Source organism: Neovison vison, chromosome 8 (assembly GCF_020171115.1).
Source record: "Neovison vison isolate M4711 chromosome 8, ASM_NN_V1, whole genome shotgun sequence".
Taxonomy (NCBI): Eukaryota; Metazoa; Chordata; class Mammalia; order Carnivora; family Mustelidae; genus Neogale; species Neogale vison.
Genome location: NC_058098.1, coordinates 115,829,752 through 116,118,109, shown reverse-complemented (window position 1 = coordinate 116,118,109; position 288,358 = coordinate 115,829,752). Strand labels below are relative to the sequence as shown.

Here is a 288,358-nt window from a genome sequence, read left to right as displayed (position 1 = left end):
TTGGTATTGTCCTTTTGATTCTAGCCATTCTGACAAGTGTAAGGTAATGCCACACTGTGGTTTTAATTTGCATTTCCCTGATGATTGGTAATGTCGAGCATGTTTTCATGTGTCTGTTGGCCTTCTGTATGTCTTCATTGAAAAAATGCCTGTGCGGATCCCCTGCCCATTTTTTTCCCCATCAAATTATTTGGGGGGTTTTTTGGTGTTAAGTTGTGTAAGTTTGTTATATATTTTGAATATTAACCTTTTATTGGATACATCATTTACAAATGTCTTCTCCCATCCACTAGTTGCCTTTTTGTTGTTGTTGATGGTTTCCTTTCCTTTTTTCCTTCTTATTTTGGTGTAGTCCCAGTTGTTTATTTTTACTTTTGTTTTCCTTGCCTGAGGAGACATATCTAGAAAAATGTTGCTAAGACCAATGTTTAAGACATTAATGCCTATGTTTTCTTCTCAGGTCTCACATTTAGGTCTTTAATTCATTCTGAGAATTTTTTTGTTTTTTTGTTTGTTTGGTTGATTGGTTGGTTGGTTTTTTTCTTTATCTTTCTTTCTGGAGTGTGTGTGTGTGTGTGTGTGTGTGTGTGTGGTATAAAAGAGTAGTAGTTTCACTTTTTGCATGTTAACTGTCTAATTTTCCCCACACCATTTACTAAGGAGACTATTTTGCTCCCATTGTATATTTGTGCCTCCTATATCATAGGCTAATTGACCATATAAGTTTAGGTTTATTATAGAATTTCTTATTCTATTCTGTTGATCTATATGTCTGTTTTTGTGTCAGTTCCATACTATTTTGACAAAATTTTGTGGTTTATATTGAAATCTGGGATTGTGATACCTCTAGCTTTGTGCTTTCTCAAGACTGCTTTGGCTATTTGGAATTTTTTTGTGGTTTCATACCACTTTTAGTATTTGCTCTACCTCTGTGAAATATTTTGATAAAGATTACACTGAATCTGTAAATTGTTTTAGGTAGTACAGACATTTTAACAATATTCTTCCAATTCATGAGAATGATAAGTCTTTCCACTTGTGTCATCTTTAATTTCTTTTATCGATGTTCTGTAGTTTTCAGAGTATAGGTCCTTTACTTCTTTAGCTAAGTATATTCCTAGGTATTTTATTCTTTGTGGTACAACTGTAACTGGAAGTGTTTTCTTAATTTTTCTTTCTGCTCCTTCATCATTAGTGTGTAGAAACCCAAGTGAGTTCTGTATATTTTGTACAACTTTACTGAATTTATTTGCTCTAATAGTTTTTTGGTCGAGTTTTTTGTGTTTTCTACGTGTAGTATCATGTCATCTGCAAATAGTGATGGTTTTACTTCTTCCTTGACAATGTGGTTGCATTTTCTTTTTCTTGTCTGATGCTGTGTCTAAAATTTTCAGTATTATATTGATTTAAACTAGAGAGAGTGGAAATCCTTGTCCTTTTCCTGTTCATAGAGGAAAAATCTCTCAGATTTTCACCAGTGATGTTAGCTTTGGGTTTTCATATATAGCCTTTATTATGTTGAAGTATGTTTCCACTAAACCCACTTTGTTGAGAGTTTTTATCTTGAATGGATGTCAAATTCTGTTAAATGTTTTTTCCACATCTTTTGAAATGATACAGTTTTTACCCTTCATTTTGTTAATGTTGTGTGTCACACTGACAATTTGTGAATATTAAATCATCTGTATGCCCAGAATAAATCCCACTTGATCATGGTGAATGATCCTTGTAATGAATTGTGGAATGTGGTTCACGAGTATTTTGTTGATAATTTTTGTACCTATGTTCATGAAGGATATTAGCCTGTAGTTTTCTTTTGTAGTGTCTTTTTGGTATCAGGGTAATCTTGGACTTGTAGAATGAGCTTGTAAGTTTTCCCAACTCTTCTATTATTTTTTCTTTTTCTTTTTTTTTTTTTTTAAGAGAATAGGTATAAACTCTCCTTTAAATGTTTGGTAGAATTCACCTGTAAAATCATCTGGTCCTAGACTTTTGTTTGTGGGGAGTTTCTTTTGTTTTTTGTTTATTTTATTTGTTTATTTGACAGACAGAGGTCACAAGTAGGCAGAGAGGCAGGCAGATAGAGAGAGAGGAGGAAGCAGGCTTCCCGATGAGCAGAGAGCCCGATGCGGGGCTCGATCCCAGGACCCTGAGATCATGACCTTAGCTGAAGGCAGAGGCTTAACCGACTGAGCCATCCAGGCGCCCCTATCTCCTCACTTTCCATCTGTATGTATCTTTGGGTCTGAAATGTGTCTCTTGTAGGCAGCATATAGATTGGTCTTGTTTTTAATCCATTCTGTCACCCTGTCTTTTAATTGGAGCATATAGTCCATTTACTTCAAAGTAGTTACTGATAACTACTACTACTACTAGTGATAACCATTTTCTTTTTTTTACTTGTTTTATGGTTGTATGTGCAGTTCTCTGTTCCTTTCTTCCTTGCTCATTTCTCTTGTGATAAGTTGGCTTTCTTTGGTATTTCTCTCTCGGTTTTTTGCATATCTATTACTGGGTTTTGATTTGTGGTTACCATTAAGTTTGTACATAACATCTTGTTCTTTTGTTAGAAGAATATTCCTCTGTCCTCCTTTTGCTTGACTTTTTTTGTTTGTTTTCGTTTCTCTGTGAATTAGGCAGAGCAACCATTTCTAAACTTGAAGAAATGGTTTTGTGTATAGTCATTCCCTGTATCTTGTGTGTGCCTGCTGACTTTGGCTGGCTGGATCTGTGGCTGCAGTGGGTTAAGAGTCCCAGGGCTGTTTATGCAGACAGCACCCGGGCAGGGTCCTGGAGCTGAGGCTGATGTGCTCCCATGAGGGGGTGCTCTGGCAGGGTTGCTGGAGCCAAAGCAGGAATGAGCCAGCAGGTCCCAGAGCACTAGGTACTAGAGTTGCCCTAACATGCCAGCTGGAACCAGAGGGATGTGAACCCAGAGTGTTCTGAGTTGTTTTGTACCTATGTCACCTTGGTACAATGCCTAGAGTTCTGGTGAGCACTGACCAGGGGTGTCTCAGTGTGCACTGTCCTGGGACTGCCTTAGTGGGAAGGCTTATGTTGGTATAGACTAAGGGCCCAGAATGCAGTTAAGTGGTAGGCCAGCTAGGAAGCCTGGATCCTGCTCCCATCCATGCTGTTAAGGTAGAGTAGAAAAAAAACTGTGGTATTCACCAGCCCCTCTGACCCAAAGAGAGTTCCAGCAGCTCCTTGACCATTTGGTAGGGGTCTCGAGCTAACTCCTTTATATTCTAGTTGCTCCTATAAACTGGCTTTTTTTTTTTCTTTTTTTTTTCAGTGCCCTAGGGCATCCTAAACTGGTGTGGATTAGGGGCCCAAGACTCCCTGAGCCAGCAGGCTAGGAGGTAACTGTAAGTTTTGCCAGCTCCTCTGACACAAGGAGAGTTCCAGCAACTCCTCTGCTGCTTTTCAGGGTTCTAGGCCTACTTCCTTTATGTTCTAGTTGCCCTTCTAAACCATGGGTTTTTTTCCTGTGCCCCACGGCAGACAAATCTGCTGTCTCTCAGTACTGTCCCTCCTCACCGTAGTGTTGGACATGGGGATTCCCCTTGTTACTGCGTCTTGGTCTCTTTTGGTCTTCTCTACGTGGTCTCTAATCATTTGCTGTGCAGAAGCTGTATCATCTGTCCCTGGTTTTTCTTCAGAAGGAATTGCTCTAAAAATAGGTTTAGATTTGGTATATTCATGGAGGAAGTGAGTTCATGGTCTTCTTACGTTACCAGAACTGGATCATGTCTTTTTTTTTCTCCACTTCACGTGGCTCTTGGGAAAGTAAACCACGCTGTACTGACTTTCCTCCTGTATAAAATATAGATGATATTTCCCCCTTCTCAGAGCTGTTGTGAGAAAATACATGTAAATCCCTTAATAAAATACCAACACAGGGTAATTGCTCAGTAAATGTTAAGTATTACTACTTATTACTGTTATTATTATCATTCCCTGAGGAACTTGGATTGTTCACTCATAGAAGTGGGTGGGTTACTATTCATATGATTAATCAAATAAAATAAGTCATAATCCTGCCATAATTTCAAGGCACAGGAAGTCTATTCAAATCAGAGAGGTTGATTGAGCCAGTGAAATAAGAATTTTACTTGTTTATGATGTAGTTTGAAAGGAATCTTGACTCAAATTCTGCATTGCAGAGGGAGGAGGACAAAGGAGTAAAAAGATATCCTGAAGGTGCTTATAAATTCTGTACATTATCTACTTCTTACTTACCTCTCAAAGCCTCTTTGCTAAAGGTAAGTGTTGTTATGTATATAAATAAGAGAAACTGTGCCATGAAAAAAAATTCTTATTCTGCTCATAGTCCTAAGTACTTTGAATAAATGAATCATTTGAAGTATTCACAAAGGTCTACTTAAAAGAAAAAAAAAGAAAAAACAATATAAACAGAAAAAGTTACATACTTAGTAATTAAAGTCTTATTTTTTAATACTCCCCTTGACTGAAATCAAAGCATTACCCAAAAATGATAAAGAGACATTATGCTGAGTTAAATTTTTGAAATGCAAAATTGTATTTTCTGTTCACTTTTCTCATGTTGTTTTGTGTGAAAAGAGAATACTATTGAATGAATGCATTGCTTGTGTCTAAATACACGATCTGAAATAAGACCTTTTCTTGGTTTGTATCCCATTGAGAGAATTGCAGCCTCATTTTCTCTTTTCACATTATTTAATATTTGGCTACAGCCGCTCTTTGGCAGTAGGTAGGGTATTTGATAATTCTTCTGTGTTGCATAAACATTTTTACTTCAAAGAGATTGCCTGTCCGTATCCCTCTGGAATTATTTCAAGCCAGATGTCTAATTCTGTCCAACATCTTTAATGTTTTCAAAATCATCTTGGGTGTTGTTAACGGAGTATCATTAGGTAAAATTTGAAACTTTTTAATGGGCGGTACATGCATTCAGACCATTTGTGCAACATGTGCTCTTGCTTCTGAAGTCTTTGGGGGATTTTCTTTTATATACCATTCTCCTAACGTCTTATTTTCTTCTCCAGTTGACTTAGTTACGTAGTCCTAGTAAATATTATCTTTTAATTTGACAAATATTTATTAAAACTGTAATAACATCCAAATATTGTACAAATCACAGGGATGAGATGCGAAGCCTGCATCACAGAAGCTATGGCCCAGGGAAAGGCATATTTAGAAACAAATTCTAGTACAGAAGAGGCCAGGTACAACGCACCATGAAAACCCAGATCTGGGACCTCTTTGATATTGTTTGATGAGAAAAAGAGCGTTTCGATCAAAGCCTCAGTTTCCCAGAAGCATAAGGAAAATAACCCCCCAAAAGAGGCGTATGTAAGCAAAGATACATGTGGATATGGTTTTTTCAGAGAACAGAACGTAATTCTGCATCAACCAAAGGAAGTTTCAGAACAATGTGTATACTGTGATGATATAGCTGGCTTTATCCTACAAAACAAGGAAATGATTAAAATCTTAAAACTGGGTGGAGCATGGTCAGATTTATATTTAATGAAAACAAATCTCAAGGTAACATGTTGGGCAGATTATATGGGAGATAAAGTTAAGTAGCCACAACAGTTAGGAAGTAGAAATGGTGAGAAGAAAAATAATTCAAGAACAGAATATTCAGAAGCATTTCAGTTTGACATCTAACAGCTAAGATGACTCAACAAATGCCTCTTGAATGAAAGAACAAAAAATTAAGGCATTAAAACTGATTTCATGTATAAAATTGTCAGAACAGTAAAAATGATGGGATCACTTCATGCTTGTATGTATTTTTCTCACTTTTTTCCTCTGTTTTGAAAGAAGGGATATTTCAAATCACACACAAAGTATTCATATTTCTAGGTTTATGACAGACGGGTATGTTTTCTATTTTAGAATGTCCATATTTAGGGAAATGTCCCTCCAGGTACCTCAGGATCATGCTGTTTGGCCCAGTTACTAGTGGGCATGGTTTTAAGTCTTCCTTTTCACTGATGACCCCAGACATTCCAACTCAGTGAAGTTGCCAGAACATGTTCGTCTTCCAGGCTCAGGCCATAATATAGGAATAGGAAATCGAGCTGCTCCATTCCATCGCTGCCCCATATTATCAGGCAAGAATGTATCAAGAAACTGGATTAAACCAGAACTTCTAGTAATTCTTAGAGAATGTATTCAGGAGTAACCATTGACTCACTCTACCACTAATCACCTCTACACTGCTCTCTTTTTACTGTTCTCCACATCTCTTATATTTTTCAATTTTGGGAAATTTAACTTCAATACAATACTTTACCTAACCTATTGGCCATTTCCTACTTATCTCAATAATATACTTTATAGAATTTCTTTTCCAGTTCAAGACAGATTCAGGAGCTCTTTTCTATTTAGTTGATATATTTCAGTCTTCTTTAATCTGGAACAGTTAGTCTTTATCTTTCACAACCTTGATATATTTCAGGAATAAGGGCAGTATTTCAGAGAGTGGCCCTCAATTAGAATTGGTCTTTAAGGTGTCACATTACAAGATACATGATACACATTTATACTTCATTTCATTAAGGGATTATCTAGTTTCTGCTCAGTATAGTTTGCATGCATTAATAGAATCTTACTATATAAATTTTATATTAATTCTAAGACTATGTCCATATCCTGTCCTCATCAAACCTGGTCATCCTCCAGGATGCTAACTTTACATGAATAATTATTCCTGCATCAGTGTTCACTCTGATAATTATAAAACTATAATTTTCTACATTATTTCTTTCATATTAGTTGACATTTCATCATAAGAAGCTTTCCCTCATCTCCTCTGTCTGCCTATATATCATTTATCATAATATCTATTAATCTGAATATCTCTCAGTTTGGATTCATGGATTCCTATTATGTCTTGCATAGATATTCATATCTGTTAACTGTTCATCGAAAACCATAACTTTTAGCAATAAAAAGCATCCTTTACCTCACTGAATGTTTCCTTTCTTTTTTCTTTTCTTTCTCCCCCACCCCTATCTGGTTGCTTCTGTCAGTTACCTGGCTTCTTTTTAACCATCTCTTAATCATTTTAGCCTTTTGATTCAATTGACTTCAAAAGTACCATATATGGTTAGGTTTCCCTAACAGTTTGAAAATCATTTTCTTTCGTGATTTGAGGTCATTCATAATTACTGATATAGTGACATGCTTTGTCTCAACTCTGCTCTATCACTTTATATCCTACTTACTGTGCCTATTATATTTACTGTGTTTCCTCTCACCGTTATGTGTGTGCTTGGGTAAGTTTGCACATTTTCTTATTTTTTTAAGATTTATTTAACTATTTGAGCAGGGAGGGGGACAGGAGAGGGCAGAGAGGAAGAAATCCCTGCTGAGCGCAAAGCCAAAAGCAGGGTTCAATCTTATGATCCTAAGATCCTGAATCAAAATCAGGAGCCACACACTTAATTGACTGAGCCACAAAGGCACCCCTGAAAACTGAACATTTTAAAATAGTAAGTACTTTTGTAGTCATGTTTAGTAGTACCCTTAATATTCCATTCTAATTTAATCTTTTTCCTACATGCATTGCCAATTTTAAATAGCATTCTTTGGGCACCTGGGGTGGTTCAACCAATTAAGCATTCTATTCGTGATTCTGGCTCAAGACATAATCTCACAGTCCTGAGATCAAGCCCTGCTTCTGGCTTCATGCTAAATGGAGAGTCTGTGTGAGATTTTAGCCCCTTCTCGCTCTCTCCCAAAATACATACATACATACATACATACATAAATGGCATTCTTTGATATTCAACCATTACCTAACAATTAATGTTATTGATTAATAACATTAATTAATTATTAATTAATGTTATTAATATTTCTACTTTATCCTTTCTCCTTTTCCTCCCATTTCTTAGTTGCATTATTTCTGTACCTTTCAGGAATGTTTATATATTCTTATTCTACCATGTCCTTGGTCCTTTTATAGTCTTAGATCTAAAATTAAATATTACATATTTACTATTGTTGAGTTTCCCCAGGGTGAAGCTCATCCTCTAACAGACTTCTTCAGAGGATTTCACCCGTTTGACAGTTGAAGAACAGGTCAGCTAGAGGTGATGACATTGACTCACACCATATATTCTTGAGTTTTGTTTTGGTTTTTTTAATCTTTCTCTACCACCACCTTGCTATAGCTGATGTGCTCTTGAAATTTGGGGTACCCATCTTGATTTCTTACTAACAAAAATAAGTTGGTCATTTTACCTGCAGGCACAAAGATTTTTGTCTTTAAAGGCTATAATCTGGGGCACTTGGGTGGCTCAGTGGGTAAAGCCTCTGCCTTCAGCTCAGGTCATGAACTCAGGTCCTGGGATTGAGCCCCGCGTCAGGCTCTCTGTTTGGCGGGAAGCATGCTTCCTCCTCCCTCTCTGCCTGCCTCTCTGTCTACTTGTGATCTCGTTTTCTCTCTCTCTCTCTCTCTGTGTCAAATAAATAAATAAATAAACCTTTAAAATAAATAAATAGATAAATAAATAAATAAAGCCTATAATTTTACCTTAGTATGTCATGGAGTGATCACTCTGACCCAAGTTTTTCCAGGTACACAGTGAGTTCTTTCAACATACTGATACACACATTTTATTTTTGCTTAAAGATTTTTTTTAACTGTTGTCATATAAGTTCCATTGTTTTGTTATTCTATTAATGGATTTCAGTTAAATTTCTTTGCATGTCTTCCATTTTAACCACGTTTCCTAGCATTCATTTTTTTGCTATTGTGCTTATTTTTATGGTTATATTCCTGCTTTCTTGCAATGTGCCTTATTAAAGTTATCCTTCATTTCTGCTACTTAAAAAATTTTTCAGTTTCTTTCCTGAATTCTACTAACTCTCATGTTAGTAGAATTATTACAAAAGAATGTCACATTCTTTTGTATTTGTATATTTTTGTTCTTAATTCTTGAATTCAGAATCTTTTTTTTTTTTAATGTACCTGATTGCATAAGACTGCTTAATTTATTTAAGACTGTTTTGTTTTCCTTTTGGATGAAAACATAGGAAACTTACAAATAGATGAACTACCTTCTGCTCTCTTTTTTGTGTAGTTTGATATGGAATTGCTCTGATTTTGATTGTTTTTTGAGGCATTTATGGACAGGGTTCTTAACAGTGTTTTCTTCTGCCAGTATAGTGATGTGTAGCTTCACTAATGGTTGTCATCAATGATGGAGGAAGAGAATACATTGGCTTGTTTTGTGGCTCTATGCTGTTTTTGGAGGACCTACAGTTTTCCCTCTTCTATTTTTTACTCCCTTCTCCCCCAATTATACCAAGTAGAGACAGGTTACCTCTTCTTTCCCAGTAGTAATGCTCCAGCTAGTGTTATGAACTATCAGTCCCTAATTTCTGTTCAATTTTTGCATTTAGTAGTGGACTTTCTTTTTCTGGGATTGATTTTTTTTTTTTCTTTCCTGAGCTTTGCCTGTTCTCATTTTCTTTTTTCTCTTCACTACCTACACTCTATTTAAATTCTTCCTTCTTGGCAATAATCTCTGCATTCATAAACTTGTAGGCTTGAAGGGAGTTCCAGTAGTAACTGTTGGAATTTTGCATTTATTTCCCTACTCACAAGTGACTTGAAATTCATAGTATTCTCTAACTCTTATTGATACTGATGACATCATTATTTTATTTTGATTGTCTCCACATTCATATATTTACTTGTGTTTTTTTAGTATTTGAAACAGTAATGCCTACTGAATTTTTATTCTGCTTTTTCACTTGGCATTATATCATATCAGTTATCCCATGTTTCCATAGACTTTTTGTGCCTTTTCAAGTTTTAAACTTTAAGTTTTAAACTTTCTAAATATGACTTTCTATTTATGTAAGTAATACTGATTTAGAAGTCATACAAATACAAAATACAACAATGAAATGGGAAAAGTAATTCCATCTCCCAGAGGCAAACACCGATAATATTAAAACCTCTCTCTTCCAGGGTGTTTTTCGACACATATTGACAGAGATGATACTGCACCTATAATTTGGCATCCTGCTTTTTTACCACTTAACTGTGTTTCATAATCATTTTTCTACATAATTTAAATTATTCATAAACATAATTTTCAATGTCTTCTTAGCATTCCACCATATGGATATCCTCCTAACGTCAATTACAGTTTTCATTATTAACAAAAATTCTACATGAACATTTTTGTGCATAAATTTGCATCCGTATTTCAGATTCTTTTTTTTAGGATCTATTTCTAGAAAGGGAATATAAAAGCACAGCATCATCTTTACTGAATACTAAATTTTGATTCATTTTCAGTTACTTGGAAGCATGACTTTAAGTATTCTCTTTTAAAGGTGGGGATAGAAAGTATAATACTTTTATAGTTTGTATGTAACCAGAATTGCTTATTCTTGCCTTCATGTATGATCGTAGCTTGACATGCTATCAGTTATTGGTCCATAATTTTATTTCCATAGTCTACAGATATTAACCTATTAGATTCTGTTACTTAATAATATAGAGACTCTTAGAACAGACTGTTTTACTCAATGGTAGATTGTGTATTTTTCCTGACTGGATTTTTATCTATTAATCACTCACAAATAACTGTATCTCCAGTCCAGAGGGCTCTTTAGAGCTCTAGGGACTTACATGCAATAGTTAATTTTCTCTCTCCACTTTGATATCTCAGAGGGATCCCAGTTTTAACATGGATCCCAAACCTAACCAAGATCACAGCACACATGCTTGACCATCCATCCAGCAGCTTACGGCAAAAACCTGGAACCTCAGTTTCTTATTTTTCCTTCTATCATACATCCAATATCTCAATATATGTATGAATTGTCCCTTCAAAGCATAACCTAAATAAGTTCACCTCATTCTATCTCCACTGCTAACACACTGGTGTATCATACCTAGGTAACTTCTTTTAAAAATCTTAGATATTCCCCTATGTTCCATTCTTCCACAGAAGCTTAACTGATATTTTGTTAAAAATTTAGTCTTGGGTGCCTGGGTGGCTCAGTGGGTTAAGCCTCTGCCTTCAGCTCAGGTCATGATTTTAGGGTCCTGGGATGGAGTCCCGCATCAGGCTTTCTGCTCATCAGAGAGCTTGCTTCCCCCCTCTCTCTGCCTACTTGTGATTTCTCTCTGTGTGTGTGTTTCAAATAAATAAATAAATATATATATTTTTAAAATTTAGTCTTATTTTTGTCAATCTTGATACTGAAAATCTTTTGGTGCCTTCCAGCAGTAATGACAAGAGAACTGGTAGTTAAATCCTAAGACCTCACCCTAGCTAACAGAGTCCTAGATGATCTACTTCTATTGTCTCTTGCTTACTGTAATCAAGCTCAGTTCCTAGAATATGCCGGCTTGCTCTAGTCTTGGGATCTTGTCAACAGCTATTGTTTTTTTCCAAAATGTTCCTCACCATTCCTGTCCCTGACCTTTTTCTGCTTATTGCTCTTGCCTTAACAGCTGTCTTCTCAGAGCAGTCTCCCCTGATCACCCAACTTTAAGTGACCTCTGGTTACTCTGTCCTGCATCACATCACTTGTATTCTCCTCCCTGTAGCACTTATTAATATTTATGATTTCCTTTTTAAAAAAATCCTTTCCATTTATTTTCTGTTCCTCTTATAATAAAAGCAAACATTTTCATATTCTTTATCTCTGTCTCCCCAGAATCCAGAACAGTACTCTATAAATAAATTTAAATACAGGAGTGCCTCCTTTCCTTACCTTGCAATGTTATTTATGTTGACAGAATTTATCTACATAGGTTCTCTGACCTCCACATTTCTTAGCTGTACCATCACCATTTCATCTCCTTGACTTTTTCCTCTTCCTTCTCAGGGACAATTTTGTCTTCTCAAAAGTCCTTGTCTAAAATGTCAATTTTAATCTTTCCTACCTCTTACACAGATAGCAATTTTAAAATTCCATTTTCAGACTCCCTTCATCCTAATATTTCCCTTTTCTCATCCCTCTTCTTATCTTGTTGGTTTAATTTCAGCTTGCACTTCGAATTCTCAATATTTATTTCTATCCCTGTTTAACCCAAATTACTTTATTTTTCATCTGACTACCAAAGGTAGATTGTTTCAAATCTTTGGAATAATCTTAGTTTCTTTTATAATACTTTTGTAACCCTCATGATGTATATGATTGTTGACTCATTCAGAAATTAGGGAGAGATTTAGTTAATGCTTTGCTGTCTTTGAGTCTGTCAGTTGGAGAGCAATTAACATGTAACTCTTTGCCCCGTTCTCGCTCACAAGCTTCCTCTAGTATAGATGGGCTGAGCTCTGAACTGATGGAAGAATTCTCTTTCCACTTTCTTCTTTATTTCTAGCTGTGGATTTATTTCCACAGCTCTTTCTCTTTCCACTGTCATCTTCAGTACCTGATGGTAAGGATTCCTCTTCCCAACACGCACAGTATCCCTGACCCTACCCCCTTTCTCCACTCATTTGTTTCATGTATACTAAAATGTAATTATACAAAGTTAGAAACTTGTACTCTGGCTATCGCAAAGGGTAGCATTCACTACTAGTATGATGGCTTGCATACTTTCTTGCATGCAAGAAATAAAACCTATCTTAGTAATGTCATGTGACGCAATCAAATGTGGGCCATCGGTAATACACTTCAACCCAGTTCTTCCCTCAGTCCTGTAGTTTGGGGGAAAATCCTCCTAATTTTAGAAATAGGTTGCCTCTTTGTCCTAATTTTCAGTGTTGTGCGTTCAGATATTTTCTTTGTTCTCAACTTTTTTTTTTTTTTTTTTTTGGTGACCTATCCTTCTACCCTCCACCCCTCTGGCAACCACCAGTTTGTTCTCTGTATTTAACAGTCTTACTTGTACCTTTTTTTCTTTATCCATTTGTTTTATTTCTTAAAGTCCTCATATGAGTGAAATCACGTGGTATTTGTCTTTCTTCGACTTACTTCACGTAGCATTATACACTGTGGGTTCTTGCATGTTGTTGCAAAAATAGCAAGATCTTATTTTTATGGCTAATATTCTATAATATATATCTATATATATTTTGCATCCTCTTTATCCACCTATCCATCTATCAGTGGACACCTGGACTGCTTTTATATCTTGGCTGTTATAAAGCTACAATAAACATAGGGGTGCATATATCTTTTTGAATTAGTAAATTCATTTTCTTTGGATAAATACTCAGTAGTGGAATTACTGGATCATATGGTATTTCTGTTTTTGAATTTTTTAAAAAGATTTTATTTATTTGACAGAGAGCGCACAAGCAGACAGAGAGGCAGGAGGGGGGTGAGGGGGGTGAGGGGGGAAGCAGGCTCCCCACTGTGCAGAGAGCCCAATGCAGGGCTCAATCCCAGGACCCTGAGATCATGACCTGAGCCCAAAGCAAAGGTTTAACCCACTGAGCCACCCAGGTACCCCTCTGTTTTTAAATTTTTAAGAAACCTCCATACCATTTTCCACAGTGCCTCTACCAATTGACATTCCCACCAACAGTGCATTGAAAGTTCTTTTTTTTTTTTTCCACATCATCACCAACAATTTATTTCTTATGTTTTTGATTTTAGCCATTCTGACAGGTGTGATATCTCATTGTCATTTTGATTTGCATTTCCCTGTAGTGATATTGAGCATCTTTTCATGTTAGTCATTAGTCTGTCATCTTTGGAAAAATGTCTATTCAGGTCCTCTGCCCATTTTTTAATTGATTTCTTTTTGATGTTGAGTTGTATAAATTCTTCATATATTTTAGATATTAACTCCTTATCAGATATATCATTTTCAAATATCTTCTCCCATTCAGTGGGCTAACTTTTTTTTTTTTTTAATTTTAATTGTTTCCTTCACTGTACAGAAGCTTTATTATTTTGGTGTTTTTATTTTGGTCCCAATAGTTTAATTTTGCCTTCATTTCCCTTGCCAGAGGAGACATATCTAGAAAAATGTTTCTACAGCTGATGTCCAGGAGATTCCTGCCTATGTTTTCTACTCAGAGTTTTATGGTCTCGGGTCTTAAATTTAGATCTTTAATTCATCCCGAGATTATTTTTATGGAGAGTGTAAGGAAGTGGTCCAGTTTTTCCAACACCATTTTGTCTCAAAAAAGAGATGGTCTTTTTTTCCAGTTGTATATTCTTGCCTCCTCTGTGGGTTGAGCGACCATTAATGTGTGGATTTATTTCTAGGCTCTTACTCTGTTGCACTGATCCATGGGTTTATTTTTGTGTCAGTACCATACTGTTTCATTGCTACAGCTTTGTAGTATAACATGAAATCTGGGATTGTGATACCTCTTTTGTTTTTCAAGATTGCTTTGGCTATTCATAGTCTTCTGTGGTGCCACAGAAATTTTAAGATTATTGTAGTTCTGTGAAAAACCATTGCCGTTAAATCTTTGGATTGCTTTGGGGAGTATGGAGATGGTTTTACATGTAGTTTAATAGAACATTAAAAGAAACTGCCTTGGGGACTACCAGCCCGATGAAGTTTTAAACATGACACCCTCTAGCTATTTCTTAGACAAAGCAACATTGCTGATACTTTGCATTTGGATGGTGCTTTACTATGATACAGGCTCTACCTTGAATCAAGAAGAAACATCTTCTTTAGGAAAGAGATGGGACAGAGAAATGGACTTGAAAATTGGTAATACTAAGATAAATCCAGAATAGCCAAGGACCTAAAATGAAATAACAATAATAACAAGTTAATTTTGAATTTCCCAATTCCCCAAAACATTTCATAGATTTGCCTTTGGGGAATCTGGCTTTGCCCATATTTAGGACACGAGTAGTTCCTAGAAGAAAAAAAAAAAAAATACATATTTATTTGAGGAGTTCCAGCCAAGGCACAGGTCATGTATGTGATTGTTCATTTCTGACCACAGCCAATTACAAGGTTTTGCCTGGCAGGCCTCATGGGGGAAATTGCCCTCCCCACATTAGACTCCCTGCACAGCCAAGGCATTACAATTTTCTTGGAGCATTGCAGTCAAGGAGTCAGGTTCTCTTTGGACTAGCTGTGTTCATTCATATAACTGCATTCTTAACTCAGGCAGCTCCATTCAAAGGCTTCCTTACTGGGGCTTCAGTTGAAATACTCTCCAGTACCTCTACCAGATGATGTTATTGGGATGCCTTGGCTGAGGCATTTTTTCCCACTCTTGACTCACTTCTCTTTGACTCCCAGCCCTTCCGTCTCTCGTTCCCCCAGTTCTCTGGCCAGGAAAAAGGCAGGAGCCTTTATTCAGGACTCCTCTCCAGTGAGATGATTCCCCCAATCTGTGCTGCATATCGTATGACCCCTGTCTGGTGCCATTCTTTGGGGAAATAAACAGAACACTGAAGAACCAGTGCCTTTCTCTTTTGCCTCTTCTCTGTACTGGTGTAGTAAGTAACCAAAGACTTGACTGTTACATTTAGTTTTGCTTGGGGTGCCTGGGTGGCTCAGTGGGTTAAAGCCTCTGCCTTAGACTCAGGTCATGATCCCAGGGTCTGGGATCAAGCCCCGCTGAGAGCCTGCTTCCCTTCCTCTCTCTCTGCCTGCCTCTCTGGCTACTTGTGATCTCTGTCAGTCAAATAAATAAATAAATAAATAAAAAGTCTTAAAAAAAAAACCACCACATATTTAGTTTTGCTTGTTGTTCTGATTAACCATCCCAACCCAGCACCGGACAGTTCAACAGTAATCAGCAACGGTATTTTTGTGAGAACACAAACACACAGCACAACTATTTGGTAACAAGTTTGGAACTGGTCAAACTGACTTGCTTTAATGGCAAAGTAATATGCTGCCCTACCCAATAGGTAACCACTAGTCACATATGATTACTTTAACTGTAAATAATTAATATTAAAATAATATAAACATTTACTTCCTCAAATTTGTCATATTTCAAGTGTACGCTCAATAAGCAAAAGTGATTAGTCGCTACTATATAGGACAATGCAGTTACAGAACATTTCCATTGTTGTGGAAAGTTCTGACAGCACTGCTCCAGAATAAAAAGAATAGTTTATAAGTTGCTGTGAAATGTAAAATCTGAAAGCCTTATCTATTTTTAGTTTTTAAGTATAGTTAATGGAACTGTGGTTTTACACAATATGCCATTTCAATCAGAGGTTTGGAATTTCCTGGGATTATGTGTGGTAGATACCTTTTGAAATAATTCTGTTTCTTGAAGAGATTATAAAGATGAATTTTTCTGTCCTCTGACTTTCCTGATAAGATTTGGTTTCTAGGTATAAACAAATCACGCTGTGTTGAACACAAATCAGCACTCTAGAAGTATACTGTTCAACGCAGTTGTAACTAACTCAGTAGAACTGACACTATCTAAGCAAAGTTACTATAAATTTAGTAATGCAGCATCATATTAATTTAGCTGTTTATAAGGGAAAACGTGAAATCTGATGCAGGCTTTATTGATTATTGGATATCCTGTGAAGGTTAATTTCAGAGTAGGCCTGGAAGTGACCTGACATATTTCACTGAAATAGGAAATGTGGCTTCATAACATTGACTCTTGATCAAGACTTAAATCAGACCAATAGTGTTGTTTGGTAATGATGGGTCTAAGAAATTTCAGGGTGGTTTGTATCAGCTTGTCAGCATTGTTTATTGGTGACAGTGGGATTGAAGACTTAACACCTGATCTAAGTGAGACCCCTGAAAGGTTCTGCCCTTGGGAATTGGTTCTATAGCAAGAAATATACCCTGCTGTTCATAAAGGTCTAAGAGACCACAGCTAAAACTCTATTTTTATGTTCCTGGTTCCAAATTGTTCCTGTGCACACATTTCTGACCCAAATAAAAGGTTCCTTCCAGTATAGTCTGTAGAAGGAAGGTAACTGAAGTCTGTCTTTGCCAACTCTACACAGGGTGCTGGAGGCTGCCTTTGTCCTATCCTTACCTTTTGATGTTGTTGGAGTTGTTGCTTGTAGTTGTAGTCTGTTCATTCTTGGAGCTAAATATTTCATATTATAACCACACCACCATTTACTTATCCATTCCATGGTTGGAGGACTTGGCTTGTTTCTAGTTTTAGCTATTGTGCATAATAATGCTGCCATAAACATTCTTAACTTTAACTGCACATACATACACCTTTCTGTTGGGAATATCCCCAGGAATGAAATAATGACTCTTAGCTTTAGGTTAGTACTGTCCAAGAGGAATTTAATCCAAGTCAAGTCACATGTGTAGTATAAAATTTTCTAGTAGCCACATTAAAAGAAATATTTTAAAAAGTGAAATTAATCAAGTCATTTACTAACCCAATATATCCAAAATATTATTTCAGTATGTCATCAATGTGAAAATTATTGATCAGATATTTTACATTCTTTTTCACATATTATATCTTCAATGTATATTTTACATTCACAGCATTTTAGACTAGCTGCATTTCAAGAATTCAGTAATCAAATGTGGCTATTAACTTCTGTGTTGCACAGGGCAGCATTAAGGAATACTACCAGTTTTCCAACATGGCTGTGCCAATTTATATTCCTGAGAATAGTGTGTATTACAGTTGTTCCACATCTTCATCAAAATTGGATATGTATCCTTGCTTTAATATTGTTGCTGTACTGTATCTTTTTCCTATTACAAACCTTAACTTTGTAACTCTTGTTATTTTGGATACTATGAGTCTTCTTTAACAGTCAAGCCTGTCTAACTGCCATCATAATTATACTACCTATGTAACCTTGGCATGTCACACAGTCCCTTTATCTGTAAGTGTTTATGATAATAAAGTTGCTACACAGAATAAGTGACACATTATATGTAAAATGTACAGCCAGTATCTGAAAAAATGAATTACTCTGTAAACTGTTACTTTTTTCAGTGGGTTGCTGCTGACTGTGATGCCCTTCAATTTCTAAAATCTAATTCACAGTTACATTTTTTTCAATCCCACACTCATATACTAGATTTTTTAAATTTTCATTTCATATAGGTCTAGAAATCTCTAGTTTTTGAGAAGCTCAGGGATTTCTAACCATATTCACCAATTTTCTTGAATCCCATTCCTGGAATTCTCAAAATCTTATGACGTGTAAGTATCCTTTGTTTTCTTTCTTTTACTTTCTTTCATTGGAATTAGAGTGAGCCGTTTTTTCACTGTCTATGATATTCTGAGATTCTAAAGAATCCCTACACACTACAGTACAGTTCATACTCTGGAGTCATACCTCTATGTTCTACCTCCCTTGATGCTATGTTTCTGTGCTTCTATGTGCTCTCTTCTTTTTACACTCAAAGACTTTTTTTTTTCTGGGGCCCGTGTCGGTCCTGAAAACTGCATGAAATAGGAACACATCTGACATGCTCTTCTCCATCCAGCTCAGTTTGCTAAGATGCAGGTCATAAACCCATTCATGCATGTTGAAACCACCCCAGTAGTGTGTTTCCTCCAGCATTTAAATAGAACACAAGAGGACAGATTACAATAGAAACTATCACCGCATGTCATAATTAGTAAACGTGGGGAATCATTTAGGCTATACTGTAGGTGCATGTGCCTTCATGTATGTATGAAGTGTGAAGTATGTGCTACTTTAATGAAGTTGAATATTCTTTTTAAGGTAACTTTCTACTGTAGATCATAGTTGTCAACATTTGAAAATAGTGCTCTAGGATCCGTGTATACAAGGGGGCAAAGGAAGCATTTATCTAGATGCCATTTGCCATTTTTAGCCTACTTCATTTACATCCTAGGCAAAATCCCCTCCTTTGTCAAAACCCATGTCATTTTCTACTCATGTCCCAATACTTTATCTATATCTGGGAAGGACTTTAGTATGTCACAATCTCTGTCCATACTCCACATCCAGCCCTTATTCTGGGAATAGCTAACAAACTATTCCTTAGCACCTTTAACTTACGTGATTTCAACCTCTAATATTGCTATCTGACCATTTCCAAGGTTATACTTTTGTCCCAATTCTTGCATTCTCACATTCTTTAGCTCTGTTTCATTCTCTAACCCAGCCTCTTATTTTTGAGTCTTTCACCTTCTTGTTCTCATCAAACATACTCTGAGACTCCATTCTCCAGTGCTTCAATTTCACCTCCTCTCTTAAGTGTGTAATTGTCTTCCAAATGGTTTATCCACATTTAGCCAGCCTAGACTCTACTACCATCACCTCCATCGACCACTTGTCAACACCATCAACATCCTGATCTTTCTGTCCATTTGTCTTATCTTTTGGCAGAAAACCTAGACCCTTTCCCATTCCCTTGGGCATGAACTGGTGAGTGTTGCTAAAGCAGAAGGCCATCATTGTCTCCTTTCTCACATGATAGATATAGTCATAGCACTTTTTCAACTGAGCCTAACTTGATCTTTACAGTCTTTGTCTACCCTTGTTCCATCCAGGTGGCCACTATCCGGTCAGCCAGAACAGCTCTAAGAATAGAAGTCTCTATATCATCCTGTGCCAAAGTGAATGATCAGATCTTTCAGACGGCCTTCTGTCATATTTTTCCTTTCTCTATATTAACAGTGATTCCAAAGTTGCATTTCAAGCCTATAATCTTACCCCTATACTAACTCTCTTAAGAGAAAGCTTTCTCTTAAGACTAGAGTCCATAATTTATATTCCCAGCCCAGATAACTCTTCTGAGCCTCAGAATCATGAATACAGGAGATTAATTTGAACAATATGGAATTTCTGTTGATTCTTTTGAGCTAAACATTCTTACTTCAGGGTCTCCGTATCTCCACCAAAGGTCTCATTTCTCAATAAGACCTTCCACTTTTGGACAGGTTCAGTGCTTTCTCATCACAAGTGTGTTGGTAATTTTTCTCATGTTATGCAAAAATTGTCCAGAATTCCTCCTTTGTTGGGCACATAATAATCTTTACATTTGATTCCTGCAAAGCCCCCAAACTTATCTTTTACTTCTCTTGACACACACAAAAAAGGAAACTATTTTTTTCCATCCCATATATATCTTGCTCAGTAATGACACTATACCTTTATGTATGCTGTTCCCTCTCCCTGGAATACACTGTTCTGGATTGCAAAAGAATAACTCCTGCTTCAAGTAGCTTCTTACAGGCTACCACCTTTGACAAAGTCATCTTTTTTACTTCTACCATCACATTTAGGCTGCCTTTATTATATTTTCACCTAGGAGTTTTTACATCACTCTACTGTAGCAATTTCATTGCAGTGCTTGAACTCTCTGGGCATATAATGATACTTAGTGAATATAGGTTAAAAGGACAAATGGATGCTTCTCCAGTATAACGGAGATAGAACTCAACTGGGCTAGAGTAGTCCTTATTTTCTGTCATCTCTCAATATTATATCATATGCCTGTCTTTTCTAAGTTCTCACTGTGAATATAGATTTTAAACTATAGTCATACTTTAGTAATTTATAAAGGTCTATGTTTTAAAAAACTGGGGAAAGAGGAAGCATATTTACTGTGTTATTTGGTACCCAGTATAGACAGATAAATGGGAAAAAATATACAGAAAAACACTTATGAGCACTTGGAACTGAAAAACAACATAAGATAGTTAAAAGCATGAGGTAAAATCATCATTTTAATCACACAGTAAATCTATACTAGTTATATAATGCATGTTGACAATGATAATGTGTTATGAAAGTGGAAGGATATTTGGGTAAGTGATTTTGTTTTTAAAATGGGCAGTTTTGAGCAAAATCTCATCAGAAATAAGTAATTCAATGATTAGTTCACTAGAGATTTAAAGGGCACACTATGGAGTATTATGCCTCCATCAGAAAGGACGAATACCCAACTTTTGTAGCAACATGGACGGGACTGGAAGAGATTATGCTGAGTGAAATAAGTCAAGCAGAGAGAGTCAATTATCATATGGTTTCACTTATTTGTGGAGCATAACAAATAGCATGGAGGACATGGGGAGATAGAGAGGAGAAGAGAGTTGGGGGAAATTGGGCGGGGAGGTGAATCATGAGAGACTATGGACTCTGAAAAACAATCTGAGGGGTTTGAAGTGGTGGGGGGGTGGGAGGTCGGGGTACCAGGTGGTGGGTATTAGAGAGGGCACGGATTGCATGGAGCACTGGGTGTGGTGAGAAAATAATGAATACTGTTATGCCGAAAATAAATAAAAAATAAATTTAAAAAAAGGGGGGGCACCTGTCTTCTTCAAAGCAGGATGGCCTCAGGACTCAGCTTTTCCTTAAAGAAGGCAGCCAGTTTGAAAGGCCTGGATGTTACAAAGCTTTGGCTGAAAGCAGAAGTGATCTTTCCAAATGAACAATGTAGTTTGCTAATATGTACCAAAGAAACATGATGTTATTACTTGTACTTCCACAGCAATTTGTTTGTTTCCCAATGCAAGAGAGATCCCTTCCCTCATGCTTACCAAAAAGAGATAAGAGAAATAAAGATGGCTTCTGCTTTCTAGACAGAGTATCGATTGTACAACAAACCAGTAAGGACGAGTAAGTACTAAATGGAAATCATAATAACACTATGATGATCTCTGTGGACAAAAATCAATAGAAAGGGAATGGTTTTATAAGAGATATACAATGTTATTATTCAAATACCTCAGATCATAAAGCTGAGGCGTTTAAGTGTGACATGACATATTAGCTGAACTGACTAGGAAACTAGGGTGACCAAAATAATCTCAGCCATTTCTGAGTGTGCAGATCTCATAACTCCCCACCCACATCCACATAGCCATGAGCTCCAGCTACACTTCCTGCAATTCCTAAAATTCCTTATCACCTCAGGGCCTTTAACCTTGCTGTTTGTTATCCCTGAAACATTCTTCAGCCAGATCTGTCAGTGACTGGTTCTTTCTCATCATTCAGGTCTCTGCTCAAAAGCATTTCCTAGGAGAGGACTTGCCAAACAACTGTATCTAAAGAAAGTTGTGCTTTGCCTCCTCATGCCATTGTCAAGCCCATTGCCTTTGCGTCCTAACTGTCCCCTCTCTGATTGTTTCTGTCTTTATTTTCTGTCTTATTCAGTATTGTCTTCCCCAGACACTAAACACTTTATTTCTCATTGAGTGGGTACAAAATACATGTTTGTTAATACATGTTTGTTAAATGAATAGATGAATATCTTCTAATAACTGATCTTTCTAGTATATATGTCTTATCAGCTTTTCCCCTTGAGATGGCTAATTTCTTGATGGCAGAACTAAGATCATGCTCCCTTCTCTTGCCTATTCTCCCTACAGAAACTATACACAGTCTAGTTCATCCCTTTAGATTTTTCTATTTTTGAATCCTTAATAAACGTTAATACTTGGTGGAGGAAGAGACTTGCTATTTAGAAGTGTTCATTGTTTGTTTCATTTGCTTGGCTGTTGGTTGGCCACATTTTTCTGTTGGCATAATAAGACAGATGTAAGATGCTGTTATTATTTTTCTTTCCTACCTGCTGTTCCAGGAACAGTTACCATGTGAAAGTTATCTCCCCGCACATCCCCAAAACAGAAACCAGTATTTTCTCTTCCATGGAGCATAGAGAGACCAGGAGAAAGGAGAAAAAGCAAGTCAGCATGGTGAAGCTGAGATGCATGATACTCAATTGACTAACTGGTTCTTTTAGTTTAGTTACTGCCTCATTAACTGTAAGAGAGAAATTATCTTGAGTTCAAAGAAAGAGATAAACCATAGCTTTTATACCATAAGGAAAAAATCTAATTATAGCTTAGAGAGTCTATGTGAGTAATATTAATACAGTCTGGGAGAGAACTATTAAATTGCTTCACTAAAGTATTAGTAATAGATTTCTTCTAGGTCAGTAACATTTTGTCCCATTTTTCTGGAGCATTAATTATTTATTCATTAGGTTCCTTTGGTCACTATGAAATTACTACCTTTTAGCTCAATCTGTACTTTTCTATATTTTCCATTCCTCTCTCATTTTAGAAAGTTTTTCTGAAACAAAAATTTGCCATCTAGTGCTTGAGTGTATTTGTGAATTCAAGATTAAAATTTAGATGTGACATACACCTGAGAACCCAACATCTAAATTATAGCTTGCAAGAAAACTTATTAGCATTTTAAACAATTTTCCCAAGTGTAAATTCAGAGAAAAATCAATTTACTTTTTCTTTTTTTAAATTCAGGCTTGGGTTGTAATTTTGCAGTACCTAATATCTCTCTAAAGCCCATGGTATATATTCTTCTACTTCTTTTCTAACTATGCATTTCATACTTATCCTTTCGAGTCGATCTTGAAAGAAAATTAATGGGCTCCTTATTCAGTATTGCAGTGTTTCAGGTAGCAAATGCATGACAGGTACTTAACCAATTCCTGAGTAGCCAACCAGTGAGTGTGGCATTAATGATTTTGAAGAAAGTTAACTAAGTACATCTATCACTTTGTCATGTGTGGTAAAAGACCACATCAATCAGAGCATAAGAGGGAACTGTCTTTGCTTCTGTCTGTGGCTACCACTGAAATCTGCTACAGAAATCAATAGAATAGGTATGGTAAGATGCATTTATGTTGATTACATGAAACAAATGGAAAAACAAAAAGAAGGAGACTGGTAATCCAGCTCCTAGAATAAAGCAGAGGTCAGTTTCCTGAGATAGGAACCATCTTTATGAAGTTGACAGTCCTGAGAGGTATTTCCAGTATTGGTGTCTTATAAACATGATCTAAATGGTTGAACTATTAAATTTTTCTTAATTCCTATTTAACCTGATATATAGAAGAAACAAATTGATAGTCCAGTCATGGGTGTTTTACTGCATTATCTAATTCTAGTTTGTATGGAATTCATTTGGAAGGTTCTCAGTGCACATGCATCCTAACATTAAACCTAGTGACTGTCTTTACAGCAGGGTCCCACCTATACTTTCTTTTTCACTATTGGGATCTCTCCATCTCAGTACATCCTACCATCTGGAATTTCATTAGCAAAAGGAGATGGAAAATAAGCATTTGCTGAATGAGTGATATAAAGGAAGGAATTGAGGAAGCAGATAAGAGTTCCAAGATGACAGTCCTTAATGCATACATGGAAATTATATGAACAAGGAAAGAATATAATTTTGAAAAAACAATGATAAAGGAAGCAAAAACCTTTCTTTACAGAAAGATAAAACCATGAATGATTCAGTTATGAGAGAACAATTGAGAACTACCTTCAAATAGTTCACACATATATATAAAATTCAAAAAAAAAAGTCATGACATGCCCTCATGAATATCTAATAAAGTACAAACTGACATAGTATTCCTGGGGAAGAAATTTAGTAATATTTGTAAATATTTGTAAATAGCCTTAAAGTTGTTAACATCCTTGGCCTCAGCAATTCCCACTCAACAACTGAATCTGCAGTAAGGAACTATACATGAAACACAATAATGGTGTTCTTTCTAATAATCAAAATATTGAGCCAACTTAAAATATTTCTCTACTTTTGAAAATTAAATATATATGCTATATTCATTCAAATATTTTTAGAGAATAAGATATAGAACATGATTCATTGCAAAACATCAGGTTAATAAAATAAAAACTGCATATAATCCCTTGTATATAATTCCTGCCATTTTTTATAAGTAAACATAAATAGACAAACATATTTATTTTCATGAGATAGATGTTTTCATTTGCTACAGGAATCCTAAAAAATAACTGCATTAAGAAACCATAGTATGTTATGGAAAGAGCTTTGGAATTTTAATAATCTGATTTCAACTATTCCATTACATGGCAGAAACATTTAGTGCTTATTGGAGTTCCCATAGGCCTAACCCCTCCTTAGCTTAGGTTGGAGTGTGGAAGTAGTTCTGGCTGCCTAAGCAAAGCCCTATGAAATATATCAGTTTCCTGTCCTCCACCATCTTCCTCTTCTTTTGCCATGGTGTCCTTCTAGGCTCCGTGTTCCGGATAGTGGCTAGGGTAGCTATTAGATGGAGGAAGACAGTCCAAGTTAGAAAGAGTGAGAAACAGATTTACTGTTTTAAGCCCGTGAAGTTTCAGGGATTGTCTCTGTTCCTGTGGCAGAACCTAATTTATCCCAACTAATTCATGTTACTTAATGGCTCCTGTGAACTTGACTCAGAAGGATTTAATAACTATTTCTTCAGTCATAAATCTAGGATTTAAGGGTACTGAAACATATCTCATAGGGCTGCTTTAAGGATACAAAGTTTTACTCATGCAAGATGAGTAAGTTCTAGAGTCCTACCATACAGCATGGTATTGAGAGCTGACAATGTATTATATACTTAAAATTATCTGCAGTTCAGATCCTGAGCTCCCCTCATCCCATGGACACACTGATATAGAAGCTATTCATATTTTAACTCTGAAAACGACCCGAAGACTAGCAGAACAGACCTTCAACAATTAGTTATAGACAAGAAGTCGTATTTAAAATGGTAGAATGGATGGTGATACGGTTGGGAACCACACTCCCGGTAAGACTAACCACCAAAGGAAGGGACACCACAAGCAAGGAGAAGCAAAAGGATCAGATCCCATCCTGGGCATGCCCAGCACCGGGGACCTGCACTAGGAAGACAAATTCCCATAACATCTAAACATATCATTTGAAGATCAGTAGGCCTTCACTCCAGGAGAGCCAAAGTGTGTTAAGAAACTGAGACCCTAAACATAAAGAGCCAGCATAATAAATAAGTCAGCCTAAGATACAGGAGAAAAGCAATAGGTTTGTTGTTGTTGTTGTTGTTGTTTTTAAGATATTATTTCTTTATTTGACAGAGAGCACAAGTAGGCAGAGAGACAGGCAGAGAGAGAGGAAGGGAAGCAGACTCCCTGCTGAGCAGAGAACCTGATGCAGGGCTTGATCCCAGGACCCTGGGATCATGACCTGAGCCAAAGGCAGAGGCTTTCACCCACTGAGCCACCCAGGCGCCCTGAAAAGCAGCAGTTTAAAAAGTGCCTGAGATATACATGAAGATTTTTCCAAGAATAAAAGTACTAGCAGATATTCTTTCCTTCCCCAGGCCAAGACAGCTGGATGCTTCTGGGAGCTAGTGCTAACATATGCCAGGGTACCCCTGTAGACCCACCTGCCTAAACAAGTGTTCCTCCCAAGTAGATCTGGTCCTGTCCCATTCTACAGGCAGCCACAGTAGGAACCAGCACCATTACAAAGTGATTCCTGCCCTGGGGAAGGAGGAAGATAAACCCACTCACCAGCATGCCCAAAGGTATAGCAAGCCCAGCCATTTAGCTGGCCAAATAGGGAGCAAGCGTTGCCCTTTGGTGAGCCCACAACAATAAGAGAGGCTAAATGCATACAACTAGCCTGACTCCAGGCTCTACTCCCTCAGGAGTTCCCAGTGGCCTCATACAGGCCTCTCAACAGCACAGAGAACAATGCTGAGTGTTGTTCTGCTGAGCATGCCCACAGGAAGCAAAGTGAATCCCTACAGCTGGCTAGGCTGAAAGCAAAGGGAGCTCAGCCACAGGAGTGGGGTACACTTGGCCCACAGAGGAGACACCCCTGGAGTACCTGGATCTTATGACCATGGAGGGATTGTGCTATAGAGCACTGCAGGAGCTCTTCTACCCAAGGCTTTTACTTTCAAGGCTAGGAGAAAAAGCTGACCTCCCTAATACATGAAAACAGAGAGTTGGCAGAATAAGAAGACAGAGGCGTATGTCCCAAATGAAAGAACAAGACAAAATCACTGTAAAAAACCTAAATGAAATGGTCATAAGCAATATGCCTGATAAATACTTCAAAGTAATGGTCATAAAGTTATGAGCTGCACATGAGAAAAGAGTAGATGAACCTAGAAAGATAAAAAAGAACCAGTCAGAGATGAAGAATTCAATAACTGAAATAAAAAATACACCAGAGGGAATCAACAGCAAAAGAATGGATCAGTGATCTGGAAGAGAGAGGGAAATGGAAAGCAACTAAGCTGCAAAGCAAAAAGCAAAAAGAATAATAAAATGAGAATAGGTTAAGGGAACTTGGCAACATCATCAAGTGTAATAGCATTATAGGGATCCCAAAAGGAGAAGAGAGAGGAAAGGGAGTGGAAAAGTTTTTGAAAAATAATAGCTGAAAATTTCCCTAATCGGAGAAACAGATATCTAGGTCCAAAAATCACAGAGGACCCCTAACAAGATTAACCCAAGGAGGTCTACATTAAGACACATAATTAAAATGGCAAAAGTTATGATACAGAATTTTTGAAGTAGCAAGAGAAATGAAAATGGTTATATATAATGAAAATTTCATAAAACTATCAGCTGATTTTCCCAGAAGAAACTATGGACACCAGAGGGAGTGGCATTATATATTCAAAGTACTAAAAGAAAAACACCTATGGCCAAAAATACTCTAGCCAGCAAGGTTATCATTCTGAATTGAAGGGAAGATAGTTTCCCAGACAAGCAAAAATTAAAGGAATTCAACAACACTAAACCAGGCTTGTAAGAAATGTCAAAGGGAATTCTTTGAGTGTTAAGGGCCACAACTAGAAAAAAAAAATTATAAAAGGAAAAAATTTCTCAGGAAAAAGCACAACACTTAGGAAAAGTAGTAGATGAATCACTGATAATGCTGGTATGGGGATTAATACAAAAGTAGTAAAATTATTACAGTATTTATATATTACAGTATTATATATATTATATATAGTATTATAGTATTTATATACTATATTTATATAGTATTATAGTAATTATATCTACAAAAACTAGTCAAAGAATGTATAAAATTTAAAAAGCTGTAAAATATGACATGATACATATAAAATGGTGATGGGGATGTAAAACTTTAGTGCTTTTAAAATGTATTCAAGCTTAAGGAACCATTAGCTTAATATGGACTGCTATATACACAAGTTGTTACATGTGAAGGGGCGCCTGTGTGGCTCAGTCATTTAAGCATCTGCCTTCAGCTTAGGTTATGATTGCAGGGTTCTGGGATCAAGTCCCACGTTGGGCTCCTTGCATAGCAGAGAGCCAGCTTCTCCCTCTCCCTCTGCTGCTCCCTCTGTTTATTCTCTCTCTCGCTCCCAAATAAATAAAATATTTTTTTAATAAAAAATGTTACATATGAACGCAATGGTAACTACAAATCAAAAACCTGTAATAGATACACAGAAAATAAAGAAGTCCAGTATAAAGTTAAGAAAGCTATCAAACTAAAGGGATGACAGCAAACAAAAAAGAAAGGAAGAGAAAAGAACTACAAAATAACCAGAACGAGGAGCACCTGGGTGGCTCCGTGGGTTAAATCCTCTGCCTTCAGCTTGGATCATGACCCTGGAATCCTGGGATTGAGCCCCACATTAGGCTCCCTGTTCAGCAGGGAGCCTGCTTCCCCCCTCTCTCTGCCTGCCTCTCTGCTTACTTATGATCTCTGTGTGTCAAATGAACAAATAAAATCTTAAAAAAAAAAAAAAAAAACAGAAACAGAAAGAAAGAAACAAAATGGCAATAAAAACATACCTATCAGGGGCGCCTAGGTGGCTCAGTGGTTTAAGCCTCTGCTTTCAGCTTGGGTCATGATCTCAGGGTCCTGGGATCAAGCCCCACATCGGGCTCTCTGCTCAGCGGGGAGCCTGCTTCCCCCTCTCTCTCTCTCTGCCTGCCTCTCTGCCTACTTGTGATCTCTCTCTATCAAATAAATAAATAAAAATCTTTAAAAAAAAAAAAAAAAAAAGAACATACCTATCAGTTATTACTTTAAATGGACTAAAAAAAAAGACCCGTCTATATGCTGCTTGCAAGAGACTTACTTCAGAACTAAGACACATACAGACAAAGTGAAGGTATGGAAAAACATATACCATGCAAATGCAAGTGAGAAAAAAAAAAGCCAGGGTAGCAATATTTTTAAAAACTGTAGCAAAATCCAAAGATGGCACTACATAATAATAAAGGAATCAAACCAGCAAGAGGATATAGCGATTGTAAAGATCTACGCACCCCACACAGGAGCACCTAAATACAGAAATCAAGTATTAACAGACATAAAACGAGAAATTGATAGTAATACTATAATGGTATGAGACTTTTAACACACTACTTACATCAACTGAAAGATCATCTAGATGGAAAATCAACAAGGAATTAGTAGCTTTCAGCAACACATTATACTAGATTGACCTGATGTGAACACACAGAACATGCCACCTAGACACAACAGAATTCACACTCTTTTCAAGTGCACATAGAAGATCCTCTGGAATAGATCAAGTTAGGCTACAAAGGGGCCTCGATAAATTTAAGAAAACTGAAATTAGGGCACCTGGGTGGCTCAGTGGGTTAAGCCGCTGCCTTCAGCTCAGGTCATGATCTCAGGGTCCTGGGATCGAGTCCCGCATCGGGCTCTCTGCTCGGCAGGGAGCCTGCTTCCTCCTCTCTCTCTCTCTCTGCCTGCTTCTATGCCTGCTTGTGATCTCTCTCTGTCAAATAAATAAATAAAAATCTTTAAAAAAAAAAAAAAAAGAAGAAAACTGAAATTATATCAAGTATCTTTTCTGATCACAACAGTATGAAACCAAAAATCAATTATAAGAAAACATCTGGAAAAAACAAATATATGGAAGCTACACAACATGCTACTCAACAGTGAATGGGCTAACCAGGAAATCAAATAGGAAATTTAAAAAATACATGGAAATAAATGAAAAACACAATAGCCCCAAATATTATAAACATAGCAAAAGTAGTTCTAGGAGGGAAATTTATAGCTATACAGGCCCACCTCAAGAAATAAGAATAATCTCAAATAAATGACATAATCTTACACCTAAAGGAGCTAGAAAAAGAAGAATAAACAAAACCCAAAGCTAGTAGATGGAAGGAAATAATAAAGCTACTTGCAAAAGAATGAAAGAGCTATAGGCAGAAGCTACATGCAAAAGAATGAAACTGGACCTCTTTCTCATACCATGCACAAAAATAAACTCAAAATACTTGAAAGACCTACATGTGAGACTTGAAACTACAAAATTTCTAGAAGGAGTCATACACAAAAGTCTCTTGGACATCAGCTATAGTAACATTTTTCCAAATATATCTCCTCTGGCAAGGAAAACTAAAGCAAAATTAAACTATCAGGACTACACCAAAATAAAAAAGCCTTTGCACTGCAAAGGAAACCATCAACAAAACAAAAGGACAACTTACTGAATGGGAGAAGGTATTTGCAAAGTGATCCATCTGATAAGGGGTAATAGCCAAAATATATAAAGAACTCAACACAGAGTCAAAAAGCAATCTGACTTAAAAATGGGAAGAGCACCTGAATAGACATTTTTCAAAGAAGACCTGCAGATGGAGAGCAGACGTATCTTTTCTCAACATCACTAGTCATCAAGGAAATGTAAATCAAAACCACAATGAGCTGTCAACCTAACACCTATACCTCTCAGAAAGCACAAGAAACAATAAGTGTTGTTGACAATATGAAGAAAAGTAAATGCTAGTGGACTCTTGGTGGGAATGTAAATAGGTACAACAACTATTAAAAACAGTGTAGAGGTTCCTCAAAAAACTAAAAACAGAAATACCATATGATCCAGTAATTCCACTAATGTGCATTTATCCAACAAAAAGGGAAAAACTATCTCAAAGAGATGTATGTATGTATGCCTACTTTTATTATAGCATCATTTACACTATCTACAATATGGAAGCGACCTGAGTGTCCATTGACAGAAGAGCAGATAAAGAAGATGTGGGGTATATGCACAACGGGTTATAACTCAGCCACTGAAAAGCATGACCGTACAATTTCATTTACATGTGGAATCTAAAAAACAATACAAGTAAGCACAACCAGACTCTTAAATACCGAGAACAAACAGGTGGTTGCCACCAGAGAGGGGCGCATGGTAGGGAAAGGCAAAATAAAGGTAATTAAGAGGTACAAGCTTCTGGTTAAAAATAAGTCAAAAAAGTAAAGCATAAGAAACATTGTCAATTATAGATGGTGCTGCACTTACTATAGTAAGGATTTAGTATAGAATTTCCAAGTCAATATTTTGTACACCTGAAACTAACACTGTATGTTAATTATACCTCAGAAAAACTTGCTAAGAGATTAAGTCTTACATAAAATGTTCTTTCGCTCATCTATAAGCACTCAAATAATACTAAGCAGGACAAGAAGCAACTTATTTGGAGTGATGAATACATTTATGGCAAAGATTGTGGTGACAGTTTCATGGATACATACTTATCTCCAAGTTGCATATATTAAATATGTATAGCTATTTGTATGTCATTCGTACATCAATAAAGTTTTTTAATAAAGAGTTTAGTGAAAATTAAAAATGGTTGTACAATAGTTTTGAGAGTTTGAATTTCATTCAGATAAAATTATTAAAGCTCATATTTTACTTGCTTCTTATTAAATATTATTCCCTTGTACACAAGATCCTTCATAATGGATAGCAGTTGCTATATGTTCAATGATTTGTTAAAGAATTGGTCAGGGTATAGAAAAAGCTAACATAAGTAAAGTCTTGGGATTAGACTAAGATGAGGAAAGGGAGATAAGGATAGAAGTAAAAGCTATGTGATCTCCGAAAGCACCGTTTAGTTTCATATTAACGTAAAAATGAAATTTCACATTGTTCTTAAAAATAATGATTGTATGTTTTTTAAATGTGTTAGACATGACTTCTTGTCTGTCAGTTATTAAATGAGTCAACTCACAAATTACACATAAAAAAATAACAGAATGATTTTTGTTTGTTTTTTAGGGAAAAAAAGGTTTTGTGTGGTGGCAGTGTGAATTAGCAACATTAACTTAAAGAAAGCAAGGAAAGATGAAGAATTATATGATTTAGAGAGAAGAAAAATAACTACCACCACCATAGCCTCAGAACTCATTATAGCAGTCTTGCAAGCTCTCCCAAACTGTTTTAATAGTACGTTTTTCTCTAGGGTTATAAGCTCCATTAACAGAAACTATGATATAACTTTCAAACTATCTGTATTAGCTCCCGTAAATTATTTCCTTCCCCCAAACTGCACTACATAAAGCAACAAAACCCTGGTTGGTTAAGTAAGCAGTAAAATTTTGGAAATGTAATAAATGCATCTGTAAGATTTCCAAGATTCCAACAATAATCCCAAAGGGAAAATATACTGATCCAATCACTTTGGTACTGCATCACAAGGCACCGAATAGAAAAGTCAATAAAAGCATCCGAGCACAGAGAGGCAAGCTGTAGCCAATATAGGAGTTTGAAGGGAACTGTCAGATAAAAAATCATTTAGATTTACCAAAATTTACTTCCTAATATTTGGAGTTTTGACTGCATAGAATCCAGAGCATATATCCAATCTTATTTTAGTTCCTTTTCCCTTTATCCTCTCCTCAAGCTTTTCCATTCACAGTAAGTGTACCTGCACTTGTGCCTTCCCCTTTTCTCCCCCTCCCCCCTTCTCTTGCTCAAAGATAAATAGATAGATAGATAGATATAGAAATAGAAATAGAAATCATTTCCCAGTCTAAGAAAAAGTTTGTCACTCTTGAATTTTCACTGGCCACTTGATAACATACCCAAAATTTGTGGAAAAAAATTACCAGAAAAATATGTTCACAACAATTGAGCCTCAAATTATGAGATGACATATAATAAGAAAAAAAATGCAAAAACAATAGTAGCTGGAAAGGTAGTTTAACTATTTTAACCCTTGAGGTCTCTGGAGAATTTAACAAGTGAAAAGAAAAATTCTTAAAATTAGCATTTATGAATCTACATTCCTAAAACCTCCAAGTGCTCCATGGAAAAAAGTTACTGTGGTCTTGTAATTTGAGAATGTGCAGTTTCTTAGCTGTAGCACTTCTCAGAACCTTTAGTTAGTTAATATCCACTTGTAAATATCCAAATACTGGGATAGTTTAAAGAGTTTATATATAGTATAAAGAGCTTCCAGTGGTTATTTGGCCACAAAATTTTCTTGTATCCCAAAGAAAACATTTAGAAACATTCTGAGGAACAGTAGTATTCTTTGGAACATGTTTTGGTAAATATACCACTTAACTAACACACGAGTCAAAGCCTATCAATACCTCAAGTTTATGCTGTCTAAACTAGTGGAAAAGAGCATTTGCTAATTTTCAGTCACATAACTGAATAGTTTTGTGTCCAGATAATTTACTTTAAATGTGCTTTCCAGAAAGAAAACAGTGAAAGTTCTCCTAAGTTCCTGTTTACTTTTCCAGGTTCCATGTAACCTGGTGTGTTCAGAAACACTACAACAAGCACACTTTGAATAAGTACTGACAAGCCCTGATACATTGGCAGGAGAAGGAATGAAAAGCACAGGTAGAATTATAGAATTTGAGAGATAGAAGTCACCTTAGAAATCATATAGTCAAACTATCATTCTACCAATGAGTAAATTTAACAGAAGTGGAAAAATGACTTTTCCAGAGTCTGACAGTCACTTGGTGGAAAACTTTCCTTCATCCAGTCTAATCCATGCCTTATGTAAGAGAAAATCAAAACAACTCTTTTAAGAAAACAATTCTGTATCTGTTTTGAATTTTTAAATTGGTCTTTAATAAACCTACAGAGGAAAAATGAATGGACTATGGTTAATACTATCCAATGCAATGGCTTCTCCTGAAATGTCTCTTAATTAATGGCTGTGAATCTCTGAATTCAGAGACTACAAAATGAGTAAAGTAGTTCTTTATAAAATGATTCTACCCATAACAAGACTTGCACCCTGAATCTTTTGTCTTCACCTTGCCTAATGTGCTGCAAAAAGCAGAAGCCATGTGCTGAGAGCTTATCACTGGGGCCACAGCCAAGCCAGGGCTGTATTTCCTCTGGCCACTGCATTACAGTCTCTATGCAGGACTTAACCATAAACCCCCACCACGGAATGAATATAAAATAATTTGCACTTGAACCTGAAAAATAGAACACAGTTGATGGGAAACTTTTACTGATCCTAAGCAATTTGGGGATTGTAGGAACTCAAAAAACAAGTTAGAAGGGGACTAGATTTTGAGCATATACAAAAAGTACATGAGCTTGACAGATAGGTTTTGTTTGACTTTTTTTTTTTTTAGCTGCTAAATTTAGTGTTGTAAAACTGTCTTTAACATTTGAAAGCTGAAGATTGAGTATATGTCATGTGAACATTGTTCAACACTTGGAACTTTTTGAGTTAAAACTGAAAATGCCTCTTTCCACTTGGATACATTTTTCTAAATGGATTTTCTGTTCAGATGCTCTAGAAATGTTCATTTATATATTGAAATATCTGCCATAACTTTACATCAAGAAGACAAAAAGCTCAAGTAAATGACAAGACAATGAAAATGGAAATCTGCTTGTTAATTTGAATTTAGCGTGTTTTGAGTATAAGATGATTACATCAACTTTTTCAATGCCACAGTTATTAGAAGACTGGCCTCAATAAAACTGGAAACTCCGGGCGCCTGGGTGGCTCAGTGGGTTAAGCCGCTGCCTTCGGCTCAGGTCATGATCTCAGGGATCATGGGATCGAGTCCCGCATCGGGCTCTCTGCTCGGCAGGGAGCCTGCTTCCTCCTCTCTCTCTGTGCCTGCCTCTCTGCCTACTTGTGATCTCTATCTGTCAAATAAATAAATAAAATCTTTAAAAAAAAAAAAAAAAACTGGAAACTCCTGGTAGCACAACATGCATTTATTGAACAATTATTCTGTTATATGCTGTATATACCATTTCACTGGAAACTACAGTGTAATACATAAACAGGATGTGTTTTCTGCCTCTAAGAACAATTATTTTATAGCACAGATACATGTAATTATGTAATTTGAAGTGTATAAAAGTGATACCCAAATGAGTAAGATGAAATAGAAATCATCAGTCACATGGATAATACAAACTATTCTGTGGTAGAGATTCTTGAAAGAGGGTGAATTAAAGACGTGGCTGGAAGGTGGATAAAATTTCATTTGATGAAGTGAATGAAGTAGCTGGAACTAGAGTAAGGAATATTCCAGTAGGAAATGAGGGCAATAAAAATTGTATCCAAATGCAGAAATCCATTCATATCATGCACTATTATAAGAACAAAAATCAAATTATCATTTCCATGATGCAGAAAAAGTATTTGAAAAAATTTAAAATTCTTCATGATAAAAATTCTTTACTTCAAAAGGGGAGAAAAGGAAACCTCCTCCATCTGATGAAAGATCTACTTCTGCTGCTTATATACCATATTGTACTTGAGATTCTAGCCAGGATGATTTGTAAAGAAATGAAAGAAGAGACACCTAGGTTGGAAAGGAAGAAGTCTGCTTGCAAATGACATGATATAGTACCTAGAAAATTCTAAAATATCTTCCCAAAAAGCATTAGAACTTATGGTTATTAGAATAAACAAGTTCAGTATGGTTGCATGATACAAGATCAATATACAAAAACAAATTGTATTTCTGTACACTGGCAATAAAAATCTATTTACATTAGCATCAAAGAGAATAAAATACTTAGGAATAGATTTTTTTAAAGTATAGGAATTACACATTGAAAATTATAAAACATCACTGAAAGAAATTTTAAAAGGTAAGCAGAAAGAAAACTTGTGATCACAGGTGTTGTAATAATGATATTGACTTGTTAAGCTGTTAATATTCTCCATATGATTCTACAGATCAAGCACAATTTGTATCAAACACCAGCCAGCTTTTTTTTTTCCAGTTTTTGCAGATACTGACAAGCTAATCCTAAAATGCATAACGAAATCCAAAGGACTGAGAATAGCCAAAATACAACAAAGTAAATACACTCACATTTCCTGTTTTGAAAACCTACTGCAAGACACAATAATCAGCACAGTGTATTAGCAACATAAGAATAGACATAGGCTCGAAATAACATTGAGAGGAGACAAAATAATTCATTGAGTAAAGAATAGTCTTTTCAATAAATGTTCTGGGACAATTGAGTATTCATATACAAAAAGAAAAACAGACCAAGAAGAAGATGTTGTCCCCTTCCTTGAGCCATGCAAAGAAATTAACTTAAGATATATCACAGTTAAATGTAAGAGCTAAACCTATAAAATTCTTACCAAAAGTCAAACAAAAAACAAACAAACAAACAAAAACACAAGAGTAAATCTTTATGATCTTGGGTTGAGTCAGGCAATGATTTCTTAGCACAAGCAATTAAGGAGAAGATTGATATGTTGTATTTCACCAAAATTAAAAACGATTTATATTTCAAAGGAAAACATCAAGAAAGTGAAAAGACAACCCACAGACTTGGAGAAAAGAACTTAAATTTAGAATTTATAAAGAATTCATAAAACTCAACAACAAGGGGCGCCTGGGTGTCTTTAGTGATTTAAGCCTCTGCCTTCGGCTTGGGTCATGATCTTAGGGTACTGGAATTGAGCCCTGCATCCGGCTCTCTGCTCAGCAGGAAGTCTGCTTCCTCCTCTTTCTATCTCTGTCTGCCTCTCTGCCTACTTGTGATCTCTGTCAAGTGAATAAACAAAATCTTAAAAAAATTTTTTTTAAAAAAAACCTCAACAACAAAAGGATAAAGAACACAATTTTAAAATGACCAAAGGGCTTATATGGACATTTCCCCAAATATATATAAATGGCTAATAAGCACATTAAAATATACTCCATGTTATTAGCTATTTGGGAAATGTAACTGAAGACCATACGTGATACCACTTCACATTTGCAAAAATGGCTGAAATTTATAATAAAAAGCAGAAATAAGTACCACTAAACTTGTAGTGAAATTGGAATCCTTATATATTGCTGGTGGGAATGTAAGATGGTATAGCCATTTTGGAAAACAGTTCATTCCCCAAAAGGTTAAATACAGAATTACATATGATTCAGCAGTTCTGCTGCTAGATAGGTAGCCAACAGAAGTGAAAACACAAGTCCACCCAAAAACTGCACATGAATGTTCATAGAAGTATTATTCATAATAGCTAAAAAGTAGAAAAAATTAAAATGCTGATCAACTGATAAATGGATAAATGGAATATATCTATACAATGGAAGAGAACTGCGCTATAAGAAAGAATCAAGTGCTAATATGTGGCACTGTGTGAATAAGCCTGAAAATCACTATGCTGGTAATGAAAGCAGTAAAAGAAACCAGCCTCAAAAATCACCTATTGTATGATATTACCTCTATGAGATGACCAGAATTAGGTAAATCCATAGAGACAGAAATTAAATTATTGTTGGCCTGTGACTGCAAATTAAGGAAACAGAGGAAGAGATGGATAATAATTATTAAAAGGTACAAGGTTTCTTTTTTGCATTCGGTAAAATGTTCTAAAATTAGAATATAGTAATAGTTGCACAATTCTGTAAATACACTAAAAACTAATTATACACTTTAGTGGAAGAACTTCATGGTCTGTAAATTACACCTTAGTAGAGGGTTAAAGAAGAGGTTAAAATTAAATCTCATTTTCACCAGTTACTAGTGTGTGACTATAAGTCACATCCTCTCTCATTTGCAATTTCCTCATGTGATAAATTGGGGTAAGAATACCTACATTACAGAGCTACTGAGAAGACTGAAATAAAAGCAAAAAATCTTTTAAAAGTTGAAAAAAATGTAAAGGTGGGAAAGTGAGGCAGTTTCCTCTGAGTCATCCACTGTAGCTAGAAGGTAGATGATTAAAGACACAATGCCACATTTGATTGATCACCTATTATCTACTAATGCTGGGCAAAGGCAAATGGTCAGCAAAGAAGATATAGTTGCTGCATTCTTACAGCTTATGATTTAGTGGAAGACGGACATTTTCCAAACAATGGTGAAAACAGAAAATTCTGTATTAATGCTACTGAATTGGCTCAGGAAAAAAACCTCCCCAAAATGTAACACTTTGGCATGTGGACTACTTTTTTTAAGGACTGATTTATTATTTGAGAGCGAGACAGTGATAGCACATGTTGGGGGGTGGGGGTTAGAGGGACAGAAACATGATCCGCTGAGGATGCAGCACGATGCAGGACTCAATTTCATGACCCGTGAGATCATGACCTGAGCCGAAACCAGGAGTCAGTTACTTAACCAACTGAGCCACCCAGGTGCCCCTGCATGTGCAGTGTTTTGAACTGAAGGCAATCAAGACCCAATGCATTCAAGAAAAGCTTTTATCTACTCCCCTCTTAAACTACCTAAAAGAATTTAGAAAATGGCCTGACCCCAAAAGAGAGTTGTTACCAAGAGATAATAACTTTAAAAAAAAATCTGTATGGCAGGAAAAATATCTAACTACCAAACATCTGCTCTTCTTATCATTCTGTGAATTGCCCACCTGACCTCTGAAGTCCCAGGTCCAACTCATTCCTTAGCTTAAAATGGCATATAAGCTTCAATCTCCCAGCTTGTCTTATGGGTGAAATATTTTTATGTTAATTTGATTATTGGACCAAAGAACCATGAAGGGTATAGGGAAAGTTTTGTTGTTGTTGTTGTTGTTTCCTCCCTACACTTTAAAGGAAAAAGATAAGCTTGTATCGAAGTATTAAAAAGACAAATTTAGTTTGGGAATTGTTATAGGAATATATGATTTGGGGTGGTCTTGATGGAGACCGTTCTGGGGAAATCAGCTGAGTTGAGATCTGAAGCATAAATAAGAGTTACCCAGGTAAAGGAGGAAGAGGCCTTTCCAGACAGATCAGTTTATTCAAAGCCCTGAAATGGGAAAAAGCATGGAACAGTCAAAGACCTGAAGAAAGTTAGGGTGGTCTGGATAGACACGGTAATCTAGTAAAAGACAATGAAAAGGAATAGTCAAGGGAGAAAAAAGTAGCAAAGAGAATTTGGTGTCATGGAAACAAAAAATAGTGTTCAATAACAGAAATGGTTTCAATATTGTTTATTTCTTCTAGGAGTTCTATTAGATGGGAGCCTGAAAAATACCCAAACAGGTTTAACAATATGGAAATCATAATTGATCCTACCCATTTCTATTTCTATGAAGTTTCTGGGTCAGAAATCAGAAGGAATAGATTGAAGAAATGAGAAATGAGCTCAGTTTATACAGTATTGATTACTCTGGTTGGGAAGGAAGAGAGATAAAGAAGCTAGCTCAAAGAAATTGTTTTTATAATATTAAAGATAGAAGACTTTTCAGCATATATAAATGATAATGAGAAAGATCCAATAGAGAGGTAGAGATTGAAGATACATAATAGCGTGGGTTCCTGAAATGGAAAGAAACAAGCAGGAATTAAGAGAATCAAAGCAGATGAAAACATGTACCTGGTTTGGCTTCAGGAATTTCAGTAATTCATTGTTTCAAGGCTTCTATCTAATTTGGTCAAAGAAAGGTAACATCCCATATCCAGAATTGGATGAAGTGATAGGTCAGAAACTTGAGTAGAATCAAATAGAATTCAAATAGTTATCATAAGAAAACATAGGAAGAATTTTTTTTTTTTTAAGATTTTATTTATTTGTCAGAGAGAGGGAGAGAGAGCGAGCACAGGCAGACAGAGAGGCAGGCAGAGGCAGAGGGAGAAGCCGGCTCCGTGCCGAGCAAGGAGCCCGATGTGGGACTCGATCCCAGGACGCTGGGATCATGACCTGAGCCGAAGGCAGCTGCTTAACCAACTGAGCCACCCAAGCGTCCCATAGGAAGAATTTTATGCAATGTTGAGGTCCCACAGAGTGCAGTCATTTTTAATTCATAGTGCTGGTTTTCCTGATAGTTGTGGAGGAGGAAAAATAATTTGCTTTTCTATGTTCTGGGTGCTTGGCTGAGACAACCCTGTAATAAAAGATTAACAAAAGAAAAGTAAATGGAAATTTTAAAACATGAATACCTTCCAGGAATTTACCCAAGAAAACTGAGTAACTCCCCAAAATGGCCCAAGCTACCACTTTAAATAACATCTCCAGGTAAGGACAAAAGATGTTTGGGAACAATGGGAAGGCCAGTTATGGGAGGTTACCAGGAAAGCACATAAACAAAGGTATTATTGTTATATAGATTAAAGCTGTTGCCATCTCCATTGACAGAAGTTTCTGGAGATTTAGAGTCCTCCTTTTCCTCCTGGAACAGAGAGGGTAACACCTTTACAAATGGAGATTTTCCTTATAAATGTAAATTTTCTTACAAAAGGGTAACATACTGATTTTCAGTTTTCCTTAGGTCTGCCTTTCCTTAAAAATACTCAGCCTAAAATCGTCCTCATTCCAGAAGCATATTTTGAGGTGGTATATTCTGCTCCCCTTCATAGTACATTTCTTCAGCACCATTCATCTGCTGCAGTGATGGAGGCAAAGAAAAGTGATGTACTTGGTATATTATAAGATGGAAGTGTTAAAAATACTGAGTAACAGGGGAATTTAGATCTCTAAGAGAGATATAAAAGTGTTGAGCCATAGATTCAAAATTGCAAGGTAAGCACAATGAAGATAAGAGGGGAATATAGAGAAAGAAGGTGGAGTTAATCAGTGGTCATGATGAACTAGAAGAGTTACCAGAGTAGCTGACCAGCAAGTTGCAGAAGCAGGAGATGGTGATCACAGCAGGAGACGACCATCCATAATCACAAAAAAAACCCTTAGTGTTAAGTCTTTATGATCATACCTATCCCATTTTCAAACCATGTTTTTTCTTCCTTATCATCTTTTCCTTTCTTCCGGCTCTAAAGATAAGCTTACTCTAAAGTTAGCTCTGTTACTCAGTTATATCTGTTGCTATTTGGAATAACCAAAGATTGCTACAGGGTCACATGGAAGGAGGAAATGTAACTGCAACCAGAGGGGAGACCTTATCTGGAGCAACCTGTAAGCAGATGGGCTGATAAGGCTTCATTTGTATCCTTGTATTCCTTAGCTTGTTGTAAGTGCTGCAAAATGATAATATGGGTCTTAAAGGCTGAAACTTAGCAGGTGGAGTCTTAATAGGCTCAATGATAAAGAGAAAATCAAGTCACCATTCACTGAAGAATGCCAGTAAAATCAACAACAGTAACAGTAGTGACAGCAGCTACGATTTATTGAGCATCTTGTGTCTAATCATTTTCACAATTTTCTATAAGTCATCAAGTTTAATACAATATTTCTGAAAGGGAGATGTTATTATTTTACACTAAGAAAGCCAGAGGACAAAAAAGTTAAATTTGTCCAGGTTGCAAAACTACTTAAAAACTAGTTTTTAAACATAGATCCATTAGAATCCAAAGCCTGTCTTCTTTACACTGTCAGACTGTCAGTTTTCACACAGAAAATTATAGAACTTAGACATCTTTATACTTGTGTATGTATGCTTGTGTGAATTCTCCCCACATAAAAAACACTACAGATAAGAAAGGTAGTTAATTATTTATTCTTCTGACATATGAAGAGACAGAAGTACAAAGATGTTGAAGCACTATTAATTGATATTTTATTATAACTCTCCCAAAACAAGTGAGTTGAATTAAAAATTTTAATCACATACAATGAATGACTTTATTCTGAATTTGTATGACTAAAATCTCAGTATAGTAACCTACCATTACAGATGGAAAGAAGAGAAGTAAACTGAATGCAAAGATTTGGCTAGAGATGTGCAGTCCCAGAATACGAAATATCACTGTGAAACCCAATGAATAAATTTCACACATAAGAAAATGAGTATATGAATAGTCTTTGCTCCAGATTTGTAATTATGCCAACCCATACATTTTCTTAAACCCTCTTCAGATTTGTTTAATTTTTAAAATGTGCTCTTCCAAGAATTGCTTCAGGGAGAAATAGCTAATAAAGGCATTAAAAAGAGATTCCTCATGACATTGCAATTTATATTGCATGTTTTACAAAGTCAGCTATAAAATTTGAAGATGCCACCAGAAAACCTGAAAACTGTAGGCCTCACACCAGCTACTGGGAGATCAAATATTGGTTTTCCAGGCAGAGATCTTCCTTACATGAGGTCACAGAAATAAATGTCTAAGCCCTGACTCCCCGAAGGTATTTTTTGGGCAATATCACTATGGATGTACTGTTGGCTAATCTCCCTTATTTTGAAACTGCAAATGGAAGAAATAATTTCTAATATAATGAGAACTGCAGACACTTAGAGGTTTTAAAGCAATGTCAGTACTTTAAATTATATTCAGGAACAAGGTAGCAGCCAATGAAATCTGCCTTGCTATGTTTTATGTGATACAATAATTCATACAAATCTTTTATCAGACATGGAAGAACAGAAAATCAATGAATAACCCTTCCACAGAAGTATGAGGGAAGTGCAATGAGATAACTGAGGTGTGTTTCAGGTTCAAACACTTAGACAACTGTTATTTTTAAAAAATTATTAGTGAAGCATTAATTGAATAAAGTACAATTATTTAATGAATCAACATTTCAGGCTATAATATGTACACACATTTTCTTTCTAGCAAATTAAGTGCTTTTGGAAGAATGTAGGACATGTAGTATAAATGAACTAGTTATAAAATGTTTTTGTATACCATTTATCTGATTATCCAGTCCTCATATAAGGAAGGATAGAGCTCTAACTAAGCAAGTTTATGATATAAAGTCTTTTTACAGAACATTATGTCCAATGTCCATTCAGTCTGCAGACATTATCCAAGTACATTTCACAGAGTAGTTGCAATATCTGGTTCTACTAGTCTTGAATAAAAACAATGTCACCCAATATTGGCACCTTAATGATCATATTCTGACCTTATCCTACACAATTTAAGAATAATCACAACTACTTCCCAATATTCTCAGTATGCCCTCCTTCCTGAGTAAATAATCCTGGGTAAAACTAATCAGTGCAAGAGGAAGCCTAGAATGCCTTTTTTTTTTTTTTTTTTTTTTTGAGAAACTAGGATTAGAAGGGAAATTCCTTTATCTGATAACCTGTTAGAGAAGAAAATACACTTTTACCCATATAGTTAATTTTAAAAGACTGAATATGTGTTTTCTTTGGAAGTTGAGAATATCCAAGGATATTCATTCTCACCACATCAATTCAATATTGTGCTGGAAGTACTAGCCAGTGCAATAAGAGAAGAAAAACAAAAGACATGCAGATTGGAAAGCATGAAACAACACTGTTCATATTCACAGACATGATTATCTGTGTGACAAATCCCGAGGAATCTTGACAAAATATCCTAGAACTAGTAAGTGAGTTTACCCTCTTTCCAGGATATATCAATACATTAGTATATATTTGCACCAAAAATAATGAAACATGTGTAAGTCTAACAAAATATATAGAAGATCTATTTGCTAAAAACCCTAATAAATGGGAACCTAAATAAGGGGAAAGACATACTTCCAATTCCCTGAATTGGAAGACACACATTTTTGTTTTTGTTTTTGTTTCTTTAAGATTTTATTTATTTATTTGACAGAGAGAGAGAGAAAGAGAGCACATAGGCAGGGGGATAGCAGAGGGAAAAGAAGAAGCAGGTTCTCTACTGAGCAGGGAGCTCCATACAGGACTGGGTCCCAGGACCCTGGGATCATAATCCAAGCCAAAGGCAGACACAACTGACTGAGCCACTCAGGTACCCCAGAAGACACACACAGTTAACATGTTAATTCTCCCCAAATTGATCTATAGCCTAATGTTATTCTAAGCAAAATCACTGGAGTATTTTTCTGCACATTTAGTCAGTCTGATTCTAAGTCTTTATGGAAAATTGATGAAACTAAAATATTAAAATAATTTTGAAAACAATAAAATTAGAATATTCATACTACCTGGTTTTAATATAAAGCTTTGGAAGTCAAGACACTGGTACTGAAGAGAGAGACACATAGATCAATGGAAAAGAATAAAGAGTCCAGAAACAGGCCCACACAAATATGATTGATTGCTCTTTGACAAGGTTCAAAAGTAATTCAGTACAGGGAGGGTGTTGTTTTTCCTCCAACAAATGGAATAATTGGTCATCTAGATGCCAAATAAATAAATAAATCTGAATCTAAATTTCACACTACATAGAAAAGTTAACTCAAAATAGATCACAGCTCTACATGCAAAAAAGTAAAGCTGTAGAAAGAAGTCATAGGATAAAATCTGACCTAAGCTTTGGCAAAAAACTCTTACATGTGACATAAAACAACATGATCTACAAAGAAAACATTGATAGAGTGTCTGGGTGGCTCAGTTGGTTAAGGATCTGCCTTTAGCGCAGGTCATGATCCCAGGGTTCTGGGATAGAGTTCCTCCCGCATCAGGCTGCCTGCTCAGCTGGTCCTGATCAACTGTTTATGCTATTGGTAGGCTTCAGGTCATTGGGAAGTAAGTAGCAATTATGTTTTGGAGAGGCAAAAGCATATACAGATTTCTGACTGTAGAGGGGGTGGTGTGTCAGTGCTCCTAATCCCCACACTGCTCAAGGGTCAACTGTGTATCTTAATAGATAAATTTTATAAGAAGTTTATAAATTATGTATAATATAAAGTTATATATGCAAATTACATAATATATATAATTAATGTATAGATTTTAAAATATGTAATAATATATATTAATTTCTAAATACATAAATTTTGTGCAAAGTTAAAGACACTACATGTCCCAACAATTTTTATTGCTAAATATTTCCCCTGGAAAATGGAAACTTATGTTTACAGAAAACCTCTATACAAATGTTAACTGCAGCAATTCACCGTAGTCCCAAACAAGAATAACCTAAATGACCTTTAATGGACAATTGGATAAACAAAATATGGTATATTCATACAATGGAAATACCACCCAGCAATAAAAAGAAAGGGATTATCGACACACAATAACAGGGATGCATCTCAAAAGCATTAGGCTGAGTGAAAAAAGGACTGACTCCATTTATCCAGCTTTCTGGAAAAGCAATATTATAGAGATAGAGAACAGCACAGGTTAGGGATGGGGGAAGAATATGACCACAAAGGACAACTTGAAGGTCTTTGGGGAAGACAGAACTGTTCAGCATCCTAATTGTAGTAACAATGTAACAGAGTCTCTGCAGACCTTAAAATCACAGTACTGTATACCAATAAAAATAATAAGAATATTAATGATAATAATAAAGAACGTGTAAGAGAAACAGAAATACAGTGCCAATGTATGCTTCCTTCTTAAAGAGCCAAGAAATTGTTTCAGCCTCTTATGTTCAGCAATTGGTTTCTTAAAACAATTACCAATTTTTTTTTTTTTTAAGTTTCAAGTTAAGAAAAGAAGAAAAAGGCCCTTTCAGTGCTTCATGGCAGATGCCCAGCATTCTGGTGGCCAAGGGATGAAGAAGCTTTGGCCCCAAAGTAGTGTTGCTCTGTAGTGGAAATAGCCCTTGCTCTGGCCATCATTCCTTAATGCCCTCTAAGTCCTGTAAGCATGGCTTACTTTGACAATATTGTCTTTGCTGAATGCAGAGCTGAGATGCAGAATGCTGGAATCCTAGCATGTCCAGGTCCACGTCACTGTCAGCATCCCCTGGATGAGTCACCCCTTTGGTCACTGGCAACCCTGATACTATTATTACAGTCACTGCTCAGAACAAACTGTTCCTGAAGGTCAAACATAGAATCTCCTGTCCTCAGAAAGCTGTACCTCAGGGTACACAGTAAATTAGCCATACGCCCAGTGGTTGAACTCCTGGTCTCACTTAGATGATCCAATTCTACCATGAAGTTTAGGAGGGACAGAATCGATTCCCAAAGACATTCAAAAATTAAAACAAATGTTCCTTTCCTCTTCCAGCCTTGATGCAGAGAGCAAGCTCTATGATAAATTCTTTCCGTCTTCCCTTCTCTTTTGGACATCTGGCCATGACCAAAATTATGTGCATGTGCATATAAGCAGGCAAAAGGGCTTTGCCAAACATTCCTAACAGTATCTAAAAATATGTACTAATAGATACATTAGATGAGGAATGGCAACATCCCACATGACTAAAACTTGAATGGAAGACTTGGATCTTTCAAACCACCTTGTTCTCTCAGCAGCATGGATGTAGACATCATTTGATTTAACTGTCATACAGAATATTCCCGAAACAGGGTCATCTATGTTCTGTTTAAATACCTGATGGGTTGGTGTGTTCCTACATTACAAGGCTGACTAAATCACTCTGAGTTAGGTTTAATTGTTAGAAAGCATTTAACACTTGTTTTTCAGACCTGAACACCAGAGTTTTTATTTATCTGTATAAATTTTTGCCACATTCTTCTATCATACTGACATTATATAGGACGTTAGTTCCATCATACATGATATTAGCAAACCATTCAAGTTTGCTCCATTTCATGAAGATAAACATTTTTATTCAATTCAGTTATAACAATTTTGGGGGCAGAAGTCTAGCCTTGGGTATTCTCTTTCCAAATCTATTTTCCCATTTCCTCCTTCCTATGATAAAGTTCCCATTGAAGCCCATTTAGAGGATTTTTTTTTTTGGTAAATATTATTCATTTATCCACTATCTTTTAATTCCAAAGAAATACCATCAATAAATTAGTAGCAGATAATTCCCTTTCCCTAGAACAGTAGATGCAAGTTGAAACTCATGTAAAAACATATTGGCCATTCAGGAGTGATAAATACAATGGTTATTTTTTCAATGGACAGAATATTTTCAGATATTAAGACACTTTTTCTGCATCATGACCATTGAAAATATCAGAATGCTTATCACTGCCCCTTAAAATGGAGAAAAACTATACGAGCATATGAGTAAAAGAAAGATTAACTTATGTAAATGATATGATGTTTGAAATGTTCCTTTACTAAATTTGTCTTTATTTTTTTTTAAAGATTTTATTTATTTATCAGAGAGAGAGAGAGGGAGAGAGAGCGAGCACAGGCAGACAGAATGGCAGGCAGAGGCAGAGGGGGAAGCAGGCTCCCTGCTGAGCAAGAAGCCCGATGTGGGACTCGATCCCAGGACCCTGGGACCATGACCTGAGCCGAAGGCAGCTGCTTAACCAACTGAGCCACCCAGGCATCCCATTGTCTTTATTTTTTAATATAAGAGTTTTGTTTATTCTGATGCTTTAAATTTTCTTCCAAATGAGGCCAATTAAAGTGGTTTTAAATGACTCACAGGAATACAGTACAAATAGACTGACTGTAGGGTCAGAGAGCCTAGGTCTCAACTCAGCCATCAACCCGCTGTATAACCTTGGGCTTAGTTTCTCCTCTGCAAAATTGGAATAAGAATACACTAAACATCACAAAGTTGCAGTGAAGGCTGCATCAGTTATATGTAATGGGCTTGCTGAGAGGTCCCCAGAAGAGCAAACCTATTCATAAGATCTTGATAAGGCAAAGCTGAGAGAACAAAACCTCTACACTGTGGGATAGTGTGCTAGTGTTCAGTTTACTGAGATTTTAGTCTGGTTGAAAGCAGGTTTTTCAGTCTTAATGAGGGTTGGGTTAAGATCCTAGTAATTTGGGATTGGTAGAAACAGTAAGGAGATTATTTTGAGGTGAAGATCAAGGAGTCTTAGGTTGTATACTGTTGATGCTTTCTACTGAAGAGGTAATGGGTCTTGGGAATTCCTGTAATGACCAATGCAGTTATTTGCAAATTTTATCTTCCTGGGCAAGAGTCTTCTGTAATAGGAAAATAATGCTACTGAAGATTATGGAACAGTAAAGTCATGATAAGATTGTCACAGTTTTTAGTGTCCAAGTGATGTGAAGTTATCTTAAAAAGAGTACCTGATACATAATAAATACTTTACATTTGTTGTTTTTATGTTTGTTGATATCACTAATATTAAAATAGAGTATGTCAGAGTTTCTATAAGCCCTTTCAAACTACTAACATGGCATACTCTCCCCCTCTGCTCTAGGTTCTGATGGGTATTTGTTTCAAGAAAGATAAGCGTCCATTCTTTATGCTCATCTGCTGTCTACAAGAATTTTCCCTCATCCTGTTTTACCTGTGCTGAGCAACTGTCACTGTACCAAAGATGCACAAACTGAGGAGATATACGTGTTTCTACTGAGGGAGAAGGACACACACAGCTGTGAAAATTTACAGGGTAACAAATTAAGTGTCCGAAAGGAGGTATGATTAAAGGATTTTAAAAGCACATAAGACAATGAGGCCAACTGTGCATGAAGGGGAGCACTTCACCAATGAAGAGTTATAAGAGGGGACCATGTCTTGGGTGAACTAAACAAAATTTATAGGTGACACTGTCACTAAGTTTGATTTCTCAGAAACACTCAAAGTATTCTTAACAATCTTTGCACCAGCTCTATCTTGGAATACACTGTATCCCAGCTTTGAATTTAACAATGTACTTCTTAGAGAGATACTTCTTTCTTAAAGCACAACTACATTATATACTGGGAAGAGTACCTTTAGCTGTAGTGTTCAAAATTCAATTTAGAGAAATGTGGCGGGAAACTCCCAGACTCTTCTTACCTTGCACTTTATGTCCTATTGTGCCAGAACAGTCTGGGTTTATGCTTATTGTCCAGTATATCTATGAATAGTGCCTCATTTCTCTCTTTAAATAGCTCAGATTTATCAATTAATTACATGGTTACCCTGTTTTGCTGCTATTCTACTGAGAAAATGGACTGGGAACTAAAAAACAAGTGCCACTTAATCTTGGACAAATGGCATCATCTACCTGAGATCATGATGATGACGTAAGATGATAATAGAGATGAAAATGTAGAGTGCATAGAGAGTAATCTACAAATATTTGGCTAATCTAACTAATGTCATATACAATTAACATGATAAGGGATGGAAGGAGGAACTATTTTAAGACAAATGCAAATATACTTTCACAAATACTCTCTTCCTAGGGCGCCCTGGTGGCTCAGTGTGTTAAAGCCTCTGCTTTCGGCCTAGGTCGTGATCCCAGGGACCTGGAATCGAGCCCCACATCGGGCTCTCTGCTCGCCAGGGAGCCTACTTCCCCATCTCTCTCTCTCTCTGCCTGCCTCTCTACCTACTTACGATCTCTGTCTGTCAAATAAATAAAAATCTTTAATTAAAAAAAAATACTCTCTTCCTGATGCAAAGTTACATTCGATTGAGTTACTGATGGTTATGTTTCTGTGTCAGGGTCCATTTATCCTCCTAGCCAACTGAAGAACATAAGAACCAGAGCATCTGGGTCCAGAATTAACTCATGTGTCACTGGGGATAAGTCTTAGCTTAGAGGTGCAATGTCCTCATCTCTAAAATAATATGAGCTAAGAGTTCTCCTCTGAGCTATGGAACACTTCCTCCTGAGTTAAAAGGCAGGGCAGTGAGGAATATCACAGTTTGTGGGTGTGCTAGTTGCTTAGGTGCATCCATGCATTTAACCTGTCTGACCTGTTCCAGTTCTCCGGGAGCTAGAAGGAGCACAAGTGCATGCTCTCAGATCTAGCAGCCCCAAGTTTTGTCAACACTGAGCTGATTTAAGTTTCTAAGCTTTAAATACCTAAAATATAGATGGAGAGGTCATATAAACGATATTTTTTAAAAATAATAATTCAAGAGGGCATCAAAATCCATATTCATTTTCTAGGATATATATCCTCTCACGGTTCTAAAGCTCAGAAATCCAAAATCAAGGTGTCATGGTGTCATTATGGCCAAATACCCCCGAAGGCTCGAGAAGAGAATACTTCCTGTTCTTTGCAGCTTCTGGTGGCCCCAGGTTTTACCTGGTTTGTAAAATCATTTCTGAGCTTCAGGCTCAGAAATAGTAACTCATAGTTACATCATCATTTTGCCGGAATTCAAGTAAATTATATCAACAGTAGTACCTGATGTCTATGAAAATTCAATGTATCTTTAATGGCAAGTGAGAAAAAGTTTATTTTTTCTATTATGCTCTTGCATTCAAAAGAACAAAACAAGTAATAATTAGGAATAAAACATCTAGAATCTAACAAGTTAAACAAAGAGAAGCCAGGCAGTGTTCAAGATGAAATTTTAATATTGCCATCAACTGACTCGTGATGAATAGTATAAACAATAAATGAGTAATTGCATGCTATACTAAATATATTGTTATGAAACTCTATTACATTTCCTGAATAGTTTCATTTATAACAATGAACTCATTATATTTTATCATCTAACGATGAGAACTAAATGAACTATATTCAAAGGCCACAGCTTTCTTGTTTCAATATATATCTTTGATCTTAGAATAATGTTTTCTTCTACAAGTAAGAAGGAATCTGAGTATGCACCAAACACTAAGGGATTATTAAACTTGTTCTCTTTGCAGCTGAGCATTGCTAAGCTTTTTGGAAATAATTTTCATGTAATATTATTTTCCACTCATTTTCTCTGGACTTTTATATGACAAGGGTTTTCTTTCTTATGAGTGTACAATGATATGCTATTGATGTTATAAAAAAAATCTAAGTTCTTTATTAATGAGAAAAATAAATATTGCCTATTGAAAACTTTGTTAGTTTTAATTGAGAAACAGAGTCAGTCTCATTTAGAACTAAGATCTCAATAGACAAATCAATGCTATCCATCGGTTACATCAAGGTAGCTACATTTTTATATTGAATGGAGAAAAGCCTAATATAATATACTTTTACTACACTGGGGTGCCTATCCCATATTCCCCTGATCCGTGAGCCTGACCCCCAAATGCACTCCCTTCAAAAACATTAGCTTGGTTCAGTGAGAAGAAGATGTAAATAAATAGTCACTGTGCAAAATGCTAAGTTCTATAATCAAGGTCTGAGTAGAAGGTATGAATATTTCTGTCCTAGTGGATGCCCTGGGTTCCTACATGCCTACCTCCTCAGATCTTCTTTAAAGACTGATATACTCATTCTGTCAGCTGTTGAAGAATGAGTTATCCACAGCTCTCAGCAAAGTCCCTCTCTAGGACCTTCCCAGGCTTTGCCTCATGTCACACCACTTCTGGGACAATGCACATACAGTGACCTGCCAACACTGAGGCATGAAAATCCAGCCCCCTTGCCTTCATTCAGGGCAACTCTGAAGAGTTATGCCAGCTAGGAGTTCCCCATAACATCATCAGAGGCCTTTGTTGTGACTGCAGCACCTTTGGCTTCCCTCTCTGGACAATCCTGCTTCCTCCCCACCTTTCTACTCCCACAGATAATTGCTTCTAAGAATACGCTCTCAACACACTTCCGGCATACAGATCTCTAGGAGTGCTCCCTAGGGAAACAGACCTGATAATATCTAGTCCAGGCAGGTCAGAGAAGAAACATGAGACAATTTGAGCATTACACCTTAGTGTCAACAAGAATTTGTCTAATTGAGAAGAAAAAAGAGGGTAGCTCCTGCCAAAGGAATAATGCAAGACCAAATAGGGAAACACAAGAACACACTTCATTCAGGTAAGTTGTGCTGTCTATTAGAAAACTAAGGAGGTAGTGCAGGGCAAAGTAGGGAGAAGCAGAGCCAGACTCTTCTGAGGAATTTGGATTTTTCTCCACGGGGAATATAGAATCATTTATGAATTACATATACAGAATGACATAATGAGAGTTCCTGGCAAAAGAAAACCCAAAGTAGTACAAAAAGTAAATTAGAGGAGAAGCAAAAGACAATACTTGTGGGAAACTAAATGGAAAGCAATCCAAATTAGGGTTTTAGAAGCAAACCTTCTAAAATGTTAAATTTTAAAATTCTAAAAATTTTAAATTTTTAAAAAATTTTTAAAAATTTTAAAATTCTAAAAATTTTAGAAGTGAAGTTTTCAAGGGTTAAACTGAAGAAGAGATAGTACGTAGGAAGGGGGGTATGGGCAATACAATGGAGGTAAAAGTAACTTTCTCAGGTAATAGGATGTCAGAAAAATGAAGGAAGGATAGAAGTTCTTGCTCAGGTGGATGAAGATGGCTGTGGTTGTAAATAGTTGACAATGTAACGGGTGCAAAGGGGTATGGTTGAGATGGAGGCATTAGGGGAGAAAGGAGACTAAGAAGAGCCTGCTCAGTACCTTAATGAAGAGCCCTTCTTTAGTGGCTGACACTCCGTATTGCACAAAAAGAAATGGTATTCTCCTCCAAACAGTAATTTAGAAGCTGTTAGCATATCAAGAGTAGTAGTAAGTTTTGTAGCAGGGAGAAAAAGTCTTGTTTCCCAACAGTAACTTCATGCAGGAATCAATATGGCATGACCTAAGATGGGGTCAAAAGTCAGCTGGACCACGTATCAGAGGGAAACATGTAGCATCCGAGTGAAGCAGCAATAGGCACCATAGAAAATGCTCTCTAGGACCATGGAGAAGTTATAACTTGCTTACTTTCTCTGACAGCAGGGATCCCAGGAGAAGTTATCTGCTACAATACTTTTCTTTTGTGGGACATTGAAGCAGACCGCATGCTGTAATTGTGTAGGCATACGCCTTGACAATGGAGCCAACAAGCCTGTCAGACTTGACTAGATGGTGAGGGTGTTAACCTTGGCTTGCTTCCTGCCAGTAATAATATGTTATGCTGGGGCTCTGTGAAGCTCAGTTTAAGCATTTCATATCAACAAGAATCATACATACTGGTGCAAAATCATTTTAATTTTGCATAATAATTGCATAATTTTTTCATGCACCTGAATCAGAGAGAAATAATTACTCAAAAGAGAAGTTTGCTTTTTTGAGAGTCATGGATCATCTCCATCAGATCACTGTGTATATTAAAATGCAAAACCCAAGAGTTAAGGTGGTGGAGGAGTAGGGGGACCCTAAGTTTTATCTCATCCCTCAAGTCAACCTGCTAGTTATCAAATCGTTCTGAATGCTCAAGACATCAATCAAAGATCTGAGAAAACAAATGTTCCAAATCTACAAGTAGAAGAGTAACCACTATTTGGGAGGTAGGAGTTGTAGATACTGGATTCCAGTAGGATATAGCTGAGGATAAGGCAGAGGCAAGAGAACCTAAGAGAGCTACTGCAACGTTTTTATAAGCAGTGGGCTGCAGAACTGGAACGTTTAGAAGTTGGCTACAGCGAGGGACATGCCCAGCTTAAAGGTGCTTTGGTGGTAGAGCTGGGCAGAATCCCAGGTGTGACCGTGTGGTCTGAGAATCCCCAGCGTCGCAAGAAGAATGGGTGGAACCTTAGTGTTTCAGGGTTCGCAGGCACAGGAGTGGGGAACCCAGCTGTCAAACCAGTCTACGTGCCTGCTCTGGCCGTGTGTTGCCACAAACTGAACCACTGCACCTTCCTGGGACTGCCAAAAAAAGGCAGAAGCGTGGTGAGACAAGCTGGGAAGAACCGTGTGGGTCCCTGAAATTTGGAGTTTTGAAACTCGGTGGCATGCCTGAGGTAAAAATGCTAGATCACATGCTACGTGAACCCAGAGTTCTGATGGAAATTGGGGAAACAGGAGTGATTGACTGCTTTTCTGTGGAGGTTCACTGCAGAGTGGGGATGCAAAATTTTCAGCTCTGGGGCTAGAGCGTGGGGCGTGCGTGGCTATATTCATCCTGCCCAAAGTGCCAGAAGCCTTCAGAAAACAAAACAGCGCCACCTAGAGGCGTCCAGAGCCGCGTATACCGACCCCTGCACACTGGAGGTGCATTTCCACTAGGGCAAGTCCAACTGACAATCAACCTCTCCCCTGGAACTAGAGGGAGTTATGCTAAGTGAACCAGAGTCAACCAGAGAAAGATAATTATCGTGTGATCTCGCTAATATGTAGAAGTTAATCAACAAACAGGATCATAGGGGAAAAGAGGAAAAAATAAGATGAAATCAGAGACAAATCGTAAGAGACTCTTAAGCATAGGAAACAAACTGAGGGTTGCTGTGGGGGAGGTTCGTGGGGGGATGGGATAATTGGGATATATATAACCCAGTGTTATATACAACTGATGAATCACTAAATTCTATCCCTGAAACTAATAATACACGATATGTTGACTAAATTGAATTTAAATTTAAAAAAAATTTTAATTTAAAAATTAAAAGAATAAAAAGCAAAATCCAAGGTCCCAGTCTATCTACTGAGTCCAAAGGAGGGTTTCTCAGTCTTGGCGTTATCTATATTGGGGGCTAGAAAGTTTTTTGTGGGGCTATCCTGTGTTACATGGGATATTTAGCAACATCCCCTGCCTCCACTCACTAGATGCCCCCCATACACACATACACACTGTTGTGACAACCAAAAATGTCTCTAGATATTGCCCAGTGTTCCCCCTGGGGCAAAAATCACTCCTGCTTGAGAACCACCACTCCAGAGAAATGGGTCTGGGAGTCTGCTTTTCTCCTTTATATTTCACGAGGTGTGGAAAAGGCATAATCTAGGTCATGAGCAGGGACACAATTCTAGCACCCTGAAGAACTACTTCTTCTAGTCTTTTGCTACTTTCTTTTTAATAAATTAATGTGTGGGAGGAAGGGCAGAAAGTATACGTAGCTGTGTAGGGGAGGTTCTCTCCCCTCTTCCTTGTCTATTCTTATCAGTTTGTTAAGTCCTGAATGTTACCTAATGCCAGCTGTGTGACTTGGAACATAAGCGATCGACTAAATATGTGGATAAGGAGAACGCAAGGTATTATCCTCTTGTGCACTGAGAAAATGAATGAATGAATGAATGAATGAATGAATATTGGACCCAAATTACATACACAAACTACTAGGCATTGAGGATTCAGAAATGAATAATGCATATCTCCTGGAGTCCACAGTTTACAGACTAATGGAGAAAGACATTCATTAACATACAGTGTAGAACGTTGTTTATACCTACAAGAATCTGATTAAAAGATACTGAATAGCATATATACTTCATGTAATGCCAACACTCCCCGCCCCCCCCCACCCCACCTGGGCCACTGCTGTTCAAATCTCACATAAGGTGGGGCTTTCTACTTTTGTCCTTTTTTTGTCTCTTTCTAAAGTTTACCTTCCCTGGGCATAATAAGTTAGGAAAACCTTAATAATTGTCCCATTTAGAAGAAAGGAAGGGGATGGATGTAGTTCAGAGAAGGCTGTGCCTGGGATTAAAAGACCAGACACTGTAACAATGTCGTTCATGTCTGTTTGTCACCAATTTCCGGCTTTGATCAACTGCCAGAATAATTGAAGGTAATTAACGGATTTTTATTTGTTTTTCATTTATTGAGTGCCTAAAATTGTTATAAACCATTGATGAAGAATTATCACCATGCATAATCTCGTTAATAATCTTTAAAAAAAGTATATATAGCTTATCAATACAAATAATTCACAGTAAGAATTTACCTTGTTTATCTGCAACCAGTCAACTGTTTAGTACCCAACATGCTCCAAATTAGTTATTGTGGCAGCTGCAAGAAGAGATAAGACATGATCCCTAATAATACATAGTTTATTACTTAATTGGGAAGACGGGAAATAGACGTACCTGAGTATAAAGGACATCTAGGATATTAAGGTAAATCATGCATATAACACAAAGGGCCAGATGACCTACTCTGGGAAAAGAGAGGCAAGCTAGATTTTCACATTCCAGGTGGTCAGTGTTGACTTACACAGAATATGGAAAATAAAATGAACTAAAAGATTCATGGAGTTCCTATTGTATGGTAGGAAGGAGATGAGAACTCATCCATTGGGAAAACAGCATGGATAAAGCCATAAAATGGGCAAAATGTCTAGCTAGAAGAAAATATAAAACACTTGAACTGGGATATAAGTTGAAGTAAGTAAGTGTGAGAAAAGGACACTGTAGGCAGACCTGCCTGTCAGACTTTTGATGCACCAGAAGATATTGACAGATTTTGATCATGGCTGCAACCGATAATACCCAGATTATAGAAAATAAATCTGACAGCAGTGGAAAAAAAAAAAAAAAGAGTACCTGATGGTAGCATTGTAAATAAAAACAGGCAGAAAAAAGTAATTGTAATTTAAAGATAAAATTGGCAGGATTTAGAAACTGATTAAATGTGTTTTCAAAAGGGAAGGGAGATCAATATGGGTTGAAACTTGAGTTTTATGACTGGGAGATCAAAGGTATTGTCAATAGAAATGAAGGGAGGCTGTCCCACTGAGTGAAATACATTGAAGAATGAAATGAGATATTCATTTTGTTTCCTTATAAACAGCAAAATATCAGTTATAGGATGCAAGATAATTTTATCTTGCAGCTATTTTGGTGAACTGGGTTTAAGAGAATTCCAAACTAAGTGTGTGACTTAGGAAGTCACTCCTATTGCCTGACTGATAAAAATCATGAAAATAGATATACTATCAGAAGATGAGATCTTTCAGAAAAGAGGTAAGGACAGAACTTCAAGGTATTGATGATACATTTAAAAGTATGAGGGAAAAGTAGACAACCCGAGAAAGGGAGATAATTAGACAATGCAGGGTTAAGAATTTGAGGGGAGAGAACCTGAAGAGACAGGAAGTGGTCAAGAGTGTCAAATGCTGCCCACCAGTTAAAAAAATACTATGGAAGGGCGCCTGGGTGGCTCAGTGGATTAAGCCACTGCCTTCAGTTCAGGCCATGATCTCAGGGTCCTGGGATCGAGTCCCGCATCGGGCTCTCTGCTCAGCAGGGAGCCTGCTTCCCTCTCTCTCTCTGCCTGACTCTCCATCTACTTGTGATTTCTCTCTGTCAAATAATAAATACATTAAAAAAAAAAAAAACTATGGGAAGCTCTAGCCCCTCCTTTCATATATTTATCGATCTCCTCTCCAAGACCAGAGGAGAAAAAAGGCTATGAATTAAATGTGAATAAAGTTAAAATAATTAGGTATCAAGTTTTTGAAACAAACAAGGTAATACTAAAGATGAAGAGGTATTTCGACCTTCCTCTGCCTTTGTACTAAGCATGAGAGAGCCAGACGGAATTGTAGCATGAACCAGAAGGAGCAAAGAAAAATATTACTGTTTCTTTTACGAAATGGTTTTTATTCTACTGGTGTCTCTTTAAAAATAAAAATCAACAAATAAATGTCCACTTAAATTGATCTCCTGTTGGAATATGCTATTGGTCTGACATATAAATTAGTGTTTCTTAGATTTAACTATCCCTCTGGGATAAGACTGAGAAACAACAATAATATTTTATGGATAGTGTCACCACATAGCTTGCCCTTACAACAATTCTTTTTGCTGTTATTTATTTATTTCTGTAAGATGGACCATGGAGAAGGCCATAATCAGAAACATACTAATACTAATCTTGAGCTCTGATAAAGCAAGTAAGTGTCTTTAGTCACAAGTAGTTATTGGAAGTTAGGGACTACTCTCTTTCATAGATCAACTTTAAATGAGAATTCCTCCTGCTTACTGCCCTAAGTCTGCCCCTTATAGCTGTGACCTTGTGAAACTCACTTTACGTCCTTAAGTCATTTTCCTTCTCTGTGAAATGGGAATGTTAATACCCATCCTTGTTATTCCGAGTGCTATGAAGATCAAATGAGATGATAAAAGTGAAAGTGTTTGGTTAATCGTGAAATACCACAAGTGCTGTTATTACAAATTCTCTCTAGATGGTGTCACCATGTTGTTCCTATGGAACTACAGTACTTACCATGGTGCCTGATAGGCAGTAAAAAAAATCAGTAAATACTTGCCAAATTTAATTAATCCCTGGGAAGTATAATAATGGAAATAGTTGTGTATGAAATTACCTACAAAACGGGGTGCCTGGGTGGCTCAGTGGGTTAAGCCTCTGCCTTCGGTTTGGGTCATGTTCCCAGAGTCCTGGGATCAAGCCCCGCCTCGGGCTCTCTGCTCAGTGGGGCGCCTGCTTCCCCCCTCCTCTGCCTTCTTCTCTGCCTACTTGTGATCTCTCTGTCAAATAAATAAATAAATAAAAATTTAAAGTATACATAAAAGAGCGACACCTGGGTGGCTCAGTCGATTAAATATCTGCCTTTGACTCAGGTAATGATCCCAGGGTCCTGGGATCGAATTCTGAGTCAGGTTACTTGCTCAGCGGGGAGCCTACTTCTCCCTCTGCCCCTGCTGCTCCCCCTGCTTGTGCTCTCTCGCTTGCTCACTCTCTCTGACAAATAAATAAATAAAATGGTTTTTTTTTTAAGTACTTATAAAATACATACTGAACCACCACACAGAAAATTATTAGAAAAACAAGATGGGCTTAGCACTCCTAAGAATGCTGATCCATTCCTGGGAACATGACATGGTGTAGACCTGCCTACACCTGTCCTTTACACTGAAAACTTTCCAGGGAAAGAGATGGCACACCTTTCTATGTGCTTTTAATTTCATGTCTAACAACTTTTCTAGCCATATCCCAAACTAGGAATTATTTATCAGTAAACCTGGAAAATAAAGAAAAAGGAATAGATAACACCTACAGAATAGAGTTCATAAAAATTCAACAGGCAGGAAACAAGGGACAGAAAACTGACTAAATGTGAAAACAGGAAGGCAACCAGCAAGGAAGCAAAGAATTGTAAAATAAAACATTGCATGGAAATAGACATTTTCACTGGACTTGTTAAGATGCCAGAAGTATATTCCAGTAGGTTTGACCTCAGAATAAAAAGCAACACTCTACAGTATTAATTATTTCACTGGGGCTCTTAACATAGTAACATTTAAAAATGGGGGCAGGGAAGATAAATGGCCAGGGGTGAAAGGAGGAACAGACAGCCTCGCTAGTCAAGGGAAAACGTAAAACACAGCAGCGTAATGAAGACCTGCTCCCTACCCCAACCCCGTCCCCCACCAAATTCCAAATAAATCTCTTAGCAGTAACATTCTCAGGGTTTGTATTTCAGTATTGTTTTCAAATATCAAATAATGCCTGCTTTACCTAAAATTGCATTATTACCTGATAACAGATTTTTATTTGACCCTCACTTCCACATTTCTAACAGAAATGGTGTCATGATGAACAAGACCGACTGGGAAGAGGGCACGCTCAAGAACTGGTTGGTAGGATGCCTCCTGTCCAGTATAAATCCTAGTGAGGCCTATTCTCAGCTCTTGTATCAGCCAATGTTCTCTTATTAAGATACCAAAGGATGCCCTGTGGTTTCATTCACACCACCCAGGTACAAGGGTCCAGTGGTAGAATGCGGGCCCAAACTGAGTATGGGAGTCTGGTCCCTAGAGCCAAGTCTCAAATACGCTGAGACAAGCATCAAGTCAACAGAGAAGTTTTGATAGAAGTCATCAGGGCACCTTTGTGAGATGCCCAGATATGGTCATTTCAGCATCCCTGCTGAGGACCAGGCCATCATTTCCTATGCATGATGAGAGCCAGTCACATTTACGGGTTGGCACTTTGTCTAAAACATCTTTGTGGGGAGATGGCATCAGACACAGAAGACTCAGGTGTCCTCATGGTGGCTGACACTCTGCCAACTCTGTGGGCCAATGGTAGTCAGGTATTCCCACCTCTGCCTGCAGCAGCTGTCCGCTGAGTTGGACAGGGACCGCATCCTGCAGGAAAACCCACTCCATTTTACATCCAAAGAGAGCTGTTTATCTACTTCTCCCAGAGGGGTAGGGGGGACTAAACCGAGATGCCTCTGGGATCACATTCATGCTGTTTTCCTTAGGCCAAGGGACTGACTGCTCTCAGAATACAGGTGGACAAAATCAAAGGTCAATCACTGTCCACAACTGTATTACATGCATCATTAGCTTTCTTCCTCTTAGTCACACAAACTCTAGGCATGAAAGAGAAGAGCTTTTTTTTTGTTTCTCTAACAGAATTCTAGTTTATAAATAATAAAATGAAAGATCATGTTTTATTACTCCCCCAATTTCATATGGGTTTGAAGCATATGGCTTTTATTTTTCTGGGCATGAGGAGGAGCAGAATAGAGAGTTAAAGTGATGATTCCTGGGAGCTATAAACTATTTTACTAAGGAATAGTACAATGTTATTACATGCACCAGAGACCAGTGTAACATTAAACACAAGTTTTAAATGTGGCTTGGGGTGAGGGGAGGGGAGGCAGAGGTACACCTAAATAAACTCAGAGGTCAGAGGTCACAAAACATGGTGTAAAACGCTCTGTCACCGACACTCTACATCAGCATTCAGTCCTGGAATGCATGGGACAGATGTTTCTTGTAGTTTGTGTGAAACTCAACAACCTCTCATTTTCTACTCTTGGTTTCACTGTGTGCATTTTTGGTAACAAAACCACACATACACAATACATATTCTTTCCAGCAGTTCTTCTTCTCACAGATATATCTGTGTTTTATTGATTTGTGGCATTCTGAATTATCTTTCAATCCCAGGAAAACACTTACAAACTTTTTTTCTCACAAATTTCCCTTTTCCTCTCTCTTTATTATTCATAAGCCTCCCCCTGCAGCCTGTTTCAAGAAATTGAATTTATAATAAGAAGTGTTTCAAGGCTGCCTTTCTTCTCATAATATGGGAGAACTAAGAAAAAACAGTATTTTTGTCCACTTCTGAGATTGGGCAAGAGGAGAAGGAAAGAGAAATAGAACATTCTGGACAAATATTCCCACCCACTTAACTGTTGTCCTGTCATGAGCTGCACATCAAACACAGCTAGACCAAGACAGAAGAACAGCCTCAAGAAAGACATGAATTCTCGAAATGGGTACTTACGATTCATTGTCTGACACATATGACTTTTCTCACAGAATTGGGCTTAAATCATCGACCTGGTATGGAGCTGTAGGGCAATATCCTGTCTTTTAGAAAGGCAATGCATTAATGATGTCAAATATGTGGCAGTTTAAAGAAGTTTTAGTAGAATAAATGAAGAAAACAAAGAAGTTTTAGTAAAAAAAAAAATAAAGTTTTACTAAGCTCAGAGGCTAAAACTGCTGCTCTTGCTGAATACCATGCCAAAATGAAAAACGAAAACAAAAACAAAAACAACTCCAATATGCTTTAAATTACCCAGGCAACATGCTAACACATAACCTTTTACAAAACTTCTGGTCTTGTCCCACTGCTAAAGCATGGTAGGTTATTCTTGAATTACTATTAAGAAACTGTGGCCAATTTTCTACCTTTTGCACTAGAAATGGTTAAACCAAATAATATTGATGGAAATAAAGGACCAGAAATGATTAAGTAGAATGCTGGAGTAAGGCGTCCTATAATGGTGTGAAAGAAGGGAGAACGGGGTGAGAGAAAATGTACTAACTGTAACCAGGTTTTGTTTATTTAATATAAATTTTTCTCACTAGTACTTCTTAGACAATTGAATAATCTTCAGAAAAGATTATCTAGGAAACTGCTTCTGGGTTTAGTCATTTAAGAATAATTAGAAATTTATTGGGGAGGGTGGGAGCTATACCAAAGACTAAGGAAAAGAATCTAGCTCTGAAGTTTAAAAATGTTACACTCTATCTTCTATAACAATGCTACCTGCATTCAAAGTGTACTTATTGATTTTGTTCATGTACTTGACGTGATGAGTAGTACAAAGATGATTAAATCAGATCTGCTTCCCTGTGAAGCTTGCCAACATGGGTATAATTCAAATGATATCAAGTAAATGTCTTAAGTGAAGTCCAATTAAGTGTTAGGTAATTCCAAAGAATGAGACATTATGTCAAATCAATAAATCAAAAAAGTTTTCCCAGGGAAAATGGTGATTGATGTAAATTTTGTAAGTGGATAGAATTTACTGAATTTTAAATTCAGTAGTAAAAAAATAGAAATAGAAAACGTGAATAACCTTATACTAAAGAAATTAAAATTGAGATTATAAAACCTTCTTATAAAGAAAATTTCAGTCCCAAAAAGGTTCACTGATAAGTCTAATTCAAAATTTAAGGTAATAATTAAAAGCAATCCCATGGAACCTCTTGCAAAAAACAGAAAATGAAGCAATGAGGTCCACATTGATGGTTGGTTTGAGTGATTCACAAGGCAACACAAGACTGAGAAAAATAAAGTCCTAGAAATGGCTAAGTTGAACAATATTGATGGAAATATAGCACTAGAAATGATTAAGTAGAACGGTTGGTTGTGGAGTTAGAAGGGAACAAATGGACTCAATATGGAGGGATAGAGGGTAGAGAAGTCATGGTGAGGATAAGGGAACTGATGGTGTGTGAAACTGATCATGGTAGTCAGAAAGAATAATTTCAAATTTTAAGATCTTAAAATAATTCTCAATGATAATAAATTTCCAATCCTGGTTCCCTCTGATGTCTATGAATGTCAGGGTAATTTTGAAGTTATCTGAAATAATGATGGGTCACAGAGAAAGGGGGAATTAGTGGGTTGGTGATGAAGTTAGTGGTATGGCATAGAGAAGGCTGTCCCCGGGTCTTTCAAAAGACAATAATAAAGATGGGAAGTGGTCATGTCTGTCATTTGCCAAGTAATTATTATATGTCAGTCATTATATTTGTTACATACCTTCACTGTGACATTTTGTCCTCACTATGAAGTCAGGTAGGTAGTTGTAACTTCATAGATGATCACAATGAGACTCCAAGATTAATATATTATTCAAGATTGCTCATCTATACAGTAGTCGAGGCAGAACAAGAACATATATGTCTGGGCCTTCAAAGCTCCTATTCTTTCTACTAAATCATTAGCTTCAACACACAAAAAGATACCCCAAAACACAGTAAGATATTGAGGACAATATGGTAATGTTTACTGAGCTTTTATTACATGTCGTAGGCAGTGCTAATGGTTTTATGTGTATCTTTTAACATTCCCAAAAACCCAAAGAAGTCAATATTATGTATTCCCATTTTAGGGGAGAAAGGAATTTATAAAGAAGTTTTTCAGATTTTCAAGGCCACCAAGTTAGTGAGGTAGGATTCATACTAAGGTTTGTCTGACTCCAAAGCTAATATGCCTACACTCCTTCTGGGTGCCTGAGTTTCAATAAAAAATGTTACTGAGCCAAGATGGTAATCCACTCTTCTGGAGATAGAAGTTAAGACTAATGTTTGTTTACCCTTTTGAAATGATGCATAAAGAGAAGCTAGATATTAATTAAGGAGAAAACAAGAAGGTAAAGATAAAGGAAAAGGCTGGTGTAAGACATAAGGAAACAAATGGAATACCAAAAGATCGTGTCAGTTACAGAATGGACTAAGAAAAACAGCACTGGAGGGCTATTTGAAAAGCCTTATCAGGGAATTGCATTTAGGTAGAAGCTGAGCACTTGCCTAAAAGTTGGATAAGACTTTAGGAAGAAGAATGTCCTGCAAGATTGCCACCTGCCCTAAATGCTATGAGACAATTGAAAATGTGTCACTATTCCTGGTGTACAACCTTCCTACTGAAAGTCAAGGAGTGTTCTGATATTCACCCAAGACATTCTTGCCTTTTTTTTTTTTTTTTTCCCCTATTAGAAGCAGCAGGGCATATATTAACAGAGGCTGGAGCAAAGTAATTTTGGAAGCAGTTGCTCAGCTGACCATGGTGATGTGACTGAAAGGAAACATTCCTCATGGGGAAGGAAGGAATAAAAGGAAAGAAGGGAGGGAGGGATGGAAGGAGGGAGGGAGGGAGGAAAGAAAGAGAGGGAGGGAGGAAAAGAAGAGATGGAGGGAGAAAAGGAAGAGAAGGAGGAAAGAAGGAAGGGAGGAAGAGAGGGAGGGAGGGAGGAAGGGAAACCCAGTAAAGCAATCACTTTGTTCTTACAGACAAGGGACGTGTCAATCTGAACTTCTATCTGTTACAGAAATAGATCTATTTTTTTCTATCCAGGAAGAAGCTCATAAAATCAACTATGGGATCCTACTGCAAAATTCTGGCCCAAACATTTATTTCTACTGCTTTAGGCCAAGAGTAATTGTTTATCTATCAGTCCATAAGCTTAACATCTATAGTTCCTCCGAACTCCCACCTTGGTTTTGGCTCCAGCAATCAATATATATATATATTTTTAAAGATTTTATTTATTCACTCGACAGAGAGAGATCACAAGCAGGCAGAGAGGCAGGCAGAGAGAGAGAGAGGAGGAAGCAGGCTCCCCGCTGAGCAGAGAGCCTGATGCAGGACTCTATCCCAGGACCCCGAGATTATGACCTGAGCCGAAGGCAGCGGCTCAACCCACTGAGCCACCCAGGCGCCCCCAGCAATCAATATTTTAAGGCACTATAGAAATCATTACCGTTGTGTACTCATATTAAACTGATAAAATGATGTGATGCATTAAAAAAATATTAAGTTATCTGATTTAGCTAGAAAAGCTTATTTTTGTATAAACTTTTTATAGTCTTCAACTTCTGTGCAGATAAAGCATTCCCTCGATCATCAGTAGCCATGGAACATAATGATGTCAACCAGGGTGAAAGTATTAGTGAACATGAATCTTTGTTTTCCAGTGAGTAGCCACTAATGTAGTAGATTATTTTACTTTAGTCACTACAGGATGGTGAAAGGATATATAAGCCAAATAATGTGAGGTAGAATTTTGAGTAAGTTCATTAAAAGTATTTTAATAAACTGTATTTTACTTGGACCAAAGAAGGCACATCTCCTTCAAGCCTTGGGGATTATGTTCCTCCAGTTCGCCATTCCAGGCACACAAACAATTAACAGGACGAAGCTGAAAGACATCTTCCCAGGCTTACGGGCTCAAGGCCAGCACGTAAAGGGCTCTAGATCTCCCTACCCAGTATCACTTAGTTCAGGCTAGAAGTTAACGACAAGGGTCAGCAGATGCCTGAATGCCCCTGTTCCCCAGACATCCTTTAAAGAGGCCTGCCGTAGCCACAGCACACCTGGATACACATGGGCCTGAACTCCAGGAGAGCCACCTAGTCCCTGCTAGTCTCTTTATAGGTCAAAAGTGAGAAGAGATGTTTAAGTGGAAGATAAACAATCTGAACTTCCCTTCCTAAAAGTTTCCTTCTATTCAGGGAAATGCTGAAAATATACTTTTTTCCCTACCCAGAGCCTGCAGGTAAAGAAAGAAAGAAAGAGAGGGAGAAAGAAAGAAAGAAAGAAAGAGAAAGAAAGAAAGAAAGAAAGAAAGAAAGAAAGAAAGAAATGAAGGAGGAAAGAAGGAAAAAGAAATTAATTAATTCAACCTAGCATTTGAAGATCTCTCCCTTACTGACCTCTTCCTAAGGTTCATGCCTTTTTTTTTTTTTTTTTCTTTTTCCCCTTCGGGCCAGTTCTCCTTGATCTCCACAGGGATTCTTCCGCACACCTCTGCCAACAGGCTACTGCTTCCTCACCATCTCTTCTGCCACATTCTCCGACCCCTTCTGGAATGTCTTCACCTCCTCTTTCATAACCCATGACCCTGCCTCTTCTTAAAACCCTTCCTTAAACCTTCAGATCAAATTAACCCCTGTTCCTCTAACTTGTAAAAAGTGTGGACTTTGAAAGGGCCCTTGAAGTATAAATGTCATGGGTTAGTTCTCACCTTGAAAGAGGCATCCTCTGTGGAAGGCAAGGACATTGCTTCTGGGTGGCAGGAGAAGGAAGTTGAAAGGGCATCTGAGCTGATGGACAGCTGAAAAGCACATCATGGATATTCTTTGTAAAGTCTGCAAAACTCAGAGTCTAAAATTATTCATAGAGAGAAACAAATTGCAAATGTTTTGTTTTGCCAGCATTACATCAAGCTAAAAATTATTATGAGGAGTGCTGTCGACGTACGATGCTGTCAGCGCTTCTCTCCCTCAAAGATGGCAGCTCTGTAACTCACTTTTGTATGTAGTGGATTAATTCATTCGACATGCATTTTCTGAGCATTCATTCTGCCTCGGGCCAGGAGAATCCCAGAATGTGGGAGAGAGCTAGAAGGGACCTCAGGAAGTATCTCACACCCTCTGCTCCTATTCTGCTCCTGTAAAAATCACTGTGGGGGTCACAAGTAAAACAGTTGCACACCTTATTCAGGGCCATGTTAACGGGTGAAGAACCAAACATGTTGATACTTATACTGAGCCTACACCACAGCCCATAGGCATGTTCAAAGTGTGGGGGCAAACTGGAGTTGAGGATTTAAAAAAATCAACAAAACATCCCAAACATATGCCTCTCCCTAACTCAGTTCATTCTTCTCAGGAGAAATTACAGTGGATTACGAAGCAGAAGGTTTGACCACACCTGGTCACACCCGACTGTGTGTGGGAACTCGGCCATTCATTACGCGCTCCTGAGTTCTGGTTTTTCCAGGGGTCAATGAGAAAAAATGGTACTTGTCCCCACAGAGGTAAGAGATCAAAATGGATGTACTTTGTAAATTACAACATGCTTTACCAACACAGTAACACATTAGTTCACTGCTCCTGCTCTTAGGTGCTTTCTGAGGTAAAGACAACAATAACTGCATTTTTCCTGGACAAGTTGAACACTTTTCAATTCCATGAATAGCACATTTCAAAACAATGAGGATGAAAATGTTGGTTATTCTTTTCCACTGAGCCTGTATCAGACCCTTGCATACGAAACTCTGCTACTACCAACTGTCAATTCTTAAACATCTTTCTGCTTGACAGCGTAAGTCAAGGTTGTGATAGAGAAAAGGAAGATTTCCTAATAGAAACAAGATTAATGTGTTTTATGTTGTTACTAACAGTTTTCATTAGTAATGATACCTGTATATTAAGATATAGTCTAAAATTTTGAAAACATCTCTTCATTGAATAATCTCGGAAGAGAGTTTTTCTTTTAAAAAGATTACGACTAAGAGCTGAGGAATTGTGATGGTATTTAATCATTTCTTATTTAAGTCTTTTGGTAGAGTAAAACAAAGTTTTATATATATTAATAATATGTAAAACATAATGAATATAATATATAAATGTATTTTATTTTACTTATTTTTTTTAAAGATTTTATTTATTTATTTGACAGACAGAGATCACAAGTAGGCAGAGAGGCAGGCAAAGAGAGAGAGGGAAGCAGACTCCCTGCTGAACAGAGAGCCCAATGTGGGGCTCGATCCCAGGATGCTGAGACCATGACCTGAGCCGAAGGCAGAGGCTTAACCCACTGAGCCACCCAGGCGCCCCTATAAATGTATTTTATAAAGAACTCTGAAAGTTATCCAGAAACAAAATTTTGGCACTAAAAACATTGCTAAACCATGTTTAAATGCTTCTGTCCACCTTAGTAGAAACGAGCTCTATGAAATGATGAATACATTATTAACATATAAGAAGAGAGGTGCATAGCTTTGACATTTTCCCTCACCCAACCCAACTGTAAGTTGTTGGGTTTTTAAAAATATCTTATTTATTTACTCGAGAGAGAGAGAGAGTGAGAGGGGAGAGGTCTGTCAGAGGGAGAAGCAGACCCCCTATTGAGCAGGGAGCCTGATGCGGGCCCTTATGCAGGACTTGATCCAGGATCATGACCTGAGTTGAAGGCAGTTGCTTAACCAACTGAGCCACCCAGATGCCCCCAAATGTAAGTTATTTACAAGCTTATCAGTTATTTTATACAAAATCCTGACTATTTCTAAATAAATAATTTCTCTTCACTGAACAGATACCTCTTCTGGCTCACCTCTACTTAATTATAGATTAATCATTATTTATATGATATAAGTTTAATTATATCTTATTGTTTACAATGTCTAATTGAAAAAATGAACTGAAAAAATATCAGAATACATCCTCACCCTTATAAATGCCAAATGATTGCTATAATGAAATTACTGTTAGTAAAGGACAATTTAAATTGTCTTCTGAGAAAATCCATTCTTAATTCCTTTTAGAGCCCTAGTTTGGTTTTGACAAGAGATTGAGGGGATATTCAGTATGTGAAAAGTAAGATTTTATTTAAAAAATTCATTTTAAGCCACTGTAATTTTCATATTTCTCTGTTTGGGAAATTAAATTTTTTATTCCTAGGAATGTAGCTAATTGACCAAACAGATTAAAAAGCCTTTCCTGAAACTGATAGCCATGCCTGAGAGAACTAAACATTTTTGAGGCAAGGAGCATACAATTTATTAAATTAGGGAATAAAAAAACAAGACAGGATACTAAAGGAAAAAAGCAATAAACAACCTTTTACAAGGAAAGAAACTTGACCAAAAAAGGGACTGTATTTTTTTATTAATAAAAGAACTGTAACGTATACTGTCTTTAGCTAGCCAAAGGATGCACTGATTAGCTGTAGTTTCTAAATCCATCTCAATACTACTGCTGATGACATTTTGAAAGAGCCTGCATGATCAATGGTTTCCATCTTCACCACCCTGACTACTATTTACAATGCTTAGAAATAAAGGAAAAAAGGTCTATATCCCACCCCCTACTTTTGGTGTGTATCATCACGTAATATCTCCCGGCAGGAGCTGGGCTTTGAATAAAAAAAAAAAACCGGATTCCAAAGTATGAGACGTACCTAGCTGCCAAGAGCACAGAGCCTGACCTAAGACATCAGAACTACAGGCCTTCCCTGAAACTGTTCTATTCAAATACACAACTTAGAACTGCTGATTCCATAAAAAAATGTTTGGGAAATCTGATATTTTGTCAGAAAGCTAGGTTATATTCTAAGATGGGGAAGAATGGCTTGGCTTTGTCCTCGTTGTTGATCTTGAAGAAGTCATTTTCCTTCTCTGGGTTTAGTTTTCTATTCTGTAAACTAGATATAGGGACTATCGTTCAGCAGCTTACAAAAATGACAAGTAAAGGCAATGAAGAAACCCACAGGGAAGGACAGGGGAGGGGTGTTCAGGACACTGCCAGATGGTGTTTCCTACAAAGAGGACAGTTTATGTTTCAACATCTGATTCCACTGGAGTCTCAAATGCAGGTGTCCTCATTTTATCTCCAACTCTGTTATGGAAAGTGAGTAACACACGGTTCCTGTCTAAACGCAGGAAAAGTGAAAACTTGGGAGTCCGCTGCCCATCCTACCCTCGGGCTGCTCCTCAGATATAAAGATCAAGTTTTATACACAAGGTCTGAGTACTAATCCCATTTGATTCTTGGCGCCAATACAAAGTGGCAGAGAAATGTGCATGTTCTGCTGGTATGTCCCTGTAGGAAATGAAATCCTCAGGCAGGATTAGGGGCACTATCCTTTATCATAGCAGTAATCACACTAGAAATACTGTGATCTCTCTTTAAAGAGCTCCTGCATCGTATCAGAACCCTGAGGGTTGGGTGTTAAAACTATTTAACAGAAATCCCAAATGACTTGATGGCTATAGCCTGGTTCGTGGGTTTTCTAACGAGGCAAAGAGTTTACCTTGTGACCGTATGCTCCTCTTCTCTGGTCTCCCCATAAAAATCTCCATTCTCCCCCATATATTCCTCCATTTCTTTCCATATACCTCTCTATTGCTCCAAAGCCTCTTAAGTACATAACTGGTTCCCATGAAGTTCCTCGGTGGGAAAGAAGGTGAGTGTCTCCTTATGTAGTACATCACAATTTTCTAAAAGTGTTTTTGTCACTGAATATTTATGGAACATTTAATTATTTAACTAAATTTCTACATTAGAATTTTATTGAAGACTTTCACAGTTTGACTAAATATATTCTGTAGAAGAACACAGTACCATGGAAAAAACAAGCCCTACATTAAAGGAGTATTTTGAGGGGCAGGGTGGGGAGTGTGCGGGGTAGGGAAAGAAAAAATGAAAACAAGATGGGATCGGAAAGGAGACAAACCATAAGAGACTCTTAATCTCACAAAACAAACTGAGGGTTGCTCGGGGGCAAGGGGGTAGGAAGAGGGTGGTGGGGTTATGGACACTGGGGAGGGTATGTGCTAAGGTGAGTGCTGTGAAATGTGTAAGCCTGACGATTCACAGACCTGTGCCCCTGGGGCAAATAATACATCATATGTTAATCAAAACTAAAAAAGAAAAAAAAATTTAGAGTGTATTTTGACCTTTATTCTCAATCTCTGTTTTTCAAAGCATTTTTGCTTGCATGGCTCTTTCATAATTGTCCATTACCTAAAGAATCAAAAAAGAAAAGACTGCAGTCTTGGGAATGTATAAAGAAGGAATTGAATTTGTATAATTAGAAAGCATATTGTAGCTTTGCCATCAGAATAGATCAAAACTCTCATTTTCCTGTCATTTTTGCCAACCCAGCACACAGTGACGATGCCTACCTATTGTCACCAGACTACAGCTGTGCTATTATCTACACCATCAAAGAGAATTCCTGTGCTGCTGTTGATGAAGCATGCCATTCCTCACCCTTTTATGCTGGACCCTCACGGTGACATATTTAACTCAGGTACCACAGGTATGTTTGCCAAAAAGCCCTCTATCAACGATAATATTAGGTTAGGGGAGTTGACTAGAAAGACTAGGAGCGATCAGTCATTTAGCAAATTCTTAGGTTTATTTACCTAAAAGAACAGTCAATCCAAAAGGTAGATGCAATGAATATAGCACCTTCACATATATGATGGGATAAATAGTAAATAGGAATGCTCAATGATAACATATGGATTAGTATTAAGATACTTCAGAGTTGTATAAAAGTTGTTGGCATGGGGGCACCTGGGTGGCTCAGTGGTTTTTTTTTTTTTTTTTTTTTTTTTTTTTTTACAATATACGGTTCAATAAATAGAAAAAAGTTACAAAATGACGATTTTGTCCTTAATTACAAGAGGAGAAGACAGAGGGGGTGATTGGGGTGGGACACTCTCCCTCCTCCTCCCTGGGCCAAGGTGGGGCAAGGGAGACCTAAGAGAGACAGCAGCAGAGATTCAGAGCCACAAACAGAAAGGCGAAATAGAGGGAAATATGGGAAGGGAGAGTAAGATGAAGGGGTGGAGCAGGGACATGGAGGAGGAGAAAGGCAGAGCCAGAGCCAGAAAATGCCAAGATGCCAACCTCTCTCCTTTCCAGATCGGGGGTGGGGGGATCCCTGGCTCTCCTGGGCTTGTCTCTCTCCAACACCAGGTTTGGAGGACAGCGTGAGCATGGCTCAGTTCCTGAGTTGTATGTCCAGTGACTAGCAGGAAGGGGGAGGGACAGTAGTGACCCCTCGAGCCCAACCTGGCACCCTGGCATCCTCGGGTATGGGAGTCCTGGCTGGACGGGCAGGAGGTGAGGTATGTGGCTGAGGTCAGGTCATGATCTCAGGGTCCTGGGATCGAGCCCCATGTCGGGCTCTGCTCGACAGGGAGCCTACTTCCTCCTCTCTCTCTGCCTGCCTCTGCCTACTTGTGATCTCTGTCAAATAAATAAATAAAATCTTTAAAAAAAAAGAGAGAGAGAGAGAGAGAGAGAACAAGAGGAGCACCTGGGTGGCTCAGTGGGTTGAGCCTCTGCCTTCAGCTCAGGTCGTGATCTCAGGGTCCTGGGATCAAGCCCCGCATCGGGCTCTCTGCTCAGTGGGGAGCCTGCTTCCCCCTCTCTCTCTCTCTGCCTGCCTCTCTGCCTACTTGTGATCTCCGTCAAATAAGTAAATAAAATCTTAAAAAAAAAAAAAAAGTTGTTGGCATGTTGCAATGAAAGTTCACATCATGCAATTTCTCCAGGGAAGAAACGATAAATGCCAGGTATGGGAAACCCTGTATTAAGCAATCAAGAGCAGCAGAGACTGGCCAAACTTGAGGATAAGCCCTGCAAAGAAAGGTGAGCTGTCAAATTGTTTTCATTTTCCTGAAGATTTTGTATACCACGCATAGTTCAAGAAAGCCAACCAACAAAACAAGTAAGAACTCTACCAACGGAAAACAGGAGGTAGAGAAGGGGCTTAGCTGAGAAAAGCAATTGAGATTGGATGAAAAAGGACCTGACAGAATAAGAGAATGCAAAAAAAGCCTCCTCATCTGCCTCGTGGCCCCATAAACATAGACATTTCCAAAACACCTCATCGGCATTCCACCCAACATCAAGACCTCTTATCAACATGGCCTTCTAGTTTACGGATGCTTTGCTGTCCACTTTTCTCCTTGAGACATCCAAACTTGCATAGCAGGCACTGGGCCTTACTTTCAGACAAACAAAACGTGACTAAATTAAACTACTCTGGGCCCACATCAAATTGTCTCTTAAGCTAGGTGATGTCCCTCCTTTCTGTAGATTCTACTATGAACGCCTCTTTGACCTTTGACCTAAATTTCTAGTGAGGGGGAAGCACTATTGAAAACAAGATTATACCCTTTAAAACTTCCTATTCCCTGTAGTTTAAGCCATATGCCTTTCCAATTAGTGGGCTTAAGAAAATAAACTCTTGGGGCGCCTGGGGTGGCTCAGTGGGTTAAGCCTCTGCCTTCAGCTCAGGTCATGATCTCAGGGTTCTGGGAATTCCGCATCGGGCTCTCTGCTCGGCAGGGAGCCTGCTTCCTCCTCTCTCTCTCTCTTTGCTTGCCTCTCTGCCTACTTGTGATCTCTGTCAAATAAATAAAATCTTAAAAAAAAAGAAAAGAAAAGAAACTCTTTCCCAAGTTTCCCAAGAAACTTGATTCCCTTTCACAGGAAATCCACAGAAACCTCCCTATGTATTGTGTACATAAGAGATTTTCTCTAGAATTCATCAGTGAAGCATCAGCTTGCTGTGGCTGGCTCATTCCTCTCTCATATATAAAGAAGTGTTCAGGAAGAATAATAGAAATCATCACAGTTATGACTGACCAAACGCCTCCATGTTATAGGCTTTGTACTGTTGAATCATTTTTACCTCAATGGGACTTTCTTATTTTTTCCCATAAAAGTCAGTTAGTGATTATACCCAATTTCCACTAATGCATCCCTTACAGGCTTTGGCTTCTGATCCTCACACAATTGGATTTCTTTCCCTTCCTATGTATTATTATTCTCTCTTATGAACGAGTGACAAAGGTAGTCTATTCCAGGGAAGGATTTTGGCTGATGCCTGGTGGTTCCTTTTTTTTCACTGCACACCCGCACATCTCTTCTCTTTAATTCTCCAGCGAGTGTTTTCTGATTAACAGAATTTATACATGGGGTGAATGGCTGTTGGGCAGTTATTGTTTGTAATGGGTTGGAGGGAGCCCTTCAACTGGTGTCACAGAAGTGGTTTTGAATCTTTATTTGGGAAGAAAAAAGGGGGAGGCAATGTGTTTTGCTAAGTCTGTTTGTGGGGGATACTGTTTCTCAAATTCCAGACAGAAAACCACTGTCCTCCGAGGGTAAATAGAACAATTCCTCTAAAGTACTTCTTCTGAAAGAAGAGAAAGTTTAGGAGAAACTTCCTCATTTCCTACATGGTTTTGTTTTGTTTTGTTTTGTTTTTACTTCTCTCAGCTGTCCCGAGAAATGTTTCTTTGGGTTTATAAATTAGAAACTCGGTTTTCTTCTCCTGTGTAGGGGAAAACCCAGTTCTTTCCTACCGTGTCTTTCTTTCATCCACATGTCTCCTTTACTGCTCACATGGAATACGTCACTCCTGATACTCTGGTTACCTAATGTGTGGAGGTTTTTCTCCACACCAAGTAATTCTCAGACACCCTTGCGATATCTAAGAACTCAACTCAGTTTGGACACTCTCTACCTGGAGATAGCATCAGATCCCACAGGTAAGGGCTCAGTTCCCCAAGACTAGACCCCTTACACACATAAATGTCAGAGGCCAGTTCCACACCCAGCTTATCACCCGTGCTTCTGACTGGAGATTCCCATGACCCCTCCAATTACTTTTCTAGAGCAGCTCACAGAACTCAGGGAAATGCTTACTTAAATTTACCAGTTTATTAAGGGAACAGCCAGATGAAGAGATAACACAGAGCAAGGTTTGGGAGGGTCCTAAGCTCAGGGACTTCTGTCCCTGTGGAGTTGGGGTACATTAGCCTCTCAGTGTGGTTGTGGTCAACCAACTTGGAAGCTCTGTGAACCCTGTATTATGGGGAATTTATGGAAGCCTCCTTATGTAGGCATGATCAATTATTAACTCCTTTCCAGCCTCTTGCCCCTCTCTGGAAGATAGGGAATGAGGATAGCAATTCCCAGCTGCTAATCATGGTTTGTTCTCTCTGATGACCACCCCCCCTCCAGGAGCCATTCAGGAGCCCACCCAGAGTCACCACATATGAATAAAAGATATTCCTGGTTCTTTTATTACTTAGGAACTTACAAGGGTTTTATGAGCCCTGTGTCAGGAAGAGGGTCAATGACAAATAGTAGAACAAGCGATGTTCCCAGTGTTCTTATCACTTAGGAAATTACAAGGGTTTTATAGGATCTCTGTGCCAGAAACTGTGTGTGTGTGTGTGTGTGTGTGTGATGTGTATCTCACAGATCATATGATTGATGAATTCCAAGAGGCAACATGGCAGGTGGAAAAACAGGATTTATAGAACACAGACTTGGGCTTAAATCCTGGGTCAGTCCCCCACCAGTTTTGTGATATTGACAGTTTATTAACCTAAGCACCTGATCTCTCATCTATAAAATGGAAATTTTAATACATACCCTACAAGGTGATTACAAAAACATAATGAAATGGCGTAAGTACATAATACAATTCTTGGAATGTAAAAGATTTTCAAAATACGTTTAGTTCCTCTTCCCACGCAATCATTTTAAACATGATGCTTACAGTGTGTGTGCTTCATTGTCATGCAATCCAAGAATATCACAGAACACCTTCAATACTCTCACTGGGCTAAGTTAGATTATTTTGTGCATAATATGCCTGGAATTCTTTTCACATATGTAAAGATTTTAGAGTTGGCTGCGGACACGCTGTTAATGCTAGATCATAATGTTAAACAACTTAAAGAGAGAGTTTATGGACGTGAAAGGTAAACTCATGTCAGAGCAATAGCAGAAGCCACTTACAGGCTCAAAAACTCTGTGACAGCTCCCCAACCCCCCAACCAAGCTGGGTGGTGAAGGCCTAATTCACTCATGCTTGCGGTAAGCTATGGCAATGAGTATCAGTGAAAAGGGCAGATACCAATGAGCAAAACTATCTATTCAATGTGCAGTCTTGTGTTTCAGAACATGGACTGTTTTTAAGGCTCTGTTAGAGAGATGCTTCCTTAAATTTATGAAATGGTGAGAGGATGTGTTGCTGCTTCTTAGCCTAGTAAGAGCGTCCACGATTTTTCTCCCTTAAACAACTCTGAAGAATTTGCTGTTTTACTCTGCAGGTATGAGAATCAGTCGCAAGCTCCTAACACCCAGGAGCATAGATTCTAATGTAGAAAATTCAAGATTCAATTGTCAATCACAGTATTTGTTGAAATGCCAGCTGTTGCTAAATGGAATTGCTTAGTATTCTAAGTGTCTGTGATAGAGAATGTACTTCCTAATATCACCATTGTTTCCTCTACCCTTCTCTTTCCTTCCCAACCCTCTTCACTCTCTCTCCTTGCCCTCTTTCCCTCAAACATGAGAGAAAACCCTTGAGTGGATTCTGGACTAGGCAACAGTTCACAACCACCCTACTCCGACCACTTCCGCAACACTACTAGAGGCTCCATTCTCCCCACTCTCCTTTTTGAGCCTTCATATATTTTTTTCTGATATGGAGGGAACATAAATAGGAGTTTGCTTGGCCCAAGAGAGAAATGCCCTGATTCCGACTCTCCAGGACGATTCCCAGAGACGCCCAGGAGAGAACAGCTGCTTGATGTTTCTAGACAGATGAGGTCATAGTTAACCTCAGAAGAGCCAGAGTGTGGTGAAGAAAATGTAGGGAGGTCCAGTGACCCCACTCCTGCTACTTATGTCTTCTGACGCTCTTCTTTTGAGTGAGGGCAGGAAGTGTCACTTGCTTCTGACCAATGAATACAGAGAAGATGATGGAATGTCGCTTTTATGATAACATAAGATTAAAATACATCTTGCTAACAGACCCTTTACCTTGCTGGCTTTGAAGAAGGGTCCGGTCGAAAGGCCTAGTTGAAGTTGCTAACGATAGCCTCCAGACGACAGTCTGTAAAACCGTCCCACAGCAACAAGGACATGAATGCTATCCACAACCAGGTAAGCTAGGAAGTGGCTCCTTTTCTAGCCAAGGCTTGGCTCAGACTGCAGCCCTGGCTGACACCTTGTGAGACTGGTGAGCCCAACGAAACTGGGCAAGACTCTCGATTTCTGGAAAACCTGACATAATAAACGTGTTGTTTTGAGCCACTAAGTTTGTAACCACAAACTTCTATTTGTGGTCAATATAATATAGAGACCACAAATAGAAGGAGGAAGCAGTAAGATAGCCAGGGGACAGGGAGCAGGGACAGACACATCAGCTGTAACTGGTTATTGAGAAGTAAGGTTTTTTGCAGGCAGTGATCCCTTGGGAGGCTCTGAAATGAAGTTCAGTGGACAGGAAGTTTACTAGGAAGTGCCCTTGGGATCAACATCTGTAGAAGGAAGGCAGGAGAATCCATGAGCACAGAGGGAGAAGTGGAGTTGGCTGAAGGCATCAGCCAACCCAAGAGACACTGGAAAGGCCTTTCAGAGTTGCCATGCACTGGATGAGATGACTGAACTTCCACACCACCAAGGTAAACTGTCACTGAGTATGTGCAGCTCCATGACGGTCATAACCTTGAGTAATGGCATCATGTGAAGGCTGTCTTCTGTAATCTCAGGAAGTGAAACTACATGCCCTTCATTAAAGAGGGAACTGGGTCTGGCATCACCATGTTCACTATAGATGTGCAACTGAATAGACTAGACTAATGCCCAGGAGCATAGGTTACTCGGCACTTTACCAGGGTTACAGAGACTCCCTCTAAATCTGATACTGTTTTGAGAGTGGGGTGATCGCAAAATGATCATTAACTTTCTGTCACCAAGTTAAAATACAAAAATCAAAATAAAAACCAAAATGAGGGATAGAAAAATTGCTTGTATTCTCTGTTGTAAGAGCTGTTATAATTACAACAAGAGCATAGGAAGAGAAGTATGTTTCAAATAGAAAAACCGAGAAAGATTTCATATATGAGAAGGAACTGATGGCACTCTCAAAATAAAGAGATTGAAAAAAAATCTAATGAACAAACTACTGCAAATGTACAGGCAGAGTTAGGGGGACAAATGAGAGCTTCTGGGGCCAACAAGTACATGATGTCCTTACCTTTCTTAGGTTGTTAGGGTCAAGGTGAGCCATAACTGTAACTCAAAAGATTATTACAGTAGGGAATTTGTGGTTTTAGACAAAGGATCACAGACAAAATTCTTTATCGTTCCCTTCCGACTCTCAGATCTCCTGCCAGTACCTCTCATTGGCCAATCCAATGGGAAGCCAGAGGGCAAGAAGTTCAGGTGATGAAGTACAAAGTGACTAGCCACCCAGCTCCCTAGGCAGCAGGAAAAGTGAATCTGGAAAGGGAAGAGGGTGACCATCATGGGTGGGAAGTGAAGGAGAAAGCCTTAAGCTAAAGAAACATGATGAATAAAGACAGAGAAATAGAAAATTCCAGAACCTGTTTAAACAATACTCTGTAGTCTGATGTGTTCAGAGTAAAGCACCCCGAGGTGGTAGTTTGAGATGGAACACACTTGGTTCAGAAAGGAAGGAGGGGAAAGAGACTGAAAGGATCCTGTCCAGAGGTTCCCATCAGGAAACCCAGCAGATCCTGGTTTGCCGACAGAATCTGGCCAAAAAGGACAGCACTGATTTCCGTGTTATAATCCAACAGTCTGATTCCCTGTATTTACTTTAGGGAGTTGTGTTGGAGAATGTGACTGGGCTGGTGATTTTCTGGCTATGTAATAGTGAGTAGTGTTATAACAAGTTTGTATTCATTTGCATCTGGCTATCCCCATCAAGGTCTGGTTACTTGGTTGCTTCATTTTTTTCATTAGAGAACAGCCTGCTAAGACCCTTAATCATTGCTCTTGATCGCTCTGATTTTCCTTCAGTGTTGAGGGACTGAAGAGGCCCTGTTAAATGTGATACGCCAGGTGCATTCACATCATTGTCACGTGGGAGAAATCTCTGGTGTGGTGTAAAATCACACAGGCATGTGTTGCAGCTAATTAATTGGATGACAACCAATCTCTCAAGTCTTTTCCAACATTATTGCTTTCCTGGCTTTTCACACCCATCATGTCAACACATGTTTCCCCAGTCTGTTAGCTTATCCTTTTGCTAGCAATCTAACATTAATTTACCAACAGACTGTTTAACCTTTCTCCATTCTTTTTGGTTGTTTTGCCTTCTTTGATATTTGCAACATCTCTTGGGGCATTATCTCCTTGGAATTCTATTGACATATAACTTCCTCCATCTTTTGGAAGAATTTACCATTGAACAGCAAGTTACATTTTAAAATAGTTACATTTTTCTCCAGAAACATGCCATTTCACTTTTTATAATTTCCTCTCTTCAAGTTGGGAAATTACCTATATTGCGCAATTATTTTGGTGCCAAGCACTACACTACGCATAATGTTACAAGTGCATTTCATTTGTTACTTTGTCTCTCCTTTCCATACAATGTATGGCCCAGAGTGATCACGTAATTTGTACAGCATCATATTAGCCAAATGTTTCAGAGCCAGGATTTAAACTTAGGTCTCCCTGACACCAGAAACTATAACCTTTTTCCCTGTGCTACATTTTGTAGAGCCCTCCACCACTCTCCTTTGTTCTCCACAGGTAGCCAACATGGTTATTCTTAGAAAAATATAAAATCATTATGGGCCACTAACTTTTCAGTGTTACTGAATTAGTGTTAATTCCTCCAAAAGTATTTACATTTTATGAGAGGTCTTAAGAAGAGAACTCCAAAAAAAATGAGCCCGTGGATTGCACTTGGCTGTAGCAGTTACTTTTGAATAAAGGAGTCTTTGGCAGCACTCAAAATTTCATAGGCAGCTCTCTCAATCTTCCCTATAAGGCTAATTTGTTTCATCAGTAAGAGGTGACAAAGACTGAACGTTTTGTTTTGCACAGCAAGATAACATTTTTACTTTCCTGATCAGGATACCACTCAGCTCTCAATCTTTTACCACTGTATCGATGGAATGCTGAAATGAAGCACTGTACCCTACCACCAGCAGCCTCGGCCATGGTTCCATCTCCTTATACACACAGCAACACCAACTTGAAAGGCTCTGTATCATAGAAATGCTCAGTTGTCTTTCTGGGACCTTTAGAGGCTCAAGACTAAGACCATGATCCTTAATAACTTTGGCCTGGAAGAAACTGTCATTCACTGTGGAGATTTCTTTCATAGGACACCTCTAGCCAGAAACATTTCTAAATTAGAGAATGGTGCTTCATAGACCCTTTCGGTAATGCTGTCTATCACATGACATCCTTGGAGGGGACATACTTATTTATTAGGAATTCCTTGGGATTTTTTTTTTCTTTTGAACTTCAGAATTTTAGTGATCCACTATGAAAGAAAAAAAAGTGGCCTCTCCATAGTCGATTTAAGGGAGAATAGCTATCTACAATCATTGCATGAGATCAGCAGCCTATTCCATCCTCATCCCCGATTTCAACAACAACAACAGTGGAAGAGTGCACGGTACATAGAAGGTGATGAAAATATATGAGCTAGATGAATGAATTCTTAACATTTGTTGACTATACTAGGATATGTGAGACACTTTCCTAAAGGTTAAGGATGCAAATATTAAATAAGACATCTTAGCTGCTGAAACAGAGCTCATTTTTAAAAGGAAAATACATAATTGAGTTGAAGTACAAGGTTTATATCCATTAAGCATTCTAACAGACTTCATATTCTAAACACAACATGCATATTATAAAGCATACAAGGTCAGACACTATCCATTAGTTGACAACTGCTATGTAAAAGCATTGGTTTCATTTTCTATGGAAAAAAAAAAAAACACCCAGAAATGTAGAAAATGATGAGGAAGAGAGCTTGAGAAAGCATTGAGTATACTTATTATAAAAAAAATCTGTGTTCTGTGTCTGCTATATTTAAAACAAACTTGTTTGAAGCAAAATGCAAAAATACATCTAGGGAAAATTATAATTGTATGCTCTACGAATGATCATAAAAAGAACAAGCTCGTGTAACTATCACCCAGGTTAAGAATTAGAATATCAAATGGGAAGTCATCATGCTCTTTACTCTAAAAAACAAACTGAGGGTTGCTGGAGGGGAGATAGGTGGAGGAAATGGGGTAATTGAGTGATGGGCCTTAACGATGGCAAGAGAACTGGGTGTAATAGGCGACTGATAAATTACTTAACATTACCTCTGAAACCTATGATGTACAACACGCTGGGTAACTGAATTTAAATAATAACAACAGCAATAACAGAAGAAACCCCACTCTAAAAAAGAATTAGAAAATGACAAAAATTGCGGAAGCCCCCACTAATTCCTCCATCAATATACAGTTGTTTTTTCTTGAAGGTAATCGTTACTCTCACTATTAACACTGTGCATTAGTTGTACCTCTTTTTGATCATTATATACAGGGCTTATGATTACACACATTTTCCCTGGCTTTTTTTTCCCAACATTTTGTTTGTTTGAATGTTGAATGAACAACATTCATTCATGTTGTTACATTCATTGTTTTTGTTCCATATTATTCCAATGCATGAATATCCTGTAATTTAGTTTTTTCTCCAGCTGGTAAAGCATGTGTTTTTACTATTTTGGTTAATGATGTTATGAATATAACACCATTATTGGTGCTATAGTGTGTGAAGTACGTGTGTATATGTGTATGTATATATATGGAATATACTTAATAGTAAACATGCTGGGTCTTAAGGTATCTGTTTATCTATCTACCCATTGATCTTTCCAAATTTAGTAGAATAACAAAGTTTTCCAAAATGTAGCAACTGTCACTTTAAATAGCAGTGCTTAAAACTTTCTCACCATTTTTTCCTACCATTTTCTACCAGGTACGAATTCTCTTTTCTATTACAAAATTATAAATAAGACACAGACTCTTTGTCAGTCACAGGGGTTTCGAATACATTCTTCATTTTATGATTTATTTTTATATTATTTTAATGATATTCTTTGATGAACAAAAGCTTCTACCAGGAGTTAGTTCAATTTATCAATCTTTTTTTCTATTATTAATGCTGTATCATTTTACTTTCATCATTCCTATGTTTTTATATTTAAGATGTGTCTTTTTTTTTTTTAAAGATTTTATTTTATTTATTTGAGAGAGAGAGACAGTGAGAGAGAATGAGCGAGGAGAAGGTCAGAGAGCGAAGCAGACTCCCCATGGAGCTGGGAGCCTGATGTGGGACTCGATCCCGGGACTCCAGGATCACGCCCTGAGTCGAAGGCAGTCGTCCAACCAACTGCGCCACCCAGGCGTCCCTTAAGATGTGTCTTACACAAAGCACACTGGTGTTTTTTTCCCACGAAATATACTCATCATTATTACTGTACTATTTAAATGGAGTACCTAGCTCATTTACTGTTAATACAATTACCTATGTAGATATACAGAACTTTCGTGTTATTTATTTCCTTTCTGTCTCATATATTATTCTTTGTTTGCCTCTTCACTTTTTAAAGTGATTTTGTTAGATTGTTTTTTCCTTCCATTCACTCATTAGTTACACACCTCATTTAGTAACTAGAGATTACCACTAATATCTATGATTTATTAGCCTGTAATGAAATAGTACTATTGATATTCTCTACGTTATCTGAGGAAATTTTTTTCTATTAATGATCATCCTGAATTCTATGTCCCTATTGGCAAGTAATTTTGTCTTATTATAAGTCTCGAAGAGTTATTACTGCTTTATACAATCAATATTCTTTTTTAAAAAGAGATATTCATTTATTTATTTGACAGAGAGTGAGAGAGTGAGCAAGAGAGAGAGAACAAGCAGGCAGAGGGGCAGGCAGAGAAGCAGGCTCCCTGTTGCACAGAGAGCCCGACGTGGGACTTGATCTCAGAATCTGAGATCATGACTTGAGATGAAGGCGGACGCTTAACCGAATGAGTTACCCAGGTGCCTTTATACAATCAATATTCTTTCACATACTTAACATTTTAATTGCTCTTCATTATCTCAGAAATGTCTAAGCATTTCCCATCTGAGATTGCTTTCATTCTATTTGAAGAACATTTTCTCTGTTCTATAGCACAGGTAGGACATATACAAAATCTTTTTCCTTCTGAACTAACAAAAGTCTTTATTCTAACCTGCATTTTTAGAAGGACAATTTTTCATGATATAGAATTTTTTTTCTTTTGTAATTACTATGTTGCCATCCTTTCAAAGTATCATTTTGTTTTTCCTCTGACTACCACTGTTCCTGTTGAAAAGTCAGCGTTAACCTTATTGTTATTTCTTTGAAAAAAATGTGCTTTTTTCCCCTTGACTGCTTTTGAGGTATTTTCTTTTATTTCAGCAGTTTTACTCTAATTATATTTAGGACGGTCGTTGTTGTTTTACAGTCATGCTGGTTTGAAATTTGTTGGTAACTATCTCATCAATATTGCTTCAACTTTACTCTCTTTTACTTTTTCATCATATACAAGGCATTTTCCCTATATCCCAAAATATTATTTTTGGTAACTATTCATTCTTTTTTTTCCTAGTCATGTTTTTTGTATTTATATATCTACCCCATCTTCTGACCCACTAATTATCACGTTAGAAGTATCTAATGTGATATTAATCCTATCCATTAGTTATTTCAGTTATTACATTATTTAGTTCTTGATTTTTAATTTTATTTTTTCCCAGCTTTACTGACACATAAATGACATATATACTATTGTAAAAGTTTGAGCCAAACAATGTGATTGTTTGATTTTTTACGAGTTTCCAGTTAGGTGATGAAATTCTAATTCTCAATCTTATTTAATTACTTGAGTATATTAATCATATAATATCTTAAAGATGCTAGAAATACCTCCATTATCTGACTTTGTAGGAATCAGTTTCTATTGTCTTTTTAAAAATTTTCCAGTTTAGGGGTTCCTGTGTGGCTCAGTCATTAAGCATCTGCCTTCAGCTCAGGTCGGATCCCAGGGTCCTGGGATCGAGCCCCACATTAGGCTCCCTACTTTGTGGGAAGCCTGCTTCTCCCTCTCCCATTCCCCATGCTTGTATCCTCTATCTTGTTGTCTCTATCTCTCTCTGTCAAATAAATGAATAAAATCTTAAAAAAAAAAAATTTCCAGTTTAGAGCCAGGATGACATTCAATTGTATGCTTGATTACTAAGTTAGCATTATATATGAAATATTATAGAGCTATGTTAAGGCTCTCTACAATGTAACCTTCTATAAGGGGAATTCAGTTTTGTCTCTGATACACAACTAGGCTAGTGAAAATCATCTCAATCCAGTAACTACTAAGATGCGAAGCTTAGTTTCAGTCCTTATGGGGAATGATCTATATTTTGATTGCCCTTAACAGTACCCTTCTTCCTTAGTAGGTCCTGAACTTCAGTTTATATTCCCCTAATCTTGTAATCTATAGAAAGTTCTAGTTAGTTTTTGCCTCTTAAGCATCTGTAGTCAGTTCAAGGAAGAGTGGCACACCCTCTCTTCTTTTCCAGATATTATCCAAACATATGCTTGCTATCTTAGTATCTCTATAATTCCCTCAAACAATTTATTTACACTCAATCCACATTTTCTAGTTATTCTCTAGAATATTTGGTTTTAAAACTATCTATTCCAGGGGCGCCTGGGTGGCTCAGTGGGTTAAAGCCTCTGCCTTCGGCTCAGGTCATGATCCCAGGGTCCTGGGATCTAGCCCCCATCGGGCTCTCTGCTTAGTGGGGAGCCTGCATCCCCCCTCTCTCTTTGCCTGCCTCTCTGCCTACTTATGATCTCTGTCAAATAAATAAATAAAATCTTTTAAACAAAACAAAACAAAAAAACTATTCCACCATTGTCAGAAATGGAGTTCCATTTCCTTTGTCTTAAATTGATGAATGGTTTAGATTAAATCATCTCTTTCACTTGTTATCATTGTGAATAGGTAACTCACCTGTGCAGTGGCCAAACCTGGGGTGTCCAGAAGAGAAAATCTCAACCCTCAGTTACCAGAGCCCAGATTTATGGAGCACAGCGTGCAGCAAGAAACTACCATCACAGAGGTTTCTAAGGAAGCATATGCTATTATAAGATATCTGAATAGTACACAGCCAAAAAATACTCTCCACTGGACCTACACCAAAATAACTTATAAACTTCCTATAGTTGCAGAAGTTTTCTTTGGTCAACATAGGAATTCTTCAGCAGCGGGTATCTTCCACGAAGTCTTCTCAAAGCATACATAGACTGGAGAAAAGCCACACCTCCAGTATGCTAGTGTATTTGTAAAACAGCACAAGAAACAGATACAGTTATAGCAGGAAGTTAAATGGATTAAATATTTGCCAACAGAACTCATCTCTGAGCAGCTACCAAAGAGAATGATGCCTCCTATACTATTATAAATAAAAAATAACAACTACAAATAGTATAGCAGTAATAGACGTTGAGAGCTTCCTGTAAGCCAGAAACTCTAAGAGCATATGAACAATACCCCACTTAATCTTCACAATAAATTTAATGAAATAGCTGTAATTTATTTTATAAATAAGGATAATGAAACTCAAAGATTCCAAGTCCCTTGCCCAAAGTCCTACAGCTCAGGAATTGCAGGCCTGTGAGACCCTAGAGCTATGTTCCTAACCATTGTGTTCCAGTGTCTATTTTAATGAAGCAACAAGGCTACAGAAAGTCATGTGGCAAATCATGATACATTAGACAATGGAGACACAGAGGGGAAGAGAAGCTGGGTCAAATCCAGATTTTCATGGTCTTAGTTTCTCTTAACTAGGGGCCAGAGACTTACCACTAGGTTCCTCTTACAGTGATCAGTGCGTATTACGTGTGTGTGTGTTTACTACTGGTAAAGTGTTCATAGGCCATTTACTTGTACAAATTTAGATAACAATTTTTAAGTTAATTTTCAGTAACAATTTTGAAGTTAAACATCATGGTGCTGTAGATGCTGACGATTTTTTTCTGGTTCCACAATTTATTAATAGGCAATCTCAGTTGAGTTATTTAACCTTTTCACCTAAAAGTTAGTCTCCTAGGCTAAAAATATGGAGAGGATAATACTATCCTCTCATGGATGTGATTATAATAAGATAAAACTTTCTATATACCTGGCACACTGCAGGTACTCAATTAATATTCTGGCTATTGTTTTGCTTTTGAAACACACTATTAAATTAATACCCCCATGTATAAATTAAGAAAGACATATGGACTTTATGGACCCCATTTATCTGTTTCCATTTCTTCGGGTCAAGGCAAGTATCCAAAGCTGGGTACTTATGTAAATGATGGGGGGCAGGCAGCCTCCTTGTTCAACTGAAACAGTGTAGCCAAGGGAGGAAGCACTTAAACAATGTAGAAACCAGGGTTTTAGCTCACTAAAGAATGTTAAGCACTTAGACCAAAGACCCCCTATTGAATTCTGAATGAGGAAAAAAAAAAAAAAAAAAAGATCAAAAGCTAAAGAAGTGATATTAGAAAGGACTGTCAATCATGATACCAGTGGAAGTTGTTCAGAACTAGAAGTGTGATTAAAAAAACATAATGTATCTGTTTATTTGGCTCCAGGGAAATGGAATGAGGACAAGGGACAATGTAAGGGCTGGAAACCTCTACAAAGCATAGTAAAGACCTTTGTGCCGGGATTGGGTGAGCAATATTAAGCACCACCCCTTACTGAGTACTGTGGAGCAGTATCTATTCTTTTATAAATGCATATGTCATCAGCATAATTCTGTCTTTTCAAATTCAGTGGTACTTTCCCTGTGAGATAACAACCATCTATATACTTTCTAGAATTTCAGAAATCATCTGAATAGTTCCCAGTTTGGCATAAGTAATCTGAATTTTAAATGTCTTATTTTTAAAAAGAGTTAAGCACTTAATTAAGATAATGTTCTATTTTAAAAGGCTCCTAGGATATATGCTGAAATGTTTTGGGCATGTTCCCATGACTTTCTCCCTGTAAAATAGAACACATTAAACATTAGGATTAATGCCCTGTGACTTCTACAACAGGGTTTCAGTACCAGGGAGAGTTGTGTATTTCGGTAACTAGGGGTCATGTTACTTGGGCATTTCATTCTTCAGAAGCATGCTTTGGCCAGGAATGTAAATCCAAATGTTATTGTCTTAACCCAGTTTGGTTTATTTATATATAAGCCATGTGGCTTAATAACCAGCTATTAATAAAGGGAATCTAAAATAAGCAATATTTCCAATAACAACAACAACAGAACTCTACCCAACTGTCTCAACATTCTACGTTGAGAGTATTTTCTCAAGAATTCATTACCAATAACAGCTTTCTACAGGACAGACCTTTCAGTCTGCTCCGTCATCTGGCACCTCACTAATGCTATTGTGTGTGCTCCACAGTTGTCTTTAGGACCCTTAGCTAACATTTTATTTTTAGCTACTCTTTATACTAGACTACTTTCAGTCAAGCTGGTTTAGAGAACCTAAGATATTCACGATTTTCTGAAACCTTCTTAGTTCCCCTGAAAACACTTAATATCTGTATAAGCAATTGCTTCTTAGTTGTCCATTTGACTTTTTGTTCCAATTAAGAGAATTTTGAAGTAGATCCACTTACAGCTCTAACCCTAGTAAATATTCATGGTCTAGGCAAAATGTAGGCAAATTTTGGTATTCCATTCATGAAATAACATAATGGGTTATTTCTTTGGATGCCTTAGCTTTTCTATAATCTGATAGGAAAAAGTAAAGGCTGTCAGGCAAGAATGATTTCTTATAACCAATACATATAATAAAAAGTGACATAAACAGATACAATGTAATCTATCTTGTATTTTTGTATTTTTGTTCTCATATTTTTTTTTCTCATTGGTGTAAACCCTTGATAATGAATGCCTGAACGTGTAATATGTACAGTTTCCATTATAATGTATCGGCACCATATTACAGGTGACAGTTTTTAAAAATAGTTTCTCTGCTTTTAGTTTGTGTTCAGTTCAAATAGTAAAAAGTTATTCCCTGATGTTTATTGCCATAGAGACTTAACGCAAGCGAAACATGTCATAAAAGATGTATACAATGTAAGCTCAGCTGTATATCATCATTGTGTCATTTGGTTTTCATGTTTAAGCCATTTACATGCATTCCTAGGAACACATTTTAAAATGATGGAAGCACTGAGAATATGGTAGATGATTCACAATACATTTTTGTGACCTAAACAAAATTTTTCTAATAGAAAAAAAATGGCGCTGACTTACGATATGAAGAAATAGTGTATGCTTTTATTCCTACAGTAAACTATTTTGTACTTTAAATCTAACATATATTGACTTACTGTTGTGTGAATGTCACAGCTGGGTTCTATTTTTAATTCGTCAGGCTGTGGGCTTACATTTTGAGATGCTCTATGTATTTAATATATTTTAGTTCATATAAGTTGCTCTTTTTTTAATTAATAATCTTGGCATAACCCTCAGGATGGGTTTTCTGTAAGATGATAATCCAACACTGTATAACAAGTGTTAGATAAGATGCTATTCATGAGTTCTCATTTGGTCTTTAGTCCTTTTCAATGCAAAACCAGCAGCCTTTGGCAAGGTTCATTTCTGGCAATTTCCCAAAAGATCCCTTTGTACACCTCTGACTTCCCATCATGGGCTTGCTGCTCTGGGCTGTCATCCTAATGGCTTTTCTTTCTTCTATTTTGCCCTTGATTTAGGGTTTTATAATCCTCTTTATATTTGATATCATCATATTCTTGGGTTTCTGTGTCCTCCCTAGCAATATTTCCTAAATGTCTAACAAGACTTTTAATGGCAGCCATGTCCTTCCAGGGTCTTACTGCTTAGACTAACCTTTGGCTAGAAAAAAAATGACTTAGATATTTGACACTTAAAAGCCATACTGTGCAAAATAAATTAATTCATAAGCTAAAATCACCTAGTTATCCTTGAACAATGTGTTCATATTCTTTACACAGGGTAGGCTGGTTGTCCATGTCTACCTGTAAGGTCAAAATGTAGCCATATGAGCTACCTTGGAGAGAAGAAAAAAGGCAAGCACAAAGGGCATGATTCCCAGCAACTGATGAATGAAGGAGTCATTACTAATACATTTATGTCCAGAATTAATGCTCCAGAAGGAAAGACCGAAGATATAGAAATAAGGTTTGCTTAGCAGGATCTACTAAAAAACAGGCTCCAAACTGCAAGCTTAGAGTCAGGATGAGCAAATGGGTAAGTGTTGGCCAATGAGGGGGTGAACCCAGTGTGAAATGAAGTACAGGGGGAGGAAAGCAGATTCCATCACATATCTACAAATGGGGAAGACCCTTTGGGAAATTTATTTACAAGTCTCTAAATGGCATGGAGGGGACTTTATTTTCCTAAAAGCAAAGATAAATCAGACCTCTGTTAAGCCTTTTCGCCAGCTATGCGTCAGAACATTTGGGCCCAAGTCTCCTTTATCAGTATACACATGCCAGTTACTTAACCTCTTTAAGTGTTAGTTTTCTCCTGGGCAAATGGAAATGACAAAATTCTTCTTATCTTCCTCACAGTACCATTGTGAGGATCCAATAAAACAACAGAAGAGTAGTGCGTTGGGAGGGATCAAGAGGTTTTACAAACATAAGCCACCATCATTCTCAAGCAAGATTATGTCATCAAGAATTCCTTTTTGAGTTTACCCACCTTTGGAAGATATTGAGAGTCTGATGCCTGACTCTGCAGAACACAGCAATATTCTCTGAGAAACACAAAGACCAACCTCAGGAAATGCAATCATGACTGTCCATTTACCTTTGCAAGAGTGGACAGAAAAATCAATGAAGCTATGCATATAAACACCAAGTTTCCTGCTAATACTCCCAAGGAATGAGGAAATGGAGTTGAACAAATGATTATGTATATTATGTCCTTTTCTTACTCATAAGCCAATAATTAAGTTTTACTTTTTATGTAAATATATGTAATAATATTTTAGTAATATGTAATAATATTTTTATATAACTATTATGTAATTTAGGTACATATAAGTATATTAAGTTATAAATAACATATAAGTTATATATGCTATGTTAAATATCTTTACATTTTATTTTTTAAAATAGTCTATTATATATATATATATATAGTTCAGGTGTTATTTCATAAAACATAGTATCCTTGAAAAATACATTTTTACTAACATTTATATAAATCTACAATGTTTGAAAATTTTTTCAAATCCCTCATCAAGATTTTCAAGTGCATTTAAGATCCAACTATTATTTATGGTATAGCTGTGTAGTATATGTCCAGTTGATATCAGTGTGTGGAAATATGCATACGTATAGGAAGTTTTAATTCAAGAACGCTCAGTGCTTCATCCCTAGAGAGAAAGAAATTTGGATTAACTTTGACTGGAAATGTGACAGCCAAGGAAAAGGTACTATGAAATGACCAGGAGAAGGGGCTCCAGTTCCTCAGTGTGAACCATAAATAAGGTACTTTAGCCCTTTTTCTCTTAGTTTCCTCATCTAAAAAAACAGTGATAATAATCATTTTTAAAGAATTCCCAGGAATTAAGTGCATTCACCCACGTAAGCAATTTTAGAAGTGTGGCAAGCCTGTTACTTGAAAAGTTTAAGACTTTTTGAGATCTTAATATGGCAGTATTGATGTGAAGATGAAAGCTAATCACCAAATGGAAGTTTAAAAAAAAATGTACCTTTTTATTTTTTTTTAATTTTTTTTAAATGTACTTTTTTCAAAGGTGTATATTATACATGGGTATGAGCAAACCATGGTAGTGGGTTTAGTAAATGCTGCAACCTGAAGATAGAACAGCAGACAGCGGGAAGGGGTAACAAAGTAAAACTCCTCAAGGTCTAGGATTTATGAGAAGCACCATGAAAATCTCCATGAAGTTGTGGGTTAGAATAACTCATATCTTAGAAGACCTAAAACAGCTGAGATCCTGTCTCACTAGATCTAACCCTGGTAAGGTAGTGCCTGATTGATACAAAGGAGGTTTCATTCTCATCTGTCCTAGAGGCCTTGGTGTCAATAAGGAGAGATAAACTAAAGTTTGGGCCATATCTGAAATACAGGGAACGGGGGAGCAGTGGGGCCATGGTGAAAATCTAGTAGAGTCAGTTCTGAATAGCTGGTGTGATTTTGGAGCCTTGCCTGAGCAGGGCAGCAGGCGAAGCCAACTCTGAGTCAGCAGATAGGCCCACGTTGCAGATATGGACAATACGATGTAGGAACTAAAGAAACCAGGCAGATAAATGACGTTATATCATATGTGTTAGAAAAATCCCTCTGGCAGTCATGCAAAGAACAGAAAAATGAGAGTTTGGCTGGAGTCTGTGTAAGACATCGAGGGCCAGAACTAGGAAAGCGACAACGGGCTCTCCAGACTAGGGGTCAGCAAATGACAGCTCATCATCCAAATCCAGCCCATCATGAGTTCTCAAGAAGAAAGTTGTACTGGAATGTAGCCACACCTGTTTATGCATGGTCTCTGGCTGCTTTCATTCTGAAACGGCAGAGTCAAGTAGTTAGGAACAAGAAGATATGGCCTGCAAAGCCTAAAAAATGTATTATCTGGCCTTTTACAAAAAGGGTTTGTTGATCCCTACTCTAGATGGATGTTCCAGAAGAGAGATCTTCTGCCTCTACTCGGGCCATTTTTTGGGCCAGTGTGTAATTCCTCTGTAAACTCACCAATTCCTGAATGGCTCTGGTATCACAGCTGGTGAGCACCACAAAACTCTGACCATGAAAGTGTAGACCGTAACATGACATTTTTTATGTCATAAAAAAGAGAGAGAGAGAGAGAAAGGACATGGATAGGGGGCACCAAGAGCAAAGTAACAGAGATGTGATCATGCGTTTTTGATCTTACAGGACAGAAGGCTAAAAGTTTAGTATTGTTTCCTGTCCACTACTTGCTACTACACATGAACTATTCCCACAGTGTCCTCAAGAACAGAGCAGGCAAGATGAACTCAGTAGGCTGATACATGCTCATTGAGGCTTCCTGGTGTCACCAAACAAAAACAGTCTTGTCCCCATGAAGGGGAGGGGGGCATTCACATTACAGTGCATCAGCTCATCACATATTCTCTCTTCTAAATGTCCTATATATGTACTTTGCATTTTTTAAAATTTTTTTATTTTTTATAAACATATATTTTTATCCCCAGGGGTACAGGTCTGTGAATCGCCAGGTTTACACACTTCACAGCACTCGCCAAAGCACATACCCTCCCCAATGTCCATAATCCCACCCCTTCTTCTCCCAAACCCTCTCCCCCCAGCAACCCTCAGTTTGTTTTGTGAGATTAAGAGTCACTTATGGTTTGTCTCCCTCCCAATCCCATCTTGTTTCATTTATTCTTCTCCTACCCACTTAAGCCCCCATGTTGCATCACCACTTCCTCATATCAGGGAGATCATATGATAGTTGTCTTTCTCTACTTGACTTATTTCGCTAAGCATGATACGCTCTAGTTCCATCCATGTTGTCGCAAATGGCAAGATTTCATTTCTTTTGATGGCTGCATAGTATTCCATTGTATATATATACCACCTCTTCTTTATCCATTCATCTGTTGATGGACATCTAGGTTCTTTCCATAGTTTGGCTATTGTGGACATTGCTGCTATAAAAATTCGGGTGCACGTGCCCCTTCGGATCACTACGTTTGTATCTTTAGGGTAAATACCCAGTAGTGCAATTGCTGGGTCATAGGGAAGTTCTATTTTCAACATTTTGAGGAACCTCCATGCTGTTTTCCAGAGTGGTTGCACCAGCTTGCATTCCCACCAACAGTGTAGGAGGGTTCCCCTTTCTCCGCATCCTTGCCAGCATCTGTCATTTCCTGACTTGTTGATTTTAGCCATTCTGACTGGTGTGAGGTGATATCTCATTGTGGTTTTGATTTGTATTTCCCTGATGCCTAGTGATATGGAGCACTTTTTCATGTGTCTGTTGGCCATCTGGATGTCTTCTTTGCAGAAACGTCTGTTCATGTCCTCTGCCCATTTCTTGATTGGATTATTTGTTCTTTGGGTGTTGAGTTTGCTAAGTTCTTTATAGATTTTGGACACTAGTCCCTTATCTGATATGTCGTTTGCAAATATCTTCTCCCATTCTGTCAGTTGTCTTTTGATTTTGTTAACTGTTTCCTTTGCTGTGCAAAAGCTTTTGATCTTGATGAAATCCCAAAAGTTCATTTTTGCCTTTGCTTCCCTTCCCTTTGGCGATGTTCCTAGGAAGATGTTGCTGTGGCTGAGGTCGAGGAGGTTGCTGCCTGTGTTCTCCTCAAGGATTTTGATGGATTCCTTTCTCACATTGAGGTCCTTCATCCATTTTGAGTCTATTTTTGTGTGTGGTGTAAGGAAATGGTCCTATTTCATTTTTCTGCATGTGGCTGTCCAATTTTCCCAACACCATTTATTGAAGAGGCTGTCTTTTTTCCATTGGACATTCTTTCCTGCTTTGTCGAAGATTAGTTGACCATAGAGTTGAGGGTCTATTTCTGGGCTCTCTATTCTGTTCCCTTGATCTATGTGTCTGTTTTTGTGCCAGTACCATACTGTCTTGATGATGACAGCTTTGTAATAGAGCCTGAAGTCCGGAATTGTGATGCCACCAACTTTGGCTTTCTTTTTCAATATCCCTTTGGCTATTCGAGGTCTTATCTGGTTCCATATAAATTTTAGAATTATTTGTTCCATTTCTTTGAAAAAGATGGATGGTACTTTGATAGGAATTGCATTAAATGTGTAGATTGCTTTAGATAGCATAGACATTTTCACAATATTTATTCTTCCAATCCAGGAGCATGGAACATTTTTCCATTTCTTTGTGTCTTCCTCAATTTCTTTCATGAGTACTTTATAATTTTCTGAGTATAGATTCTTAGCCTCTTTGGTTAGGTTTATTCCTAGGTATCTTATGGTTTGGGGTGCAATTGTAAATGGGATTGACTCCTTAATTTCTCTTTCTTCTGTCTTATTGTTGGTGTAGAGAAATGCAACTGATTTCTGTGCATTGATCTTATATCCTGACACTTTACTGAATTCCTGTACAAGTTCTAGCAGTTTTGGAGTGGAATCTTTTGGGTTTTCCACATATAGTATCATATCATCTGCGAAGAGTGATAATTTGACTTCTTCTTTGCCGATTTGGGTGCCTTTAATTTCCTTTTGTTGTCTGATTGCTGAGGCTAGGACTTCTAGTACTATGTTGAATAGCAGTGGTGATAATGGCCATCCCTGCCGTGTTCCTGACCTTAGCTGTACTTTGCATTTTCATATACATATGTACATATGTGTGTTTATTGTATTTTGAGGATGTTTGAAAGTGTTCAACCAAGGTCAAGATGCCTCCAGCTTAACACAGGATTCACCTGGACCTCTTGGCCTCTGCATGTATCTTGAATCCAAGTTTGACAATATCCATGACCAGTAGATGTAAATACCCTCCTTAAGCAACATGTCTCTCTTTGTATGGTCTCTCTCTTACCTAACCACCATTCTTAAAATAGCAAATCTCACCTACACCCATTTCCCATTCCTGCCAGCACCCTCCCCCATTGCTTTATTTTATTCTGAAGCACTTACTACAACCTAATACATTATATAATAAATATCTCTGTATTTATTATATCAATATTGATATATAGGTTTATTTATTTATATTTATGTATAAATGTATTATATTTATTTGTTATACATAAACAGATTTATCTGTGTTTCCTGAATACTACACATACTCCAAGAAAGCAAAGTTTTTCTTCACCTTATCTTTGGTTCATTTTTAAGTACCTGCCATGTAAAAAGTGTGCAATATTGGTTGAACGGTTGAATGAATGAACTACTACAGTGTCTGTCTTATAGGAGATCCATCACTCCTGAAGTTTGTTTTCCAATTATTTATCTACATGTTTTCTCTGCTATCAGAAAGTAAGCTCCTTGAAGACAGGAATCAGATGATTCTCATCTTTATGCTCCCATTATCCAAACAATTGCACTCAATTAAATGGTCAGTTAATCTTTTCATAAATGAATGAAGAAAATTTTCAACATTAACCCGAGTATGTTATTAGTTGTTTTTTTTTAATTCAAAGATTAAAGTTACAGAAGAATAAGTTTAACTGGAAATAGATCACCTGAAGTTTATTTTTTTTTAAAGATTTTATTTATTTATTTGACAGAGATCACAAGTAGGCAGAGAGGCAGGCAGAGAGAAAGGGGGAAGCAGGCTCCCCACAGAGCAGAGAGCCCGATGTGGGGCTCGATCCCAGGACCCTGGGATCCTGACCTGAGCCAAAGGCAGAGGCTTTAACCCACTGAGCCACCGGGGCACCCCCCACCTGAACTTTAAAAACACAAATATTTCAGCCCTGATATATGTATTTTTCCCCACTCAAAATTTTGCATTCTGATCCTCTGAGGCTGAAAGCCTACCAAATTGGGCTGTTTCCCAAACCCCATCTTGAAAGAATAACTTCTCTGAGCTGCACAGTCCCTGCCATCTTAGGTTTCTACAAGTACAAAGGATAAGATGGGACTGTCTTGTGTGAAAAGTAGGTCTACTGTCTTCTCCGCCTCTGATGTTCTGCTCCTCCTGTATTTAAATATTTCTTCTCTACATTTTCTAGCCTTCCACTTGCGTCTCTATGCAGTCAATAGTACTTATTGGATTCTCTTTCTCACTTGCTAATTTTCCAGTTCTGTATTGCCAAATCTTTAACTATACACTGTGGAAAGATTATGCCTCAGTAAGCGCTGTGTCTACACTCCCTGCATCCAGCTGTGTTTGTGAATACTGACTGGTAAGTGCCACTTGCAACTGATGAATACATTTATTGACTCCTTTTTAAACCACTGCTTCTTTAGCAGTATCTTAAGGTCTTGCCATAAATGTCTTAAACCATGTGGCCACATTTGGACAATAGAAATCTGCCTAATATTAACTGCCTGACCAATGATTGTTCTTATGCAAATCTGAAGAACGAACCCTCTGAATATGGCACAAGAGGCACATTATTAATTTTACTTTATTGATTTTTAATCCTTTTTTTTCACCTTTTTTTGAAAATTTGGTTCCTTACAGTTAGCAGAGGAATGAAAGAAAAGTAGTAAGCATATTTACTCACTAAAAATAATAGATTTGAGGGGTGCCTGGGTGACTCAGCGGATTAAGACTCTGCTTTCAGCCTCAGGGTCGAAGGATCGAGCCCCGCATCAGGCTCTCTGCTCAGTAGGAAGCCTGCTTCTGCTCCTCTCTCTGCCTATTTGTGATCTTTCTCTGTCAAATAAATAAATAAAATCTTAAAAAAAAAATAGATTTGAGGGCGCCTGGTTGGCTCAGTGGGTTAAAGCCTCTGCCTTCAGCTCAGGTCATGATCTCAGAGTCCTGGGATCGAGCCCCACATCAGGCTCCCTGCTTAGCAGGAAGCCTGCTTCCCTCTCTCTCTGCCTGCCTCTCTGCCTACTTGTGATCTCTGTCTGTCAAATAAATTAAAAAATCTTAAAAAAAATATACAAGATTTGGTTTTTTTTTTTTAATTTACATTAAAACTTGAGACAGTGACAGAGGTAATGATTAAGGAGTGTGTGTGTGTGTGTGTGATATTCCTACACTGCAATCTAGCTGGAGATTATAAAAATAATAAGAAATTAAAGGAGGAATCATTAGCATTATGTTTTTGTTGCAAATAGCTCTTTTCCAATATAGGTTTTTTTGCCATGCAATTTTGTTAGAGAGACTGTCCTATAGAGGTTATATGCCCTTTTAAGTGAGAAAGAACTATCAGATAATCAAAATTAGCTGCCTCTCACTAAAATTACCTTGAAATTGCCATGGTTTTTGCCCAAATGGTTCCTTTTTCCACTTCCAAACTGTCTTATTCTAGGCATGTCATTTAACCTCTCTGGAATTGTCCTAAAAATAGGATATTAGGATTATCTAGGAGGACCAGGTAATATCTAATAACCTCCCCAGTTCTAAAATATTGCCATTCTTTCACCATTTATTAACTATTCCTTTACTGTGGTGTTCATGTGTATAACAAACACTCTCACACACCCACTGAGAAAGGCCAGTGAACTTGCCAAAATTCGGTTCAGTGAGGTAGGCATCCATGAGATTCACTTCCTGCTATGCTTCTAGTAGCTGCTTCTAATTATTTTAATTTTCTGTTAACTTGAACTTACTTTTCCCTTTATTTTTCTCCAGTAACTATATAAACTTGTGTATAATTCTAAGGTTTTCTGTTTCATTATTTCTCACATTTCATTAAAATAGTGAACATGACTAATGTGAACTATAAAAGACACTCACTTAGGTCAGTATTTTTTCTCAAATATTTAGCATACAAAATAGTAATAGAATTTACTATTACCCAATTAATTTATTCTAAATGGAACATTCTTATGATTTTGTGAGGCAGGGAAAAACATTAATTATGATTCCGGACACTCTTATTTCAAATAAGATCTTGAGTCACTGTCTAGGTCAGAGGCAAAACAAAAGAACAACAACAGCAGCAGCAACAATAACAAAAAACCTAGAAAAAAGGAAAAAATTGTATCACCCTTGCTATCAGCGTTTGATTTTAGAAAAAGTGAGAAAACACAGACCTGGGGGTAGTTGGGACCAGGGAAGGCAATAATCCGTCATCTCCTAGCTGAAAGGTGACCCTTCTAATGATGTATTTGTTAACTTAAGCGACAGAGGCCATAGAGCCAAGTCTGGTTGTAATGACATATTAAGCTGACTAATGGTCCACCTGGCTCCTTGCCCCTTGCTCCTTTTAAACCCGGCAGATGTGGCCGCTAAACCGCTCTTTTTATATTCAACCTTTACCCCATGCACTGGAAAAAACTACTTGGGAAGCAGAGAATATTAAGAGCTTTACTGAAGTATTTATCCAATTTAGTGTCAAGTCAAACTTGCTATATTCTTGGTCTTCCAGTTGTTGGGTTCCTACTTCTTGCCTTAGCAGCCCACTCTTAGATCCTACCTCCTGCCCATTCTTAGATTCTACTTCTATTTCTAAGATTTTGACATACAAGTGATTTTCCTTGATAAGACCTCTGGTGCCCCCCTCCCCCTTTTCCCTGTATATGGCTCTTTCTGTGTTCACATACCTCCACTAATTCTTTCCTTTTGTATGTATGTTAATACAGTCAATTCAGAACCTATTACATTCTCAGCCCATACCCGGACTGATAAGCCTACATGGGATTTATTTAGGTAATGGTATTCATTCATCCGTGTTCCCCTCAAATTTCTAAAGAATTTTGGCTATATTTATACCCCAGAGTTCCAAATGACCCAACATCTCAGACAGGACAACTGGTTATTTTTCCTGATTGCTGAATGGCTGATTCTGCCAACACTAAAAGTAGTCGGCTATGTTACAAAAAATGGGCATATGTGGATGGACACTTGCAAGAGATTAAAATGGGTAAAGAAACAGTAATCTCTCATGAATCCTGGAAGTTTCCAAGAGGTGATATTCTCTTATCTCTTTTCTCCAGTGTCCCTTTCCTCTTCTATGGTCTCTATGAATGGTCATGTTCTAGATGATTCCCTCTCCTGATAACAATGACTCCAACTCTTCTACTTACTCACTATATGAATTTAGGCATATTATGCAAACTCTCTGTGCCTCATGATCTATAAAATATGATAAAATTCATATTTGCCTCATAAGGTTTCTGTAAGAGTTCAATAAATGACTTCAGGAAAAAATTTAAAAAGGTACCTAGAACATGGCAATACCTGATGAGTGTTCACTACTACTAATAAAAGAGAGAGGTGTACTTGCTTTTGCCAAAGTAAAATATTTGGGTTTCAGATTCATCAAAACTCAGACACTTACATTATCTCTAATCATTGTTTAAGACAAGTCCCCCATTTAAACCTATCATAAAGTGTAAGCTCATAAAGACTAGATTGACATAGTTCAGTTTCAGAGTGGTGTCACAATTAAAGAAATAAATAGAATGGGTTACTTCCCAAAGGGGAGAATAAACCAATAGAGAATGCCTGAAACAATGTGTCTGGGGCGCCTGGGTGGCTCAATGGGTTAAGCATATGCCTTTGGCTCAGGTCATGATCTCAGGGTCCTAGGTTGGAGTCCACATTGGGCTCTCTGCTCAGCAGGGAGCCTGCTTCCCCTTCCCGCTCTGCCTGCCTCTCTGCCTACTTGTATTCTCTCTCTCTCTGTCAAATAAATAAATATTTTTTATAAATGTGTCAAATACACATTCAAAGTATTTTATGTTAATGCCTCGGCTGGAAGGAAAACAAGAAACAAAAATATCTGAACTTTAGATATGACTAGAAAGCCTGCATTCAGAGGTAGGTAGGCCTCTGCCGTATTTGTCCATTTGTACATGCTGATTCCTACTGTTTCAAAGCTTGGGTCTTGACAGGTGTCACAGGAGGTAGGAGTAAGTCTAATGTCCTTGAAAGGTGGGAACTACAAAAAGGAACATAAATGTATAAATTATTTAAAAAATAATTCCTCACTAGCAATCTACCCCTGCTACAAATTGTATGTGGAAGGTGACATAAGGCAGGGCAGGGCATACAATGATCCTCAGTCGAGCAGATTAAACAAATGTCCTAGTTCTGAAGCTCAGTCATCAGTACACACACGTTTGTTTCAATATCACTGTTTACATTTTTCCTTTAACATATGTTAAACCTATTCTTTTTATAAAATAATTAAACAGCATAATAAAGACCTATGTCCTGACAACATAAATGTCAATATTGCTCAAGTCCTTTCAACATGTTTCCTTTTTCTTCTTTTTTTAAAGATTTTATTTATTTATTTGAGAGTGAGAATAAGAGGGAGCAAGCAGGAGACGGGGACGGTCAGAGGGAGCCCAATGCGGAACTTGTCCGGGACTCCACCAGGATCATGACCTGAGCTGAAGGCAGTTGCTCAAACAACTGAGCCACCCAGGCACCCCTTTCAACACTTTCCAAAAAATCCTAAAAGTAATAGTTGACAGCCACATGAACCCAACCCGCATGCTTGCATGAAACCCCATTAATAAGGAAGAAGGAGAATGAGGGCCATAGAACATGTACAGAGGTCTGTGGGAAGCTCACCCAAACCTTACAAAACTTATGTTGTTACTGTCCATTCTCTCATCTCTGATATCCCTCCAGAACCCAGATTCTTCCTGAACCTATTTTTGAAGTAGATTATTTAAACTGATTTCACTAAGAAAACAAAACAAAACAAAAGAAACACCCTTCCTCTTTCCAAAGTGGTGAGAGAGAACTGTCCTTGCAAAAAAAAGGATTTATTGTGTTAGCTTCTGGAGGTTGTGATAAGACCATGAACATTCCCAGATGAATGATTATTTCGTTCATTCCAATGTGGTCATTCATACATGTGTTTAATAAATATTTACTAACTACCTGCGACGTGTCAGATAATATTGTATAGGCTAGAGATAGATTGGTAAACAAGATACAGTACTGTCCATATATATTATATAATCTAGCAGCTAAGATGGGTGAAAAATAACCAGAGAAGACAAACCCTATGCATGTTTTTGGATGAAAAACAGCCAAAATAAAGGAATACAGACCAAAGGGGGCAGCTATTTGAGATATGCTGGTAAGAAAAGTCATTTTATTTTCTGAGAAGGTATTTTTAGACTAAAACCTGAATAAACTGAGGGGACAAATTATGTGTTCTAGACTGAATGAATACAAGGTGTATATGCCCTAGGAGAAGAACTTGTTTAGCGTGTTCGAGAAGTAGTAACAAGGCCAGTTTTGCTGCAGGTGTATGAGCAAAGGGCAGAAAGTCAGGGAAAGAAGCTATCGTGGTCTCAGGGGCCAGACCTTGCGGGGCATTTCAGCACAAGGAAAGGACTCTGAAGTTTACGACATGTGTGATGAGAAGCCACTGAATAATTCTGAGCAAGGATGTTACAGATCATGGTTTGTATTTTGGAGGCTGAGGTGTGGGGAATAAACTGAAGTCTTGGAGAAGCAGTGGGGCGACTACTTCAGCGCAAGTCTAAGCAAGAGAGAACGTACCTTGGGCAATGCTGTAGCAGTGAACCTGTCAGACTTGCTCTGATTTTGGATCTATCTGGAAGGTGACACATAGAAGAGGTGTTGCTATGGGATACCAGAAAAAGAGAGGAAGCAAGGACAAAGGCAAGATTCTGCCAGGAGTATCAGGGTTGGGAGTGGTATAGTTTGCTGAGAAAAGGAATGCTCAGGGAGAAACAGGCTGAGGGGCAGGGAGAGAGAGCAGTTGTGACATGTGAGGTGTGAGCCTAGTGGAGCTAACTCTACACAAGCCTGAAGTTCAGGGTAGCATTTGGGCTAGAGAGAGAACTGGGGGCATCGTAAGAACTGAACTGTACCAGGAGCCAGATGCAGACCTGGATGAGATCATCAAAGGAGGGAATGTAAATTCATAAGGGCACTGTAACGTGCACAGGTCAGGAGAATGAGAGTGATCTCACAAGAGAGACTAGGAACAAGTAGACGGTAGATCTATGAAAATTAAGAGGAGATGGGAGTCTGAAGCCAAGTGACGAAGTTTCTAGATGACTCCATCATGTCAAAAAACATCTTAAAGTGTAAGGTAGGTAAAGGCTGAGAACTGACCCCAACTGTGACAAGGATAAAATTACTGGTGACCCTGACAAATGGATTTCTGTTTTATGCGTGGACAAGAACCTGAGTGGAGTGGGATCACGAAAAATAAGTAGGGAAAGTCCAGACTACTCTCTCAGTGAGCTCAGTGCCTGCTGCCCCTGCTGATGAAGATCCTGTGGGGGACTTGGGGCTAATGATGCATGGAGGAAGGAAGAATTAAAGGAGCAAGAGCTTTGATAAGAGAAAAACAGATAGGTACCCGGGCACTAGTGGAAGGGTTGGCCTCATACAGGAGAAATGTTCTTAAGAAGACACGGTCTGGGGGTACAGACACAGGACATGATGCAGAAATGAAGGGCTTCTCTGATGGCTGCTATGCTCTTAATGAAAGAAAAACCAGCTGAAAGTCAGACTAGATGGATGGGATGATGAGATCTGAAGTAAGAGAATAAGATAAATAATAGAGGGGGAACCATTAAATAGGGAAATGCAGTAGAATGGCTGGACAGTGCCAGAGTCTCACTTAAGAATCAAGGGTAAATCATACATTTAAGGTGAGATCCATCTGCCTGGCTTTGTGTTGTTTTCTGACAAGCTGTTACAGGGCTAACTAAAGAAGTGAAACTGGGCTTCTCTAGAACCCATGTTTGGCCACGCACGTGTGATGGAGAGAGAAAGGCAAGACAGCTGAGCATGGGCACAGAAGAGGGATTCCAATGGTAGAAAACAGGGTTTAATCTGGGAAAGGGGAGAAGTAAGGTCACTAACGAAGCAACAGAATCTCAAAAGAGAGCCAATAAATGAGAGCGCCCACTTCTTGCTATGTTTGTAATTTTGATTTTGCGCCTTTTGGAAATTTTTCACTCGAGTAAGTGTCTTTTCTATGGAAAAAAAAGTAATGCCTTTAGTTACTTCACCTCATGTTTCCTTTAAAAAAAAAAAAAAGATTTTATTTATTTATTTAATCAGAGCAAGAGAGAGTGCACACAAGCAGGGGGGAGTGGCAGGCAGAGGGAAAAGCAAGCTCCCCGCTGAGCAAGGAGCCTGATGTGGGGCTCAATCCCAGGACCCTGGGACAATGACCCGAGCTGAACGCAGACACTTAGCCGACTGAAACACCCGGGAGTCCCTCACTTCATGTTTCCTCATTCATGACATCCGTCTGCCCCAAATTGGAAAGCAGCATAGTCCTAAGCCTCTCGAGGAGTTTGGTGAAATCAAACCATGGCATTTGGGATAATGTAAAATTGAAATGGGATATCTGGTAGGGTACATGTGAAACTAAATGAGATTCTGACAATCCCAAATGTGCGTGAAGAACTGATGGTCAAGGTCACCCAAGAGTTAATTCGCATGAAGCTTTGAGGACGCGCTGGAAAATGATTTTCCTCAGGGAATAAGAAACCAAGCCCATGATAACTTGATTTAACCTTTGGGGTGGACAAAAACCCTATAGCATGGCATCTTTATTTACTTATTTGGATTTGTCACTCAACCCAGCCCTTTTGGACTGTTATCTGAATCTGACAGTGAGCACTGTATTGTATACACATATAAAACCAAGAAATGAACGAAAGGGGAAAATATCTTATAGAGCAGAACTATTTAGGATACCTCCAACAGTGTATCACCACAAACCGCAGTGGACACCAGAGAATGAACAACATCTAGAAAAGTGAGCACATACAAGGATTCCCTACTGGACTGCTAGAAATAATTATGTGGGTGTTGAATCCAAGGGAGCCTGAGGTTGGGGAATAAACTGGTGTAACTGGGAATAATTACTTTAATTCCTTGAAAATTAAGTTTACATTAGAACTATAAATCAATTTTTTTTCTCTTTTTAAATTTTTAAAAAATTTTTTTAGTTTTTTTTAGTGTTCCAAAATTCATTGTTTATGCACCATACCCAGTGCTCCATGCAGTATGTGCCCTCCATAATACCCACCACTGGGCTTACCCAACCGCCCACTCCCCACCCCTCCAAAACCTTCAATTTGTTTCTCGGAGTCCACAGTCTCTCATGGTTTGTCTCCCCCTCCGATTTCCCCCAACTCACTTCTCCTCTCCATCTCCCCATGTCCTCCGTGTTATTCCTTACGCTCCACAAGTGAAACCATGTAACTGACTATCTCTGCTTGACTAATTTCATTAAATCAAATTTTTAAAACAATTTTATTTATTTATTTTAAAGAGAGAGGGGGAGAGAGAGCAAGAAGGGGAAGGGGCAGAGGGAGAGACTCTCAAGCAGACTCCCTGATGAGCAAGGAGCCGAACAGTGGCTCTGTCTCACAACGCTGAGATCATGACCTGAGCAGAAATTGAGAGTTGGACGCTTAACTGATTGAGCCACCCAGGTGCCCCTGTAAATGAACTTTTGATTGAATCATGTTTATAGTAAGTTATAGGAAGAGGTAAGTTAAAACAAACAGAAACATTACAGGTGTTAGATGTGGAGGGCAAGATGTGCTGGGTTGGTAGAGTGTGATGTAGGAAAGAGGTTCAAGGACACATATTATGTTGATGAACAGATCAGCTGGAAAGGCTGTTTTAAGAGGTAAGTTATGTAAATTCTCTATTTAGAACTACTTCAGGTGTATCAGAAAGACACTGGCTCCAAGCAAGATAAATGGACTATTTGAATGGAAATTACCAAATGTGGACTTGAGTTCACCTCTAAGCTATAGAGAAGTACTTCCTGCTGACATTTTAGGACAATACATAGACTTCAAATTTTGACCATAAATGGTTTTTAAGTAAATATATGTTCACAAGATGAATATTCAAATCTATAGCTAGATCTATTTTTTCTAAGCTATTTGATATCCAAAGATATTGCTGCAGAACCTTAATATTATACATTTACATCTGCTAAGGTTTTTACTTATAAAAATAGAAGAACAAAGATGATTGTTTAATCCCCAGGCCAAATCTGTGAAATAAATAGCAAGGATGTTGTTATGACTGTTTTATAGTTTAGCTGACTTGGATCAGGTCTAACACAATGGGCAAGCATTATGCCTGTCCCATTACCCTGAGTGGGTATTCTGTTGTCAGCTCTAAAGTTACAGTGGGATTTTTAAGGTGTTTTTGTTTTTTTTAAGAGTTTGTTTATTTATTTGGCAGAGATCATAAGTAGGCAGAGAGAGGCAGGCGGGGGCAGGGAGGGGTGGGGAAGCAGGCCCCCTGCTGAGCAGGGAGCTGGATGCCAGGCTGGATCCCAGGACCATGAGACCATGACCTGAGCCGAAGGCAGAGGCTTTAACCCACTGAACCACCCAGGTGCCCCATTTTTAAGGTTTATATGCTATAAAATTTCAACCATGTTATCAGTTCGGGAGCCTCAGCAGTATTAATCCTAATAAAGGAGATGTGTTAAGTTATAAAATTAAATCAGAATTCAAAAAGTCCTGTCTTCAAGATGTATCAAAAGAAATATATGATATTCATCAAAAGACATGCAAAGTAATTTTCATGGCATCATTATCCAAATGCCTTTCAGGTGTCAAAGGTATAAATTGTGATGTATTCACAAAACGCAACATTATAAAGCAATGAGAATGAATAAAAAAAGACAATCCATGCAAAAATGTGGATTCATTCACACATAATATTGAGAAGATACTGGACACAGAGAGTGCATTCATTTATATAAAATTCAAATTTAGGCAAAACTCATCCATGCTGTTAAAAATAAGATCAGCAGATATTCTTGGTGGGGAAACTTCTGAGGTGCTGGTAATGCTTACTTTGTGAAAATTCATTTATTTTGTGTGGATTTGTGTGTATGTGTTTGTGAGAGAGAGAGAAAAGAAACTGGTATAGTTACAACTATATACTTTCTTTCTATGCATATTAGGCTTCAATAAAGAGCTAAAAAAAAAAAAGAGTTCTGATTCACCTGGTAGGCAGCCTGTCCTAGCAGAAAAATTATGATGTGTTTTGATGTAGACCAGAAACTTCTCCACAGAAACCTATGGACAAAGAGGTGGGGAAACTAGATCTTCTGAACTAAACCAGAAGTGAGATCTTGCCACCAAGCTGGATATGCAAAACTTGTTTGATAAAAATATTTAAAATGTGCTGAGTCAGAACTGGGGTAAAGAAGTCCCCAGAACTGAAAACACTGAAACAAACTAACTGGAAAAATTAACAGCCTTGCAGTGATGTCATCCAAATGAAACAAGGTTGCTGAAGAAAGTCTGACTAAACCACAGTGAGGGTCTGGGGAAGGAGTTCTAGCTTACTAAGAAGTAGACACATCCATCAGTTTGTATGTCATATGCTTTTTGACCTACCTGATAAAATAACTCATTTATAAAGGAATAATCAGGAAACAGGGAGATTGCTAATCTGTGAGATATGCATCAAGGAAGCAACCTCAGTAAATGCCTTTGGTTTACTGATTCCATTCTAGAAAATGTCTGCTATTTATTTATTTATTTATTTAAGATTTCATTTATTTATTTGACAGAGATCACAAGTAGGTAGAGAGGCAGGCAGAGAGAGAAAGGAGGAAGCAGGCTCCCCGCCGAGCAGAGAGCCCAATGCAGGGTTCAATCCCAGGACTCTGGGATCATGACCTGAGCCGAAGGCAGGGGCTTTAACCCACTGAGCCACCCAGGCACCCCTAAACTAAGAACTTTTAAAGAAAAATTTTAAGAAAGATCTAAAGTGAATTACAGGATTGGAATAAACTTCTAAGTGCCCACTGGATCAATGTCATTTTTTAATTAATTGGGGTTGATAAATATTATTTTAAAAATCTCTTTGGTGGGATTTCCTTTTTATAGAGCAGCCAGGTTATAACAATACAAGACTTCTAAGGGAAGAAAGCACTGTTCTTTATGATTTCCATGGATTATAAAGAGTGCATACAAGCAAAACATACATTCTGGAGTTCAATCTTAGTACACTGACACATCTCATACATAAATGTATATACACCTCAAGCAAAACACACCGATTTAAATGGGTGAATACAGATTTCATAGTGCAAAACCCTTTAAATGATGACTCAGAAATAGCATCCTTTACTATATTCTTTATATAGTAGTCCTTTACTATATAATAGTCCTTTACTATATCCTTTACTATATTCATGATGAGTATCTACTCATGCTGACCTCTTCCATCTCAGTAATTGCTCTAAACCAAAGCTCCTTGAAGGCCAGTGACACTACTGCTGTGTATAGCCAGCATACGATCTTACCCAGGTTACAAAAGATCCCATAACAATGTATGGATGGTCTTTCTCAATGTGATGGAATCAAGTAAAGTTTTCCAACTTGGCTGTGCTGAAGAGGGTTGCCAGATAAATACAGAATGCTCAGTTAAATTCAAAATGCAGATAAATAATTTTTAATTTAAGTGTATCCTGTACAATATTTGGGATATATCTGATTTAAATTTTACAGTGCAGATTGTATCTTTACTTGCTACATCTGTCAACTCTCCTGAGAAGAGTTCAGGCAAAGCCATACCTAAGAACCAACCAACCAATCAGATTAAGGACATAAAGGAGGAAAACATGAGACTTCGGCCACACTAAAATCCATCCTCTACCAACTGTAAGTGGAAGATGGAATTTAAAGCTAAGCTTTTACTAAGTACATGTGATTTGATAGAAGACCTTTTGTAGGTACATTTACTTTTTATTGGCAAATTGGAGAGAGAGAAGGGGTGAACTCTCCACTGAGGCTTCATCTTCCCTAAGGCAGAATTTTTCAAAACAAATAAAGCATTGCCATCAATCAATATTGGTGAAAAATTTGGAGAGAAATTTCCAATACTGCTAAATATCTGATAATTTTATGATCGATTTTAAAAATGATGGTGGTTTGATGGAATTTATATTTGACTAAACCAAATTACTTGGAGGCATTAAGAAATACCCGAATAATATATTAATATCAATACCTCTTTAAGTTTTTAAACATTTAAATGTGTGCTTTATTTTTAACATTTTGTTATGACTTCTGGCATCATTTATGAGGTGAAAAAGTAGCTAGAGAAAAACAGTTTTCCCCCTTAGGAGTTCTTGATTTTTTATGACTTTTTTATTATGATAAGAATAGAATGAAAAGAGCATGATTTTAAGAAGCCAACCCAGTAACATAAAAATGATGTCATTTCCTTCAAATAAAAGAAAATGTAATGCATTTTACTAGTGCTCCCATTTTTCAAAGCATTTTAGAATTCTTCACATAGAATCACCAAAGGACCCCAACTGAAGTTCTTTTGATTAGTGTCAGCATTTTCTCCATTAAGACTACAGTTCATTTAAGGAATGACTATGTCATTTAAAATTAAGCCTAGAAAATAAAGTGTTTAATCTAGCTTTGTTTGGGCAAAAATGCTGAGTTAAAAAGAAATTATGCTGACTAGGAATCTGACTTTGAGCAGCAATGTTAAGATATAGGTGTATAATATAATTACTTTAAATGTGATACTCGATGTATTTTATGGTGACTAACATAACACAATAAAAATTTTAAAGATAAATTAATAAATGTGATATTCCAATGACCAGCTATATTACTGAAGCCAGCACTTAAGTCAGAAATCACCTGGTAATCTTGAAAACCATCTATGGAGGGCCAGAGTGAGAGACGATCAACAAGGCAGTTGACATGATACCTATGTAGAAGGAGATCTTTATAGAGAAAATGTCACCTTCTCCCTCGACTTGTCTCTCTGGTCTTGGGAGGTAAACAGTACCGGAAGCCAAGATCATACCTAGCCATACACATTGTATATAATAGGCGTAACAAATATTTGCTTTATTTTGACAATAGAACTGCAGGGTCTGAATAGGAGAGACCTAAATACAGTTTTGCAAATCTAAAGAATTCATAAGTCAGGAGGAAAATCCCAAAGTGACAGACAGTAATTTATTAACCAAATTCTCTGCAGAATATTATTCTTGATCTGATGAGAAAGACTGGACTCAACTATGAAGCTCAGCAGAGTTTTTTGTTCTTGTTTAAAAAAAAAAAAAGGAAAAGGGAAGTTAGGAGCTCTTCTATTGGAGAATAGTTCAAGAAGCCTGTGACCAAAGACTTTCCTAGTTGAATAAAAATATTTCTATGAACTGATATTATTCTGACCCAATTTATTTGGAGGGGAGGGTTTTGTTCCTAAAAAAATGTATTTTTATAAAGCAGTTTATATTTACAGAAAAATTGCACAGGAAGAAGAGAGTTCCATATACCACTCCCACCACACACACATATACATATGGTTTCTCCTATCACTAACGTCTTGCATTAGTGTGGTATATATGTTACAAATAATTAACCAATAGCAATACATTATTATAAACTAATGTCCATAGTTTGCATTAAGGTTTACTTTCAGTGCTATACGGTTCTATGGTTTTTTTTTTTTAAAGATTTTATTTATTTGTTTGACAGAGAGAAATCACAAGTAGACGGAGATGCAGGCAGAGAGGGAGAGAGAGGGAAGCAGGCTCCCTGCTGAGCAGAGAACCCGATGCGGGACTCGATCCCAGGACCCTGAGATCATGACCTGAGCCGAAGGCAGCAGCTTAACCCACTGAGCCACCCAGGCGCCCCGGTTCTATGGGTTTTAACAAACACAATGCCACGCATCCAACATTATAGGATGAAACAGAATAGTTTCACTGTCCCCAAAATGTACAGTGTTCCATCTGTTCATCTCTCTCCCTTTCCCTCTGAATCCCTGGCAACCACTAATCTTTTTAGTGTCTCCATTGTTTTACCTTTTCCAGAATGTCACATAGTTGGAATCATATCGTGTATGGGCTTCACAAATTGGCTTCTTTCACTTAGCAGTGTGCAGTTAAGTCTCCTTTATGTCTTTTCATTGCCTGCCAGCTCACTTCCTTTTATTGCTGAGTAATAGTCCATTGTCTGGATGTACTACAGTTTATCCTTTTCCCTACTGAAGGACACCTTGGTTGCTCAAGAGTTCCTTTTTCACTACAAACTTAGTTTCTTTCAAAATATCATCTCAATAAATCATCTCTTATTCTCTAACTTTTTATGTATTCCTTTTCTTGGATATCATCTTTGGCTATGCTTTGTAAAGAATTTTAATGATCCAGAATATAAGCCTAAAACTTACACTATTCTATTAAAAAAGATGTTATTTATTTATTTATTTGACAGACAGAGATCACAAGTAGGCAGAGAGGCAGGCAGAGAGAGGGGGAAGCAGGCTCCCCGCCGAGCAGAGAGCCCAATGTGGGGCTCGATCCCAGGACCCTGGGACCATGACCTGAGCCGAAAGCAGAGGCTTTAACCCACTGAGCCACCCAGGTGCCCCTAAAACTTACTATTATTACATTCAGTTTCTGCTACACTCTCAGCATCTACCAAACTCTCACAGACACAGAGCTGGTAAAGAAATCTTTCCTTGTTTCCTTATTTCTGGATTCGGTCGGACCTTCCCCATCTTTGCCATCTCTCAGTTGGACTACCACTGTTGTATTCTAATTGGTTTTCTCACTCTGGCTTTGCCTTCTTCAAACTATTCACTGCACCTCTGCCAAAGACCTACCTAACATGATAATTACTACACTTCCTGGTATAAAATTCTACAGAGATATTCCGCTGCCTTCAGGATAAAATCTCAAGTTGTAAACATAATATTACAGTCCTTTCTGATAAAGCTGATGACTCCTCACCATCTTATTATCCTTTGCTTTTATAAATCTGAACTACATTTGGTTCCTCGACTGAGCTTCTAGATTCTTTTTCCCCACTTACTACTTCTGCTCCCTGAATATTTTCCCCCTTCCTCAGCTCTTTACTTTCTAGACATTATGTCTCCTCCACGAAGCACTCCTTGGAGCCACCACAGTGTTTTACACTGTATTGTAAAATTTTATTTATCTTTAGCTTTAATAGACCTAATTTCATGAGCGAAGAACCTATGAAATGTTTATATTCCGAATACCTAACCAATAAATTTGGCCCCACACGCCCTCTTTTAAACAAAACTTCATGCTCCTGAAATTCTGTGTGGGAGCATAATAATTCACCTAAACAGCAACAAAATGCAAACTATTTTGTGACATCCATGCACAATTCATATCCATATTTTCACTCAGATCTCACACCACCACCAGTAAAATATGCATCGACTGCCTCACAAACCTGTCTGTAGCATCTTATACAAATTAAGTTTTACCTTTTGTCCCACAACAAGGAGCCCCGATGTCAGCTGTTTTACAATACCACAGCAACCTACGTCATGAACAATGCCATTGCTAAAATTTTGGGAACAGTAGAATTTATTCTAAAGTTAATTCAATAGCCCCATGCCACTCAGGAAAATCTTTCTCAGTGTGTTTCTCAACTTAATATACTGATCTCAAGATCATATAATGAAAAGATCTGAGATGCCTGGAACTTAATGACAAATACTGTAAGCACACTGCAGAATGAACATTTTTATGGCTCTTGTGCACAAAGCACTTGAGGCTAATTATTTTCAGGCCAGCCGGTGAGTGAAAAGTTATCCTGAGAGAATACTTACTTCTGTGACCTATGGTGATCCCTCCTTATTCAGAATCTGTGGAGCTACCTCACAGCTAGTTCTCTAAGGCTTTTCCATCCTTGCGGCTCAGAGAGGAATCTAATGAATTCATTTTAAGTTTTCACTGAACCGTGTCCTTTCACTACCTGATCTTACAACATCCAAGGCCGGGACAGGGATAATATGAAAGTTAATTTTCTAGAACTGCCTGGCATGGTTATTCACAGAGCTAAGGTAGTCCCAGACCTGAACATTTTGGACCAACCAAAGAAAGCAAAGGGATTTCGAGTTCAGTGTCAGTCCAAAATCTCTGTTGTGGGGCCAACAGAAGACAAGAGAGTTAGATGATTGACTTAATACCTTTTACAAGTGATGCTTGACTTTCCCTAACACACTCACAGGCCTACACAGAGCCTTCCCCCCACCCCCAAAACTTGTTAGGCACTGGCTGGCATTTTCTGTAAAGAGATAGTAAATTTACCGAGCTAGCCTTTTCTTGACATTTAATCACATTAATTTTCCAAGGAAAAGATAAATGTGAGTTTGAGTTTATAGCCTTATGTAATGATGGTACAAATTCATTTGTATCTTAATTTGATAGAGGTCATTAGAGTTAAAAACACCCATTTTCCTTCTGTGTGGCAATTCTGTTGGTAAATACTGCCACACATTTTTAAAGTTTTGATTCTTGGTTTTGGAATACAGATAGGATCTGAAGACAATTTTCGTTAGTCATTACAACTAATTTGTCCAAGATTACAGTCCCTTCACCTCTATAAGACATTGAGGACATGTTTTCTAACTTCTATCTATCGAAATCAGGATGCTTGTCCTACAGTATGACAATACCTTATTAAATGTCATCAAATAAAATGCAGCTAGAATTCAATTTCTGGGGAATAGTACACATGAAAAGTGGAGAGTAGTGGCATCATAGTTAGACAAATGTGTTCCAACTCTTTGTGTGACTCAGGGTATTTAATCACTCTGAGCCAGATACCCTTATCTGCAGAATGGGAATAATAATAGCTCACAGGGCTATCATGAACATTAAAGGACATAATGTCCATATTCTCACTGCTCAGTAACTCACAGGAGTTTTATTTGTGAAGCTTCATTATAATGTTTATTTTTATGTTTTATGATTAGTAAATCAAATTCTGTGTGTGTGTGTTTGTGTGTGAAAATTTATTTAATGACTGGTTTTCCTTACAAAATAAATAAATCAAAGTAAGTAAATAAATGTATTTATTTAATGAAAGCTTTTACCTACAAAATAAATAAAGCAAACTCAATAAAGTAAATCACCCACAGTTATAATCCACATGTTGCAATAATCTGATCTGGACATTTTATTGTTGGATAACTTTGATCAAACTGTCCTCTTTAAAAATAAATAATTCTCCTCTTTATATCTTGAAGGCTCACCTGTATCTTGTATGACTTTTCCTCTCCCATGAGAAAACCCGAGTTTAATAAAATTTGTTCCACTAATCTATATAAACTTATTGAAGAAATAAATTTCACATATTAGCACAAATAGAATTTAATGCTTATAGAACTTTGTCATAACTCTCTCTTTACAGTTGTGCCTCCTGGCTGTTAACGCTGCTATTAAGAGTTAAGAGGCATCTGATTATTAGCCTTCTTCAAATAAGATAGGAAACTCTAAGTGGAGGTCAGTCCTACCCATCATTTCTACCCCAAGAGATCTTAAAAAAAAAGACTATAGCATCTCTCTCTTTGAAGTTTATGCCAGGTTATAGGCATATCTGCCTTAACTTTAATGTGGTTTCTGCCCCAGGTCTTCCTGACCAATTGAACAAAAGAAAAACATAAACACAGATACAGACATATAAACACAGGTAGAAGAACAAAGTTGTAATATACACATTTTGTAATGCTGCCTTGGGGATAAAACAGCAATTTAATAAAGTGCTTTTGCAACATATAAAAATTTGTGTGGTCTTACTAGAGTAGTAAAGGGGAGGAAATTTAAGATATCAAATGCTTATGTTGGAAAAAAAAGGGAGGGTCTCTGACTTCAGTATGTAGTTAAGGAACTTGAGAGAGAAGAACAAATAAAATTAAAAGTAGAAGAAAGGAAATACTGAAGACCTTAATGCACAAAGAATATAAAGTAATGAAGAGAAAACAGAAAAAAGTAATGAAAAATAAACTTAAAAACTAATGCTTTGAGAAGACAGTACACCTGATAATGGCCAGACTTCTAGCTAGACTAACTAGATAAACAGATAAAAGACAGAAATTACCAACATCAGGAATAATAGATAGACATCACTATAAATTCTATAAATGTTAAAAGTATAAAAAGGGAATATTATGAGCAACTTTTGTCAATAAACATGACAAATGGATAAATTCCTTGAAAGATACAGTCAAAGCCCACTCATGAAGAAACTGATACCCTTAAGAGTCCAATGCTTACTAAAGTCATTTACATTTATAGTCAGAAACCTTTCGGCAAAAACCAACCAACAAACAAAAATCTCAAAGCCTAGATGGCTTCACCAGTGAATTCTAAAAAAATTTTAAGGAAGAAATAGAACCAATTCTAAAAAAACCTTTCCGGGAAGAAAACAGAAGCAAAAAGAATACTTCCAAATACTCCCTAACCTCTATAACTGTTACCCTGAAATCAAAACCTGATATTTGGAAAAATATTTGGATACTGATGTAGTTTACATTACAAGAAAATAAAATATCAGCCCAATATCCCTGATAAGCATAAATGCAAAAACACTAAACAAAATTTTAACAAATCCAAAAATATATAATATGAATAATATATTATGACTCAATGGAATTTATCCCAGAAAAGTAAATTTTGTTTAACATTTAATAATCAATCATTGTCAGGGTGCCTGGGTGGCTCAATCAGTTGAATGGTCAACTCGAGGCCAAATCGATTTTAACTCAGGTTGTGATCTTGGAGTCCTATGATCAAACTCCATGTCAGGCTCTGCTCTCAGCAAGGAGTCAACTTAAGGATTTCTCTTCCCTCCCTCTGCCCCACCTCCCCTCTCTCAAATAAATAAATAAATCTTTTAAAAGAATCAATCATTGTCATTTACCGTATTAACAAATGAAAACTGTAAAAACTATAGAAATATCTCAGGATGCCTGGGTGGCTCAGTCATTAAGGCTTGGGTCAGGATCCCAGGGTCCCGAGACTGAGCCCTGCATCTGGCCCCCTGTTCAACAGGAAGCCTGCTTCACCCTCTCCCACTCCCCCTGCTTGTGTTCCCTCTCTCGATCTCTCTCTCTAATAAATAAAATCTTTTTTAATAAATAAAACCTTAGATAAAAAACAAAACAAAAACTACAGAAACATCTCAATCAATGTATAAAAGGTATTTCAAAAAAAAAATCCAACATCTTTGTTTGAAAACAGTCTGTCCATATTCCATTCTATCAAACAAATACCTATAGACATAGAATTTAGATAGACAAGGGAGCAATGTGGCAAAGTTGAGGGTATCTTAAGGAAAGATATTCAAAGGAGCGAGGAAGGAGAATGTGCTAAGTGGAATACAGTACATGCTGAAAAGGAAAGAAGGTTGGTTGGGTAGACTAAACCTGGATTATGGAGTGTCTCGCTACTTATCCAGAGGGCTTTCACTTGAGGCATCTATTGAAGTTCCTGAGCTCTAGCTTCATGGGGAAAAACTGGATCAAAAGGCACAGCCAAGACACTGCTATTTCAATGCAGTCACTTGGGGATGAGGAAGCAGAGCCTTCAAACCCTTTTTTCTAGGCCTAAAACTCACCCATTTCTTGTGTTCGTTAATGGTTCATTTTATGTTTCATATCATCTCCCCGCCTCCCAGCCTGACACAACCTAAAAGAAACTGGCTTCCTAGGTGAGGAAGCAGATTTTGTTCAACAGAATCCCTAAAGCCACACAACTCACCTTCTCTTCAGCTAACTTTCTCAGACTTCAGGTTTCAGGCAATCTTTCCGTGAGATGCAAGCTCGCATCTCTTTTTCTTTTCTTAGAAACAATCCTGGCCAATTCTAGTCCTCTGGTGATTACAATAGCACAATGATGAAAAAAACAACAACTAAGGCGATCATACACTCTAGTTGACCCAGGACAGTCCTAGTGGAATCTTGCTGATCTGACATCTGGTGCAGTCAAGCTTTTGTCTTGGCTTTTTGCATTGTTAAAATAATACTTTGTTTAATTGTTTAAATATTTGAATTTTTAATTTTTTTATAAATAGTTATATATAACATATTTATTTATTTTAAAACATTTTTAAATGTTTAAATATTTAAATATTTAAATTAAATAAAAATTGTTTAACTAATACATTGTTTAATAATTACTATTAATTTCTTTAAAGTAAGCCAGGGTAGGTTTGGGATGGTGTCAGCTGGTAGTGTTTGAGACAGAATTTTCATTTTAATGTATGGTTAAATTTGATACACAAATAGCAATAATTTGTCCCTCTTTCTCTGATCCTTTCAGATAAAATGTAACTTAGACCCCTTTCAAATGGTACATGCAGAGAAATCACTAATAAAATTGAATGCACATGCACATAAGCTCCATGGAGAGCTGCCTCCTTCAGTCTCAATGGTGGTGGGAGAGGTTTTCACCTCTGCCATGTCTGCTAGCTCCTTTGCTCACCAGCCACTGATGCTACGGGCTTTGCTACAGCCTGTGACGTGCACAAAGAGGACTGGCCATCAACTGGCAAGATCAGGAAGTGACATGGGAAACAGGGGATGAGGAGCATGGGGACTATTTGTGGAAAATAGAGACAGGGGCAGTTTCAGAAGAACTCAGAGAAAATGGCCTAAATGTTCTTGCTACTGTATGGGGCTATATTTCATGATCTACAACCATTTTATTGTTTGGAAATGCTTTTTATTTTGCAATAAACCCTTTCAGCAATAAGTAGTTCCTTTAAAAAACACATACTTAGCAAAAATTAAGGTACTGGATTCCCTTTCTCATGAAAACTGATGATCATATAATGTGCACAAGATGTTTTTAGACATATACTTTCCACTACAGATTCCTATAGGGAATGTGGCCATATTACTGACCATATAAAAACCAGAAAATATTAATCTGCTTAAGAAGCATCAGCACCTACTTCAAGAGTTAGTGGATAATTTCATGTCTGAACACAGGTGGCTTCAGAAGGTGTGTTTATGTAACAGTCTATGAAGTATGAGTTTATTCACCAAATGTACCAAATGACCCCACTTCCAAATTGTCACTCATTTCAAGTTATTCTGTGGACATGTAAAAAGTGATAGTTTTCGGTATGTTGGCTCTATTAGCAAAAAGCAATTTCACAGTTAAATTATGTCAGTTTTGTATCATCGTCATTAGATACATGATAGAAAATTAATTAAAATATTATTTTTAGGGTGCCTGGGTGGCTCAATGGGTTAAAGCCTCTGCCTTCGGCTCAGGTCATGATCCCAGGGTCCTGGGATCGAGGCCTGCATCGGGCTCTCTGCTCAGCAGGGAGCCTGCTTCCCCCTCTCTCTCTCTGCCTACTTGTGATCTCTGTCTGTCAAAATAAATAAATAAAACCTTTAAAAAAATATTATTTTTATCCAACTTATGAAATGTAAAATTTTTTTTAAGTTCATTATCTTAAAGGTAAGACATCTATAATTATTGTGAATGCTATAACTCAGTTTAAAAGCTCAACATTAAAGATAAATCAATTTTGTTATACTATACATAAATATTTTGCTCAATCAGAATATCATGGTAAAACAAAGTTTTTACCATATTAAGAAATCTTAACACAGAAATGGCTATAGCGCACAGTTATTATCGTATCACACAATTTGTGTTACTCTAATCAGTTAAAAAAGAATCTAAGGGGTGCCTGGATGGCTCAGTTGGTTAAGCCTCTGCCTTTGGCTCAGGTCTTGATCTCAGGGTCCTGGGATCCAGCCCTGCATCAGGCTCTCTGCTCAGCAGGGAGCCTGCTTCCCTTCTCTCTCTGCCTGCCTCGCCACCTACTTGTGATCTCTCTCTGTCAAATAAATAAATAAAATCTTAAAAAAAAAAAAAAAGGAAAGAAAAGATTCTGAGGTTGCAAAGATCTATATCCACCTTTAACGTAATGGAATTGTAAGTTTTTTTGGACAAAGCAGATGTTGAATAAAAAAAAGAAACCTGCAGCAGAGAAGTATGTACTTTCTCTCTTTCCTTCCTGTCATCCACAGAACCTTAAAATATAGGCAAGATTGAGTGTTTGAAGATCTATTTTGCAAAGTGACACAACTATCTTACACTATTATGGAAAACTTTCTGAAGAGTGCTCTGTATTTTAACTGAAAGTTAATTTGAAATATTTAATGAAAGTACTCATCATGACTAGAGCACGAAAAATCTTCAGTGTTTGAAGTTTTAGTTCATTGCAATTTTGAATTTTAAAAGCTTGTAAACAGGCAACACTGATATCTGTTGTTATGATATCTGGGAGGAGCTAGCTCAAATTGTGTATAATTTTAAACTTCTGTAATTTTCCACTATAGTATTTTGACTCTCAGAGCACCTATTTTAAATTGAATAAACTTATAGTCTGTGGTGAAAATGAATAAAATTAACTCAAACATGATTTAGGAACATCTAATTTGGGCATTCAAAAGAATTGTAAGTATACATGATAACTTATTTGCAAGTTTTGTTTTGTTGAAATATTACAAAAGAAAAAGAATGAAGAGAGGGAAAAGACAGTAAACTATTAAATAAATAATTGTACTGAACTACTTACACATTTCAATATAAAAATTAGAATTGAGACTGTGCTTTATTTAGCAAAATTTGCTCCGCCCTTCTAGAAATGTTAGTATATCACTAATGAATATTTTCTCAAAAGTTACAGAATACCAAGAGTTAATTAAAATTATAAACAATTTAAATGTATTAAACATAAAATCTGTCTTTGAAAAAGACTTAAGCAATTTCACCAAAAAAGTCATATTGCAAAAAATTTCCTTCAGAAAAATATGTGACGTAGTATTAGAGACATATAAAGAGACATAGTTAAGGAACTAATTAAGTATATGAATGTCAACCAAGAATAACATTTTGTTTATATAAATTTTTTTAAAATATTACCTTAACATTTGTGTCTCTGTGTGTATACACACATACACTTATGTTTATATTTTGGAAACAATTTTCATTTTTTAAATCTGTTTTTAATAGGTCTACTTGGACCTATGAATTAATTGGTCTATGAATTAATATTTCATAAGTTTTATAATTTGCATTATTTTAGCACTTCCTTATTCTCAAAGATATCTCAGTTTAGTTCCTATGATTCCCTCATTATCACGCATAATATTAGCTGCTCTACACCTTTTACATATGTCCCCATAATCATCGACTTGTTATCTCTGCAAGGAGTACATTATCTTTACTGTTTTGTAACGAGGATACTGGGGAGCAGGGGGGTTACAACCTAAGATCACACATCTAGTTGGTGGTTCTCTCAATCTGATTTCAAAGCTCTGGCTTTCAGACATTTGTTAAAAATAGAATTCTCACCATTTTACTAAAAGATCATCTTTCAAAGACCTTCTGATACTACAATAATGAATTGATAATCAAAATTAAAATACTTCAGTAAACAATTTCAACTTAAATGTTGAAAATGCAGAAAAATTTCATAAAACTTCCATAAATTTTAATTGACTTACAAAATAATCAAAAAGTCATTAATGATAATAATTACATAAGAGTTCTAAGGTAAGCAACTGCTGGCAAATAATATTAACATCAAAAAAAAATTGTAGCTGCAAAGTTTTTTGTTGTTGTTGTTGTTTTTAATAATTTTTTTTATTTTTTATAAACATTTTTTATCTGCAGGGGTACAGGTCTGTGAATCGCCAGGTTGACACACTTCACAGCACTCACCAAAGCACATACCCTCCCCAATGTCCATAACCCCACCCCCCTTCTCCCAACCCCCGCTGCAAAGTTTTATTATAGAACAAACCCTAGATGTGGAAGATCTCCCAAAATGTTATTTAGCTGTATTCATTTCTAATTAGTTTTTATTTTGTTTAGCCATTGTGCTGTTTTAATTAAATGTTTAAATACTGTAGAAGAAATCTTCAACACTTGTCTGACCATATTCAAGTAAATACTCTAACAGCATTTGATATTTTCCCCTAAGGAAGTTAAAGCAATGTACGAGTTTAATACTATTCATGAAAAAAAAAATGTGTCTAACTAAAATGTCTGGAATATATATGCGTTTGGGTCTGAGATCAAAATGGTAAAATAAGAATGGTCCAGAAACTCACAATATTTTCCAATTCAATGTGTATAATCTGCTCCTAAAACTTCCTTAAAATGAGGATATTAAGTATAAACCTACAAAATGTGGAACACAGGGTGTGGTATTAATGTAAGAGACTTTCTGTTTTATGTCACCTGTGTTTCTGACTTCTTAAGTTACTCCTTTTTTTTTTTTTTTTTTTTTTTTAGTAGTACAGAACTGCATCTAAATCTCTACTCCATCATTTGGTAGTTCCACGCATAAGTATGTTTTACTTTCGTTTTCTAAACTATACGAATAGAATAATAACACCAACTCTAAAGTTATTGTAAAGATTAACACTCAGCATTTTATACGTGCTCATCAGTCACAAATGAGTCATTGTTATTCCCATTATTGTGCTTGCAGGATTTTTTTTTGTATTTTTTGTATTTTTGTATTTTTTTATTAACATATAATGTATTATTAGCCCCAGGGGTACAGGTCTGTGAATCCCCAGGTTTACACACTTCACAGCACTCACCATAGCACATACCTTCCCCAATGTCCATAACCCCACCACTCTCTCCCTACCCTCCTCCTCCATGGTAACCCTCAGTTTGTTTTGTGAGATTAAGAGTCTCTTACGGCTTGTCTTTAAGGAGACAATTTGATGAGTTTGGTAAAATCCAAAAGCAGTAACTGGAACTCTGGTCAGAGCACAGAACAGTCCATCAGCCCAGAAATGCCCTCCAAACTTCTCTCCAATCTCCATTGACTATATTGTGCTTGCAGCATTTTATAATGACACTTGCTTCATGGAATAGAACTGAAGAGGTCCCCTAGACCAGTCTTTAGACCAATGTAGAAATTTTTTCCACAGCATGCTTCTAAGGAAAGAATATTTTAAGAGAAAATGTCACGTGGAAGGAGAATGCTCTGCGTTGTTTGAAAGAACAGAACTAGGAAGTGCTAGAACAGTTTCACGGAATAGGATTCTATCTCAACCAAATGAAGAAAAATCCGAGAACCAAACCTGGCTAACAGTGAATGGGGTTGTTTTGGAAAACAGCGAGTTCCCTATCACAGCATGTACTCAACTTGACGCCATCGGGAATTCAGGGAAGGAGGGTAGAGGGGGATTTAAAGTTCTGTCATCAGAAGTGATAGAAGTTGACAAAGATGCTCTTGTATTTAGTTTTGCTTTTCTTTTCCTTCCTGGAACTCATGGGCAAACTCACTAAATGAAGATTGAGTCTCCTGATCCAATTTCTGATGAAATAAAGTCCAAACATTTTCATAAGATAATAACATAACCCCTGCTTCCTTCACCGTTTTATTTTTGTCGTAACACTCCTCAAACAGTCCACTCCTGTCATATGCAACTGTTTAAAATTCTTCAAATACATCAGACTACTTGACACTTCTGTGAGTTTCCTGGGGGTTTCTCTCCCTATATCTGCTTTATCCTTCCTTCCCTGTTTGCCCAGAAATATCCACCGCTGCAACTCTGCTGAAAGTTCATCTTAAATATAAAGCCTTTCCTGACTCCTGACCAAGGAGAAATGAGCTTTGAGGAAAGGGACAGAAATTGAAGAAAACAAACAAACAGTTTGGGAAAGCTGGTCAAAAGCATGATCTGGAGAAATAGCCTGAGTTGGACAATGCAGAGACAGTAACTTGTCCCACAGAGTCTAAGGGCTTGGGTGACCTACTGATTTTGTACCTGCAGTATCCATCTCACACAGTGATTGACACATTAATTAAAATTAACAAATCATTTTCAAACTGTCTCACCTTTCAAATAGGGGTGAGAATCTTCACAAGTTGTTTTTACTATTATTATTTGTTTGTTGTAGAGATTAATTTTAATTAGTGTGAGTAAACGAGAGAGCTGAAGAAGCATGGTATTAGTAGCTGGGACCCCTTTTGTCTCAGAAATAAATGTTTTGGTCTACGGCCATACCACCCTGAACGTGCCCGATCTCGTCTGATCTCAGAAGCTAAGCAGGGTCGGGCCTGGTTAGTACTTGGATGGGAGAAATAAATGTTTTGTTCTCATGAACATGAATTTGCCATTGAGTAGAGGCATATTTTCTAAGAAATATTATTTTTTTACTTTTTTATATTATATATATAATATATATATATTATATTATTACCTGAATATACACACCAAGCTTTATTGAATCAAGTGTTGGCCTGGACCAAAGAATTGGGGTTCCTTAAGCATCCAGTCCCTGCGTGCCTGGGTAGCTCAGTTGGTTATGCAATTGCCTTCAGCTCAGGTCATAATCCTAGAGTCCCAGGATTGAGCCCCACATCGGGCTCCCAGCTCCATGGGGAGTCTGCTTCTCCCTCTGACCTTCTCCCCTCTCATGCTCTTTCTCACTCTCTCTCTCAAATAAATAAATAAAATCTTTAAAAAAAAAAAAAGTGTCCAGCCCCTGTTTAAAGAACACTATGACTGTCAAGTCCATTGAGAAGAGGACTCCTTCTTCACATAAACATGTGAAAGGTGCCAGGAAATCTTTAGTTAAGTGTGTTTTCTACCAGCATGGGTGTATGTGCTTATGGAGGCTGCTGGGATGGAGGAACTATCTCTGGTCAGAAGGCAATATTAAAGGGAGAAATAATTTTCCCTCTACCCTTCTAGGTTATCGGCTAAGACTCCCTGTAATAAAAGAGAGATGAGCATGAGACAAACAGAAGTTTAACAACATGTATACCTCCTGGATGCATGAGGGATATCCAGAAAAACTGAGTAACTCCAGAAATGGCCCCAGCCATCACCTTAAATATCATCTCCGGCTAAAGGCAGAAAATGCTGGGTGGGAGGGAAGCCAGTAATGGAATGTTATCAAGAAAAGCACAGTAGGGGCACCTGGGTGGCTCAGTGGGTTGAGGCCTCTGCCTTCAGCTCAGGTCATGATCCCAGGATCCTAGGATCGAGCCCTGTATCGGGCTCTCTGTTCGGCAGGGAGTCTGTTTCCTCCTCCCTCTCTGCCTGCTTCTCTGCCTACTTTTGATCTCTTGTCTGTCAAATAAATAAATAAAGATCTTAAAAAAAAAAAGAAAAGAAAAGCACAGTAAACAAGGATATGATTGTTAAATAGATTTAAATCTGTTGCCTTTTCTATTGATAAGCTTCTAGAAATTAAGTCATCCTCCTCTTCTAGCTATAGAGGAGACACCCTTAGAGATGGGTATTTTCCTTACAAATTTAAATGTCTCTTTCAAAAGGGTAGTTCTACCCAGTTTACAGAGTTATTTCCTATGCCGGCTGTTTCTTGAAAATAATTAGCCTACAATAATCCTTCTGCCAAAGAGACATATTTTGGGAGAAAAATTCTGTTCCCCTTCAGAAAGCTTTACTCTATTTACCATTTCTGATTTAGGTTACAAGGTGCCATATGGGAGAATTCTTTACCTTTTAAGTGAATATGTAGTTTTATATCCTTTATAAGATTAATTAATTTGCAAGGGAAAAAGAAATAAAACATTATTTTGAGGGAAGAGCAGAATTATTAGCATTTTACTCACTTCCTCATTCATTCATACAAATACTGAGTGCCTTCCAAAGACCAGGCATCATGTGAGTCATCAGAAAAAAACACAATGGAGAACAAAACAGGACTCTTCCCTCAGGGTGCCCAACATAACAAGAGGGAGGAAGGTTAACCAACCAATCTTTGTTCAGTTTATTCTTTTTATTCAAAAAGAATTTACTGAGTGGCAAATACTTTCTTCATACTGTTCTTGGGTTATACTGGTCCAGAACTGAGACCCTGTCAGCCTAGAAAAGCAGAATGGTTTTCTCTCATTTACTTAATGTGCTGTCATTGAAGCACGTGTGTTGATTTTGTTAGTAAGAATGCAAAGGGAAGTTATTTCAGATCAGAAGGCTGAAAGCTATCAGCAGAAGAGAGGAAAGGGAAGGGACAAAAGCAGAGAAGGAATATGTTTTTGTTTTACAGAATCAGCCCAGCTAGAAGATGTCCAGCTAGGTATTTCACCTGATAGCCCCTTACATGAGCCAATCCGAACCAGAATCGAGCTGAAGACATGCACAGAAAACCCCAAGATGTCTTGAAGTTGTCTTTAGCTCACTGTAATCCCAAGATCTCCTCCATTGGGTGGAATTTTCTGCCATTTTTTTAACATTTGGTGTATGTACTAATTGTTGATATGCCGGGTATGCACAGTTGAACGAAAATACCTAATAAGAGAATACACATAAGTTCCTTAATGTATATGCAAGTTCCTTAATGTATATACAAGCTCCCTGGCCCCTAATACCCAGAATAAAATACCCCTAATATCCCCCAAGGGGAGATAATGCTTTGGGAACTATCTCTCTGTCTCCTTGAAAGAGGATTTTAACTACCTCCACTTTGACCTTACTCTGTACTTTTTAATTAAGATCTTTCCAGTTTATCTTTTAATTCAGGCAAAAGACCCTGTGGGCAAAGCATCCTGTAATGGGAACAAAAACTAGCCCACATGATAACATATTCATAAAATAAAAAACTGTCCTGAGCCAGCAAGACCCCACATGACTGACCCCAACGCAATGATCAACCTGACCTTTATTGCCCAGCAGCTGTACACACCCACCTTTGTCCCACATTTTCCTTATATAAACCTAGAAGTATTTTCAGTACTTTGGAGACAACCGTTGGGACACTACTCCACTGTCTGTCTTCCCAGTGTTCGCCTTATCAAAAACAAATTTATTTCCTTTTTCACCACCACTTCTCTCTCTGCCTTTGGATTCTGTCAACAGCAAGCGGCTTTAACTCCTCAGTTTGGGACCCTAGGGTCCACATGTTCTTACACCCTTGGGCCCCCGTTAGATCCTTACTTGTCTTAAGTAACAAAAAGCTCTTTGTTTTCAACATTTCCTTGAGCTGTGTTCAATTTAATGCAACTAAGGGAGGCTGGGAAGATGGTAGACTAGGAAGACTCTAATAGCAGGATACAACTAAGGTAACACATCAAGGTGAGTAACTCAGAAAATGATCCTAACACTGGCAGAACAAACTCCACAACTAAAGGTAGACAAGAGGCCACATCAGAGAAGACAGGAAGGGTGAAGATGTGGTTTAGGAGTGAACTGGACCATGGCCTTCCACCCAGGGAGGGAGCCAGTGGTACAGAAAAAGGCAAAAAATACACAGGGGAGACCACACAAGGAAGATGAATCCCTGTAACATTTGGCTTTGAAAGGAAGAGGGGTCAAATTTCTGGAGTACTTAGAACCAGCAGGACTTAAAGCCTAGAATTTTAAAAATCAGTGGGCTCAGCTCTGGAAAAGCCCAGAGTGCATTAAGAAGCAAGTCCCTACCATAAAGATACGGCACAACAAATAGCCTTGGAAATACAGTGTGGAAGCAGCAACCTGAAAAACACCTGGGGCACACAGGAGGGAAAGTGATTTACTCATCTCAGAGTATCCTGAAGAGGCAGGGATCACAAGGAGACCCCTCCAGGAACAAAGGAGCTGATAGGTGCCATTTTTCTCTCCTATTCCTCAGCATAAACACACAGGCCACCTGTGAGCACCAGCACAGCACAGGTACTATCTAACTTGCATATACCAAGCTCCAACCCACGTTTCAAGCAGATCTGCCCTTTCCAGTCATGGTCACGTTATTTATGGTGCTAGAGGGCCCCCCACAACCCCCAACCACCACCACCACCAAAAAAAAAAAAAAAAAAAAAAAAAAGCAGTGTAAACTTCACTAGCAGGGCATCTCCTGACCCTTGCCTTTTTTGAGGTCTTGGTTCCCATGGTGGTTCCCATCGTGGCTAAGAGGAGGTCTCATTTCATAAGCATATCAGCACACGCCTTGTTAAAATGCACTTCACTGGGCCAGGAAACAAACCCTGTCCACAACAAGCATAGAGAGCTTCTGCAGACTATTGGACTAAAGGAAGAAGAGGCCAAGACTCAACAACAGGGCATCAGGATCACACAAGGGAGACACTTCCTGAAGCACCAGGTCCTGGGGAACAGGGGACACTGCACTGCGGGGCACTGCAGACCTCTCCTTTGTAAAGCTGTCATCTTCAAGAGCAAGAGACATAGCTGATTTTCCTAACACACAGAATCAGACACAGAGAGTTAGACAAAATGAGGAGACAGAGGAATATATCCCAAATAAAAGAATGGGATGAAACAATAGCAAGAGATCTAAGTGAAACAGATATAAGTAATATGTCTTGATAGAGAATTTAAAGTAATGATCATAGAGGTATTCAATTTTTAATGTACCTCAAGCAGTGAACCCTTGAATTCATAACAGTATTACACAAATCTAGATTTTAATTCTACTCATGCTGCTTCAGGCTTGCTCCTTACCCAACCCTTCATACTCCACCAACCTCCATTTCATACCTTTCTCCTCCTCATTAGACTTTTGTCACATAGCTAACTATTTTTCAGTTCCTGATGAAGCCTTCGAACATTCAGAAGCCTTGGGATTCTGCCCCTAAGTAAGGTGCCACTGAAATAGGTATCTGCCAACAAACAAAAGTAATTGAAAAATAGCTTAATAGTTTATTGAATTTACGAGAACACCAGGGGATTGATTCCTTCATAATTCATGGCAAAAGAGAGAATAATTTTCTCCATCTCTTCATATGAACACTTGCACCAACAAACCCAGGGATTTTGTCTGCAGATTTCTCTTTTCTATTTTTCTTTCCAGAAAAAAAAGCATAAAAGCATTTATTTGTCTTTTTTTTTTTTTTGGTGCTAGACATAAGGATTTTATTTATATTTTTTTAATTTTTAAATTTTTTTTAATTTTTAATTTTTTATAAACATATATTTTTATCCCCAGGGGTACAGGTTTGTGAATCACCAGGTTTACACACTTAACAGCACTCACCAAAGCACATACCCTCCCCAATGTCCATAATCCCACCCCCCCTTCTCCCAACCCTCCTAGATTTCTCTTTTCTATTAACCACAGCTCTGTTCCAGGTCCTCCTCACCCAGCCTACTCATGATGTGTCCTACTGTTCTTTTTCCCATACAATGACAGAGGGATTATTTTCCTTTTTGCTGAGACTTGGCTTTTACAGTGAAAAATAAACCAGGAGACTCTAGGTTTCATCCCTCATCCATTCACAGTTGTTCCCTGATAGTAGCCATGAAACTCAGCTTGAAGGAGGGTGGGCTAATGGAAAAGTGCTATAAGACATTAGGAGGGGTGGGATGTCAGTTCAGGTCCTTAGGCCTTCTATGTTTGCTAATTAGCACCCCAGAAATTAGACCCCTACCTTGCCACAGAGACTGGTGGGTGGGGGGGAGGATTTATCTTTCTTGATGATTAGATTTCAAAGGGATAGCTCACAATATCTGAACATAATAGTCAATAAATGCTGAATTCATAAATGGGTACATTTACATTAGGGATGGCAATAATACTACCACCTAATATTGCTATTTGGATATTGCATCTAAGGAAGTCAGCCCAAGGCCTGATGGTTTTGGTATAGCCTTCCCCATTCCCCCAACGTGCCACTGTGGTATCTGGATGGTTGTGAACTGAAGATACTTGAGATCCTGACAAACTTTAGCCCCTCCCTTAGAAGAATCTAAACTGGGGGTCTTTCCCTGATTGATTAGCAGAGATAAATTTTATCTGAGTGACCCATCTGTATAATAGGACAAATAGCTGATTACCAACCATGCTCTTCTTATCACCCGGTGAAGTACCTTCCTTTCCTCTAAAATTCTAGACCCTGCCCCTCCTCCTTAGTTAAGAATGGCCATATAGAACCCATTTTGCCTTTCTTTGGAATTTCCCTGTCTGTGTGGATTCCCCATATGTACACCTATTAAATTTGATTTTCTCCTGTTAATTTGTCTCATGCTAATTTGACTTTTAGTCCAACTAGAAGGACCTTTGAGGGGCCAGGATTTCTTGCTTAACAGGTCTAAAATATAGAAAGCTCTCAGTAAAAGCTACATATATTTTAGCAGCAAAACTACCTTAAAAGAACAAAGTTGAGAGAATCCACCCACCTTCCTACCTGTTCCCTTTCAAACAACGGATTTAATAGGGATCTCATTTCAAATTATCTTGAAAAGTTCACTCAACATATTTCATTCACTCAAAAAATAAAAATAAAAAACCAAAATGCATTATTATAGCAAGGGTGTATTAAGGTGAGTGGTGGATGACAGGAATCTAGATATTTCCAGAGGAAAACACAATGGGTGTTTCTTAAGCAAAGGCCAAAGAGCTTATTTTTAATTGAATTATAGCGTTTGTAGCTGAGATTGAGGGCTGAGCTACAGACATGATTTGTCTTCCATTTAGCACAATGTCTGATTCATTAGCTCATGAAATGTTAATTACTTATTTATTTTAAATTAGTTTAAATATGAGCTCCCCATGGGCTGACAGTTGTCTAAATTCTACAGCAAGTATTAAAATATGCCATGTATAGCCTGCAACATTCCCACCACACTGCTTAGTGAAGGCATTTAAAGATTCCTTTTACTAATTACCATTGGTCCCTAAAGGAATTTTCCTGATGCAGTAGGAAGTGGTATGTGTGGCTGGAACCTTATTTTTGTAAATATGATTAAAGGCACACTCTCACACTGAAGCTCCTTCCAGTCCAGTCTAATTATCTCTACCACTGCCTTGTAATGTGGTCACTGGTAAAGCAGCAGTCAGTGTAGTGGTTCTGAGCCCAGGTTCCGATTTCAGGTCTCCCCTTCTTGAGCAATATGACATGGAGCAAGTACTAGCCTACATGTGACTCAGTTTCCTCCACTCTAAATAACAGATAATAACTCTACCAACCTCACAGAAGTATTGGAGTGGTTAACCAGGAATATACCGGTTTTCCACGAAGTGTTCACTATTTTCTGCTCAAGTGCATTGAGTAGACCTATTCACCTACCTCAGTTGCACTAAGCAATTTGTTGTACATTTGTTTAGCAAAAAGACATCCTTTCAGGGAAAGGCATTCCCATTAAAACTTAATGCTCTGATTCTTCTATCATATGATGAGCTACTGTGTTTTTCTTTGTGGTGTTCCTTCATTCCTTCCTTGACATTGTTTGATTTTGCCTATGTAGAATGCCTTCCACCCATCTAATGTCTAACCACAGGTCTCCAGAGCCAAGACCTTGTCCTAATAGCTTCACTGAATTCTCTCCTGATTACTCCAACCCATAGTAAATTCTCTTTCTTATGAACGTTGGTATGTGGCCCATTATTTAAACTGCATGTGTTTCTTAACTATGTCCTGGCTAATGCCAGGGTTTGCATTGGTTTATTCTAAGGTCACAGTATTTGAAGTGCTCATGCCTCATCTCTCCAGCTGTACTGTGAGCTCCCTCAAAAGTGGGACTAAGTGCTACAGTTCTTTGAACCTCCATAATACCTGACACAGAGCTGTGTCGGGTTGGGACGGTGGGGAGCTTAAGAAGAAGAGAGGGGAACAAACCATCTTTTCTGCATGGCTTTCCCCACTCATTTTCCTCTCACCATTGCATGGATTATAGTATGATGTGTTCTTCATTTACAATTCTGTGAAATCTTTATATCTATGGACTTAGCACTTTCTTTAATCACCGCCCCCCCTTACAGATCAATGTAAAGTGAAACTGTTAATATACATATCATTGACCCATGTTTCATTTATTCATTCAACCCTATATGAAAGTATACATTAAGTGATACATAATATAAATTAAAATATCACATCATGCATATTTTTCTGTATCTTGAATCCCCTTAGCTGGTAACTCCTCCAACTCCCTCCATTTCAACCTGCTGAGAGCAAAAGTCAGCCATTTTCCTACTGAGAGGTATTCATTTGATTTCCATCTTTTTTTTGGGGGGGGGGGTCATTGTCAACAGTACTGAAGTAAACATTCCTGTCCACCTGACCTCAAACACCAATGCTTTCCCTTTTATGGAAAAGGTTTCCATGAATGAGCTTGATGTGTCAAAATATTTTTTTAAGATTTTATTTATTCATCTGACAGAGAGAGAACAGAACGCAAGCAGTGGGAGAGCATGAAGGAGAGAGAGAAGCAGGCTCCCTACTGAGCAGGGAGCCCGATGTGGGGGCTTGATCCCAGGACCCTGGGATCATGATCTGAGGTACCCAAGAGCCCTGGAAAAGAGTTCTGAAAATCCATTTTAATAGAGTATGCCCAATTGTTTTTTCGAATTCTTACAATGCTTTATATTCCATCACTAACCTATGTGACACTCCTTACTTCACAGTCCCTTCATCAATAGATGTTATTGTTTTATTTTGTTTTTTAATCAATTTCCGCTTTCTAGTAGCCTCTGCTATTTTTGTGGTCACTCAATTGCCTGTGAGGATAAGAAAGTCTTTCATTGCAATTATACTTCTAGTCAATTTTTGCATTTTTTAAAAGATTTTATTTATTTGACAGAGAGTGCAAGACTGAGCACAAGCAGGGGGGAGCAGGATCCAAAGAAGCAGGCTCCCCACTGAGCAGGGGGGTCTGATGTGGGGCTCCATCCCAGGACCCTGGCATCATGACCTGAGCCAAAGGCAGACACTTAACCTACTGAGCCACTCAGGCACCCCATTTTTTTTCATTTCTTTGCGATTTTTAGCTATTATGTTTGTGAGCTGCACATTGATGGTTAATATATTTTCTTAATAAACTGCACTTTTATTATTACACTATGTATTTGTTTGTCCTGTTTAGTGACTTTAAATTCCCAATAATTTGATACTGATTTTTAACTCCTACTTTTTTCTTTTTCCTTTTTTAATATTTTGTTTCTCTTTGCCTGGTATCCCTTTAATTGTTTTAATTATTCATTTTAAATGCATTTCTTTTTAAAAACAGCTTATAGCTATGTTATGCTTTATAAACTAACATAATATAAATAAAACCATTGATGTGGAAAGGAAAACAAAATGTGTTTAAAATCTTTGTACCCACAGGCACATGATTCTAAAGGAGAAATGTTTTAAGACAGTTGTTACCTTTTGGGTCAGCTCAGAAGGTCTTGTTTATTTTGGAACATATATGTAGTGTGCAAAGAGAAAAGGGAAGTAGAGGACTGCAAATAAAAAAGAGAGAGAGAGAGAGAGATTTGGGGACCTGACAAGAACCGAACCTGCTTCCCTCCATCTCTCAGTATCAAACTGTCAAACTCCTGCATCAACATTCCGTGTGACCCCACAGAGTGCTGTGTGCAAGATGTCCTCGAGCTCTATGGTAGAGTGGCTAGACCTAGCAAAGATGTTATGGTGCCTGAGTGGCTCAGTTGGTTAAGCAACTGCCTTCAGCTCAGGTCAAGATCCTGGAGTCCCAGGATGGAGTCCCGCATTGGGCTCCCTGCTGAGTGGGGAGTCTGCTTCTTCCTCTGACCCTCTCCCCTCTCAATGCTCTCTCTCTCTCTCTCACTCTCTCTCTCTAGTAAATAAATAAAATCTTTAAAAATAAAAAAGAGAGAAATATGTTAAATTTGAATTTCAGACAATGTATACTTTTTTAAAAGATCTATTTATGTTAGAGAGAGAGAGTGTGTGAGCATGCACAGGAAGGGGTGGGGAGAGTCTCAAGCAGACTCTGTGCTGAGCATGGAGCCTGAGGCAGGGCTCGATCTCACGACCCTGAGATCATGACATGAGCCAAAACCAGGAGACAGATACTCAACCCACTGCACCCCCCGGGTGCTACAACAATGAATGTTTTTTTGCTGTGTGTTCCATGCAATATTTGGGACATACTTATACTGAAAAAAAAAAAAATTTCATTTGAAATTCGGATTGAACTGGGTTGAGCAACCCTACTCTAATTACAGGTCTTTAATTATAACCCTACTCTAATTGTAGGGAATCTCATTACAGGTCTCTATGGGGAGCTAGACCAGCACACAGAGGCATTATCCAGGAGCCTGCAGTGAGGAGCACATCCTGGGCAGACCCTGGCACTCAAAGATTTGTAGAGAGCACCTCTTTAGGGTGGGGAAACAATATGCTTTGGTACTGACTCTGTGTACTTCTGACTGGTCCCTGGGGCCCCACATGCCTGGAGGGACTAGCAACTGGACTGCATCTTCCATGACTCCGAAAGCTGGAGGAAACCAAACAGGAAGACTTCCTCCAGGTGTCACAGCTGCACACTGGCAGCATGCCTGACTCCACACGTGAGGCCAGGCCCCCAGGGAGAAGAAGCCAGATGGAATTCCACCACCGGCACACGGCAACCATACCCTCTGACTATGAGGCTTGAGCCCTAGAAAGCTAAAAAAAAAAAAAAAAAATAGAGAAAGAACTACCCTTTCAGCATCTGAGAAGGTCAGAATGCGCTGAACATGTGTAAGGAAAAACTGAAAATTCACATTTGAAGTAATAATAACTTAACAAAATTAAAGTTCAGCACACTAATCTGGTTTAAGGTAACCTGTTCATAGTTTGACAATGCAGTGGATGAACTAAAATTGGAGAGGACAGTGTTGAAACCTGAACGAATGCCCTAGAAGGTAAAATAGGAGAAAAATATCTTAGAGTGGAGGCAAAGAACAGAGAGAAAAGGATCATGAGGAAAAAGACTTTTACGCTGAATAATGAGAGCTGCTCGAGGATGGAGAAGAGGCATTAAGTCTGTCATAAGAAACAACCATATCCCTAAACTGAAGAAAGCACTAAGATCACAGATGCAAAGATTTCACCATTGTAAGGGAAAGACACTTAGCTAGGTATCACGCTATAATCCGTGCAGAGTGATGGGTGACACTGACATTAGATACTTTGTTTGCAGCAGTGGAGGCTGGAAGGAGTGGACCAGAGTTTACTGTCTTAGGGCTGCTGGGACGATCGGACTAGAGCTCCCAGCAGATTGCATGTACATCTCCAACGCCACTTGGGTCTTACCTGCATAGGTTCACAGGCCCACACACCAGGATTGTGACTTGCAGGAGACGAGAATATGCCACCCCAAACTATGCCTCTTCGGCATACAGATAATTTTGAACTGATTACTCTGAGAAACAGAAGATACAGGAGAAGCTCTGAAGACAGAAGAGTGTCCCAGTATGTAAGAAAAATGTACATCTTATAAAGGAAATCTCTATTTGTAAGGGTGTTTCTCTGTACCTGGAAGAGAAGGATGACTCTTAATCATGGAAGACACCACTCAAATCTGCATAACAAACATTACCCTTGTTTGCTATATTTTTCCTGTCTACCCTCCTATACCTTGCCTCCCTGTCCTTAGCTTAAGATATATGTGCCTAAGTTCTAAATATACCTCTGAATTACTCAAGCCCGAATTTCTCCCATGGATCTATGAGACATACATATTAATAAATTTCTGTTCTTTTTTTTTTCTTATTAATCTGTCTTTGGTTATAGAAACCCAGGAGAGAATCTAGAAGAGTAGAAGAAAAAAAGGATTTTCCTCCTCTATATTTTCAACTGGGGACTTCCACCTGTGTCTGCTTTGGTGCCTGCAGATAAGACACTGATTTCTCTTAGGGTCCTTTGTCTGGACCATTCTCTGGACTTTGGACTTAAACTAGAGACCTACCCCATGCCTGCACTGAAGCCACTTTGTATGTGACTTCTGTTTAAAATTTAGGAATGACTCATCCTGTGACAAGAGCCATCCCCGTCAGCCTGAGCCATCCTCCGTATCATCCACCTGCATCCTCACGCTGCCCTACTCCTCCTCTCCAATCTGCATGTGCCACTATTCACCGATTTTCTATTTTCTAGAAACTAATGATTCACAGAATATTCCCTCCCCCAGCTCTTGTTTGAGGATACTCTTTCCCCAGAAGCTCTATTATGCTAAATGCTACTGATTTTCCAAAACCTCTGGTTTGGGAGACGATCAAAAACCTTGCTCCTCAGTGCTTTTCCAGTTCATTACGCTCCTGCTCTCCTGTATCCATCTATACTCCTCTGCCCGCAGCCATCTGGCCACACAACCCATCTCTCCCACCTGGTCCCTTTCACATGCTGACCTCCTGGTCACTTCTCCCCAATTAAATGAAAGCATTAGCATCTAGCTCACATTTCCCTCTAATAACTAAATATTTAAACTGAAATGCTCATTTCTGTGAAAACATTTTATTCAATGCCCATAATATTTTTAAGGATTTCCAAAAGACATAGAACTATCTCAAGTGTTTAGCACTCCATAAACTCAACAGGGAGAGCAAATAAACCACATAGATCCAATACTTTAAGCATTAATGGGAGATGGGGAAAGGCAACTTTACAATTACCTGTAAGCAGAGGAGAGGGAAAAAAAAACAACCTCCAAATGGCATACTCATTACCAGCTCTGTGCTGCAAGCTTGTGAAGGCAGGGAACAGAGGACGACTGTAATTCTCCATGAGTAAGAACAGAGGAGAGAAAAAGATGGAGATGAAGCATAAGACAAAATCATTCAGAAAGAAAATGCTCAACAGTAAGTGATAACATACTGAACACATGTCAGAATGGTAGCTCACAGAACTGACCACAGGAAAAGAATCTGAAAGTGTATAGAACCCGGCAGCCTCAAAGACGCATTGCTTCTGAAACACAATCAGATACATTAAGAAAGGTGTAATCTTTGGAAACGAAATAGAAAAGGAAAGTAGAAAAGAAGGTAAAAAGTAGGAACTTGCAGAAATCAACGAGAAATACAAGAGTCCACTCAAAGATGAGATTCATCCAAGCAAAGATGAAGGAAAAGGTTGACAAAGCAACAAATGCTAACTTCCAACACTATTTCATACTTTCACTTCATAGGCGCAGTCAGAATGTAGTACTTATGTGTATGCACACAAGTTATGTGTGTGTTTATACACATGTACATAGTTCCTAGTTCTGTCTGCCAAAAGGTACAAGAAGAAATGGCACTCCAGTAGAAATGAGTACATCTCATACTCACATCTTGGTCTCTAAAGTCATTTTCTACTAAAAGGAACCGAGGCTTCTCAGAAAGGCTATTTTTCAGGGCTGAGACAGGCTGAGTACAAGCATCAAACATCTTGTTATAACAGAAAGAAAAGAAATAAATTATATATCCATAAATTATATATAGAAATATAATTTCATAGAAAGTCCATAAATAGAAATATAAATTATGCGTTTACATGGAGAAAGAACACATTATAAAGCAAATGGCAAAAGTAGATAAATTTGGATAATAGGTATACATGTGTTCTTTGAGCTAGTCCTATTCATACGAGTCTAAGTTTAAAACTATTTCCGAATAAAATTTTACACACTGAAACAGAAACAAGCCTTTTAAAGTTTACCAAAGACCGCAACTTCCTACAGGGAGGAGGAGTTAATATACTCTTAAAAGCTTAACTAAGACACACGTGCTCCTACATGACCTCTGATAGTTGCATTGTAAAATATTTGTAGGTCAACTATGAAGACGAAGGAAAATAATATCAGACCTTACAGGCTATTTGAAAACTTTGTTGATTGTAAGGAATGTGTAAATAATTATAGGGAATACTAAAAATTAAGGCTTTTGAAAATAGCTTCTTCATCAATATCTCTTTTGGCATCTATTTTGCTCAGTGTCAACCAGTGACAGCCCAAGTCTATGAAAAGGTAACAGGGATGCAGTCAGAAAATTTCAAGAACTTCTCTGGCAGAACCTAGATTTGGAAAAGAAAAAAAAAAAATCTTCAATATCTTACTCTGAGAGATGTACAAGAAATGTCCTTGTGTCTGAAATTTTTTAAAAATCAGATAAGATATATCAGAATTCAAATTGTTTATATTTTGAGTGTTATTCTGTCAACTTTCCTTTTAATGATAAATAGTATTTTATTTTCCTGCAAAATACTAAATCCTTCAAAGATTCCTGATGAAATATTTTAAAATCACTCAGCATACTATGCAGTCTCCGGTTAGCTTTTTCAGAGTTTTATATATACAAAAAGTTGTTCATTCCCAGATCTGTGTGCTAAAGTGTTCCTTACCCTCGGAGTTGCAATTAGGCTCTGTCATATTAAAATACCTGGAATCATGTAATCACTGACTAACAGATTTCCCTTGACAGCAATTTTACTTTATGATTAATCAACTTTTGTATATTGCTGTAATTATAATTAGAACAGAGAGGCACAGTGTCACGTATACACATGGATCAAATACAAGGACTCCTTTTCTTATTCTCCTGAGTTGTTCCTTACAACTGCTTTGATGTCATTTGTGGTTCCTCTTATCTGATGTGTTTGAACTTCCAGATAACATTGACTTACGTGGTTCAGTGCATCTAGTAATAAATCACTTTGGAGACACCATAATTCTAAGGAATCTTGAAGCAGTGAAGGATTTCTGCAGGGTAAGATTCTTATGGCACTTTTTCTTTCCATTAAAGTGATAGCACATGTTGTTTATCCCTTACAATTTAAAAGACAAATCTCAAAGAGCACAGAAAGTGCTTCCCCATCCAAACCCCTCTTGTAACCATCTCCAAGTTCCCAGGGTTTAAATTGGTCATGACTGAGGATACAGCTGCAAGTTCAGATATTTAATAATTAAACAACTACAAGTAGTTTCTAAATAATTTTTTACAAAAAGAAATAACTTTGTGAGACTTGACACAAATACTAGAGGCTAGAACACCGTATGTTCCTCGTAACATACTAAACCTTCTGAGCTATTCAAACTGCTGATCACCTTGAAGAAAAAAAAAAAAAGAAGAAGCAATTCGATGTCATTGCCAGATGTCATTTTAAAAAAGACATTTGACAAAGGTATAGGTTTTGAGACTAAGATGTGCTCACTGACATTCAATAATAAAATTTATCTTCTAGACACGCATTAGAAAGTACTTTAAAACCAGCTCGTATAATCAAAGAGAGAAGCACCATGCTGTTCACACCTTGTCTTTAGACATATGCATTTCTAAGCCACTCTGGGAAGATACTTTTTAATCTGAACATTTCTCAAACAAGGTTTACTGAAACATCTATTGTATTGAACAAAAAGCTTAACATAAACTTTAGCAACAAGTAAATATTACACTATTGTAACACTGTCCAGAACCATACATTTAATTGCCTTAGTGAAGAATTCCAATTTGCTTAATATCTTTCTGACTACTGAAGACTCAAAGAATTACTTCTGAAGATATAGAGAAACCTGTTTAATTCTCCTTAAATAAGGACAAACTTAAATACTTATGGAAAGGCATCTTTTTAAAAATTTTTTATTTTTTAATAAACATATATTTGTATCCCCAGGGGTACAGGTCTGTGAATCGCCAGGTTTACACACTTCACAGCACTCACCATAGCACATACCCTCCCCAATGTCCATAACCCCACCCCTCCTTCTCCCAACCCCTCTCCCCCCAGCAACCCTCAGTTTGTTTTGTGAAATTAAGAGTCACTTATGGTTTGTCTCCCTCCTAATCCCATCTTGTTTCATTTATTCTTCTCCTACCCACTTAACCCCCCATGTTGCATCTATACTTCCTCATGTCAAGGAGATCATATGATAGTTGTCTTTCTCTGCTTGACTTATTTCACTAAGCATGATACCCTCTAGTTCCATCCATGTCGTCGCAAATGGCAAGGTTTCATTTCTTTTGATGGCTGCATAGTATTCCATTGTGTATATATACCACCTATTCTTTATCCATTCATCTGTTGATGGACACCTAGGTTCTTTCCAGAGTTTGGCTATTGTAGACATTGCTGCTATAAACATTCAGGTGCACGTGTCCCTTCAGATCACTACATGTATATCTTTAGGGTAAATACTCAGTAGCGCTATTGCTGGGTCATAGGGTAGTTCTATTTTCAACATTTTGAGGAACCTCTATGCTGTTTTCCAGAGTGGTTGCACCAGCTTGCATCCCCACCAACCATGTAGGAGGGTTCCCCTTTCTCTGCATCCTCGCCAGCATCTGTCATTTCCTGACTTGTTAATTTTAGCCATTCTGACTGGTGTGAGGTGATATCTCACTGTGGTTTTGATTTGTATTTCCCTGATGCCGAGTGCTATGGAGCACTTTTTCATGTGTCTGTTGGCCATCTGTATGTCTTCTTTGCAGAAATGTCTGTTCATGTCTTCTGCTCATTTCTTGATTGGATTATTTGTTCTTTGGGTGTTGAATTTGCTAAGTTCTTTATAGATTTTGGACACTAGCCTGGAAAGGCATCTTTGATACAACTTCAGTGTCACATGATCCCCTGCACTCCTACTTAACACCATATGTGGTTAAATTAACATCCTACAAATAGAAACGTTCAGGTTAAATGATCCCAAAGTCTTCGATGAAAGTCTGTTCTAATGTGGGATCACTGAGAATGAAATCGTGCCTTACCGTGAATTCCCTCACAATAAAAATCACGCCTTCTTGGTTTGATTTCTCTCAGTATAGACATCAGAACAGGGCCCAGTCTTGAAGATCCTTTACCTCTGCCTTTGTCACTTACAGAGGCTATAAAAATGGAAGTCACAGACCCCCAACAACACGGACCCAAACTGACCAGCTCCTGTGATGGGATGTCCATTACTACATTTTGAGGACTAATGGACACAGATTAACCTCAGTCCCAGAGACATCATGGCTTGCTGTAATAATTAGGGCTTAGAGAGACAAGTAGAGAGATTGCCAAAATCCACTTCTATTCTACTCACGTTTGGGAACTGAGGAAACAACTATTGAGTGGGCTGTGTAAGGACAAGTGGCCCAAGGTGAGAGGAGAGAGATTCCGTGGTCAGTGGCTAAGGGCCTGACCATTTGGTTAGGTCACGAAGGGTAAAGAAGTAAAAGATCAGAGACAGGATCCTGGAGTAGAGACATGTGAATGGATATATGTGAGTGAGCATCAAATGTGAACATTTTTATAACTCATGTTAATGCACATCAGAAAATATCCACCATGAAGGAAGCACCAAACAATCAAATGATAGTGGGGGGGGGGGTACTAAGGCAGGTTGGATACTAGGGCACAGAGTCGTCAGGGGACCTCTGACACTGGGCTCTGGCTCGAGCACAACTTGACAACCTTTCCACATATTCCTCAGACTGTTTAGCAGTCAACAAGGCTCCCACTCAACCTTCCTTCCCTCTCCTCTCAGGGTCAGACTTGCATTGTGGTCTAAACGTTTTCTGGGCCTCCTTGGGCTCCAGTCATGATTTCTCCAGCAGCTGCTTCAGCTAATAAAATGTTTGCATGTTTAATCCTATCTTAGCATCAGCTCTTAGAGGATCTATTTTGTCATAGTTACCCTTTTCTTTTGTGCTTCTCATCTCAATAATTAAAAAAACAACAAAAAACTCTTTAATCTCTCCTACAATTAAATGCTTTTCTTTTATTATGCATGTTGATTTCCTCCGGTCCCCCTGCAATTCTAACAACCCAGCTCAATTTCATCAAGTTTGGTTAGGCTCCCTCCCAGCTATCACCAGGCAGGAGAAACAAAAAGCCCCAGTGACAAGTCTGCACCACAGCTGGGTATCATTTTTATCCCTCGTGAAAAAAGAGGATATGAAACTTTCACAAGATTTCTATTAATGCATGAGATCTTCAATTATTATTGTGTTGTTCTTTTTCCTCTTCATCTTCTCCTCTCCCCTTCATATTTTTAACCTGCTAATTCCTGCCTCCATCCTTAAGCTATACCTTCCGAGTGAAAACCATTGTGTCAGACACATCAAATCAGAACTTTTGAGCAGCATTCCTAGTCCTGCTAACTATTTAAAAACAAACCAGTGGTATGTCAAAGAACAAGATACGAAGGAATAAATTGTTTTCGCAGCCCTAGAGAGCACCCCCAACTCCTTCCCTTCACTATCAACCTTTCTCATTGCTTTTTTTTTTTTTAAAGCAATGTCATGTTTGTTGATGTTTAAAGAAGGATGCAGCTTTAAGGCAGAAAGTCAAAGTTTGAAAGAAAAGCTAAATTAAAGTTACTACATTTATTTCTGAAACTTAAAGTATTCTGTTATCTCTGAACTTTCAAATGATCCTTAGTGGGGAAAGATAAACCTCAAGCACGCGTACTTATCAGTGCAAAGGAAGAAACTTCCACGGAAGCTGGTAAAACCACGGTAGTCACCTGTTCTCTTCAAAGTTAGCTACTACAAGGGCGAGAGAGACCTGTGGCAGTCAGGGAGAGCATGCACATTGCTGAGGAGGAATCTCAAGAGTCCTTTGAAAAATTTTCCACCGAGAAAGATGGCAAAACCTAAACTCCATTCACCCAACTTCTCTGTGAAATGTGCTGGGCTGACTTGCTTTCTACTAAGAGTGTGCTTCTTTTCATTAATGATGACAATTAATTATGGGTAACACATGTTAACTATGATTCTGAAAGGCCACTCAGCATTTCGTTTATTAAAAAGCTATTTTCCTAGAAGCTAAATGCCCTACAATGTTCTGACTGCAAGAGAAAAAAAAGTTCTCGAGAACAAAACTGTAATAGAGAAGCTAGCAGGAAATCTTGTAAATGGTAGTCTTATATAATTGTACAAATATACTTCTAACAGTAGTCTTGTATTACTTTGAAATGATATTGTAGAGGCATGTTTGATCTATAATCCAGCCAAGATTACCTAACAATAACTTCTATTAAGGTAAACTCCTACCATATTCTTAAAACATCAAATGATTTGGTTCTTTTTGCTATTTTCTGAGAATGCCAAAACAATGTATTTTTGAAATTGGGTTAAATTCTATTTCTTTTTCTTTCTTTAAAGTGCATATTTAGATATGGTAGGAATGGCTCTGGTAGAGAAGACAGATACAAAGCTCCCCACCTCTCAAGCAAGCCTTCAGTTGAATGGTAACTGTTTTGTACATCTCAGATTTTAATAGACTGCAGAGTGAGTCAACTACTATTTCACTAGGAGGTGAAGATGAAAAATAAAGCAAAGTTCTTAATGGATCACAACTATAGCTTTTTTCTTTTCCATGTCAGGCACCTTGGACTTTCCTGAAAACCCTGCAAACTGAAATCAGATCCAAAGAGAATAGAAGGAAAATTTAATAAACATCTATAAGAGAATATTAGCTGTAATATTCCAGGCACTGTGCTAGCATTACTGTTTTTAGTGAAGAATAAGTAACATTGTAAGTAACATAGTAAGTAACATAATAAGTAACAAATCTATAAAGAGATTTCAAATGTAAACTATAGAAGGCAGGATCTGTTTCAATTTATTTTATTCCCTTGAGTCCAAAATAGTTTGTAGGAATTTTATAAATATTTTAAACAACCATCATGTCCATGTAATGAAAGAACTCCAAGTAGAGAATATAAAAAATCTCCTAATTTGTGAAACAGTCTCAGTTTTTCTGGTGTACTGTTAGGGGTTGGCAAGGAGTTTTAATTTTTATTGTTTTATTTTCTTTTACTATCTGTTCATAAAAGGTGTGTTACTTGGTATTCAGTTTGTGGTAAATCATAGAAATCCTGCCCAAAACCTATCCTGACCTGCAGCTTTCCCCCCAAAATGTATCTTCTGAATTCTCAGGATGAATATAATCTCATCACAGTGTGTTCCAGTCTTGATAAAACTTTCCTTTGAGGATCAACCTTCCATTCATTTGGGAAGCCATCCCAGATGGTGGCCACCACAACCAATGACCCTCCTATCTCCCCACATTGCCCTGTCCCTTGCACAAACCTCTACCCAAACTTATTCAGATGATTATCATTCTTCTTTAATAACCAGGACAGATTTGGTGAACTTTATTTATCCTTCCCAAGTCTGGAGGGACATGAATTGAATATGCCAGAGGTTAACCTGATATGTGAGGAGAAAGGGCTTTCACATAACTTTAAAATATATTTTGGCAACTGACAGACATTTCTGATGCGTTCATATGCAGTAAGTCTGAATTTTTTCCACTTTGTTTTTTCTATCTAGATTTGTTATTTTTAATACTTCTGGTTGGCTTTCACAGGGTAAGAAACAAAATTTGCATCCTTGGGGAGGGGGAATGAGGTAATAGGTACATAGTATCTGTGAAAGTAAGTGCCATTGATTTTACAATTTTTTAAAATTTTTTATTGTTTATAAACATATATTTTTATCCCCAGGGATACAGGTCTGTGAATCGCCAGGTTTACACACTTCACAGCACTCACCAAAGCACATACCCTCCCCAATGTCCATAATCCTACCCCCCTTCTCCCAACCCCCCTCCCCCCAGCAACCCTCAGTTTGTTTTGTGAGATTAAGAGTCACTTATGGTTTGTCTCCCTCCCAATCCCATCTTGTTTCATTTATTCTTCTCCTACCCACTTAAGCCCCATGTTGCATCACCACTTCCTCATATCAGGGAGATCATATGATAGTTCTCTTTCTCTGCTTGACTTATTTCGCTAAGCATGATACGCTCTAGTTCCATCCATGTTGTCGCAAATGGCAAGATTTCGTTTCTTTTGATGGCTGCATAGTATTCCATTGTGTATATATAGATTTCACAATTTTTAATTATGAAATAACTTGCTGAGTCACTACTGCCTTTTTAAGGGGGTGGTAGGGAGATAGAGCACAAGCATCCTGAAAGCCCAGAATTCATGGCAACACTTTTAACACTTTTAAAAACTGAATTATATGCAGTGGGAGGAAATTTTTAAATGTAATATATAACTGGAACTAATGCTGATAAAAGTAAGTGTTTATTACTAAGTAATTGAAGTCATAATGATAGATTCCCTCTGATAACAGGGAAGCTGCTCTATCAGTGTGCTGTTAAACTAAGCCAGGCTACTTGCCAGTCTTATCCTCAGTCATCCCATCTCCCCAACCCTTCCCTACCCTACTCTAATGGCCCTGGAGTTTAAAGAGGGGAAAAAAAAAAAAGGGTCCTACTATGTTTCTTCATACATTTCCCCTGGATGTATAGGGGTTTCTCTTCCTGTTTAATTATAATCCAACCACTATAGTCACCTGGTCCACTCTCTCCTCCTCTATTCCTCTTTTTTTCTAGTCCAACTTAAACTTGGACTTGTTATGTTATATACGATTCAAAAGCCATGTATGACTTTGAAATATTCATTCAGATTCATACAAGTGTAACTGAATGTTGAGTGACACTTTATAGTTTAAGTCTCAAACTTAAAGTCTTTCCCTAGCATGCCAGCTGGAACTGTTCTTCCCTTCAAAACTTTTCCATGGTTTCTCTATTTTAACTTATGTAACATGCTTCAACAGGGTAGACCAACTGTATGTAGGTTTTTCTGAGGAAGGGCAAGCTTCTTGAGGCAAAACTATAGCTATCACTTTTGTAAATGCCCTATATGGTAGTATTTTCTCTTTGAAAGAGTTTAACCCTATCAGAAACCTAGTTTGGGGGCACCTGGGTGGCTCAGTGGGCTAAGCCTCTGCCTTCAGCTTGGGTCATGATCTCCAGGTCCTGGGATCAAGCCCCGCATCAGACTTTCTGCTCAGCAGGGAGCCTGCTTCCCCCTCTCTCTCTGCCTGCCTCTCTGCCTACTGGTGATCTCTCTCTCTTTCAAATAAATAAATAAAATCTTAAAAAAAAAGAAAAGAAACTTAGTTTGATCTGCCAGGAATGATCTAAATGTTCCCCTGATAGATGCTTGTTTTGTTTTTATTTACTTGAGAGAGAGAGAGAGAGAGCAAGCACACACAAAGGCCAGGATGGGGCAGAGGGAGAGGGAGAATCAGACTCCCCACTGAGCAGGAAGCCCAATGTAGGGCTTGATCCCAGAACCCTGGGATCCTGACCTAAGCCTAAATTAGATCCTTAACCAACTGAGCCACTAAGCACCCTGACAGATGCTTTCTATTCCTGAACTTCCTAAAGAGGATTCCTGTGAAGAGATTTTCCTAACACCTCACACATATACAACATACTATCCATGTTATATACGATTCAAAAGCCATGTATGACTTTGAAATATTCATTCAGATTCATACAAGTGTAACTGAATGTTGAGTGACACTTTATAGGAACTGGCTGATGAGATCCAAAGTCAGAAACAAAGAAGCTCTAAGTATCTTCTATTCTAAAAGAAGCTGTAAACATTTTGGGTCAGACATCTCTTGTATTTCCTAACAGAACCTACTTTGCTAAACCTAGCCACCTCCTCTGCTCCTTTCTAGTCTCTACAAAGACATCTGGGGAAAGTAAGGGTTAAGAATGACCACAACGTTGAGTCTGAAGCTTGGGAGCTTTTGTTTTTCCCCTCCTTAGGAATAATACCTCCTTAAATGAGGGGAGTTCCCAGAGAACCACCTGAGACACTGAGAACAGCCACAGGAGGGAAAGACAAGAGAGTTTTGATATTCCCAGTTTTGGGAAGCGCAAAGTTGTTTATACTTTTTTCATGGGCCATAGTATTATGGACTCCTGTTTGTGTCCCTGAAATTCATATGTTGAAGACTGATAGTATTTGGAGGTGGGATCTTTGGGTGATAATTAGGTTTCAATGAGGGCATGAGGCTGGGGCCCTCCTGATGAGAATAGTGTCCTTCTAAGAAGAGGACAAGATCAGAACACTCTTCCTCTCTCTCTCTCTTCCTCCTTTGCTCACTTCCCAGCTCCCCTCTCTGCCATTTCAGGACACAGCAAGAAGGTGGAGGTCTGCAAGCCATGAAAAGAGCCCTCACCAGGGACTGAAGTTAGCACCTTGATTTTGGACTTCTCAGCCTCTCACATTCTAAGAAATAAATTCTTTTTGTTTAAGTCACACAGTAAATAGTATTTTTTTTTTTTTTTTTAAACGCAGCCTGAGCTGATTAAGGCACATGGCAAGGGCACATTTATATCCAGGGCCATGGACCTAAGGAACTTAGGCTAGATTCAACTAGCTATTAACACACTCCCCAACCCCTGCCAAGTTTTACCTGCCAGGCAAAGAGACCTCAAAAAACAAAACACAACACAACAAACAAAAAAACACCTGTGTCGTATATGGTCAAGGGTTGGAGTTGAAGTTAGGACTTACGGTTGAAGAGACTGTACACATAAGGACAGAGCAGGAATATCCATATTTGGTCCAAAAGTAGAAGAAGCAGAAAAAGAGGTAGATATCACAGATAATTAAGACTAGAGAGACAAGGTGGCCCCAGAAGAAGAGAAATGGAAAGAACAGTTACCTTGGTTCTTGACACTGTATATCCCAACACTCTTTAAACAAAAATCAACTGGGCATCCAAGAGAGAATGAGCACTTTGGTACCTGCCACACAGAAGCTGTCAAAGAATGGCCAGTGTTAGAGGAAGAAAGAGAAACAACAAAAGAAGACTGCATCAGAGCAAGTTAAACATGAAACAAAGCCCTTTCCCTATTCAGGTGCCACTAATCAGAAAGTAGCTAGTGACCAGGAAGAAGGGGAAGAAAGATTTTGTTACATCACACATTGGTCATCCACTGGGTTGTTAAGTTCTTCCAAGTTGACATTTTCAGTTATAATTGTGTTAGGGATTCCTAAGACCACCTGCAAGCTTAATTGACTAGAAGAAGTCACATAGGGATTCACTGTATTAGTGAGAATGTGTAAAGTATTGCCAACCAGAGCAGCTCATCTGAGCCTTATGGCCAGTCATGGATTGGGGGTCTGTCATGTGGACAAACTGCGCTCAAGACTGGCTTTAGCCACTCAATCTTCAGCAACCCAGAGGTCAAACTCATTCAGCAAGGTTCAGGAACTCAGCATACAAAACACTCTCATCAGGCAAGATATTATAAGGCTCAGATACTATGCACCGTAAACTAACCAAAAGCCAGTCCTTGGAATGTGCAGAATTTGAACAACTCACACCTGCTGAGTTGACCCTTTATAGCAAAATATAGAAAAATATCACATTTAATATTACACCTATCATATCACCAAAATTGTTGAGTATTAGGAAACTGTCAAGCTCTTATTAATAAATATTTTCCAAAATTTTAATTTTTCCCATGAAAGCTCAAACTTGATCATTGCCACTAACACTATGCCTTGCTATCCCTGAAATGATAGGCACAATTCCCACACTTTGGAAAAAATATCTGTCAAACGCCCAAGTCTAAATAAAGTTTGTCTACCATTTATTCCTCAAGGACAGAAAATGGTATTCCATGAAAAAAAAGTGGCTAATTTGCCACGGTCACTTTTTCTCTATAGAGCATCATACTTTGGTTTGAATTAGAAGTACTTTATGCCTACTTTTCATTTTATCACATAAAATTTTAATAAGATATGTATCCTAGGGTTGAGCTTTAGTAAAATTAATTAGTTTCACTGCCTTATGTTCGTAAGTGAAATTGGCTTTTTTTCCCTCGTAAGTTCACAGCAGTGAAGAACCCAGTCATTACCAGTAGTCTTGGTGCCAATGCGTCTACTCAAGCTAAGGCACCCGCAGTTTTACCCACCACTGATTTTGCATAATTAGCACAATGTTAACACAGTAAAAAAGAAAAAAAAATATAGATAAATGATTATGAAAATGGTTTTGACTTCACAGACCTTCTAACACTGTCTCAGGGACTCCAGGATTCAGTGGTTCACATATTAAGAACTACTGCTTAAGACTTACACAATAGCTCATTTTTGTCCTCCCTGATAAATTGTGTCACTCCTCGTAACTCCTAGTTGAAGACACGCTTTCAACAGGACTTTCTTTAAAACCCTTAGAAGAACAGTGTTGTCTTTGTTTTTTTATGTTGAGTAGCCACCATACAGCACATCATTAGTTTCTGATGTACTGTTCCATGATTCATTAGTTGCATGTAACACCCAGCGCTCATCACAACATGTGCCCTTTTGATTCCACTAGAAGAAGTTTACATATTTTGAAGCACTGAGCCAACTGGCAAGGAAGGTTTCTGGAAGTCAAAGCTAGAGGACATAAAACAATAGGAAAAAACATCTCTATTGGGCCGAAATAATTTTAATGCCCATATGGCCCAATGAGGATGTGAGAAACGAAGATAAAGTGTCAGCACTATAAAAATATGAAAAAAAAAATGACTGTCATTTCTAGCATTATCAAATGTTACATTTTCTGAAATTTAACATGTAAACTAGGATATACACTGTTAGGTCATACAGAGGAATTCCAAACTTATGATCAAAAGTCTGGATTTTCGCTCCTCTTTTTCCATTCTTGCTAAACATTCATATCTGATTTCTAAGAGTTAAAAAGGTTTCTAACATTTTTTCCTGTTTTTCTCTGCCTGCCTCTTTTTAATGAATCCTAAATTGCACAGGAGCCATTATCCTATCACATCCCAGTAAATGGAATTATATAAAGTTGATTACATAATGCTGTTGTTTTCACCTTGGTGTAGAAAACATGAGCAATCCACTGCCATTGTGTTCACATTGTCAGTAAATCCAAAGTTTTTATATAAGATTTTTAATCAAAAGTTAGGAAAAAGATTTATCTCTTTAGACTTTTGTCCACCTTTTTTTTTTTCTGCTTCTATAGTTAAAATCCAGTTTTGCTCCCAAAATAGCATTTACATTATTTAGGTTCCCATTTTAAAAATAGCCTGTATTCATAATGAGAATTTCTGATTATTAAAAGTTGAAATATTTGGGACGCCGGGGTGGCTCAGTCGGTTAAGCGTCTGCCCTTAGCTCAGGCCATGATCCTAGGAGCCCTGGAATCAAGTTCCACATGAGGCTCTGTGATCAGCAGGGAAGTCTGCTTCTCTGTCTGCCGCTCCTCTCCACCCCCCGCCCTGGCCATTGTGCTGTCTCTGACAAATGAATAAAAATCACATATTGCATGGAGCACTGAGTGTGGTACATAAAAAAATGAATTCTGGAACACTGAAAAAAATTAAATTAAAAAAATAAAATAGGGGCACCTGGGTGGCTCAGTGGGTTAAGCCTCTGCCTTCGGCTCAGGTCATGATCTCAGGGTCCTGGGATCGAGCCCCGCATTGGGCTCTCTGCTCAGCAAGGAGCCTATTTCCCCCCTCTCTCTCTGCCTGCCTCTCTACCTACTTGTGATCTCTCTCTGTCAAATAAATAAAATATTAAAAAAATAAAATAAAAAAGTTGAAATATTTGTAGATACTACTCTACTTGAGCATGATCTTTATTAAGTGGAAAGAAGCCTGCCTATTTTTATTATCATCTCCTATAAATACTGTATCTCATGTTTAATCCACCACATAAACATTTAGTTACACATAAAAACTATCTTATCTTTATCTTCTTTGAAGATATAAAATAACATGAAGATTTATTTGTTAGCACAGACAAGTTACATACTCAGTTTAAAATTTTAGAAGGAAATCTTATGTTCTTCTCATTGTACAGGGTGTGGAAATGAAAGGAAATGTGGAAATGAGGTTACTGGTTGGGTACACATCATGCCTAGAATGAGGACTTAGCCCAAAGAGCTATCAAATTAGTAGGATAAAATAACAAGTGCATAAAAGGCAAAGTGAAATAGCCAGACAAAAAAAGAGAGGACAAGAAAGAGTTTATAGGTGATACATTCAGATGTGGGTCATCAGGAAAAGATTCCTCAATGAAGGTGGCATTTGAGTTGGGCCTTAAACAAGGGGGGAAAAGAAAATGAAGCAAGTGGATGGGTATTTAAAAGCAAAGCAAATGAGAAGATTGGCCTAACATCAGACGTGAAAGCAGAAGTGTAGTTTGAGAGCAGACTCAACAGTAAAATTTGTATAGCATAATGTGCAAGAGGATGGGAGAGAGAAAGGAAATGGGGGATCCCAGGACAACTCTGAGCCTGGATAATGAGAAAATGTTAGTGCCTCTGACAACAAACAAAACACACAAACACACACACACACACAAAAACAAAAAAAAACAAAAAATAAGCAAACAAGCAAGCAAAACAAATGAATTTAGATAGAAAGTCGTCTTGGTCTGGAAGAAAGCGAGTTCAAATTTCTACTGTATATGCTTGTATCAGCGCTTCTTTTTTTTTTAAGATTTTATTTATTTATTTGACAGAGAGAAATCACAAGTAGATGGAGAGGCAGGCAGAGAGAGAGAGAGAGAGGGAAGCAGGCTCCCTGCTGAGCAGAGAGCCCGATGCAGGACTCGATCCCAGGACCCTGAGATCATGACCTGAGCCGAAGGCAGCGGCTTTAACCCACTGAGCCACCCAGGCGCCCCTGTATCAGTGCTTCTTAACAGTCTGCCTATCGATGTTCAATCCTGTCTTCAGATTCAAATAGTTGATTATATGAACTGAATATTAAACGATGATGTTATTGCTAACTAGATGAGCATAGGCTTTGGCATTAAAAAGACTAAGTCGGTTTCTCTTTTCATTCAACACAACTCCTCACTTTTCTCCCTGTATCTCTCTCTCTCTGTGGGATCTTTTATTGCTCACGAACCACACACCCAATGTCTCCAGGGTGCCATCATCCCACAAGGCCAAGGACTCTTAGGGGCTTTGGGATGGGTTACTTTGGATATAAAACGAGTATCTGAAATTCCATTCTGTGTTTTTTTCCCTTGCGTTTGCGCACCTGAGCTGAGTTGCTCAGGAGGCACCAAGCAGCATTAAGCCAATAACAAGTAACCAGGCAAAGACCCCTGGTTGGTGCCAAGACTGAATTCTGCCACACAGTCCTATATGAGAAGAAGGAATGACAGCCAATGACAACACCATGAAATGTGCCTATGACCCTTAGACAAATGGACCGTGCGGTAAGGAAGCAATGGACAGGGGTGCTTCTCGGCCTGAGAGAAGTAGAGTTAAGTCAGTTTCAAATAAACAGGTGTTACTAAAAGAGGAGACGAGGTAAAAGGAAAATATCCTTTGTGACCTCTGGTGGGGTAGTTGTACAAAGCCTAAACGTGAAGGGAACTGACTGAGCTCTGTGTAGCTGCCCGCTCACATTACGTGGCTGATTGCTGTCAGGACAGGTTTTCTGAGATACCAACATCTGTGGTAAAGGGGTTTCACATCTCTTTGTTAACATTCCTTTGATATTTATTGTAAATGGTTTCACAGTACCTTACTTCATTAAAACTTTAGGAAATACTTTATTCACCCAGTGCTACCGTCTCTTAGAGCTAAAAATAGTATCATCAATAGTATTAGAACAAATTCTACCTTTGCTTTTAGAATTGGGTCCTAGAAAAGAAAATATACACTAATCACCTAATTTTATATTTCACGTAATTGATTTTTAAGTGGAACAAAGTCGGTTTTCTCAGAGTTAAACAAATGATTTGCTGAAAACTGATTAACAAGAGTTTGAGAAATATATAGTGCTGTGATATTTAAATAGTTTGTTTGGCTCTGAGAGAAAACCAAACTTTAAAACGCAAAACATGTTTAATTAAAATAAAGTAATTTTTGCAGAGCTATATTTGAACAGGCAATATAATACCAACAATTATCTGTAATTATGCAGGTCCAATCACAGAATAATAGAAGTTTCAATGTCACTAACCACAATACGGATAATTACTCTTCCATTATTCTGATGGGCATGTAATTAGCAACTTAAAAAACTTTCACAGGGATGTAACAGCCACAGTTTCAATAAAGACTTACAGTGTAAGCGGCTGGATTAATTGTATCGTATTTAAAACTGATCTTTTTCATCCTAGTTTTAAATCGCATGCAAGCACTTTTTCAAGCAAAGCCTGTTTTTCCTTTTCAAGCACTGGCAAAAGGTCCCATTCTAAAACATACATAGTATGCCTAAGGACGGTATGGTTTGCCTTAGAGACCTTGTCTTGATACACAGCATGACATCTACTTTCCTGCAATTAAAAACTTCATCTTTGGGGGCGCCTATGTGGCTCAGTGGATTAAAGCCTCTGCTTTCAGCTCAGATCATGATACCAGGGTCCTGGGATTGAGCCCTGCATTGGACCCTCTACTCAGCGGGGAGCCTGTGGGGAGCCCCTCTCTCTGCCTGCCTCTCTGCCTATTTGTGATCTCTGTCAAATAAATAAATAAATCTATCTTTTAAAAAAACAATAAAAACTTCATCTTTAATATATGAAAGATAAACTGAAGAAAAAAAAATAAACGGAAGCTTATTAAAATTTAGGAGCTAGGGGTGAGGTTTTTATAGGAAAGAAAGACCCAGTGGCAGAGCAAGGAAAGTATGTGATTGGCTACAGTTTAACCAGCTGCATTATTTAGGAAAGACTAGTGGTCTATTTGTGATTGTTGGTTCTTCCTAACTTGAGGCATTTATAAGAACGGACTCTTGGTATAGGTTTCCCATGGCTTATACTGCCTACCGCAGCATTACAGACTCCTAGTTTGATTGTATTAACTTTTTTTTTTTTACAAATACTAAATAATATGACAACTTTGTAGAAAGCTTGATCTTAAAGAAAAATGTCCATAATCTTAATACCTGAATATTATTAATAAGATTTTGTTCCCACCGAAAGCATATATTTAAAGATATTTATAATTAGAGGAAACAGGTTTAGTGAGCTTCTCCATTATTTTCCAATGCTTCTACACTATCTATATGTGTGAGTAAAGTTTGAATACTACTTTTCCAAAAAGAAATACTGTAATTTATTTAACTATTCCCCTCAGTGTTTGGAATGTAGGTTCTTTCTAATTATCCATTTCTATAAATAATGGTATTAAATTTTGGCTTTAGTAATCAACATGCAAAATAACAAAGTGTATAAATGAACATGTTGCAAATGTGCCATCTTAATCATAGGGTTATCAACATAAAAAAAAACTAAATACACAGGTATATAGATGCATTATAAACATTTTCTAACAAAAAAGGCAAAACTGGCTACAATTAAATTATCTTAATTCAATCATTAAGGGTCATTTTATCCAGTTTTTTTCTTTTACCTTTTTTTTTTTTTAAGATTTTATTTATTTATTTGACAGAGAGAGACCACAAGTAGGCAGAGAGGTAGGGAGGGGAGGGGGGGGAAGCAAGCTCCCCGCTGAGCAGAGAGCCAGATGTGGGGCTCCATCACAGGACCCTGAGATCATGACCTGAGCCAAAGGCAGAGGCTTAACCCCCTGAACCACCCAGGCGCCCCTATCCAGTTTTTTTCTTCTTGAGATTTTTGAAATGTTTTGAGTACTGCATTTCTTTGTAATATATACATTCCAAATTTGAGGCTTCTCATTATTGTATAGCATTTACTCAAAAAGCCATAAGGCAACTTTATCAAATTTCCTAAATATTCTCTAACTATTGCATATCAAATTTTCTTCAATCTTTCATGGTACAAATAATGCTTTGAGTATCTTTTTTTTTATTATTATTAACATATAATGCAGTATTAGCCCCCGGGGTACAAGTCTGTGAATTGCCAGGTTTTCACACTTCATAGCACATACCTTCCCCAATGTCCATATACCCACCACCCTTTCTCTACCCCCCTCCCCACTGGCAACCCTCAGTTTGTTTTGTGAGATTAAGAGTCTCTTATGGTTTGTCTCCCTCCCCATCCCATCTGGTTTCATTTATTCTTCTCCTACCCTCCAAACCCCCCACGTTGCCTCTCAACTTCCTCATTGCTTTAAGTATCTTTAAAATGAAAAAACAAAAAAAGTATATAGATGAAACTACACACTGATAATATATAGATATTATATAGATATTAGTGTAGGTAAATTATGTATTTGTATAATATCTGTATCTGCTTAGATTTTTATACTTAAAATATAAATATATAGGAAATATATACAAATATATTCATATCCTTTGGCCTGGTGATTCTCTTCTGAAACTGTATTCAAGTATGTATATCTGTGTGTATTTTTTATGTTTTTTCCTTTACTCTGGACAATATTTCCAACTAATTGTCAAAGGAGTTGTACTTGTTAGTATTATCTGAAAAGTATGAGATTTCCACTTTTATCCTGTCTTGGGCAAGACTGAAAATTTAAAAATAAATTTCCAACTTAGCAGCAGAAAATGTGTTCCTTTGTGTGTTAATATTCATTTATTTACTTGATAGTCAGAGACTGGATGTTTTCACATTAATATCAATTATTTTGTTCAATCATCTCTGAACTCGAGCCTTAATCCATTTATTTGCGAAGGTCTTAATATTCTTTGCATAGATTTTCCGAGATATTTATATAAGACAGATAGTAACACTGACTATATAATATGCATCTATAATCAATGGATTGCCTTCTGATATGGTTTATTTTGTCTTTTACATGCAGAGTTCTTAGATCATGCAGTAAACCTATTAATTTTAATTTTGAAACTGTTTATAATTCTAAATATAGAAATTCACGCTGTCTCCAAAATTTTGCTAAAAATTTAACTTTTATCCTTCTGTATAACATATTCAAATATATGTATTTTTGCCTATAGTCTAAGCTAAAAATCCAAATTGTTTCTTTTTTCAAGTTGCTGACTTGTTTGCCCCAACACCACATGTCAAAGGAAAAGAAAATTTTAAATAAACACTAGTATCCTGGTTAAATACTGCTGATGTGCAAGTAAGAGAAATACTGCTTAAGCAAAGCCATCTAATAGTAAATGGCTGAAAGTAGTGATTTAAGGGAAAAAAGAGTAAAAGAGTATCTTGTGGAATTTAGGATCAATGACAGTACTCATCTATCATAGGGATTAGAAACAGAAATGAAAACACTTCATGAGCCAAAACAACTATCCTTTTCCACTTCTCTTCTCTGGGGTGATGTGTCATCTTCAACCCGTTCTTGTGATTGGTCGGCCTGATTATTCTGCTCCATCTATATTGTGCCCAAACCTGGCTATCCCTGCCCTATCCTCAGGTTCAGTATCTGTGGTTAAATAACCCAACCTCTCCATCTCCTTGATTTCATGCTTGGTGGAACAACAGTCCTTTGAAAAGGCCCAGTTAATAAGGCATTGATTTACTCCTGGTCCATCAGAAATGGTTAGAGCTTAAGCAGCACATGGGTGTGGCTCTTACGGGGGGGGGGCACCTGTCAGAGCAGAATGTAGGGGTGAGGTAGGCATTGCACAGTCCATCTGTTAAACCACCGAGGAGGTGATTAAAGGTGTGATTAAAAGTCTGTTTCAAAAACCATAGTTTACACTGTTTCTAGCAGAGTACCTAACAAATAATGTTTATTATATATTAGGTGAACTAGTAATAAATCTACAAATAAAGCATATTTGTTTTTGTTCATTATTATATCTCAGTTTATTATACAGATATCTTATTTTTACATGAATGCTAACGTCTATCACTTATAATTTATTATATATTTAACTTTTATACATTAAAATCCATTTTAAATAAAACTACATGAATATTTAATAAGTGATCTCTAAGATACCTTTTGCTAAATATTTTTTCTTCTAGATCAACACTGTATCATCTTGCTACATGTTAAATTGCTTCTTCTTAGGTAAACAAACCAAGACAACATATTTTTGCTTTACTGCTGATTAGCCAAATATGTCTTAGTATTTTTCATTAAAATATTAAATTTAGTGTCTGCTATTTCTGTATTTTTCACCTTCTTTTTTTTGAGTTATTAGGAAAAAAAACCTTTTCTGTTTCTGTGGACAGACAGACCAAAAGGGACATTTCCAAGTGGATTTCTGAAAAGATGTATATTGTTTTGTCAGTGAGTGCCAAAAGAATTGCCTATGATTTATTCTAAGATGTGTAATATCAAATATCCAAAGAAGTCCATTAGAAAGATACAGAAGGACAATTAATTGGTATTTATAGGATTGAACAATTTCATCAAAGTAAAAATGTTTTAGTCTGTAACCTCTTGGTATTTATTCCATAATTATTTTCTAATGTGACATACAGGATTTACAACTTTTCCCTTTGTCTTTAAAAGTTTTTGCTGTGGAATATTTTACCCTTCAAACACGTAGCTATCTCTTAGAATAGGTAGGCACATTTTATCATATTGTACTAAAATCAGATTTGAGAAATGTTATTTCTACAAACATACAATATGTTAGTGACTATAAAAAGAAAATGCTTCAAAATGCAGGTCTGGCCCTTTTGTTTACTGGCAATCTGTATTCCTGAAACATATTTCTATAATACGCCTTCATATGCAAATGGAAAGAAACACTGGCCACCAACAGTGAGCCCTCTCTGTTGGCTATCAATAAGTATTAAAACCCATACAAAATACAAAACAGTGTGTGTTGGGGGTGCTGGCCAGAAATTTTTGCCAGATTAATCTAATCTTGTTAATATATTTATGTCAATAAATATATTTGAATTATTTATTCTGTTTAATTTTTTTAAAACATTCAATATTTTCAAATTCCTTGCCCCCCCCCTTTCTTTCTGGGACCTGTGTCTGGCTGATACTAAATAGTTGGTAAATGCAGGGGATTAGAAAAAGTATCTCAGCTTTGTTTTTATTAGGCCCATACAAAATGAGTTGACTTGGGGTGCCTGGGTAGTGCTATCTGTTAAGCATCCAACTCTTGGTTTTGGCTCAGGTTGTGATCTCAGGGTTGTGAGATCGAGACCTGCTTTGGACTCCCTGCTCAGTGTGGAGTCTGCTTAAGACTTTCTCCCCCTCTCTCTGCCCCTCCTGCCCCACTCTTTCTCTCTCTCTCAAATAAATAAGTCTTAAAATAAATTAAAGCAAAAAAAAAGAAAAAAAAAAGAATAAAGAACAAAAATGAGTTCACTCATCTATATTGATATTTGAGAAAAGAATGCACAATAATCCAGGAGCAAGAAAGAGATTCTAGAGCCAAATACAATTAGTTGTTAAAAGTAACAATGGCAGCACCTAGAATTGGCTGAGGGTAGTCCTTTAAGTCAGACTCTCTCAATAACATTAAGAGCAGAATTTAGGAACTGTAACTAATTAACCCTGTGTAAGCCAGAAATCTATACAAAGCTACCAGTTAAATTCAAAGAGAATATATGCACATCAGGAAATTCCAAACAACAAACTCTGCCAGGAATGCACAGACAGGTGCATGAAATGAATAAGGCACCAAAGTCATCATGTGTAAATGGTCAGAAGCACTAAAATCCTAGCTATAGGGTAAATACAAACACAGAGCCAAAGAATCTGTGGCAGGACTAATAAGGAGTCATTGAAAATCTGATAAATTCTACTAGGTAACAGTCAACTTTTGAAGTCAAAATTACCCAATAAATAAAATTAAGAATCAGAGACAAACTAAATAAATTACTTGCAACATATTTGTGAACGTATCATTATTCTTAGTATACAATTTGCTGTTCAAATCAATAAGAAAAAGAACACCAAAGTAGTAAAACAGTTAAACATATAAAGAGAAAATTCATCCAAAAATGGAGAAAAATAAATTTACATGGCAAATCAATCATGAAAATCTTCAATTTCAATACTTAAAGCAACACAGTTTTTAAAACAATGAGTTTCAATGCTTTACTTCTCAAGTTTTAGAAATATTTAAAATGTGTTAACATCAGTATGATCTACAGGGAAAAAGATAGGTATATATTATTGTTAAGAGTGCTACTTTTTAAAAAGCTGTTTGGTAATGTATTTATCAAAATCCTTAGTTTAATTTGCTATTTAAATTGCAAGAATTTACTGGGAAAATTTCCATTGAGAAGTACAAAGACTTTGCTGCAAACTTGTTATTCTACTCATTACTGATAATGGTAAAATTAGATATATCCTAAATATTCAACAATAAATTATGGTGTATACATACAATGAAAAACAGTATTAAAAATGATGCACGAGAACAATTAAGATGGAATGATGTTTCCAAAGAACATATTATTATGTGTACATTGGTGGCCATAATTCCTTTTTGTAATAGCCTATGAGCACAGAATTCTGGTGCAATCAACGCTTGTGAAAGTTCAAGGGGACTCAAAGCAAATACAAGTTAAACTTATATTGTTTGTGACTGAATAAGGAAGGGAAGTGACACTCAAAATGTCCATAATTTCCATAAAACCTAGAACTTTCTTTAAATATAGAGAAAAGACAATGGTGTTTTAAGAAAAACAACCAACCATACATCCCTCTCATAACCTTTCTTACTTACTTTACTTCCCTGTATGAGCTAACTATGTAACCCACAGTCCCTTTCACCTTTCAGTTCTTCCTTAGTGATGGTAAGCCAAAGGTAGTAAGTGTTACTGGAATGTGCATACCAAGAAGTGGAACAGAAGTGATAAGGGAGCAAAGGTGAGGACAAAGCACAAGGGGGCATTCAGCAACTTACCCCTATCACCCTGCCTCCCTGGGTGGGATATGCATGACATTCCTCCAGGAAGCTCCCAACTATCTTAATGTTAATGCTTTACTAGAGGGGAAAACAACCTTCCCTGGACAATGGCAAGGCCTCCAGTATCTTGTAGATCCTCTTTAGAATATGAAAGTTCTTTTGAAAACCTCGAGTTTTCCTTACCTCCCTTGCTAACCCCATAGTATATATTCACCCATCCCTCATAACCTCAGTGCAGCCGCTCTTTCTACCCACAAGTTCTGTCCCTATGCTTTAATAAAACCACCTTTTTGCACCAAAGACATTTCAAGAATTCCTTCTTGGCCTTCAGCTCTGGACCCCATCCCATCAAACCTCACCTGTATTCCAAAACCACATCAAATATATTAGCTATAAAACAGGAACTGTATAATTTCAATGACTAGGTATAAGAGTAAAATACTCTTATATTTCATAAAACTGGTCTTGCATAATATAAAGTGAATGCTAAAATTCATGCTAATCATTTTAAATTTAAATTTTTCTTTATTCACAATGGCATTAAACAGAAAATAAAAACACCATGATAGGTCTGAAGACCTGAAAATAGGAAAATGCCTCATATTTTAATATTTTTGATGCCACTTTTACCTGCATTTTGAACAAGGGATCCCACGTTTCAAAATTTCATTGGCTCCACAAATTATGTAGTAGTCCTGACTAGAAGAGGTTTTGTTTTACATGTATTTTTTTGTTTTATAATTTTTGCTCAGTTGGAATATGCTGCCAGGAAGTTTAAGACAGCCCATCAAAGGCACTGGCTTCCTTTCATTACAAAAGATTAAAAAGAAGATCATGCACTATTACAGTTAAAGAACCACCCACTTAACCCTTTTATAAAGAAGTCCGGAGTAATTAAATGACTTCCAAACAGCAACCCAGTACCTGAACAGAACTGAATACATAAGAGGTAGGAGGATCCCAACCCTCCTGAAATGTTTGTATTTTGGAATATTTATTTACAGCAGTAAATGTGTATGTTAAAAAAAGAAGAAGAAGAAGAAGAAGAAGAAGAAGAAAAGAAAAAAGATCTAAAATCCATAAATAAATTTACAGCTTAGAAAATTAGGGGGTAAAAAGAGAGAGAGAGAGAATATTAAATCCAGAGTCAGGGGGTGGAGGGAGGTGGGGGAGGAAGTAATAAAAACATTAGAGGAGAAATCCATGAAACTGAAAACTGGAAATCAGCAGAGAAATGAACAAACCCAAACTCTAGTTCTCTGAAAAGATCAATATTAAAAATTGATAGGCCATTAGCCAGGTTAACTAAAAAGAGAGAGAAGATACAAATTACTGATATCAGAAATGAAAGGGGAGAAATTCCTACAGATCCCGTGGACATTAAAAGGATAATAAAGGATTTCTATGAATAACTCTATACCACATGTATTTGATAACCTACATTAAATGACCAATTATTTGTAAAACACAATCTGCCAAACCTCATATGTGAAGAAACAGATGATCTGAATAGGCTAAACCTATTAAAGGCACTGAATCAAAAATTAATAATCTTCAAAAAAGGAACCCAGATGGGTTCACAGGTAAACTCTATCAAACATTTAAGTTAGAAATTAAACAAATTCTAGGGCGCCTGGGTGGCTCAGTGGGCTGGGCCGCTGCCTTCGGCTCGGGTCATGATCTCGGGGTCCTGGGATCGAGTCCCGCATCGGGCTCTCTGCTCAGCAGGGAGCCTGCTTCCCTCTCTCTCTCTCTGCCTGCCTCTCTGCCTACTTGTGATCTCTCTCTCTCAAATAAATAAATAAAATCTTTAAGAGAAAAAAAAAAAAAAAAAAGAAATTAAACAAATTCTTTCTCCTCCAAAAGACAGAAGTAGAGCGAATACTTCTTAACTCATGCTGCAAGGCCAGGTTTACTTTAATACCAAAATGAGACAGACATTACAAATTACAGACCATTATCTCTCATGAACATAAATTCAAAAATCCTCAACAAAATATTAGCAAATCAAGTTCAACAACATATAAAAAGAATTCTACACCATGACCAAATGTTATTTTTACTAGATAAGTAAACTGGTTGAATATTTGAAAATCAATTAATATACTTCATCAGGCTAAAAAGAAAAACCAGATGGTCATATCAATGGATTCAAAAAAGTGTTTTACAAAGTATAGGAACTAATCATGATAAAACCTTTCCACAAACTAGGAATAGGTGAAAAGTTCCTTAACTTGATAAAGAGTCCAAAAGACCCTATAGCTACATCATTCTTTTTTTTTTAATTAATTAATTTATTTTCAGCATAACGGTATTCATTATTTTTTCACCACACCCAGTGCTCCATGCAATCCATGCCCTCTATAATACCCACCACCTGGTACCCCAATCCCACACCCTGGCCACTTCAAACCCCTCAGATTGTTTTTCAGAGTCCATAGTCTCTCATGATTCACCTCCCCTTCCAATTTACCCCAACTCCCTTCTCCTCTCTAACTCCCCATGTCCTCCATGCTATTTGTTATGCTCCACAAATAAGTGAAACCATATGATAACTGACTCTCTCTGCTTGACTTAGTTCACTCAGCATAATCTCTTCGAGTCCCGTCCATGTTCTTAATGGCAAGAAACTTGAAGTTTTCTTACTAAAATCAGTAACAAGGGAAGGATGTTCCAGCCTCCACTGATTTTCAACATCGTGCTGGAAGTCCTAGCTAATGCAATTAGACAGAAAGAATAAAAATTTTTTAAAAAGAAAGAAAAGGTATTCAGATTGGAAAGGAAGAAATAAGTCTTTGTCTGAAGATGACATGATTGTCTTCAGTCTTTGTCTGAAGATGACATGATTGTCTTTGTAGAAAATCCAAAAGAAAAAACCAAAACAAAACAAAAAAACTCTCCTGAAACTAATAAGTGAGTGTAAGTCTGTAAGATACAAGGTTAATACATGAAAGTGAATCACTTTCCCAAGCATCAACAGTGAATTAATAGAATTTGAAATAAAAACACAATAACATTTGTATTAGCATCCCCCAAATGGAATATTTTATATAGACAAAATACATACAAAAACTATATGAGGTAAACTACAAAATTCTTATGAACAAAATCACTGTAAAACTAAATCAATGGAGATACAGTCCATGTTAAATTCAATCCTTCCCAACTTGATTTATAGATTCCAAACAATCCCAGTGAAAAATCCCAGCATGTCATTCAATGGATATGATAAACTGATGCTAAAGGTGACAGGCAAAAGACCCAGAATACCTAACACAGTATTAAAGGAAAAGAACAAAGTTAGAGGACTGACCCTACAGGACTTCAAGACTTACCATAAAGCTACAGTCCATACTCAAGACACTGTGATATCGGTGAAAGAACAAATAGATCAATGGATCAGGATAGAGAACCCAGAAGAAGACCCACATAAATCTAGTCAAATGATTTTTGACAAAGGAGATAGTCTGACAAAGACGATAGTCTTTTCAATAAATTGGGATAACTGAACATTCACATTCAAAAAAATTTAGACACTAACTTCACTGTCTTCACAAACTAAAGCTAAACATCATTAAAACTAAATATATTTTTGCTCCATAAGACACTGTCAAGAGAATGAAAAGATACGAAAGAATGCAAAATATGTATCTGATAAAGGCTATTATCCAAAATATACAAAGAACTCTTAAAACACAATAATAAGGGGCACCTGGTTATCTCAGTCGATTAAGCCTCCTACTACTTCCTTTCAGCTCAGGTAATAATATCAGGGTCTTGGGTGATGTCAGACACCCTGTTCAGTGGGGAGTCTGCTTCCCCACTCTCTCTGCCCCTCCACTGCTCATGTGCCCTCTCTCTCAAATAAATCAATCTTTAAAAAACTCAACAATAAGAAAACAAACAACCCAATTCAAAAAAATGCGCCAAACACCTCAACAGACACCTCACCAAAAAAGATATACAGATGTCAAATGAGCAAACACAAAAAAGCTCTACATTATATGTCATTAGGAAAATGCACATTAAAGCAGCCATGAGATACCACTAGACAGCACCCATTAGAATGGCCAAGATCCATAACTCTGATGACATAGAACAACAGGAACTCTTCCTCATTTCTGGTGGGACTGTAAAAAGTACAACTACTTCAGAAGTCAATTTGACAGTTTCCTATAAAACTAAACATATCTTACAATATGATCCAGCAATTATGTTCCTTGGTTTTTACCCAAATGAGTACACAAAAACCTGCACCAGGATATTTAAAGCTGTCTTATTTATAATTACCCCAAATTGGAAGCAACTAAAATGTCCTTCCAGGTGATAGATATATAAACTGCTATGCCCAGATAACGGAATATTATTCAATGCTAAAAATAAATGAGCCAGCAGGCCATGAAAATACATGGAGGAAACTCAAATGCATATTACAAAGTGAAGGAGGCCAGTTTAATCACAAGGTGAGTCTACATACTGTATAATTCTACAGCGAAGGAAAAATATCTTTTCCTTTTGCTCTTCTGAATTATTGGCTGGGGTCCCTGTAACAAAAGAAAGATTAACAAGAAAAAAGCATATGAATTTACTTAATATAAATATTATGTGACACGGGAACTTTCATAAGGAAATGAAGACTTGAAGCAGTAAACCTCAGCATTTTTATGTTAGGTTTGATGAAAAGTAGAAATTTGTGAGAAATGCTGAAAGATAAAGGATATAAGCTAATTGTAGTAAACTCTCCAAGTAAGGCCCTTTCAGATTCCTCTCTGTATTCCTCCATCTTCAGAGAGAATTGTCCTTTCTTGTGGGTATAGGGAGTCCACTTCTCCAATGAGGGTCTTATAACCTGCTTCAGGGATTATAAAAAGTACTCAAATTCATCCAACTTGAAATATTCAATAAGCCGAGGTACCATATTTTGGAGTAGTACTTCCTGTTTCTCATCAATTCCTGCTATATGACATTCTAGAAAAGGCAAAACTATAAATACAGTAAAATGGGGGCACCTGGGTGGCTCAGTCAATTAAGCATCCGACTCTTAGGCTCAGGTCATGATCTCAGGGTTGTGAGATGGAGCCCCATGTCAGGTTCAACACTGGGCATGGAATCTACTTAAGATTCTTTCTCTCTCCTCCTCTACCCCTCCTTCCCCCTTCTCCCTCTCTTAAAAAAAAAAAAGTAAAATGATCCGTAGTTGCTAGACAGTCATGGGGAGAGAGGGATGAATAGGCAGATACTGAAGACTTTTAGGGTAATGAAAACATACTGTATGATCTTTCAAAACCCACAGAATGTGCAACCCCAAGAGTGAACTGTAAGAGAAACCAGGTACTTTGGGGGATGTGTTAATGCAGGCTCATCAGTCATAACAAATGTACCACTCTGGTACAGGTCATTGATAGTGGTGAAGCCCTCCCTGCATGGGGACAGTAGCTATGTAGGAACTCCGTACTTCCTGCTCAGTTTCACTGTGAACCCAAAACTCCTCTTAGAAATAAATTCTAATATCAAAAAAAAAAAAAAAGACATTGCACTTAAAGGAGTTTAAACAAAATACATAAACAATGACTATGCTGAAAAATTAGAACAGGGCACGTGGGTGGCTCAGTGGGTTAAGCCTCTGCCTTCAGCTCAAGTCATGATCCCAGGGTCCTGGGATCGAGTCCCACATCGGGTTCTCTGCTAAGCAGGGAGCCTGCTTCCCCTCTCTCTCTGCCTGCCTCTCTGCCTACTTGTGATCTCTATCTGTCAAATAAATAAATAAAATTAAAAAAAAATCTGGCTTTCCTATCATACCATCTGTAAAAAAAAAAAAATAAAATAAAATAATTAGAACAAATGTACAAAAGCAAAAGCAAGCTTGAGGCTAAGAAGCCAGCAATGTTTCATCAAGACTCACCCTCATCTTGTCTCTTGGAGGTGAGGGACTAAATGACTAAAGCCACTGAGTGTGATGAATCTTATCTCAACTTTAAGTCAAAACAAAACAAAACAAAGAGTTCAATTTTTACCTTTCTATCTGTTTTAACCATCTCTGTGGTAGTCAAAGTGCATGTTGCTTTGTGCAGCTGGGTCAGATGTGCAGTAACGCAGAGGGGCTACAGGGAAGTAGAATGGTTCAAGTTCACCCCAGATCCAGCTCTGACCACCTCTGGCCTGAACTCTGTCACCCTCCTGGTTTATCTACCTCCACTGTTCTGCAGCCCTCCACACCAAACCACCTTTGTTCTTCCGCCAGAAGCATCTTCCACTCACAGATGACTCTCCTCTGCTACTTGCCACGGACTGAGCTAGCCTGGTTGAGAAGCTTCTGGATTGGGAGTAAACTGGGCAGCTGCCTGGGAGAGGGAAAGAATCTGTCCACAAACCCAGGACTTGGAAGGAATCTCTCACAATTCTCACATCTGCCTCAGTATGGTGTATAGTCTAACTTAAAAGAACCAACAATGAGGAACTTCACTCATTTACATTTATACTCAAGGCACCGTTCATTCAGCATCATTTGGTCACAGGACAACTTGCACTCGCTTGCCTCCCCGTAGTTAGAATAAGATGCTAACACACTGTGACAGTGCTTTTCTTTGCGACGGGTCCCTCATTGCCCCTCTTCCCATCTCTTTGCCTGTCTGTGACTTTCTAAGCTTAGGCCTCAGGATTTAGTAACTCCTATATCCTCATCTCCTTGCCTCTCTGCCAACCCACGAATTCCTTTTACACATTTTTGCCACTGGCCTCTTCTTCAGAGATGGCATAGAATTCTAGGTTGACTTTTCCTCTTATTCCTTCATCATTCCCATGAGTTGCACTGCAGAAAATCACTATATTTCTATGATTAACCTATTTCATTCCCATCTCCCTTTTTCCTTCTTTCTCACTTATTTTTTTAAAGCAACAAGATTTTTTAACACCAGATAGGGACTTCTTATAGATGCTAAAAGAATATACCACTGAAAGTTCATGAATTCTTGACCCCTACAAGAAACTGTAGCCACAGAGGGAGGGCTTTGGTTTTAAGTTAGGTGTGTCATTTTTTTGAGATATAAAAGAGCATCAAATGGAGGGAGAGGCAAAGCAGTAGAAGCAGAGAAACATCTGGAGCCAAGTTCTGTTTGAGGAAATACAGGAAGTCTAGAGGAATTTTGATGGAAGTATGGAATTACCTGGAACCCTTAGGCATAGGACAGATACCGAGGCCTTGTATACCCAGCAAAGGATCTGGGGCTTACACATTTGGTGATGAGAAACCAATAACAATTTGTAAGAATACAAATTGTTAGTAGTGGTTTTTTTTTTTTAAGATTTTATTTGTTTGTTTAAGAGAGCAAGAGAGAGCAGGAACACATAAGCAGGGGGAGGAGCAGAGGGAAAAGAAGCAGGCTCCCCGCTGAGCAGGAAGTCAGACTCTGGATTCGATCCCAGGACCCTGAGATCATGACTGAGTCAAAGGCAGATGCTTCACCAACAGAGCCACCCAGGTGACTTTGTTAAGAGTATTTATTTGCTCCTGATCTTTGAATCTCTATCCTTATTTCTCATCAAGGATTTACAGTTCCTCAAATGTAAATTTTTGTATATGGGTGTTTTTAGTAACATTATCATCATGTGAAGGGAATATTTTGATCTATTCTCAACTTCCAAAAATGCTTGATGAACAATTAGAGTTATATTAAAACCCTGTTTGTATTCTGACTTGAACAAACCACTGTAAAAAGAATAAAGATTTGTTTTTAAAGTAATCAGGGAAATGTGAATGTAGCCTGTACATTAGATGATAGCGAGGAATTTTTATTGTTGTGACGTGTGATAATGGCAAAACTGTTACTTTAAAAATATCTGTATCAGGGGCACCTGGGTGGCTCAGTGGGTTGGGCCTCTGCCTTCAGGTCATGATCTCAGAGTCTGGGGATAGAGCCCCACATAGGCTCTCTGCTCATCAGGGAGCTGGCTTCCCCCTCCCCCACTGCCTGCCTCTCTGCCTACTTGTGACCTCTGTCAAATAAATAAATAAAATCTCTTAAAAAAAAAAAAAAAAACCTCTGTATCAGTTGACATCATAATAAGGCTTTTATACAAGAGGTAAGACACATGATATCAAAGATATGCTTTAAGGCTCTCTGTAACTCCTCCAAAGCTGAGAGAGGAATCTGTGAAGTTGCAAAGAAAAAAAAATTAATTATCAATCATTTCTGAGCATGACTGGTAGGGGTGCCCATTCCCCACTTTAATGTGTTACATAATTTCCAAATACAAAGTGAAAAAATAAAACCAAATTTATCCAAAGTAGTCAGGGAACTAAATATACAACAAAAGTAAATTTTGGCAGCCAGGTGAACAAGAGAAGCTAGAAAATAAACTAAATTTTAAATGCTTTCTTAAGAGTTAAATATAAACAGATGTTCCAAAATCACTTAAGATGAAACAAACAAAAACAGAAAAATAAAAGATGATCTTAAAAGTCTCATAAAATTTATTCAGAATTAAGACCCTAGGGAACCATCAACATAAACATGATGTGTAAGAGACAGTTTCTAGAAGAACAGTCATTGCTCTTCCCTCATACACTTTCCAAGTTCAGTCACATTTGATAAGAACCTTGATATACCCATTTGCATAGAACCAGTAAATATTAGACCAGGAGAGAAACTTAGAAATCATTCTTGCCTCACCTATGTTTACAGTATATTATTTTGAGCTACAATTACAAATTGTCAAGCCCTCAAATTTCAGCGTGAGTAGATTAACAATATACTCTCATTCCAAATTATGCAAGGGACTGATATTTGTTTTAGAAACCATGCCCCTCTCTGCAAAACTAATAACCACTAATAATAACCAACAGTGTATATTGAACACTTCCGTCTAAGGAACTGAAGTCATCACGAACTTTAATTTGGCCTCAGACATTTCCAAACCATACCAATCTTAGAAACTGTATCACGACTCTACTACCAATCATTCCTATTATTCTACAAATTAATTATGAGTGTGAATATGCTACCTTAAGACAAAACGCTTTTGACATAAAATTTAGTTCCTAGCAAAGGCCAACATCTAAGCTGAATATATCTAGTGTCTAATGTGGAACTTTTAAGGAGTTGGCAAACTGCTGCCTGCTGGCCAAATCTGACCGACCATCTGCTTCTGTAGAGAAAGTTTTCCTGGAACATAGCCACACATATTCACTTATCTGTTATCTCTGGCTGCTTTTACACTGCAACAACAGAGTTGAGTAGTTATTAGAGACCACAGGACCACAGGCTCAGTAGGTATCATTTAGTTTCTATAAACAAAGTTTACTAAACTCTGGTTGAAAGCATGACTCTCAAATGCCAATGTCAGTGTCAATTCCCTCCAAAACTACGCTAATACAGAGATGCAAAGAAATCCTTGTTGAGCTGCATAAATATAAGGATAATAACCATACTGATGTATGTTCGTAATAACTCTATTAACGAATTTTGCAGGTTCTCTTGCTAAGTAGAATAGTAGCCATCAGCAAGTTAGCAACAATGATTATTCCTAGGAAAATATTCTTATTTGCCCATGATTTCCAGATTTCCACCACCACATCGGTGATAAGTCTAAAAAGACAAAAATAAGTAAGATCCATAAATCCTTTAATTCTCAACCTGAAGCCTACTACTGCCACAACTATGGTTTCTGAGTCGAAGAGAAAGAGAGGGAAAATGGGAATATTTCTTGAGGATACTGTTTATGTTTAGATGAGCAAAAGAACTTGATTTCTAAGATCAAAGTAGAAGAATCAATCTCTTTAACCCTTTTCTCCTGGCTTATCATCACTTTTTATAAGCAATCTTGATCATTATGCAGTCCTCTTTAATACTGCAGACCTCTTTAAACTTCGTATAGGGGTATCAAGGAAGTTTAACTACAACTGAAGATATATTTTTCTTTTTTCTTTTTTAAATGAGGGTTCTTTTTTTTTTCCTTAAGATTTTATTTATTTATTTGACAGACAGAGATCACAAGTAGGCAGAGAGGCAGGCAGAGAGAGAGAGGGGGAAGCAGGCTCCCTGCTGAGCAGAGAGCCCGATGTGGGGCTCCACCACAGGACCCTGAGATCATGACCTGAGCCGAAGGCAGAGGCTTTAACCCACCAAGCCACCCAGGTGCCCCCTGAAGATATATTTTTCATAGATTTGTTTGCTCAAAGGAAATGGATGAAATCTAACGATCACAGAACTTAAGACAGGCAATTTTCAAATCTCAACCTTAAACTGTCTGTGGAGTATGGGATTTCAACAACATCATGGTAGTCATAAGAAACGTGGACAGGCCATCATGACATTGAGATCCATGAAAAGTATGACTTCATCATACAGAAACTTGAGTCTAGTTGGGTTTAGTATTTTCTGAGATGACCTATTATAAACATCTATCAAAGTGGCTATCCGTTACAGGGGAAAACAAGACTTCCTGTAGAGGCAAACCATCAGTCAAATAGGATAAGATTCATAAAATAAATATGAATAAGATCCTTATAAAAAAGGTGGGTTTTTTTCCTAAAACTTTCAGGATAAGCCATAATGTCTTACAACATGTTAACAGAAAACTTCAAAGCTCATTTCGTACAGAACATGTTTAATCAGTGAGTTGACTAATATTGAGGCTACAGTCAGTCATCAATGTTTCTGTGGTAAATAAAAGAATCACAGAGTTCTTGTCATAGAAGCCTTTGGTGCTAACAAGGAAAGGAACTGATGCATTGAATCTCATTCTAAACTTATTTAGAATTTTAAATTTATTTAGACCCTAAGTACAACAATCACGGTATACCTTCTAAGTCTTTTTTGAAGATATGTTTCAAAAATTATGTTTTCTTGTACTCACGGCAAGTTGCTTAGTTGCCACTTATAGCTATACTATAAGTTCTCTTTCCTACTGCAATGACCAAACTTTATGAAAAGAGACAAGCTGGATTTTGCCACTTCAATGCAATGCTCTTTACAAAGAAAAATTGGTAGACAGTCAACTTTTTTTTTTTTTAAACGGAAGTAACGTAGATTTCCCAGATGCACAGAAGTCTACTTTTATTTTTGAAATGTGTTATAAAAATCAGGTTTTTTGCAAACGAGACAGTAATGCTATTGATACATTTAAAAAAATGGTTTATCTATTGCCTAGTTTATAGGACAGATATATTCTAAATTTGCATAGCATATCTAAGCAAGGAACTGGTGACTATGATACTAGCCAGAGTCACCTTATTTATTTTTATATAGAAAACTTTAATTTGGAGAAGTGTATTGAATTTTTTTTATTAATTTTATTCTCTGAAAACATTTTTTTCAGAAAATATGTATTTTTAATATATTGGAGATGTTGTGGAATACACACTTGCTGGATTTGTTTTAATCTGTATTTTATTACTGATAGTGATTGAAGAAAGGCTCTCCTAACAGATGAAAGATGAGACAATACCCAAGAAAAAAAGAGTTGGAGACAATAAAGTCTTGGAACTTACCTTGTGCTCAACTAGCACAGTTTGAACAAGTGACATCAGAGTGCTAGATATCCTTATGTATTTAAAGATGCACTGGTGACAGTACTAATGGACTGTCAGCTGGCTGGAAGTGTAGAGTCAAATCCTGGCAGCAGAATATGAAGGAGAAGTGAGGGGCACAGAGTTAAGCCCATCGAACTTATCTTGATAAGGTTTCATTTACTGTTGCACATTTTAAAAAATGTTCAGAAACAACTCAGACTTGAGTTATAGCTTGTTGGAGGCTACTTTTATATTTTTATAATTTTTTAAAGATTTTATTTACTTATTTGAGAGAGTGAGTGAGTGAGAGAGAAAGACCACAAGTTGGTGGGGAGTGGGGGGAGGCAGAGGGAGAAGCAGACTCCCTGCTGAGCAAAGAGCCTGATGCAGGAGTCAATCTCAGAACCCTGATATCATGATCTGAGTGGAAGGCAGATACTTAAAACGACTGAGCCACCCAGGTGTCCCAGAAGGCTATTTTTAAAAAACAGTTATCCTCGGGGCACCTGGGTGGCTCAGTCGGTTATGCAGCTGACTCCTGATTTTGACTCAGATCATTACCTTAGGGTTCTATGCTCAGCAGGAGAGTCTGCCTCAGGGTTCTCTCTTCCCTCTCTGTCCCTCCACCCACTTGCTTGCTCATGTTCTCTCTAAAATAAATAAGTCTTTCCAAAAAAAATTACCCACATTAATAAAATCTGCAGTAGAAGTTTAGTGGACAGATAGACATGTTAAAAATATAAAGTTTGTGGGACGCCTGGGTGGCTCAGTTGGTTGGACGACTGCCTTCGGCTCGGGGCGTGATCCTGGAGTCCCGGGATCGAGTCCCGCATTGGGCTCCCAGCTCCATGGGAAGTCTGCTTCGCTCTCTGACCTTCTCCTCGCTCATGCTCTCTCTCACTGTCTCTCTCTCTCAAATAAATAAAAAAAAAATCTTTAATAAAAAAAAAATATATAAAGTTTGTATGACTTTTGACTGTCTGGATGCAGGGTGTCCATGTGATTGGTGCATAAACAATGAATTATGGATCACTGAAAAAAAATTAAATTAATTTTTTTTTAAAAAAGAGCTTTGCAATGGGAAAAAATATAAAGTTTGCTTGTGTAATATTGTGAAATGATAATAAAATACTTTTTTCTTCCATTCTGTAGTTGTTTATGTTACCACAGAAACATCGATGACTGACTGTAGCCTCAATATTGATTGACTCACTGATTAAACAATATGAATTATACAAAGATTTAGCCCAGTAATTTTTGAGAACTGCAATATGGCATACAATTAAAAACCATTATTTCAGAAATGAACCTAAAATTAGAGTTGAATTTCATAAAGCCTTCTCGCATGGCAGAGGTATGATCCCTATATTCTGCAAGGAGAGAGGAAAAATTTTATCTGAGGTAAATTAGTGGTTACAGTTTTGCGTGTATTTAATTTCTGTGACTTTTGACTATCAGCATATCACTATTTTGCCATTTATTACAATTAAAAAAAACACTCAAATGACCACAAACTTCTAGTAATGAGCTGGATTGTTAGACATTGCAGAAAGCATCCACTAACTATGCCACTAAACAAAATAACCAGTAGCAAAATTGTTGAATTCTCAGAAACAGAAATATGAATATTTCATGATAGTAGCCATCTATAAGATATTACTCAACCAATGCTAAGGTGTGTCACATGAAAAACTTCAGTGATGCTGACAAGTTAGTATATATCTACTTGTCAAGCACCTGAGAATATGAGAGAATAGAGTGTTGGAGGTAGACATAAAGTTCCTCAACACTCTTAAATTTTCATTTTAACCACTTGGGTAAAACTTTTCCTTTACCAAAGTATTCACTATCACTGCTAGGGAGCTATGAAATTGGATTGGATTAATACCTCCCTTTCCCGCCTTTTCTGTAACTGTGTTAATGGACAGTCAGATGGCTGGAGATAAAGTGAAATCCTGGCAGCAAAATATGAAGAAGTGAGGGGCACAGAGTTAAGCCTATTAAGTTATCTGTGTTTTTCTAATTAATTGAGAAGTGAATATAATGAGCTTTTGCTTAATTTGGGACATCCTCAATTTTTATCGCCTGGATTGTACACCTCATATATCTGGCACCAAAAAAAATATCAGCAGAACAGAAGCAATTCTGTTGGCACTTTAACTGTCTAAATATAACCCATTAATCTTAGTATTACCTGAAAAGGATATGTTACAGGGAAAAGCCATTGATTAGCTCTAGAAATCTTCATTAAAGGACTGTCGACATATTCTCAGTTCTTGTGTCAAAAGTAGATTTTCTTTAAGCTTTGACTACATTCTCTGGCAAAGCTCAGTAGGCAGATGCCAAGTCTACATCTGATTCCTATAACTGGAAAAATAACATGGAAAAACACTGCTTCCATTTATCTTGATCAAGTATCATTCATTTTTGACAAAATAAAGTTTAATCTTATCCAAAAGAAAAATTAAAGGACATTGAGAGACCTGTGAGAAATTAGAATTTTAAATAAAAGTAGTTTCAACACGAGGGCACACTAATAAGGAATATTTAGGACAATAAATAACCAACATTGAAATTGTATGGAACTAATTCGATCACATCAAGTAACTTCTGCTAGTGCAGGCTAAAGAACTCATGGAGTATTGTGTTTGGGATTGCTGAAAGCTGAGTGGCATAGGGGCTCCAAAGTATAGGATATACAAGAATTGAAGAATGTTTAGCCTATAGAATTTGAGAATGGAATCAACTTAATAATAAGAATTCTGTCTGGATGCAGGGTGACCATGTGATTATTAACAAAATAAAGTGAGTCGGTTTTTTCTGGGCAACTGTTTTTCCAGAATTGCTCTGGACCCTGCAATGACTTTGAACTCTTTAGGTTTTAATGTTTCCACATCTGTTATTTCCTCTGGGGGTTACTTCTTGTCATAACCTTTTCATTCTTCACTTAACTGATAGATTACTGGTAACCTCCACAGGTAACTGAATCTTGGGTGACCTTCTTCTTCTTCTTCTCCTTCTCCTTCTCCTTCTTCTTCTTCTTTAGTCCCAGTAGCTGCAACTGACACCACCTTGCCCACTGTTATCTGCTTCATGGCTGTTTCCAGCATTCCACCACGCAGTCTTGCGCCTCTGCCTAGTATGAGTATTGACGATCAATGGCTATATCGTTATACATCACTCTAGCCAACTTTACACAGTTTATTGTATTCTATCTTTAGCTCAAAGTTAGGTTGTCAATAGCCATTCCTTCTTAAAATTCAGGGTAGTCAATATCCTCCTACCCTGTTCTGTCTTCCTGCTCATTTCCATCTACGGCATTGTCACCAAAGTCCTTTAAATTTAGTACCACATGGGAAGATGAACATTAGAGATGTCACAAGGTTCTCAGTGACTAAAAGTGATCTCATTTTAGTGGGGTTCAGGGTAGAAAAAAAGGTGAAAGGAAGCTTCAGTCCAGCAAAGGCAGGTTTGGGAGAAATAAGCAATTCAGAATGAGCCCTGGCCACTATGTGTGACTGACAGAGTTAGAAAGGCCATGGTCATTATCACCTTAAATAGCCAAGACACAATGAATCATACAAACATGTCTGTGTAGAGCAAAATTTAACTCCTTGACAAATTAGGACCACTAAGCTTCAGATCCAGGAGGAAGATTCAAAAAACAATGTTAGTATCACCAAGCACACATTCAATACAGTTGCACTAAAAATGCTCTTGCCTAGTTGGGAGAACGTTTTACTCTCCCATCACTTCTAAAGATATAAACATACATACTTGTATATAATATTATGTATGAAATACATATAATTTTTATTTCATATATGTTATACATAATATACAAATATACAAATTAGATATAAGTACAAGTACATATATAAAAGATAAATTTCATTTGGGATGAAAGGAGGCTCCACTGTCCCATAGGTATGCTGGGTCATAAATTCTCTATACTCTCCTGATAAAACACAACAGTATTCCTCAAACTATAAAGGACTCAAACATATAAAGTACTCCAACAAGCTTTTAATTATAATCTCATTCTCACAAACGTGACAACATCAGGAAAAATAAGGCACAGCTTATTTAGTAATCTTGATTGGCTGAAGACATAGATGTTTTGATGTGTGTGTGTGTGTGTGTGTGTGTGTACATTTGGTACAACCACATTTACAAGGAGAAGAAAATGTGTTCTCCTTTATCTGGGATTAATGGCAGAACCAAAATTTACTGAGACGACTTCAACGTGAACACAGTAACAACTGTTTCTATATAGATTTGTTCTTGTTTTACCCACTGGTCTTTGTTTAGAGCAACTGGTTTTGAATTAGTTTTAAACAAATTTTTCTAGGGATCTTTCTGACATTGTGACCCAACAATGTTATGGGCAGAATAGAAGGATTTGTAACAGAATATTCAGGTATTTTTTCCTATTCAGAGCCCTCCTCTGGAGATTCCTGAAAGAAGCAGTAACTTCCACATTATTGTCAAAAATATGTTCTCCAAAGTTGCTCAAATAAACAAGGAGGGATCAGAGTATTCTACATATCATGAATAATTTGAAAACAGCAAGTTTGGGAATAATGTTAAGATCGATCATTAACTACTGTCTGGGGAGTAGAGAGAGATTACTGATGAGACAAGCCTACCCATTAACTTCAACACTGTATTTTACCCATTAACTTCAACACTGTATTTTCTTCTCTTACTGACACTATTCCATAGCTAGAAGTGAAGTATTAATGTATGACACCTCACTGAGTATAAAGACCATCCTCATGAGGTTTCAAAGTCTGTTTAAAAAGTATACACTCTTACCTTTATCAAGCAAAGTTATAACCAGGTATTAGGAGAGCAGCCTGTAGACTGGACATTTTCTTCTGCTCAGATTTACATTTTTAAAGGTTAACAGCTTAGTTAAATTTACTGTCCCAAGAAAGTCCTTACTAAGTATGAAGAATGACTTAGCACAAAGAAAGCTTAGTTACAAGAATAGAAATCTCTGTGGAATAGAAATTAAATGGAGAGTTTCTTCCCAATATCAGACTTTCAGAAAAAACTTAATGATTGAAAATGGGGTTGATGCAAAAATTTCTCCTGCCTTCCTGAGAGAGGGGCATTTTTCCTCTCCTTGGCCACAGCTTGTGTTTTCTACTTTAGAACATTGTAAGTAATCTAAAGTTGTTCCTCATGTTGCTTCAAAACTTACCGTCTCTACTCCTGTCCACAGGAATAATACAACACTGGTGTTTTCTCTTTTCCATATGACAACTTCAATATTTAAGGCAACTCCATTATTATGTTCTGCACATTCCGTAAGTACAGATCACTGCGCTAAGGACACATGCTAGCTGGTCAGAGTCCTTCTTTACATGTTCTACACCACATTATTAGCCCCAAATAATCTTATGATTGACAAATCCACCATCAGTTTTTCATTTATACTGTCACCATAGCAAGTCTTCATTACTTTTCATTGGAGAAGTTATTCAAATGTGAATCTGTTACATTTAATTGTCACTGCCTACCTTATCCTTGGTCTCTGCTGAGCAGACTCTGGGTCTGTGGTGCCAACTCCTGACCACAATCAGTTGGGGCAGTTCCACACTCACTTACCTGAGAACAGTCTTTTTACTGAGTATTCAAGGACGGGTCTCCTTGGCGAACCATATCAAAAAGATGTGAAGAGCTGTTTAGTCATCTTCAGAACTAAAACAAAGACAGTATATCTCAGAGTATGATATGAATATCAACGGCAGCATACAAAATTAGTTTAGGTGGGACATATAATGTGATTTAAACAAGGAATGTTAAGCATGTTTGCTTATGTATGTATTAGTAAAAACAGGCACATCTAACCCATTATTTTATAGACAGTGACTGTTTGGACAAAGAAAAAATAAAGGAGTCAATTTAAAGTTGGTTAAAGGAAAAAAATACTAATAAAATAGCCCTAATAAAAACAAATGAATGGGACATATTTTGAAGCCAATTCCCCTGAGATCAGTTTTACTACAAAATATATCTAGCCACCCTTTCCAACAATATACACATTCAAATGTTATAATCATGTGTTCCATATCCCCTTTAAGTCACTGATAAATTGGGCAATGAGATTTATAGCAAAATAAAAAAAAAGAAAGAAAAAAAGGAAACCAACAATTACTGGTGCATATTTTCTTTAGACAAAGTCCCACTTCTTACAGATTAGCTCCAGCAAAGCCTTCCCAATCTACCATCTGTTAGACTTCGTAATTCAATGTCTGTGTTACCATGGCTTGTTTCTTTTTTCAATTCCCCTTCTTGGAATTTTAGAATCATGTCTATTTTGTTGACTCTCCAGAAGTCTATGAATATATGTCCATAGTTTCTGCAGTAAAGTGCTATAATTTTTTAATCAAACAAAAGATTATAGTTGAAATTCTGTTATCACTATACAATTGATTTCTTCATATAAAGGAGAGAGGTAAAGGTGAATATAGAAATATCAAGAGACCTAGGGAAGTGAATCTTCGGTGAATCACTGATATCAGGAAAGACACTAACACCTAGTCAAAGATGGGGAAGCTTAGGACAAGGCAGATGTGGAGTTCAAGTACAGCTTCTCCAGTTACTACTTAAATGAACTGAAGCATATCATTGGCCATTCCTGTCTATAAAACAGGAACCTGCACGTCAGCTGCCTGGGGTAAAGTAAATCCATCTAGTAACTATAATAGGCAACACTGTAGTATTCTTAATTCAGAAAAATCTTGATGTCAGATTTTGGGAATAAATTTTCATGACTCATAGAAAGCATTATTTTTTACTAGCATTCCTTCTTAATCATCAAAAAGATAAAAACACTATCAGTGGAATTCAGTTTATGAAAAAGCTTATGAGTGCTCCAAAAGTTAGAGAATTCTACTGTCTTCTATTTTTTCCCATATAAAAATAACTATACTTTGTATTCTTATAGGTTTACTAATACTGGAGTTCTTATTTTTATCTGAAAAAAATATTATTTTTTTTTTAAAGATTTTATTTATTTATTTGAGAGAGAGAGAGACAGTGAGAGAGAGCACGAGTGAGGAGAAGGTCAGAGAGCGAAGCAGACTCCCCATGGAGCTGGGAGCCTGATGCGGGACTCGATCCCGGGACTCCAGGATCACGCCCTGAGCCGAAGGCAGTCGTCCAACCAACTGAGCCACCCAGGCGTCCCAAAAATATTATTTTTTTAAACTGAAAAAGACCACTCTTTTTAAAAATGATTATCCTAGTAAGAACTTACTTTGATTAAAATGAGATTAATTAAAACTGTTGTAATATTGATAGGAATTCATAATTACAGAATTATAAAGTATAGATACCTAAGGTAATCTTTCTGAGTATAATATAAAATTGGACTAGCTTTATTTCTCCCCAATTAAATCCAAATCTTTTTAGGGCATTTAATCTAAGATATCTGAATGAAAATTATTTGCCTTTTCATTTTAATAATTTTCACTGTTAGTCTCTACCTATATGCAACTTTAGAGCTAATGTCAATGAAATAATTTATACTCAAAAGCACTTAGAAAGGGAAAATATGCAGCAATAAAATTCTAATTTGTGTTCCTTGTAGGCTAATACACAAGGAAAATCTGATAAAGAGAATGACAGGGAGTAAAATATGATATTGTTTTAAATATAGAAAGACTTTTTTTTTAAGGTTTCTTTCTAATTAGATATTGTCACTACAGTAGACAAGTTAAGTTTAGAGTGTGTCCCTCTGCAGAGTAGGAGTGTGAACTGGAACTGCAATTTCAGGGGAGTGCAATATAATTAGAAAATCCTTGGTGAATCGTTGACATCAGGAAAGACATTAAAAACCCAGTCATGGCCCTTTTAAAAAATCAAACTCCATTAAATGGAAACCCTGAGAAAAATCAGTGAACTCAGTCACACAGGTAAAATAAGGAGATTGAAGTGGTCAATAATTCACAGTCCTGTGTGCTCAGCTATCTATGATTTATTTTAGGAACAGTGACCCCGGTGGCAGGAAACTGAAAGCCGGATACTTCTGCATATACAGTTCCTTACTGTGTGGTATTCAGCAAGTACTGGTAGGTACACAACCAGAAGCCATGCTTGAGGATGGATTACTACTCACACGATGCAGGTAGCTTACACTCTTCCTCAGAGGACAGACAGTACAAATTGTGTACATAGTACAGAGAATAGACTATATAGAATATAGTATATGAGCATAAGTAATTCAACCACGTGGAAACACAAACTGTTAAGTCATCACAGACTATCCCACTTTTCCACTTCAAATTCTTCAGTGGTTCCTTTTTTAAAAAATTTTTATTTATTTTTTAAATTTCTTTTCAGTGTTCCAGAATTCATTGTTTATGCACCACACCCAGTGCTCCATGCAATATGTGCCCTCCTTAATACCCACACCAGGCTCACCCAACCCCCATCCCCCTCCCCTCCAAAATCCTCAGTGTGTTTCTCAGAGTCCACAGTCTCTCATGGTTCATCTTCCCCTCCAAGTTCCCCCAACTCCCTTCTCCTCTCCATCTCCCCATGTTGTCCATGTTATTCCTTACGCTCCACAAATTAGTGAAACCATATAATAATTGACTCTCTCTACTTGACTTACTTCACTCAGTGTAATCCCTTCCAGTCCTGTCCATGTTGATACAAAAGTTGGGTATTCATCCTTTCTTCAGTGGTTTCTTATCTCACTCAAAATAAAAGCTCAAGCTGTTCTAATGTCTACAATGTTACAGTAGACATTGTAGACATGTCTACGATGTTACAGGAAACCTACAGCTAAGGTTTCCTCTCAGCTTCTCTGATCCATGTGTTTTCTCTTGAACCTGGAATGCTTCTCTCCCAGAGAGCCCTGTGGCTTGTTCTCTTACCTCAGGTTTCTGCTCCAGTGTAACCTAACCAGCTTGGCCACGTCACTAAAAATTAAACAGCCCATTGCCCAATCTCCTCCTTTGTTGATTCACTTTTCTCCATGACACTTATCACTTCTAACATACTATATATTTTACATACTTTATTTGTTTATTGAATGTCTTTCCCCACCAGAATTAAAGGTCTATCATGGCATGGATACATATGAGGGAAAATGGAACAAGTTAAGTACTCAATAAATATTTGGTGTGTAAGTAATCAAAGAATGAATGAATAAAAGTATTCATTTATCTTTTAATCACATCTCTTATTATAGGAAACACATAGAGTGCTAGCTTTTTTTTTCTTAATGTCTAGGGTGAACAAGACATGACTCTTTCTTCAAAATACTTATGATCCAGTAGAAGACACTAATTATCTTTATAAATATCATAAATATCGTATAGAGAATGTCAAGTATTTGAAGGCTGATGAGGTCAACAAGACAGAAAAACATATTGCATCCAGCTAAAGAAATCAGGGGAGCCTCACAGAAGAGATGGCATTTGAGATGGCTTTTAAAAATAAAGAGTTTAAGTATGTCCATTTAAGTTGGTGGGGAAAATAGAAAACTAGAAACAAAGGCACAAATTTACGCGGTCACAGAGCACAAGAATATTAAATTTCACTGCTTAGCTACAACATTTAAAGACAAACAGAGGGGTGCCTGGGTGGCTCAGTGGGTTAAAGCCTCTGCCTTTGGCTCAGGTCATGATCCCAGGGTCCTTGGATCAAGCCCCAAATACGGGCTCTCTGCTCAGCGGGGAGCCTGATTCTTCCTCTCTCTCTCTCTCTCTGCCTGCCTCTGCCTACTTGTGATCTCTGTCTGTCAAATAAATAAAGAAAATCTTAAAAACAAACAAACAAACAAAAACACAGAAAGAAGACTGGAAAGGTAGAGCCAAACTCTGAACATTGCTATCAAAGATGCATCATTTTAACTATCTTTATTGCTACTTGAAAACAATTGCTTTGATCCTTGCTTGGACCTTGGACTTTATTCTTATGCTTTGCCTTAATTACTTTTGAAGTTTTACTTTCTTCTGGGAAAGAATTTGCAATTGGTAAGAAGTCCAGTGTTTCCTGGGGTCTTTGGGTCAGCTACAAACTCTTATTTCTATCTCTTCTTTTCCTTAGATCCTCTGTCTGTCTGATGGATTAAGGTGCCAAGCTGTGTTCTGCACCCCTAGACATTCAAAATCTTACCGGCTATCAGGGCAGACTGAGGCAGGTCAAAGTAGACAGCATCAGACAAACAGTTTTGTAGGGAGCTGGTGACCAGGAGAAATTAGATCCAAACTAAGAAATTTATGACTAGCTCTAGTTTAGGTCATGTTTTGGGTGGTTTTAATTTTTAATTTACTTATTTTCTTAGATCTCCTTTACATTTCTCTCTAAAGGGTAAATTATATAATAAAATCAAGTTATTAGCAGTATTTATTATAATTACTTATAATAATGAATTATTTACTTAAGTTTATTTTTAGAAAGAGTTCTATTTTTGCCCCTTACCTTTGTTTCTTAATTAGAGCTAAACTAGAATTCTACCTTCAATCTTTTCACTCCCCTTCACAGGTCTTCGTTTTTCTTTTTCCTGGATCTCATCTGGTCATTTTAAAATCTTGTCAGTCCTAGGCCTTTTCCCTTGGTTTGAATCCTTTGATAAGCCCTTGATGTATTTGAATGTCTTACTAGGAAACTTTTAGTTCCCCCCACCCCAACACCTTTTTTACATCTGTAACTTTAACCCTATACATTGTTTCATTTCAATAGTCATCTTAGTTTTGCTCTTGTCCTTCCTTCCTTTTAAAACCTTTAAGGATCTTGTGAAAAAGGTTTTTTTAATACAGGTTAACAAGAAGTTCAAATGCAAAGCTGGAAACATTAATAAAAATCAGAACTGTGCACACATGTGGTAAGAGGCTTTCTTAGCTTTCTGCACAGCACATCCCCATCCCCATCCTTACCCCTCACATCTCTAACCCATCATACCCCCTCTCATATAGCAGGGAGGGAGAGCGTCCTCAAACATGAATTCACCTGGAAAACAGCGGATTCACGATTTAATTCTCCCAAGTGTTACAAGCAACCTTCCCTCCCCATGACACACACACAAACTCAGTGGTTAATTTTCTTGGGCTACATTGTGCGTTCCTGATACTCCCACCCTACCCTTGCATGAGAAAACCTATTTTCTCATCAGTGGTCTCTGATACAGATAGTCACATACCACATATTTAGCAAACCATGTCTTTTTTTTTTTTTTTTAATGCTGTAAGTTAGGAGGGGATATCATAAGTAGGGTCATATCAGAGGAAAGACCTTCAATTGCCTTACTCAGATGATGGGCCCCCAGTGGTGTTGCAACTCCTAATAGATATCCAGGGAAGGAGGAGCAGGAGAGATGCCTCATCTTGCACTAATATTTAACTAGCATGCCTTTAGTATGTTCTTACCCTCCTTTTGTCCTTAGTGAGGATTAAGGAAAATCCCCTTTAAATTACAAAATAAACTGGGGTCAGGCATGTCCCTTTCCATGTGGTCCCTTTCCCTTCACAGGGGCTCCTGCACAGCTCGGACTAGCCCAGAGGTTATATGTGAGCAGAGCTGACCAACTCACTGAGCCTCAGGGCACAGTCCAAGCCCATGTTCCTGGGAAAATACAGGAAATTATTCTAGGGAGACTTGATTCCTTAAAGGCAATATAATAAAAATCTAGATGGAAGTCATTTTGGCAGTATTTCTGACTTTGTATCATTTTGACCTGGTAGATCTCCTACTCAGTCTCTTTTCCCTGGTTGAGAGATGTTAGTGGTATTTCTCCCAGATGACTGCACTTTCCCCTTAATTTCGAGATGTGCTGTCTCCCTCTTCAGCTCTCTGGCTGGGAATCTGATCTACTGGCTACCCTCGCTCACTGTTCCTTCTTGGTCATTCTTCAGTTTATTTTTTACTTCTTTACTGCTAAGTCTCACTCCCCACTGACAAATTGGTCTAGAAGGACTTCACATGTACCTGACACCTGAATAGAAATGTCCTAATGGGTTCTGAAATACCAGTGTGGGAACAAGCCTTTGTGGCAGTTGAAAAGTCATTTACCAGGACCTAAATGGCAGCTCAGGAGATACAGTAGACTTGAAAGGGTCAGTCCCACAATGACAGAATGCATATTTAAAAGGCAGGCCCCTTATATTTTGATATACCTGAAGACCTTTTTTTTTTCTTTCTAACCATTGGAGGTCTCTAAGGAAACGCATTTTGAATAACCTTAGCACAACTGAGAGGGATTTCACATAGTTCTCTAGGCTTCTAAGATCAAATGACTGGAAGGAGTATCAGGAATTTACACAGACCAGAACCCAAGATTCTAAAAGACAGTATAAAGCATCTTTTCTCCAAAAGGTCTATAATAGGAGTTTTAATGTTCAGTTCCAAAGATAGCTCTGAAGAAACAGATGAGGGAGACAGAAAGGAAGACCTAAAACTTCTCCGAGTGTATTTTATTTAATATGGAAGATTTTAAATTTTTTCAATTTTTTGTTCTCATTTTAATTTCTCCATTATAGTTTCCATTAGAAGCATATAAAATGATCAGGTACTAATACGGTACTAAAAATGCATGCTTTTTCTTTGTTTTTATTATGTTAATTTTATATGTTTTTCCCCTCCCCATTATTAATCCACTTAATTTCCCCCTTCTCTGCCCTAATTTCCTCACAATCCCTATTTCCCCTCTTTGACAAGCCGCATGTTCAACCTTGCTTGGGACAGAAGGATGAGCACCTCTCACTAACCAGTTGTTTAAAAACGAAAAAAAAAAAAGGTCTGTAATATCCGTTCCCCAGTATCACACCTCAACATTCTGCCCGCACTTGGTGGAGAAGTGGTTTGACCAGTGTCCCTCACAGATGGGTTCTCAGTGTCAGGCTTTAGCAAGATTCACCAGTTTCTGACTTTCTTCTGCCCTGAGCGCCCCCTAGCTCGTCTCAGGGGCACTGCAGCCCTGCTGTGAGGACCCACTCACCTCCAGTGTCCGTGTCTCTCCAAAGATCGCTCTGACGCCCGAAATGGGCCTGTGCCAGGCAGGAGGCCATTTCCTAGAAATCAGCCAAGATTTATTTTGTTTCCTTTCATCACCTGACTCCTGGTGAAGCCTCTGGTGGGAAATTTTTGAGGTTGCCATCCGGTATCTATAGCTCAAGGAGGACAATTGCACTTTGTAATTGGAAACTTCAGCTCAGCTTTAGATTTAAAATTTAACACGAGAGAGTGTCTCAAAGTCAGAAGCAAAAAAATTGGGAGATGGGGAATCTTTTGTCATTTACATATTCTCTCCCAACATATGGCAGTATCAGTAGATGCCAACTGCAGTCACGCTTAATTAAAAAATTAGATGGTAGATATACAGAAGTATGAAGGCTTTTCTCCAAGCTCTTTTACATTATTCAACTCTGTCCATATGTCCACTTTAAAAAAAAAAAAAAGTAAGAAGAAGAAGGAGAAGAAGATAGGGGCACAAAAAGCCCAGAGATTGAAGGTTTTGTTTTCTGATTTAATATCCTATTAAAACTCTATACGATGGGGCACCTGGGTGGCTCAGTGGGTTAAACCGCTGCCTTCGGCTCAGGTCATGATCTCAGGGTCCTGGGATGGAGCCCCGCATCGGGCTCTCTGCTCAGCAGGGAGTCTGCTTCCTCCTCTCTCTGCCTGCCTCTCTGCCTGCTTGTCATCTCTCTCTGTCAAATAAATGAATAAAATCTTTAAAAAAAAAAAAACTCTATACAAACAAATTTGTATAAAAGTTAGCAATCTGACAGGACAATGGTGATTTCAGCTACTCCACTAAAGTAAATATATGTATATTCAGGATGCATTCATTTTCAATCTGATAATTTGCGTTTTTGCTGGGATTATTTTCCCTTTATTATCTGTTGAAACGAACTTGGATTCACAGAGAAAATACCTTAAATTAAAAGAATATATAGCCAATTTACAAAACAAACCACTTTCAATCATGTTTAGATCTATTTTTAAACAACTGGTATGTTAATTATCAGTTTAAATATATTGATTAAAACAGAACCTCTAATCAGCAAGCATTTTCCCAGTATAGTTAGATCAACCCTACTATTCAATTAACATGGTATTTCAAATAAAATCCTCCACCAGTTGAACAAACGTCACTGGTTTATTCTGTTCATCCCCTGAATTAGGCTTTATGTGTTTACATGAAATTATCGGAGCTTTGTGACTCTGTTGCCTGATGTCTTCCAAAAGTTCTGGGAAATTATCTTTGCAAATATTTCTTTTGCCTTAGGTCTTCTTCCCTCTTCTCTGGGATTCCAAGTAAATATATAATAAACCTTACTCCATCCTTTGTTTCTTACCCTCCCTCTTGTGTTTTCTACATTTTGTTTCGTCAGCTTCATTCTGGATAGTTTCTTTTGACTTTATTTTCTAATTCCTAAATTCTCTCTTCCTCTGTGTCCTGTAGGTCTTTAAACAAACTTCTTGAGCTCTTAATTTTTGTTCCTGTATTTTTCAGTTTTAGAATTCCTAGTCAATTATTTTCTTTAAAATTACATTATGGGGGTGCCTGCATGGCTCAGTCAGTTAAGCAGCCAATTCTTGATTCCAGCACAGATCAGGATCTCAAGGTCCTGGAATCTGGCTGCATTGCACTCCACACTCAGCGGGGAGTCAGCCTGGGGTTTCTCTCTCTCCTTCCCCCTCTGTCCCTCCCCCTGTGCTCACTCTCTCTCAAATAAATAAATTTTTAAAAAATAATAAAATTATAACATCATGTTACATAATTTCTAAATCCTTGACAACATGTTTAGGTTCAGCTTTTATTCCCATGAGCACAGGGAATATATTTCTCCCCAGTCTGAGCATAGTATTTCCACTATGTGCCATTTCTACGGGTCTTTGTCATCCATCTTTAGTAGTGGTTCTCTTTCATGTTGTCTCTTCCCCATGTCCCTAGTTATCTTTGCGTGCCAGGCACTGCATTTAAAAATTTTCTAGAAGTAATTTGAGGCCTAAAATGTTATCTTCCAGAGAGAACTTTCATTTGCTTTCATAGTCGCCTGAAAGCACGAGCTTTCCTGGGTGTCACCTGCTTCCAATTCTTCTGGGCCACCTCCATGACTTGATACGGGGCACGCAGCAATCTGTTCCAAGATGGTTTAATTCTGGCTCACTCCACCTCCCACATCTGGTTCTCAAATTTAAGCCAGGAACCACACCTTTAGGGAGCCCTGGACTCTTAACTTTTGTCCCTGAAGCCCTGAAACTCTGTCCAAGATCACCTAGCTCCTCTTCTGGATTAACACATGCTGTTAGGCCAAAGGAATTCCAAATTCCAAGCCCATCTCCCTCGATTCTTTCCTCTTTCATGTTGCTTCAGTTATTCCTCACTATGTTGTTTAACTGTTTGATGAGCCAGGATCTGTATTTTGATGATATCTGATGAGCCTGATGATTTTGATGATACTTGATGAGATTTGATATTTGATATATTTGATGAGCTAAGCATCTATATCTTCACATTATAATCAGCAAGAGGGTTGGTTCAAATTACTCAGTCTGACACGATCACCAACCAAAGTGTTTTTCTCATTACTCTTAACCAGGCAGTTTTTAGAACATACCAAACAACGGCACTGATATGTATATACAACCACATTATTATTTCCACTAGGGATGAAGATGGGGTAGAGCCACCAGAAATTTCCCCATCAATCCCAAGTCTGTCCCATCTAACCTGACAGGTAAATGACCTAATAGCTCTGTGCAATGACTTCCCTATATTTCAAAAAGATAGAACGTTTTATCCTTTTCAGGAGAGAGAATGAATAAAATTAACTAAAGCTGCAAGTTTGTGCATTAGGAACAGAAGAGCACCACAGAGAGAAATGTGATTACTTTCCAAGTGGGAGAAATATCTAATGTGAAATAAGAGGATAAAGTATTTTTCATCCACTTTTTGGAGTGTAATTTTCTGGCATTCTCTCCTTTTCTCAAATTCAGGTGATGACCTTGTCTCACATCTCATGGAGAACACAGATGGAATCAGGTAAGAAGGCCTCCAGGTCTCCTGTATCCTAATGCCCACCATCCTGCATCTGTACCCACACATCCCCCTTGTCGTCTGCTATTAAGATGGATGAAGGGTCTCTGGTCCTGTCAAAAATCAACATATCCGGGGCACCTGGTTGGCCCAGTGGTTAAAGCCTCTGCCTTCAGCTTGGGTCATGATCTCAGGGTCCTTTGATCGAGCCCCGCATCGGCCTCTCTGCTCGGTGGGGAGCCTGCTCCCCCCTCTCTCTCTGCCTGCCTCTCTGCCTACTTGTGATCTCTGTCTGCCAAATAAATAAATAAAATCTTTTAAAAAAAAATCAACACATCCATTTGTGGATGACATTCCCATCTCTCCTCCGTAAGAAGGACTTCTCTCCTCGAATTATCCTAACCTATCACCTTGCTCTCATGATCTTTATCACACACACACTCTCTCTCTCAAATAAATACATAAATAAAAATCTTTATTAAAAATATTTAGAATAGACATTACGCTTGACTGTGCTTTTTCCCTCACACCTCACATCTAATCCACCAGTAAATTCTTTGGCTCTGTTTTTCCAAGTCTGTACACCTACTACCAGTGGTCTTACAAGACCGCTTGTCCCCACCCAGACTTACCCATTAAGCCCTGAACTGGTCTTTCTTCATACCCACTCTGTCCCATACACAGGACAGCCACAGTAGCTTGATGACATTTTCTTTTTCAAGTTATTCATCTAGAAGGAAGTAAAACAGCCACGGGAGCTTTTGTTTGGGATTGAACAAATACAACATCTATTACAGAAGGCAGCTTGATTATCTTGCCCTCAGAGAGGAGGCCTCCTGTGCAGGAACAATATGAAATTTAACCAGTATGTGAGGACTGCATTTCGCCACAAACAAATGCCTATGTAGAAAATCAGGCTCACATATGGATTATTTCTTAGAGTACAAGAAATTGAGAATAACTTTGAGCAAAAGGTATCCTCTGGAAATGGTGTACAGATTTAAAGGAGACACACGGCAGAAGGAGAAAAAAGAAAATGATAAAGGAAGCCATAAGCGCAGTGAATGTTCAACAACTATGTACTGTTATTTATGATGAAAAGGCTTTCCAATGGGATCAATGCAATGCCTGGTACTGGCATTTTTCTCATTTTTCCAGAGTTGACAGAAATAAAGGAGACATTGAAAGAAAAGTTTGCATGGATTCTGTGGAGCTGAAGAGGGTAGATGGACATCTCTTTAGAAAAATGACAACAGCCCAGGTCATCCATCTCACAAATGTGTATCATTAATCCAACGGAGACAGTGAGAAAGGGCATGACTCAAACCAAATCTGAGGTAAAGGAGAAACAGTGCTGGGCAGGGAGTTGCAGAATCTGGGTACTCAAGACAAATTTCTTACAAATAGGCAGTGCGACCTTGAGCAAGTCTTTGAGCTTCTAGCTGTTGGTAAGGTAACTGGACTATATCAACTTCAAGGTTCTTCTAGTTTGTATCTTCTAGAATTTACAAATCTAATCTAATACTGGAAAGCGAACAGAGGCTGTATGGACTGTGGTAGATTAATAGAAGGGTCCTCCCCAAAATAAGCACAATGCATTTAGATATGCAAGGGAGCTGTCCATGGACTTGTTCCCTCACAGAGTATGTTGAATTACTGATTATACCTTTAAAATTCCCATTTAGGGGGCACCTGGGTGGCTCAGTCGGTTAAGCACCTGACTCCTGATATCAGCTCAGATCATAATCCCCCAGGGTTTGGGATCCAGCCCCATGGCAGGCTCCATGCTTAGTGGAGTCTACGTGATAGATTCTCTCCCTCTACCATTCCCCTGATGCATTCTTTCTCTCTCAAAATAAAGAAATAAATTTTTTCAAAAAAATTTCCATTCAGTTACAAGATCGTATGTTTTGGAACTTTTAACAGGGGACTTTTGCTTGAGGACAAAGAAGTCAATTCTTCACTGTAGAGCAGTCTGAAATAAGATGTTGAAAAGGTTATCACGAGACATAAAATGTCTTAGGTATATGCATTAAATATGAAATCTCAGAGTACAGAATTATCAAGTTGTATTTTTTTTAAAAGCACATGTCAGAATAAATAGATTGGCAATTTAAAAAGTACACAAGGTTATGGAATAGATTTGCTATGGTTTTAAAAAGATTTTTAAAAATCCAAGAGATTCACTATATCCAGAAAAATAAATAACTTGGCAATGCATTTGGCTCACAATTTTGATAACAGGTTAAAAGGAGGCATACAGCTCTGCCAGGAGGTTGAGTTCCCTAGCCAACTCAAATGTAGGCTCTGGAAGAGTACAGTCTTTCATGAAACACTCTGGAAGAAAGTGCTATCAACTAAAGAGGTATCCCAGTTAAAGAAATACTGCAGTGGCAGGCACATCATTAAAAAAGTAGAGTCGTCTAGAGGAAGAAACTACCCTTTACCAAAGGGTATCTCTTTTTTTTTTTTTTTGAAGATTTTATTTATTTATTTATTTGACAGAGAGAGATCACAAGTAGGCAGAAGCAGACAGAGACAGACGGCGAAGCAGGCTCCCCACCGAGCAGAGAGCCCGATGCGGGGCTCGATCCCAGGACCCCGAGATCATGACCCGAGCCAAAGGCAGAGGCCCAACCCACTGAGCCACCCAGGCACCCCCCCCCACAAAGGGTATCTCTTGAATGATGTGATAAATACAAAAATTAAGTCATTATTGACTTAGTGCTTCTTACATTTCCCATTTCATCTTCACAGCAAATCTAGAAGCTATAAGCATAAGTCCCATTTTGCAGTCGAGAAACCTAAAGCTTAGAAGGACAGTGTCGTTTTCAATAGTGACACAGGTGACAGGAAGCAGAACAAACAACAAAACTCAGGTCCATCCAAATCCAACGCTAATGCTGTTTCAGTCACTTGCAGCCATGTAAATGCCTGAAACATCATTATTCTGAGAAGAAACTGTATAGGGAGAATCAAGGGAAGAACAGCTATGTCACAAAGCACAAGTATTCATAAAGAACTACTTGAGGCAAAGTGATTTAGGATGACTTAAGAATGGAAACTCATTGCTTCTGTGGTACTGGAGCACCAGATTTCAACCTTTTTATCTGAATGAAAGAAGGCACTCATGTATAAACTCCAAATTACCAAGTAATCAAAGGAAATGGTTTGGGGTACATTTTTGTATTTAATAAAAGCTTGGATATATTTGATTTGAAATTTCAAACACCATCCACTTTATGAAAATACAGCTTCATACATTCCATAAAAATGCCAAGTAGTACTTTAAGCAGACTTTGATTTTTTTTATTTTTTCTGAATCAGAAATTTGTTGAATTTGTAATAATGTGTTGGGCTGGTGCACATATACTTTTTCTGTGGAAAAGAAAGACTTTAGTCATTTAATAAGAATTGATAAAATGCTACCCAAATTACCACTGATAAGAGAAAATAGATTTATCACAGTAAAGGAAATAGCAATCTTAACAGAAATTTGGTAGCATTTTAGAATGGCGACAGAAAAATGGGGATGTTTATGAGGTTTGGGGGGCCTGGCTTAGGGCAATGTATTTGATTATGCTTGAGTAAGGTTCATGATCTAATAGTTTAAAAATGGACAGACACAGCAAGCTAAGGTTTTAAGGACAGTTTCTAAGAGAATCTTTAGAAACAGTCTTCTCATTGCTATTTGAATAGTTGAATGTTCATTTAAATGGGCTTCTGGGGAGTCCCTGAAATGAATAATGTCACTTTTCTCTTCCTGAGCAAGAGTTTACTGGAGTAGTATCATCATGCTAATATAGAAAGTTGTGTGGTTGAAAATGGCATCAGATCCAGAATCATGAAAACTGAAAATAATCTTAGTTGGGTATTTAATTTGGCCGAAGGAAATGAATTCTGTGTTATATTTGGTTTATTATCGATCTTTGCAGAGTTTTGGGGAAACTCTGAAGAATATTTTTTTCAAGAAGTATGACTGAGAAACTCTGTTCATTAAATTCTGTTCATTAATATTAATCGTTGCTCTTAGTGACTGACATTTTATGATATTTAAATACATAGGATTCTCACTTTGCTGTTCTCTTCTGAAAACATGGTCTCACAACACAGAAACAGGTCCTGCTATGGGCAAATATTTAATTCACCATTTTTTTTTATCATGCCAACAAGACCAATAAAATCATTTATTCTGTTATTGGACTGGTAAAAGAAGAAAAGGCAGAATTTAATAAATCACATCTGATGGATTGGATAGACTTGTTTTCACTTAGTTTCCAACCTCAATTGAAAAATTTGGTTAAAAAGTTAATGTGTAAGAGAGGTGCCTGGGTGGCTCAGTGGGTTAAGCCTCTGCCTTTGGCTCAAGTCATGGTCTCAGGGTCCTGGGATCGAGTCCTGCGTCAGGCTCTCTGCTCAGCAGGGAGCCTGCTTCCCTCCCCTCCTCTGCCTGTCTGTGATCTCTCTGTCAAATAAACAAATAAAGTATTTTTTAAAAAGTTAATGTGTAACAACTATGAAAGACAGATACTCAAACACAGGAGAGGTAAAGAAAAAGGAACTATTCATTCTTAACGACCACTGATTTACAAACGGGGCCCTGTATACAGAGGGCAAGCAGAGACTGAAGAGAAGGGCAGACTGCTTCAGACAAGTGGGTATCAGGTTGAGTAAGCGAGGGAACTTCCATACGAGGGTTGGTATGGGTGCCGCCAGGTGAGTAGGTACCCATACCCACCCACCAGAATCTTCAATTTATCTAGAGGCCTTAGAGGGGTTTATTCACATACACATGAAGACTTCTGAACAGCACACTGCTCTATCAGGGCCTTGAAAATGGCTCCCACTGCGGAAAAAGTGAGCAGAACATACATTCCCAGGACAGGTGAGGGGGTGAGAAACCTGTAATTGCTTGGGTCCAGCTTGAGAGCCAGCCCAAAGTTATGTCTTCTGGATGACCTTTCCCTGACAATTACTGATCCTAGTTAGGTGTTAACATGGAAGCAGTATTTGAGCAAATCTTGAATGAGGTGAAAGGCAGTCCTTAATAAGGGAACTTAAAGGCCCACTGGCTAAAGGATATAGGCTAAATTTGGGTCAGAGTGAAAAGGTAAATGAAATGGGCTCAGCCTGACAAGAAATTGCTCTTATCTCTGTCTTCTGAAACTTAGTTCTTTTCTTGGTTAGGACAAGGAAACTTTTAAAAGAGCAATTCATTCCATTCTGTTAAGTTGTTATAATAGCAATGGAAAATCCAAGCACAACCCTTGGTGTCTTTCCCCGAGAACATTAAATACAACAATTGTATATGAGTGATGTCTGTCTTCTCAGATGTAGCTCACACCTCCAGGGCCTAGTACTGTGCAGGCTCATGGTATGAATAAAACACTAAGTGGCTACATGAACATATAAGTACTTAGGTTTGGCCTGCAATGGAGGCTTATGTATGTCCTAAGAAAATTACCACTTCAGAAGATAGCCAGTTTGTTATGTTTATATTTATATCAAGTTTAAATATACACACATACCTGTATCTGAAGTTTATTTATACACACACACACCTCAAGTTTATACATATACACAGGCATGCAAACATGCATGTGCATATATGCACACAGGCATACATACACACATGCACACACATATGTGTCCATATATGTATGAATATACCTACAAGTGTATGCAAGTATATATCTATATCTGATTCGAAATTCCAAGTCACTTTTCCAAAACTAAAACCATTCTTGGTTATACCAGCCCATAAAGGCACCCCTGGGCCTTGTGAAACCACATATTTTGAGTACATTTGTGTTAGCATAACATACACTTACAGTGGCTTTTCTAATTTTACTTCCTACCCCTTTGCCTCTGTGTTGTTAATCTCTTGAAATTTCTGCTCATTTTATGTTTTGCTATTCTTTTCCCTCTGAGGCTAAGTGGTTCATACAACGATAGAAACTGGCCTTTGCTTCAAAAGCACCAGCCCTCCACGGGAAATATACTTATTCCACAGCAGACAAAGAAATAATTTAGGAGGAACAGAAGATTTTCAAAGTAAATGCTAAGTGTTCACCCTTCTTTAGTCTGGATGTCCTCTTACCAACCCTACCTTCCAATTACCTATCTGTGACCTTTCTACAGGTAAGAGCAGTTAACTAGAAATTTGATAGGTCTTCAAATCCTGTATCACCAGTTATCTTTGATTCTGTTACTTCATTTCTGACTCCTCATTAATCTGGCAGGAATCATTTCTAGGACACTAGATACGAGACAAACAGGCAGCCGCGCCTTCCTTCCAAATCCTTAGTAGCTCTCACCAGTGTATTCTCGTGTTCTTCACCTTTAGATCAGGACAGATACAGCTTCAGAAACCTCAACACTACATGGAAGCCTCCAGTGGCACTGGCTTTTCAAAAGAAATCTCTATGCCACCCTAATAGTTTTTAGTGTTCCTGTCCTTTCTTGAATGAGAAGGCATGTTTGGGGTTATGAGGACATCAACAAATGACAGGGCCTGATGGGAAGAAGACCTCACTTCTGAGACCCATACTAGAGGCCACGGACCGGCAGGGCTTGGTTCAGAGGCCTTTGAATGACTTGGTCCAGGGCACTGCTCATCCCCCTCATTTACTTCTTTCATGATAATAAACTCACTGCAGTCTGGGCCCCATCTTTCAAAGAAAAATCATGGCTGGATTCAAAATAGAAAAGTTATAATAAGCTAAGCAGATTCAAAATATACACAAAGTCATGTCATCATGTATTTGTTTGTTTAATCAGAAGACTAACAAAAATGCATTTGGAAGTCTGTAGTGTTCTGCCTTTTATGTTTTGCATTTGGGAAAATGTCTTGTCCTTCACTTTATGTATCTCATTCATTAAGACTAAGGGTAAGCATTATAGGAATGCCCCCTAAGTCTGCCCATTGAATAATGTGTTTCTTTTACTTTAAGAAGTTAATAAGCACTGGAAATCCAGCCAGACAATTGGAGTACCTGCGTCTGAATCACATGACCAGATTCACATAACCAATCACAATTTAATAATCAGTCAGATGCAAGCATGTTGCTTTAGGAATAGCCTTTGTTAAGAGACAGAATATGGCAGTTTGTTCCAGTTCAAATTCAAGGAAGAGAGACAATAAAAAGAACTCCTGCTGCTTTAGAAAAGTTATCTTTTTCAAGTGTTCTGCTGGCGAATATGTATTTTTGCACAGACTGTCCATGAACAAGGGGAATGGAGTAAACTGATCAGCTCAGAGGGAGGGGCTCTCACTGCTTTCTGTCAGTGATGCACAGTACAAGTTCATGTACCAAGGTCCCTGTCCTCCCTCAACAAGAGGCAGGCTTAACAAGCCTTTCTATTCCTAACTGGGCTATTTCTCGAATGTCAATGGCACAGAAGTAGAACAGCATAAAAGAATAACTGGAAATGTGTCAGTTAGGTCTCTTACAATGATAGTTCTTTTTGTTTTTGTTTTTTAATTTGTTTTTTAAGCTTTTACTTCTTTACTTGAGAGAAAAAGAACATGAGTGGGGGTGGAGCAGTGCGAGAGAGACAAGATTCTACGCTGAATGTGGAGCCTGACGCAGGTCTTAAAACCACCACCCTGAGATCATGACCTGAGCTGAAGCCAAGTCAGTTGATTAACTGACTGAGCCATCCAGGGACCCCTACAATGAGAGTTTTAACATTAAAGGGGAAAAAAACGAAAGTAACATCACTGAACACAACTTAATTGTACAGGACATCAAGAAAAGATAGGATTTCATTCCAGATTGAATTCTTCAGTCAATTCCAACTACGTTATTTACAGTCAGGCTTCATAAGATTTAATTGCGTTTTAAGGTCTTTATATAAATAATATAGTCAAAGCTTGCTGACTTGAATTAAATTGTATTCATTTTTTGACAGTTTAATTAATATAAAATTTAATTCTAATGATCTGCTAAAGCTACTGTTTCTTTTGACTTCCTAATTGTGATGGAGTTATTTAGCAGAGTAAGACTACTGTCATCTTCTCTATTACCCTTAAACAACAACAACAAAAGTATTCAGTTTCAATTTATTCATATCAGAAACTAAAGTACGAGCTAATTATTATTCACACATTGAAAAAAATCCTATTAAGTGGTTCATGTGAAAGAAGAAAAAAAAATGCCTGCTAACCATTTATTTTCTAGAAGTTCTCCCCTTGCTAATAAGTGATCTTAACCAAAGGAATTCTTCTTTATAAAAGGGTCATAACTTGAACATATTATCTCCTCAATTGGCTTACAAATGTCTCTTTCTGTTGTAGCAACTAAAATTCCTTCTGGTATGAGCCTTCTGATGCTGAATGGTGGCAATGTTTTCATATTGATTTTAGGATGGAATGAAATTCTGGGTGGGATCTTTTAAGCTCTTCTGGCCCATAAAAAATTCAAAGCATATCTGTTTTCTTGAGGTCAGTCCCATCAGTCCTACTCCTGAATACTCTGGCCCAAATACTTTGTGTTTTCAGAGCTATTCTTATTTCTAGGGTATAGTCTTGCAGAAATGAGCGCCTTTCAAAATCGGTGTGTAGAGCATGAGGGATGTACTAGTCATATGATCTTTGTAGCTTTTCTGTAAATCTAAAATAATTCTAAAATAAAGAGATCCTTTTAAAAAAAAAAAAAGGCACTTTGACCTATCAACCAATATATCAAAATTATTTTGATCCCAGTGCAAACAAATAATAAAAAATAATAATTAATGGCAACTGGAGAAATATGAACATTGGCTGAATATTTGATGATATGAATTAACAATTAATAATACTGTTAATAATTTAGGTGTCACAATATTACCAAGGTTATGTTATTAAAGAATTTCTTTGATGTTAAAGATGAATATCGAAATAATTCAAAAGGCAATGATGTAATACAGTACCTGATAATTGCTTCAAGAAATCTGTTTGAGGATGTGGTGACATAAAAAAAAATTGGCCATGTATCAATTATTGTTGAAACAAGTGTTAAATGTAGGAATTGTTAGGAATTTTACACGTAGCTCATTCAACTTCCTAATTCTTCTAACATAGAGACATTCTAAAGCTGGAAAAAAGTGTCAGAGTGATTATCTTTCTATGAAACACAACCACTAAGCAATGGAACCAAGATTAGACTCCAGGTCTGTGGATCTCTGAATCTGGAACTTCTTTCTTGAGAAAATAATTTCTAGGAAGAGTGCTATTTCAGGACCACAAGTTCCAAGCCATATGTGAGAAAAACAAACCTTCCTGGATACTAAGAACTCACTTACAGGTAATCCTCTATGCTACCTGAGAGAGGGTGTGCTGGTTTGGGTTACTTCGCTGCAATAATGATGGCTTGCACTTCCCAACCACATCATTGTATTTAGCTCCTTTTACTACCAACTTGTCACCCTCCAAAATGGTAAATGACTGAAGTTAGGGGTGCAGCATGAAGTCACTCGTTTTGTGCATTCTCTGAAGCCAATGTGTGATTAGACTGTGTGAAGGGACAATGATGATGAGGAGGAGAGCCACAGAATCATTTTCTACTGAGCTGACCATCCAGGTGGAAGTACGAAAAGGGACAAACTCCCTGGATTGCATCTTCTAGGCAAAGCTAGAATTTATTGGCATTTGGCACAGATACATCTCATGGTTTTAAGTTGAAGCCTCAGCAAATTACCACATGGAATGATGTCAGGGAGAAGGTACTGACTACATAGTGCTAATCCTATGGGGAGTTTTGAAATGATCTTAAATTGCTCCTTACGTTAATTATTATCTGAATGGACTTGTAGCTGGCATGGATTCAAGGATTCTGTACAACCCACTCTGTTTTGACATTAAATAACAATAGTGTTGGACATTCCATGTCAATAATATTAGATATAATGAACACTAAGGTATATGGACTCTGTCGCTGGTTACACCACTACATTTTCATACTCTTCTTGAATAATGGTAATGCTAAAAGAATAGTCAGAAGCCCTTCTCTGACTCTTTTCCAGATACTGTGACTCAGTGTGAGTGCCCTTATTTTAGTCTGACTATAACGTCCTGGAAATGAAATTCCAGTGCATAGACAATATCATTTTGGGGGTAAGATCAAGCAGGTAAATCAGCCCAGAGCATGGCTTTTCCATGAAGTTATTTTTTTCCTGGTATTAAGGAACTGTCATGACAGTTCCTGCTCCTGCTGCTGCTTTGAAACACGATGTTTACCTGGCAGAGATACCTCCTCCTGCTCTACCATCTTAATGGCATGGAGGGCATCATCCATACACAGCCACACTCTCTGGGGAATGAGGTGACCATCCCAGCACTGCATTATAGGCAGACTGGTGGACCTTGAGAAAATTCACTTAGTCAAGTCTTGTTCTCTTCTGCTCTGGGATCAGAAGTCTTATTAGATGTAGCAATGGAGAGAACGTTCACCAACAAGATATCTACAGACAAGAGTAATGAGAGCAGGGAGAAGACCTGAGGTGCTCCTAAACAAGGCAGATATTTATGGCTGCGTCACCCATTTCACGTAAGATTATGCCAGATATATATATAGATATATACATTATATATAATGCAGATATATATATCTGTGTTGGTTCATGTGTGTGTGCGTGTGTGTGTGTGTGTGTGTGTGTGTGTGTGTGTGTGTGCGTCAGGATGGGGAGGTTGAGATTAGCAGATTAGAAATGGCTGCAAATACTTGGTCATTCCTCCTACTGAGAGATGGCCTCTAAGTCACCTCCCCTTGAGTACGGGTAGGCTCTGTGACTGCTCTGATCAAGGAAACATACCACAAGGGATGCTATCCCAGTTTCCAGGCTGAGGTCAGTTATACTTCCTGTTTTCTGAAACACTTGTTCATGGAACACCTGCCGTGAGGAAAACCACAAAAGAAGTCTGACTAGCCTGATACTGCCATGCTGTGAGGGCCCAAGATACATGAAAAGGCTGACAAAGAGAGGGGGAAAGACAGAGAGGCCAAGGTGCCAGGCTTTTGAGTGAAAAAGACCACCCAGCCAACTCTTTCCAGAATTCTTAGGACCACAAATATTGTGAGCAACAGTAAGTGATTGTTTTTAGTCACTAGGTTTTTGGGATATTTAATATGGAACAATGGAAAACTTAAAAATATGCTAAAAATAATCAGATAATCAGATTTGTTTCAAAAAGTTAAACTTTCTTTAATAATTAACAAAACAGGGGCACCTTGTGGTTCAGTCAGTTAGGCATCTGCCTTTGACTTGGGTCATGATCCAGGGTCCCGGAATCGAGCCCTGTATTGGGCTCCCTGCTCAGTGGGGAGCCTCCTTCTCCGTCTGCCTGCCATTCTGTCTATTTGTGCTCTTTTTATAGCTGTCAAATAAATAAATAAAATATTTTAAAAATAATTAACAAAACAAAGCCAATCAAGGAAAATTTGGTTGAAAGGAGAAAGGTGAGCAACATTTTTCAAAATGGAAACATCTCACTTGTTTCCATTCAGAAGACTAAGGAGTTTACAATGGACATTTGTCTACATATTAAATTAGTAAGGTAAGGAATAATACCTCTCCTATAGGAAAAACCGATTATTTGCTTGGGAGACTTGGAAGAGACTTGCAACATAAGAGAAATTCCAGTTCTGACCACAATTAAGATACAGAAGTAAGAATAATAAATGTTCAAAGATACAAAATCTCTGTCCTCCAGCAGGCAAAAAGTAGAACCCAGAAATGTACAGATGTTTTTCATATTCTTTGATATTTGCCAAAGTGCCAATGTTAAACCCATTTTGGTTAATGGCAGTGAACTGAATCCACGAATATACCTTTGATTCCCTTCTACAACTCCATTAAAACAATACTGTTTTTCCAAACATCATAAACCCACAACAAAAGGCAACAAAATAGGAAAGGGGACAAGAGAAATAAAATTTAGAAACCTGGAAAACAGCCTGAAGCTGCCTTAGCAGACAGAAAAGCAGACACAGTGATCCACACTGCTGATTCCCCACAAAGAATTGGAGGCACCAAGTACATCTGTAGCAGTGAATGAATACAAGGCTGCAAACAGTCTTCAAGATGTAGTTAGTCCTTCTCTTCTACATAATATCCTCTCCCCTAGTTTGTTGTAAGACTAGAATATCTTAGGGTTGAGGGACAGTTTGAAAGGAGAACACCACATCAACAACAGAGTGATAAAAAAATATATACATAATTAGTCCTGATCCAACTCCACTTCTTTTTTTTTTCTCCCAACTCCACTTCTTCAAGCAGCTTTTAGATAAGGCAGCTAGGGTGCTTGCTTCGGCAGCACATATACTAGATAAGGCAGCTAGGTCTTTTTCTCCAGACAAGAAACCGAAAGGGTCCTTATCTTCAGGGAATCTGACCAGTTCCAAAAGAGTAACCTGAAGTTACTGACATCAGAGTCTCATCAAAGAAACAGTTCTCCCGGGGTGCATGGGTGGCTCAGTGGGTTAAAGCCTCTGTCTTTGGCTCAGGTCATGATCTCAGGGTCCTGGGATCCAGCCCCGCATTGGGCTCTCTGCTCAGCAGGGAGCCTGCTTCCCTTCCTCTCTCTCTGCCTGCCTCTCTGCCTACTTGTGATCTCTGTCAAATAAATAAATAAAATCTTTAAAAAAAAAAAAACCAAAAAAACACAGCTCTCTCAAATCACCCTACAGCACAGCTCAGAGTGGATACATGCACAATTTTCCAATTGTTTTCATAGTGCCTCCACTTAAAGTTCAAACTACCTGAAGAAAGTTTCTAATATAAAAGGGAAAGAACAAATCAAACAAAATAAGCAACTTGATATGCAGAGAAAACAAAGGTAAAGTTATACTGGTATCCTCAGAGAGATAAGAAAAGAAATTGCATTCATGACACAAGAACAAGAATAAGACTAGAAATTCTATTTTTAGGAAAGAAAACAAAGGTATTCTCTTCAGACAAGATCAGGAAAGAACAGTGGAGCAGAGAGAACCAGGGAGGACATGTTAAAATGGGTGATTAGCAATTCCAGAAAGTCTAGATTATGGGTGGATGCAATCAGAGCCCCCTCCCACCCCCACTGTCGCTGCTGCTGCCCCACAGCAGGGCCAATGAAAAAACAACAGTTGTGTGACAGGAGCAACAGAAAATGAAATGGAATCAAGATGAAACCCAAAAGAGACAACATATTCCTAAAAAGGGAGCAGACACTGCAGTGCATGGAAACTGACTAAGAGTAACAGGCTGAAAGGGAAGAAGACACTATAGCCTCTGAGTGTGGGTGAGGGCAGAAGAATACATACTGAATCATTAAGAGATGAAAAGGGCTTTGTTAATCTCAGTGCTTGAGAATCTCAGAAATAATAGCAAATATCTCATAAAAACCCTTCCAGAAGGACGGAGCTGAGAGGGATGTAAAACAGTTGCTAGGAAGGCAGACTAAACTGATGAGGGTAAAGGAGAAGTCCCCGACTGCAAAGGTTAGATTCTAGGAAGAATTCAAAGAGAGATTAAATAAATAAATAAATAAATAAAAAGATATCAGTACAATTTCTCAAGATGAGCACACCATTTTTTTAAAATCTACAATGTATTATTTGCTTCAGGGGTACAGCTCTATGATTCATCAGTCTTACACAATTCATAGCACCAACCATAGCACATGCCCTCCCCAATGTCCATCCTATCCCTACCTCCCCACCCGCCAGGAACCCTCAGTTTATTTTGTGAGATTAAGAGTCTCATATGGTTTGTCTCCCTCCTGATCTCTCTTGCTTCATTTTTTTTCCTTCCGTACCCCCCACAACACCCCCACCCTGCCTCTCAAATACCTCATATCAGAGAGATCATATGATAATGGTCTTTCTCTGATTGACTTACTTCACTCAGCATAATACTCTCTAGTTCCACCCACGTAATTGCAAATGGCAAGATTTCATTTCTTTTAATGGCTGCATAGTATCCCATTGCAAGTAGATATACCACCTCTTCTTTATCCATTCATCTGTTGATGGACATCTAGGTTCTTTCCATAGTTTGGCTATTGTAGACATGGCTGCTATAAACAATCAGGTGCCCCTTCTGATCACTACATTTGTATCTTTAGGGTAAATACCCAGCAGTGCAATTTCTGGGTCAGAGGGTAGTTCATTTGCAACATTTTGGGGGAACCTCCATACGGTTTTCCAGAGTGGCTGCACCAGCTTGCATTCCCACCAACAGTGCAGGGGGGTTCCCCTTTCTCCACATCCTCACCAACACCTTTCCCTTTCCGGATAAATAAAAGAATTAAAATCTAACCAAGTTGAAATTTAAAAAAAAAGCTATTAATGAAGTGCAATAAAAAAATGGAGGTTTACTTCTAGGATAAATGAGGCAGAAGATAGAATTAGTGATATAGAAGACCAAATGATGGAGAATAAAGAAGCTGAGAAAAAGAGAGATAAACTGAATCACAAGGGGAAAATCTGAGAGATAAGAGATACCATAAGACAAAACAATATTAGCATAATTGGGATCCCAGAAGAAGGGGCGGGGGGCAGAAGGTATATTAGAGCAAATTGTAGCAGAGACATCCCTAATTTGAGGAATAAAACAAGCATCAAACTCCAGGAGGCACTGAGAACCCCCCTCAAAATCAATAAAAATAGGTTGACACCCATTATCTAATAGTAAAACTTAGAAGTCTCAGAATCAGAGGGGCACCTGGGTGGTTCAGTGGGTTAAAGTCTCTGCCTTCAGCTCAGGTCATGATCCCATGGTCCTGGGATCGAGCCCCACGTTGGGCTCTCTGCTCAGCAGGGAGCCTGCTTCCCTTTCTCTCTCTGCCTGCCTCTCTGCCTACTTGGGATCTCAGTCTGTCAAATAAATAAATAAATAAAATCTTTAAAGAAAAAAAAAAAAAGATGTCTCAGAATCAGAGAGAAAATCCTGAAAGCAGCTCGGGACAAGAGGTCTATAACCTACAATGGCAGAAATATTAGACTGGGTGCAGAGCTATCTGCACAGACCTGGAAGTCCAGGAAGGACTGGCATGATATATTCAGAGCACAAAACAAGAAAAATACACAGCCAAGAATACTATATCCAGCTAGGCTGTCATTGAAAATAGGAGGAGAGATAAAAACCTTCCAGGACAAACAAAAACTAAAAGAATTTGCAAACACCAAACCAAGCCTATAGGAAATATTGAAAGGGCTCCTCTAAGCAAAGAGAGAGCCCAAACAGACCAAAAAGGAACATAGCAAACCATTTTTAAAGGCAAAGCCTGATGCATTCTGGGAAATCACAGTTGAAAGATAGGAAACTGTAGAACCAGGTTTCGCTCTGATACAGAAGAAGCTTGCAGAGGGCCATAACCTAACCACAGAAGAAGGAGCCCTGTAGCTTTATCAGTAAACCTATGAAGAATGCCTGTTCACTCAAGACTGAATTAATCCTTTGAGACAGTTCAAAAGAAATATCTCTCAAAGAGATGGAAGTCCATTTTTGTAGAGACAATATTCATGCAGGACACATTTGCTAACATTAAAGTCCCTGACTGCTTGGATTATTAGAAGCTATGCAAAAGTATATCCACATCACAATGCATTCTTCACACCCGTTTCACCAAGTTATACTTATTTGATCCTGAGCCGTCCCTCAGTTTCCTCATCTGTAAGGTGGAGATAATAGAACAGTCACGGCTATTCTGTGAAGATTAATGTAAAACATTTAGAGTAAGTCTAGCACATAGTAAGCATTTAATAAATGTTTGCCCGTGTCATTATGATTAGTATCATCCCAGTACATAGCCACATAATCTACTTTGGGCCTTTGTCAAACTCAGTACATAACAAGGTCAGAGTCATGTAAAGAAGGATTAGGATAAACCTCTAAATCCACAAGAAACCCAGGGGTAGGATCCATAAACCTAGAAAAGACTGGGTTTTATCTCTGGAATCTCATTGCCTCCAATAGCATCTGATACTCCCTTAAGAGTCAGTGAATGCATATTAAATGGGAAACCAAATTATCATCGCTACTAAAGAAGAAATTCAAACCCCATGTCCACTAATTAATGTTCTAATACTACCAGCCTTCTCATAATTATATGTATGTGAGAAAATAATTTTTGACATTACTAGTCCTCACTAGAGGTTTAACTGACTGACACACCCAGGCATCCCAATTGTTCATGTTTTAGATGTAATAACTGCAAGGGCGCCTGGGGGGCTCAGTTGGTAGAGCATGAGACTCCTGATCTCAGGACTATGAATTTGAGCCCCATGTTAGGAGTAGAGATTACTTAAATTCTTTAAAAAAAAAAGACAGAGGTTTTAACTATATCATGCACATGATTTTTAAAAGAGTTCTTATCTCAGGGTTTTTCAATTTGGGCAATATTGACATTTGTTTGGTCATTAATCAGAAGAATAGCAAATTGTATTTTCACATTATATGTTTATTTAGGCTCTTAGCAGATACCTTTTTTCCTGTCTCCTTAAAGAAAAAAAAAAAGCATGTCTGAGGAGTTTGAAGTGGTGGGGGGGTGGGAGGTTGGGGTACCAGGTGGTGGGTATTATGGAGGGCACGGATTGCATGGAGCACTGGGTGTGGTGAAAAAATAATGAATATTGTTTTTCTGAAAATAAATAAATTAATTTATTAAAAAAATGAGATTACAAAAAATAAAATTATTTGGCTCATTTAAAAAAAAAACAAAAAAAAAACAAAAAAAAAGCATGTTAAATGAGAATATGAATATAATTGTAATATTTTCATTACTTGGTTATTTAAATGACCTAAATGATGATTTTTCCCCTTAGCCTTAAAGTACTGTCTTGTATACTATGTATATTTTATATATATGTATATTATATATTTATATGAATATAATTTTAATTTTTTTTAAAGATTTTATTTATTTATTTGACAGAGAGAGATGACAAGCAGGCAGAGAGGCAGGCAGAGAGAGAGGAGGAAGCAGGCTCCCTGCTGAGCAGAGAGCCCGATGCGGGGCTCGATCCCAGGACCCTGAGATCATGACCTGAGCCGAAGGCAGTGGCTTAGCCCACTGAGCAACCCAGGCGCCGCCTATAAAATTATAATTACGCAAATTCTTTTAAGACTTTTCTGGAACAAAACACATTAAATTTTGTATGATGAAAATTTGTTCATGGCTTATCTGTGCAGAAAATAAAGAGTAATGTCAATATTAGTTCATACTGTTGTTATCAAGGAACATGTAAGTCCACTAAATGCCCATTCTCAGAATAGCCTTATAAATAACTGGCTCTGGCTGGATATTGACCAATAAGAAAGGATGTTGGCTCTCCAATACCTGGACCCCCGTTCTTCTACAAACTTTCATACCCCCTTAAAGAAAAACTGTATTTATAAAATGTTCGAGGTATATTTGCTATTCTTTTCTTGCAGCATACAATAAGTCTCAAAGCCTTTCAAAGTTTTGTGGAGAACTGCAAAATATTCACTTGTCCTTCTAGATCACCATTCCAACAAAAACATAATGGGTTAGAGTGGGTCCTTCATCATTTGGAATACCAAAAAAAATACAGTGTGAGGACTAGAATGGCATAAAACGTGTTGTGTAGAAATGCAGTATGTTCATTCTTTCATTGAATTTATTTCCCCCATGGAAAAAAATAAATACCTTCCACAGATCTCTCTCACGTAGATTATTAATTTCGGTTTTAAATTCTGGTGTAGTTTCCACTAGTCTTGAAAGTGCCTGCCTTTGCTTCCGCATATTCCCCTGGGAGGAGGGATTATGAATTCTTTTTTATGCCATAGAGCTTCCTTGACACTACACTTAGGGGAAGCAATTTTTCCTACCAAGTTCTTTGATGTTCCTTCGTTGTGTCTTCTTCAGATACCGTGTTTACTTTTTCAATTGTGTGGAGTCCAGTGATATCACAGAGCTACAGGAAATCTTTCCACTGCTACCTCATTTTCAATTATTTTTAATCTGAGTCAGAACATAGTTTTCTCAATGAAAAAAAATCCTCATTATTAGTGGAAATTGTTGCAGACTGTTGAACGCATTTAAATGCAAGTAATGCTGAGGAAGATTTCATTGCATTTTCTGCATCTCTTGCACCTCTCAGGATTTCTTATGTCTCCTCTGTTTATGGTGTGATAAAACACTTAAAGCTTTTTCTTCAGGCTTCCTCCCCTTCACCCTACCTCTCCCTCCCTTCATCCAGGGATTGACAAAGAATAATTTAGAAGCAGGAGGCTCTGCAGGCATGGCCTCACATCATACTAGAGGGAACAGAAAACGCATACCACTTCCTATGAAATGCTGTCACCGGCTTCCTCTGATTTCTGATGTGAGAAATGCCAAAAGGGTTGACCTTGACTATCTCTCATGCTCTACATGGCAGAGTTAAATATGGTTGGGCTGTCAGGATACAAATGTGGTAGAAAGATCAGCAGGAGGTTCCAAAGGACTTCTAAGGGTCCTGAGTGCTAAAAGCGAGGCCAAGTCTGTGACAAGCTGTAAGTCTAATTTGTAACCTCATTTAGTTCTAAAAGGACCATTATCCATAAAGAGCAGTACAACTCAAGAAACCAGGGTTTTCTCTGTGCTGTTTTTCTGCTCTTTCAATGAAATGAAATTATGCAATGAATAATTAACCTTGACTGGATTTAAAAAGAAATAGGACATAAAGAGGCTTCCACTAACACCAGGTTCCTACTCCTCCTAACCAATAATCAGGGCTATTAACATTCTTTTATGTGAAGGGTGGTAGTTTTACATTTATTGAGAGATCTTAAAACTAGTAACTGAAAAATTAGGTGAAATTAGACACCTAACCTGGGGACCATTCCAAGAATAGCTAACTGGGAAATATGAACTACTCTGGATTAGAAAATAATAAAACTATAAGCAGAGAAATATTTTGAGTAAAGCTTAGAAAAGTACTTCAAGCTACAATAGCCATAATGGACAGAAACAAAGCAAAGGAAATAGATCATAGCCAATCATCTTTCCAAAAGCCAAGATGCCTAATTTAGTGCCGACAGTTGAGACATTTCGTAGGAATTAAGTTGCCATTAGACTTAGCCTCAAAAACTGGGTTTAATTGCTAGCTCTGCCATTTATCACCTCTTGGGTCTTAATTTTTCTTTCCAGCAAAGTAGAAGTGGACATACCTTGACTTTTTGTGAAGATTTAAAAAAACTTTTTTTAAGTACCCTATGAACTGTATGAATAATGAGCTGGGATTATAGTATATAATGATAGGATAAAGGACAAACTAGCACAAACCTTATCTATCTGTAGACATTACTTGTGGCCCGATGACAATCACAGGTAGAAAGAACATGAAATTATGTACTACTCATATCTGTTTCTGGTTAATTTCATGTGTATAATGATTATTGCATAATGATTTTATATTATATTTATAAACACATATTTATAAATATATATTTGTAAATTATATGATTATTATACACATGAAATTTAGAAAAAATACCAGTGTTTTGACAGTTCTGACTCTGAATTCTTAACTGTACTTATTTCCTGTACCAATAGCTTTGCACTTCGTTCATGTAATAATTTAACCATTATTATTCAGGGAAGAGTTCTAGATTTTATATATTTTATCCTCCTAGATAATCTAAAATTGTGCTATGAATAAGATCCTTTATTTCCTGAGTTATACAAATGAATCGGACACAAAAACGTTTTATTGAAAACATCCCAAAGGAAAGTAAGTTCAACAATGATAATTTGGTTCTCTGCTCCAATGTTCTGATTGCATTATCCCAGAGAGACAATTTAATTACACTTCCTTTTTCTATTATGCATTTTTCCCAGACCAAGGTGGTCTTCAGTTGCTTCTTGGCCACTGTAATAGTTATAAAAAATGTCAGCAAGTGCTGGCAGGAACCCACATGCTGAAGAGCCCACAGGAGCACATACAACTCCTTGCTGGCAGTAGTGCAGATACTCTCACTATCCACAATATTTATTCTGTTTTCTGAAACGAGACAGCTCGTTCCCAAGGCTATAAATCTAACCATTTTTCCCCTAAAACAAAACACCACTAAATAAAAACAACAAGAAAAAAAATGCAATAATGATGAAATGAAATGACAAATGCATGAAAATTTCAGCATCATCCAGGTCAAGACATGGACAGATTCTAGAAGTGACAGAAACCGGAGTCAGTGTGTAATGGGTAAAAAAAATATATAGGCTTATACCTAGAAATCACTGTCTTTTGAATCATTTTTGAAAATCATGGGCTCTTCCTAAACACATAAAACTATCAGGAAGATGGTTTTGTTGAAATAGACGATTTCCCCTCACAGACAAAAACCTCCTGTCACCTTTGCACTGTCAAGAATTCCTGGCCTTCCTTTACCTGTCCACTGAAGGCAGAGCCATGCAGAAAGCTTCATTCCAAGTTAGGATAAGTGAAGCTCTAAGAACCACATGCCATTCTGTATGTAGAAGTGGCTCTGTGAAGGTTTTCCCAAGTATCAGAGGCAGCATCTAGGTTATACTACACCAGTAGGGAAGAGTGTTTCTCCAATGGAAGTCATTAAATGTTTCTGACCTTTTCCACAAATTCCATTCAGTCTCCAGATACAGAAGGAATTATTCAGGCAGGTTTCATAAAAATAGTATTGTTATTAAGAAAACAGATGCATATTTAAAATTTAAATGGTAGAAAGATTCCTAAGTCATTTGACCAGCATTATTTGCCAAGGTGGGATGGATCATCCTCAGGAACTTTCTACACGATAGGACCCAAAATTTTATCAATTGCACCTTTTACACCCTGGAGGAGAGCAATGGGAGCTGTCCTCCGGACATCTGCCCAGTACCTGAAGAGCTGTCACCCACTGCAATCTCCTAGTTGAACATTCTTAGGAAAGAGCCTCCCCACAAAAACAATTTCTGGAATCTGAAGCCTCAGAGGACTTTTTGCTTTAGTTGTCTTATTAATACATTTCAACTACAGAGAAAACCTGCAGTTGTTAGAATATTCCAGGGCTTCTGTCTTTTTTTTTTAATTTTTTTTAATTTTTTATTGTTTATAAACATATATTTTTATTTGAGAGAGAGAGAGAGAGCACAAGAGCAGTGTGAGGGGCAGAGGGAGAATTGGGCTCCTTGGGCTCCCCACTGAGCAGGGAGCCCAATGTGGGGCTTGAGCCCAAAACTCTGGGATCACGACCTGAGCCAAAGGCAGATGTGTAAGCAACTGAGCCACCCAGGCATCCCTTGTCTGTCAATTCTTCTAGCCAGTATTGTACTTCCCCTTCCCACAGTCCAAATCAGGAGTGATAAGCAATTATAAAGGTATCTTAGTGCTGGGGGATGACAACAAGCTGTCCTCAATGCACAAAACACGTAATTCTAAGCCATGCATTTGAAATTTTAAAATTACAAAATCCCTGGAGTATAGAATCAGGGAAGACCTCAATTCATGCTCATAAGCTTCATTTCCAGTAAGTCCAAAATTCTGAAAAGACAAAGGGATATACAGAATAGACATTTGTCATTTTGCTTAAAATACCAGAAATATTTTAAAATATTGATTATAAGAACTAGAAGTTTCTTGATACATATTCCCCAAGTAAGCCTGTGAATAAGTGTTCTGAAAGCTAATTTCTCCCCCCTGGGCAGAACTGGAGATGTCATTCAGCCAAAGATGTTAAAGGATTGGTGATAATTCAGCCACAGAGCTCCCTTTCTCTGAACACATACGCAGAAACTGTACTTCTGAAAAGTGGGCCAGACAAGATATTCTCATCTGGGTATCTGTGATAATGATGGCTGTGCAGCAAAGAAAGTCTGGGAAATGCTTTGATGTCTGTGAGACAAGAAGATATAAAATAGGTAAGAGGTAGGGGAAAAACAGCTCAGTAATGATTTAGAATTAGGAGGTAACAGATGGTCACACGGGAAGTTCTCAGTGGGGCTCAGGGAGCAAGTTTGGGAAAAATCTTCCCCTAACCCTACAACTTACAACAGTTAATATATAGTTGTGATTATCATCACATTGTCATCAGCCTGTTACTACTACTTTTGAGGCAGGAATTTATCGTTTCTTTCCTCTAGAAACAAGGAGGTAGGAATTCTACCTGACATGTAGCTCAGGTGACAAATTTGGCCCCTGTATGTGTAATTAGCAAGCCTGGGTGTAGCATCTAAGTGACAGGGCTGTAGACTAGGAAACACAGGTTTCCAGAGTCCTGAGTGAATTCCTATTAACTAGATAAGTGGAGCCTTTTCAAATTTTTTTTCACTATAATGGAAATTTTAGCACAGAATTGCAAGGAAGTAAATACTAACAGAAGAAATGGTAGAGTAAAAACTCCATCTGATGATGGTTCCACAAGCTTTTTTGATTCCTTTTTTGGGGTATCAATTGGTCATATTATCAAAAGCCTATTTTTAGTGCCAACAGGTGTTTATAGTCAAATATGTAAATCTTACAAAGTCAAATATATAAAAAACCTCAGCTAAACTTAAGGTTAAATTCAGGTGAGCCTTTCTGATCACTCTCACCATAAATGACTATTAGTCCCATAGTTGATGGGGCTTAGGAAGATTTTTAGAGATGCCCAAATAAGGCTAGAGGAATTGATACCCTAGAATTCTTCAACTCCACTTGCTTACAGTCACATAGACACAATCACAAAATGATTGTGTTTAAATAGCACTGACAAAAATAGAAGGAAAATATATGCAGATGTTTACTTTATGAAGTGAACAGTAAAAAGAAATAATGCAGGTTCCCAGCTAAGTGATCATCAAGAGAAAACTCCCATACCATTGAGATTTTACAAAGGACAACATGAAATGTGTTGCAGGATAATAGAAATTAAGCTATAAGAAGCAAAGATATTTTTCAGAAAGAAGGGAAAATAATGTACTCCAGTAGTCTTTAGAAACAATTCAAATAAAGCCCTGTGATTCGAGTAAAGAATAGAAAGAAAACAAGTAAGAAGCCTTCATTTTCTCCCAGTCCGTTTTCCCATTTGGACAATGTAGTTTGCACCATGGACCATCAAAGTATCTACCTATCCCCGTAGAAATAGGGGTTCCTGCAATAAAAAACAAACAAAAAAAGAGCATTCTATTTCTTTTTACTTGCTAAATTATTTTAAATTATATAGGTTTTGGTCAACTTTCACTTTCTTATTCTCTCAAAAATTTGATATCAAATTTATTTGTATTTTAATGACAATCTCATTTGAAATATGCATCATTTAGGCATGTACATTTTAAGTCTGACTCAAATTTTATTTCTATACAATGAAGAATTTACAGAGCTCTACTGTTCAAAGAGTCAGAGGTGACCTATGTTGTCAGACATGTTATATGTGATAATGGTTAGTTCCCACATATTACTCATGTACGAATATTTTTTATGAGAGTTCTAAACAAACTGTCCCCAATATTCACCCAGTTCTTTTAAAGGCCTGAGGCAAACACCACCAAAATAATTTTCAAAAAGCTAAGTTGCCTATATTGCTATTCCAGATCTTTCTTAAAAATAGTTAATACGAGGGCACCTGGGTGGCTCTGTGGGTTAAGCCTCTGCCTTCAGCTCAGGTCCTAATTCTAGGGTCCTGGGATCGAGTCGCGTATCTGGTTCTCTGCTCAGCAGGGAGCCTGCTTCTCCCTCTCTCTCTGCCTGCCTCTCTGCCTACTTGTGATCTCTCTCTCTCTCTCTCTCTCATAAATAAATAAATAAATAGTTAAACCTTGGTTTTGAGCACAATTATGTACAGATTTATGTTCTGGGAAGCTCACAATACTGCTTACTCCAATCATATCATATAAGACTAAAAGCACTGAAGACAACAAATTAAGGTTTTCAGGTAAATGTGCAAGTTATAAGCAATTTTCCAGGAAAAAGCAATGTTTATAGTAGGAATAAGCCCAAGTTATTCTGTTCAGGAAAAAAAGAAAGTCAACTAATTTCAACAAATATTTGGTAAATGTCCACTCTGCAAGAGGCAGCTAGAAGTTAGAAATGCAACAAAATGTTCTGCTATGTAGTCCAGGGAAGGGACACTTTTTCATCTGCTCTTGGGGCACTGATAATCAGCATTTGGTCAGCAGGTAAGAAGCAGATGTTTTCATGTTTGTACAGGTCACAAAACAAATAACCCTTTGGAGAATCTATGGAACTTAGAAAAGCCAGGCTAAAAAGTTCAAGGCAAAAAGAACCGTGGGTCAAATATGTTGTAAGTTTCTGTGAATATATGATTTCCATCCCTCAACACCTGGTAAAATAGTGTCGTCCACATACTCACACAGAAGCTATCATGATGATTAAACAGAAGACTGAATGGACCAAGTACTCTCCAAGACACAGAACAACTGGAAACCTCTTATATGGCTGGTGGAAACAGACATTAATAAGACCATTTTGGAAAAAAATGTTTCATGACATAGCAATACCTATGACCCAACAATTCTACTTCTGCAAATATACATAACAGAAATGAGTGGTTATGGCCACCAAAAATGGCAAGAGAACTTTTATAGCACCTTTATTTATAAGAGCACAAAACTGAAAACAGCTCAAATGTTCATCAGTAATAAGATGGGCAAATAATGTGTATTTTATGCATAGAATGACATACGATACTGCAATGAAAAGAATCAGGGATGGATGTAGCACGGATATGGATACATCGGATAGACAAATGGGGGGAAAGAAGTCGAATTTTGAAGAGTACATATTGTAGGATTCCATTCACATGGGGATCAAAGACAGACAAAAGTGGTCTACGGTGACAGAAGCCAACACCATATATCCTTAGAATACTCTTGGACAGAGGCTGACTGGGAAGGAGAATAAATTATTTTTCTAGTGATAGAAATTCTGCACCCTGATCAGGGTGTTATTTACCATGATATATGCATATGTTAAAATACATATATAAGCTACAAATAATCACCTCATTCTGTAAGGTTGTGTGTGTGTGTGTGTGTCTGTGTGTGGGCAGTAAAAAGGAAACCAGGAACACTAGCTAATAACTGACCATGTACATAAAAAATACCCAAAGTTCTAGTGTGTGCCAATCAGCACTGACCAACATTTTAGCCCTTGCCTATTGTCTTCTAATTTTCCCCATTCCTCCCCAGATAGTTATCTTCTAAAGACATATTGCTAAAAAGTCATGCTCTAACTCAGAGCCTAGCACAAAGCTGGACAGGCACCCATAGATCTTCAACTCATGTTCCTAAGAATCACAACAATACTTCTTATCAATTGCCATTCTGCACCTAGCAAAATAAACTTCCCTATGACTCCATGAAGTAGGTATTCTTTTTCAGTCCACAGATAAGGAGACCGAGACTCAAAGACCTCTCCTAAATAATAAATGGAAGAGCAGGAACTCATGTGCTCTATACAAATCTCAGGTCCTCGGCCACATTTTGTTGTTACAACACACAGATGATAAAACATTTGCTTAAACCGCCCTTCTTGCTGAGATGTTCATCATCATGGCTCTACTCTGAGTGATCTGTTTGGTGCTTCCATCACAATCAGAGGCCATCCATGTCAAACAAAATGCCCACCATTGTGTAGGGAACATGGCTCAAGGCCTTACTAAGAGCTGGTGTCTGCACAGTTTATAGAGTTGGTCCACAGTTCCACAGCCTCCTAAGTGGTCTGCTATCAAAACTCAGGTTATCCCCATGCTAAGTCAGTCAAATTAATGTGCTCAGTACTCTGTTATTGCCTTGGTGTCATTTGTCACCTCCTATCCAATTATTATTTAATTTATAACCCTAGGGAGAGTTTTTGATATACCTAATGGCCCCCTTATTCTGAACATTTCTTAATGCCTCTTACTCTGAACATTTATTTGTAAAATCACAAATTTGAATGGCCTTTTAATCATGTCTAGAAAGACATCTAAAGCTCTCTTAGATAGCCATTGACTATTTTGTACTATGACAAAAGCATATATGTGTTTTGATGATAGTGTACCACTAATCCATGTCGAGAGAGAGAGAAAGAGAGAGAACGGGCCTCTTTGGAAAGAATTTATTGTCTTACTTTACAATCTGTATCGAATAACACGGTCAGCTTACAAGTTTTTGACAGTTCTGTATCCTTTCCTCACCTAATTCTCCTTGACAACCAAAAGTAGATCACATTTATGGAACATCAGCACATTTTTAGGTGGCATGGGCATTTCTTTCCTATGATGATATGTCAGATTCAATTCACAAATAGGTAGAATGCTCTTTAGAACTGGCAAATTCATAATCATCATTCACTTTTTGAGGACAGTTCAACAATGAGGTGTCTCAGAGGAACCTTATTATCCCATAATGTATCCTGGATTAAACCCTTCCCAGAAGGCTGAATCCAGTTGTGTGTGCCTTTAACTTGAGAAAAAGGCTTTTATGAAATCATTTTTTAATAGATTCTATTTATTTATTTGAAAGAGAGAGATCACAAGCAGGCAGAGAGGCAGGCAGAGAGAGGAGGAAGCAGGCTCCCCGCTGAGCAGAGAGCCCGATGCGGGGCTCGATCCCAGGACCCTGGGATCATGACCCAAGCCGAAGGCAGAGGCTTTAACCCACTGAGCCACCCAGGTGCCCCAAGAAAAAGGCCTTTAAACAGAGATGAACTCCTGAGAGAGGGAGAATAAAGAAAGCCCTGAGTACCAGAGTGAAAGCTTTTGGAGGAAACAGGGATGCCACTAACGAGTCACAAGAAATCTTTCTGGGTTTCCCATGGATTCCACAATGTATCAGATCACCTTAAAACCACATTTGCTTATCTGCAAATGTATTCAGCTGTGTGGCACAAAGCCTGACAGTCACACGAAAAATTAGATCTCTTCACCTGAGAGGACTTTCCTCAACTAACTTGGATCCAACAGGTCTTCAGTCCTTATATTTCTGTTATTCTCTGTGAACAGAGAAACTCAGGGATAATTGAGGGAGCTTCTGAAGCAGCCGTTTGCGAGCTGAACTATACAAACCATCTTGTGAGAAGATGTTCTGACTGAAATGCCACGTATGGTCCTTGCTTTGTGTAGCTTATTTTTCTAACACTGGGGTTAGACTCGAACTAGTCTGTCACACAGAAATTCATACTTTCTCCTAATTATGGAATTCAAGTTACTTTGTTTCTTGAAGAGATGTTTCAGAATCATTTTCCTCTTTAGATATTCATGTTCTCACTAAAATATCTGTAGATTTTTTTTCCTCCTCCAACCAGCAAATCTGGTGACAATTCTAAATTCTCTGGTTTTGCTTATCTCGCCTTCCCTAGGAGATGGTTTTCTTATTTTCTGTGGTTACAGTCTGTGCATTAATGAAACAGGATGAAAGAACCTGCCACAGATAATTATAAATATTCAAGTAGTAATTTGGGGCTTTGTTTTATGACACTTCATATACAGCTATGGGGTCCTCACACTGCCACTTAGATGTTCTATTGCCTTGAAAAGATCAGGAGGCTCCCAGTGCCCCATGTCTCTTGTCTGTGAAATAGACAAAACATTAGTATCTATTCTATAGGATTGCTTTGGGGAACAAATGATTATCTATAAAACAATACAGTGGCTGCCATTAGCAAGCATGTAAGACATTCTACCCATGGATTTAACAGGAGATGCACTTAAAATACTTAGCAGCTGGGTTTATTCATCCTAAGTGCTTAATATAGAAAATATTATGTGTTTTTTTCTTTGCTTTGCCTCCAACACTGAAAAGCTCTTAACTTCTGAGGTACTGAAGATCTGACATATAGTAGATGCTAAATTCAAGTTAATGATGCAAAAGAAGTGGAAGAATATTTTATTTCAGCTGTTCAAATGTAAAGGCTTTATGATGTCAACAATTTTAAAAGTGTTCTAAACTTAACAGTAATGCATGCAATGGAAAAAATCTGCCAGATAACAAAAGGAACACGTCCCTCTGGATACCTACTCAGAAAGTGCCAACTAAATAGAAAATTCATGGTTCTGAGCATTTTGTGAGATAGTGTTTAAAATGTCTTCACTCCAGTGATTTCAGGACTACAAAACCTAGGTATTTTCAAACAAGATGGGACAAAGCCTGTGTATACTTTGTCAGTATAAAGTTTAAGACAGCACAGCTGAATTAATGCATGTCAAGATATCCTATTTTGAGACACATGAACCCTATTGCCAACAAAAGTTGTAGAGTTTTTATTAAGACTAACCAAAGGTATACTACAAAATTGTCTAATTTACATAAAATTGTTGGTAATGATGAACTTATTTCCTTTTTAAATGACAGATGCCTGCAGCAAATCTCCTTAGAGTACAAACTTCTTTTTTTCCATCTTTAGTACTAAATGTTAGAGAAGACCTCAATTAATAGTGTTCTACTCAATGGCCATTCTAACAACTGAAACTGTGTTAAAATTGAAAAAATTGTTGTCGGTTTATTAAGAATATTGTAAAAATTTTTAAAAATCTATACTGGGTGGCACTTTGAACTCATACTCTAAAGTTGCTATCATCTCAAAAATTCTAACTGTGATTCTGTAGCTTTACTAGATATCAAGCTCCAGTAGTTTTATATAATTAAATCTATAGTGAATAGAAAAATCAGACAAAAATGGTTTATAATGGGATATACAGTTACCCAAATACTAAGTTACATAAGAAAAAAGACAGTGTTATCATTCCTTAACTGATACCTTCCACCATTATTACCACTGGTATTCATTCCAGTCCAATATCCATTCTACAAAATTGATTTCAGTGCTATCATATATATTATCAATTGCTCTAACAGCTTTGTAATCCTATAGTCTTTGCATACTTATCATACTTTGCATACTTATCAAATGGTTTCATGAGAATATTCACTATCTGTGACAAAGCCTAAGTGATTATTTTTTCTTTTATTATATTTTCCCCCTGTAAAGGGATTTGTGATGTTTTTTCCCCCTCTGAAGATTCAACTAGTCCAGCTTTTCCTATTTGAGCTATCAGGATCTCTACTGAAAGTAGTATTTACCTTTCCAAAAAGTACAGGTCACGTTGGTGGTATAGTGGTGAGCATAGCTGCCTTCCAAAAAGTACAGGTCAACCTCATTTAGCAATACTCAAAGTGTACACATTTTGTTTCAATGACATGTATGAACTATGTATGGGCCTCTATCCACATCTGCTCAGACAATTCACATTACTAAAGCAAGCCTTGCTGGTTACCCTATTATTGTATAATCTTCTGTCTCCTTACTACATGGCTAAAGTTCTTATCCATTTCTGAAAAGAACTTATATAATAGTATTTAGTGTAATTTTCTGACCATTTGCTAGTATTGCCTTTTTTTGCTAAACTTACTTTTATCTTCTTACTTTTCTTCCCACTGAGTACAAACAAACCTTAAGGACAGCTACTGGCATGCAAATCTGTTTATCAGCAAAAGAAAGAAAAAGTATTTTTACTCTTAATTCAACTCCATATGTATTTATTAGGCACCCATTTTAAGCCAGGTGCAGAGCAAGGGATTAAGGAAACAGAATTTCTTCCTTTCCTCTAGGGGTTTAGTAGGGGGGAAGCTAGTATGAAACATGAAAACTCTGTAACATAGTAAGCACTGAAATAGATCTGTAATGCAACATTTAATTATCTGTACAAATCATTTTCACATGATGATGAAAAACACGGGCTCTGAAAGAACACACTCAGAGCTACATTGCCTGGGTTTGAATTCCAGCTCTAGTTCTTACTGCCCGTGTGACTTTGAGAAAGTAAGTTAACCTCTTTGTGACTCAAGTTTTCAACCTATAAAATAAGGATAAAATTGGTATCTACCTCATGGTGTCATATTTATACTAAATATAAATGAGGTAGCATTTACAAACTGCTTACTCTAATGTTTTCATGTACTAGTAGTTATATAAATGCTAGCTGAGTAAAATAATGGAGAGTTAACTGATGGTTCAGGGGATGACAGAAAAGCTAATCCCAGTAGGAGATCAGGATGAGTACTTCAGAAAACTGGTGTTAGTTAATAGAAGTCTTTAAGGATGAATCTGGTTTTCCAAAAAGGAAAAGAAGGAGAAAGCATAATGGCACATGGGTACATCGAGTCCTTAGGAGATTTAGTAACGAGTTAGGATGCTCCTACAAAGGAAGAAAACCTTTATTATAAAGGGTGACTAAGAGGAACCCAGCCATGAGAAAGAAAACAAGTTGTGAAGGAGCAAGTTAAGGACTTTTGAGATCAATGACCAGGCAATGGAGAGCTTTTAAATTTATGAGTGCTGTGACGAGACTGGAATATTAGAAAGATCATTTGATTACAGAAAATGAAAACCAAACAAGAAACTAAAGGTTAATTAAAAGACCACAGTCTGGGGGGAGACATCCTGGGCCAGAAAAGCAGGATGTCTTTAATGGAGAGGGAGCTCAACATGGCCCCCTCCTCTTAGAAGACTGAACCTTTCTCAGGATGACATGCCCAGTCTCCTCCTGAAGTAAAGTTAGCATACCTTGTAAAATGCTTAAGCAATTTTCTGTTAAAATCTAATGGGTTGGGATCCCTTCTGGGAAACTTGTTACCTACTCATCGAGCTAATGGTTAGTCCAGAGTAATGACATTGAACCATGTATTCTCTTTTTCTTGTATCTAGTCTACCATTATCTGGTCATTCTTTTTTCCTTTAGTAAGATATCCCAACTAAGGGGATTCTGAATTAATCTTCTTAGCTTTCTTTCCTTAAAGGAATTTTTTAAGATTTTATTTATTTGAGAGACAGAGAGAACATGAGCAAGGGGAGGGGCAGAGGGAGAGGGATAAGTAGACTCCCCCGCTGAGCAGGGAGCCCTATGTGGGGCTCTATCCCAGGATCCTGGAATCATGATCTGAGCCAAAAGCAGATGCTTAATTGTCTGAGCCACCCAGGTCCCCCCTCGAGGAAGCTTGACATAAAATTTGCCACATGCTCATCATCAAATTAGCAGGAAAACATTAAAGCAGAAACTTGGAGAAAAAACAATACATTGGTTGGGAAATACTGACCTTAAAGAATTTACAGGATGTCCAGGTACAGAGTAGAAGAATGGAGAGAGTGCCCTATATGGAAGGCCTACCCCAGGTATCTACATATCTTCTATTTTAGCACTAATCTGCAATCATTATTATCCTCATTCTATAGATGCAAATACTGAAATAAAGTTATGAAACTTGCCCATGTCTACTTAACCAATAGGCTGTGGAGAGAACATTCAGACCGTACTCCCCTTGATGTCAAGGTCTATACAAACTCCACTCTGCCAAACTCCTCTGGTGTCTAGTGGTTAGGAATCATTATATACTGCCTTAAATGTAGTTGTTAACAATTTATGATGAAAATTATTCATGTCTCCATTAAATATAATACTAAGAAGATTTACTCCTTTCTCAAGTCAAATTTTAAAATCAGAGTGTATGGCAGCTGTAGATCAGAATGATCCAGAGCACAGCTTTAGACTTGGGCAGACCCAAGTTTAAATCCCTGACTTTGGAAAACATTGGGCCTTAGCATTCTCTTCTATACAGATGGAGATAATGCTTCTCGCAAGATTATTGTATTTAATTAAGGTATTTGTCAAAAATTTTGCACAGGACATGACAAATAAATCAAGGAGCTCCTACCACTATTAAAATTACTTACAATGATTAATTTAGGTTGGCTCAGAAATACTTCTGCAAGGACACAAGATGGGGTTACAGTGAAAATCAAAGGCAAATGACTTAATTACAACAAGTTAATTTAACTTCTGAACAGAAGCCTAACAAATATCAGGTTGGTTTATATTTTCTCTCACTCCAACCCAGAAAAGGTACAAAAGTCTAGAGTTACCACGAGAAACTACTATGTACCTTATACTATGATACTATTGAGGATCTAAAGGTGAAAGATACACTCTGCCCTCAGGGTATTTCCAGTTAATAGTGCAGAGCATGAAAACGGATAAGGACCCTGGGAATGTGATGAGGCAGTTATCGGGTTAGTATTAGCTCACCTCTACGACAGAGTAATCCAGACTGGTCAGGTTAGTTACAGGTGGGTTGCTGTAGAAATTTAGTCTGAAGCAGGATTAAATTCTGAGTCTGAAACCCCAAATTAACTAGATCTGAATCTCATATCGTCCTTCAAGTGGTCCCCAGGTTTAGGTCACTTTACTACGGACCTGAGTATACTCCTGCGCTGCTCAGGGCATGAATGTTAAGTTCGGTGGCCTTTGGGTCAGGATCCAAGAAAGAGAATTACCTGATACCAACTAATTTGAGTTGGGAGACTAAATACTGAAAGGTCAAGAGGATGTTTTGAGCCACATTAATAAACATTTACGGAGCATTTGCTCTGTTCTCAGCTCTGGGCTAGCAACCAGTTAATCAAAAAGGAGAGCAATCCATCAAATCCCCACCCTCAAATGATTTGTAATCTAGTTTAGAAAATAATTAATATACTTAAAAGGAAAATAATGTCCCAATCACAGTAAATTCAGTACCTGCTATGGCCCGGACTTCTTACATTTATTATCCCTTATAACCTTAATACAAATCTTGTGAGGTGAGGTAATGCTATTTTCATTTTACAGAGAAAAATACCTAGAGAGATTAAGACTTGAGTTTCAGTTCATACCACTAAGAGTATAAAAGGGGGAAGGGAGTCATTCCATATCTGTTAACTCTTATTTTTTTTTCTTTAAAGGTTTTATTTGTAAGGGGCGTCTGGGTGGCTCAGTGGGTTAAAGTCTGTGCCATTGGCTCAGGCCATGATCCCAGGGTCCTGGGATTGAGCCCCACATCAGGCTCTCTGTTCAGCGGGGAGCCTGGCTTCCCCTTCTCTCTCTGCCTGCCACTCTGCCTATTTGTGATCTCTCTGTCAAATAAATAAAAAATAAAATAAAATAAAAGATTTTATATGAGAGACAGAAAACACGAGTAGGGGGAGGAGCAGAGGGGAGAGGGAGAAGCTGACTCTCCGCTGAGCAGAGAGCCCAATGCGGGACTCAATCCAAAGACCCTGAGATCATGACCTGAGCCAACGGCAGACACTTACCTGACTGAGCCACACAGGCGCCCTGTTAACTGCTAATATTAGACAAGCTGTCTGCTATCTTTGTGCTTCTGTCTTGGCACCAGTGGAACTCCCGTTTCTTGCCAGAATACGGATGCTAAACCAGACTCAGTGGCTGAGACTTAGAACAACCTGTTGTTTCTGTGAAGAAACAGATGCTAGGAACCTAACCTGGAGATTCCATTTGATCAGATGTAAATAAAATTCCCCAGAACTAGCATTTTCCAAGTGGCTCCAGGTGATGCCCACACAGTTACTCTCCAGAGTAAACACTTCGGAATCAGTGAATGTGTATCACGTGCATCCTACCAAATCATCCAGGGACCAGAAGCACTGCCCTCACTTGGGAGCTGGTCAGGAAAGCAGAAATGCAGTTGCACTAAGTCCGAATATGTATTTTAAAGGTGGTTCATTTACGTTTAGGTTGTATAGTCTCACCCTAACCACTGGCAAACAGAAAGCCTCAAAAGAAAAAAAAAAGTTAAAGTGAACTAACCTAATTGATTAAAACCTAGTGGAGAGAGCAGGACTAAGGTTAGACAGGCTTGGGATTAGCAGATGAGACGGGGAAAAGCATGTGGAATTCAGGAAAATAACAGCACTGAAAACACAGAACGGACCTAAACCCAGAGATTCACAGGCTGATGATAAATTTCAAGGGAAACTTCTATATCCAACCGCCCCTGCAGAATCCAGCCTAAATGCCTTCCCCAGTTCACCTTTCTCTCCCCCCCAGATCCTTATCTGTAAACCAAGAATAGGAAAGGACACTGGTGATTCTGTTTCCGGCATGGTCAGATACTCTGATAGGTGACCTACTTTTCAAGGGATAGAGGTTCTTTTGAGACCCCTTCCTTGCCATGCCCAGGCAGTCTGATGTGCTGGGGAACCGCAGAGATGGTGGCAGCAACGCTAGTGAAAACCTAAAAACAGTGAAAACAGAAAGAGCCTCTGCCAGCACAACTGGCTGGCTATGAAGCGGTGGCTGGTGTCAGCTCTGCTGAAGGTGCAGGAGGGAAGCAAAACACACCGTAGGAGAAGACACTAACCTCTGCTCCACCGCAGACTGGGCGCTCCCAAGCAGACAGGAAGCGGCAGAAACCCCCTGGGGCGAGCGGACGCACAGACTGCAGTGGCCACGCAGGGTCCTGATAAAGACCCAGAGCACCTGCACTCAATGATGTCCTGGTGCCGCCCCCACGAATCGGGTAGCCCACTTGGAGTGCCACGATCCTAGGGCCGGAGGGCAGAAATGCAAACAAAAGGCCCCCCCTCTGAAAGGACAACAGATTTGCAGTGGGACTCCACCCTCGAACGGGAAGCCCACCGGTGAGGACGAGGGCTGGGACACATCTAGGCTCCAAGCAAGGACGCGCAGAAGACGCTTCTGGTCGGTGGGGGAATAACAAAGGGCGCAGAGCGTCAGGTGCCTCAGGCACAGGGAGCACAGCAGGCTCCCCTCCAGGCAGGGCTGAAGCTCAAGTGCGCTCTTCGGTTGAAGCTGCAGCTAGAACTTCTCTCCACACACCCCACACACACATCGACTGCCTTTCTATGTCCGGTAGTTTGTGTTCCACGTTCCTTTTGTATTAACAAATGACTTGTGTGTGTGTGTTTAAATCCTCGGGCATAAATGGGTTCATGTCTATTCTGCAAATACATCACCTGAACTTGATATAAAAAGAGTTCTGTTTGCCAATGGTTAAAACTTGTGGAACTCTGAGGCTCCTAGGTGGCTCAGTGGGTTAAGCCTCTGCCTTCAGCTCAGGTCATAATCTCAGAGTCCCAAGATGGAGCCCCACATTGGGTTCTCTGCTCAGCGGGGAGTCAGCTACCCACCCCCCCACGCCCGCCCCTCTCTGCCTGACTCTCTGCCTACTTGTGATCTCTGTGAAATAAATAAATAAAATCTTTAAAAAAGAAATAGTAACACCCTCAACTTAATTAAAAAAAAAAAAAACTTGTGGAATCTCTTAGAGATGTTGAGGTTAAAATCTAGATGCACCAATACAATGCTCTTTTAGAGGTGGATACAGATATTCTGAGACAGCAAACTGTCATTAAGAAGTTTATTTCAACCACGACGAACTAAATACCAGCTACTGAACAGTTGTGATGTAAACACTGAACCTAGAGAAAATAAGGGGACAACAACAAAGGACATTTCTAGTTTGTAAGTAGCTGTGCATAAAATAATCAGCTCCCAGACTTACATAAATTAGTTCTGCTCTCCCCTTTCTCATCTCCCCAGAGTTGGTGGTATCCCATCGGCTCCTCAGTTTGCTCTTAAATGTCACTAGAACCTCTGCTCAGAATTACAACCTAATTACAACGAAGGCATTTGGGGATACTTTCATGTTAAGAATTTGTGCAAATTTCACAAAGGGAACCAGATGAATTGAAGCAAGGAGAACCACACAAGAAACATAATGTAGAGATAAGAAACATTGGGAAATATTCCCAACATTTTCTCCTTTAGCATGAAGTGTTTATCAAGGCTGCACACAGCAATAATGGTGACTAATGTTGCATGGTATAATGGAAAATGATTGAGTGATATATTAGAGCAGTAGCTACACATCTCAGTGTGTACTTAACAGCTTGGCTGGTTTTAATACATGCCATAATTACAGATACTAAGCGGGCAGGTTTAGCTAAAAATGATTAAGAAAGTAATCACTGAAATAAAATGCAACATGGTTAAATCTTCTTAATCTCAATACTCCCTTCCCCAATTAACACTCAGAATGACTTTGCCACTCTTCAGCAAAATGATTTTCATGCAAAATTTCCCTTAGACCACATGACAGTTCTATAGGTATACTCTTCATTAAAAAACAAAGCATGGGTTCCTTTTCCTGGGAGAGCAAACACAGCACACACATTGGCTTTCACATTGTCTGGTATCTTGGAGACTTGACAGGACTATCCCCGGAAACCCTCATTTGTGCGGCAATAAAAAATGAGGATCCACATAGTTTTTATATTTCAGATCCTATAAAGTAATTGTGTTCTTTTACTATTTAAGATGAAAGAAAGCCTTTTTCTTCCACGCAGGGCTTCTCCACACTCATTTTAAACCAATCTTCACTCCTCTCTAACCTGTGACAAAGAGGCAGGTATTGGTTTCTTAATGTCAATACCTTAATGTCAATATAGTTTAGTGGAAAAAAAAAAAATTCCAGAAAGTAGAACTATGGTAAATAAGCTAATTTCATGTATTTAACAATTTTCATTACAAAACTGGAAGTGCAGATCTTCGCAAGTGTTTAAAATCAAAAAGCGGTTTTAAAATGTCTCAAAAACACAATGATCCTTTAAGATACATAGATACATAAAATTTCTTGAAAATAATTATTGATTAAAAATACAGTGATAGTATTAAAATATTTAAAACAGTACCGCATTTCTTTGAAAGTTAAAAATGTAAATACCCGATATGCTCCAGGCTGTGCCTGTATAAGTATCCTCCCCTCCCGAGTCATCATTTTTCCAGGGCTCTGGAAAATTCCCTAAAGCTTCAGTAATTTGCAATGATTTTTCACATACTTCAAAGCTGCTCAGATGGCCCCAGTTTTACTTTTAAAATATATTTTTTTCTTTGGCACTCCCCTTTAGCTGACCACATATGACTTTCCAGATAATTATATCTGGTAACAGTAATTGAAATTCATAATTTTCTGGTTGAAAGGAATGATCAAATCTATCACTTATTCCAAGAAAACATTTATACGATTAATTAATATGATATAGATGTTTTAGTGAATAGGTAGACTTTAATAATATCTCTTGACTACCTTAAAGTCACAACTGTTCAAAATGTACACTAGTTCTAATGCACATTTTTGTTTTTCATATCTGATAGATATGATTGTGTATGTCTAAAAGTTAGCATATTCAGTTCTTATTAAGAACCTATGAGGAATCTACATAAAGACTTAATTGTCAGGCATCTGGGTAGCTCAGTGGGTTATGCCTCTATCTTTGACTCAGGTCATGATCTCAGGGTCCTGGGATGGAGCCCCACATCGGGGCTCTCTGCTCAGCAGGGAGTCTGCTTCCCCCCTCCCTCTGCCTGCCTCTCTGCCTACTTGTGATCTCTGTCAAATAAATAAATAAAATCTTAAAAAAAAAAAAGATTTAATTGTCTACCATCTGGTTATGCCTAGGAGAAATTAAAAGGAATCAAAAATATGAGTAACCTAAATTTATCATAAGATTTTAATTTAATGTTTTGTTTATAAAGGGTTGGCAAATCAAAGAAATGTATGTGAATTGCATAAAGTATTTGATCACCTTTGGAGTTTGCTGATATTCATCCTCACTCACCTATGACAAAAGAAGAGAAATGCCCCAAGGCCACAGCTAATGACAGAAGCGGGAAATAAGATCAAGATAGAGATAAAAACACCTCTGAATTCTGCAAGGAGATGCTACTCCTCAGGGTTAAATTGGTAACAGTTGGTAAGCTGCATCAGCTTGGGGCTCTTTTATGCATTAGATTGTAGGAAAAATATCATTCAATGTTAAAGAAGTTAAACAGTGATACCCTAGTATTTGAAACTCATCTCATTAGCAGGAGAAATTAGTCTCTCATTAAGTTAATCTAATCTTTTAAGTTGATCAAAATGATTCCCGGCAGAGCACATGCTAAATGATTACTTGCTTATTGATAACAAGAACTGTAGTCAGAACCTCAGAGACTATCACTTCACATTAGCTCCACTGAAGCCATACTGAGTCCCTCAGAGTGCTTGCACAAGATACAGAGAGAACATTAGTAAGTAGAAGAGAGGTAATTTAGATATTACATATTTTAGTTATAAGAAGTACTATATTGGGGCACCTGGGTGGCTCAGTGGGCTGGGCCTCTGCCTTCAGCTCAGGTCATGATCTCAGGGTCCTGGGATCGAGCCCCACATCGGGCTCTCTGCTTGGCGGGAGCCTGCTTCCCTCTCTCTCTGCCTGCCTCTCTGCCTACTTGTGATCTCTCTCTCTGTCAAATATATAAATAAAATCTTTAAAAAAAAAAAAAGAAGTACTATATTACTCCATAAGCATTTGAGGAGAACCTACTGGTTAGACCAGCACAGTGTGTTAAAAAATGTTCCCAAAAACAGGGCTCCTGGGTGGCTCAGTGGGTTAAGCCTCTGTCTTTGGCTCAGGGTCATGATCTCAGGGTCCTGAAATCGAGTCCCACATAGGGCTCTCTGCTCAGCAGGGAGCCTGCTCCCCACCCCCAACCTGCCTTTCTGCCCCCCCCCAACCTGCCTTTCTGCCTACTTGTCATCTCTCTCTGTGTGTCAAATAAATAAATAAAAACTTAAAAAAAAAATTTCCCGGGGCACCTGGGTGACTCAGTGGGTTAAAGCCTCTGCCTTCGGCTCAGATCATGATCCTCAGGTCGTAGGATCAAGCCCTGCATCTGGCTCTCTGCTCAGCCGGGAGCCTGCTTCCTCCTCTCTCTGCCTGCCTCTCTGCCTACTTGTGATCTCTGTCTGTCAAATAAATAAAATCTTTAAAAAAAATTTCCCAAAAACATATCTTTATCAGAAGAAAAAATAAATCTTTAATTCCAAGGGTCTTCAACTATAGTGTGAAACACCTAACCAAAAGTACAAACTGACTTTTAATTTTGATGTTTGGTCTTAAAAACCCATTAGCGCTCTATACTTAATCTCTGTATTTTAATATGAATAGATAAATTAGTCCAGGTCCTCTGAGAAGCATGTGCCAAAACATGACTAAACATGCAAGAGATTATCTTAGAAGAAATACCTGTGAAGGGAAATGGGAAGGGACCTGAGGGAAGCCAGGAGATCTGTCAGATCACATGCTCCTCTTGCTCTTGTGAAGCTGAGAGGGAAGGGCAGGAGGCTGAGTGAGAGTCTCAGATCAGTGCACTTCCATGAAGGTTCGACAAACTGGTAGAAGTACTTGACCCAAAATCATCTTTCAGAGAAGTCCTCCAATTCCCAGAAAAGGGTCTGCCTGATCTCTGCCCTGCTTAGTCACTGACTGAGAACAGCCACAGGAAGTGTGAGATACAATGACATTCTCACTGAAAGACTAAGACCTAATCATAAGATGACAGAATGCATCCCCTCCCCCATACCTCACCAAGGCTTCTGCGTAATAACAGAGGATTCCAGCTAAAAGAACTAGAAGATGTGGGTTCTATTAAAAAAAAAAAAAAAAAAAAAAAAGTCTCTAAGGCAACCCAAAGACAGCAAGGGAGGTAAAAAAAAAAAAAAAAAAAAAAAATTCAGGGCTCTTGGATGGCGCAGTTGGCTAAGCATCCAACTCTTGATTTTGGCTCAGGCTGTGATCTCAGGGTCATGGGATTGAGCCCTTCCCCCACCACACACCCAGTGTTATGCTCTGTACTTAGTGCCAGTCACCTGATGCTCGAGATTTTCTCTTTCTCCCTCTGCCCCTCCTGCTCACTCATGCTTTCTCTCTCAAAAATAAATAAATAAATCTAAAAAAAAAAAAAAAAAAACAGAAAAGAAAGAAAATTGAAGTCCTCCATATTTATAGTTAAAACAGACATTAAAGATAAACAAAATCCTAGCCAGATTAACATAAACTCCCACTAAAGGCCTGTTTACCTCAGTTAATATTATTTAATAGATCATGCTTGGCTTTTGACAAAACACTAGAAACCATTCTAAAAGTCAAGAAAAAACACTATTTGAAGAGAAAGAGAAACAACAAAAAAAAATTCAAATATGACAGAGGTTTTAAAATTTATTAGACCAGGAATTTAAAATAACCATGATTAACATGCAAGAGCTCTGACAGAAAAAGTGGAGAACATGCAAGAAAAGATAGGTAATGTAAGCAGAGATTGAAACTTTATGAACCAAAAGGAAATTAACAACACTGTAGTGGAAATGAAGAATTATTTTGATGGGCTCACCAGTGGACTGGACATAGCTGAGAAAAGAAACAATAAGTGTGAAGGTATGTCAGTTGAATCAAACTTCCCAAACTGCCCTTCAAAAGGCTTATATAAATTCACATTTCCATCAGCAGAGTGTATATATACAATTTCTTACACTTTCACTCAAACTGGGTATCTGTACCTAAAAAAATTAAATTATTGACTACCAAAGCATTCTGTGCCTGATGGCTTGGTGCCTACAGTAAATATGATAAAGGTTATGCAGTTTCATCCAGATCGATGATAAATATTGAACAGGATTGGATTTATTATAGTGCCCTAAAGCAGGGTATTTCAAAATTTTTTTCTATGATTTACAGTAAGAAATATATTTCATTGTGTGACTGAGAAAGCATACAGAGACACACACAAATATAAAGCAAGGGTTACATAAAATAGACTTACTATGTGTGGTGCCTTCTGGTGTTTTCTAGTTTAGTCTCATCTAAGCTATCTAAAAAATTCTGGTTGAGCCCACCTAAATTAATTATATTACAAATTAACTGAAGAAAAATAGAAGTGACCTCTCTCGAGACATTTTTAACTTTCCTGAGCTATAACATACACCCAATAAAACAGAATTCCAAGTGTACTGTTTCATAAGTAAGTTTTGACAAATGTATGTGTTGAATAACCACCTCCCCAATCAAGACAGAGAACATCTGTCACCTCTTTGCAATCAATACTCAGACTCACCTCGGTACCAAGCAACCACTGATCTAATTCAATCATCATAAATTAGGTTTGACTGCCTTAGATCTTTATACAAATGAAACCACAGAGTATGAACAACTTTGTATCTAACGTCTTTCACTCAACATGATTTCTGTAAGATGTATCCATGAATATCAGCAGTCTGCTCCTTTTGTTTGCAGAATATTATTTCAGTATAGGAAAACAGCCCATCTTGTTTATCCATTTACTTGATGAGGGACATTCTCCCTTCCTCAGTCTTTGGTTATTATGAATAAAGGTGCTGTAAAAAGTCATCTATCTTTTTGTGGGTGTATGTTTTCATTTCTTTTGGGTAAATACTTAGCAATGATACTGCTACATTATTTTTTCACATTTAGTGCCTTGGCATCTTTGTCCCAAATCAACTGACTGTATAAATATGGGTCTATTTCTGTACCCTTTGTTCTATTCCCTTTATCTATTTAAAAAATGTTTATTCTTATATCACCTCTGAATAGTGTAGCTTTTTAATAAGTGACGCTCCAGGGCCACCTGGGTGGCTCGGGGGTTAAGCCTCTGCCTTCAGTTCAGGTCATGCTCTCAGGATCCTGGGATCGAGCCCCACATCGGGTTCTCTGTTCAGTGAGGAGCCTGCTTCCCTCCCCCCTCTCTCCCTGCCTCTCTGCCTACTTGTGATCTCTCTGTCAAATAAATAAATAAAATCTTTAAAAAAAATAAGTGATCCTCCAATTTTGTTTTCCTCTTCCATAACTGCTTGGCTATTCTAGGTTCTCTGTATTTCCATAAATAATTTAAAGTCAGCTTGTCAATTTCTACTAAAAAGTCTGCTGGGATTTTGCATGCGATTGCTTTGAAATGTCAAAAGATGATGAGACTACTACTGCTCAATATCTGAAGTAAAAATACAATGGTACATTTATTTAAAAAATAAAAAAGAGGGGCATCTGGGTGGCTCAGTGGGTTAAAGCCTCTGACTTCAGCTTGGGTCATGATCCCAGGGTCTTGGGATTAAGCTCTACATCTGGCTCTCTGCTCAGCAGGGAGCCTGCTTCCTCTTCTCTCTCTGCTTGCCTCTCTGCCTACTTGTGATCTCTCTCTCTGTCAAGTAAATAAATAAAATCTTAATAAATTAATTAAATAAATAAAAATTAAAAAGAAACTGTATTTTTCTAATCCTCCTAAGTTTGTCCAATAGTAAAATCCAAATGTATCAGTTCCTAAGGCTGCTGTAAAAACAAAATCAAACAAACAAAAAAGAATACCATTATGTGGGATGGTTAAAACAATAGGAATTTATTCTGTCACAGATCTCAAAGCTAAAAGTTTAAAATCAAGGGGTCAGTAAATCCATGCTCCTTCTGTTGAATTGGTAAAATCCTTCCTTGCCTCTTCCTAGCTTCTAGGAGGCCAACAGCCCTCCTAGGCATTCTCTGGCTGGCAGTGACAAACCTCCAATCTCTCTCCCTCATCACGTGGCATTTGTCCCTGTATGTCCATCTCCACCTCACTGATTGACCAAACTAGTCTAAACCAGTTCTGGTAGCCACTTGTTATCATGGCTAAAGAATAAAGTCTTGCCTTAACATTATAGCAACTTTTCTCAGAATTTGTTGAGAGGAAATAATTCTTAATAATATTGAAAATGAATTCGGGAATGGGGATATTTGAATTTATTTAAGTCTTTAATTTCTCTCAGTAAGTTTTACACTGTCTCTGGATTTTATTTCAAGAAATATTTCATCAAGGCCAGTTTCTGGTCAATAATCCTTAAGTTATTTAACAAAGTCCTAAATCCATTTACGTGGGTATGTATCATTCCATATATTTCTATTTTATCCAGAAGAATGTCTTGAGAAACTGTAAAAATCATTCAAGAAATTTACATGGAGTAGAAATTTCAGGAAGTCAAAGGACAGGTATCACTCACATACACAGTGAACAGTCAACTGTTAATGTTAATGGATGGAACGAAAGGCAAGGACAGATATTTCTAATGTATCCCATACCTTGAAGCCTATTCTATATCTATTACTTGTACAACAGCACAGACTCTAATTTATTTTTATTTATTTATTTATTTATTAAATATTTATTTATTTATTTGACAGACAGAGATCACAAGTAGGCAGAGAGGCAGGAAGAGAGAGGAGGAAACAGGCTCCCCGCGAAGCGGAGAGCCCAATGCAGGGCTCGATTCCAGGACCCTGGGATCATGACCCAAGCCGAAGGCAGAGGCTTTAATCCACTGAGCCACCCAGGTGCCCCCAGAGTCTAATTTATTAACTTGAAATTAATATATTTCTTCCTTGTTTGGAAGTAATAATTAACAAAATAAGAAGTCATTTAACTACAAGAAGTAATAGAAGCACAGGTTTGTTTTGGGGTTGTTTTGTTTTGTTTCGTCTTTTCTGTTCTTTTTAAAAGATTTTATTTATTTATTTGAGAGAAAGAGTGAGAGAAGGCATAAGCAGGGGGTGGGGAGAGGGAGAAGCAAGCTCCCTGTTGAGCAGGGAATCTGACTTGACTGAGGGCTGGATCCCAGGATCCTAAGACCAGGACTTGAGCCAAAGGCAGAAGCTTAACTGACTGAGTCACCCAAGTCAGGCACCCCAGAAGCATAGGTTTTGCATAGCATTTCCAGTAATGCAAACCATACTGAGTGCTTGTTTCTCTTCAAAATCCCAATTCTGCATTTATATTTAATTTGATGCTAAAAAGCATCTGGCAAATGGGATTTGGAATTTTCTACTCAAATATATCTTGTTGATTTTCTTTAGTCAATAGGATTTAACAAAATATAGGTCATTCATTTCATTTGAGGGGAATGCCCAGGCGGTGATCATTACTCATTCTATAATAAACTATTCAGCTTTAATTGTGATAACAGTTGACTATTTGCAATGTTTAAGAATGCCTGTAAATGCAAAGAGATCTAACTAGAATTTAACTGTAACCTACAAATATGAGCTGAACTATTTTACTGTAATTTGCTTTCCTTTTTCCGCTTTGATCCCTGTGATTCTCAAAATATAACTCATAACTGCATGTATCCTTCAGAAAAACGGTGTCCAAACTATTTAAACCCACATCCTGTTTAAAAAAATTAACAATCCTTCCAATAGAAAGTATAGTTAACTATTTAAACATACAAGGAGCAGAGTGGTGCAGCGGAAGCGTGCTGGGCCCATAAACATACACATATATAGCATTATATATTTATGTGTGTGTGTGTATTTTGGATATTATAATACATACAAAAAATATAAAATAAAATAGGGCAAAATAAGTATGTAAGTTGCAATTTCAGTATTTTTCCCCCCAGACTCTACTGGATTGTCTTATATATACACCTCATTTGGGACATTACTGCTTGAGAGGATGACTGTTCTTGGTGGATAAAAGTCAACAATAGCCAGGATGCTGGTTAACTAAGAAAATTTAGGTCAGTGACTTCAGCAGGTATCAGAATCACCCACAGAACTTATCAAAACACAGAATGTATAGCTCTATCCTCAGTATTTCTGATGCAGTAGCTCTGGAGTTGTGACCTAATATTTCGCATCTCTAATAAATTCCTAGGTGACAATGACATTACTTGTCCAGGGAATACTCATTTGGACCAAGAATAAGCCTCATGCGACACAAGTTTAAGTGATAATCCAGAGACTAAAGTACATGCTTTCTTACCCTATTATTTAATATAAAAATATAATTCTATATTAAAGTATGAAAATATTAAAGGACCAATTTCTCTAAATCACCTAACATATACCTGTATATTAGATGATTTAGAAAAATTCATTGTTCAATATTTTCATATATATATATATATATATATATATTCTCTATTCTCTTCCCCTAATTGCAGTAATCCTTATCAAGATGGTGAATTCTAAACCTAGCTAATACATAAAGCAAATTAGGAATCATGTTTGGTAGTAAATTTATTGTAAAGAGATAACTCATAGCTAGCTGAGTCACACCTTTCTCCTCAGTATGTCTTTAGTCGTTTATAAAATCTGCAGCAACACTTACCCTGAGTGCATCATGAGCTAGCAACCCTTTCCCAAAACTCATGCCAATTTTAGGTAGTTTCTTCCAGGTGAAAATACTATATATATATATATATATATATATATATATATATACACACACACATATACACACACACATATTTATAAAGGATATAAATATAAAAATATTAATATAGGATATAAATATATAATAGCATATATTAATGTTACATATTAATATAAATATATGATATATAATAAAAATAAAATGATTTATATATAAGATTATATAAATATATATTATATTAATACATAATATAAAATTATATGTTATATAATTACTGTGTGTGTGTGTGTGTGTGTGTGTGTATTATTTATTTATTTATTTATTTGACAGTGATACAGCTAGTAAGAGGTTGGGACTAGGGTGGCTAAGATTTGAAGCCAGGTAATGTGCTGGTATAATCTGTGCGTTCATCCACTGCCTTACACTATTTCCCAGGTGTGGACTATTGGAACGTTGGTGAGTACCATGCAGCCTCACTCCTTAAAGTTCCTGTCACCTCTGTCATTCTTCATGTCTCCCAGCTTTATACAATGCTGTCACTATCATGAAGGCCAGAGTTGCATTTTACATCAACCAGAAGCCTACGAGTAAAGTAAGAAATGACTCCTTTGCCCTTCTGAAGACATAATACATGTAGGGGCTGTTACCAGACAGACTCAGTGTGACTACTCAACAGTGCTCTCCTCTATGTTGATCTGAACACGAGCTTCATTATACTTGAGGAGCTGTGGCCAGAAAGCTCAGGCAAACTGACCCACATAAGTCTTCCCAACGTAGTACTAGTTGAGGGCCACAGTGAGTCCAACACACATGATCAGGGCTTTGAGTTTGTCGTTGCATTAAAAACCCCTGTTACTCGTTTTTCATGATTTAAATTGAATAAGGGAAGGCTGAGAACCTAATCAGTCTCCTCTTTCAGCTCCAGAAAAATAGGAGGCATCCAGTTGACTGTATGCAGTTGAAGAGTCAACAGGTCAGGACCCAATCAGTAAAACCTTGGAAATACCAGTTACTCTTTGTCCTGTTCCAAACAAAGGCCAACATCCCAATCTACTAGGACTGAATGCCAACCTCACATTTTCTTGCTAATACAGATTCACAGAAGACTGTAAAACACACACACACACACGCACGCACGCGCACACACACACCCACACCCCTTAACCAGTTTACCTGTGAAATAATAAAATGTACTGAAATTCTCTCCCACAATTCACAGGATTTACAGAAGTTTCTGAAGATCTAAATTAATGGCCATCACAATTTTACATATCATTGTCAGAGTACAATGGTTGTGACCCTTGTTTTTAAAAAAATTTAAAAAACAATAACAAAAGACCACATAAATCCAGTAAATAAGTTGCTTAAGCATTTGCCCACTTGGTACAATTTGAGGGAAGATAAATATCATTTCTCTTTTTCTCATTCTTTCACCCTAGAAAAGTTCACCCATTTACCTACCTCAGGGTCCAGGTCAAGGCAGTGTTACACAATAAAGGCTGATCGTATTTGTCGCAACCCTGTCTAATAACACATTAACACATTAGTAAACTGGATAAAGGGAAAAGAGCAAGAGCTTCAGAGACATAGTCTTGGGTCTGAATCCTGTTTTTGCCACTTTCTCGTTGAATGACTAGGTAAACCGTTTATTTATTTCAAGTTATTTAAAAATGGGAATAACATTACCAACCTTGTAAGTTTTCTGGAAGGAGGAGAGAGGGACAGAATGCTTGGGACATGAGTTGTTCATGAGAGATGTTATAAACTTAGAAACTTTCTACTTGTCTATAGGCTACTTGAGGGCAGACAACACTAACATAGTAAACAAAACTTGAAGGTAAGACTCAAACTGAGAATCTCTTATTACACCTACTTCTCACTGTCTGATATACTTCCTAACCTAAAAATGTGACTTATTTTGGCTAGCTAGCCTTTCTAATTCAAGAAACTCTCTGATCAGTGCAAATGTCTTTTTGCCATATATTTCAGTAGACTTGATGTCTCCAAGGTAATTTTTAGAGTCCAAAAAATATTATTTAGTGGTTTGGTCCAATAGTCAAAATCCCATTTTGCCTTTATGCTTTAGATCCAACATACACATATTTTTATTCTACTTATATTACTAGGAAATTTTAACAATGGTCTCACATACTTCACACCATCAATATTTTAAATTGCATTCATAAATTTAATATGTATGTTTAAAGATTTTTATTTATTTGACAGAGAGATCACAAGTAGGCAGAGAGGCAGGCAGAGAGAGAGGGGGAAACAGGCTCCCCGCCGAGCAGAGAGCCCGATGCGGGGCTCGATCCCAGGACCCTGAGATCATGACCTGAGCTGAAGGCAGAGGTTTAACCCACTGAGCCACCCAGGTACCCCAAATTTAATATTTTTCATTTCCTGTTTAAGTACTTTGGCTAACTTATAAAATAAAATTTCCTTTAATGTGTTCTGTAAAACCAGCAGAACTATAAATATGGTGATTCTTAAATTGTTTTATTTCCCAATACATACAATAATCTTAGTAAATTATAAATCTAAGGCCATTGTTCAATGGCATATTTTAAATTAGAATTACAAGGTTAATTCCTTACTTGAAAAAGCCAAATTTTCTTTAATATTACAAATAGCTAAAATACTAAATTTGGACAAAATCTTTCTTAGCCCCAAAATATTAATAATATAGGTATGATTCTATTTAAAAAATTGTATGTTTAATCCTAAATCTTCCTATAGCTAAGGATGTTAAGGAAAAGATTACATTACCCTATGTGTATTCTCCAAAGGTTAGGGTCATATAAGGCCAGGAATATGACGTCTGGAGTTAAAAATATCTAGAATGATTTCTTTTCCACAATCTCAACTTTCAGGCTGAGTTTTACTTTTAGGCACTTTATCTTAGACTCCTTAAATTAAAGAAGGAAGGTGGTAATATAACCCATTTTCCAATGCTTGAGTCACATCCTTACCTCATTCTGTTATTTTTTTATATAACTTTGCAAACTTGCACCTAGACTGCATTATTGAATCAAACTTTTTGTTTCTTTGGCTCTAACTGTATCGATCTAATAACATCATAGGAATTAGTCATTCTTTTCAAATCCACTCTCTCTCTCAGGGTGTAGACTTTTCAGAATTTAAAATGGTATCCATGGGAATTCTGCAGATCTCTTGTGGTTCTCTCCGTCTATACAATGGCAACTCATTATGCTGGTAAAACTAAAGGAAGGAACAAACCCAAAGCACATACAAAAATTATACCAGATCAACCAAAGACACATGTACTCAGTGATGCCATGTTGAAAAGCTCTAGGGAGTGCAATTCATAATCAGCCTGGAGCTTTGAGTGTACCAGGTACTGTTCTGTATATTGAAGACTAGTAACAAAAAAGACAAAGTCCCTTCCCTCCTGGGACTTACATTCAAGTGGGAACAGATAGTAATCAAGTAGAAAAACCAGATCATTATAATTTTTAATAAGTGCCATAAAGGAAACAAAGCAGGGGGGCATAAGTGAGAGTTACAGTGGAGGGTTATGGAAGAACTAATTTTGAAAATGGTAGGGGGGTAAAGTCTAAGGAGGTGACATTGAGCTGGAGGAGGAGAAAGGGTGGCTCTATGAAGAGCTGGGGAATGGCTTTGAATGCAGTAGATACACAAGGTGTCACCTGTAGCGTTACTGGCATGTTTCAGGGAAGGACAGAGACCAGCATGGCTAAGGGAACATGAACATGGGAAGGTCTGATGGGAGCTGATAAGGAGCAGAGGCTGGACCATATCATGCAGCACCAAAAAGTTTTGATAGAGCCATGGTAACAAGTATAGGTTGTATTAAAAGGTTTACAAGAGTTTACATTAAAGGAGTAATATGATTTGATTTATATTTTTAAAATATTCCTCTGGCTGTGATGTAAAACCTACAAGAGAAACAAGAGAGCCCAGGTGAGAGGTATCGACAGCTTAGTCTAGGGAAATGATGGGGAGCTGGACAGTTCTTCGATGTTTCACGCAACATGGTTTCATTTTTCAGCATGGTTTAGGTGCTGAGAGATAGTAGAAAGCGATGAGTCAAGGGCAATTCCTGGGTTTGGGACTGGATGGCTAAGTAGGTGTTGGTGCCACTGGCCAAGATGGAGAAGACTAAGACTCGGTATGGGGGGAAAAGGGAGGCAACTTATGATGCGAAGGGAGGGCGTGGTATGGAAACACACTTGACATGAGAGGGGTGGAGAACAGAAAAAATGAAAGGGCAGGTGGGGAAAGGATAGCATGGAAGAGAAAGAGAAACTTTGCTTTGCAATCAAAAGAAAGACAAAGAAAATGGACACATAGAAGCTATGGTTTTAGATATTGTGCTGGAAAAATGAAGCCATTTTGGTCAATTATTATTATTGCTGATAAAAAAGGACAGAAGGGATAATGCAACTTCTCTGTTACTTTTACTCCCTTATTAAAATTACTTCATTTGCTAATAAAGTTCTTCGTGGAACAAAAATGTACATAAAAGCAAACTTAAGCCTACTTCCTACAGTGTGTTTTCTAGATGTGGGAACATAGACAGGCCTCAACACTTACTAGTAATCAGACTTGTTTGTTGACAGTTTTCCTCTGGTGATCAGAAGGTTTTATTTTCCCTAGGTGCTATATTTTGTGATGTATTTACTGTAGGTAACAGAGCATACAGTGAGAAGATTAATTTGCTCTGGGGCTGTGAAGCTTACAGTAAAAAGACACAGTATTTTTGTATAATATGTAATTATTTACTAGTTTGGGGATATCTATTGGCACATTAGAGAGGTAGCTTGCAAACTAAAATCAATACAAGTAATAATTGCCTCTCCTGGGAGAAGTCCCAGAAACTAGAACAGGGAGTCTGAGATGTTTGTTTTCTTATTATTATTTTGGTAACCATAGGATTTTAGTTTCTTTTTTCCTATCTTTCACTGATGGAAGGTTTTATTGTTTTCTGCAGCAGATTCTTATTTCCTAGACAATAATTCATGTCACAGAAAACACACACATACACATAGACACACTCATTCATGCCAATAGCAGGCAGTGCTCAATCAACCTTTCCTGACCACAGCTACCTAGCAATAAGCCCTAGCCCAGAGTCACCCATTTTATATAGAATTGCCACAGTGATGGATAAAAGTATCTTCATAAACACTGACTCAGAAAGCCAGAGTTTCCAATATTACCAAAATAAGGTAACTTCACATCAGTTACACTTTCTATTATTGTTATTTCCTTCCTCCATAGCAATTGCTTTAACAGAAGCTTAACTAAAATTGTCAAATGTGATTTGATTTAGGAAAAGCTATATATGGCAAGGCTGTGATCGGATTTCAGCCGTTCATGTCTCTTATTCTTTCCGTAACAGCGACAAATCCTATGATTGGTAGGATTCAAATATCAAAAGTATTTTGCATTTAGATTGGTCATGCTCAGTTAGAATTAGGATGAGAAAACAATTGTGACAGTTAAAAACAGGAACAGGAGTATACAGCTCAGAGAAAGGATAAGGTAGGAGATAGGGTGTGACATAATGAATATGAAGGATTATAAGCAGTTAGAATTTACAAAGAGAAACTGAATTTAGTTATAAGTGCTATTACTCCGATTGAAACACTTTAGGTGGCTTAGGATGTCAATGTGTAAATTCCATATCTAGTTGGATATCCATCAACAAGTCAACCCGGAGAACTCACTGAGTCTGACCAAAGACCTGAGACATCAGAAATGTTTCCTGCACTCAAAGAGTTCATAAGAGGATCAGCTGCCCACAGCTAATAAGTGTCAGAGTCAGTATTCAAATCCAGGAATCTCTAACACAAGCCGTATGCTTTTTCCATCAACAATAAGCTGCCTGAGTAAACATTTATGGGAATTCAGAGAGAGGAGGAATTAATTTGGCTTCAAGTTCTCCAAGATGCTTTCTAAAGACACAGTTACTTGAGTTGGTTCTCGAGAAATGAATGAGATTTTTAAATGTCAAGAAAAATCATTTAGAGATGCAGGAAGAGGGGGCTGTAACTGCCAAGCTGATCGGGTAGAAATAAGAATGTCATGGGCACAGGGAAAGATGTGCTACCGGCCTGAAGAGAATTGTGTGTGCTGTGCAAACATACAATTGCATGGATGTGAGAAACCAGCCTCAGAGGGTCTTGAACACCAGAGAGAGGACAAAAACCGCCTTTATATGGGAGGAAAAAGGACTTACTGTGTGTTCCTGTTGCATAACGAAAGCTAGATTACTCTGTAAAGAGTAGTCCGGGGAATGAGTCCAGAGGGCCTTAAGTGGGAAGACAAGAGAGGCAGGCAAACAAAATACCAGAAAACCCACTGAGAAAAAGGGCTTTTTTTCTCTATATCAAGCTAGCTGTTTGCAGTGACCTTTATCTATCTAGATGACGTTAGACAAGTCAGGGAGGAAAGGGTGTACGCTGATACAATCACCTGATCATGAAGGTCTGATGGCGTCAGGCCAACAGACCAGAGCTCCCCCCCAAGCTCCTCAGCGGGTCAGGAGTTAATATAATGCATCTGAAAATACAGATTTCGAAGAAAATTAAATTGACAAAAAAAAATAACATCTTAACATTTACATGAGTTTCTATTTTTCAGTATTTTGTAAGCCATACTGATGAGCTCATTGTGAATAAATAAACAGATACATTCAAGTGATAGTCAGGAGGTGAAGTCAGAGGAAGAGGGTAAAGATCAGGGGGTAAAAGATGAAAAAGAGGGGCGCCTGGATGGCTCATTGAGTTAAAGCCTCTGCCTTCGGCTCAAGTCATGATCCCAGGGTCCTGGGATTGAGCCCTGCATCATGGTCTTTGCTCAGCGGGGAGCCTGCTTCCCCCTGCCCCTCTCTGCCTGCCTCTCTGCCTACTTGTGATCTCTCTCTGTCAAATAAATAAATAAAATCTTTAAAAAAAAAAAAAAGCTGAAAAGGAGCCAGAGATTACTGTCAGGTTTGCTGCTTGGATGACTAGGTGGTGGTGGTACTAACAAATAATGAGGGAGTACAGGACAAAGATAAAGCTTGAAACAAAACTACTTCCATGTTACAAACTGAGTTTGAGGTACCGTAGAGGATGATCATCCATTGTGGATTGCCTAAACTGGGCTAATTTCTACCTGTTGTCCCAGCTTAGTTGAGGCAATCAAGTGAGTGTTGGCAGCTGAGAAAGAGAGACAGTAGCAAGGTCTGAGACACAGATGGCCATAGGAACAGATGCTGTAGGAACAGAAGAAGCCTATGATGTGTGGAGCAAGAGATCTTAGCTACTACTTCCAATTCACTATGTGAAACTGTACAACTGCAAACTCTCTAGGCCTCAAAATCTTTGTCTCAAGACAAAAGATGCTTGCAGATGTGGGTTATTTTTAAGGCCTTTCCTGCTTTCAAGTTCTTTGGTGAATGGAGTCTTAGAATGATGTAGGAGCAAATAGCAAGGATTCTCTTACTAAGTAAATAGAAGAAAAGTGTTCTTCTAGGAAGAAATTAATAAATCTGTTTTGATTTCTTTTTTAAATATTTTATTTATTTATTTGACTCAATCCCAGGACCCTGAAATCATGACCTGAGCTGAAGGCAGAGGCTTTAACCCACTTAGCCACCCAGGTGCCCCAAAACTGTTTGATTTTTAATGGCACTGCATAAATCAGAGATATCTTTGGGGAATGAATGGAGATAGAGCTTTGGATCCAAATATTCAGTAAGTAAGTGAGGTAAAGACTTGGAGCCCAGATGAATAGCAGTGGATCAACAGAAGCATGACTCAACCCTGAAGAACCAGGGGTAACTGAGTCTCAGGAGTCAGTATCCTGGGAGATGTGGATCAAAAACCAGAAAGAGTAACTAGAGATGCCGAGAAATGTGATTAACCCAGTGCAGGACAGACACCACACACAGGTAACTGCTCCTTACAGGTTTCCTCGCTAAGTTGAAATTAAAGCATAGAGGGGGATTTCATGGATTCTTAGCAAATATCTATGTCTATGCAAAGCTGTGCTGGACAGTGGAATCAAGAATTAAATATAATATTCACCCTGCCATGAAACAGCTCATAATCTGGTAGCACTGAGCATGGGGTAGGGATATCTGACCAGAACTTAGTCTTAACCACCAGGAAACTGGCCTGTTGTCAATAAGACAGGAAACATTTCTTCAGGCCATCTGTTCTGCTTTGGTTTTCCAGGTCCTACCATTTGTTAGGGTTGATGATGAGCCAGTGCAACAAATAAGAATGTGCAGTTATAATAATTCCTCTACTTACACCACCTAATGCAAACCTATCTTCTACTTGTGGCCCAAATTGTCTAGGTATGCATTTGTGCAAGTAAGCCAGTTTCATAAGTCCGCTGGGTTTTCAGTGAAAAAAAGGGAATAATGCCCTTTTTTTTTTTTAAGATTTTATTTATTCATTTGACAGACAGAGATCACAAGTAGGCAGAGAGGCAGGTAGAGAGGCAGGCAGAGAGAGAGGAAGGGAAGCAGGCTCCCCGTTGAGCAGAGAGCCCAACATGGGGCTCGATCCCAGGACCCTGAGATCATGACCCGAGCTGAAGACAGAGGCCACTGAGCCACCCAGGCGCCCCAATAGTGCCCTTTAAAGCCATAAACAACTATATCCATTTTAAATTTAGTTCCATTACTGAAGTCAAGGAGATCTTAGGCGATGGCTATAAATATTAGCTTGAATTTGGGTATTCACAGAATGAAACAATGAATCATTAGGGAAGAGGACCCATTGATGATGCAATCACATTCTTGCAAACTTGAGTGTATCCATGCATGGCATGTGAATGATACATACATAGTATACATACATAGTCTTATCTAGCTACTTAATTCTCTAACAATGAGCCTACTGTCCACACTAATCCCTCCTGCATTCTATATTTGTAGAGAAACTATAAACTGGGGTACCCAGTCAGTTATGCATCTGCCTTCGGCTCAGGTCATGATCCCAGTGTCTAGGAAATGAGCCCTGAATCAGGCTCCCTGCTCAGCAGGAAGCCTGTTTCTACACCTCTCCCACTCCCCCTGCTTGTGTTCCCTCTTTCACTGTCTCTCTCTCTCTTTCTGTCAAATAAATAAATAAAAAGAAACTGTAAACTTCATGAAACTGCTACTGCAGATTAACCCGGTAACATGTTAGATGCCAGGAAAGTGTGGTAAGCTCCTATCACTTTCCTTCACAATGCTGTGGATGATCTGCGGGCCCCAGCTAATCTTTGGTTGGTGGGAAGTGAGCAGAGAGATGCTCATTTTTGTCTTACTGATACGTTTTGGTCTTGGTTATTACCCTTGAAATTCTTAAACAATTCTCAGTAGTTTTTTTTTTTTTTTAAGATTTTATTTATTTATTTATTTACTTACTTACTGTAGAGAAAGAGAGAGAAAGCACATGCACACAAGCAAGCATGAACAAGGGGAGAGGCAGAGTGGGAGGGAGAAGGGAGAAACCCAAGCAGACCCCACGCTGAGTGTGGAGATGACAAGGGACTCCATCTCATGATGCTGAGATCACAACCTGAGCCGAAACCAAGAGTCGGGTGCCTAACAGACTGAGCCACTCACACACCCCTGGGTAGGTTTTAATAGTGACAGGAGAGAATGCTGGTATGTCTAAAAGGATGTAGAACATTGCTTGCCATGACGAGGTACTCAATAACTATGGATACATGAATTAAACTGTGATATGACTGCTTGCATTCATAGAACCAGATTTTTGCAAACAAGATCAAAACAAACAGATGTAAAGATAAAAAAAATTTCTAATCTTCACGTATTTTTAAAAAGAAATCAGTGAGGTCTTCCAGAAAATTTGTGCATGTGATGTCAAAAAATCCTTTAAACATCTGTGTTTAGCTGTTCAACAAAGTGTGATGTGTGAAATGACACTTTAAAAGTATACTCTTTATCCAAGAGCTTTGGTCTTGCACAGAAATGGATTACATCAATACTTTCTTTTTCTTTCCTGAACTATAATTAACATATGGTACTATATTAGTTTCAGGTATATAACTAGATTCATAAATGCTTACTCAGTGATCATCACAAGTATAGTCACCATCTTTCCAGAAAGGAAAGGAAGGCCTTTCCTTTTTCCTCTGAAGGTGACTATGGTATGAATCTAGAGAGCTATGCTCAACTAGTATGTATGTGTGTATGTATATATGTATGTATGTATTTAAGATTTTATTTATTTATTTGACAGAGAGATAGAGAGAGAGTACACTAGTAGGCAGAGCAGCAGGCAGAGGGAGAGGGAGAAGCAAGCTCCCCACTGAGAGCCGGATGTGGGACTCGATCCCAAGACCTTGGGATCATGACATGAGCTGAAGGCAGATGATTAATCCACTGACCCACTCAGGTGCCCTAACAAGCATGTAATTATCCCTAAACCTTTTCCATCCTGTGGTCCAGCCTACAGCCAGCTGTGGCTGGAAGAGGAATGAGCCCAGGTGCACCTTGAGGGCAAACCTCTCTTTCCATTTTTCATATGTCAGCATACTAAGCATCCCCACTGCAGACATTTCCTAAGTTATTAGGTCCAATAAAAAGATAAACACCCCCTAGGATAAATCTTTGGTCCATCAAGTTCAGTGACTTCTTCTATGATAGAAACAACAACGTACATGCTACGTGTAGAGGAGACTAATATACTCCTTCGATTAGCACCAAAATTTAGGGCTATTTCACAAATGGCATACATCTCCACAAATTTCCTTACGTATTAGTTTCCAAAAACTTGTCTAAACCCATTTAAAACATTTATTTTAAAATTCACAGTGTCCCAGGGCGCCTGGGTGGCTCAGTGGGTTAAAGCCTCTGCCTTCAGCTCAGGTCGTGTTCTCAGGGTCCTGGGATCGAGCCCCGCATCAGGCTCTCTGCTTGGCGGGGAGCCTGCTTCCTCCTTTCTCTCTCTCTGCCTGCCTCTCTGCCTACTTTTGATCTCTGTCTGTCAAATAAATAAATAAAATCTTTAAAAAAAATAAAAATAAAATAAAACTCATGGTTTCCCAGAACATAAGCTATTTAGAGTTGGGTAAAAATGAACTTAGAGAGAGTAATCCTTATTATCAGCTCATCAAAGACTGGATGGCTGTGTGTATATATATATATATTTTTTTTTCACTGTTAAGAGTTTCTTTATCCCTCACGTAATAATCCATCTTAACTTTTATTTTTCTAGAATGGGAAATTCTAATCATTAATTTTGTCTCTGATAGCAGCTATTTATATAAATCCTCACCTCCTTCTCTTACTCATTTTGTTTTACATTCCTTGACTACCTCCCACTTGAGTTATTTTGATTCTAGAGGGAGGTGACAAAATGTGGATGCATTCCTTAAATATTCTGACGGAGGGGATACCATAGTTTTACATAAGCAACGGAGAAGTGAGACTTCTTTGCCATACCTCAAAATACTCTTTCAGTTCACTCAGCATCTCATTTTGCAATTCTAAAAAGGAACCTCTTTTTGTTTCATTCAACCCAATATGAGTATGATCCTGGCCTCTCTTTCTGGTCTGTAAAGTTAATTTTAGTGTTAATTTGATAATGAAGTTGGGTGTCAGGATTTCCATTAAAATGAATTTTTATATAAAATAAAATCTATTACTTTCTCAATCATTCCTCAGGTGGCTGTCGCTATTTTGTATGTGTTCAGTGGTGATCAGAACTATACTTACTCATGCGCATAGTAGAGGTAGGGATTGTCAGCCCTATTTTCATCCTAGCTCATCATCATGGCACATATTTGAGGATTTGAGGAGGAAGTATATCTACAAATGCTGGACTGAGTTGAGAGGCCCAGTATAAAATGGAATGAAATTGGGGTGCCTGGGTGGCTCAGTCAGTTCAGTGTCTGCCTTTAGCTCAGGTCATGATCCCAGGGTCCTGGAATTGAATCCCACATTGGGCTCCTTGCTCAGCGGGGAACCTATTTCTCCCCTCCACCTGCTGCTCCCCCAGTTTGTAACCTCTCTCTCTGTCAAATAAATAAATAAAATCTTTTTTGAAACAAAAGGAATGTACTCAATATTTGTTATTTAAGATTTCTAGATCACAAAACCTTTGCTAATTATTTCTGGTCTCCCTTTTGATTCTGTGTTGCAATGATTACCCTGGGATATTTGCCATACCCATTTCTGCAGAGAAAACTAAGAACTAGGCAAGCTCTCTTACAGTGCGCATATTTCTCCGTGTCTTCAAAACTCCTTCCAAGGCCAAAGTATTTCAGTATCAATATTGATTTTTAGATACTAAAGGTACATTTGTTTGGTTTTCTCTTCTTTGGAATTAGTCATGTCTCAAGCTGCCAGGATCACCCTTCTTCCCCCCATCCACATGGTACATGGAGCTCAAGAAATAACCCTTTTGCAGGCAGTAAACTATTCTCTGTGTCTGGATACTGGAAGGAAAGGCAGGTGAATGGTCCTCTTTCACATGCCCTTCTGGTCATAAAGCAAGCACGTTGTCTCTGATTTCTGTGGCATCAGTGAGGAGCAGAAAGAAAGGAGTAGATATACCGATAACAGAAATTCTGTGGATCTCTATAAACTTTAATATATGTTTTCTTATGGAAGATAGACACTGCCAACCAGTTTTAAAAGTCATGTAACAGTCTGTGATCATGCCGGGTTGTGTGAGAGCTGGAAGGCTAGAATAGGGCAGAAGGGTCAAAAGGGTTGCAGAGCCTTCTTTAGACCAGTAGGCTCTGGTCTCTGATTTGTCAGACTGAAAGGCTCAATGGAAGAACAGGACGGGGGGGGAGGTGGTGGATTTTAGAAAAAGAATTTTCATAAAAGGGACTAATTCATCTGTGAGACTTACTCTAGTATATGCCCATAGATATAGATCAGGATAGTACAGCCCATCCACCAATCAAATCCCCACTCAGTCGTTCAGCAAAGTTTTGATGTTGTATATGGGGCACTGTTTTAGGTTCTGGAAATTCAAAACACCTTTTTAGGGGCTTCCAATTTAGGAAAATAAATTGGTTAGATGAGCACACTACAAATTTAGAGAGTCATTTAATGTCACCGCAAAGTACGGTAGGAATTGACAACAGCCCACGAAACAAAGACAAAGGTGCCTGGGAACTAAGCAGCCCTTAAGAATATGACTCCCATGCCCATAATTTTATGTTTTATAAACATAAAAATATATGTTTATAAAAAATAAAAAAAATTAAAAAAAATTAAAGATGTATATAAACCAAAAAAAAAAAAAGAATATGACTTTCATGAAGTCGAAAGAAAAAGGGAGCCAATGTCATTGGTTGCTGTGTAAAGGCTGTATTTATCTTGCTTAGTTCTAGTCACAGATAAACTGACATTCGCATTACTGAAGTCCATTTCCAAGGGGCTTTGAAGAGCACTGAAATGTTCCTGGAACTTGGCCAGGGCCACTTTGGCTTTTCTATCTGCACTTGCGTGAAAAGAAGGAGGCATGAACTATATGTAGCATTATGACAACGAAGAACCCGGATTATCTACTTGCATCATTTTCTTCAAAGACGGAGTAGAGGACCACTTCCAAGTGCGCACACTCTAGGGATGCATCTGGGTCAGCCTCTGTGAAGGTTTCCTACTTGATGCCCAATATGCCCTGAATTTGAACACAATACGAGTGAAATTGGAGCTGAGGCGTTCAGATAAAGAGAAGTACTCGGCATAACAATTATAATTGCTCCCATTTCTTATTTCAATAAGAAACAGAACCCCATGAATCCAAAAGTATTTGCATCCTAATAGTTATTACCTTTTCTCATGCCAGTTTACAGATTGTATAAGATTTCCTACTCCTATTCCTATTCACCCCACTGGTTCCAAAAAGAAATAGAAATTCCACAGGGCTCCCAGAGCAGAAGCCGGACAATGCCAAAAGGACTGTAACTCCTCACTTATGCTGGTGTCTATGATAAAATGTGCAAGGTTTAAAGAGATAAGCTAAAGATATATTAAATTGGGAAACATCACTGGGCTAACACTAACCCGTGTTCTACTGGCCAGGATCTATTCCATCAAGTGGGGAAAAAAAAATATCATAATACACTGTGTTGTTATCCTTGTTAATATCTGTGATACAATGAGATGTAAGAACTACCAAAGCTCCTCAATAGTTGGAGGGAGTAGTTGCCGACAAAATTACCTTCAATGCTCCAACATTAATTTAATATCCCCCCCACCATCCCAATAATATGTTCTCCCAATATGCATTTAATTACAGTTCCCAATTCATCAGCGAGGAATTTCAAATACAATCCATTTTATAATAAGGCTATAAACAGACAGTATGGTTCAGTCAAAGGAAAGAAGAGATATTTAAATTAGATTTTGCAATATAGTGCATATTTTTATTTTTGTTTTTTATTTCTCAGAGGAAATTACACTGGAATCAGAATTGAGAGGTAGAGGTTTTCTGGTCCATTGATTTTCAAGCATTTTTTTAACCCGCAAAAGCTTTTATTCAAAAGCAATTTTAAAAGGAAATCCAATCAAATAAAGCCGTTCTAGCTGATGTGCAATCGTCCACGAGTTGGCTCCGTCATTGCTCTATTTCCATTCTCACTCTACCCCTCAGACCTGTCTGAATTATTTATCTCACTAGCTCTTCTTCCCACTTCTGACTGCTAGATATTTCCCCAAGTGTGGAACTTGGTCCCTCTATTCGTCTTTCGGTTCAATTTCTCAAAAGAATGGACTCACTCCAATCCACCCCTAAATCTCTGGTACATTCTCTCTAGCCTCAGGACCTCAGAGATGGCCAAAAACTTTTTCACTACTGTATTGTGTCTTTTTCTAACTCAATAGCATGACTCGGGGCTTCTCAGAGTGGAATTTGAATTAAAGGAGAATTGGCAACAGGAGATTACTTATTTGGGAATTGTGTCAAGGGAAAGAAGAGAAACCAGTTGTTTCCTAGAAGAGCAAAGGAAGAACTGAATTGATAACAAGCCAACTCTTTAAAATATAATGCTAATATCCCCAGCATTACACAATTCTCTGTGTATAATGTATAAATACATTGACTATTCTTTGTTATTCTCCCCAAATGATAGGAACCAACTGGCATTTTGCCTGTCCATGGCCTCCACCTGTAGCCAGACTCCACACAGTTAGAACAGCACCAAACACATCTAGACAAGGCATTTTTAGAAGTTCAGACCAACTATGGCCCATGAATATGTTATACAGAAAACAAGGAGATATGATCCCAATGCCATGTGTAGAAGGTTAACACAACTGGTCTTCCAGCTCCTCATGTATAGCTTGTTTTCATTCACTGTGAAGCATGCCATATTCTAAATGACTGTTTTTGCTCTTTTCTGTATAATTTTCCTTCACCAACAGTAATAAAAATAATTCTCTAATTATTTTTGTGTGTGTGTGTCTTCTGAATTGGACTGGATTTTTCTTTTCTTTTCTTTTCTTTTTTTTTTTGGACCATTGACACACAATGTCATGTTAGTTTCAGGTGTACAACTTAGTGATTTGACAAGTTTATACATTATGCTAGTGATTTGACAAGATTTGACTTTATGCTAGTGATTTTACATTATACTAAGTGTTGCTATCATCTGTCCTGTTACATCACTATTACAATATTGTTGACTGTATCTATTATGCTGTGTCTTTTATTCCCATGACTTACTCATTCCAACTGGAAGCTTCTATCTACCTCTTTTTTTTACCCATTTTGTCCAAACACCGCCTACCCCCCGGGGCAACTTTCAATTTATCCTCTGTATTTATGAGTCTGATTCTGCTTTTTGTTTATTCACTTGTTTTTGTTTTTTAGATTCTACTTATGTGGAATCATATGGTACCTGTCTCCTTCAGTCTTACTTATCTCACTTAGTATTATACCTTCTAGGTCTATTCACGTTTTCTCAAATGATCCCATCATTTTTTTTGGTTTTGTTTTCTTTTGTTTTTCCTTGATCTACCGAAAAACTTGCTGAAAGTCAAGCCAAGTTATTTTTTAGATAAGGAAACTAAGAACCAGTTAATTAGTAAGTGATAAAACTAAGTCTAAAAATTACTTCTATTGTCCCCTTACTTTGGTCTCCACAGTAATTTCTGTTGTGTCATATGGAACACAGTTATTAGGGAGATTCTATTTAAGAGAGAAAAAATATAAGCATGTTTGAGAGAGCCTAAATCATATAAAGTACTGAAAATTTATAAAATAAGTATAAGTGAAAATTTGGTTTATACCCTGGACAGTTCCATGAGCCTTCAGCCTGAGGATCCTGCCATAAACATCAATGAAACTTGACCCTTTGACACCTGGCACTCTCTTGAAGCCACACTGGAGGTCTACATGTCTCAGTTTTTCTTTCCCCATTGTTGTTTCCTGCATTACTTGCAGTGGCATCAGTTTTCAAGAAATAAAAACACAGGGTGCCTGGGTGGCTCAGTGGGTGAAGCCTCTGCCTTTGGCTCAGGTCATGAACTCAAGGTCCTGGGATCAAGCCTAGCATGGCCTCTCTGCTCAGCAAGGAGCCTGCTTCCCCCTCTCTCTCTGCCTGCCTCTCTGCCTGCTTATGATCTCTCTCTCTGTCAAATAAATAAATGAAATCTTAAGAAAAAAAAAAAAGAAAAATATAAGGAATACTATCAAGATTTGCACAAAACTTGACAGCACCCCCCGTACTTACAAGAATTCTTTCTTTTCTTGATTAAAATTGGAATGTTAAAGACTGCACATTTCAGATCACTAAATGTAGTTATTCTAAGCATACAATAATAGTTAGTTTTTTTAAAAAAATAGGAGTTATTATCAGCAGGGACAAATGATTTTTACAAGAGATAACAACATTGGCCCTATCAACACAATTTTAGTATATGTGCTGCCGAAGCGAGCACTGGCCCTATCAACACAAAGACAAAGAAAATTCATACACTAGCAGATAGAAAAGGTTGTCTATTTTCAAAAGTGAAAGTGGGTATAAGAAACATTTTGTAGTTTATGCACTGTTCCTCAATCTATTAATTTTCTTTTAAACCTGAAATATAGAAAAATCCCTAGGAGACACAGAGATGGGGTGAAGGCCAACCATAAATCATTTTCCTCACCATATATCTATAATTTTCTAGGTAAGATTCTGACAAAATGAATGTCAAGAGAAAAGCAGTTCTAAATGAGAGGGACTACCATGGGGGATAATAAATGTAGAATGTTTCCTATTTACAGTTTCATATTTATAGATAAATTGTAAGTATTGTATAAAGATTTTCATATACCCCCCCACCCACTTTCCCCTATTATTAACATCTTACATGAGGTGTTGGTTTTGTCACAGTTAATGAAACCTGTTATCAAATAATTATTATTAACTAAAATCCATACTTCATTCAACTTTCCTTAGCTTTTATCTAACATCTTTTTTCACCCAATAATTGTATAAAGTGACCCCTAATTGTTAATTGTTTGATATTTTTCTTATAATTAGACTGTGTTTGGGCTTTGGGGAGGAAGATCATAGAGGTAGCATCATTCTAATCACGTTTGATCAAGGGTACATACTATCCACGTGACTTCGATGTTAACCTTGTCTACCTGGCCACACCAGAGTGAATCAGGTTTCTCCCTTGTAAAGCTATCTTTTCTTCCCATTCCATGTTGGACTCTTTGGAAAGAAGTTGCTATGCACAGCCACACTTAAGGAGTGGGGAGGTGTGCCCCACCTCCTTGAGACAGGAGTCTCTATATAAGTGAATTTTAAATTCTTTTGCATGGGAGGCACCTGGGTGGCTCAGAGGGTTAAAGCCTCTGCCTTCAGCTCAGGTCAGAATCCCAGGGTCCTGGGATCAAGCCCCACATAAGGCTCTCTCCTCTGTAGGGTGCCTGCTTCCCCATCTCTCTCCCTCTCTCTCTCTCTCTCTCTGCCTGCCTCTCTGCCTACTTGTGATCTCTGTCAAATAAATAAATAAAATCTTTTAAAAAATAAATAAATAAATTCTTTTGCATGGGAATTTGTGTATTCTCTCATGTATTAACTTATCCAACCATTTATAAAAGTATGGAGAAGGGATATTTATTTTATGCTTTGAGATATTCAGTCTAACCCAATCCAATATTACCCTGCTTTGTTCCTCAAACTGTTCCAGCTTCAGCCTTTGGGAGGTCTTCCAGTTGGTTCCTAAGTCCCTTCCACTCTTTCGGCACACCCTCATTTATGTACATATGTGTGTTTAGTTTTCTAAAACTTTCTTACTTTCTGGCACTAGCAGCTCATCCTGCATATTTCCTACTCTGGTCCTAGAATCAACCATTTTTCAAAGAAGGAGAATGGGTTTTAAGACAGATCTATATAGATTTAAATCCTAGCTCCACACTTACTCATCTGTGACCTTGGGAAAGTTATTTAGTAGCTCTGTCCCTCAGTTTCCTTACTTTTAAAATAAGAACACTACTAATGTCAAACAGTTATCATGTCTTAAATAAGAAAACAAATATAAAAGTCAAGTTCTTAATGCTTTAAATGCTTAATAAATATTAATTCTATTCCATTCCTCCCTCTTTATCACCAGTTAGCACAACAATCTACTTCTCTGCCAGTCACCTCCCTGAATCACTGCCCATCTTCTACCACTTGAGGATGCTTCTAAAACCACTAGCCTGAAACACTCAGAATCTAGGGATGTCTTTGCACACAAACTAACACTTAAACATAAACACACAGATATGCATAGATGCATACACATGTATGTTGTGTTAATCTGCCCAAATGTAAGATATTTCTAAGCTAAATGTCCATCCTTTGTATGAAACACATTTTACATAAAATGCATCACAGCAGCAATTTTATAAAGCTGGTATTTCACATAGCTAATTTAGAGAAAAAGGAAAAAAAAATTTGTCAAAATGAGTAGCTACCATACAAGCATATATGCAAGTGGCTTTCTTTTTTTGGACAATCACTCATCATCATTTTAACATTTCAGTTTCCATGACAACCAAATGCAGTTAGTATTATCTCTAAATACACTCCCAGGTACTTTTCTTCTTGAATGAATCAAGGTCTTTCATTTTATACTAAAGAGATCAAGGCTAACTGGATAAATTCACTGTAAAAATCTATCGAAGATATAACCCTTTATCATGAAAAAAATGAATATCGGATTCAGTAACATTATGAATGTCATCTATTTTTTTCTCTTAATTATATTTGTCAAGGAATTCTAGGAAAATATACTAGAAATGGCCAAAGGAAATTTGGCATAAATTTCCAGCATAGGTTATGCTCTAAAGAAAGAAGTATTTAGCTCAGCGAGTCAGACCTCATTCTGTGTTGATATTAGTTTGTATTTTTATAGCACAGCAAGACTTTTAGTCACAGAGAGAGAGGAGGCCCACAATGCTGGTCCCAGTGTAGTTCATGTATCTGTAAAGGCTTTTACGTAAGTGAACCTACTTCTGTTGAAGGTGAACTTGTAACTTCCTGTTTTCCCTCTTGTAGTTTGGTTCCAACTGCTCTTTCTCTTTTTTCACTTATTCCTCCCTTCATTCTCTCCTAATACAGACAGTCCCTAACTTATGTTTTATTGACTTTACGATGGTGTCAAAGCAATGCGCATTCAGTAAAAGCTATACTTTGAATTATGAATCTTTGATCTTTTCCCAAGCTGGGGATATACATAGCTCCCTCATGATGCTGGGGAGGGGCAGAATGATGCCAGCCGGTCAGCCACACGACCACAAGGGCCAACAACCTATACACTTCAAACCATTCTACTCCTGTTCAGCTATTCTGCTTTTCACTTTCAGGATAGCATTCAATATATTACATGAGATATTCAGTGTTTTGATACAAAATAGACTTTCTGTTAGATGACTTTGCCCAACTATAGGCTAATGTGTATGTTTTGAGCACATTTAAGGTGGGCGAGGCTCAGCTATGATGCTTGCTAGGTTAGGTGTATTAAATGCATTTTGACGCAAGATATTTTCAATTTACAGTGGGTTTATGGGATCTAACCCCTTTGTAAGTCAAGCAATATCTGTGTTCTATTTTCTCCTCTTCCCTTTCCTCCACTTTTTCCTTTACTCTCTTGATTTGTCAACATCCATGTGATGTGTTGGTAGTAAGAGAAGTGGTACTAGTAGTAAAGCAGGTTAGGGATCAGGTGTTTAATAAATATCTCTTTGGTGTCAAAATGCAACTTGGGAAAAACTCCAATCAAAATTTCTCAGACATTCAAATACAGACACCTCACAAAAAGAAAACTCTGAATTGTGACCTAGTATCCAACCCCTTTCTGCTTAGCTTCTGGCACTATTTAATATCAAGGTTTCATTATTTAACAAGCTGACTCTGTAATATACTAGTCCATATCAGAAAAACGTGACTCTAACTCAGCAATGGCAAGAGATAGACAATAATTGTTCTGTATCTGGTTTTGGTGAAATATGTCTTTAATGGGTTTGCCAAAAAGGGTGTACATAAAAATAAACCTGAATGAGTTCTTTTTATTTATATGAGAAAAACAGAGAGAGAGCTGGAGGGAGGGGTAGAGAAAAGGAGAATCTCCAGCAGACTCCTTACTGCGCACAGAGCCTGACACAGTGCTCCAACCCCCAACCCTGAAATTGAGAGTCAGATGCTTGACCAACTGAGTCATCCCAGGTGCCTGCTGACTGAGAACTTTTTAAAGATTCTGCAGCTATTAATTTGCCTGGGATCAACTCAATGCTAATCAACAAAGTGGTACCACATACTACTATCATTTTTCTGGGCCTTATATAGACCCAAACCCTCTAACACCAAGGACAACATCAGGAGCCAAAGCAATCATGGTTGTATACCATAGGTCACATACTTTTACTATTGTCAGCTTTATTTTTCCAGCGCGGTCTTCAGTTAGTAATTTATAGTTATATATCCCTTTCAGTATTCCTCAGAAAAATCTTCTATATGGATCAGGTCTTACCTGCTTACCTTGCTTTCATTTTTGTATTTTAGAACCTTTGAGTGGAGATTTAATTATTATAGAAAATACAGGAAATTGCAGATAAATATGCCCAACTTAAAAGGTTATGTAGTTTATAGCTAGGATATTTTATTTCAGCTGCAGGTAACACAGACCTAAAACAGTGATTTAAGCAAAAGAAGTATTTTACACCCTCACATAACAGATCGGTACAAAGGCTATGCTACATGCAGTCATTTAAGGGCAATGCTGTTTTGCCTTTCCTGGATGTCTGTCTTGTCCCATGGTTCAGGATACAGTGTGACCATGTTCATGTTCCAAGCAACAGGATGGAGCAGGGTATGAGAAAGGTTTGCCCACCCTTTTAGGACATGAGCTAGAAATTCCATACTTGGGCACCTGGGTGGCTCAGTGGGTTAAGGCCTCTACCTTCAGCTCATGTCATGATCCCAGCGTCCTGGGATCAAGCCCCGCATCGGGCTCTCTGCTCAGCAAGGAGCCTGCTTCCCCTCTTCTCTCGGACTGCCTCTCTGCCTACTTGTGATCTCTGTCAAATAAATAAATAAAATCTTTAAAAAAAAAAAAGAAAGAAATTCCATACTTCATTTCTGCTAACAACCTATTGTCCAAAATTTAGTTCTGGTTGGTCATGTGAGAGCTAGAACAGATGTTTCTATTTCTATGAAGAAGTGGAGGATAGGTGTGGGGAGACAACCACCAATCTCTGTTAATTTCCATTCTCAGCAGAAAGTTCTTTGTGTCTATGTTCATTTCTAACTTCTCAAAATTCAACGAGGATATAGAAGAAACGAAGACAGCAGTATGGCTTAATGATTCCTACAGCTCTGTAAGATGAAGCCTTGAGTTATTCGCTGCTGATGCATCTCCTAGCTGATGCCCTCATCATTAACTGCTCAGGAACCCTTGGTCTGCTGTCTACTTACCTTGAGTACCCAGACAAAACATCATTTTGCTTTGTCCCCAAGTGCTGTCACTCTTCTTTTTTCTACTCACTGCTACATAGAGCAGCATTTTCTAGTTCTTTATGGCTCTCACAGAAGGGGAGTATTTGTTTCCTCTCCTAAGGGCATTACCTGTGGTTAGTGACTTTCCATTAGGGCAGCTGACGTCGCTCTTCTGTCCAACTGTTGACTCATTCTCGAATTCTTCTGGTGATACAGGTTAAGAAATATCCTCTTTAGATACCTATCTGCATTTCCCTAGAAACACCATTCCCTACCATCTCTCTGCACAGAGACTTACTGTCGGTCTTCATCCCATTTTATTGATAAACAAGGTGTTATAATTAGTACCAGGATGTCATCTGACCTAGGTGGCTGATAATCTAGCTACTTTAGGGTTTGAGTCTCTGTGTCCTCCTGAAGAGTTCACAAGCTTATATATAGTATAGATACCATGCATACCATATACTCGTTTTTCTTTTCTGTGACTGATAGTAATTTGGTCTCTTTACCTATCGCTTTCTCTTAGACGATTTTATTTCAATTAATTTGGTGAGAACACTGAAGTTCTTTCTTCTTTGAAGATTTTTTAAATTTCAAATTTCACTCAGTGAAAAAACTCCATTGCAAAACTTTATCATCAACTCCACAGGCAAAGTTTTTCCTGCCACATAGAGCTGAGAAATTTTTAAATTTGTAGTGTTAACGGATCTTTTATAGCTCTGCCATATAAGCAGGTAGTTCAATTTGTAAAGTTTAAATCCTAGAAATGAATCAAATTGATTTAGTCTCAGGAGAAATGACTCATGAATGTTCATGGCAGCATCATTTAAATTGCCAAAAACTGGAAATAATCTAAACATCTACCAACAGATAAACAGAATGTTGTATATGCAAAGAATTAAAACCCTATTTGGCGTAAAAAGCAATGAGCCACTGGTATCATGGATGACTTGCAAAAAGATTCCGCTGAGTGGAAGAAGCAAAAGAAACACAGAGTAAAGACTCAATACTTAAATATATAGAAGATTCAAGTTAATCTATAATTGACACAAAGCAGATCAGTTGTTATCTGGGGTCAGGGTTAGAAGGAAAACCAACTTCTAAAGAACATGGAGGATCTTTTAGAGGCAGTGGGGATACTCTGTTCCATCATGTGGTGATGGTGTTATTGGTATCTACAACTGACAAGACACCAACTTGCACACTCCAAATGAATAAACATATTGCATTTAAATCACTCCTCAATAAAACTGTTAAGGAAAGTAATTTATTGATAGAGTGGGATAAAGAAAGATCACATAGAAAAATAATCTAGTTTTATATTAGAATTACCTTCAGCATTAAATTCTCGAATTCTTTAGTACTTCTTCCAAATGATCATGAAAGAAGAACTTAGCTCTTTGTTCTGGAATTCCCATTCAAATGTTTCTCTCTTGGGATTCCTGGGTGGCTCAGTTGGTTAAGTTTCTGTATTTGGCTCAGGTCGTGACCCCAGGGTCCTGGGAGCCTGCTTATCCCTCTCCTCCCTGCTGATGCTCTCTCTCACAATCTCTGTCTCTCTCTCTCTCAAATATATAAATCAAATCTTTAAAAAGGTAAAAAAAAAAAAATAGAAAGAAAGAAATGCTTTTCTCTCTTTGACATTAGACACACACAGAGCACTTTAAATTGCATATGCAAAGAGTACTTCTATTATCCCATTTACAGTACTAACTCAGGTTCTAAAACCAAGACAATAAGTCAAGTGATAAGTCAAATGAAAATATGTGAAGATGATGAAGAATACAGACTTCTGCCCCTCTGAATTTCCTATTCATGAATGATAACAGGCAGTCTCAATCTGGCTTCTGTGGTACTTATGATGCTAAGCATGCTTTCATTATTATTATTTTTTTTAAATTCATGTTCTTTAACATACAGTGTAGCATTGGTTCCAGGAGTAGAATTTAGTGACTCATCAGTTACATATAATACCTAGAGCTTACCACAAGTGTCCTCCTTAATGCCTGTCACCCAGTTACCCCAACCCCCACCCACCATCCCTCCAGTAACCCTCAGTTTTTTCCTAGAATTGAGTCTCTTACAGTTTGCCTTCCTCTCTGTTTTTACCTTATTTTATTTTTCCTTTCTTTCCCTATGTTCATCTGTTTTGTTTCTTAGTGAGTTCATATGATATTTATATTTCTCTGACTGACTTATTTCACTCTGATGCTAACCATGCTTTCTGAGAGCGTAGATAACCCCAACTTTCCCCACAGCCTGGCATACAGCCAATAACCACCTCTCTCCATTGGCTACGGATTGAAATATCATTGCAGCATTTGTCCTACCAGCCATATATGGTAGTGCAGTAAGTTAACATTTTGAGTAGTAGTAGCTTCTATTTCTTAGAAAATACAAAAATGTGTCACGCGAAGAAATCAGAGGTTCCTGTCAGGGCCTGAATAAGAATATGGGTCCCTTGACAAGCAGAGCTCCAGGACAGGTTCAGATGGTTTGCTGGCTGTTTCTCAAAGGGCAGGCACTGCAACTGGAAAAGCTTTTGCAACTCGGATAGAAGAAAGAATGCTCCGTGAGGACAAAGTCACTTAGTGTGGCTCGAACCTTCCTATACCTGACACGTACATATTTCTTGTAACAAATGTCCTTCTGATTAAAAGGATGCCAGCTTGCTGTTATAAACCCAAGGAAAAAAAAAAACCAACCCTGTGATTTTCTGCCTGACGTTCCTCATGCCAGGGTTCATCTAGACATCTGGATGGCTCACTACCTCCGCTTATTTATACCCTTGTTAAAACATAACAGTCTCAGCAAAATATTTCTGACCACTAATTTAAAACTGAACCCCGGGGCACCTGGATGGCTCATGGGTTAAGCCTCTGCCTTTGACTCAGGTCATGACCTCAGGGTCCTGGGATCGAGCCCTGCATCAGGCTCTCTGCTCAGTGGGGAGCGTGTTTTCCCCCTCTCTCTCTCTGCCTGCCTCTCTGTCAACTTGTGATCCCTCTCTTTCTCTGACAAATTAATTAATTAATTAATTTTAAAAAAAAATTTGAACCCTATGAAAACTCACCCCCCCAACCACACACACACACCCCTACACACACACACACATCCTGTGCCTCTTCTGTTACATATTATGGCCATGATTTCTTCATGATAAACTGTATTTTATTCATTTATTTTCTGTCTTCCCTCTTTCCCTCACCAACCTCCACAAGATTTTTTTTTCTAATTTGTTCACTACTTTATTCTAAAGCCCAGAAGAATTTCTAGAACACAGTGGGTACTGATTAAACATGGAGAGATAAGAAATGAATGAATGAAAGGCAATGATACAGAGAGAAAAGGATAGATCCAATACATACATAAGAACTCAATTCATTAACAGACTGGTATGATTAAGCAAGGGATTTTTATTTTCCTTACATTTTGATAGGAAATCCTCCGGTAAGCCTCCATGAACAGCATATATAGGATTTCATACTCTAGTATTTTTCAAACTATTCCAATTATTTTTTATGAGATCTTGATATATGTTTGTTACTAAAGGGCATGTGTGAATAATAACATTTTAGAAATATACATTACATTTATTTCTTAGAGAAGCAGACAGCACATTTCATTAAGAGCTCTGAGAAATTCAGGAATAAAACCAAATTTTTTAAAAAATCAATGAACTAGTTTTAATTTCTTAACTCTCTTTCTCAAATTTATTTGACAATAATGTCTCCCTTCCCTTTGAAACATGTTAATACCTCATGGAACAGTATTATTCAGTGAATCACAATTTAGGAATTTTGGCATATTCGAACTCGTCTTCATTTTGAGGTAAAAAAAAAAAAAAAACTTTATCAGTCATTTAGGGACTTGGAATGTGTAATATCCATACAGCAATCCTGAAAAGAATTGCTTAAGAATTAAATCAAACCAAACAAGAACTGAATCATAATAATGAGTCAAAGAGAGAAGGGCAAATATTTTATAGAAACAATATGAACTATGGATTTATAAGTAAGGACTAGCAATGAAATTATATCCACTTAGGGCTAAGTCCATGTAGTTGTTGATTAATTCTTTGAAGTTTAGTACAGTTTGAGAAAGGATTTTGAAACAATATATAATAGTAAAATAAAATTGATGATACATTAAGTGAGGGGAAAAGTATACAGGTGAGAATTAGAAATTAATGAAAATTACACTTATAAATAGATTCTTCATTAAATCTTGGGATAATTAACCCTTCATTTGGTGTGGAGGAATGCCTACCATCTATACAAAAAATTAATTATGGGCTAAAATTTAACACTAAAAATAAAATCATGACAAGATGTATAAGGAGAAGAATATTTCAGTAATTCTGGGATAAAGACTTTCTAAGCAGAATGCCAGGGTCAGAAAACTAATTTTTAAAAAGTCACAGTAATGTCTCCCTTGTACTTAAATACTATATGTGGAAAATGTCACAAATTTTTAAAGAGAAGCAATAATCTTTACAATATATTTGCAATCTATGGGACAAAGTGTTATGTCTTTTGCTTAGGATTTTTATAATTTAGTAAGTATGAAGATAATGCATGGCTTATTCAAAAAAGAAGGATATACTAATAAAGCATTAAACTTTTGAAAAGATGTTTAAATTCTTTTAATTAAGTATCTATCAATTTATCAAAATTAACAAGATCGGTAATTCTTAGACTCAGCAAGTGTTTGGGAAAATAGGAACTCAAATATACCATTGGCAGGAGCCTTTCTTTCCCAATAACTATCAGAATTAAAGCAATCCTTTACCTCGACAACTCTACTTCTTGAGATCTATCCAAAGGAAGGAAATGGAAATATGCAAAACATGTCTATCTTTAATGGAGCCTTTCTTCTATTTTTAACTGAGAAATTAATTTTTTAACAAGTAAAATGTGGGAGGATTTGTAGCATAATCTTAAAAATATGGGCTTTGGGATCAGGACTCCACTATTCTGAGTGCTAAGATCTTGGGCAATATCTTAAGTTTCATAAGTCTTAGCTTTTCATGTAACACACATTAACACAACCATGCCAATATACTGGTTCAATGCAGTATTACATAGCTCTTCAAACAAAGAGCATAAATCATACCCTAATGTGAAAAATGATGATACACTGTTGTGTTACAAAGATCCTGGTCCTGTATACACAAGGGATAGACCATATTTCTACCACATGCCCAACTATATATATCATATCATGAAAAAATACATATTAAATTATTAGCGACAATTATCTCAGAGTGTGGGGAGGTGGGGAGGTGGTAGGTCAGGGAAATGGACCTGGTATTTCCAGGTATTACTTTTATAAATCAGCACTGGCAACAAAAAACACCTCCAAAAAATTAGCAAAGTCAAACAAGCCTATCTGGTGTACATTTACAACACTCTGTGAAGCTCTCCCCCATGAAAAAATGATACTTTATCAATGCTTTCTCCATTTCAGAATTTTTTAAAAAGTCCACCCCTGCGCTCATTTAGGCTACCTGAGAGTCACAGATCCCACCTTTTAATCCCTTTTATTAAAAAAAAAAAACTTTCAATAATTTATTTTTGAAACCTAAGAACTGAATTCTCCATCAGTTAATTAATCTTGTTACAGGATTAAAATTAGATTTAATAATGAACTCAGGGGTGCCATTTAAAAATCCTTTTTCAAAACTCTTTTGAATTTGAAAGTGAAGTAAGACACTGAGGGGAGACACAAAGAGCCAGTGAATCTCAATGTTAGAGGTTAATCCTAGGATTATGTACTTCAATAGCTATGTATGTAATTTCATCATTTGAAGGAAACCACTTAAATGCTGTTTCCATGTTTGCTTCAATAATGTCTCACTGCAGCAATTTCCTGAAATTTAATTACAGCCTGGATGGTGATTCTCCTGCCAGACCAGAAACACGAGCGGTAACTCATCCAACATTCATTTTAAACTGGAATGCTACTCCAAACGTATCTGGAGTAATGAGGTAGGTGGAGGAAAAACATGCCGGATCCCACAAAGACAGACACCTGGTGATTTCGTTACTTGAAAAAGAATAGTTCTACAAACACATCTTCCGGGGATCATTTTCTAACTTAAAATAGAGTTCACCACCCATACAATGACACAAATTTATTCTGGAACGAGACCAGTATTTCTGGAGCTCATAGAATCAGAAACCCAATATCTTCAGAACCCCTTTCTTCTGTTGTTGACAAAAATCTTGTAATGCAGAGAAACTTCCCATATTGACTAATTTAGAAGAGTTCATAATTCAAATCAAATGCTATCTTGGAAATGTACCATTGAAATATATTTTGAATTTAAAAAACTGCTATTCCATGTCTGAAGAGGTGATAATCTGAACCTACTCAAGTAAGATAATATTTCTAGAACTCTTATGGTTCACTTTAATAAGATTTTATTAATGCTGCCCTTAAGCTTTCTCACTTTAATTCAATATATAGATTTTAAATATATCCTTCAGGAGTGATACAAATATTTCATCAAAATACTCCATATATTAACCCTCAACAGAGAGTTGAAGTATATACCCAATCTTCTTGCCATGTACACCAATAGCTCTCCAGTGCAAAACACCAACGTCTCACCCACGAATTTCTGCGTCTTTAACACTTCCTTCCCCTTTTGAGTACTTCCTGTGGTCCTTCTCCCAACAGCAGCCAAACAGATTCTATTAAATCTCTTCATGGCACTCTCCTTCATAAAGTCTTCCAAGCACCCTCTTCCTTCCTCACCATCCTCATAGAATAAGTCCAAAGACCACAGATGACCTGGTCTGGCCCAGCTAGCATTTTCTACTTCTCTTAGACTGCTTTGGAGACACTGTCCTGCCTTGGGGTCCTCAAACATATCCTTATAGTTCCCATACAGTCATTCCTATGTGGAAAGGCCTGCTCACCAATTGCAATTCTATATTTAGAACTCTGCTTCAGTATCGCTACAACAGAAAGACCTTTTCTGAGAGTCATTACCATTCTTATCTCATTGTTATGTCTCATAGTATACTGCATATTTGTTTTAGGTTCCATTGGGTTCACAAGTCTTCCTGAATCTCTAGCTTGATATATTTTATCATTAAAAAAAAATGTTATCCATTCAAATATCCCTTCTGTTCCATTTTCTCATTTCTTTCCTTCTAGAAATTTAACTACACTAAATTAAGATTTATCACTGTATCCTTTTGATCACTAACCTTTTCTTCTGTAATTTTCATTTGTGTCTTTGTTTTTTATTCTGGATGTGGTTTTTTTTTCTACATAATATTTCACTAATTATACCCTCAGTTGTCCTTAGCCTATTTAAAACATATCCAATGAAATCTTAATTTTTAATACTTTTTAAGGATTTTAAAAGATATTTATAATATCCTTTTTTCTTTTTTGACTCTGCTATCTTCTTTTTATTTATTTATTTTTTTAAGATTTTATTTACTCATTTGACAAACAGAGTTCATAAGTAGGCAGAGAAGCAGGCAGAGAGAGAGAGAGAGGGAAGCAGGCTCCCTGCTGAGCAGAGAGCCCAATGTGGGGCTCAATCCCAGGACCCTGGGATCATGACCCAAGCCAAAAGCAGAGGCTTTAACCCACTGAGCCACCCAGGTGCCCCTGATTCTGCTATCTACTTTTTAAAAATAATTCATTAAAATAATTCACTAAAAATAGAGACCTACTAAAGTTCCCTATCTTGTTCTTTTTCTCCTTGAATACATAAGCATACTTATTTTAAAATCTTTCTCATAAAAACAATATCTCAACCCCCTAAAAGTCTGTTTCTATTTTCTGTTGTTTCTCCTGATTCTCATTCATGTTGTCTCACAGCATTATGCATCCAGTTATTTTTTATTGCATGCCAAACCCCGCATATAAATAACAGCTTTTAGTAATAATCTGAAGTTCATAGGTGGTATTAGGTTACTAGCCTGTTGATCTTGAGATGAACGATGAGCCTAGATCATCCAGGTGGGTACAATATAATCAAAAAGGTCTATATAAATGGAAAAAGGAGGCCAAAGAGAAACAACCAGAGAAGTGAATATATGAAAATGATTCCTCCAGATGTTGCCAGCTTTGAGGATGGAGGAATGTGGTCATGAAATAAGGAATGTAGGCAGTCCCTAGAAGCTGGAAAAGGCAAGGAAATGGATTCTTTCCTAGAGTGTCCAGGAAGAATGTAACCCTGCTGACATCCTGATTTAATTTAAGCCCAGTGAGACCAATGCTGAACTTCTGCCCACAGAACTACAAAATAATACAAATATTTTAAGTTATGTAAGAATAAATTTGTGTTCTTGTGTTTCAGCATCCACAGGAAACTAGCAAAACACGTTAAATTCATAATAATATAACAAAATCCTTGAAAGTTATAAAAATAAAAAAAATAATCTGGGGCCTAGAATGATGGAATAGAACAGAATTTCTATTTGCTTTCGCCAGATTCCTGGGAATACCAGCAATCTGGGATAACTGTAATTCCCTTTGTAATGTTAGGTGACTTGGTGCCAGGTTCCATTCCCTGTGAGGGCTATTCTATTTCTAATTCATCCTTATTCCTAAAAAGAAGAACTTCAGCGTCCCAAATGAAGTAGTGGAGAGTTTAACAGATCCCTTCCTATTTTTAAGAGGCTCGATGTTTCCAACTCTTGTTCTCTGAGTCACACAAAACTGTCACACATTGTGTCGCTTCTTGAAAACTTATTTTGGAATTGGAAAATGCCCCTGGGGAAATGTGTCTATGTAGAGTCTGGACTCACTGCCATTTGAGATCTGCTTATTCTCTCTGATTTTTGGTACAGGACTTCTTTACTATCAGCTTTTTAACCCTTCAAGCCAAAGTTTTGTTTGTTAGTACATTGGTTCAACTCACCTATTTGTACTTGGTATTCAAAACTACTCAGACTGTCACTGAAATAAAAGGTGCTGTTTGTAAATGAGGAGGTGAATATAGATCTCGAGATGGCAGAGTTCCAGAACAGTGAGATGTGGTGACACCAAGGATCCAAGGTAGTGAACATCTCAGTTGATATGAGTTTCACCTGATGATTAATTAGTAAAGACCAGTCCCTCAATATATCCCAAACAATATCTTGATAGCTGTAAATCCTCAAGGGAAACGAAGTTGGGGAAAAATAACTTGACTAATATTATTGGGATGGAATCACTATAGAAACTAAATATATTTAAGAGCAAATAAAAGTTATCTAGGATACTATGAGACAAACCTAGGCCCTCATCTCTGCCTACATAAAGCCATAAATATCTAACCTCAGGTATGACCTCAGAATTAACCTATGGTATTCAAAAAATGTTTAATTCCTGACTGGATGATTTTCTATCAGGTTTAACATAGCTGAAAATTAGAAGTACTTTTACAAGTCTTTAATAAAGTTAGCAGTAATTATAAATCCTAGTTATTGAGTCATCTATATGCCAAGCATTGTGCTAAGCTTTTTTAGGTACATGAGAGACTGTAGACTACCTACCTGCATTCAAACCCTAGGTCTGCCTTGGGAAGCATCTGTGACCTTGTAAAAGTTATTAATAGCTGGATACCTCAATTTCTTTCCCATAAAATTGGGATAACGATAACCCCTACCTCAGAAGTTAACAAGTAAATGAGTTTGTTTATGTAAAGTTTTTTAAATGGAGGCTGGTAGATAAAAAGTGCTCAATTAATGTTAGTCATGGTTACCCTAAGTGTAAAATAACTCTGCAAGATTGGTGTTATAAACTCTTTCACACTTTCATGAAATTTTGTGTTCTCTTTTTATATCCAGCCTTCTCAAAAATTCTTGTTCACTGCCCCACAGCTTCCATCTACTACTAAATCCTTTATAACTTAGTTTCCACTCCTATTATTCGGTGGGAACTGCTCTTTTAAGACTGGATTTCCAAATCAGCTTTATTGCTCCATCCTCTACCTTTCACCTTCCTGTAAAATTTGACAGGTAACATTCCCTTCCTAACCATTCTATTGGTTTGGGGGACCCTATACTATCCAAGAGTCCTACCTATTTCAATTACTATTTTTCATTGTTCAACTTCTTTAGGGAAAAAAAAAAAAAAAGGAATTCAAGTAGGCTCCACATCCAGCATGGAACTCAATGCAGGGTTCAAACTCACAACCCTGAGATCAAGACCTGAGCTGAGATCCAGGGTCAGATACTCAACTACCTGAGTCACCCAGGCACCCCACTTTTTTTAATTTTTTTAAATATTCCCTCATGCTCTAAATGACGGAGCTTCTCCCAACTCTATGAACTGAGCTTTCTTTCTCCATGAATCTGTGGCAGCATCGACTTCCAAACATTGACTATAAACTATAGAACTTTCTAAAACCTTAATTTGGACCTGTACTTCTACCCAAATCCAGGTACACATTCAACTGCTTAAAGAGTCCTTCAATTACATGTCATTCCAATCCTCAACCTCAATGTAAATCTTTCAGTCTACAAAATTTCATTAATGAATAGAATATGATCTTTCTTTTTCCAAAAACACTCATTCTCATTTGTTCAAACTTCTCTTTTCACACTGTTATTCTGCTGGAACTGAGATACATCCTGCTGGGACTGGTGATAATCCACGTGAGAATGCTGTAAAGACCAGAAGCATATTTCATTGCTATTTATGTTTTTAAATTCGCCAGCGTTTAAGACATATTTTCTCTTCCTGTTCCAATACCAGCACAGAAGAAAAATAGTCGTTATATTATCCTATAATTTTCCATGACTTATCTGTTATCATGGAACCCTCTATTTTCTTTTCTATTCCAACAAGTGGTGTACTGTCGAGTACTTAACAACAAGCTCTCCCGAGGTAGTAGAGCTCATGTTTATGATGCGGTAGGCAAACTTACAGAACTGAGAATACATGTGAAAAAGACGGACAGGAGTTTATATTCTTGTTGAGGGAGACAGACAACAATCAAACAACACAACAACAACAAAAATAGTTTCTCATAATAAAATTGGCTAGGAACAAATGAAGTTGTGAAATTAGAGAATAATAGTGGTTCATATCTAACAGAACGGCTCTTTTATCTATTCTCTCAGTCCTAATAAAAGCCCAGTGCTTTAACTGACATTGTACAGTTATGGAAAACAACTCATTTTTACTTGTGCTGTGAAGTTTGATGCTGTTTTCAGAACTTTCAGCAACCAAATGACCAAAAAACAAAATGGTGGAATTTAGTGGCATATGCAAAATAAACAGGTATATTCTTCTTCCCCTTACCTTTTGTGCAGTGCCATAAGTCAGAGATGTTATCAGAGGCATCTGATCACTGACCTTGAATACTGAAAGGAAATGAAAGGTGATCAGGTGGAGAGAAAGCAATTTTTTTTACAGTTTGAGGGTGACTTAGGAAATTTTTGCCTTCCCAAAAAATTATAAAAATCTTTGTAAAAAAAGCTATTATGCCATTGACAAAACTTGAGTTAATGATAGAACCATAATTTATTATTGAGCAACATTTAGCAATTATGTTGAGACAACTGCCAGTTAGCTTTCACATACTATCATCTCAAAGAACTGATAATGTTCTGTAGTTCTTAATCTAATAACTGGATACAAAGAGTGAAACAGTTACTTATCTAAACAATAAGTATTTATAAATGTATTATAAATCATAATTATGCATTATGGTTGTATTCTGTTATTTTACAAATATTTTGGATCATGAATTAAAGAGGGGGGTGAAAATATTTATTTCAATAGCGACATTTTGTAAAGCTTTCCTTAGACTTAATTCAGGCAAATGACTTGGGAATGTAAGTGCATGTATTATTATTTTCATTACCACATTATTCATTTATATAGCATCTCTCTTCCTCAAGGATCTCAAGGTGATTTACAAACATTAATTGCCAAATACCTGTAGCATTCCTTTGAGATATATAAACCTGAAGTTGGACTAATTAAAAATTATAATCAAATCCCCCTTATACACACAGACACAACTTATTTATTTATTTACAGAATAACCCCTTCTAGGCTGTGGAAGTGAAATCGTTCAAAAGTGAGTGACAAGGAACAATGGCAGCAAGTTGATTAGGCCAGCATGGTAGCAGGACTCATGAGAATCTGGCCCTTCTCTTTAAAGTGATTTGTCTATGTGGGAAACCAAAAATGAAAGCATATGAAGATAAGTCCATGAAAATGTGATTTTTACCAAGGTAAGTTAGGGAGAAAGAGAGAGAGAGAGAGAGAGATGGCATAAGGCTAAATCAATGGAAAAGTCAGATAATACCAATAAAATTCTATCTACAAGCTTGCACTTCTGGGATGGAAGGAAAATTATATCTTAGTCATTACTGAATTTCCTTCTCCATTCCCATATTGCATTAGAATCTTAAAGATCCCCCATGTGATATTCAAAGAACGGATTTCTAATATTGAACCTCTCTAAGTGACCCCAGACATCTTCACCGATATTGGCTCCTTGCCGCTAGTGTCTATGTGCTTCTGCCCCATGGGCCTAGGACAGTGCTTCCTTGAACCCACTATGAAGGCAGAACCTCCAAATTCTGGCCATCTCAATGGGGTACTGCTGTAGAGAAGAGCAACAAAGCCAAAAATTGATTTTTTGAAAAATGATAAATTTGAAGAACTTCCAATAACATTTGATCAAGATAAAAAGAGCAAGCCAAATAATCAATATGAAGAAGAAAAAAGAAACATCACGATAAATTAGACATGAAAGAGTGTAATATAAATAATCTGTTGATAAATAAAATTTTAGATGAAATAAAACAACTCAATTGTTGAGTTGTAGAAAACACAATTCATAAAACTGAAAAAGAAATATATGTATATTTCTTTAACTATTAAAGATAATCTCAGTAATTTCAGGTACATGAGGAAAGTGAAGCACCTGGTACTGTCAGATAAGTATGTCACACTTTCTCCTGGCCTTTTTTCCCCCTCTTCTGTAAATAAGGGGATTGGACTGTATTATCATTTTACAAAGAAAACTTGAGAAAAATAAGGTTTCACCAGCAAATTCTACCAAATACATAAGGAAGAAATAACACTAATATTACATACACTCTTCTAGAGAATAGAAAAAGTCAAGTCACTCTTCAACTCTCTATGAGGCCATCATAACACTTGATACCAAACTACAAAAGGAACAGTACAAGAAATCAAAACATAAGTCAAGCTCATTCATGAACATAGACACAAAAAATTCTAAACAAAATATTAGCAAAACTATTTCAGTAACACATGCAATATATCACGATGAAGTAGCATTTACTTCAGAAATGCATGTTGATTTAACATTAGAAAAGCCTTGTCTTGTGCCCTTTTAACAGAGTAAAGAAGAAAATTCATATAATCACTCCCATAAATATAGAAGAAAGTATAATGAAATTTAATATTGACCCATGATTTAAAAAAAAAAAAATCCTGGGAAAATAACAGTGGAAGGAACATTTCTTCAACTTCTATAGGATATTTACAAAAGACCTGAAGCAAAAAGCTTATTTAATGAAGAGCCATACATTCTCTTTTGCGATTAAGAACAAACTAAGGATGTCTGCTTTTACCACTTGAATTTAGTACTTGTAAAAGCTAGACACCAATCACACACATACACCAAAAGTGAGAACAGTTGTTGCCTTCAGGAAGATAGAAAGATATCAAGTAAAAAAAGATAAGACTGGTCACGTATATTCAAAACTATGTCTATATTAAGGTACCAGCAGTGAGCATAGCTTGATATTGATCAACACATAAAAATGGATTTAGAAGAAAATAGCACAGCAACTCAGGAAACCTGAATTTCAGGCAAAAGTGATCAAGACAAAGAAAGGGTGCCACAGAAATCTTACCGGGCTGACAGAATTCTGTGTGTTGTGTATGTGTGGCTGGCCCTTCCACTGATGGGCTGTTTTCATGGATTTTTCATGAAAGCCTGACTGGAAGCCCACTGTGAGAGAGGCCTTCTTCAGTGCTGTCATAACTAATTATCTTCCTTGGTAACCCCCCAAAAAACAAAACACGCAACCTAGGTTCAACAACCTTGATGCAGCTCCCTCCCAAATTAGAGCTTTTTCTCTCTGGAGCCATGAGAAAGTTATCTCTGCAAGCCTCAGTTTTCCTGTCTATAAAATGGAGATAAATTCATCCCCAGTGAACAGGGCTGTTATGGGGGCACCCGTGAAGCATTTAGAACATTTCTTGGCACAAAGTAAGTGCTCAATAGGTATTAGCTATTATAATTTTGACCATTAATACCCACCACAAGGTGACTTACCCTTTGGTCCTGAAATAACAATTATATCAGAATATAATCATTATACTGAATTACTTGTCCTTGTGGAGCAGGATGAGCAGAATATCAGTTGACTAATCCACACTGAATTAAGCCAAGCAAAGGCTGGTCCTTTCTTACAGTCTTTGGTGCCCATAGATGAACAACCATCCCGAAAGCCCTTCCTGCTGATTTTCCATCTCCTGCCCTCCTATTTCCAGTGAAGAGCTGTTCAGACAAAAGTTCTCCACCCACCTCTGTTTCTCTGTCACGTTCTCACTTGCACAGACATACGCATCTACACAAGATTTGCAAGGCAAAATTTACAGACACAAGCTGTTTGTATCAAGAAAAGGAAATCTCCCACACACACTCCAAAAAAAGTCTTATAGCCACAGTTCTGCAGCAGCCTTCCATAAGATTTACTTTACCCATTTTCATTCAGAATCTCCGGCTACAAAAAGCTGCATTTAAAAAATAGTTTTTCTTAAGGAAAATTGAGAGGGACCTCTGCATGATAAAACGGGTTCTTAAAGAATACATTCAGGTGGGGTTTTTTTTCCCCCCCAAAACAAAGGGACAGCCTGCTCTAAAAGTGAATTCAAGTGTCAACCGCTTATAAAGCAGAAAATGCTTTCAGCTTACAAATGATAATTAAAAAACAAACACCTTATCACTGTCTCAGGACTGTAAAAATGAGAAAGCTCAATAATATTTTTCAGGACAGTTGTATGGTTCCAAGTTTCAAATATTTCCAAAGTACTGGAACATGAAAAATAAACATTAGACTTCAGATGCTTGTCTTAATTTGAGCTTTGGTTCTTAAGAGTGTTACCACTTGTACATCTCTAAGGATACAGAAAGGAGTGGTTACCTGGGAAGACCAGTGTGACAGCCGCTAGCAGCAGGATCTGGAGGCAAGTCATTTCTGCTCCACGGAGGGTCACAGTGCTGGCGTCCATGACATCAGGCATTGTCCCAGGGCTCTGGGGAAGAAGGAACAGGTAATGATGAAGTCTGAGATGAAACCAGCATCCCACAGTAAATGCCCAGGTGTATTTATTGGTGCAAATCGAGAAAAACAGTGAGATAGTAAAGAGTGAAATAGAGAAAATAGAGAAGAATGGTAGATTTAAATGATGAGTTTTCTCCAGGTGAATTAAGTTATTCACTGAGTGGGCAGTTGCTACCTCTTGTTGCTCTACTAACCACTTCAATAAATTCTAGAGAAACTGAGGCAGAATGGTGCTACTGGCTCCTTGGCCCTAACATAACTTTGCAAGGAACGTAAGTCAAGCTAGAATATGATAATGTGGGTCCTAAAGAGAATAGCAGGGGCCATGAACATATAACTTTCTCACTGTTATTCCCTATATTTTTTTAAAGGTGAATTTGTTAAGAATAGAGGAAGAATAGAAAAGAAAGTTCATTCTCTCACAAATGGGAAAAAATTGTAAAAACAAAAAAGGATTCTCTTTAACTTCCGTGCTTATACCTTCTAGACTGATTCTCAAGGTATATTTACTTCCAAACTGCGTTCTCCATGCCCACCCCATCTTTTTGTATCTTAGTGTCTCAGCATTCTGTACAGCTAATTCATGGAACTATAAATAGTTTTCCAGGTGCAAGACTTTTAAAAATTAATTATTCTAATGCCACTGAACTTGCTGTATATTCATATGAATATAAATCATATAAATGGTAGGAAAATACAGAAATGTATACCATAACTATATCATCCCTCTCAATGCAACACATGATAGCTGATATGTATCTTCAAGGCTGTATTTGGCTCAAGTTGGAGACAAAAATCCAATCAGTAGAAAAGGATCCTGAGGTATTGCCAAGCCTCGTTTGGCAACAATAGCAATGTGTGACAGCATTTAATGAAATATCATATATTTTCAATTAAAATTTTATATACTGGAGGTTTACCTAAATTACACCAAATAATTTTCCAATCTAGAGCTTAGTGAGGCAACAGACAATGAACTGTGTGCTATTTTGGAGCATTCGTTTGGACATTTCATCATTATATTTCATCGTTTAAGAAAATACTTTTCCCCCCAAATAATAAATATTGAAAGAATTGAGCATCCTATAATACATCTTTTTTTTAAAAAAAGATTTTATTTATTTATTTGACACACAGAGATCACAAGCAGGCAGAGAGACAGGCAGAGAGAGAGAGGTGGAAGCAGTCTCCTCGCCGAGCAGAGAACCCGATGCGGGGCTCGATCCCAGGACCCTGGGAGCATGACCTGAGCCGAAGGCAGAGGCTTTTAACCCACTGAGCTGCCCAGGCGCCCCAATATATCTTTTTTTTTTTTTAAGATTTTATTAATTTGTTTGACAGAGACACAGCGAGAGAGGGAACACAAGCAGGGGGAGTCGGAGAGGGAGAAGGAGGCTTCCTGCTGAGCAGGGAGCCCGATGTGGGGCTCGATCCCAGAACCTGAGAATCCCAGGATCCTCATGACCTGAGCCAAAGGCAGACACTTAATGAACTGAGCCACCCAGGCACCCCATATCTATTTTTATTTTAAATGATTTATCCATTTCTGAAAAGCCAAAAGAACATTAAGCTTCATCAAAAGTCCTATTCACAGACTTTCCAAACCAGAATTAATAGCCTGTCATTTCACGTATGCAGTTCTTTCAATTCTGTGATTATGGAACAGTGGTTTCCTGATTTGTTTCTCCCGATGTAGGCGGCTGATTGTACACTATGCTCAGCTGATATCTGTCTGGAAATAAAGTTACCACTGAGGCATTGCGGGAGGCTGTGCTCCAGAATCCTTGCCAGTTATGAAGTCTGAGAATTAGAAAAGGAGCAAAATATATTCAACACCTCCTTTGTTTCACGACTATTATAAAAGCAGCAGAGATATACATTTCATAAGAGATTGATTAAATGGTTCAAACAATCCACGTAGATAGAACTGGCAGATGCCAGGCTGTCAGTACAAAACAATCCAGCAAAGGAGAAGGCAATTTAAGATGAAAGGAGTGTGTTTTCATTTATTTTTCTTATGTGTGTGCTTTTGTATGTATGACAAACTAATGGCCCCAGGAACTACCAAATTAGTGGATTTCATGTCTGCTGATTTCTCTATTTCTCAATCTCATAGTTAATGTATTTAACTGTGTCCTCATTAGTAATTCTCAGCAAATAATATCACCATTTAACTGGGGAGGCTTTATCTGCTTGGCAAATCCTTCAACATATATACCTTACTATTTGGTACTCTTAATACTTTTGGTTAAATTGGGCTGATACAATTTTATCCATAAAAAATGCCAGAGAGGGATGCCTGGGTGGCTCAGTGGGTTAAGGCCTCTGCTTCAGTTTGGGTCATGGTCCCAGGGTCCTGGGATCGAGCCCTGCATTGGGTTCTCTGCTCAGTGGGGAGCCTGCTTCACCCCCTTCTCTCTGCCTGCCTCTCTGCCTACTTGCGATCTGTCTGTCAAATAAAGAAATAAAATCTTAAAAAAAAAAAAAATGCCAGAGAAGGTATATGACTTAACTCAGGTTTACACTGCTTCTTTTTTTAAAGGTTGCCACTGTACAGAACATCCTCGTTTCCCAGTGGGATGATCTTTCTCCTCTACGATATAGCTACCCATAATGATACTTTTTAAAGCATTATGCAACTGGTCCTGAAAACAGAAGTAAAAATAAGAGCAATGACTCATTTTACATCATTTGATATGAATGGTTTTGTGGACCAACAGTTTCGAATAACAGTCACAACCAAATACTTAGGTGATTCTAATGTTTTTGAAGTGGGTTGTTACTAGACATTGGCCAGCTAACGGGCTAGATGAGATGCATTCGTAAACAGGATTTAAGGGAAGTCAAGGCTGAAAAGCTATTGATGACCCTTCCCTTTGGCTAATGTATCCACCCGAATTCTTATCTGCCTGTCATCCCAGCACCTGTAATTATTCTAAACATTGAAGAGAGGCAGATAAGGTACTTTCGTACTTTATCACAGAATTTGCTTTGCCCCTACTAAGAAATAACATGTAATAGTAACAACTTAAGCCAGGACAACTTTACTCCTGTCAATGTACTGTGACATGTATTAACAATTTTTAAGGATTTTATTTACACAAAGAAAGAGATACAAAGAGAGAGAGCACGAGCAAGGGGAGAGGCAGAGGGAGAGGGAGAAGCAGACTCCCCACTGAGCTGGGAGCCCCACAATATGGGACTCGATCCCAGAACCCTGGGATCGTAACCTGACATGAAGGCCGATGCTTAACCATCTGAGTCACCCAGGCACCCTGACATGTATTAACTCATTTGATCCTAACATCTTGGTGCGATAAACAAAAATTAAAAACCACATTTGAGATCTATAGAGAGAGAAACCACTGAGGTTCAGCCAAGCGAAGAGATATCCTTGAGGCCCCACAGCGCATATGAGGTCAGGAATAATAACTCAAATCTTTTGACTCCAAATTCAGCACTTCTGAACCACATCTGTGAGACCAGAGACCTAGGACCTTACCCTGGAAATATGTTTTTCCTTCTTCTGTCCTCTCACTAGAGGTGACAAGGAGCTCATTGCCCCAGAGATTCTGCATAAAGGGCTTCCTGCTGCTCTCAGGTGGACATTCAGGGAATGCTGAGACCTTTCATCTCTTTTCCTAGGGGCTAAAATGGTGATGTGTAGACTCTTACTGTTTGGGAAATGCAAACACAAGGCTGATTGGTACAGGACACAAATTTTGCAGTGCCTAAAACATGTAATTTGGGTGGCCCTTTTTAAGAAAAAAATGATACAAAATTATAAACACAAATTTAGATATTGGGGCACCTGGGTGGCTCAGTCATTAAGCGTCTGCCTTTGGCTCTGGTCATGATCCAGGGTTCCTGGGATCTAGCCCTGAGTTGGGCTCCCTGCTCAGCGGGGAGCCTGCTTCTCTCTCTCCCACTCCCCCTTCTTATGTTCCCTCTCTTGCTGGCTCTGTGTCAAATAAATAAATAAAATATTTGAAAAAAATTAGATAGTAAGGCAAATGTTTACTTAAAATGAATAAAATCTTAAACTGATTACAAATTTCCAAAAACTGACAAACTGCAATATGCAGAAAACTAATGTCATTATTTATTCACTAATACATGTCTAAAATATTCTTGTATGTTTTCTGGCTGAATATAATTTGCCTCATTAGCTTATAAGGATTTCATCATATAATCTTCAATTAAAAAAAGCAAAAATAATGATTGTCATTCTTCTGGCAATGTTCTGGCTTTTTTTTTTTTTTTCCCATTCTACTCACAAACTTGGGAACCAAACCTCACAGGGTGCATTCATATTGAAATATGACTTTAGGGATTCATCTTGGATAAGTAGGTACAAAGCGTAGGAAAAGTATTATGGGAAGACATTTTTACCCCAGGAGGGTTTAAATAAATGCTAGTCAGTGGTCCACAGAGAAAGAGCTCAGCATCCTGAGCTTAGGAGCCCTTCCAGGTAGAAGACACACACAGACATGCTGGAAAATACCTATGCTGCCAAATCGTAAGAGAAGCACTAGCTAACACCGTTTGGTTCCTTCCTAGCTTGAGAAAGTGCCGCAGAGGGAAGGTCTTTCCAATAGTCAAAGAGCTAAATGTAGTCTGCTCTTAGGTGTGGTCCTAATAACACTGACGGATTCTCCTTTTCATTCATTCACTCAAAACGCACACGTGCATGCACACGCGCACACACGCACACGCACACAACCTCAGTGTGCCAGGCATTATACTGAGCATTGGATATGTGATCATGAACAAAGAAGCATTCCACCTATGCTACCTTAGAGCTCACCTTCCGCTGCTGGGCAGATTGGCACATGCGGGGGAATTTCCACTCCCAGGTGGATAGAAGCAAAAGGGATGGAAAAAGTGACGTCCCTGAGAAATCCTGAACAATTGTTTTCTCCGTGATTTATGGAATTCCTGACTCTCAACTACCATGTTGAGGTAACTGGAACTTAACTTAGCACAGGTCGTCACAGGCACGTTTCATTTCCTGACATTTGGCATCCCAAATCCTTGTAATCCAAAGGAGTCTCTGTAACAATAATGGCGGTCAGCACATCACATTCGAGGTCATTGAAGCCAGGGAAGAATTATCTCCTCGTGTGAACTCTCTCTAGGACAGGGCTGGTCTGAACTACCCTATTGTTTCTAAATCCACACCACAGCAGAAAAGTTTTAAAGATGCCAGAAACCGTGCCCCACCCCAGCAGGATCTAGACAATTACTCATATGACATGTCACGTTTTAGGACACATTTTCATCATTACTCATTGTGTTTGTCACAAATACTTGATATTATAAACAAGACCCTCATTTTAAGAACCTCATTTTCTAGCATCTAATTATCCTCCCAAACTATAATCCTTTGTTTGTGAAATCATAATTTATGCCTATAGAAATATGATTATGACTTCAGGTAAAGGAATAAACAGGAGAAACAGATTAAACTTTTAAAACTATATTCTTCTATCATGCAAATCTCTCTAGCAATAAAGTGAGAATTAGGAATGTAAGAAATGCATGATGAGCTCGTAAGATTGCGGCTAAATATACTGTTTCTAAAATTTTCTCAGCACCAGGTGCTTGAAAGTACATAACTTATTTAGAATGACTGCAAGTGCTGTCTCTTTTTTCCCACTTTGATTTAGGGGTACTTTCAATATCTTGCAAAATTTTTACTTTACTTAATTCTTAAATTTCACTCTTCCTATAAATATTTTTTAACTTTTCTAAAGTCCAATTTCATCCAAATGAGTTAAAATTTCTAAAGGTCATATTTACATCATTAGCTTTCAGTATGAATTCTATAAATCGCCTTGTAGGTCATTGACTTTCTAACACCATTATTTTTTTTCCATTATTTATTTTTAAAAAATCTACCAGCATACCTCAGTTTATTTTAATAACATATATCAGGGATATGAGCTGGGACATGTTGGGGCTTTTTTGGTTTCTCTCAAGGAGCCAACAGTTTAAAATTACTGGTAGATACATGTTGACACAAATATGTTGACACCAGACCCCATGAAGCCTACAATATGGCACTGGGTATTTTCTCCCACTTTCCCCACTGTTTATCTTCCCTTGGCATAACTTGTCTTACCAAAATTCACTTTTGACATTGTCTTTTCTAAAAAGCCACTCATATCTCTTTTTCCCCAGCTGAGCCTGGAGTCCACTCCCATGCTTCCCACCACACCTGATGTTGGTCCCACTAAACACATGCCAGACTAAACACATGCCGTTTAAAACAGCAAAACATGCTAATATGTTAAATGTTAAAATGAATCTTTGATATAATACACTGTTAATGTAGTATAAGTATTATACATATACATATTATAAATGTTAATATGCTAAATGTTAAAATGAACCTTACCTATAATAATATTGATAGATAAAATGTGATTAAATTATTCAATCTAAATTCTTTTCCCAAAAAGTCACTGGTGGTCTTATTATCATATCCAATGGTATATTTCCTCTAAATTCGTATTGTTGGGGTGGCTGGGTGGCTCAGTTGGTTAAGCATCCGCCTTCATTCAGCTCAGGTCACGATCCCAGGGTCTTTCTTCCCTGCTCAGTGGGGAGCCTGCTTCTCCCTCTGCCACTCCCCCCATGCTTGTGCTTTTCCCTCTCTCCATCTCTGTCAAATACATTAAAAAAAAAAACTTAAAAAAAAAATTCTTATTGTTGACTCCTTTTCTACACTATTGATCTACCCAACTTTCTCTTTTCCTTCTCTAGGGTCAGTGACATGCCTCTTTTCTATTCTCCTTCTTGGTCTCTCTCCTGTGCATCCATGCATTCTCCAGTACCTAAAAGAGGTAATTCTACAAGCCTCCAACACTGAACTTACACTTTTACTTATCACATTCATGCCCCTGTGTTTAATCCAAATCTGGTGGCATGAAATGTGAGTCTGTCAATGTCTCTCAGATCAAACTCCTCCTATCTCACTTTCCAAATGGCCCATAAAATTTCTTCACATAAATGTCTTCTTCAGAGATAATATCACATCACACGAGCTAACAAAAGCCTTCTTCTAAAATGCATTCCCTTTCTTTAGCATGTTTTTGGTGTTAGTGGCTACAACACACTTTTTACCTCCCAGACTAGGAAACTTGAAGTCATCTTAAATTTCCTCTTGGCCTCATCCTCTGAATCCAGTCTGTCACTATATCAATGCAGTTCTTTATTTAAAATGTCTCCTTTCTCTCCATTCCTACACCAGTCTCACAACTGGAGCCTTCCTGACCATCATCTAAACACTTCCCAACTGATCTTGCCTCACCATTACTCACCCTGCCAATAAGAATGGATTGATCATCTCCAAACAGGCAATTAACATGCTAGTCCCCACTCCAAGAGCATGATGTATTTCCCTAGTTTCCAACTCCTGCTTCCAATCTACTATGTTCTTCTCCATCTTATTTACCCAGCCTGTTTCTGACTAATCCCCATCATGTGGTTCGTAATACAACAGTCCCAACAACAGTCCCCAAATATTTCCTTATGATCTTTCTCTTACTATCTTTGTTTCTGCTGCCCCTCTAGCCAGTAAAACATAATTCATATCTCTACCTATTCAAATTCTACTCCTCTTTCGGGCCACCAGAATTCCCTGCCCCTGACTAAATCCATACACACTAATCTCTCCCATCTCTAATGTGCTACCACACTGAAGTTCTAAGCCACGTGGCACAATTCTAATAAATGACTGAGACTTCTTGGATGATGCTTTGACCAGATCTCATAGGGTTGCTGCATCCTACTTAATTCACCCTCATTCCAGCTGTCATTGCCATCTTTACACTTTCAAGAACTCAAGATTCTTCTGATCATTCAGATATGGTCAGGTCCTAATGAGGTAAAGGAAAAAAAAGGGGGGTGGGGAGAGAGAGAGAGAGAGAGGAGGAGAGGAAAGTAGACTGGATTACTCTTAAATCCAACTCAATAATCCATAGCGAAACAAACTCAAGGAAGTGACTCAAACTTTCCTAAGTCTTTGAATCCTCATAGTGAAAACTGGAGTATTATCAACTTTCTCTAACACATTACACTGCTATGAAAATTAAGTAAGATAATTTATGTGGAAGAACATCGTAAAACATTATATAAATGTACAGAATTATTATTAATTCTTGATAACAAGATTCATGAGGTACTTAATTCTAAGCCATAAAGTTAATTTAATAATTTATAAAGAGGAATAAATATTTCTGCTGACTGGAAGATGTGTGTGCTTTTGAGGTAAAACCATACTTGGATTAAAGGATTAAAGGAACTGAGTAAATAATTATCAGATTTGGGGAAAATAAATCCTAAAACACTTGAAAGATCTTGAGAGATAGTTTGCAGTAATTCTTGATATTTTAAAGGATGGTAGATGAGTAGTGGAAATAAGAATCATGGACTCTTCTGCAGATACCAGCTCTATCTTGGTATGGGAATTTGTGTTAGCTTTGAAATTGGAAGGTGGTTGTATTTTCTGAATTTATGTATGCCTCATGCAGTGGGAGACTAGTTGTCCCTTATCACTGATAATTAACCCCTCATGATAATACGGCTTATGTTTTCAAGTCTCTCAGCATCATACTAGCTCTAAGAATAATTTGCTTCTTCCTCTGCATTCCATTGTGACTTTATTTTAAGAGTGAGGGAATCAGAGAGCCTAAGATTATACCCTTGCTCTGTCACTTACTATGTTACCTTCACCAAGGGCTTCACACGACTCTATACCTCAGTTTCCCCATCTGTAAAAGGAGGATAATAATGATGTATATACATCATAGGTTGTGTTGCAGATTAAATGACTTAATTCGTGGCATATAGTAAGAGCCCAATAAATTTTATATGTTGCTTTAATTCCTATTTCATTCTGTTTGTATCATAACCATCTCTATGAATTTGTCTTCTCTGCCATATTTTGAGCATCTTCAGCATCTGTCTACTGTATTTCTCTTTGTTAGCTTCTTAGCACTTCCATAGTACTTTGCTCACCAAAAAGTGTTTATCTGGGGAATAAATTGAGGACTGTTTCATATAGGCGTCTTGCCTTCCCAACTAATATATGATATTGAAAACTTTGTAAGCCCTCAATCAAGGTTAAAGTTATATGGGATACGTCTTTTATTTCCCCCAAACAACAGGCACTTAACAAATATTGATGATTGATAGATTTTATGTAGAATGGCTTCTATCTAAGATCCTCATGAAACCTGAGTAATGATGCATGCTGTTCCAGGACTTTTATCCCATATTCTCCTTTATGTTGCCTTTTGCTATATATCCTCGGTTCCTACAGCATCAATCAGTGGTAGCGATGACTTCAACAGTGCCCAGTATGTGTAAAGCCAATTATAGAAGAATCACCACTCTGATCATGGAAACAAGCATGTGAGAGATAATAAAATATTAATTGGTACTTTACTAAGACTTGGAAGAAGCTGGGAAGCATAGAAAAGAATTAATAACTAGCCAATGTTTTCAAAATGACAGAAAACAAAGATATGAGAATAAGGCCCTTTATGCACTGCATAGAGAGACTAAAAATTTGCAGGACTGGCATAATAATATTGTCAGACATGCAAAGAAACAGGAAAATGAGAACCATATTCATATGCAAAAGTAAACAAACAAAAAACTGACCCAAGATAATCCAGACGTTGGACTTAGCACACACTCTCTTCAAAATGTGTTTGTGTGTTATCAGATAAAGAGCTAGTATCCAAAATCTATAAAGAACTTATCAAACTCAACACCCAAAGAACAAATAATCCAATCAAGAAATGGGCAGAAGACACAAACAGACATTTCTCCAAGAAAGACATCCAAATGGCCAACAGCCACATGAAAAAGCGCTCCACATCACTCAGCATCAGGGAAATACAAATCAAAACCTCAATGAGATACCACCTCACACCAGTCAGAATGGCTAAAATTAACAAGTCAGGAAACAACAGGTGTTGCTGAGGATGTGGAGAAAGGGGAACCCGCTTACACTGTTGGTGGGAATGCAAACTGGTGCAGCCACTCTGGAAAACAGCATGGAGGTTCCTCAAAAAGTTGAAAATACCACTACCCTACAACCCAGCAATTGTACTACTGGGTATTTACCCCAAAGATACAAAAGTAGTGATCTGAAAAGGCACGTGCACCCCAATATTTATAGCAGCAATGTCCATAATAGCCAAAATATGGAAAGGACCCAGATGTCAATCAATAGATGAAAAGATAAAGATAAAGAAGATATGAGGTATATATATATATATATATATATATACACACACACACACACACACACACACACACAGGAATATTATGCAACCATCAAAACCCCCCAAAATCTTGCCATTTGCAATGACGTGGATGGAACTAGAGGGTATTACACTAAGAGAAATATATAAATCAGAGAAAGACAATTATCATATGATCTCAATGATACAAGGAATTTGAGAAACAAGACAGAGGATCATAGGGGAAGGCAGAGAAAAATGAAAGAAGATGAAACCAGAGAGGGAGCCAAACCATAAGAGACTCTTAATCTCAAGAAACAAACTGAGGGTTACTAGAGTTGGGGGTGGGGGGATGGAGTGCCTGGGTGATGGACACTGGGGAGGGTATGTACTATGGTGAGTGCTGTGAATTGTATAAGACGAATGAATCACAAACCTGTACCCTTGAAACAAATAATACATTATATGTTAATTAAAAATAACATGTCTGTGTGTGTGCATATATATTTAAACGCAGGCCAAGGGATATTGAGGTTATATCTTTATAGACTTAAGTAAACAAAGAAAAATATCAAGCAGAATTCTATATTCAACCAAATATTTTTAAATAAATATAAAATACAGACATTTTGAAATGAATTAAAAAAAATGAAAGAAACTGTCAGTATCAGAGACACTAAAGGGTGTTATTAGCATTAGAAATATTAAAGAATGTTTCTTTAGATGAAAGAAAATGAGATAGCAAACAAAAATTAGATCTAGAGGAAGGCATTTAATTCCTAGGCCAAAACCTAAAACATAACAAAACTTAAAACTCTGAAGTAATAATTGAAAAAAAAAAAAAAAACTAATACAGAACAGTACAAAGAATTATCATATTCCTATACCTAAATCACACATGTTCTCATATATTTAACAGCTTGCATTAGTATGGTACATTTGTTATAATTAATGTTACTACCTTTGGATAGTCTCAGCCATTATTGCTTTAAATATTTTTCTGCCTCTTTCTTTCTTCTCCTTCTGGTATTCCAATTGCTAGTATGTTACATCTACTGTATTTGTCTTAGATATCTTGGATATTCTGGAGTGTTTTTGTTTCTCATTTTTTTTGCTCTTTGAATTTCAATTTGATAGATACTATTGACATATCTGCATTCTCACTGATTCTTTCCTTGATTGTATCCAATCTGCTAATAAAACTGTCAAAGGCATCCTTCCTTTCTGTTAGCGTGTCTTGATTCCTAACATTTCCTTTTGAATTTTACTTGGAATTTTCCTATCTCTGTTTATATTATGCATCTGTTCTTCCATACTGTCTACTGTTTCCATTACAGCCTTTAATATATTAATCATGGCTATTTTAAATTCTCTGATAATTTTAAAATGTGTCACATCTGAGTCTGATTTTTTTTTTTAATTTTATTTATTTATTTGTCAGAGAGAGAGGGAGAGAGAGCGAGCACAGGTAGACAGAGAGGCAGGCAGAGGCAGAGGGAGAAGCAGGCTCCCTGCCAAGCAAGGAGCCCGATGTGGGACTCGATCCCAGGATGCTGGGATCATGACCTGAGCCGAAGGCAGCTGCTTAACCAACTGAGCCACCCAGGCGTCCCCTGAGTCTGATTTTGATGCTTGTTTTATTTCTTCTTATTGGATTTTTCTTTTTTTTTTTTTTTTTTCTTATTGGATTTTTCTTACCTTGGAAATTTATCTGGTGGTAAACGAATTAATAGGAACTTGGGCTTTCAGTGTGAGGATTTTATGTTAAATCTGATTAGGAGCTGAGCTCTATTTAATGTTTGCATTTGGTAGGAGGGTCAGAAGTCTCAGTTCCCTCTTACTTGTTTGTTTCTTTGTTTTTTCTCCCTCTGTTGTTTTTGGTTTCCCTAAGAGCTCCTTCTTAAGTGGAATCTGTGTCTTACAGCTCTCTTGGTTATAATCCATTATTATTATGCTGGAGCCCTGTTGATGTGGTAGTAGTGTTGGGAAAGGGAAGCATTTTGTAATCTTATGATTGAATCTCAGCTTTTTAGTGAGCTTAAGACCCTGGGCTGTGATCCTCAGAATTCATTAGCCTTTTCCTCCCTCTCCCTATCTGAGACAGGGAGGCTAGAGAAAGTTGTAGTTGTCTAATCCTCTTCCTTAATGTCAGATGAGAATCAGATGAAGTAGTTTCTTTTGGAAAGCAGGAATTTTCTATGGCGAACTCTCTGGGCATATTTAAAAAGAACATTTTGCAGATTTATTGACATACAACATTCCTTAAGGATAAAATGTGCAATGTGATAATTTGATATACATATACATTACAAAAGGATTATCCAGGTATATTTAAATTGTTTAATTTTCTTCTTTCCCTGCCTGAAACAGAAGGAAATGTTTTTTTTCTCATCTTTGCTATGAGAACCTGGTGGAGCTATTAGAGATAACACCCATACATGTGTGGGAACTGCCCTAAAACTGGGCTCCCACAAGTTTGAATTCTCAAGTTAGTCCACACTGAGACTCTAGCAATTCCTCAAAGTTACCACGTAGGTGTTCCTACCTGTTTCTGGCCTTGCAGGTTTCTGCTTTACTTTAGCTGATCTCAGGTGTAATTCTCTGTATTCAATTTACTGTCTCTTCAATTTTGAGAGTGGTTTTCCCTGTAACCTCAATTTTCTGATAGAGTAAAAAGAAGTCATTAATTTGGTGAGGGGGATGGGACTTTTTTTTTTTAATTGTAAGGACAAGAGTGATGAATTCCAAGCTCTTTAATGTCAAAGCTTAAGTCAGAAGTCATTAATTTTTTATATTCCCTTAGCATATTTCCAGTGATCAACACAGAATTAGTAAGTATAGGGACGCCACGGTGGCTCAGTCGATTGGGCCGCTGCCTTTGGGGCTCAGGTCATGACCCCAGGGTCCTGGGATAGAGTCCCACATCAGGCTCCTTGCTCGGCAGGGAGCCTGTTTCTCTCTCTGCCTCTTCCTGCCACTCTACCTGTTTGTGCGCTCTCTCGTGCTCTCTCTCACTCTCTGACAAATAAATAAACTCTTAAAAAAAAAAAGAATTAATAAGTATAGTTACCACATCTACACATTAGATCTCTAGACTTATTCATCCCATATAAGTGTAATCTTGTACCCTTTGACCTACAGCTCCCTACTTGCCCCCACCGCCCCTTCCCTGGTAACCATTATATTACTTTCTGCTCCTATGAGCTCAAGTTTGTTTGTTTTTGTTTTTGTTCTCGAGATTCTACATGTATGTGAGATCATACAGTATTTTGAAAAGAGGTGCCAAGTTAATTCAGGAGGTACACTTGTAATGTGAATAAACAGCTAAAATATCTACATAAAAAATGAGTGAATGTCAAACAATAAATCCTAACATACAGAAAAATTAAACTATTCAACTAGACCAGGATTAAAACATAAAAGCTAAAATGTGAAAATATTTAGAAAAATATAAAATAAAATCATCACAAGATGGGGCAGGCAGTGATTTATTAAAAAGACACATAAAGCTCAAACTATAAAACATGTATTGAAAAAATGGACTTTCTTAAATTAAAACTGTCTGCCCTTCAGAAGATTCTATTTAGTATATTTTTAAAATGCCATAGACAGTAAAACATATATATTTATAAATATGTTTGTTTATGGATGTACATATATACATAAAGAACTCCTAAGGTTTGGTATAAGAAAATTCAACAAAAGTGAGTGTGCGAAAGACTTGAAGAAGCACTTGATGAAAGAAGATAAAGAAATAGCCAATAAACAAATAAAAAACATGCTCAACATTATTTATCACCAAAGCAAGGCAAATTAGAACTATAATGAGATGTAACTTCACACATGTAATAATAACAAAATTTATTTTATTTTAATTTAACAAAATTTATTTTAATTAAAAATTATTTGTTATATAATAACAAAATTTTAAAAGATTGACAATACCAAGTATTAGTGAAGATTTTAAGCAATTGGAACTATCACATTTGCTGATGGGAATGAAAAATGTGCTATACCTGGTCAGGAAAATTTCTTACATATTCAAATACACACCTTTCCTGTGATTTGGCAATTCCATTCATTGGTTTAATGAAGAGAAATGTAAACATCCTCCCAGAGAAATATTTGTACACAAATATTTATAGCAGGCTTTATTTACAGTAGCCAGAAACTAAACACAACAGGTGACATTTAAAGGTATGTGGATATTCGTGCAATGGAATACTACTAATCATTAAAACATGCATTATCTACCAAAAATGCAACAACACAGATAATCTCACAGACATGATAATGAGGGAAGGAACCTAAATCAAAAAGATCATACTATATGACTTCATTTACTTGAAGTTCTAAAACAGCATGCTAAACTATGGTGATGGGAGCAGAGAGGTTTCAGGTAGGAGATAGACATCTAAGATGTACAAAGAGATTTGATACTTTTGAGATGATAGAAATGTTCATATATTGAGTATGGTGCAGTTTACACAGATGTACACATTGAAGTCTCACTGAATTTTCACTTAAAAGCTGTGCATTTTAAGAACCTAGATGTCCATCAACAGATGAATGGATAAAGAAGATGTGGTATATATATATAATGGAATACTATGCAGCCATCAAAAGAAACGAAATCTTGCCATTTGAGACGACATGGATGGAACTAGAGGGTATTATGCTTAGTGAAATAAATCAATCAAAGAAAGACAATTATCACATTATCTCCCTGATATGAGGAAGTTGAGAGGCAACGTGGGGGAGTTTGGGGGGTAGGAAAGGAATAAATGAAACAAGATGGGACTTGGAGGGAGAAAAACCATAAGAGACTCTTAATCTCACAAAACAAACTGAGGGTTGCCAGGGGTAGGGGCGTACAGAAAGGGTGGTTGGGTTACAGACATTGGGGAAGGTATGTGCTATGGTGAGTGCTGTGAAGTATGTAAACCTGGCAATTCACAGACTTCCACCCCTGGGGCTAATAATACATGTTAATTTAAAAAAAAAAAAAGGCTGTGTATTTTATTCAATGCAAATTAGCTTCATTTAAATTGATTTAAAAAATTGTCCACACTCTGCCCTGTGTCTAGAGGAATCCCTAGAATACAATAGGCTCTTGATAAACATTTGTGAAATGAATGAGTCAATTAATTAATTCAATTAAAAATGTACAAATGTATGAATAATTAAATAAATGAATATAAAGCAATATATAATTCAGTTCTGGGATAACTTGGGCATATAATAATTACTGTAGAAGGTCAAAACACAGAGAGCTTGGGGAGAGTTTAGAGAGGAAGAGAAGGTTATTCCAATTGAACCTGGAAAGATACATCAATTCCAAGTAAGAAATAGCTCCCTCTTTGAGAAAAGGAGGCCAGCATTTGAGAAAAGGCACAAAGAAAGGAATGATTAGATGTATTCTCAGAATAATGAAGAATGGAATCTTCATCTGAAAACTCTTTTTGGAATTATGAGAAATAAATTTTAATAAGTAAATAATAATTGTAGTAAATCATTTGAACCAGGTATTGCAGATAGATTGAATTTATAAATGAAAAGAATCAGGAAAATTTGTTGCAATCATCTATAGCAATAAAACAATATTCAATGATATAATAATCTAAGAGTCAAGAGATGACAGCCTAGGTTTATAGTACTAGCATGTGACACAGTAAGAAATAGATATCTGCTCTCCACCCCTGATTCCTGACAGAGAGCTCCTATGAACCCAGCCGTTTCCTAAGGGATAGCCTATTCAAACCTTCCAGTGGCTTCCCATCACTCTAACAAATTAAATCCAAACTTTCTACCATAGCCAACAAGAGCCTTCATGGTCATTATACACCTAACTTTCTAGATTCATCCTAGTGCTCTACTAGGGCCCATACTGCTTGGGACACTCTCAGGGGAATATGTTACCACTTTCTATTTTCAGGGTCTTTACCTAGAATACTTTTCCCTAAAACATTCATGAAGTTTGATTCATCATTCCACCCAAAGTTCAGTCCAAATGTCATTACACCAGGGAAGACTGATTTTATCACTTTTACCAAAAACAGGATCACAAAAATTATTCCTTCGTTTTCTACCCCTTGCCCTACTGTATTTATCATCATACCCTTCAGATCACTATGAAAGCCTATTGCTCAGTATTTATTTGCTAGCTTCTCATCCAAATTTTCCTCCACCTCTAGAATATAAGCTCTGTGAGGACAGGACTCATTCATTAGTGATTCTCCAAAGCCCCTTTTTTTTTTCCATAAGATTTTATTTACTTATATGAGAGAGAGAGTACATGCACACATATAAGCCAGGGCGAGGATCAAAGGGAAAGGGAGGACCAAACTCCCCGCTGCACAGGGAGCTGATGCAGAACTCGATCCCAGGACCCTGGGATCATGACTTGAGCCTAGGGCAGATGCTTAACCACTGAGCCACCCACACACCCTCCTCAAACTCTTTTTGAGTAATGAATGGATCAGAAGAGCCCAGCTCTGGGCGCCTGAGTGGCTCAGGAGGTTAAGCCTCTGCCTTTGGCTCAGGTCATGGTCTCAGGGTCCTGGGATCGAGTCCCACATCGGGCTCTCTGCTCAGCAGGGAGCCTGCTTCCCCCCTCTCTCTCTGCCTGCCTCTCTGCCTACTTGTGATCTCTCTCTCTGTGTCAAATAAATAAATAAATTTTTTTAAAAAAAAAGAAAGAAAGAAAGAAAAGCCCAGCTACAACACTTACTACCTATATAAACTTGGAGAAGTTACTTAAATGTTCTAACTTTCAGAATTCATCATTCCTTCAATGGAGATAAAAACTGGACTGCTACCATTCAGGATTTCATGGGGATTAAATTGGAGAATACATTGAAAAGACCTAATGTAGTGCTAGCCCAGAGTAAGCAATAAATAAATGGGAGTCCTCACAGACTGGAAGGATCAAATGCATTCCAACATCTTAAAAAGATAATAAATTATAAGGTTTTTCCTTATAAATAAATTATAAGGTTTTTCCATTTTTAATATGGAGGAAATAGTCCCCAGAATGCTAAAAAGGCCTTTCTTCTCAGAGACCCCATGTGTGGAGCCACTTGAGGCTCCAGGGAAACCCTCATGGAAAACTATTAGCAAAGTTCTAGGGCATAAAGTTCCATGCTCTTGTTTGTTCAATTTTAAAACCAGACTCAGCGCACACGCTCTATCTGTACAACCACCATTTATAGAGTTCACTGATACTGTGATTCCTTGAGGCAAACGGACTATAAACTCCTTTAAGAAAAAATGAAAAAAATTGTCTCACCTTTCATTTCAAGTTATTGGAGTTTTGATTCCAACATGATTCCAAGTATATAAAAATTCAATCTGGAGTGAAGACATTTACAACACGGTTGGTGAATGTACTGTAAAGTGATGAAACATCCCATGACCAGATGCACAGTTACAACTTGACGGACTAGGTCATGCAAGGGAGTAAACATGTACCATACCCACTGTAACAGAAATCTATGTTTCCAGAATAATACCAACATACAAAATCTTTGTTCACTCCGTATTGTAAAAACACTCTTTAGCTTCAGGAAATAGCTTAGAAGACTGTGAGAAGGACAGCCCATTCTCTTGAAGCTTTATTAACTTGAAATTTCTATCTCAGGGTGCCTGGGTGGCTCAGTTGGTTAATCATCTGACTCTTGGTTTCGGCACTGGTCATGATCTCAGGATCCTGGGATCCAGCCCTGCATTGCTCTCAATGTGGTGTCTACTTGTGGATTCTCTCCCTCTCCCTTTGCCCCTCCCCCTGCTCACACCAGCTCTGTCTCTCTCAAATAAATAAGTCTTTGAAATTTCTGTCTCAGCACCATGGAAGTCATCTTTGGTTTCTGAAATCATATTTCTGTGTGTTCACCTTTCCTTCAGAGGAATTCTATGCAGAAGTCCAAGTGATTCCCAACTCTCTTTACCAGCACTATTCTAATGCATCTCACACACTGCTAGTAGATGAATGTGCCTCTTGCTCCTGCCAGTCCTTTTCATATGCACTTATTGGAATCCCCACTTTTCATGGATTGAAGCTCAAATTCTTGAGGTTAACATTCAACGTTCTGAACGTGTGGCTCTTGATTATCTTCCTAATTTTGTCTCCTACTACTCCTTTCAAAATGCTCTTACTTCTTAATGAATATAATTTCATAGTTGGTGCTTTTCTATCCCTGGTCTTCTTTTTCCCCCTCATTTCCTTTTTAGGCTACTCTCTTTTTGTGTAAATCCTTGTGATACTCTCACCTACCTTAAAAATTTGTTGGTTTTATTTTTGCATTTTATGCCTACTCTATGTAGTATCACATGTTGTAGGACTATATTGTGCCTGTGGCATAATTCTGATTCATCCATTTTATTCATTCCATGCATTTTTATTGGACGCGAGGTTCCATGCGAGGCACTGGAGCTTTGATGTTGAACAAAAACAGACTTGGCTCCTGATTTCACAGCACTTTTAGCTAATGAGCCTTCAGAAATTGACTAAATAATGACAGAAACAAATATAGTATTATAATCAGAATAATAAATAATATATATAAATGCTGTGAGATCTTAAAATAGAAAAATTTTAAAAGACTTATTTATTTTAGAGAGACAGAGAGAGGACAAGTGGGAGGGGAAGAGGAAGAGAGAATCTCAAGCAGACTCCGTGCTGAACATGGAGACCAATGGAGGGCTCAATCTCACAACCCTGAGATCATGACCTGAGCTGAAACCAAGAGCTGGACATTTAACTGACTGTGCCACCCAGGCACCCCTAAAATAGTAAATTTCACCCAGTCAAGAAGATGAGAGAAGGCCTGCCTATAGATATTATAGCTTAGAGGATGAAATCTAAGGAATGACTTCAAGTTTATTGGCTAAAGAGGGTAGAAAAGAGAGTTTCTGGCAAAGTGCCCACATTGACAGGGAAATAGGCAAGAAAAGGGGACTGAAAGGCTCGAGATTGATGGAGTGGAAAAACAGCAGTGCAGTGTGAAGAGAGATGGATTTGGAAATTAGGGAGTAGCTAGGCCATGGATGGCCTTCTAGCATGGTGGTTCTCAAGTGGGTTAGTCTCTAGAACACTTAACACTCTTAAAAGTTACCCAGAACTTCAAAGAACTTCTGCTTATTTGCACATTATATCTAGGAACAGTTGCTGTTTTATAAATTAAATCTGAGAAATTTTAAGTGTTTATTCATTCAGTTAAAATAACAAAAATAAAGGCATTACACATTAACATGAATAACATAATTCTTATTTTAAGAAAAACTACATACCTCAAAACAAAAAGGAATTAGAGAGAAGGGAGTGATAGTTTTCTATTTTTCCAAGTCCCTCTAATATTTTCCCCAATAGAAGATCTGGATTCTCACATTTTTTCCTGTTATAATACAACAGGTTAGTTTGCCCTGAAAAACTCCAGTGCCCTGAGAAAGAATGAGGGTGACAAACTGTAGTATTATTAAGAAAATAATTTTGATCTTGTGGAGCCCCCAAATAGAGCCCTAAATGACCCTGAGAAGAGTTGTTCTACATCATGTTAGTAGATTTATGTCCTATGGCAGATGGAGAAAGGCTTACAAAGAAGCAAGGAAAAAGGTAGGTGGATAAATGTAGCAGTGTTTTATAATATTTTAGTGAGACCTGTAGCTTGGACTAGGGTGTTTCACACTTACAGAGAAGGTAGAAAATTCTGGCTAAGAGATTTAATGGACAACACTTGGATGATAAGGGTAAAGAAAGAAAGTTTAAAAGGATGAGCTCTATCGGGAGGGAGACAAACCATAAGAGACTCCTAATCTCACAAAACAGACTGAGAGTTGCTGGGGGGAAGGGGGGGAGGGAGAGGGTAGTGAGGTTATGGACATTGCGGAGGGTATGTGCTATGGTGAGTGCCATGAAGTGTGTAAACCTGACGATTCACAGACCTATACCCGTGGGGTTAATAATACATTATATGTTTATAAAAAAATTAAAAAATTTTTAAAAAGAGGAAAAAAAAAGGATGAGCTCTATTTTTCTGGTTTGTACTAATAAGTAGATAATTCGGCTCTTCACTGAAGGAGGAAACCAAGGATTAGGAACAGTCTTGGCCAGCACTACAATGTGTGGGCTGTCTAATATCCCAGGGAGATAAAGAACTGCTTGCGCCCATGACAGGGACAGCTCTCAGGGTGGTATAGCCCATAAGGAGATACTGGGGCAGCCAAGGTGAGTTTAAAGTGCCTTTAAGACATCCACTCCACCCCACCCCAAATGATGCAAGTCAGCAGCTGCCTATATATGCCCAGAGCACAAAGTGCAGGTAGGTCTTGGCTAGAGAGAGACATGTGGAAGCTCCAATCCTATGGTGGTTGATAAAGCTATTGGTGCATACAAGTCTGTTTAGGAGAAAATAAAGAGAAACTAGAGTATAGAGCCAAGTGTCAAGAAAGTCCTAAATGTAATGTTTGAGGTGAAGAAGCCATATTGATAATGCAAAAAAGAGGCAGCATAGCCACTGAGGTAGAAGGAAACCCAGGCCAGTGTTCTCTAGGAGAGTAATCATTGGAGTAAGATTCCTAAGAAAGACAGGATCCAAGTTGACATGTTGTTTTACTCCACTATCACTCTGGAAGCTAAAGTACCACAGACCTAAAGATCCAACTGAATGACAATGGGACTAAGTGCAAATATAAAAGCCTACCCAGAAACTGGCTGGTCAGAAGCCAGCAGTGAGATTTCGATTGGGAAGCAGTTTGCTTGGCAGACAGTGCTTGTGTTAAGAGTCACAGATAAAACGTTCCCAAAAACTAAACATTACATCTGGGTATGTAATCCAGGTAAGAGAGATCACAGATGCTATACTCATTTACTCAATTCTTCAAAAAAGCTTGATAGAAAATTATATGAAGATGTTCCATCTTTGACTAAGCGTAGAAGATTTTTCAGGGCTTTATAGAATCTGAGTACCTGCCCATTGCATTCTTATTATGAAATTGATATGTGTTAAGATGTTCGTAAAAGGATTTAAGGAATGTTTCCCTCCTGAAATTCTTTTACTAAGAAAATTGTCTCAGAAAGCAAATGTATCAGGGTGCCTGGGCGGCTCACTTGGTTGGGCCACTGCCTTCAGCTCAGGTCATGATCCTGGAGTCCCGGGATCAAGTCCTGCATGGGGATCCCAGCTCTGCAGGGAGTCTGCTTCTCCTTTTGACCTTCTCCACTCTCATGCTCTCTCTCACAAATAAATAAATAACGTCTTAAAAAAAAAAAAAGAAAGAAAGAAGGAAAGAAAGCAAATGTATCTGATCCTGGGCAACGTGCTTCCTAGGGGAATTAATGAATTTAATGCAAATTATAGTATAAAATATTGATCAGGAAGAATAGGAAAAAAAAAGAAAGAAAAGTTGAGGAAGCAAAAAGCTGAGAATTTCTTTTCTGCCTAGCAAAGGAAAATCATAGGGTAACACACTAGCTGACTTAGAGCAGGAAATATTTTAGCATATCAGCCATGTGCCAAATAACATGACAGATACCTCAGATAAAAATATGAAAAAGAGAACATTTATACTCTGGGGATAGGAATGTGTAAAAGCATGACTCCACAACAATGTGGCTAGTGCCATGTTTTTCTTAGTTTTTTTCTTTCTATTGATGGAAGGAAAGGATACAAGGATATCAAACTCTCTGAGACATAATGAGGTATTGAAAAAAGAATGGGCAAACCTCTCCGGGAATGAGAAGAAATTGAAAGGCCTAGTGTGCGTACTAGGTGAAGTTACAGTATGGCTTATTAAAGTCCACCAAATATGACATCTAAGCTTTAGAGAAACCTAGGTATTTTGACAACAAATTAAGTTAGCAGAAGCAGAAAGCTGGAGGAAATGTTGCCTGCAGTTTTGATTTAGGTTAATTGACAACCAAACAGCCAAACTAGACCACACAGCCTATTGGTGGTAGCTATGACAGAGAAACGATGGTAGTCATTAAAACAAGCCAAAGGTATGTGTTGCCAACTTGCTTAGAAAGACATTTCCGATAGCTTCTTCAAATAACACCTAGGATAAGTCAGTATTAACTGAAGGAAAAAAACAAATAATACTGGGGATAAGTCAGTGTTACTAATCAGCTTGCATCAGATCCTACTTAATTGCTGAGATAGAATTGTACAAATGTAATATTTTAGTCCTAGGTCTTTTTATTTTCTTATACTTGCCTTAAATTACTTGGTTAAGCTCTTTTATTTATTTACTTTTTTGGTTAAGCTTTTTTAAAAAGGGGTTCGCTTTTTGTTGAAAATATACTATTGTGGGGCGCCTGGGTGGCTCCGTGGGTTAAAGCCTCTGCCTTCAGCTCAGGTCATGATCCCAGGGTCCTGGGATCGAGCCCAGCATCAGGCTCTCTGCTCAGCGGGGAACCTGCTTCCTCCTCTCTCTCTCTCTGCCTGCTTCTCTGCCTACTTGTGATCTCTGTCAAATAAATAAATAAAATCTTTAAAAAAAGAAAATATACTTTTGTGAAAATTCATTCATTTAAAAAGTGTTGTTGAGTTTTTCTATGTGTGATGCAATACGCTAGCTAATAATGATGGAGAAAACAACTCAAACACACTATAGATTTAGTCACCATTTTGAGCTGCTTGTAAGGAATTAATGAAGGCAACCCTTTCTTAGGGCTGCAAGATGTCCTAACAATGATATATCACCCAGGATATTGTTAATACACTCAGTATCAGAACTTAAGAAGAAATAAAATCAGTGTACATGTCAGATATATGCCTCTTTTGACTACCCTAGGACGACTTCTACAGATCAGGGACAAATGTAACTTTTACCACGTCATCTTGGTGGCCAGTTACACAGACCTGCCCCACCCTGCCCTATGACATCCCAGCATAGCACATTTCACAGTGCCAGGAATACGGGAGGACGCCACAAATGGGTGGACTTGATCCTTCAAAAAGAACAAGATGCATGAATCTGAACCCTTACCTGAGAATTTTGGTTCAAGTTCAACCCATGACCTAGTCACAACAAAGTCCATCAAGGACTCAACCGAGTGTGTGTAGGCAACCCATCATGGGAGGAGAGAAATGGGACAATGGCAACAGCGCCAAGTGCTCCTGGGGCAAATGTAAGAGCTGCAAAGTGACCTAGAAAAATGGTAACTCAAAAGTAAATGCTTGAGCTATGTTTTAAACACAAACAGACATTTACCACGAAGAGGAAAACGAACTAAGCACACTAGAGAGAGAGACAGACAGACAGACAGACAGAATAATCAAAGGCACAGTCAGGTAGAAGAGAATGAGATATCTGTAACCAGACAGCCGCCTGACCCTGATCCAGCCAATGTTCGGAATGGGACTTGGAGAACGCGAGCCCCAACAAAGGCTGGGTAAAAAACGCCCAATGACAAAGATCCTCAGATGTCCCACA

The 288,358-nt window shown here is 37.7% G+C and overlaps 1 long non-coding RNA gene across 1 annotated transcript; it reads right to left on the bottom strand.

Annotated features, from left to right (window-relative positions):
- Positions 1-60,470: 60,470 nt before the first annotated feature.
- On the bottom strand, positions 60,471-263,913 carry LOC122915160. The gene is made up of 5 exons (XR_006386020.1): positions 263,657-263,913; positions 260,632-260,693; positions 172,293-172,385; positions 65,182-65,271; positions 60,471-60,507 (listed from the first exon to the last, which is right to left on the bottom strand). It is a non-coding gene; the product is annotated as an uncharacterized LOC122915160 (long non-coding RNA).
- Positions 263,914-288,358: the final 24,445 nt, after the last annotated feature.